The 288,358-nt window shown below is 41.1% G+C and overlaps 1 protein-coding gene and 1 non-coding gene across 2 annotated transcripts; both read left to right on the top strand.

The window, feature by feature from the left end:
* Nucleotides 1-62,423: 62,423 nt before the first annotated feature.
* On the top strand, nucleotides 62,424-62,530 carry LOC111747850 (U6 spliceosomal RNA). Its single transcript, XR_002783799.2, has one exon. It is a non-coding gene; the product is annotated as a U6 spliceosomal RNA (small nuclear RNA).
* A 55,738-nt stretch (nucleotides 62,531-118,268) lies between these two features.
* HS3ST3A1 (heparan sulfate-glucosamine 3-sulfotransferase 3A1) lies at nucleotides 118,269-260,238 on the top strand. Its single transcript, XM_003420584.3, has 2 exons — nucleotides 118,269-119,554; nucleotides 257,732-260,238. Exons 1-2 carry the CDS (start codon nucleotides 118,956-118,958, stop codon nucleotides 258,351-258,353), a joined length of 1,221 nt encoding a protein of 406 aa, XP_003420632.1. The 5' UTR covers nucleotides 118,269-118,955; the 3' UTR covers nucleotides 258,354-260,238.
* Nucleotides 260,239-288,358: the final 28,120 nt, after the last annotated feature.

Here is a 288,358-nt window from a genome sequence, read left to right as displayed (position 1 = left end):
ACAACATAACATAAACACACTTGCCAAAACCAAAGACAAAGAAAGAATCCTGAGAACAGCTCAAGAAAAACAAAAAGTCGCTTACAAAGGGGAAACAATAAGATTAAACTCTGATTACTCAGCAGAAACTATGCAGACAAAAAGGCAATGGGATTACGTATACAAAATCTTGAGAGGAAAAAATCTGCCAACCAAGAATATTATGCCCTGGGAAACTCTCTCTCAAATACAATGGCAAAATTAGGATATTCCCAGATAAATAGAAATTAAGGGAATTTGTAAACACCAAACCAAACTTACAAGAAAAAAAGAGTCCTTCATTTACAGAACCAACAATATCAGCAAAACTGAAATCTATCACATAGCATCAGCCAGATACCAACCCAGGTAAAGAACTCTCAATAATAAAACAGAGCTAAAAAACTTAAAACAAGGAAACAGAGATGTCAATCTGTAAATGATGACAATGTCAAAACATTTCATGATTGTAATTTTATGTTCAAAAGATAAAGGAAAGGGAAGCAAGCAGAGAGTTGGGGACCTCATACCACCAAGAAAGCAGCACCAAGAGCAGAGCACGTCCTTTGGAATTATGTCCCCCCCCCCCAGAAATATGTGTATCAGTTCAGCTGGGCCATGATTTCCAGCATTGTGCGGTTGTCCTCCATTTTGTGATTGTAATTTCACGTTAAAAAGGATAAGGGTGGGATTGTAACACCACCCTTTCCCAGGTCACATTCCTGATTCAATGTAAAAGCAGTTTCCCTGGGGTGTGGCCTGCATCACCTTTTATCTCCCAAGAGATAAAAAGGAAAGGGAAGCAAGCAGAGAGTTGGGGACCTCATACCACCAAGAAAGAAGCACCAGGAGCAGAGCACGTCCTTTAGACCCAGGGTTCCTGTGCAGAGAAGCTCCTAGTCTAGGGGAAGATTGATGAGAAAGACTTTCTCTAAAGCTGACAGAGAAAGAAAGCCTTCCTCTGGAGATGACACCCTGAATTTGAACTTTTAGCCAACTTTACTGTGAGAAAATAAACTTCTTTTGTTAAAGCCATCAACTTGTCATATTTCTGTTATAGCAGCACTGGATAACTAAGACAGAGAGGAAGTCAAGGTGATATCAAGTAATAAGAGACTGGTTCAAATGTAGGAAGATAAGGGTAAATTTTGAGATAACCACAAAGAAAGTGAATAAATGTACTTATCAAAATAAAAAAAGAAAAACATAGTCTCAGTAAACGCAAAATCTATAATAACAAAAGAAAAGAAAACACACACACAAAAGAAACTCAGCACAGGAAAGTAAGAGGAACAAAGAAAACATCAGCACCACACACACACACAAAAGCAATATGACAGCAGTAAACTCGTACCTATCGATAATTACACTGAATGTTAATGGCTTAAATGCACCTATAAAAAGACAGAGAGTGGCAGAATGGATGAAAAAGCACAACTTATCAATATGCTGTCTACAAGAGAAACACCTTAGACACAAAGGCATAAATATATTAAAAATCGAAGGATGGAAAAAATATCAAACAAATAGTAACCAAAAAAAGGCAGAAGTAACAATAGTAGTCTCAGATAAAATAGAATTTAAGGCAAAATCAACCACAAAAGACAAGGAAAGAAATTATATAATGATGAAAGGAACAATTCACCAAGAATACATAACCTTAATAAATATCTATGCAGCCAATAACATAAAACAAACTCTGACAGCACTGAACAGAGAAAATGGTAGTTCCACAATAGTAGTAGGAGATTTCAACACACCCCTCTTGGTAAAGGACAGATGCAGAAGATCTAAAGGCCCCAATCAACCAACTTGACCTCATAGACACATAGAACACTCCACCCAACAGCAGCAAAGTATACATTCTTTTCTAATGCACATGGGACATACTTCAGAATAGACCACATCTTAGGCAACAAAGCAACCCTCAACAAAATCCAAAACATGGAGACAACACAAAGCATCTTCTCTGATCACAATGCTATAAAAAGAGAATAACAGGAAGAGTAGGGAAAAAATTTCCATATATGGAAACTGAATAATACCTTGCTTAAAAACCACTGGATAATAGAAGAAATCGAAGATGAAATAAAAAAAAAATTCCTAGAATCAATGAGAACATCATACCAAAATATTTGGAGTACAGTGAAGGCAGCGCTCAAAGGTCAATTTACAGCAATTGACATCAAAAAAGAAGAGACAAAATCAAAACATTAGCTATACAACTCAAACAAATAGAAAGAGAACAGCAAAAAAAAAAAAAAAAAAGCCCACAGCTACCAGAAGAAAGAAAATAATAAAGATAAGAGCAGAAATAAATGAAGTAGAGAACAGAAAAACAATAGAAAGAATCAGCAAAACCAAACGTTTCTTTGGAAGGATCAACAAAATCAACAAACCATTGGTGAAACTGACAAAAGGAAAACAGGAGAAGAAGCAAATAACCCAAATAAGAAATTAAATGGGGACCATTACAACAGACCCAACAGAAATAAAAAGGATCATAACAGAGTACTATGAAAAACAGTACCCTAACAAATTTGAAAACCTAGGGGAAAATGAAAAAATTTATAGACACGCACTACCTACCTAAACTAACACGAACTGAGGTAGAAAGTGGGATCAGACCCATAACAAGAGAAGAGACTGAAAAGATATTAAATTCCCAGCAAAAAAGTCTAGAACCAGATGGCTTCACCAGAGAATTCTTCCAAACATTTAGAGAAGAGTGCACACCAGTACTACTTAAACTATTTCAGAACATAGAAAAGGATGGGATTCTTCCAAATTCAATTTATGAAGCCAGCATAAACCTGATACCAAAACCAAACACAGATACCACAAAAAAAGAAAGTTACAGACCAATACTGCTCCTGAATATAGATGCAAAAGTTCTCAACCAAATTCTAGCCAATAGAATTCTGCATCATATCAAAAATATAATACACCACGACCAAGTGGAATTCATACCAGGTATGTAAGGATGGTTCAACAGTAGAAAATCAATCAACGTAATCTACCACATAAATAAAACAGAAGAAAAAAAATCAAAATCATCTCGACCCATGCAGAAAAGGCATTTGTTAAAGTCCAACACTCATTCCTGATAAAGCTCTCAATAAAATGGGAATAGAAGGGAAATTCTTCAACATTTATGCAAAACCGAGAGCCAACATCATTCTCAATGAAGAGAGGCTGAAAGCATTCCCCCTGAGAACAAGGACAAGGATACCCTTTATCATCACTCTTATTCAACAATGTGCTGTTGATGGGCATTCAGGTTATTTCCATTTTTTGGCTGTTGTGAATAGAGCTGCAATGGAACATGGGTATGCATATGTCAATTTGTGTGACAGCTCTTATTTCTCTAGGGTATATTCCTAGGAGTGAGATTATTGGATCATGTGGTATTTCTATTCCTAGCTTTTTAAGGAAGCACCATATCATTTTCCAAAGTGGATGTACCATTTTACATTCCCAGCAGAAGTGTATAATAGTTCCAATGTCCCTGTAACATCTCCAGCATTGGTCATTTTTGTGTTTTTTTTGGATTAGTGCCAGTATTGTCAGGTGCGATGGTATCTCATTGTAGTTTTGATTTGTATTTCTTTAATGGATAATGATCTTGAGCATTTCCTCACGTATCTTTTAGCTGCCTGAATGTCTTATTTGGTGAAGTAACTGTTCATATCCTTGCCCATTTTTTAATTGGATTATTTGTCTTTTTCTGTTGTTGAGGCTTTGAAATATTTTATAGATTTTCAAGATTAGACCCTTGTTGGATATGTCATAGCCAAAAAATTTTTTCCCAGTCTGTAGGTTCTCTTTTTATTCTTTTGGTGCATCTTTTGATGATCATAAGTGTTTAATTTTTAGGAATTCCTAGTCAATCCAGTTTCTCTTCTGGTATTCATGCACTGTTAGTTAGGGTTTGTATACTATTTATGTCATGTATTAGGGTCGTACTAATACATGCCCTAGTGTTGTCCCTAATATTTCTTTCATGATCTTTATCATTTTAGATTTTATATTTAGGTCTTTGATCCATTTTGATTTAGTTTTTGTGTATGGTATGAGGTATGGGTCTTATTTTATATTTTTACAGATAGACAAACACTTATGCCAGCCTCATTTGTTAAAGAGCCTATCTTTCCCTCATTTAACACACCTTGGCCCTTTGTCAAATATCAACTGGTCACAGATGGACAGATTTATGTCAGGGCTCTCAGTTCTGTTCCACTGGTCTATGTGTCTGTTGTACAAGTACCAGACTGTTTAGACTGCTGTGGCTGTATCATAAATTCTAAAACCAGGTAGCGTGAGGGCTCCCACTTTGTTCTTCTTCTTCAGTAATGCTTTACTTATCCAGGGTCTCTTCCCTTTCCATTCAAAGTTGGTGGTTTGTTTTTCCATCTCGATAAAGAAGGCTGTTGGAATTTAGATCAGGATTGCATTGTATCTGTACATCCCTTTGGGTAGAAATGACATTTTCACAGTGTTAAGTCTTCCTGCCCATGAGTATGGTATGTTTTTTCACTTATGCAGTAGTGTTTTGTAGTTTTCTTCATATAGGTCTTCTACATCCCTGGTTAGATTTATTCCTAAGTAATTTATTTTATTGAGTGTTTGGCAGGGGTTACTGTATATATAAATGTATTGTGAAGGAAGAAAACAAAAATATTCGCAACTGGACTAATAAGCAACATCATGATAAATGGAGAAAAGATTGAAGTTGCCAAGGGTTTCATTTTGCTTGTATCCACGATCAGTGCCCACGGAAGCAGCAGTTAAGAAACCAAAAGATGCATTACATTGGGCAAATCTGCTGCAAAAGGTATCTTTAAAGTATTGAAAAGCAAAGATGTCACTTTAAGGACTAAGTTGTGCCTGACCCAAGCCATGGTGTTTTCAATTGCCTCATATGCATGTGAAAGTTTCATCTTTTACATATTTTCAGTCTTTTAGTTTTGTTTTTGTGAATTTCCTATCTGGGTTGGTATCTGGTTGATCTGCCCTGTCTTAGTCTTAGATTGTTGGCTGGTGTTGTTGGTTATCTAACTGGAGGACTCCCTTTTACTATTTCTTGTAATTTTGGTATCATTTTTTCATGTTCTTTTAATTTCTATTTATCTCAAAATGATCTAATTTCACCATCATATTTGAGATGCGGAAACCCTGGTGCCATAGTGGTTAAGCGCTATGGCTGCTAACCAAAGTGTCAGCAGTTTGAATCCACCAGGTGCTCCTTGGAAACTCTACAGGGCAGTTCTACTCTGTCCTATAGGGTCACTATGAGTATAGGGTTGCTATGAGTCGGAATGGACTCGATGGTACTGGGTTTGGTTTGTTTTTTTGGTTATTTGAGATACAATTTTGCTGGATATATAATTCTTGGCTGACAATTTTCTTTTTTTCCTTTAAGGCTTTATATATGTATTCCCATTGCCTTCTTGCCTGCATAGTTTCTGCTGAGCAATCAGAGCTTAGTCTTCTTGGTTCTCCTTTGTAGGTGACTTTTCATTTATCCCTAGCCACTCTCAGGATTCTTTCTTTGTCTTTGTCTTTGTCAAGTTTGATTATGGTATGTCTTGGTGACTTTGTTTTGGGCTTTGTCATATATGGGGTTCACTGAGCTTCTTAGATAGATACTTTCTTGACTTTCATGATATTAGGGAAGTTTTCTGCCAGCAAAGCTTTGACAATTTTGTCTGGATTTTCTGTCATCCTCCCCATTCTGGTACTCCTATCATTTGTAGGTTTTTCTTCCTGATAGTGTCCCACATAATTCTTGGGCTTTCTTCATTCTTTTCTTTTTTTTTTTTCTGATTTTTCCTCAAATTGGTGTTAAGCAATTTGTCTTCAATCTCTCTAGTTCTGACTTCCATTCTCTCAATTCTGTTCCTATGACTTTCTATTGAGTTGTCTACTTCTGAAATTTTAGTGTTAAACTTTTGGATTTCTAGTTGCTGTTTTTGTATGGTTCCTGGTAGCCTGTTTATTCTGTCATTTTGTTCTTGTATTGTTTTCCTGAATTCTTCTATTGTTTTGTCTGTATTTCCTTAGTTTGGTCTGAACTTTGCCTGATTTCCTTCTTGATATCTTCGAGAGCTCTTTATATTAGTCTTTTGAATTCTTTATCAGGTAGTTCCATTGCCTTATCTTCCTCTGGAAGGTTTTCAGTTTTTTTACTTTGGTCACTTGCTGGAGATGTCTTATCCTGCTTCTTTATGTGGGTTGACATTAACAGTTTTCTCTGAGACATCAATAAGCTATTACATTTATTTATTGTACTTTTTTTTTTTACTACATCCTGAATTTTTGTTTTGTTTTGATATGTCCAGATAGGCTAGCCATGTGTGATACTCAAGTTGTTAATCTGCTGTTATTGAAGTTCTCACATCCTTTCTCCAGGTGGTCAGGGAAGCTACTAGGTGTGTGAGCCTGGGACTCTGTTCACTGTTCTTGGGGGGTACTGAATATGTAGGTGGTGTTTTTGGTGAAGTTATGTATCTATCCTGTTGGTTACAAGGCCATAGGCACAGGAGGTATTCTCCCTGCTCAGTCTGATCCTTCAGCTTTGTCTTTGATGATTAGGGTTTCTATATTGTCATATATATCTGATTCACTTTTTTTTTTTTTTTTTTTTTGATCTTTGTTGTAAGAGGGACAACACAAAGCATCTGACTATTCTGCCATTTTGGTCCCTCTCCCTCCATTGATTTCTTGACTGCTGCTTCCATGGGTATTGATTGTGGATCCAAATTAAATTAAATCCTTGACAACTTCAATATTTTCTCCATTTATCATGATGTTGCTTATTGGTGCAATTCTGAGGATTTTTGTTTTCTTTATGTTGAAGTGTAATCCGTACTGAAGGCTCTAGTCTTTGATCTTCTTCAGAAAGTGCTTCAAGTCTTCTTTGCTTTCAGCAACCAAGGTTGTGTCATCTGCATATTGCAGGTTGTTACTGGGTCTTCTTCCAATCCTGATGCCACATTCTTCTTTATATAGTCTGGCTTCTTGGATTATTTGTTGAACATACAGATCGAATAAGTGTGGTGAAAGTATACAACCCTGACACACACATTTCCTGGCTTTAAACCACTCATATCCTCTTGTTCTGTTCGAATGGCCACCTCTTGGTCTGGGTACAGGTTCCGCATGAGCACAATTAAGTGTTGTAGATTTCCCATTCTTCACAATGTTATCCATAATTTGTTATGATCTACACATTCTAATGCCTTTGCATAGTCAATAAAACACAGGTAAACACCTTTCCAGTATTCTCTGCTTTTAGCCAAGATCCATCCGACAACAGCAATGATATCCCTTGTTCTAATAATAAAGATTATAATAGCAGCACCTATTTAATTAATTTTATGGGGATTAAAACTGTGAAGGTATGTCATCTTGGCATAATGAAATCCTCTCAGATAAGCAGCTCCATCAGGTCTCTATCACTGGACCTCTAGAGAAGCCCTTGTTCCTGCCCCTTCATCTCCAGTGGCTCTTTTGGGCATCTCCATGCACTTGAAGGTGAACAGGAATCATTCTGAAACCCAGGTCCCATGCTTGGTTGGAAGAACCACAATCAGGCTGTTTTTGCCCTCTCCACCTAGGCACACCATGCAGTCATCATTCTCTGGGGTTTTGATGACTCCCTTTGGCACCACTCCTTCTGTTCTTGCATCCCACAACCTAGTTCATACTTGGCTGCCTCGCATGAGTTTGGACAACTTTCAGTGGAACTTCCTGATGTCCTCGTGATTGGGTGCTCCCAGTGTCTTTCTGTTGCACCTCTCCCCACAAGCCAGGGCATCGTTTTTCCAATCTGAAAGAAAAAAATAGTAGGGAAAACTAGAAGGTTTTCTCTTAATATTTTGTCTCTATCACAAATACTTTCTTTTCTCTTAAGGACATGTGTTTTTAAACCCTAGCACTCTGAAGAGACTCCTATTTATCTGTTTTCTTCTCTCACATTCCTTCTCTGAGAATAAGCACATATAATGGCACATATACTTGAAAGTAGGAAAGAGCAAAAGATGGAAATACTATGTCAAAATATATCTTTAAACATTTCAAGATATTATCCCGCTACTTTTACAAGTACAGTCTGTATGACAGAAAAAAGAAACAACTTAACCAAGGTAACCAGTGGAACTGGAATTCCAACTATGTATTCTGATTTTGAGTCCTGTGCTGAGGAAATCAAATTCTATAAGTTTGATCCCACATGGACCAATTAATATATTGCATTTTAGCCATAGTCATTATGTCACAATTTGGACAATGATCTTGTAAATAGAGTGACAACTCTCTATTTAGATGACAGTTGTCCAGCAGCCTCAATGATCTGGAGCATTGCCAAGGGGTTAAAGAAACTTCTGTATACACAAAATAGCTGATGAAACATTCTTACAGCATTTATTAAGCCTGATCCCAGACTCTATTTTGTCCTTATTTCCACACCATTCAACATACTTTTTACCTTAACTATCCTATTTTCCAGGTCAGAAATGGAAGCTAAAAATTAGAAATGCACAATTTCTAAATCTCTACAATTGACTTTCCACCTTCATGTTCTTTCTTGATTCACAGGGTATTGTTGAATGTACAAAGATAGGCAGCTGATGGAAGTCTGAAGCTGTGGTCTTAACAGTCTAAAACAATGAAGAAAAAGTGATCAAAATATTTTGAAACTAGTATTAAAAAATAACCACAGTCTGCACTAATCTAAAAAAAGAATAATCAGGTTTATACGCTCCAATTTCCCCCGAGAGCAAACCTGATTTACAACACAGAATAAATACTGTCATTCATAAGAGTGACGTGAATCATCAGTGAAAGGTCAAGTGAAGTTTAATGTGAGTCAAAGGGGTTCTAAAAGTATGTAATGCATTTAAAAATATTTGGTGAAATTGTACTTTAAAAAAAGTTTTTGAAAGGAACAAGACTTAGTTAACTGAAAAGCTGACGTATGCACAATGTCTTTTTGCCCAATGACACTGGATAAATGAGGCAACAATTTTTATCATTGTGCACAAAGGAGATGAAGCAAGACTCATGGCTTGCTTAGCTCACCTCAACACTACGGTTGAAAAATCTCTTCAAAAGCATGTGCCTCAATAAATGATTGCAGGCTCATGGTCTTAATTTAATAGACAATAATATTATATTTCCCATGACTTTCCCAGAAATGTTTATTGAAAATTTGCCTTCAAATTATAAAATGAGGCAGAATTATAGGAAAAATTATTTTATATGGAAGAGAAAATAAAATCCACATCCATCCAATCGGAAAATATAGTTAGCATATGCACATTTTTAAGGACACAATCCAATCTAGAGATAAAACATGCTTTTTAAGAAGCAATTATGGGCATTCTTCACCAGAATCCCAAAGATAATAAGTACCCACATGCTATGGATTAAGTTGTGCACCCCTAAAACATGTATAGGAATCCTAACCCCCAAGCCTATGGATCTAATACTATTTGAAAATAGGATTTTCTTTGTTATGTTAATCAGATCCTATCTGAATAGAGTAGATTTTGTTATAAATCTAATCACTTCCAAGTTATAAAAGGAACAGAATAGACACAGAGATACCCATACACAGGGGAAGAGAGATGCCATGTGAGGATCATCTATAAGCCAAGGAGTTGAGGAACACCCAGGACTACCTGCGAGGAAGGAATCAACACGGCTGACACCCCATTTTGGATTGTAGTCTCCAGAACTGTGAGAAAATGAATTTATGTTCTTTAGAGCCACCCCTTTGTGGTATTTCTATTACAGCAACCATAGGAAACTAAGACACCATATCACTCAAAAAGGGCATCTTTAGTCTAGTGTCATATAAAGTGGAAACACAAAGAGAAAGAGACGAATTGCCATGTTAAAATGCCTGAATTGCAATGTTGAAATATAAAACAAATAATCTACAAATTGTTGAAATTAATAAGTACATTTAGCAAATTACTTGTTACAGGGTCAATATAAAAAATCTACTGATTTGTACTCAGTATCAACAAACAAGTAAAAAATAAAAATTAAAAAATTGAATATAACTTACAACAATGTCAAAAAACATTAATTACCTTGGAATCAATATACGAATACACGCAATTTTCCCAAATTATAGACCTGGACTCTTTAATAGAGTTAGCACTAGCCACATGTGGCTGTTGAGCACTTAGAATGTGGCTAGTTCAAATTGAGGTGTGTTGTAAATGAAAAATACACACTGGATTTTGAAGACAGTATGAAAAAATGTAAAATATCTCAATAATTTTTTAACACTTTGCTTTAAAATTATAGTAATTTGGGTACCCAATATTGGGTTAAATACATTGTATTATTGAAACTAATTTCACCTATTTACTTTTACTTTTTTAATGTGACAATTAGAAAATTTAAAATTACATATGCAAATTACATTTGTGGCTCACATTGTATTTCTACTGGACAAAGCTGCATAGAGCATTATTCAAGTAAACTAAAAGAGAGCTAAATAAATGGAAAGTGTATCATATTCAAGGATTGGAAGGCTCAATATTTGAAGTAAGCCAATTTTCCCCCAAATTAATTTAATAATTAGATGCAATCCCAATCAAAATCCCAGCAGGTTTATTTTGGCGGATAGGAGTTAAGCATGAGGGAATCTGATTTAGGTTCTCATAGTTCACTCTGTCAAAATTAATCAAACTGTACGCTTAGGATTTCTGAACTTTTCTGTATACATTTTATACTTTAATAAAAAGATGCATATAATTGACTCAGCAATATACATCTACACTCTACATTCATGTACACACATTTAATGTATACATAAAGAATATCTGTAGAGATACCTAAACTTTGGAAAAATGCTTAAATTTTCAGAAGAATTAGAAGACTGTACAGATATACTTTTCATCATATGACCCTTTGCCCTCTTTGAATTTTTTTATTGTGAACAATACTATTTTTTGAATTTTCACAAAGTGAACGTACCCATTTAACCAGAAAGCAGATCAAAAAAAAAAAAAAAAAAAACCATTGCCAGTACCTTAGAAATGTGAGTGTGTATACATATGTCTGTTATATGACTATATAACTTACAATAGGTTTTAAGTCAGTAGAAAATAGTTGTCTTGTTTTCTTGTGTCTGTGTGTGAATGTGTGTGTACACATGAATCGGATATTGTATTTGCAAAACAGTTTGTGAAAATAATATAAAGCTTTGGATAATGTTATTTTCTTCCAAAGAGCTGTGTTTATCAGCTTATGGGGAACATTATCAATCCAGGATTACCTCAGTCTAATTTCAAGGACTGAGGAGACTTGTGGTGAAGTCTCTGGGAGAAAAAAAGGAGGGCCTGTCTATTTCTGGCTGATCCCTCCTCTTTATAGACGACGCCAATGGGGGTTCAATATGAAATGAAGGGAGTTCATCAGGGTGCCCTGCCTTACCAGACCTGGAATGTCAATTCCTGTCTCTCTATTCTCATAAGGCTGCCAAAAGCACTGCTCAGCCTCTCAGCTACCTCCTTGGGGATCCACAAACATCCACAGGTAAAAAGTGGCTCATCTTACTGTAATCCTGGCCCAATAACTCTCCACTCTCTTGTCATCTCTCCGGTGATTTCTAGCAGAATTTTTTACTTTTTTGCAACTTTTCTAGTTGTCCATAGAAGATTAATCGTTTCCCACATTACTGGCAGCAGAAGTCTACAAATGGTTTTCAATCTCATGGAATCATCTAGTTCTTTGAATTTTCTAGTTTATCCCTAAATATTTACCCTTTATATTTTCTCTTACCTCCTGCTTAGGTTCCATGACATATCACATGAACCGTTCTCTACCAATATCTTCAAATACTTGTTGTCCTTACATCTTAATCTAAATATACACAACCAAAGTTAAGGACTTTCCAACCAATCAGTTCTTCCTGATTTCCAGTCACTACCACTGATTGCCATAAACTTTGGCCACATACCGAACTTCTTTCCCTCTCTCACCTCCCACATCTAATCAATTATTAAGCTCTCTGATTTCTATTTTAAAAACACAAATTAGAAGGGCAATATTTTGATCTACTAATCAAGTATTCCCGTGCTTCCTTTCCCCACTATCCAGAAAACAGTGGGTGCTTTCAGTGGGAGGGTTGATTAGAACTGAGAATAGAATCAGACCTTGCCTCTGAAATTACAATATGTTCTCGATACTCATAGCTGAGATAAAGTCTTTAAGGTGAGAGCTTTTACAACATTTTAGCTTTTACAGAGAAGATTTGAATGCCAAAAGGTAAGACCCTGACCACAGTAGTGAGCATGAAGTCTCTACAAGTCAGAATGGAGAAGGAAAGAAGGCATGATGACATAAGCCTATTGTTTCCAATCAAAAGAGATTATGTTTCACAGCTCATGGGCACGGAAGTGAAAGGGGAAGACGAGAGTTTAAATCCTAGTAGGTCCCTGAACCTTATACTCTGCTCTTTCTGGACCTCTGTTGAGTCCCTGGGTACTGAGGATGATGGGAAAATCGGTGCCCCCAGCCAAGTCTGCGGAATCTACAAAGCAGAAGGTGCCTACGTCTCATTCTTGGTGCAGCTGAAAAAACCCGCTGCAGCTGTGCAGCTGAAGGAGGCAGCAAATTACAAGCTTCCCACGTCAGCGTATCTTCAGGGCCAAAAAACAATTAAAAAAAAAAAAAAAAGTTGCTGTCAAGTCAATTCTGACTTATAGTGACCCTGTAGGACAGAGTAGAACTGCCCCCATAGGGTTTCCAAGCAGCGCCTGGCGGATTCAAACTGCTGACTTTTTAGTTAGCAGTCATAGCTCTTAACCACTAAGGTTTCCAAAAAGAAAAAAAAAAACTGTGGAATGTAAAATGGTGCAGCCACCTTGAAAAACTCTTTGGTAGCTGTTCCTCAAAAAGCTAAACATAGAATTACTATATGACTCAGCAATTTTACTTCTAGGTGTTGTTGCTAGGTGCCGTGGAGTCAGTTCTGACTCATAGTGGCCACATGTACAACAGAAAGAAACACTGCTTGGTCCTGCACCATCCTCACAGTCATTGTTATGCTTAAGCCATTGTTACAGCCACCGTGTCAGTCCATCTCCCTGAGGGTCTTCCTCTTTTTCACTGACCCTCTCTTTTACCTAGCATGACGTCCTTCTCCAGGGGCTGATCCCTCCTGATAACAAGTCCAAAGGTATGTGAGAAGTAGTCTCTCCACCCTTGCTTCTAAGGAGCATTGTGGTTGTACTTCTTCCAAGACAGATTTTTTCATTCTCTTTGGCAGTCCATGATATATATTCAATATCCTTTGCCAGCACCGCAATTCAAAGGCATCAAGTCTGTCTTCCTTATTCATCACTCAGCTTTCACATGCGTATGAGGTGATTGAAAACACCATAGACTGGATCAGGTGCACCTTAGTCTTCAAGGTAATATCTTTGCTTTACAAGATTTTAAAGAGATCTTTTGCAGCACATTTGCCCAATGCAAGCATGTCGTTTTGATTTCTTGACTGCTGCTTCAATGAGTGTTGATTGTAGATCCAAGTAAAATGAAATCCTTGACAGCTTTAATCTTTTCTCCATTTATCGTGATGTTGCTTATTGGTCCAGTTGTGAGGATTTTTGTTTTCTTTATGTTGAAGGGGAACCCTGGTGGTGTTGTGGTTAAGTGCTACGGCTGCTAACCAAAAGGTCGGCAGTTTGAATCCACCAGGCACTCCTTGGAAACTCTATGGGGCAGTTCTATTCTGTCCTATAGGGTCGCTAGAGTCAGAATCGACTCGATGGCACTGGGTTTGGTTTTTTTGTTTTATGTTGAGGTGTAATCCATACTGAAGGCTGTCGTCTTTGATCTTCATCAGTAAGTGCTTCAAGTCTTCTTCACTTTCAGCAAGCAAGGTTGTGTCATCTGTATAGCAGAGGTTGTTAATGAGTCTTCCTCCAATCCTGATGCCCCTTTCTTCATGTAGTCCAGCTTCTCGATTATTTGCTCAGCATACAGATTGAATAGGTATGGTGAAAGGATACAACCCTGATGCACACCTTTCCTGACTTTAAACCACGCGGTATCCTCTTGTTCTGTTTGAACGACTACCCCTTGATCTATGTACAGATTCCCCAGAAGCACAATTCTCCGCAATGTTATCCATGATTTGTTATGATCCAGACAGTGGGATGCCTTTGCATCATCAATAAAACACAGGTAAAATCTTTCTGGTATTCTCTGCTTTCAGCCAGGATCCATCTGACATCACAATGATATTCCTGGTTCCACATCCTCTTCTGAATCTGGCTTGAATATCTGGCAGTTCCCTGATGAGTTACTGCTGCAGCTGCTTTTGAATGGTCTTCAGCAAAATTTTACTTGCCTGTGATGTTAATGATATTGTTCAATAATTTCTGCATTCAGTTGGATCATCTTTCTTGGAAATAGGCATAGATATGGATCTCTTCCAGACAGTTGGCCAGGTAGCCGTCTTCCAAATTTCTTGGCATAAAGGAGTGAACACTTCCAACACCGCATTCATTTGTTGAAACATCTTAATTGGTATTCCACCAATTCTTGGAGACTTGTTTTTTGCCAGTGCCTTCAGTGCAGCTTGGACTTCCTCCTTCAGTACCATCGGTCTTTTTGGTATAGTAACTCTGTATATTCTTTCCATCATCTTTCGATGCTTCCTGTGTCATTTAATATTTTCCCTGTAGAATCCTTCAATATTTCAACTTGAGGCTTGAATTTTTTTCTTCAGTCCTTTCAGCTTGAAAAATGCCAAGTGTATTCTTCCCTTTTGGTTTTCTATCTCCAGCTCTTTGCACATGTCATTATAATACTTTGTCTTCTTGAGCAGCCCTTTGAAATCTTCTGTTCAGCTCTTGATTTCTTCTTTTTGCTTTAACTACTTGACCTTCAAGGGCAAGTTTCAGAGTCTCAGCTGACATCCATTTTGGTCTTTTCTTTTTTCCTGTCTTTTTAATGACCTCTTGCATTCTTCGTGTATGACGTCCTTGATGTCATTCCACAACTCATCTGGTCTTTGGTCATTACTATTCCATGTGTGAAATCTATTCTTGAGATGGTCTCTAAATTCAGGTGGGATATACTCAAGTTCGTAGTATGGCTCTTGCTGACTTGTTCTAATTTTCTTCAGTTTCAACTTAAACTTGTGTATAAGGAATTGATAGTCTGTTCCACAGTTGGCTCCTGGCCTTGTTCTTGCTGATGATATTGAGCTTTTCTGTGTCTCTTTCCAAAAAAAAAAATTTTACCTCAATTTAAACAAACAATGATATCTCTATGCGAAGTGGGCCTGAGACACTAGAGGTCATTGAAAATTTTTATCCCCAAAGAGTAGCTGAAATCTAGCTGGAAGCAAGCCTTGTGGTCAGGAAGAGAGTGATCTTCATGGGCATGGAGCCGCAGTAGAGTGGAGAATACTGATGTTCCAGCTTGGAGCCTCAGCAGAGTGGAGAATGTGGATGTCCCAGCTTGGAGCCGCAGTAGAGAGTAGAGAATGTGGATGTTCCCAGCTTGGAGCTGCAGTAGAGTGGAGAATACTGATGTTCCAGCTTGGAGCCTCAGCAGAGTGGAGAATGTGGATGTCCCAGCTTGGAGCCGCAGTAGAGTGGAGAATACTGATGTTCCAGCTTGGAGCCTCAATGGAGTGGAGAATGTGGATGTTCCAGCTTGGAGCCTCAGCAGAGTAGAGAATGTGGATGTCCCAGCTTGGAGCCACAGTAGAGTGGAGAATACTGATGTTCCAGCTTGGAGCCTCAGTGGAGTGGCGACTGTAGATGTCCCAGCTTGGAGCCACAGTGGAGTAGAGAATGTGGCTGTTCCAGCCATGGATGCTGAGGAATAGGTTCCAATAACCAAAGACCAACAAGGGTTGTAAACCTCACCAGAAGCCTGCCTGGGGGAATGTTGATGACCATCAGCCAGTCTCCTTTCTCACATTATGTAAAGCCCTGGAAGCCAGACCATCCCCCTGGAAAAAGTGAAGGGAGAGAAATCACAGTTGACCAGGTTAAATCCTGCATTGATCAAAGTTAATTCATAAAAGGACCTAGTGTAATTCCAAAAGTGACTGAGTTTCTTTTGAAGTGCCTACAATAAATTGCCTACCATCTGGCAGACCGGGCTTGCAGTGACATGTCCAACTGAATTATAGAAAATAGGGTTGCATTTTCTTGAACATCTGAGTTTGTCACTATGGAATGTGAATTGGCTACCAATCTTTCAAATGTGTGTACCTTTTACAATCTCCACAGGCATCTCAAGACTAAGCTTCCATCTTCTCTCCTCTGGGTGATGATAGATGAAGTAACGGGGAGCTGCTTTGTCCAAGAAGTTATATCAGATCTTCATATTTTAGGGGTTTAAAAGAAGAGGCTGCTGGTCCCTAGAAGGAAGTTGAGGGAAAGGAGGATAGTGGAAGTTGAACTTTAGAGGTGGTTGTTGTTAGCCAACATGAAGTTGTCCCCCCATTCATGGTGACCCTACGCACAGTGAAAAGAAACCCTTCCCAGTCCTGAGCTATCTCTATGATCAGTTGCAAATCAAACCATTGTGATCCCTAGGGTTTTTGTTGGCTGAAGTAGGTGCCCAGGCCTTTCTTCCTAACATATCTTAGTCTGCAAATGCCACTAAAACCTGTTCAGCATCATAGCAGCATGCAACCCTCCATGGATGGATGATGGATGGTACCTGTGCAGGAGACGCATTTGCCGGGAATCAAACCTGGATCTCATGCATGTTGTTGTTGCTGTTGTTAGGTACCTTTGAGTTGGTTCCGATTCATAGTGATCTGAGATATAAAACAGCAAAACCTTGCCCAGTCCTGTACCATCCTCACAACCACAGCCATTTACTGTTGCTATGTTTGAGCCCATTGTTGTAGCCACTATGTCAATCCATCTCGATGAGGGCATCCCTCTTTTTCTCTGATCCTCTACCAAACATGATGTCTTTCTCCAGCGATCGGTCCCTCCTGAAGACATGTTCAAAGTAACTGAGATAAAGTCTCACCACGATCATTCCAAAAAGCATTTCAGCTGTCCGTATTTGTTCCTTCTTCTAGCAGTCCCTGACGGTATAGTCAATATTACTCACCAACACCAGAATCTGAATGCATCAATTCTTTGATCTTCCTTTTTTGTTGTCCAGCTTGCGCATGCATATGAAGTGATTGAAAATACCATGGCTTGGTCAGGCGCACCTTAGTGACATCTTTGCTTTTTAGCACTTTAAAGAGGTCTTTCGCTGCAGATTTGTCTAGTGCAACATTTCCTTTGGTTTCTTGTCTGCTTGTACCACTGAACCACCAAGTGGGAAACAAAGCCTGGGATGATTCATGACTCTTGGCCGACTTGTAGCCTAGGTGGTAGAGTAGTATAAAATGGAGAAACCATCTGCAAGCGGGCAATACTAGTGCCTGTGGCCATTGCCAGACTAAAGGCCTCTGCTTGGCAGACACACTATACCTAAATCCACAAACGCCCTACTTCTGTAGGTCAGCTGTTTTGCTGGCTTCAGAACTCTCCCTGGAAATCATTGCAAGAGCTATGCCTTGGTTGCTTCCAGACTGTGAGATAGGGGTTAAGCCTTCCAAGAACAGACGGGTATGTTAGATATACCTTGAGCCTGGGAAAGGAGACAGGTAGCACCTCAGTTTACACCTGAGTATCAGTCTTATCTCTTTCCACTCCTCATTTTCAAGCTATTTTTCTGTCACATCAAACTCTCCATATGTACATTATGCTATTTCTTCTACCTTCAATATTCTTTCTTCATGTCCACTATCTTTCCTTGTTTTTCTAATTTCTAACCCATTATTCAGATCCCAGGTGAGTTATCTCTTCCTCTGAGAAGCCTCCAGTGATTTCTCACATCTGAGTTAGACACTGTTGTAGATTGAATTGCATCCCCCAAAAGGTATGTTGAAGTCCTAATCCCCGGCACCTGTGACAATGACCTTGTTTGGTAATAGGGTCTTTGAATATGAGTTCAGTTAACATGAGGTGATACTAGAGGAGAGTTTGTCTGAATTCAATCTGATTTATATCCTTATAAAAGAGGACAAGAGGGAGAGACAGAGAGAAGGCAACTACATGAAGTTGCACCTACAAGCCAAGAACACCTGTAGTTACCAGAAGCGGTGAAAGACAAGAAAGGGTCTTCTAGAGCCTTCAGAGGCAATCTGTCATTGCTGACACCCTGAATTTGGCCTCCTAGCCTTCAGAACTGTGGTACCACAAAGGTCTGTTCTTATAGCAACTCAAATTGTGGTACACGGTTATGGCATTACTAGGAGACTAACACAGACACCTTTGTATCAGACCTGGTCACCACCATGAATTTACCGCATCAGAGCCCTGATCACTATGCTGCATTTGCATGTTTAATGATCTGGTTTCCCTATCAAGCAGGCGTTGGCATACTTTCTATAAAGAGCCAGAGGTAAATATTTTAGATTTTCTAGACCACATACATTTTCTGTTGCATATTTTTTCCCCTCTTTTTTATCTCTCCTTCTTCTTCTTTGTCTTCACCCTCATCTTTTTTAACAGCCCTTAAAAATTCTTATTTCACTGGGAATACAAAGATGGCCCACTTTGCTACACTGGCTGTACTTTGCTGAGCCTTGATCTAGAGGTAAACTTAAGGAAAGGGATCATATTCCATTTTTCTGTGCACTCTCAATGCTTAGAACAATGCTCAAAATATTTAATTGAATTGAGTCCTGCCTATTAGGGCCTGTCTCTGGCCTCTCCTGCTTTTAGAATCTTTTCATCTCTTATGACCCTGTGATGTTTTTTGCTGCTTTATACATTGTGTAGTTTGTTAAATTGGTCCCTGCAAGTCCAGTTGCTTCTCCATCAACATGATGCCTTCAGTTAAATGGTCTTCAACCAATTCCAATGAGAATTTTTTTTTTTTTTTTTAAAGAAAGAGATTATAAAAGCATGCATGTGGCTATCCATTTTCAAACCTGGGAAACGTTGTTCTAGCCCTCCTATTCCTTGTGAGTCCTGATTGGTATTAACAGGGATTTCTTTGCTCAAGCCCTCCCAACTCCAACTTGTAAAACTTGGTTTCAGCCAGGAATCTGGGTCTTAAATGGGCTATCCATTTCACTTCCTTCTCAGTGTTTTAAAAGTGTATTTGAATAGAAGTTTTTGAATAGAGATATGCTGTGTTGCCTCAGGAATCCCATACCTCTATGACTCAAACACAACTGTGCATTTTGGCCTTCCAGACAACTACTGTCTCTCTCTATTACCACTGCATCTCCAAAAATCTGGTGCATCCTCAGGTCCCCCCCATCCCCCAGGAGATAACCAGGCACGCCATCCAGGAACTGTGGTCTCATCAAAAATTATCCAGACTCCTGGACAAAATATAGTCATAGAAAGTCATAAAAACTTTCACACCATTTTTACAAATACTCTACATCAGGGATTGAGACTAAAAGGAAGAGCAACAACAAATTATGCGCCTATAAAAATAGGTCATGGCTGCTGAGAGAGCCGTCAGTGGGTAAAAACGTAGTACAGCCCAAAGCACTTGTTGCCCGTCCCTGTAGCCAGTTTGAGGCTCTTTCTTTCTGGCACATCTGTGCTGTTTTTACAGCAGCCCTGCATACTTATGGAGTGAGAGCATGTTTTTTGTTGCTACAAACAGCCTCCATAAATGTTGGAGCCAAGTGTGTCTAAACATTACAGCATATTAAACACCTTTAAGCATGATCCGTAACCTTGTAATTGGTACCGAAATAACAAGACCTGTGTTTTAAATGGGCACTTGACTCTGTATTTGCTGTTGTCCATCTGTTCCAGTAGAATGTAGCGGGGAAACAGAGTCCTGAGGAAAGAAGGAATGTGATTGAAGCATGGAACCAAGGACTCTTGGGCCTTAAAGATCATCTACACTAATGCCCATCCTTGATGAATGAGGAAACGGAGGCTCAGATAAGCTACGTGACTTACTCAAGGATTCCTGACTCCGCCTTCAATGCCTTTTCCACATTAACGCACAATGCTCTGTTATAAAAGGAAAATTTGTCTCATTATAAGTTATAGTTGTGTTAACGATTAAGTTACAAAAGTTCATCCTGAAACGTATCCCTGCTGGGATAGGGACAAGGCATGGCTTTTGTTTTTGATGGGTATCACCAAAGGCTTTCATCTTCCTAAATCTGCTCCAAATCCCCACATCTTCACCATTGGAAACTTTTTTTTTTGTGCTCTAAGTGAAAGTATACAATTCAAGTCAGTTTCTCATACAAAAGCTTATACACACATTGTTATGTGACCCTAGTTGCTCTCTCTACAATGTGACAGCACACTCCTTTTCTCTACCCTGTGTTTCCTGAGTCCCTTCAACCTGCTCCTGGCCCCCTCTGCCTTCTCATCTTGCCTCCAGACAGGAGCTGTCCGAATAGTTTGATGTGTCTGCTTAAGCTAAGAAGCACACTCCTCACCAGTATCATTTTATGTCTTATAGTCCAGTCTAATCTTTGTCTGAAGAGTTGGCTTCGGGAATGGTTTTAGTTTTGGGCTAACAGAGAGTCCAGGGGCCATGAACTCTGGGGTCCCTCCAGTCTCAGTCAGATCATTAAGTCTGGTCTCTTTACTAGAATTTGACATCTGTATCCCATTTTGTCCTGCTCCACCAGGGACTCTCTGTTGTGTTCCCTGTCAGGACAGTCATTGGTGGTAGCGGGGCACCATCTAGTTATTCTGGTCTCAGGCTGATGGAGCCTCTGGTTTATGTGTCCCTTTCTGTTAGAGTCACTTCTCTAGCCATTATACCTACAATCCCCAGTTAAATTTAAAATATGTCATTAAGAGGAATTTGTGAGGTGATGGAGCAAGTGCAGGCCTTACAACTTGTCCAGAGCAGTTTTCATCTTGGCCTTGACACTTGCTGGATGTGTGACCTTGAGCATCTTACTTAGCCCCTCTTATCCAGAGTCACTCCAAAGGGTGTATGCAGAGCCTGCTCTGTGCCAGTCTCCTCGCCTGGAAAACGAGAACCATCCCTAGCTAACAGCTGTGAGGATTACATGAAATAACTTCAAAAGTCATCATCCTTGTGCTTTCCACACAGCAGACAATTAACCATCATGGCAAATATTGATGGATGTAAAAATGAGACGTGGATTATTGTATATGTGTATCTATAACGGTCATAAACCTGCTGCTGTGGAGCTCACTCTGACTCGCCGGGAGCCCGTGCGCGTCAGAGCAGAACCATGCAGAGCTGGCTTCCGAGGTCCCTCGGGTGAACTCCAACCTTTCAATTAGCCGCTGGGAGTGCTGAGCGTTTGCATCGACCAGAAATTCTGTAATTATCACATAGGGAATTTAAATCTGTTGCTAACGAGTATGGTTTTCCATTTTCTAAATTCACCGCCAAGAAGGTACCAAGTTAAACACGGACAACATTGGCTGAGATCTTCGAATGATTGACAGAAGTCAGAACAAGTGATGTTTTCTAGTTCGGATACTTCATTGGAGGAGTCGGATTCTGATTTACCAGTGTCTTGTGAATGGGACTTGGTGATCTAAAGTACTAAAGTTTTTGTTTTGTTTTAAGCTCCATCCAGCCTTGTGATTGAAAAATGCTTTCAGGGCCCTTATTTTTCTGGCCAGCAAAAACTTAAAGAAAACGATTATCATGTGGGGAACATACAAGAGAAAATGTTTTCTTCAACACCTGTTTTCATTAAATAAGAGGAAGGAAACCAAAGGATCTTTTTTAACGCTTATCAAGTAAGCGCCAGGAGCATTACATATGTTATCCCATTTAATCTCCAAATCCAAAGAGGTAGGTACTGTCGTCCCTGCTTGGGAATGCTGTAAGAACTTTCTGAAGAATTTTACAATTAAACCTTGACTTAATAAATACAGGATCAAAGTACAAGTAATAAAAATCACAAGAAAGAGATAGATTAGCTTTCAGGCCAGTAAAATGAGCAATCATGTTGATATTACTACTAACATGGCATAATAATATTATACTCAGGAAAGGGTTGTTGGAGAGGGTTACAGGACAGCCACAGAAGTCTCTAAAAAAGAGAGGCGCAGAGAGAAGCAGCTGCTGGTCCAAGGAAGAGGAGAAGCTCAGGCAATGAACTTGGAGGAGGCTGTTCCATTGGCTGGCCTTCCATTTAGCGGAGATGTATACCCGAGGCTATATTAGCTCAATTCCATTAAACATCCAACCCACTGCCCTTTTTCTGATTTCATGCTCAGCAAACTAACTCCTGGTTGTAATTTGACTTCCCATGTAGATTTGCCTACAGGGAAAGAAAGTTGCTGAGTATGTAGCTGTGAGTACTCCGGTCCAAGTCTTATTTATCTTGGGAAATTAATAAAACGTCTTTCTGATTTTATATGTTAGTTTTGTAATTTGTTAATATAAAGAGATCCACCTAACATAATCAGGTTTCTGAATCTACTAAGGAGAGGCCCAAATCCTGGATAGCAGTATATTTATTAGATAATTGATTCTAACCCATGAAATCTCATTGGAATCAAATACGCAATAGCCCTTGTTGATTCTCCAACATCTTCATTTGCTATACTGTTTTCACCTCCACCGTATATAATGGACATGTATTTCCCTTTCCTTCTTTATTTACTTTGTGCTGCCAGGCCTTGTTGAGAAGTCATTTATTTTTGTCCATATTTATTATGAAGTACATGAAATACGTTTAAAGATGTAGAAAACAATAAAACAAACCCATGTGTATATAGAACTCAGTTTACAAATATGTTGCATTTTGAAATTACTGCATGTTTACCTATCCCCACTTTAAAGATGAGCAAGCCAAGAAGCAAAGGAATTTGCAAAGGATCACATATTTACTAATTCAAAAGTCAGTGGAGTTGACTTCACAGCTCTTCCCAGACCCCCCTGCGGCATGTGCAGTAAATAGGAAGCAGGTAATGGAAAGTAGCTTCTGTTAGATCAGCAGTGCTCAGAGCATGAGCTGAGGATCCCTGGAACCAGAGCTGTTTTCCAAAATAATGCTAAGAAGTTGTTTGCTGTTTTCATTTCCATTCTCGCACTAGTGTATGATGGAGTTTTCCAGAGGCCACATGATGTTTGCTATCAAAACAGATTAACTGCAGAAGCAGGTACGTGAACCCAGTTGTCTTCTATGAAGTCAGTCATTAAGGAAAGTTGCAAAATGTAAAACCATATCACTCTTCTCATTAATTTTTGCAGAAATATAGGTATTTTTCATAATATGTTACTCATATGAACATGTTTATCATTATATTTTAGATAGATTAATAAATATATTTTTTAATTTTCTCAGTTGTAATTATAAATGTATATATGTCAATATGACACCTTCGAACTATGGTGTTGGCAAAGAATATTGAATTTATCATGGACTCCCAAAAGAAAGAACAAATTTCTCTTGGAAGAAGAACAGCCATGATTGCTCCTTAGAAGTAAGTATGGCGACACTTTGTCTCACATACTTTGGACATGTTATCACCCTAGAGAAAAACATCGTGCTTGGTAGAGTAGATGGTCAGTGAAAAATAGGAAGACTGTCAAAGACACAGTGGCTGCAATAATGGGGTCAAGCATAATAATGATTGTGAGGATGGCTCAGGACTGGACAGGGCTGCATTCTGTTGTACATAAGGTCTCTATGAGTCCAAACTAGCTCAATGGCACCTAACAACAACACTAACAATATGTCAGTAGACATAACCCACATAAACTAAACCTTTTTGGAGTCTTTACTAATTTTCACAAGTACAAAAGTTCCTGAGGTCAAAATATTTGAGAACATTTGACATTATATGAAACACTATATAAGAATACATTCCTGCCAATAACAATTATAAACTTTGGAGATGTATATATTCATTGCTGTTGTTGTTAGCTCCTGAGTCAGCCCCTGACTCATGGCGACCCCATGCACAATGCAATGAAACACTTCCCAGTCCTGTGCCATCCCCATGATACATTTCAGAGTAGACCATTGTGATCCATAGGATTTTCATTGGCTGATTTTTAGAAGTAGATTGCCAGGCCTTTTTTCCCAGTCTGTCTTAGTCTACAAGCTCACTGAAACCTGTTCAGCATCATAGCAACATGCAAGCGTCCACTGACAGATGGATGGTGTCTGTGTATGAGGTACGTTGTATGGAAATTGAGCTCAGGTTTCTTGCATGGAGGGCGAGAATACTACCACTGAACCACATGTGATACATATATGTATATATATATATACACACACACATATAGAGATATATATATACTGTTGTTGAGCTTAACAATTTGCACTACCAGGGACTTTACGTACACGTACATACATACACACAGACACACACATACACCTGTTTGAAGGTATTGTGCAGCTATGCCAAAAACAGTAGGTTTTGGAAGGGGCGTGAAATATGAAAGAGAAAATATGAAAGAGGAAGTATGAAAAAACTAGGTGAGCTCTATATTTAACTAGCTTTTCCCCTGAGGGCACTTTCAGCTTTTTATCTGTGCACAGAGAATTAGACCACAAGGAGAAAGAGACAGTCGCATTGACCTAAAAAAAAAAAAAAAGAAGCCAAAGATCAGAGCTGCCACAGGTTACGGAAACTGAGGGGAAAGTCCCAGAAAATTAGAAGACGTAGAACAGGAAGCCCAAAATTTTGCATAAAAATTCCATTAACTGACTCCTCAACTATTTGTCTTCAGGTCAATAACTACAAGAAATCCATCAGAGAGCAGTAGTTAGAAAGGTAAATAACTCAATACAGATTTTAACAAGTGCCTGGTGTTAGAGGGAATTTAGAGTTGAAGCCCTACAAAGTAGAGGGAATTGGTAAATATCTTGAGCTTTTTTTTTTTAAATGAAACCCCAGAATGGCCTCACACTGGAAGTAAGGACCACATTCCATGAGTAATGACAATGCTTTGATGCTTTAAAAGCTTAGTCAGCAAACTACAGCCTATGGGCAGCTCTAGCCCAGTGAGCCAGCCCCAAATAGGGCCATGCTCATTCATTTATATATTACTTCTGGCTCCTTTCACACTGCAGTGGTAGAGTTGTGTAGTTGCAATAGAGATCATATGGTCCAAAAAGCCTAAAAAATTTACTATCTCTCCCTTTAATCAAAAATATTTGCTGACCTCTGCTCTAAGTTAAAGGCAAAGCTAAAATAGAACTGTCTTAATAAAGCCTAAAACAAAACCTTCCCCAAATCAAATTATCTGGCAAATAAGAATATGAAAATGTTCTCAACATTATTTACCTTTAGGGAAATACAAATTAAAACAACAATAGGATATCACTACAGTTCTATTAGAATTATTAAAATCAAAACAAAACAAAACAAACCCAACATTACAAGTTTCTGGCAAGGAAATGGAGTCACAGAAGCTCTCATTCATTTCTGGTGGGAATGCAAAGCTAAACATTGTCTTAATACATGATCCAGTGTTCCAAGGTATTTATTCAATAGATTTAAAAACACACAAACGTACACACGACAGCCTACAAATTTTTACAGAAGTGTTATTCATATGGAATCTAGGGGATTTAACTTCTCAGAAGGCTGTTTTGATTTCTAGTGATAAAAAATCATCTCAGCTAGATTAAAAAAAAAAAGAACGTTTATTGGGTCACAAATCAAATAAACCAAACCCATTGCCAGTGAGCCGATTCTAACTCACAGCAACCCTGTAGAACAGTATAACTGCCCCACAGAGTTTCTAAGGAGAGGCTGGTGTATTCTAACCACTGACCTTCTGGTTAGCAGCCATGCTCTTAACCACAATGCTACCAGGGCTCCCCTTTAGTCTTAGACTCCATTTATGTCAAAAATTACTTAGGGTAGCACTTTATTTCTCCACCCCCATCAATAAAGCTGTTTCATACATTTTTAACACAGATTATTTGGTCACCTTCTGCATATACATGGCACTCTAGTTGATAATGTTGTTCCCCACATCAGTATGGGTTAAAAATTTTTGAAACTACCATACATATATGAGCAGACCTGGTGGTGCAGTGGTTGGAGTGCTTGGATGTGAACCCACCAGCTGCTGCACAGGAGAAAGATATGGTCGTCTGCTTCCATAAAGATTGATGGCCTAGCAAACACTATAGGGCAGTTCTACTTTGTCCTATAGGGTCACTAGGAGTCAGAATTATCTCCACAGCAGTGAGTTTGGTTTGGTTACACATGTATATTGAAAGTGAGAAATTAAGTAAATGGATGGTGGTTTGTGGGAGCTAAGTTCCTCACTGACAGAGTGGGAGGTTACATATAAGCAAAAGGAGGCAGTAGAAATGATTAATGTGGTAATGAATTAGAGTTGGGGACATCAGTATGAACTCATGTTTAGGTTAAATAGACATAAACAAATCCGACTTATAGCGACCCTATAGGACAGAGTAGAACTACCCCATAGGGTTTCTGAGCACATAGGTGTACTAAATGTACTAAATAGACATAGGCGGTTGCATATGAAATATTTATAGATATGTTTTATACCTTCTTGTTCTAGAAACTGAGAGGATCTAAAAGCAACAGCATCCCAGTAGCAACAAGTATACCTAGTGCCTATATTTTTGTTACTGACACCATTTTTCAGCAAAATGAACCAGGGCTTCTTGAAGAAATGAATAATTCTAGTACCAGGGCAGGAAATGTACTAGACGAGCCTAGAACATCTTGAGTAAAAGTGAAGAAGTGCCAAAAAGGTAAGCAAATGCTAACACACACACACACACACACACACACACACAACGATGGATGTATGTCAAATGGATACACGAGCCAAATGAGAGACTAGCCAGCGGCCAAAGCGGAACAATAAAATAAATAAAGACTGAAATATAACCCAAAATAGAAAATAAATATCCAACAATTCATACCAATATAAATAAATGATTGAATAAATAAATGGTGAAGAATAGACAAACCTTCCATGCAGAAGAATTCCAAATAATTTATGTAGATACTCTATCCTCAAGGAAGTGGAGCATAGCTCCTTACTCTGTGGACTCCCTTCCAAAGAGTACAGCAGGGAAAGAGCAGAAAACAAGTAACTTGTTTTCCGTGGAGAAACCTGATAAACATTATTTCAGCTGGGTGATCAGGGTTGACATCAATATTGATAAGTCATGTTGATAGTACGTACCCTTGTTGTAATAGGATGAGAATGGCACTTTACCTACGTAATCTTCCTCCCAACTACCTATACCTCAGTCTAATCATGAGGAAAACATCAGACATTCAAAAAATGCCTTACCAGTACTCCTCAAAACTGTCAAGGTCATCAAAAACAAGGAAAGTCTGAGAAACTATCAGAGCCAAGAGAAATCTAAAGAGAGATGACAATCAAATGTAATGTATAATGTAGTACTCTGGATGCCTGGGATTCTGGAACAGAAAAAAGACATTAGATAAAACCTAAGGAAATCTGAATACTGTATGGAAATTAGTTAATATTAATGTATCAATATTGGTTCATTAATTGTTACAAATGTACCATACTAATGTAAGATACTAATAATAGGAGGAACTGTGTGGGGGGCATGTGGAAACTTTTTTTTACTATTGTCACGATTTTTTGTAGATCTAAAATTATCCTAAAATGAATGTTAAATAAATACTCATAAACAAAACAAAAAAAAAAAAAACCAGTGCTGTTGAGTCGATTCTGACTCATAGTAACCCCACAGGACAGAGTAGAACTGCCCCATAGAGTTTCCAAGGAGTGCCTGGTGGATTCAAACTGCCAACCCTTTGGTTAGCAGCTGTAGCACTTAACAACTACGCCGCCAGGGTTTCCTAAGTACTCATAGCATCAGTTTATCAGTAAATTAGACAGTTTATAAAGAACCAATGAATTACTTCAAAGTCATGCCAGTAGAAATTATACAGCATAAACAACATAAAGAAAAAAAATTAAAAATGGGATATTACCATTATAAGTTATTATGTATGTGAAGTATATAATACCAATTTAAGGTAGACTGTGTTAAGTTAAAGATGCATGTTGTAAATCTCTAGAACAATAACTAATGAAATCATGTAAAGAGATATATACAAGAAGGTTAGAAAGAAGAGCAATAGAACAAAGAATAGATGGAACAAATCAGAAAGAAATAGATGTTAGAATTAAAGCCAACTCTGTCTATAATTTTTGTGTCTATAATTACATTAAATATAAATAAACTAAATACTCTATTTTAAAGGTATTCAATTGTCAGAACTGCCCCATACGGTTTCCAAGGAGCGCCTTGTGGATTCAAACTGCCGACATTTTAGTTAGCAGCTGTAGCCTTTAGCCACTACACCACCAGGGTTTCCTATACGTAATTACATTAAATATAAATAAACTACGTACTCTATTTAAAAGGTATTGGTTGTCAGACTGTAAAAGTACAATAAACTATATGGACTTCCTGAAGGATATGATTTAAATATAAAGACACAGATATGTCGAAAGCCAAAGGATGAAAAAATATATACCATGAGAACACTAATTACAAAAAAAAGCTGTTGTAGCTACATTATTATCATACAAAGAAAAGGGGCAATGCAAGAATAATGGGGGATATGTCATAACGATAACAGGGACAATTCACCAGGAGATTATAACAAACATAAATGTATATGCACCAACTAATGAAGTTTCAAAATCTATGAAGCCAAAAAATGATGTAATTGAAAGAATAAACAAAGTCTTAATCATAATTGGAAGTTTTGACATTTTTCTCTCAGTAGTGGATAGAAAAGCAACAGAAAGCATATAGAAGAGCACTATTAAACAATTTGATCTCGAGAGTATTTATGGACTGCTTTATTCCTTACAGTGACAGTACATAGAATCTTTTCAAATGTACACAGAACATACACCAACATAGAAAATACGCTTGGCTAAAAACAAGTCTCGGCACATTTTAAATGACTGAATTTCTATTGAGTATATTTTCACAGCACAATGGAGAAATCGAAAACAAAAAGACAACCATAAATTAAACACACACACATATATATACACATATAACTCATGGAAGAAGAAATTAGAAAATATTTTGAACTAAATGATAAAGCACAAAATATCAAAATTTGTGTGATGCAGGGAAAGCAGTACTTAGAAAATTTACAGGTTTAATCGCAGCTATAAGACAAGAAAAATATTAAGAATAAGACAAGAAAAATATTAAGAATTATGTAAGTTACTAACTGCAGCAACTAAAAAAATACTTATTAAAGAAAGTAGATAGAAAAGGGAAAAAAAAGAACCAAAATGAATGAAATAGGCAAGAGATAAACAGTAGAAAAAATTAACAAAGATAAAAATCTATTCGTCAAAAAGCTTAATAAAACTAATGAATGTCTAGAAAGACTGATGAATAAAAATAGCAAAAATCACCAATATCATGAATGAAAAAGGAGATACCTCACAAATCCTACAGATATTAAAAAATAGTCAGAATTAACTCAATGGTAACTAACAGCAACAATAAAAAAAAAAAACTTTATGCCAACAATATCGGTAAGTTGGAGGAAATGGACAAATTTATTGGCAGCTTTTTAAAATGAAGACAAAAAGAAACAAAATCTGAATATCCCTGTTTTATATAAAAAATAATTAATTAAAGTCCTCTGAACAAAGTAAACTAGGCCTACAGGCATCGCTGCAAATTCTTCCTTAAGGAAGAAATAATTACTATATTACACAAACTCTTTCAGACAATGAAGGACAGACCACTTGCCATTTGGTTTTTAGGCCAAGATAACCCCGATACTAACACAAAAGAAAAAACATTAAAGAGAAAGAAATTACTGAACAGCATCTCTCATGAACATAGAGAAGTTTTTGATTAAAAATTAGCAAATAGAATCTAGCAATATATAAGTGGAATAATAAGAATACAGACCACAGATCCAAAAAGCATAGAGAATTCCAAGGCAGGATGAAATTCACACCTAAGCACACTGTATTCAACCTGTGGAAAGACAAAAATAAAGAAATTATCTTAAAGGTAGCCAGAGGAAAAAAGAAATTGCATAAATGGGGAATAAATGATATGAATGTTAGTTGCCTTCTCATCAGAAACGATGGAAGTAACAATACAACGGAATGACATCTTTGAAGTGCTGAAAGAAAATAACAGTCAATTTAAAATTCCACATCTGTCAAAAAATCCTTCAAAAATGAAGAGAGAAATAAAGATACTTTCAAACAGACATAAATGGAAAGATTTAATCTCCAGCAAAACTGTCCTAGTCCTATAAAATAAAAAAAAAAGTATGCTAAAAGAATTTCTGTAGGCTTAACGTAATATTAGATAGAAACTCAGTTCTACAGGAAGGAATAAACATCAGAAAGAGTAAATGAGTCATTAAATATTTTAAATATTATTCCTTCTTTTCTAAAAATAAATTATTAATTCTTAAAGAGCATTGGTTTACAGCAAAAATAATAAATAAGCATAGGTTTTATAGTGAAGGTAGAAGTAAAAAATATGAGAACAAGAATACAAAAAGAGGAAAGCAAGGTAATAATTGGAAATACATTGTTATTAGCATCTGAAATTATTTGTGAAATTAGCAAATATTTTAAAATGGACTGTGATAAGTTAAGGATGTATATTATTTCTAAAGCAATCGTTTCACATAATAAACATAACTAAAAATTATTAGTGGAAATAAAATAGAACACCAAAAATAAAGAGGATAATTCACCTTGACCAAGCAGTGTTTATCTCTGGAATGCAGGTTGGCTCAACATTCAACAATCAATCAATGTCTACACCATAGTAATAGGATGAAGGACATAAATTATATGATCATCTCAATACAATAGATGTAGGAAAAACATTTGATAAGAGACAATGCCCATTCATGATTTGGAAAAAAAAACTCAGAAAACTAGCAATAGAAGGAATCTTTCTCAATGTGATAAAATGTTATCTAAATCATGCTTTAAGGTGAAATATTGGACACATTTCCGTAAGACGAAGAATAAGGCAAGTATCTCTGCTCTCACCACTTCTGTTCAACATTGTACAGGAAAAGCAATAAAGCAAGAAAAAGAAATAGAAGGCACAAAGAATAAGAACAAATAGTTTCACAAGAAGAAGTAAAACTGCATTTATAGATGACATGATTATGAATCTTATAGTTCAGAGAAATCTACGAAAAAGTAGTAGACTGAAATGTACAAGTACTTCTACATAAAAAACCAAAACCCATTGCCATCGAGTCGATTCCAACTCGTAGCGACCCTATAGGACAGAATAGAACTGCCCAATAGAGTTTCCAAGGAGCACCTGGTGGATTCGAACTGCTGACCTTTTGGTTAGCTGCCATAGCTCTTAACCACTACACCACCAGAGAACAAATAATTGGGAATTAAATTAAATTAAAAAAAAATCATTTACAAGGTTCCATTAAATAAACAATACCACTTAGGATAAAAATCCAAGTGCATAGGAATAAATTTAATGAAAAATGTGCAAGACATCTACACCCAAACTATGAAGTATTACAAACAGAAATTAAAGAAGATCTAAATAAATTGATAAGTATACAATGTTCATGGTTTGGAAGCTTCAGTATTGTAATGATTACATTTTCCCCCAGCTTGATCTATAGATTCAAGTAACATCAAGCAAAATCCCAGAGGATACTTTTTTTTTGCAGAAATTGTAAACTCTAAAATGTTATGGAAATGGAAAGTACCTAGAATAGCCAAAGCATTCTGGAGTAAGAATGAAGTTGGAGGATTTACACTGCCTGATTCTAAAATGTACTTTAAAACTACAGTGCATTAGATAATTTGTTGTTGTTGTTGTTAGGTGCTATCGAGTCAGTTCTGACTCATAAGGACCAAAAGTACAACATAACAAAACACTGCTGGTCTTGCACCCTCCACACAATCGTTGCTATGCTTGAGCCCATCATTGCAGCCATATTAGATAATTCACTGTTGGTAAAAGGACAGATGAATAGGTCAATCGTACAAAACAGAGAGCACAGAAGCAGCTCCGCACTTAAAGAGTTAATTGACACGACAAAGGCGTCAATAAAATCCAGTGGGGAAAAGAATATTTTCAACAACTTAGTGCTAGAATAACTGGATATGGGGGGGGGGGGCGTGCCCATCCCTTTCTTATACCATGCACAAAAATTAATTCAAAATGAATCATATACCTAAACGTAGTAACTAAAACTATTTCTCAAAGAAAAAAAAATTTTACATTCTTTCAGTAAGCAAAGATTTCTTTGATAGAACACAAATGGCACTAAGTGTAAAAAAATGATAAATTGGACTTCATCAAAATTAAAATCTGCTCTTCAAAAACACTGTTAAAATGGAAAGGGAAACTACAAGTGAGGAGAGAAATACACACAGTAAACAAAACACATATCCAGTATATTTAGAGGATCCCTATACATTAATTACAAAAATCACAAACTACACAATTAAAAAAGAAAAAAACTTTGAACAGACACTTCACAAAAGAAGACATAAAAAAGGACAATAAGCATATGAGAATGTACTCAACATTATTAATCATCAAAGAAATGAAAGTTAAGACTGCATTGAGATGCTATCATACATTAATTAGAACTGCCGAAATTGAAAAGACAGATACTGAGTGTTGGCAAAATATTGAACACCTGGAAACCTCATATATTGCTGGTAGGAGTGCAAAATGGTACAATCAATCTCCAAAAATGTTTGTTGGTTTGGCTAATAAAATTAATCATATATTACACTATAATCTGGAAATTTGACTCCTAGGTATTTAACCAAGAGAAATGAAAATGTGTGTCCACAAAAAGACTTGTAAAAATATTTATTAAAACTTTATTCCTAAGAGCTCCAAATTGGCAGGGAAAATAATAATTGTCCATTAACTGAAGAATGAATAACCAAATCATGGAATATGCATACATATGAATAACTACTTAGCAATAAATAAAAACAACAAAGTACTTATTCATGCAAAAACATGGCTGAATCTCAGAGTTATCATGTTGCGTGAAACAGGTCACACCAAAAAAGAAATACATGCTATGTGAACCTATTCATATGAAGTTCAAGAACAGACAATAGTAACCCCAAAACAATGGCTTCCTCTGGGAGAGGGATACTGACTGGGAAGCCCATGAGTGATCTTCCAGGGGTGATGGAAAAGCTCTATATCTCGATTAGGGTGGTTTAGATGGGATGATATTTGCCGACAATCACTGAACTATACTCTTAAAATCAAACCATTTTACTGTATGTAAAAAATACCCCAATAAATTAAACCACCAAGCAGAATTCTTCCTGCTCTTGGCCCAGTACCTCTCTCATCTGAAACAGAGTAATAGGTTTTATTGGTTTACTTCATTTGAAGTAAAGCAAGTCAGAGAGATGAATGGCGATTTCTCAGTGAAGGCAGGAAGGGCAGTTTTAATTTGGGAAACGTAGAACTGCCTCTTCTCAAAAATATCCTCTATCTGACAGTTAAGTCCGCATATCCTTTTGACAGAACATGGGTTTATTATTATTATTTACTCGGAGAGAAAGAAGCAAACACAAACGTACGTAACATTATTATCACACTGAAGTCGCATTAACCAAGGCCTGGATAGATAGGAGGAAAGTGCGAAAAACGAGACATCAGGGAAAGGAATAAGCATCTCCCAGACAGTAAGACACCAAGGAGAAGAAACAAAGACAAAGGCTGTCTCTCCATTCTTGTGGTAAACATAAACCACTAAAGAGCATAAACTCTTCGTTACAGCGTATTAGTGAGGAGAATGGACTTCAGCTTCTCGCTGACTGTCTTCTCATCTCAGGAATTCTACTCACCTTCTGCATGTTGTTTGGACTCCCTGAGCCTCAATTTCCTAAGACTAGAATAGTAATTACTCCCCCACAGACTTACTGTAAATGCAACTTGAAGATCAACTTACGTTCATGCCCCCCCCCCCCACACCCCCCGTAATTTTGTGGATTCTGACCTGGACCCAGGGAAAGAACAGCCCTCATAAATCCAACTAGTTGTGGTGGAGTTGATTCTGACCCATGGCACCCCCATGTGTGTCACAGTAGAACTGTGCTCCACAGAGTTTTCAATGGCTGTGATCTTTCAGAAGTAGATGACCAGGCCTTTCTTCTGAGGTGCCTCTGAATGGGTTTGAACTGCTAACCTTTTGGTTAGCAGCCGAGCACTTAACCGTTTGCACCACCCAGGGACTCCAAGCCCTTATACCAAAGAAAAAAAAGTTGCTGTTGAGTGGATTCTGACTCATAGTGACCCGTAGAACAGAGGAGAACTGCCTCATGGGGTTTCCAAGGCTGTAGTCTTTACAGAAGCAGGCTGCCACATCTTTCTTCCTCAGAGTAGCTGGTGAGTTCAAACTGCCAACCTTTCAGTTAGCAGCCAAGTGCTTAATCACTGTACCACCGGGGCTCTCAAGCCCTTACACTCCCCGTATGTTGCTTGTAGATTTAATTGGAGAAACTATTTGGTCTACAAATTTGACTTGATCCAAAGTAAAGGAAAACTTTGTTTCAAAGTTTCTTCCTGTTTTTCTTTACTTACAGGCAACTAACTAGCTGATAAAGATGGCTTTAGGGTTGAAGAGGCATAAAATAAGGACTATTTCTAATGCACTCATTTCTTCTGCTTGTGTTTGGAGGAAAGAGAGAGAAACTGACACTACTCTGCATGATAGTGCTACCTTCATTGCGGGCCAAGGAATCTGGGTGGATTATGCTACGTACAGAAAACAAGTGTTTCTTATTTTTCTTTTAGATGATATACTCTATAAAAATATTGTTGTTGGAAAAAGAGAGTAGACTTACTGATCTTACAGAGACTGGAGAAACCCGGAGAGTATGGCCCCTGGACATCCTTTTAACTCAGCACTAAAGTCACTGTTGAGGTTCGGCGCCGTTCATGCAAAGATTAGACAGGCCCATAAAACAAAACGAGACTAAAGGGACACGCCAACCCGGGGGCAAGGACGAGAAGGCAGGAGGGGACTGGAAAGCTGGTAATGGGGAGCCCAGGGTTGAGAAGGGAAAGTGTTGACACTTCATGGGGTTGGCAACCGATGTCACAAAGCAATATGTGTATTACTTGTTTAATGAGAAACTAATTTGCTCTGTAAACTTTCACCTAAAGCACAATATATATTATATTTTCTTTGGGTGGGGTTGGGATGTGTGTGTGTGTATGTTTGGTCCTACGGCTAAGGAAACCATAGGAAAAATGAAGAGACATACCTAGACATTACATGAGAGGAGATACTTTGAATAAGATTGTACTCGGAGGGTCATAGCCCACCCTGGATATGTCTGATACATTTTGGAGACTCATAACTGCTCTAGTGAAAAAGCCTGTGAGGCTATTCTAGACTGAGTTAACTCAAATTTTGAGAACTATACTGCTGTAGGTTAACATGGCTCATGGTTTGACCTAGAGGAGGTAGGGTGATGGAAACTAAGCTGAGATCAACCCAGGTAGACTCAGGATGTGGTTTTCTGAAAAAGAGATTGAGATGTGAAATAAGAAGTGAAATAAGGAGAGTAGAAGTGTCTCAGTGAGGGAAGAAAGGGAGGCCCCGGGGACAGAGAACCAGAGTATGAACTGGGGTGTTTCTTAAAGACAGTGGTGAAGAGCTTCACTGTGTCCATCCATCCATTCATCTTCTACTCATTTATGGTCTTTTGGACTCTGAGCACAACCACGTTGCACATCCAGTTTTAAGTTACCACTTCCTCTCTTGTATAGGAATATGTAGTTTTCTCTAATTCTTTAGTAATATCTGTTACAAAACTCAAGGGCTTGAGTGGTGGGGTTGGAGGAATCCAGGCCTACAATAGGAAAAGATTAGTGTCATTCCGCATTTCCTGGTCCCCTGAAGCCAGCACAGCAGAAGCAGCATCACCTCAAGGAGGGTCACAGTTCTGGAGTCCTAGGCAATTGTTGGCAGAGCAGCGGGGCAAATGGGGTCCAAGAGGAGTGGAGAGAGTGGAGAGGGGTGTGCAACACAGAGAAGCAGCTGCCAGTTGGAGCAGGAAGCAGTTTTAAGGCAGACTCCTCTTTTCCAAAAATAAGGAGGAAGGCGAGTTTAAGCTATAACTGAGTTACATATGGATTATGTCAGATATATGTATCTTGCACATAGTAAGCACTGGATATATGGTAGCTATTAAAATAATAATAATAAACCAAAATGAATCCCACCTGGAACTATTTATCTGTGGAGGAATCTGGAGAGAAAGGTATGGCAGATTAGAGAGCCTCTGGGAATGCAGTAATATTATTTAAAATATCAACAAATACAGAAACATAGAAACATTGAATGCTAGGGCTGGGGGAGATCTGAGGTATTTCAGTTCATTTTACAGATGTATTAACTGAGGCTCTCAGAAGTCAAGTGAGTAGCTGGAAATCACTCGTAGCAGTCTAGCTGAGCACACTGACTTCCAGTCAAGTGAGATCTTTTTCTTGCCGTTTTTCAAAGCAATCTTCCATATCTAACATCCATAATAAATTCAAAAAAGCTATTCATTAGAAAATTCTGAATAATTTCTATCATAGATTTATATTTTTGTGGGAAAGTTACTGGCAGACGTCCTCCCAGAAAAATGGGACCATTCAGTGAGAAAGGAACAGTGTTAGGGATTTAGTGATGGACCCCAACTCCAACTCTTAAGGGAATGAAAAATCCTTCCCCTCAAAATATCAAGAGATGTTCATTTTTGTGAGTGACCTAAAAACTTGATTTTCTGTTTCCCGCATACTCAGAAAACCTTACTGACATGACGAAAGGGATCTCTAAATCTTATCCATCCTACGAAGTGAAGCCCTTTGAGAGCAAGAGGCAGGAAAGGGATAGAAACCAGAGTGGCTAACGCAATGGATTGTGGCCACGGGATGACGAGATGATTCCAGCAAAGTACCACCTGGGATCAACTGCTTGTAGAAAAACTGGATTTGCCGTGTTAACCACAACGCTTTATCTCAATTTAGTATCTTCCAAGCATGGTATCATTTGTCAGTACACTTTCATCCTGGGAAACAACAACTGTGTTTTACAAATAGTGAAATGGTGTCATATGGGGAAGTGGTCAACTTCAAATTTAGAAAAGGGCTACAACATAAGATTTTATTCCTAGACCTTTCCAGATCTAGATGTTACACCAAGGCTGTCAATTCCAAATCCGGAAAGGTGTGTGATAACTAAGGTACGTGCCATACCTGTGGTCAGAGAGTGCACTGGCTTTGCCCTACAGTCTGGTTCATTAAGTAAACTTTTTATATAGTAGCAGAGCTGATTTAATATCTGTTTTCCTACTAATTGACATTGTGGTCAACGTCTTCATAAAGAAGTGGACCAAACCTACCTGTCTGTGAAAGCTTACTATCTCGATCTACATCGTTCCATTAGAAATCTTGTATGTCTAAGATTATCCAGAACTTTCTCCTCCAGAACACCCCAGAGATTCTTCATATGCAAGTCTAGTCTCCCTCTATCTCCTAGGCTTTTTCTCTATCAATGATTTTTCCATGTCAGGACTCTTTTTGTGGGGATCCTTGCATTAGGTGTTGCCCAACAACTACTCTGAACAGTGACCAGGATTTTATCTTCAGGGTACAAAAAGCAAAATTCAAGATATAGGTGAAGGAGCAAAAGACAAAAGCTGAGTCTAAACTGGTATGGGTGTTCAGGTTGAAATGGCAAATGAAGACTAAAGGATAACTGGAGGTAATTCTGCTTTTCTTTTTAATCTAATACTCAGCGAAAAAATTAACTTTAAACAAGTTAAGGTTGTATAGAGAGAGAATTAAAAATTAAGCTCAAATAGCTTCCAGAGTGCAATGTCCTAATTCACCGCAAACCCTGTGAGAGATCAGAGTGACTTGCTCTGATTTGTGACATGAAAGCAGTGAGACACCATTTGTACTCACTGAATTGTACACATTATTCAGACAAAATGATCTCCGAGACGCTCTACTTGCCATGTTATTATCATCATGGAAACAAGGGAAGGCTGTGTTTTTTGCCCTCTTAATGTTCGTGTCTCATTCACATCCAAGATTTTCCTGAATTCGAAGAAACCCCGAAAACTTTGTGACCTTTTACCTTCCTATTCATTACATTCTCAGAGTCAACCACGGTATGAGTACATGGCTGTGTCTTCTCCTCCAGCTTCTCTTAGCCAGTGGCTTTCAGTAGCATCAGAATTAGATTATATCATTTCTTTTGACATTGCCTCTTTTGGATCCTTGTTTCCCCAAGGGAAGTCTCGTTTAATTGAGTGTAGATATTAGTATTGTATCATCAGCTGCCAGATGGTCCAGAGACAGGGAGATTTTGATGCACACGGACTCTGTCCTTCAGAGGGAAGTCATTGCTGTTTTTCACAGTAGTCTGAGATGCCAGAGGTATTGGGAGTATTAAACACAGTTTTCTCAGTGCAAAGGAAAAGTGACGTATAATAATCTCAACCTCAGATGTTTGCTTTGTACTATCCATCATTTACCCAGCAAAGTTGTGAAGATCTCTAGAGCTGGAATGAGCTCAGGAATCATCTGCTTCTAGTTCAAATCTCCTCAGTTGGTAGATGAGTAAACTGAGGTCCAGATAAGAATTACCCCACTCCACCATCAAGGACGTAAAGGTAGTTAATGCCAGACACAGAACTGAAGCCCAGATTTCCAAACTCCCACTACAGTGCTCAGTTTTGTTCACATTCTAGACCTCAATAATTAAAATAAAATGCTTAAACTTTTGTGTGCATCTTCTATATCTTATAATATAATGGCTACAAAATCAATGTATAAAAGGACATGAGAGAACAAATAAGTAAGCATAAAGAAAAGTGGCAAAAAAAAATTGCTACAACTACATTTATACATGGAAGGATGTCATTTTACAATAAGGGGCCAAGCAAGTAATGAGACTTGGGGAGATATCTGGTGTGGCATCCTCAGGAATTTCTACGACTATGATCATGAAATCCATGATGGGTTAACATCTGACTTTAGAATATTGAGACCCAGTGTTAGGGGGAAATTCTCGACTTGGCAGATTTTATAGTCCTTTATGTTGGCAAGGCTTATGGGGATACTCAGCGTGGAGGGAAGTAGAGCTGATACCCCTCTTCCTACCCCATGTCATTTCTATTTTAACAAGTATTTATTGAATTTATATCATATGTTAGATACTGTGTATGGTCTTGGAAATGCAACAGCAGATCAGGTAATTATGGAACCCTTCCTAATGGCACTTACAATATAGGAGAGCATTTGAGGTAGGTCACAAAACTTCAGGAAAAGTAAAGTAAGCTTTCGTCAGAAAACGATGGAAAAATCCAATTTTTAACTCATTCATTCATTAGATAACATACATATTTGCCAAGGATGACTTTCGCAACCTTGGAAAGCCTTGTAAAAAACTGTCAAATAAACATTTATTAAGTGGGTAGATAAAGAACTCTGTAGTAAGATGTAAGAAGAATATAGTAGAGTTGAGCTATGGAGAGTGGACCCATACTGGAAAGAGGCAGTGTATGTGGAGGCCAGGCCATAAGTATGTCAGTTCAGAGAAAAGGTGCTCCTTGAGAGTTGTGGAAGATCAAGGAAGAAGTTCTGAATGTCTTATTTGGGGTGGACTTTGGAAGGGGATAAGGCCATTAATGGCAGTGAGCTAATGATAAGAAATTTTTCAGAAGAGAAATTAGTGGGAAGTAGTGGAAACCAGTTTTGTTCATGAAAGCAAGAAACCATGAGTATACACACTTGCTTTGAACAAAAGGTGAAGGCAGGGTCTAACATTTATGCACCAGATACTGTGTTGGCCCTTCCTCAATTCTTGCTATAGTACCACAAGATAGGTATCCCTGTTTCGTATATGACAGACCTGAAGCTTAGAAAGTTTAAATAACTTACAAATGGCCAAATAATTAGCAAAGGCCAGAGCTCAAATACAAATGTAGTTCGCTTTTACGACACAGCACTGCTAATTATGATTTGGATGTTCCTGTAGTGGCTGGCACTAGGTAGTGGCTCATGGGGTTTAGGGGACAAAGGGACCAGACGGAGTCACGATGAGGCTCTATAGTTAAGATACTCTATGGAAGAGACCCTTTTATCTTTCCTATTTCCTAATAATACTTTGGTGATGGCAAATTTGGGTTGATCTTCTCTAAGCAGTGAGGAGTAAGAACTTTTCCAGTATCTGAAAACAAAAGAAACCCTTCAGGAAGACATTAAACCACATGTCCAAAAGGCTCAGCAAACTCCAAGCAGGATAAATAGATACAAAAAACACCACCTATAGCCATGCCATAGTCAGGCTTCTCAAAACCAGAGTCAGAGAGAGAGAGAGAAGAGAGGGAGAAGAAGCAAACGAAGAAGAAGGAGGACAAGGAGGAAGGTGGGAGCAGGGAGAACAGGGAAGAGAGAGTAAATTGGATAGCCAGAGAAAAGACACATTAGATACTTAGTCACAGGGGACAATAACAGCTGACATTTCATCTGACACATTAGAGGTCAGAAAACAATGAAATACTATCCTTAAAATGTTTAAGGAAAACACTGTCAACCTAGAATTTTCTGCCCAGCAAAAATACCCCTCAAAATGGAGATGAAATAAATAATTTTTCAAAGAAACATTGAAAGTTGAGATAATTCATGCCCAGAAGACTTGCACTACAAGAAATGCTAAAGGAAATTAGTTCATAAATGAGAAAAGAAGCAATACCAGATGGAAACCTGGGTTGCTGGAAAGGAAGGAATGAAGAGGAATATAAAGGGTATTTGTGCAAATATAAAACAGCATTTAAAAATTATATACATAATTTTTCTGTATTGTATATATCATTTTTATATTATTACATATTTTTAACTTATCTTGTATATATCCATATATATGTATATATAACAATTGTCTAATAACTCTAAGAACTGAGTCATCTCAGAGTTAGTCTCTGTTGGTTGTGTTTTCTTTTGAGAATGGGTCACAATTTCTGTCTATTCACCTGTTTAGTAATTTTGATTTGTATTCTGGACATTGTGAATGATACATTGTAGGGCTTCTGGATCCTGTTATCCCTCTGATTTTTTTTTTTTTTTAATTAAATCGGGCAATAAAATTGGCCGAATTTAAACTGAAAACTTTTTCTCCCCTGTGGTGGGCAGTAGCTGAAATGTCAGTTCAGTTCTTTAACCTTAACTGGGCTTCTTGGAGTCTGCTCTGAATATCCACGGTTCAGGGGTCAGCCTGAGATTGGAGTTTACACATAGACTCTGAGGTTTCCTCTCTCTGGAACTCTTCTTTCCAGAATTTCCCTCTCATGTTCTGGCTGCTGTAGTTTCTCTGAACTCTGTCCTCTTCTTTTTTCAAGCCAGTAAGACTGGGTATTTGCTGTCCAAGTTTTTCCCAGCCTGCATTAAGCTGAGTGGCCCCTGTCCTTAGCCAAGAGCTATTAAAAATATGAAACTCATCCAGTGCCATTCCCTTCTTCCCTGCTTTCCCCTCTGCTATGTGCCTGCTTTTGTAGCTCTCCATTGCCTTCAGATAGTTACTTTTTTATATTTTGTCCAGAGTTTATAGTTGTTATCTGTGGGGTAGCTGGTCAGATCAGAACTATTCAACCATGGCAGGAAGTCAAATTCTCACATTTTTGTATACTTCTGCATTATTTGACTCATTTACAATAAAAAAAATCCTGGGTTGCATGTAAAAATGACAAAAACAGAAATTGAAAATAATACATGTTTATTGAGAAAAGTAAAAAATGCAGAAAAGAAAAAATATGAAATAAAAATCATGAACATTTTATCAGTAGTTACTACCATTAATACTTTGTTCTATTTTCTTCTGGCCTGCCTCCCTCTCTCCCTATATAAATGTTAGGTGTTTTAAATGGAAATTGAGATCATATTACAGATACATGATTTGTACCTTGCTTTCTTCAGTTAACATTGTATTTTGAGCATTTTCTCATATCATTAATTATTCTTCACATCTTTCAGTGTAGAGATTTCCATAATTTATCTTCTCGTGTTTGAAATGACGATATCACAAATGACAGTGCAATCAACCTCCTGCACATGGAACCTCGTCCCCATCTCTGATGATTTCCTTGGTTTGTACTCCTAGAGTGAAGTCCCCAGACTTGGTTGTTAACCAGCTGGCCCCACATCCTGCACATCCCAGGCATTCTGGGTCACTGCCCAGTATTGAAGCGTCTGTGGCCATCCATCCACTTTCGTAGCCTCATCCTCTACTGCTGCGTACTTCCTATCCCCTGATCCAGGTGCCATGTTCCTCTCCTAAAGCCATTTTCGGAGCCCTGATGGCACCGTGGTTAAGCATTCAGCTGCTAACAAAAAGGCCAACAGTTCAAATCCACCATCTGCTCCTTGGAAACTCTATGGGGCTTGGTAAAGTAGAAAAAAAAAAAAAAAAAGCAGAGGATCAGTGAAAAAGAGGTAAACCTCAAAGAGATGAATTGGCACAGCAGCTGCAACAATGGGCTCAAGCATAACAACAATTGTGAAGATGACGCAGGACCAGGAAGTATTTTGTTCTGTTGTACACAGGGCCACTATGAGTCAGAACCAACTTGACAGTGCCTGACAACCACAAAGCCATTATCAGTCACAAACTTGTGAACCACACAGCTGTGTTCTTTGGCACTTACAAAAAAACCAATACAGTGTTAAAAAATTTTGATTTACTTTTCATTAAACTAGTCGCTCATTACAAATGAGGAGATTTAACATAAAAACTCGGAGTTCTGTCTTCTCATGAAAAATCAGCAACCTGGCCACACTAGGCCAACCTTCCCACAAGGCAGTAGTTGGCTGGAGCTGAGTAGCAGTTGATTTCTTACTACCAGTTGCCATCAAGTGAATTCTGACTCATAGCAACCCCATGTGTGTCAGATTAGAACTGTACTGCAATGGGTTTTCATAGGGCTGATTTTTTGGAAGTGGATTGCCAGCCCTTTCTTTCAAGGCACCTGTGGGTGGACTCAAACTGCCAGCCTCTTGGTTAGTAGCTGAGCACGTTAACCGCATCACCCAGGAGCTCCATCCCCTTACCAGGCATATGTTACCCTGGCTGCCACAGCTCTCACCTCCACCACCATCACCCAGGAGCTCCATCCCCTTACCAGGCATATGTTACCCTGGCTGCCACAGTTCTCGCCTCCACCACCATCTCCCCGACACTGATGTATGTCACTCGCCAGTTATCATTGTGTGTGTGCTGCTGATGCTTGTAGTAGAGTGACAAGAAAAATGATCAGATATCCATGTATCTACCAAAAATAAGGAAATGAAAGATAGACCGGCAGGCTTGTATATTCCAAGTAAAAATGCTTTTACAGTTGGTCTCTCTTTGCTGACTGATATTTATTGACCTAGCCCTCAGTATTCAAACAGAGCTTTACATTTTGCCGTCTGCAACCATTATTGCACAGTAAATAAATGCCTTTGTCTCCTGACCGCCGAGTCGATTCTGACTCCTAGAGGCCCTATGTACAACAGATGAGAAGTCCAGTTCTCCCCTTAAGGCACTGCTGCCCTTTAGCCCTCTTGAGTTAGTCGTTACACATCTTATGTTCTTATTCATATTCATTGCTCTCAATTCAATCCTCGTTGCTATTTCCAAACAATTCCTCATTTTTTGTCAGTCCCCAGGAATGCTCTGACTCTATTACATCCCTTCAGACCCCGACTCCTCCTGGTGTCTCACATGGGCCTCTCAGTATCTGTCTATTCCTCCGCCAGGTGTCCGGTTCTTTGCACCTCCGCCAGGTTTCCGGTTCTTTGACCCTTCTTTCTCCTTATTGATTAGCTCCTATAACTTTCTTCTCTATCAAGATCAGGGCTCTTGGCCCTCATTTCATCCATTTTCTTGCAAATACTCCGTATTTTTAATATAGCCTTTCTCCACTCGTACGCCTATGTATAATAAGCACAGCTGAAAAAATTTCTCACGATTGCTTGGATTGGTGCCAAAACAAATGAATAGTTTCCAACCTCAGCTGGGTTCTTAGTGGTTTCCAGGGACTTTTACGCATTCAAGCAAACGGACGGCTTAATAGATACTGCGTAATAGATAACGCGTAATAGATACTGCCATACACTTGAACCCATCAAACAGGAACTCCCTTAAATTCACGCTTCTTCACCTCCGAACTCGTCTGCATCCACAAGCACCTTGCCTTCCTGACCAGCTGGGTAAGGCTCACTCTTGACTTCCCTCTTCCTCTTCTGAGCCTTCACTCCGTATAAACTCAGTCCTCCCCTCTCTACTGACCCTCTCCTATTGGCACTTCAACGAGACCAAGTATTTTATAAAAATAAAGGCAAACAAAACAAACAAAAAACAAAAACTCTGACCCCAAGATCCTGTCTGTGTACAAGAATCTGCCTCCTCCTTTGCACAACCAGGCTTATTGAAAGTATTGTTTATACAGCTCTGTCTTCTCTTACTTTCTCATCATCAGCCCTCAACTCACTGACTTCGGGCTGCAGTCCTCATTGTTCTGAAAAACGCTCTCACCGAGATCACCAAAGGCCTTTTTGTTAAATCGAATGTGCGTTTCTTACACTGCTTCTTACTAGATCTTTCACTCGCATTTACTACTGCTGGCCTCTTCTCCTTTCTCTGTGTGGTCACATGCCTTTATCTCTGAGATACAATACGATCTGCTTCTGTTTCTACCTCTAAGGCCTCTTCTGCTTCTCAGTCTCCTTTGTGGGATCCTTGTCTTTCATCCTACTATTAAATGTAAGTGTTCCTCACTCCTTATTTTCTCATTTTCCACATGAGTGCACTCATCCACTTCTATGGCCTAATTTATCAGATATCCCCCAGTGACTCCAAGATCAATACATTCAGCCCAGATATTCCTCCTGAATTATAAAACTGTGGCTCTAACTGCTTGAAAGAGGGAGGGAAAATTTCTAATATCTCTGTCCATCTTTTCATCATTTCTCTTCAAGAAGCTGATGTTGTTAGCTGAGGTTGAATCGGCCCCTGACTCATGGTGACCCCATGAACTATGGAACAAAATGCTGCTGGGTCCTGCACCATCCCCACGATCAGTAGTGGGTTAGACCACTGTGATCCACAGGGTCTTCACTGGCTAATTTTTGAAAGTAGATCGCCAGGTCTTTCTTCCTAGTCTGTTTCAGTCTGGAAGCTCCACCGAAACCTGTTCAGCATCATAGTAACGCAGGAACCTCCACTGGGAGACAGGAGGTGGATCTGCACAAGGCACGTGTCGGGAATTGACCCAGAACCCCTGAGTGGAAGGGAAGCTGCTGCTAAACCACCACTGCCACCTATAGGAAGACAGAGTACTGATAGGAACGGTGAAACTGTGGGGCAGTTGTTGTTAGGTGCGGTCAAGTCGGTTCTGAATCATAGCGACCCTACTATGCACAACAGAACAAAACACTGCCTGGTCCTGTGCCACCCTTACCATCGTTGTTATTCTTGAACCCATTGTTGTAGCTACTGTGTCAATCCACCTCGTCCCCGACGCAGTTATTGGACCATATTTACTGGTAGTAAGGTCTGAGCGTTAAACTGGTCATGTGATTTGCAGGCCTCTCTTGTGAAGCTTTCTGTATTCTGTAAGCAGACCTAGTCACAGCTGCCGTTCCTAGGCAGCCTTCCTCTCTCCTTTGCATGCATTCCTAATTTCACTTGTCTTTGCTTTGAATTCCTGACCATATGCGCTGCCAGAGGCTGATAACATCTTAATATCTGTAAATACAAAACATGAAGGAGTAAGAGGTTTCTTTTAGGCATTGCGTCCGGACCACAAGGTCTAAACCAGCTTTTTCAGAGGGTTTCATAGAAAGTTCCAGGCTCCTGATTAATAATAAAATGGCACATAACATATTCTACTGAAGAACTTTGAACTTACAATGAACTTCCATAGATGCAAGCAAAACCACTTTGAGCAAAAGTGTGTCAACTCTGGCCATCACCAACAGACAATGCACTATCTCGCTACGAGCTTGTTTATAATGAAAACAGCTAAAATGCAAACACGTTTGAGTAAATGTTTAAGAGAATTGAGGAAAAACAAGATGACCTTACATAATTTTCCCCCGTTCCCTCTCTGTCCTCATATCCTATTACTCCCCAAGGTGCTCGCTCTGCCCTAGCCGTTGACCTGTTGGAGATTCCTGGAACAAAGTGGGCACACTTCTGCCTTAGGGCCTTTGCACGCGCTGTTCCTTCTACCTGGAAAGCTCTTCCCCAGACACCAGCATGGTTTCCTGTCTCTGGTCTTCACTTGAAAGTCACCCGCTCACTGAGGCCTTCCTTGCCAAACCTTCTGAAATGTTGAATCCACTTAACATTTCTAACCCCTTTTCTTACTTTATTATTTTTTTTTTTCTTTAGCACATATCATTTTCTAATGTGCTACATGGTGCCCTGGTGGCGCAGTGGTTAAGAGCTACAGCTTCTAACCAAAAGGTAGCAGTTCGAATTTACCATCTACTCCTTGGAAACTCTATAGGGCAGTTCTACTGTGCCCTGTAAGGTCGCTATGAGTCGGAATCAACTTGAAGGCTACGAATTTAAACAGCTACATATATTACTATTTTATGCTCTTTATTGTTTAATTTCTGCTAGGATATATGTTCCCTGAGGGTAGGGATTTCTGTTTTGTTTGTTTATTGGTGTGCCCTCTGGCATAGTGTTTTTCAATCTAGTATTAGAATCTTGTATGGTGAGGAATAAGATGTTAATAGAGTTATAGAGAAAAAGAGTTTCTCCTGTGCAAATAAGTTTGTAGGAATAATCATTAAACAAAGTAGATGAAAATATAACAATGTATACACTTATAAGAGTATATATAATACATATAAATTACATATATTATATTTTATACATATTATATATTACTATTATATATGATACCATATACACGTTGTTATTGTTAGGTGCCATCGAGTCCATCGATGGACTTGTTGGTTCTGACTCATAGTGACCCTGTGTACAACAGAACTGCTCGGTCCTGTGCCATCCTCACTATTGTTGCTATGTTTGAGCCCATTGCTGCAGCTACTGTATCAATCCATCTCTTGAGGGTCTCCCTTTTTTTTTGCCGACCCTCTACTTTACCGAGAATGATGTCCTTCTCCAGAGACTGGTCCCTCCTGATAACATGTCCAAAGTATGTAGACAAAGTCTTACCTACCATCCACTCTTCTAAGGAGCATTCTGGCTGTACTTCTTCCAAGATAGATTTGTTCATTCTTTTGGCAGTCCATGATATATTCAATATTCTTGACAAATGCCAAAATTCAAATGCATCAATTCTTCTTTGGTCTTCCTTATTCATTGTTCAGCTTTCACATGCATATGTGGCAATTGAAAATACCATGGCTTGGGTCAGGAGCACTCATCAGTAAATGCTTCAAGTCCTCTTCACATTCAGCAAGCAAGGTTGTGATCTGTGTATCACAGGTTGTTAATGAGTCTTCCTCCAAGCCTGATGATGCTTTCCTCATATAATCCAGCTTCTCAGATTATTTGCTCAGCCTACAGATTGACTAAGTACGGTGAAAGGATAAACCCTGAAGCACGCTTTTTCTGATTTTAAACCGCTCAGTGTTCCCATATTCTGTTGGAACAACTGCCTCTTGGTCTATGTATAGATTCCGCATGAGCACAATTAAGTATTCTAGAATTCCCGTTCTTTGCAATATTACCCATTATTTATTATGATCCACACAGTTGAATGCCTTTGCATAGTCAATAAAAAACAGGTAACATCCTTCTGTATTCTCTGCCTTCAGCCAGGACCCATCTGACATCAGCAACGATATCCCTGTTCCACTTCCTCTTCTGAATACAACGTCAACTTCTGGCAGTTCTCTGTCCATGTGCTGCTGCAATTACTTTTGAATGACCTTCAGCAAAATTTTACTCGCATGTGATATTAATGTATTGTTCAACATTTTCTGCATTCTGTTGGATCACCCTTCTTTGGCACGGGCACAAATATGAATCTCTTCCAGTCAGTTGTCCAGGTAGCTGTCTTCCAATTGTCTTGGCATAGATGAGTAAGCACACCCAGCATTGCAGCTGTTTATTGAAACATCTCAATTGATATTCCGTCAATTCCTGGAGCCTTGTTTTTTGCCATTGCCTTCAGTGCCAGTTGGACTTCATCCTTCAGTATCATTTGTTCTTGATCACATATTACCTCCTGAAATGGTTGAATGTTGACCAATTATTTTTGGTACAGTGACTCTGTGTGTTCCTTCCATCTTCTTTTCATGATTCCTGCATCGTTCGATATTTTGCCCATAGAATCCTTCAATATTTCAACTCAAGGATTAGATTTGTTTTTCAGGTTTTTCAGTTTGATGAAATGCCAAGTGTGTTCTTCCCTTTTGGTTTTCTTTTTTATAATATTTAACTTTGTCTTCTCAAGTGGCCCTTTGAAATCTTCTGTTCAGCTGTTTTACTTCATCATTTCTTCCATTTACTTTAGCTACTCTACATTAAATGGCAAGTTTCAGAGTCTCTTCTGACATCCATTTTTGTCTTTCTTTTCTTTCCTGTCCTTTTAATGAAATTTCACTTTCTTCATTCATGTCTTTGATGTCATCCCACAACTTGTTGAGTCTTCAGTCATTAGGGTTCAATGAGTTAAATCTATTCTTGGGACGGTCTTTAAATTTAGGTGGGATATATTTAGACCTATATTTTGGCTCCTGTGGACTTGCTCTAATTTTCTTCAGCTTCAACTTAAACTTGCATATGAGTAATTGATGGTCAGTTCTGCAGTCAGCCCCTGCCCTTGTTCTGACTGATGATACGGAGTTTCTCCATTAGGTCTTTCCACAAATGTGGTTGATTTGATTCCTGAGTATTCCATCCTGTGAGGTCCATGTGTATAGTTGCCGTTTATGTTGTTGAAAAATGTATTTGCAGTGAGTAGGTTGTTGGTCTTGCAAAATTCTACCATGTGACCTCCCACATCATTAATACCACCAAGGCCATATCTCCCAACTATGTATCCTTCTTTTTTGTTTCCAGCTTTTGCATTCCAATCACCAGTAATTATCTATGGATCTTGATTGCACATCTGATCAATTTCACACTGCAAACATTGATAAAAATCTTCAATTTCTTCACTTTTGACATTAGTGGTTGGTGTATAAATTTCAATGATAGTCATATTAACTGATCTTCCTTGTAGGCATATGGGTATTATTCTATCACTGACAGTGTTGTATTTCAGGATAGATCTTGAAATGCTGTTTTTGACAAGGAATGCAACACTGTCCTTCAATTTGTCATTCTTGGCAAAGTAGACCACATGATTTCCAATTCAAAATGGCCAATACCAGATCATTTCAATTCACTAAGGCCTAGCATTTCATTTCATTTCATTTTTATCAGCTTTCAATTTTCCTAGATTCCTACTTCGTACATTCCATGTTCCAAATATTAGTGGATATTTCCAGTTGTTCCTTCTCATTTTGAGTCATGCCACATCAGAAAATGAAGGTCCTAAAAGCTTCACTCTATTCCTGTCTTTAAGGTTGACTCTACTTTGAGGAGGCAGCTCTTCTGCAGTTGTATTTTGAGTGCCTTCCAATCTTCCTGCACCAGACAATGTTCTGCTGCTATCCATGAGGTTTTCACTGGCCAATAATTTTTTTATAAGTAAATTGCCAGGTCCTTCTTCCTACTCTGTTTTAGCCTTGAAGCTCCATTAAAACCCTTTTACCCTGAGTAAGCTACTAGTGTTTGAAATACTAGTGGCTTGGCTTCCAGCATCAACATGCAACATGTAAGCCGCTACAGTACAACAAACTGACAGATGAGTGGTGGACCATATATATATAACTGTGAGGCAGAATTTTTTAGATCTTTTGGTGTGCATTGACTAACACACACAGACTTCAAGTTTATTTGAACCATAGGACCCTTTGTCAACGAAAATCAGTTAAGAAAGAGTTGATTTCTGCTCTGGCCTTGGGGTGGTGAAACAAAACTGACATCCCTTTTCTCTTCAGCTTGTTTCCTACACTAGTAGGATCTACAAGGTTCCTGACGATGGTTTCAGACTATGTCTTAAATGCCAACGTTTTACCACAGCTGTCTGCTCAACCATGTTTTCTGTCTGAAGTGCTTCGTCTTCCTTCCGATTTTTCTGTAACTCTTACTCATACACAACTCAGATGTCTTCTTTCTGATGTCCTTCCCTGTCAATCCCCATTTTCTATGCCCTGCTGCCCAGTCCCAGTCTGGTCAAGGTATCCATCTACATGCTCCTATGACACCTTTTTTTTTTTTTAATAATTACACAATTATTTAATTAATTTCAAACTCACAGCCACCCCGTGTGAGAGTAGAAGTGTAGAAGTGCCCAATAGGGTTTTCCTGGGCTGTAATCTTTATTTTTTTTAATAATTTTTATTGTGCTTTAAGTGAAAGTTTATAAGTCAGTCTTTCACATATAAACTTATATACACCTCACTACATACTCCCACTTACTCTCCCTCTAAGGAGTCAGCCTGCTCCCTCCCTCCAGTCTCTCCTTTCATGACTGTTTTGCCAGTGTCTAACCCCCTCCACTGTCCCATTTCCCCTCCAGACAGGAGATGCCAACATAGTCTCAAGTGTCCACCTGAACCAAGTAGCTCACTCCTCATCAGCATCTCTCTCCAACCCATTGTCCAGTCCAATCCATGTCTGATGAGTTGGCTTTGGGAATGGTTCCTGTCCTGGGCCAACAGAAGGTTTGGGGACCATGACTGCTGGGATTCTTCTAGTCTTAGTCAGACCATTAAGTCTGGTCTTTTTATGACAAAGTCTGGTCTTTTTATGCATCCCACTGTTTTCCTGCTCCCTCAGGGGTTCTCTGTTGTGCTCCCTGTCAGAGCAGTCATCGGATGTGGCCAGGCACCATCTGGTTCTTCTGGTCTCAGGATGATGTAGTCTGTAGTTCATGTAGCCCTGTCTCTTGGGCTCATAATTACCCTGTGACCTTGGTGTTCTTCATTCTTCTTTGATACAGGTGGGTTGAGACTCATTGATGCATCTTAGATGGCCACTTGCTAGCGTTTATGACCCCAGATGCCACACTTCAAAGTGGGATGCAGAATGTTTTCTTAATAGAATTTATTTTGCCAATTGACTTAGATGTCCCCTGAAGCCATAGTCCCCACACCCCTGCCCCTACTCCGCTGACCTTTGAAACATTAAGTTTATTCGGGAAACTTCTTTGCTTTTGGTCCAGTCCAGTTGTGCTGACCTACCCTGTACTGAGTGTTGTCCTTCCCTTCACCTAAAGTAGCTCTTATCTACCATCTACTCAGTAAATAACCCTCTCCCTCCCTCCCCGCTCTCGTAACCACAAAAGAATGTGTTCTTCCCAGGTTAAACTATTTCTCAAGATCTTATAATAGTGGTCTTATACAATATTTGTCCTTTTGAATCTGACTAATTTCATTCAGCATAATGCCTTCCAGGTTCCTCCATGTTATGAAATGTTTCACAGATTCATCACTGTTCTTTATCGATGCATAGTGTTCCATTGTGTGAATATACCATAATTTATTTATCCATTCATCCGTTGATGACACCTTGGTTGCTTCCAGCTTTTTGCTATTGTAAACAGTGCTGCAGTAAACTTGAATGTGCATCTATCTGTTCGCGTAAAGGCTCTTATTTCTCTAGGATATATTCCGAGGAGTGGGACTGCTGGGTTGTATGGTAGTTCTATTTCTAGCTTTTTAAGGAAATGCCAGATTGATTTCCAAAGTGGTTGTACCATTTTACATTCCCACCAGCAGTGTATAAGTATTTCAATCTCTCCACAGGCTCTCCAAAATTTATTATTTTGTGTTTTTTGGAATAATGCCAGCCTTGTTGGAGTGGAGATGGAATCTCATCGTAGTTTTAACTTGCATTTCTCTAATGGCTAACGATTGAGAACATTTCCTCATGTATCTGTTAGCTGCCCAAATATCTTCTTTAGTGAAGTGCGTGTTCATATCCTTTGCCCAATTTTTAATTGGGTTGTTTGTCTATGACACCTTTTGCACATCTCTGTCATTATACCTGCTACCCTATTTTGACTGCAGAATGGGTTAATTTGTAATGTCATTGTTTTGTTCTTAAAAGATGTATTGCCTTGTTGCATTATACTACCACTACTACCCACTGCCATCGAGTCGATTCCGACTCATAGCGACCCTACAGGACAGAGTAGAACCACCACATAGAGTTTCCAAGGAGTGCCTGGTGGATTTGAACTGCCAACCTCTTGGGTAGCAGCCGTAGCACTTAACCACTATGTCACCAGGGTTTCCTGTTGCATTATAGATATTCAAATTAGTCTCCATCTAAAAGTTTCTGACGTCTAAGAATTCTTAAATATTCTGAACCTGTCAGCAATATTTGTTACCACCAAAGTGACTTATCAACTTATATATACTAACGTTGCTAGGAAAGCCTGATCATAAACACAATCATTTAATATTTTGCTTAATACAGGAGATGATAGGAATTTAAACATTGATTAAATTCGGGGCCTGGCTTCTAGCCATTTGATCCCTCTGCTTTCTTGTGGGATGTAAGGTAAAATGTAATGAACTAAAGAGGCTGGTTGATCCTCATTGCTTTGAATAAACCTCAAGTGCTTATGAGAATAAACCCTGTAGTGCAATCACTATTATCCCTCCTCACTTATCATCACTGCTTTTTCTCTACTTTATGGAAGGAAACTTTTCTAAGACTATCTTTTTTTTTCTTTGTTAAAAAAATCTGACCACTAGGGCCAGCAGAAACATTCATTACTCAGATTTCTATTTTGTGCTGTGTTTTGAATAGCTAAAGTGTAACTTGCAAAATCTTAAAAGTATATTTCCCATCAGTTTGAAACAACTATCTGAATAATCCGTTTCATAAGTGACGCCCATTTTAAATATTCTGCAGGCACTCCTTTCCTTACAACTTGGTATTTTTTTATATTATGTTCAATTAGGCGTAAAATGACACTATTTATTTGATAAAAATAGTTGGAAAATACTTTATTCATGCAATATAGATTTAAGGAGAAAACCTTATTGTTCACATTTTCGACCACAGATTCATGCAAACATCCATCATAGAGAAAATGTTTCCATAGGATACATTCATATTAGTACTTCGTAAGCTTCTCATATTTGCACAGCTAATTCATCGTTAGGTGACATTTCCATAAATAAGAATTTGATATAATTGATATAATTCAGAGAATACACCTGTTTCTTAAGGGCTGTAAGTCCAAGCATATTATATAGGAGGCGATCATGCAATATTAGCATATATATGTCTTCGTACATTATTTATTTCTGAACAGAGCATAAGAGCATACAAAAAATATGAAGACTTTTTTAAAGGTAATGAGTCATTTTTCAGATTTAATGACCAGGTTCCATAGGCTGATCTTGGACTCAGGGTTCTTTGGGGGCAAAATCTTTTCATTTTGTGGTTTCTGCATCACTTATTTTGAGCAAACCTCTTGAGTGTTGTCTTAAGAGCTCTCCAAAACACAAATCATGCCAAATGGGTAGTAAAAAATGGTACAACATGCTAGGCTGATGTGCATCATTCTTGTTTCTGACCGTTTACTATATCTGCAGTGGTGATGGTTGTGAGTCGTAGAGCCCTGGTTCACTCATCAGCGATCTTTGCACACACCCCCAGATGTGTCAGGTGACGTACTGAGACTGAGAGAAGGCAGAGGAGCATATTACAGGGAAGGGTGTGCATGGGGTGTTTCTGATGAACTAGCCTCAGCTCCTGTCCATGGCATCATCTCTTTGTGGGACTGCTTGAGCATCCTCAAGACATGGCAGCCAGTTTCCCACAGAGAGACTTCCAAGAGAGCCAAGGCAGAAAGTGTAGGGCCTTTTATGGCTGGTCTTGGAAGTTACACACTGTCACAGCCACTCTCTTCTATTTGTCACATGGGGCATCTCTGATTCAGAGAGAGGGGACGATACAAGAGTGTAAATGCCAGGGGGCTTCCTTGGAGGCTGGCTACCACCAACGGCACAACCTCACACCACTTCCTCCTTGGCATCTTGCCTAAGCAGCCTCTCTCCTCCTCCTGCCCAGGGCAATCTCTCTTTATGCTCTTGCAGGGCACGCATGGAAGAGCTACATTTCCTGCTGTTTCTGACCAAGACAATTGTCTGTTGTGCCTGAATTCTTTCTCCTCTTATTCACAACTACTCTAAGTTCCCCTAAAGCGTTGGTTTTCAATGTTCAATGCTGGCTGTTAATTAGAATTTCCTAGGACTATTTCTACATATAGGGATATGTAGAAATAGATACAAATATAGATATATATAGTGTGTGTGTGCGGAGCCCTGGTGGCACAGTGGTTAAGAGCTCAGCTGATAAACTTGAAGTTTGGCAGTTTGAACCCACCAAACCGCTCCTTGGAAACCCTATGTGATGGTTCTACTCTGTCCATTGGGTCACTGTGAGTCAGAGCCGACTCTACAGCAATGCGTACCAGGTGACATATAATGTAGTTACATGTTATATTATATGTATATGTATATGTTATATTATATGTCATATATTATATTATATCGTATATTATATTATGTTATATTGCAACAGCAATTCTACTCCATCAGAAATGAAGAAATGAAGGGGTCACGCCCTGATTTTATTCCCCTAGATTCTGATGCAGTTGATTTGTAGTGGGACCCAGCGAACAGAAATTTTAAAAAGTATTTTATTCCTGGGTGATTTAATGTGCTGTCAGGGTTAAAAACCGCTGTCTTTAAGGGGTCACGGTTTTGAAACACAAAAGCCAGAAAGACTGACCAGGTAAACTGCACAAATCTTAACTCCACAACCCAGTGAATTTTTACCTATATGTGTACATCCATCGTCCAGGCTGTTCTTGAACATTTAAATGGAATGATACAGTATGGACTCTTTGGTATCTGTGCTTTTCAGCTCAGTAGTTTGGACATGAGACTCATCCATGTTGCTGAATGTAGCAGTATTTGCTTCTTTTCAGGGTCAGATAGTATTCCATTATTTGAATAAATTGCAATTTATTAACCTAATGGATTATCTCCAGTTTGGGGCTAGAGAATACTGTTGCTATAATCAATTGTGTACATGTCTTTGTTGGGCATGGATGCTCATTTGTGAGGGAGTAGAACTCCTTTTGTGATAGTATTGCTGGACCGTAGGTTAGGTGAGGGTTCAGCTTTAGAAAATATGGCCAAGTATCATTCCCGAGGAAACCCTGGTGGCGTAGTGGTTAAGTGCTACGGCTGCTAACCAAAGGGTCAGCAGTTTGAATTCACCAGGCGCTCCTTGGAAACTCTATGGGGCAGTTCTACTCTGACCTATAGGGTCACTATGAGTCGGAATCGACTTGACGGCACTGGGTTTGGTTTGTTTGGATCATTCCGGAGTAGTTGTACCAGTTTATGTTCCCACCCACAATGCATAAGAGTTCTGGTTGCTAGGTATTCTCGTCAACTCTTGGTATTTTCAGTCTTCTCAGCCGTATCCCTCATGGTGGGTATATCGTGATGTCCCAATGCGCTTTTAATTTGCATTTCCCTCATGACCATGATGTAAAATGAATTTTCATGTATTTACTGGCCGTTTGGATAGCCTCTTTAGTGAAGTGCCTCTTCAAATGTCTTTTTTCACTTTTTAACTCGGTTTTCTTTCTTTCCTTTTAAAAATATTTATTTGTAAGGGTTGCTCATGTATCCCGGTTATGAAGCCTTAGGTGGTCATGTGTACTGCAACTATCTTCTTCCATTCTCTGGCTCGCCTTTTCCTCTCTTAATATTATATTTTTAATGAATGTGCTGTTGAGATGATTCTGATTCATAGTGAGCCTGTAGGACAGAGTAGAACTACCCCATAGGGTTTCCTAGGCTGTAATCTTCACAGGCAGCCTTGGAAATCCTATGAGGCAGTTCTACTCTGTCCTGTAGGGTCACTATGAGTTGGAATAGAGTCAACAGCAATGGGGGGGGAGCGGGTAATCTGTATGGGAGCAGATCGGCGGGTCTTTTCTCCCTTGGTGCCACTGGTAGATTCGAACTGCTTTCGGTTACCAATCGAACACTTAACCACTGGGCCAGTAGGGCTTGTTTTTAATAAATAAAGTACCTAATTTTAATGAAGTTCAATTTATCAACGTATTTTTTACGGTCAGCTTTTTTGTTTGTTTGTTTTAATCCTGTTTTTAAGAAATCTCCCTAAACCAACATCATGAAAATGTTTTCCTAAATTTCTTTCTCAAATCTCTACTGACTCCTTCTCTAGAAGCAGTGACCTCTGTGACACAGGGAAAGGAAAAAGAGAAGCTAAAGGAGAAAGTCCAGAAGAATGTAATCATATCTCAATACAGCATCTCACCACATCTTAGCTATTAAATTATAGGCTTTTAGAGGGTGGGGACTGTGTCTTATTCATCTTTGCATTCAGCCCAATGCCAGGCTCAGTGTCTCAGATACACAGACATATCAGAAAAAGCTGTAATGAATTAATCCACTTACTACCTAGGTTCAGCCTCCACCCTCTATTCAAAGGAAGAAGATACAAGAGTAAAAATCATAGATGATCAGAATTGGGAGAAGCCTTAGGTATCCTGCCCAACCCTAAGTCTTCATATCACCAAGGAGAACGTAGTGGCAGGACCAAGATTTGACCCCAAGACTCCTGACTTCCAGGTCAAAGACCTTCCCCACATCTGAAAACCCCCTGGAAAACTCAACAGCTATTTTTAGAAAATCCATATGAGTTTCAGCTGTTTAGATTTCTTCACTGTTGATTCAACATGGAAAAAAAAGAGTTCTGCTGTTCATATTATTTCTGTCTGTTGAATTACCAAGAAGCGATCAGCAAGGAATTAAAACATCATAAACTTGGAAGGATGGGGGCTTGGAGAAGGAAGAGGAATAGAAAAATATTGATCTTGGGTGACATTGGCTTCACTTAAAATGCTTAGGAACAGGGCTTGCGTGTTTAGGACCAATTTAAGGGGGCTTTTGATTTGTTCCAGGCCCCTCATTATCAGCTAAACCTTGCATTTATTTGCCTCCATTTGCTTTAGGTACAGGCAACTGAGATTCCAGGCATAGCAGTGATAACTGAGGCACTCGCTTTATCCTTTTTTAAGGCAAAAGTGTTTATTCAGAGCAAAGGTTGCCAATTGGAAGACTGTGGGCTGTGTAAGATCCATATTGTGCTGTTGTTGATGATAGGGTTTATATGTATATTTGTTTAACAACTAAGCCACATTAATATATATATATTGCATAAAAAGGAAAAAGAAACACTTTCAGATTCTCTTGAAGAATCAACATGGATGACAAGACAGGGCTTCATTCTGACTTGGCAACCACGTGCTTGAGCTGGAGCTTCTCTTATGCACAGCTTCACTTATTTATGTTACTGTAGGCATTTGAATTGGTGGCCTTGACTTAAATAATGGCATGTGTTAGGTAATATTATTTTCTGCTTATAACCACAACATACACTGAAATTTAAAAAGTGCTTGTAAATCATATACACGTGTACATAACTAAAAAAAAAAAAAATTTTTTTTTTTTGGTGATTAAATCTTTTCAGCACTTCCTCAAACTGCAGACTGGTATTCTTGATCCTGGAGCACTTCGGCTTCTACTGGGCTGCTAGTTAGAACCCACCAAGAGTTGCAGCTGAGTCGACCCTGACTCGTGGAAACCCCATGTGTATTCGAGCAGAACTGTGCTCCATAGGGTTTTCAGTGGCTGATATTTCAGAAACATCCACCAGGCCTTTCTTCCAAAGTGCCTCTGGATGGACTCGAATTTCCAACTCTTTGGTTAGCAGCCAAGAACTTTGACAGTTTGCACCACATGGGGACTCTGCTAGGTGAAATACAGGAGTTAAATACTTCATTGGTATCTTCCTGCTCCTCTCTCTGGATACTAAATGCCCTCAGAGGAGATTAAAATTATTTCGGCGTAAGCCGCTTCTCTAATGGAGCCAACAGTTTCCTGTGTGTAACTCTCAGCACATATTTGAACCCAAGCTTTGGCCTTGACTTCCACCACCACTTCCCAGAGCAACTGAAAAGACTCTTAGAGGGGAGCTCCACCACTCACCTGTCTGTGGTACTGTGGGGGCTTGCGTGTTGCTGTGATGCTGGAAGCTATGCCACCGGTGTTTCAAATACCAGCAGGGTCATCCATAGTGGACATGTTTTAGCAGCGCTTCCAGACTAAGACAGACTAAGAAGAAGGATTTGGCTATCAACTTCCAAAAAAAATCCTCACAACTGGACCAATAAGCAACATCATGATAAACAGAGAGAATACTGAAGTTGTCAAGGATTTCATTTTACTTGGATCCACAATCAACACCCATGGAAGCAGCAGTCAGGAAGTCAAATGACATATCACATTGGGCAAATCTGCTGCAAAATACTCTTTCAAAGTATTAAAAACCAGATGTCACCTTGACCACTAAGGTGCACCTGGCCCAAGATGTGATATTTTCAATCACCTCATGTACATGTGAAAGCTGGACAATGAATAAGGAAGACTGAAGAAGAATTGATGCCTTTGAATTATGGGTTGGTAAAGAATATTGAGTACATTATGGACTGCTGGGGAAACCCTGGTGGCATAGTGGTTAAGTACTAAGGCTGCTAACCAAAGGGCCAGTAGTTCAAATCCGCCAGGCTCTCCTTGGAAACTCTATAGGGCAGTCCTATAGGGTCACTATGAGTTGGAATCGACTCGACAGCACTGGGTTTTGGTTTGGCTTATGGACTACTGGAAGAATGAGCAAATCTGTCTCGGAAGAAGTTCAGCCAGAAGGCTCCTTATAATCGAGGATGGCAAGACTTTGTCTCACATACTTTGGACATGTTATCGGGAGGGACCAGTCCCTGGATAAGGATATTATGGTTGGTAAGGTAGAGGGTCAGCAAGTGTCACGGATTGAATTATGTCACCAAAAAATGTATTTATCAATTTGGCTGGGCCGTGATTCCCAGTATTGTGTGATTGTCCACCATTTTGTCAACTGATGTGATTTTCCTATGTGTTGTATATCCTACCTCTATGATGTTAATGAGGGGGGAAGGGCAGCAGTTGTGTTAGTGAGGCAGGACTCAATCTACAAGATTGGCTTGTGTCTTGAGGCAATCTCTTTTGAGATATAAAAGAGAGAAGGGGGTAGAGAGACAGGGGGACCTCATACCACCAGGAAAGCAGTGCCAGGAGCAGAGTGCATCCTATAGACCCAGGGTGCCTCCACTGAGAAGCTCCTAGTCCAGGAGAAGATTGAGGACAAGGACCTTCCTCCAGAGCTGACAGAGACAAAAAGCCTTCCCCTGGAGCCGATGCCCTGAATTTGGACTTTTAGCCTACTTTACCAAGAGGAAAGAAATTTGTCTTTGTTAAAGCCATCCACTTGTGGTATTTCTGTTACAGCAGCACTAGAAAACTAAGATCGATAGACACAATGGCTGCAACAATGGGCTCAAACATAACAATAATTGTGAGGATGATGCAGGACCAGGCAGTGTTTCGCTCTGTTGTACATGGAGTTGCTATGAGTTGGAACCGACTCGATGGCACCTAACAACAACAGAGGGGAAAAGTATGACAACAGTGCCTTACCCTCGATTGTTCCCAATTCAACCTCGCAGGAATGTTACCTTTGCCAAGAAGGTGATACAATTTGGGTCAAACAACCGCTACCACAACAAAGATCAAGCTCTTCTTACTACACGATTTAAAACAAAACAGATCCCTTTCTATTTTATTTGAAAGGTTCTGAAATTTCATGATTTGAAAACAATCAAATCTATTTTTCTCTTTAAAGTAAACAATAGTGACCTAATGGTCATATTCATTCTCAGCCTCGGGGAAATTATATTATCGGAAAGTTTTTGATTTTAGGTTTGCGATGAACAAGGCTCGATTTTGCAGCTCTATTTCATGAAGTGGCATTCTCTTTCTGCCAGGGCAAACTCATGAATGGCTGGGAGGAAAGATACTATTTGGAGGCGGTTAATTCTGCTTCAAGTTCCAAATCACCAATGCTAAATAGCACTTGAATCCTGTTTCAAGATTTAGAGGCCGCTTACCTGTGGAAGTCGGCTGGGGCTGTTCCTCCCTGTGGCTGCATTTGGGAAGGCCCCGCCTTTTGTTCTGCTTCTTCTTGGCCCTGTGCTTGTGGTCAGTTAGATGGGTGATGGGGCCACCCCTTGTTGAGGTACTGGGAGCCTTGGGCTGCTTTATGCCCTGATTTATGGTACAAACGGAGCAGCTACTAAGCTAGTGTTTGATGCTTACTCAATTCGTCCCAACCACAGCAGAACTCGTGCTGCCATCTGCTTGCGACAGACTCTGAAACAGAAACACTCAGGGAATGACCTATCTTCATTACCATCAGTGGGCAGCTGAGTATACCCTGGACTGGACATTGACTCAGCCAGTCAAAGATGCTTCATGCAGGCTAGACCCCCTAAACTGGAGGCAGAGCCAGCGGCCAGTCCCCAGAAATCACTGCTGGGATTAGAAAAACATCATCTTCTACTTATGATTTACAAACACAGGGAAAACTGGTGTGAGGCAGCTGCGCTGAGATCAGTCCTTGAGCCTAGCCCTTCCCCTCTTCCTCCTAAAGGTTAACGGTGGCTGCAGGCAGTCCTCTGGGAGCAGCTGAGTTTGCTGGCAAAGACACCAGTTTCAGGTCAACTGGCCTCTCTTTCCATCACGTTCCTTGGTGGCTTCTAAGCATGTAATGCTAGGGGAAGCTCCTGCTTGCTTTGCCTCAGTGATTTCTCACCAAGCTCTGCTACGTACAAGCCACCAAGGGCAAATTAGTTAGCATCTCTCTGCCTCTGCTTTCTTACCTGTGTACTAGGGCTGTTGAGAGCATTAAGTAATATAATGACTTTGATCAATACCTGGTTCACAGCGAATGCTCAGCAAACGTTAGTTATCCTTATCATCATGGTATTTCAGTTCACACTGTGCAATTAGTGAGCCAAGGAAGAAGGGGGGGGGGCTTCAGCAAACACAGGGGACAGAACCTTTCTAAGTCACATCTTAGTGTAAGACCACATCCTGGTGACCTCGCCTTAAAGAAAGGAAGAAAGCAGGACAAGACGGTAATATCTGTGGTGCCTGCCTCACAAGCCTGTGGTGAGGACCACCTGGGAGGATGTGCGGTAAAACCGAGGGGGCTTCATTTCACGGAGGTGGTGTTGGCTGTCGTGCAGTCGGCTCTGTCTCACGGTGACCCTATGCAAAGCAGAATGAAACGCTTCCTGCTCCTGTGCAATCATCCTGATCCTTGGTATGTCATCTTCCAGGACTACATTGGATAGTGTTCTGTGGTGATCCATAGGTTTTCGCTGGCTAATTTTCAGATGTAGATCACCAGGCCTTTCTTCCTAGTTTCTCTGTCTGAAAGCCCTACTGAAACCTGTCCACCATGGGAGACCCTGATGGTATTTGAAACACCAGTGGCATAGCTCGCAGTCATAGTAACTTAAGCCCCACAGCACAGCAGACTGACAGGCGGGTGGTGGGTACATGGTGGCAGTGGTGGTCGTTCTGGTTGTTCTTGCCATCCTCAGGCACCTGGAGTGGCAGAGGCTGGCGGTCAGATCCAGCTAGTGACTCCAGCTCCAGGATTCCTTGCACGCTCTCTACTACCTCAAGAACAGCAGAAACACAAAAACAAAAAGAAGATATCTGGTGACGTCCAACACTGATGCGGTCCTGCCTGGCTGCCACACCCTCAGATAGTAGGCACATGGCAGCAGGAAGAAATGTGGCCAGGTAGGAAGGGCACTCACCAGGCAGGGTGGGGTTTAATAATGTAATCTCATCTCTGCAGATACCAGCATATTCCTCTCAGTCACTTCCAGATCTCTTCTGATCTCAGGGACCAAATAATACCTCTCCAGTCCTGTGATATGAGACATTTAAGTCAAGCAACTTAAATGTCTCATATCACAGGACTGGAGAGGTATTATTTGGTCCCTGAGATCTAGCTATGGCATAGCCTCTCTACTCCTTTCCCATAAGTAATCCCTCCAATCCAGAGTGAGTCTAACCTTTTCATCCACCACCCATGTCCTAGATTCCGTTAACTAGCAGATCCTTGACTTCCAAAGGCAGCTCTTTCCTTTCCATATACCACCTCAAAGACAAGGAATTTCCCAAATTATATCTCTGATCCAGATCTCTCCTTTGACATATGTGTGTGTGTGTGTGTGTGTGTGTGTGTGTGAGAGAGAAAGAAGAATACATATATATCCAACAAAAACCCACAGTTTTCACTTTGGCAGCACGTATACTAAAACTGGAACGATATAGAGAAGATTAGCACAGCCCCTGCACAAGGATGACGTGCAAACTCGTGAAGTGTTCCATATTTTGGGGAAGGAGAGTGCTATCTCATTAGGTGGAGAGCAGTTAGGAGTATGTAGCAAAGTGTATATAATTTTTTGTATGAGAGACTAACTTGATTTGTAAACTTTCACTTAAAACACAATAAAAAAAAAAACCTATGGGTCACAACAGTCCAATTGATCATGGGGATGGTCACTGGGCAGCATTTCATCCCATTGTGCATGGGGGCCACCTCAATGACAGCTAACATATGAATCCCTATAGAGGAGCAGAGAGAGAAACTTGTGCAAAATATTGCAGGGTCATAGTTGAAATATGTAACAACATGTAGTGACAGTAAAGAACGGTGTGTTAAATGTCTAATTATTTTCCACTAAGAAGATGATAGAAAAGTAATGAAGAACGTATCCTTTGATCATGAGCTCAGGAAGAACCTTCTGGGCCTTGTCCCTAAAGGCAGAAGATCACATTTGTCACAGGAAATCTTTTCATTTCCTCCCATGACCCCTCCCCCAGTCCCTGGTAACAACCCACCTTCTTTTGCCTTTGCCTATTCTAGGTATTTTACATAAGTGGGCCCATGTAATATTTGCCCTTTTGTGACTGGCTGATTCTACTCAGCATAATATTTTCCATGTTCATCCATGTCATACCGTCTATCAGAATTTCATTTGTCTTTATGGCTGACTAACACTCCATTATATGAATATACCATATTTTGTTTATCCATTCATTCGGTGAGGGGCACTTGAGTTGCTTCCACCTCTCGGTTATTGAGAAAAATGCTGCAATGAACATCAGCATACAAGTATCTGTCTGAGTTCCTGTTTTCGATTCTTTTGGGTATATACTTAGGAGTGGAATTGCTGGGTCATGTAATAATTCTACGTTTAACTTTTTAAGGAACCGCCAAACCCCTTTGCATAGCAGCTGCACTGTTGAGTGAGGGTTCCAGTTTCTCCACATCGTCACCAAACAGGAAATTTTCTTCAGACGAAACCTGCTGTCCTCTTCACAGTTGTTTTCATTTTTGTGTTCTGAGCCGTCTGTTGCATTTGCATTTTTTGATCTCTTCTTGGTCCATGGTTTTCTCTTCGATCTCTTTTTCTTTGCTCCCCCCGCCCCACTGAATAGAACAGCAGGGGCAATGGCACCCAGGTAGGAAGGTGTGGGTGAGTTCAGGGGCTCCTTAGCTAGGGGGACCATTTGTTCTGGTTTTCCTGGGACCTCCCAGTTACAGCAAGGCAAGTCCTGGAAAACTCCCCAGTCCTGAGCAGATTGAGGCGGTGGTCACCTTACGCTCAGCACGGGGTGAGAATATGACCCTAAAAGAACCTATGGCTGAGGCCTGTGTATAAAACTGGTGTCAGAAACAAGAAGACATTTGCCTAAAAAAACACTTTGGAATTAGAAAGACTTTCTATAGATCAATAGCACAAATGGTTAAGCACTTGACTACTAGCCGAAAAGTTGGCGTTTCAACCCCACCCGAAGACACCCTGAAAGACAGGCCTGGCAATCTGCTTCTGAACGGTCACAGCCTAGAAAACTCTACGGAGCACAGTTTTACTCTGACACACAAGGGGTCGCCACGAGTCGGAATCCACTTGATGGCAACTAACAACAACTATAGATCAGGGAGTCCCAGGGTGATGCAAGTAGTTAAACTGCTCAGCTGCAAACTGAAAGGTTGTAGGTTTGAGTCCACCCAGGGGCATCTAGGAAGAAAGGCCTGGTGATCTGCTTCAGAAGAATCAGCCGTTAAAACCCCTGTGGAGCATGGTTCCACTCTGACACCCGTGAGGTTGCCGTGCGTTGGGGTCGACTTGATGGCAACTGTCTTGTCTTGTTTTTCCTTTCTGTAGATCAGAATCTCTTGGAGAGCCTGTGAAAACCAAGGGCCGGGCCCACCCCAGAGCTTCTGATTCAACAGTTCGGGACGGAGCTGAGCACTTGCATCTCCAGCAGGTTCCCAGATGATGCCGTCGCTGCTGTGTGAGGGCCACACTTTGAAAACCACTGATCTGTGGTTTCTGGACCTTCTCTGCAGAAAGTGCGTGCTGCCTCTGCTGCAATTATGCCGGAACCATCTTGCCACTAAGCCTGACCTTGTACATGCCCATTGAGTCATTTTATTCATGCTAAAGTCTTTATTGTTCCGAGGGAGAGAGAGTGATAGAGCAGCACCATGGCCCCCGTTGATTAATGAGCCCCCTGCTGCCCTGGGCCTTCAGGATACTCTGGCATGCAGCTTTTGCCCCCAGAGCCCTGCATTTGGGGAAAAGAAATGAGGTTCCTTTAGAAAGCCTCGAAGGGCTAAGGCTAGAGGGGTTGGGCAAGGCTACAGATCACTGGAGAAATACCAACCTGACCCTCTCCAAACCCACAACAAAACCTTTTCTTGAGTGATTAGCCCCAGAGAAAGGTGATTTGTTAAAGCCCAGGGTTCACCGCTTTTGTGTCTTGGGCCCAGGACATCTGGCAGGAGCGAGGGGGCTCTCTGATACCGGCCTTGAGCCCCCATTCCCGTCCACTGGACTGTGCATCATTGAAACACTGGCCACTCATTCTCATGCTAATCTGTGAACTCGGGAGCAGATGTGAAACATTCGGCTCTGTTCTTGCTCGCTTGTAAAGAACTAATGCAGCTTTTCTTAAAGGGAAGGGCAGAGCTGGACTGAGAGAGGGGTGGAGGTGAACAGGGAGGGAGAAAAGGAGTGGAGCGGGCTGAATTCCAGAAAGAAAGAAAAGTTTGCTTGCATGACTTTCTCTCTTGGTGGGCCAAAGCACTGCGGTTACGTGAACTTCAGTCAAAGCAATACAAGTGAGGAAATTCAAATTAATATTTGAGTAATGGAATAAATCCAACTTCGGATGAAGATAATATCTATATAATACAAAGAAAGAAAGGCATAGAAGATTCTCTCCAGCAAGGTCCGATCAGTCTTTTCTTCTCTGCCCTATGCAAAAGCTTTGCCTTATGAAGCAAGGAAACTTTATTCTGGACTCAAAGATTTACTCGGCATATTTTAATTATTTTTACATCTAGAATGCCATTCAAGAATTGAGAGAAGTTTAAGTGCAAGCTGGTATATTTCTACATGCATTTGTTTTTCTACTGATTGAGAAATATATAGAGATATACGGAGAGAGGAACAGATAAATAACTTCTAAACTGCCGGGCATTTAATACTGTTACTTCTCAGTGGTTCATTTGACTAAAATGCCTATAATATTGATGAAATTGTAAATCTGTTAATGACAATATTGATTCAGTGGAATATCTAGATTTGTTTCCTACCCTGTCATCAGGAAAATTCTTAGGGAACAAGACTTATGACACATTTGCTGATGGCAGACTGTCCCTCTTGCCCAGGATTTGTGGCCTATTTAATTCATGCCACAGATACAGGCTGACATCGGCAGAGTATGCCAACTCTAAATTGTTTACAGCTCTCACTCAAACGTCCTCTAGGTCCCACCCAGGAACATCAGTCACTTTAACAGTTGCGCTGTGTCAACAGCCTCTGCATGCAAAGTGGCTGCACTTCCACCTTCCGCCCTTGCACCTCTCTCCAAGTCCCTTAAATCAGTGTCGCCCAAACTTCCCTAGTGGTAAGAATGACCTGGAGTGCTTGCTGTCCATAGAAGTTCCTGGGCTCTCCCCTAGAGATGCTGATTCAATAGATATGGGGAGAGGGCAGAGTCCCTGTATTGTAGGTGTTTGGGTGATCACCTTTCGCCTTTGATATCTGGAATGCCTGCTCTCACTTTGCCATTACCGGGAATTCTTGACTACTTGTCTTTTGATACTCTGTCCTATAGGGTCGCTATGAGTCAGAATAGACTCAACGGCAGTGGGTTTTTGTTTTTGTCTTTTGATGTCCCCAGGAAGTGACTCTTTCTGGTCCTCACTCCATGTTTAGGAGTAGAGGCATAGGGATATTTGGTGCTTGTTATGGATTGAATCGTGTCCCCAAAAAAGATATACCAAAGTCCTAACCCCTGGTACCTGTGAAAATGACCTTGTGTGGAAAGAGGGTCTTTGAAGATACTGTGTTAGGCTAACATGAGATCATAGTGGAGTAGGGTGGGTCCCAATCCTACATGACTTATAAAAGAGAAAATACAGAGATAGATAGAGAAAGGATGCCATGTGACATGCAGCAGCAAGCCAAGGAGCACTTGGAGCTACCAGAAGCTAAGAGAGAGGCATGGAACAGATTCTTCATCAAAACCTCAGAAGGAATCAATGCAGCCAATGCCCTGATTTGGACTTCTGTCCCTCAGAGAGAACACTTTTCTGTTCTAATAAACCATCCAGATTGTGGGGTTTTATCATACTAGTTCTAGGAAGCTAAAGAAGTGATAACGTTCTTCAGGTTTTCCCACCTAAACCTTTGGGAAGGTGTGTCCCCAGAAGCGTGACTTGGGACCCTAATAACTAGTTCATCCATTAACGAAGACCTACTGAGTACCCATGATGTGCTGGGGAAACAGTGCTTAACTGGGCAGACTGTCTTCACCGTCATGGAGCTTACAGTGCTCCAGTTCCCTCCAATTAGAGACTGCATTCATTTTCCCAAAGATAATTGCATGTTTTAAAGTCTTTTACTCTTATTGCGAAGGCACCCTCAAAACAAGGTATGAAGTACACATCCCATGGTGCAAATGGTTAATACGCTCAGCCGTTAACAAAAAGGTTGGAGGTTCAAGTCTACGTGGAGGTGCCTAGCAACCTACTTCTGAAAAAACAGCCCCTGAAAACCCTAAGAAGCACAGTCCAACTCAAAGGCAACTGGTTTTAAGTGAGTCTATGTGGGGTTCCCACTGTCATGCCCAAAGAGTTAGTAAAGTGTGATAGTAACAATAATACAATTTCCCGTTTACTGAGCACTTTCTGTTAATCAGGCACCCTACTAAGCGTGTTCTATCTGTTAACTTATTTAATGCTCATAGCGACTCTGTCATGTAAATACTACGGTTGACAATTTGTAACGAAACTGAACCTCAGAGGGATTAAGTTACTTGTCCACGATCAGGCAGCTAATTCCTTATGGATTTAGGTTTCAATTCATGTAGCTTAGCTCCAGAACCCATGCTGTTCACCACCATGACCCTGATCCTCACACTTGCTGTGGAGTCCGAAGGCTCCTGGGGAGAAGATCCAACCCCCAAAAAACCCCACTGCCGTCGAGTCGATTCCGACTCATAGCGACCCTGTAGAACAGAGTAGAACTGCCCCCTAGAGTTTCCAAGGAGTGCCTGGCGGATTCAAACTGCTGACCTCTTGGTTAGCAGCCGTAGCACTTAACCACTACGCCACCAGGGCTTCCGGAGAAGATCCAGTCACAGCAAATGTTCAGTAAATGCTAGCATTCAATGGCTAATTGTGCAGTTTTGGTTTCCTCTTTGTTCAGTTATTCATTAGGAAAGTACCCTTTCAGTTTCCTAATGGCATGATTATGTCTTTATTTATTAATTACCATTTTCTTGTTTTGTTGCACTGTGGTCAGAAAATATGATTTATGCAATTCGTGATTTTTTTTTAAATGAGACATTTTTATGGCTTAACGTGGCCAGTTTTTATAAAAGTGTACCTGGTAATATTCTTCAATGTATGTTTTGACCTCATTCAAAATTTTTTAGGTTTTACAGGATGAGTATGTCCCTTCTTTTAGAAGAAATAAAAGCAGAATGCTCCTTTAAGTGAGGATGGATAAACTTCAGCTTGTTTACTTTGGGCATGTCATCAGGAAAGACCAATCCCTGGAAAAGGACATCCTGTTTGGTAAAGTAGATGGTCAGCAAGAACAATGGAAACCTCCAATGAGATAGACATAATAACCCAAACGATGACCTCAAACGTATCACAGATCGCGAAGATAGTGTAGAACTAGGCAATGTTTCATTGTCTAAATACAACAAGTCACCATTCCTCGGAATCGACTCAAGGGCAACTAACAATGACAACATGTCTCTTTTATATTAACTTTTAACAGGTATGTTTGGTTTAATTTCAATTATTTTAACGAATTTTTCGTTTGTTCCTTAAGCTTCTCTTCCATCTTCTTTTTTCTCTATATTTCACTCTATGATCCGAGACTTTTGTCCAGGTGTATGCTCATTTTGAAAAAATACTGTCTGCTTTCAGTTCTACTAGTAATTTCTTTTATAACTGATACATATTCTTAAACTTATACTTCTTAATTATAAAACTATAAAAATGAAACTGTATTTGTTGACTCCCCTCAATAAAAAATGAATTCAGTTATAGCTCCTCTCATCTTCTGTTACAGGATTTTTCTCCCATTTTACTACAATTCATTACTATTTTACATATCACATTTCTTTTAAGAATTATAACATTTAATGTATTAAGTGTTTATATTCAATTATGTTTTTTTAATTGTGCTTTAATTGAAAGTTTACGGCTCAAGTTAGTTTCTCATACAAAATGTTATGCACACATTGTTAGGTGACCCTAGTTGCTCTCCCTGTAATGTGACAGCGTACTCCTTCTTTCCACCCTGTATCTCCCGTGTCCTTTAAACCAGTTCCTGACCCTTTCTGCCTTCTCACCCCATCTCCAGACAGGACCTGCACATTAGTATCGTGTGCCTACCAGAACAAAGAAGCACACTCTTCACAAGTATCATTTTATGTCTTATAGTTCAGTTTAAACTTTGGCTTTGGGAATGGTTTTAGTTTTGGGCTAACAGACAGTTGGGTGGCCATGTCTTCTGGGGTCCTTCCAGTCTCAGCCAGACCATTAAGTCTGGTCTCTTTACTAGAATTTGAGTTCTGCACCCCACTTTTCTCCTGCTCCTTCAGGGACTCTCTGTTGTGTTCACTGTCAGGAAGGTCATTGGTGGTAGCTGGGCACTCAACTTCTCTGGGGCCTCTTCCCTTTCCACATGAAGCTGGTGATTTGTTTCTCCATCTCATTAAAAGATGCCGTTAGAATTTGGATCAGGATTGCATTGTATATGTAGATTGCTTTGAGTAGAATAGACATTTTCAAAATGTAGAGTCTTCCTGTTATCCATGAGCAAGCTATGTTTTTCTTCTTATGTAGGCCTCCTTTGGTTTCTTGCAGTAATGTCTTGTAGTTTTCCTTGTACATGTCTTTTATGTCTCTGGTTAGATTATTCCTAAGTATTTTATCTTCTTGGGGCTATTGTAAAGGTATTGATTTGGTGATTTCTTCTTTGACAGTCTCTCTGTTGGTGTAGAGGAATCCAGCTGATTTTTGTATGTTTATCTTGCATCCTGATACTTTGCTGAACTCTTCTTCTATTAGTTCCAGTAGTTTTCTTGTGGATTCTTTGGGGTTTTCTGTGTGTAAGATCATATCATCTGCAAATAGATATACTTTTACTTCTTCTTTATCAATTTGGATGCCCTTTATTTCTTTTTCTAGCCTAATTGCTCTGGCTAGAATCTCCAGGCCAGTGTTGAGTAAAAGAGATGGTAAAGGGCACCCTTTTCTGGTTGCCGTTCTCAAGGAGAGTGCTTTCAGACTCTCCGTTTAGGATGGTGTTGGCTGTTGGCTTTGTAGAAATGCCCTTAATTATGTTGAGGAATTTTCCCTTCTATTCCTATTTTGCTGAGTTTTTATCGTGAATGGGTATTGGACTTTGTCAAATGCCTTTTCTGCATCAATCGATAAAATCATAAGGTTCTTGTCTTTTGTTTTATTTATGTGATGGATTACATTGATTGTTTTTCTAACTTTGAACCATCCCTGCATACCTGGTATGAATCCACTTGGTTATGATGAATTTTGTTGAAGGTTTTTGTATCTAAGTTCATGAGGGATATAGGTCTGTAATGTTCTTTTTTTTTTCTGGTGTTTTTACCTGGTTTTAGTATCAGGGTTGTGCTCACTTCACAGAATGAATTTGGGAGTATTCCATCCTTTTCTGTGCTCTGAAATACCTTTACTAGTAGTGGTATTAACTCTTCTCTGAAAGTTTGGCAGAATTCTCCAGTGAAGCCATCAGGGCAAGGGCTTTATTTTGTTGGGAGTTTTTTAATTACTTTTCCAATCTCTTCTTTTGTTATAGGTTTATTTAGTTGTTTTACCTCTTTTTGCATTCGTTTAGGTAGGTACTGTGGTTCTAGAAATTTTTCCATTTCCTCTGGGTTTTCAAATTTGTTAGACTACAATTTTTCATAGTATTCTGTTATGATTCTTTTAATTTCGATTGGATGCGTTGTGATATGGTGCATCTTATTTTTTTTGTGTTATTTGTTTCTTGTCCTGTTTTTCTTTTGTCAGTTTGGCCAGTGGTTTATGGATTTTGTTTATCTTTTCAAAGAACCAGATTTTGGCCTTGTTAACTCTTTCAATTGTTTTTCTCTTCTCTATTTCATTTAATTCTGCTCTAAAATTTATTATTTGATTTCTTCTGGTGCCGAGGGCTTCTTTTGCTCTTCTTTTTCTATTTGTTCGAGTTGTGGGGTTAATGTTTTGATTTCAGCTGTTTTTGAATGTGTGCATTTATTGCTATAAATCGAGCCCTAAGCACTGCTTTTGCTGTGTCCCAAAAGTTCTGGTAGAATGTGTTTTCATTCTCTTTTGATTCTGTGAATTCCTTTATTTAATCCTTAATTTCTTCTGTAACCCAGTAGTTTTTGAGCAAGGTGTTGTTCAATTTCCCTGTGTTTGATTTTTTTTTTCCTTGCTTTTTTCAGTTATCCATTTCTACTTTTATGGCTTTATGTTCAGAAAAGATCTTTGTAATATTTCAGCGCTTTAGATTCTGTTAAGGCTTGCTTTATGGCCTAATATGCTGTCTATTCTGGAGAATGATCCATGTGGGTTGGAAAAGACAGTATACTTGGCTGCTGTTGGGTGGGGTGTTCTGTGTGTGTCTGTGAGGTCAAGTTGGTTGATTGTGGCATTTAGGTTTTCTGTGTCTTTACTGAGCTTCTTTCTGGATGTTCTGTCCTTTACCAAAAGTGGCGAATTGAAGTCTACTACTATTATTGTGGAGCTGTCTATCTCACTTTTCAATGTTGATAGAGTTTGTTTTATGTATCTTGCAGCCCTGTCATTGGGTGCATAAATATTTAATATAGTTACATCTTCTTGGTGTATTGTCCCTTTAATCATTATATAGTGTCCTTCCTTATCCTCTGTGGTGGATTTAACTTTAAAATCATTTTGTCAGAAATTAATATTGCCACTCCTGCTCTTTTTTGATTGCTGTTTGCTTGGTATATTTTTTCCATTCTTTGAGTTTTAGTTTGTGTCTTTAAGTCTAAGGTGTGTCTCTTGTGAGCAGCATATAGACTGGTTGTGGTATTTTTTATCCATTCTGCCACTCTCTGTCTCTTTATTGGTGCATTTAGTCAATTTACATCCAGCGTAATTATTGACAGGTATTTTTATGAGTTTAGTGCTGTCAATTTGATGTCTTTTTGTGTGTGTGTGTGTTGTTGCCAGTTTCTTTGTTCCACTTAATTTTCTGGGCTGAATTGTTCTTTGTGTATTTTCTTTTCATCTTTTTTCATTGTTGTCGGTTTTGTATTTGCTGAGTCTTTATGCTTTCCTTGCTTTTTATTTTGATGGGTAGGATTGTTAATTTCCTTTGTGATTACCTTAAAGTTTACCTTATTTTTTCTAAGTTAAACAAATCTTTTATTTCTTTATATCACCTTGACTTCTCTCCATATGAAAGATCTATGACTATATGACTTTTTAGTCCCTCTTTTTTGTTTTAAGCTGTCATCTTTTATATATTGAATGTCTCTGTTTCTGTATTTTCAGTGTTTTAGCTTCGATTTATTTTTGCAGTTTCCCTCTCTGGGTTGATATCTGGTTGCTCTGTTGTGTGTTCTAATCTTGGGTTGTTATCTGGTGTTATTGATTTTCTAACTGGAGGTTTCCCTTTAGTACTTCTTGTAATTTTGGTTTGGTTTTTGCAAATTACCTAAACTTCTGTTTACCTGGAAATGCCCTAATTTCGCCATCATATTTGGCAGATAGTTTTGCTGGATATGTAATTCTTGGCTGGCAATTTTTTTTTTTCTTCAAGGCTTTATATATGTCATCCCATTGCCTTCTTGCCTGCACGGTTTCTGCTGGGTAGCCCAAGCTTAGTCTTGTCGACTCTCCTATGTTGATGACTTTTCATTTATCCCTAGCTGCTCTTAAAATTCTCTCTTCATCTTTGGTTTTGACAAGTTTGATTATAATATGTCTTGGTGACTTTCTTTTGGGATCTACCTTGTGCGGAATTCGATGAGCATCTTGGATAGATATTTTCTCTTCTTTCACGATATCAGAGAAGTTTTCTACCAACAATTCTCTCCATATTTTCTGTTATCCCCCGCTGTTCTGGTACTCCGATCAACTTGTAGGTTATTCCTCTTGATAGATTCCCACATAATTCTTAAGATTTCTTCATTTCTTAAAAAATTTTTAATCTGATTTTTCCTCAAATAAGTTGGTGTCAAGTGCTTTATCTTCAATCTCACTAATTCTGACTTCCATTGCCTCAATTCTGCTCCTATGACTTTCTATTGAGTTGTCTAATTCTGAAATTTTATTGTTAATCTTCTGGATTTCTGTTCGCTCTCTCTCTATGGATTCTTACAGCCTGTTAAATTTTCATTATGCTCTTGTATAACCTTCTTAAGTTCCTCTGTTGCTTTGTCTGTGTTCTCCTGGGCTTGTTCTGCATTTTGCCTGATATCCTTCCTGATTGTCTTGAAGAGTTCTTTATATTAATCTTTTGTATTCTATCTCCAGTAATTCCAGGAAGCTCTCTTCCCCTGGAAGATTTCTTGAATCTTTGTTTTGGGAGTTTGCTGAAGCCATCATGATCTGCCTCTTTACGTGATTTCAGGTTGATTGTTGTCTCCAAGCCACCAATAAGTTATTATATTTATTTATTTTATGCTTGCTTACTGTGTCATAGATTCTTGTTTTGTTTTAGTATGCCCACATATGCTGCTCCTGTGCACTAGTTTGATTATTGGCGCCTTGAAGCCCTAACATCCTGTTACCAGGTGGTTAGATTTGTTACTAGATATGTGAGCCCAGGAGTCCATTTATTTTTCTTGTATGGATTCAGCTCAGATGTCCAGGTAGTCAGTCACCAAGTGCATGGTGCAGGCTCTCACTTACATTTCTAGGCAGGCAGGGGTGATTGATGTAGGCACAGGTATCTGGACTGCAGTAGAGGCTCATGCTCTGAGCAAAGCAGGATGCTGACAGCTGCCCCTGAGTATCTAGGAGGAAAACATGCCCCAGTTCCCTAAAGTACATGGGTGGGTGGGTTTTGCAGCCAGACTATGGGCACCCAATGCTGTTGGCTGTAAGGACTGGGAAGCACCACATTTTCTTGGACCCGTATCACAGTGGCTAGGTGGCATGGGTGGAGCCACCAGTTCTCAGGCCCCTGATGTGGATGGCTGAGGACGCTGGTTAAAGAGCAGGGCAGTGTCACTCCCCCTTAGCTGTTGCAGTTGAAAATAGGCCTCAGGTATATAACCTGCTGTACTGTGCTAATGAGGACCCACACCATTGAAATAGGCCCACATAGGTCTATGAGGGGGGTGAAAAGCATTCAAAGTCCATGGACCCTTTATGCCTGCACCTAGCCAAAGGATCTGTGCCTGCCCTGAGTTCCTGGCTTAGCTCGCAGATTATTTTTTCCTGTTTGTTAATTTGTTCCCTCTCCAATGCCAGGAGAATGGCTCAGAGCATGTGGCGGGTCCTACTTCTGGGGCCCAAGGGGAAGTGGGAATGTCTGAAGCTGGCCCTGGACCCAGCACAGAGTGTGGAGGGGGCAGGCAAATGGGAGAGAGGTTTTTCCCAAAGTGGTGTTTTTTGATCTGCACAGTTGGTTAGATACATGTACTTATCTTTTGCTGATTGAGCACCACTTTTCACTGATTCTGGAGGCTTGAGTAGACTCTCCGCCAGTCAGTCTCTCCTGATGTGAAAAATGCATCCCGAGCACCATTTCTTGCCTCACTCGCCCAGCCGATCCAGCTTGCAGGGTGCCACTTCCCACCGGGTCATGTCTGGCAACTCCTCACTGCTTCTGAACCATTCCTCCCTCTCCCTGGCACTCATTCCAGTTCCTCAACTTTGCCTTTGATGTTCAGGGCTCCTAGATTGTCATATATAATCGATTCACTTGTTTTTTCAGGTCTTTGTTGTAAGAGGGGCCATGGGAAGCATCTGACTATTCTGCCGTCTTGGCCCTGTGTCCTGATTATGCTTTTTAAATGGAGTTTTACCATCCCATTTATGATGCCTTTATTTTTGAGTTACTTATTACTTGGTTAAATTGTGTCTTCAGTCATTCAGGAAGAATACAAAGGGGGCATCATTCCTGAGTCCTTTTAATAATTACAAAAGTCACTTGGTTGTCTTTATTTGAGAATGACAAATTGGTTGGGTATACAATTCTGCTGTGTTTTTTCTAGAGTCACATATTCCTAAGCAGATATCTGAGGCTGATATCTTTGGTCTGGATATTTGTAAAATTTTATTAGAAGAGGTTGGTCCTTTCCTTGGTGCCAACATTTATTTCGGCAAGTAGCCTTTGCTATGTCTTTTTTTTTTCCTAGATTGTGCTAAAATCTTTTGCCAAATCTTTGTAATTTTAAATTAAACATATACGAACCTTTATTTTTAAATTACCTGTTATTAAGATTCCTTCCAGAATTTCATGACATATCATATTTAAAATCACATTTTGTATTTTCAAATTATTATATTTTCCTATCTTCTCTTCTCAGTTTATTTACATTTAATTCTTGAACCATAAGTAAAAAAATTTAATCTTTTTAATAATTTCAATACTCACTATCAGTCATTTAAAAATTCATGTTTATTTTTCATTTGTACTTCAACTAAATTTCTTGAATAGAAGAAAACATCTTCATAGTACTTCTCTATGAGAAAAGAGCTTTGTTAGGCACAGCATCCTTGACTTAAATAGTTTTTCTTTGAACTTTATAGACATTGTGCCATTGTCTACAGCCATTTAAAGTTGTAGGAAGACCTGAGACCAACCTGATGGTTCATTGTTTTAAGAAAGTTTTCTCCCTGATTTATCTAGATACTGTCATTTTATTAACTGTGTCTGGCATCTGTTCAATTCTATTAATCTGAAAATTTGCTTTTAATTTCTTTCGATTTTTTCGGTTCAAGAAACTTCTCATGTATTTTAAATCAATTTTGTTTTGGTTGCATTTGTTCTGAAAATACCTCAAAACACAGAAGATTTACATACTGGGTCTTAGTTCTCTGTTCTCCATTTTATCATCTTCTTTCTCACATTTTTAATTAACTTTCCTTTTCCTGGTATCCTGGAATGATGTGTTTTTTTAATGTATTCAACACTTTCTAGTTGTATTTTCTTGAGAGTAATTTTATTGTCACTGCTTCTGGTAAATTTAAAATTTTTTACCGCATACTCATGAAACTTCTTTTTTTGTTTCTGTTTTGTGTTCCAGTCTCACTTTTCATCTCAATCTGTTACCTTCTCATTCTTATCTTATGTTTCAATGAGCCAGTGTTTTAAAATTTTATTGAGACAGTCAGACAAGAAGTCAAAAATATACTACAGAATATCAATTTGAAAGTTACATATTTCTTAGGCGATGCAGTGGCTAAAGTGCTCAGTTGTTAACCAAAAGGTCTGCAGTTAGAGCCCATCAGCAGCTCCACAGAAGAAAGACATGGCAGTCCCCTTCTGTAAAGATTTACAGCCTTGGAAACCCTATGTAGCAGTTCTACTCTGTCCCATAGGGTTGCTATTAGTTGGAATCAACTCAGTGGTAGCGAGTCTATCATATATGATGTCCTTAAATTGATCTTTCCTTTTATTCATCCACAAATGATGATACTTCTATTAAGGAATTATGTTTAATTTTCAATAGATTGACTCTTCTATTCCTTGAACTTTGCCTATGTTTGGTTACAGTTACTGAAGGAAGAAGTCCAAGCTGCACTGAAGGCATTGGTGAAAAACAAGGCTCTGGTAATTGATGGAATACCAATTGAGATGTGTCAACAAATGGAGACAGCATTGGAAATGTTCACTTGTCTATGCCAAGAAATTTGGAAGACAGCTACCAGGCCAACTGACTAGAAGAGATCCATATTTATGCCTATCCCCAATAAAAGTGATCCAACCAAACGTGGAAATTCTTGAACAATATCATTAATATTACACGCACTGGGTTAAGCAAAATTTTGCTGAAGATCATTCAAAAGCAGCTGCAGCAGTATATTGACAGGGAACTGCCAGAAATTCAAGTCGGATTTAGAAGAGGACGTGGAACCAGGGATATCATTGCTGATGTCAGATGGATCCTGACTGAAAGCAGAGAATACCAGAAAGATGTTTACATGTGTTTTATTGACTATGCTAAGGCATTCAACTGTGTGGATAATACCAAATTGTGGATAACATTGGGAAGAATGAGAATTCCCAGAACACTTAATTGTGCTGAGGAGGAATCTGTATACGGATCACGAGGCAGCCATTCAAACAGAACAAGGGGATACTGCATGGTTTAAAGTCAGGAAAGGTGTGCATCAGGGTTGTATCCTTTCAGCATACCTATTCAATCTGTATGCTGAGCAAATAATTGGAGAAGCTGGACTATATGAAGAAGAAAGGAGCATCAGGATTGGAGGAAAACTCATTAACAGCCTGAGATATGCAGATGACATAACCTTGCTTGCTGAAACTGAAGAGGACTTGAAGCACTTACTGATGAAGATCAAAGACCACAGCCTTCAGTATGGATTACAGTCCAACATAAAGAAACCAAAAATCCTTACAACTGAACCAATAAGCAACATCATGATAAATGGAAAGGAGACTGATGTTGTCAAAGATTTAATTTTACTTGTATCTACAGTCAACACCCATGGAAGCAGCAATCAAGAAATCAAACAATGCATTGCATTTGGCAAACTGTCTACAAAAGACCTCTTTAAAGTGTTGAAAAGCAAAGGCGTCACCTTGAGGGCTAAGGTGCGCTTGACCCAAGCCACAGTGCTTTCAATTGCCTCCTATGCATGCGAAAGCTGGATAAAGAACAAGGAAGGCCAAAGAAGAATTGATGCCTTTGAGTTGTGGTTTTGGAGAAGAATATTGAATATACCATGGACTTCCAAAATTAGGAACAAATCTTTCTTGGAGGAAGCACAACCAGAGTGCTCCTTAGAAGCACAGATGGTGAGACTATGTCTCACATATTTTAGACATGTTATCAGGAGCAGTCAGTCCCTGGGAAGGACATCATGCTTGATAAAGCAGATTGTCAGCCAAAAAGAGGAAAACCCTCAATGAGATGCACTGACATAGTGGCTGCAACAATGGGCTCACCCATAGCAACATTTGTGAGGATGGTGCAGGACCAGACAATGTTTCGTTCTGTTGTGCATAGGGTTTCTATGAGTTGGAACCGACTGGATGGCACCTAAGAACAACGACATGAGGTGAAAGTTAAAGATTTCCCAAATGTCCAACTTTTCCAAACTGCTCTACCACTCTATTATCTCTCACATCAACTACTTCCCCCTCCTCAGTATTCTCCCTCCTACCTTTGGGAGGAGCTGCAACGTCTCACAGAACTCATGAACTGTACTTACAGTTAAGTAGTTTATTATTAGGGAAGTAACAGAGTATAATTTGGGATCAAAACCAACTTGGAAGTAATAGGAACAACAATTCAGGACACAGTTCCTCGATCAGGACAGCTTTTTCTCATCCTGATGGGGCCTTGCTGCTGCTGGGCCCTACTGGGGACTTTCCTGGGCAAGTGTTACACCTCTTCGGTCCATGAGTTGGCAAGGCCCACCGCAGTCATCTCGCATTTATCTCCTGGTTCCTTCCATCTTGCACTGCCATCTTTCACTGACTTCCATGTCACAACTATTCTCTCCTTCTCCATGTCTCCCTTTAAGCCTAGCGGGATGGGAAAACTGACCAATTCCCTCATTAGGATTCCATACACCTTATTTGCCTGGTCCCACCCACACAAGGGTGCCATGTACCTTATTTGCATTATTAGCAAGCTGTCCAATCTCTTTGGTGGGCCACAAGCACCTCATTTGCATAGTCCCACCAAGTCATTTGTTGGGAGTTGCAAAGACTGTGTCTAAAATGGCCATGCTAAGTAATTCACTGCACTGTAGACCATCCCATGGCTCTTCTAGGCACTGGCCCTTTCATTCTTGAAAGATTAACTTCCCCCTCCCAATCATTTTACCAGTCCAAAACAGTCGTTAACAATTAGCCCTTCAGTAGGGGAAAAAGTCTTCAGGATGAGGTTACTCAGGTACCCACCACTGAAGTCTGCTGCAGGTATCCGTCTGATCTAGTCAAGTTCTCCAAAAGTTATCTCAGCTTCACCTTCTCTGGACTCTAATAAAATTTACCTCAGAAAAGATTTTTCCCTTGCTGAGCCTGCCTTGAGTTAACAGCATAATGTTAGATTTCTCCCACTGTATAACCAATTTATTCATTCTTTTACCTTCAGTTGTTATTTCTGCTTCCACCCATTTTTCACTTATTTTTGCCCAAACTTTTGTACCTTGGGAAGGGACATCAGGTTCAGCTGCTCTGCCAGTCCAGATAGTTGGCTGGTAGCAAGACCAGTCTAGCAAGTGCTTCCGCCTCAGTCCACTCCCATTCGTGCTGGGTAAGGTGGGCTATCTCAACCATTAGACAATATGGCAGTATTCACTGCCAACCCCAATTTTGCCAGATTGGGGGGTGGGGGAGGACGGTACAGTCCATCCCATTAGACCCTTGGGAATTCTGGCCTACAGGTTCAAGGGTATAGTTACTGTCTTTTGTTTATGGATCACACCTGTTTTCGGCACATACAGCTGCGTCCCTGGTCCTGGGGTCACAGCATCTGGCAGAAAACAACTATTTTAGGTGATGTGGGGAAGAACTACACAGTGGCACCAGCATCCTCTTCCACCCGCTCTTCCCCAGTGCCCCCAGAGAAGCATAGGAATCTGTCCAGTGGTAATCCTCCCTTTGCCCCTCTCATGTTGAGTGGGAGCGCACACTCATGAAGATGTGTGAGCCAGCCCTTTATGCCCCCAGCTCCATTTTAGATAACAAACGTTTCAATTGCCCATTCCAATTCTCTATCAAACCATTACTCTGAGGGTAGTACGCAACATGGTGTATCCATTTAAGGTGATGTTTCTTGGCTCGTTGCTGCACCCTATGGGCTGTAAAATGTGTTCCTTGGTTTGATGAACTATAACTTGGTGGCCCAAATTGGTGCAGTATCTTTTGTTCCAATCTCTTAGTGGTGTTTTTGGCACTTGCATCTGTCACGGGAAATACAAAGCCCAGTTTAGGGTAAGTATCTATTCCTGTGAGGACCCATTTGTGGCCGCATTGGCATCATTGGTCCGGTATAATCAACTTGCCAGCTATGTGTAGCGCCTTCCCCCTGGGGAATTTTCTCCCTAGCCAATTGCAACCGATGTTTTCCTTATTAGTAGACAAAGCAGTGCTTATTGGCATTTTGTGTCTCAAAGGATGCAAGAGAGATGTGTCTCGGTTCAGCCCATTTCTGCACTGCTGCAGTGTCTGTATCCCCACTCATTGCATGGACCCAATTGGCTACTTCAAGTGAGCATACCAACAGGTCCACTTGCTGATTCCAATCACCTTCCAATCCAGGAAGAGGGTTCTTTTTTTTTTTAATCTATTGTTTTTTATTGTACTTTAAGTGCAACTTTACAGATGAAGTTAGTGTCGCATATAAAAACCTGTACACACCTTGCTATGTACTCCTAGCTGCTCTCCACCTAATGAGACAGCACACTTCTCCTCTCCACTCTGTATTCCCCATGTCCATTCAACCAGCTCCTGTCCCCCTCTGCATTCTCATCTCACCTCCAAACAGAAGCTGCCCACATAGTCTTATGTGTCTACTTGAGCCAAGAAGCTCATTCCTCACCAGTATCATTTTCTGTCTTATAGTCCGGTCCAATCCCTGTCTGAAGAGTTGGCTTTGGGAATGGTTCCGGTCTTGGGCTCACAGAGGGTCTGGGGATCATGACCTCTGAGGTCCCTCTAGTCTCAGTCAGGCCATTAAGTCTGAATTTGAGGTCTGCATCCTTCTGTTCTCCTGCTCCATCAGGGATTCTCTGTTGTGTTCCGTCAGGGCAGTTATTGGTGATAGCCAGGCACCATCTATTTCTTCTGGCCTCAGGCTGATGTAGTCTCTGGTTTATGTGGCCCTTCCTGTTGTTCTTCATTCTCCTTTGCTCCAGGTGGGTTGAGACCAATTGATGCATCTTAGATGGCCTCTTGCTAGTGTTTAAGACCCTAGACACCACTCACCAAAATGGGATGCAGAATGTTTTCTTAATACATTTTGTTGTGTCAATTGACCTAGACACCACCTGAAACCATGGTCCCCAGACCCTGGTCCCTGCTACTCTGGGCTTTGAAGCATTTGGTTTTATTCAGGAAACTTCCTTGCTTTTGGTTTAGTCCAGCTGTGCTGACCTCTTCTGTATTGTGTGTTCTTTCCTTCACCTAAAATAGTTACTGTCTACTGTCTAAGTAGTGAATACTTCTCTCCCTCCCTCCCCACTCTTGTAACCATCAAAGAATAATGTCTTCTGTGTTTGTGCTTTTTCTTGAGATATTATAATAGTGGTATCATACAATGTTTACCCTTTTGCAACTGACTGATTTCACTCAGCATAATGCCTTCCAGATTCCTCCACATTATGAGACGTTTCACAGCTTCATCGTTGTTCTTAATCTTTGCATAGTGCTCCATTATGTGTATATATCATAGTTTATTTATCCATTCATCTATTGATGGCACATTGGTTGCTTCCATCTTTTTGCTATTGTAAACAGTGCTGCAATGAACATGGGTGTTCATGTATCTATTCATGTGAAGGCTCTTATTTCTCTAGGGTATATTCCAAGGAGTGGGATTGCTGGATCGTATGGTGCTTCTATTTCTAGCTTTTTAAGGAAATGCCAAATTGATTTCCAAAGTGGTTGTGCCATTTTATGTTCCCACTAGCAGTGTACAAGTGTTCTAGTCTCTCCACAACCTCTCCAACATTTATTACTTCCTGTTTTTTTGGATTAATGCCAGGCTTGTTGGGGTGAGATGGTATCTCATTGTAATTTTGATTTACATTTCTATAATGGTTCATGATCGTGAACATTTCCTCATGGAGCTGTGAGCTGCCTGAATGTCTGCTTTGATGAAGTGCCTGTTCATATCCTTTGCCCATTTTTGTTGTTGAGTTTTTGCAGTATCATGTAGATTTTAGAGATTAGATGCTGATCGGATTTGTCATAGCCCAGATTTTTTTCTCAGTCTGTAGGTAGTGTTTTTACTCTTTTGGTGAAGTCTTTGGATGAGCATAGGTGTTTGGTTTTTAGGAGCTCCCAGTTATCTAGTTTTAATTCTGCATTGTTAGTAATGTTTTGTATACTGTTTATGCCATGTAGTAGGGCTCCTAATGTTGTCCCTATTTTTTCTTCCATTATCTTTACCGTTTTAGATTTTATATTTAGGTCTTTGATCCATTTTGAGCTCGTTTTTGTGTATGGTACTAGGTATGGGTCTTGTTTCATTTTTTTGCAGATGGATATCTAGTTATGCCAGCACCATTTGTTAAAGAGACTGTCTTTTTCCCACTTAACAGACTTTGGGTCTTTGTCAAATATCAGCTACTCATATGTGGATGAATTTATGTCTGGATTCTCAATTCTGTTCCATTGGTCTATGTATCTGTTGTTGTACCAGTACCAGGCTGTTTTGACTACTGTGGTGGTATAATATATTCTAAAGTCAGGTAGTGTGAGGCCTCCCACTTTGTTCTTTTTTAGTAATGCTGTACTTCTCTGGAGCCTCTTTCCCTTCCATATGAAGTTGGTGATTTGTTTCACCATCTCCTTAAAAATTGTCATTGGGATTTGGATCAGGGTTGCACTGTATCTATAGATTGCTTTGAGTATTATAGACATTTGTACAATGTTGAGTCTTCCTATCTGTGAGCAAGGTGTGTTTTTCCACTTGTATAGGTAACTTTTGGTTTCTTTCAGTAGTCTCTTGTAGTTTTCTTTGTATAGGTCTTTAACATCTCTGGTTAGATTTATTCCTAAGTATTTTATCTTCTTGGGGGCTATTATAAACGATATTGATTTGGTGATTTCCACTTCAATCTTCTCTTTGTTGGTATAGAGGAATCCAACTGATTTTTGTATGTTTATCTTGTATCCTGATAGTCTGCTGAACTCTCCCATTAGTTTCAGTAGTTTTCTTGAGGATTCTTCAGGGTTTTCTGTGTATAAAATCATGTCATCTGCGAGTAGATACTTTTATTTCTTCCTTACCAATTTGGATGCCTTTTATTTCTTTATCTAGCCTAATTGCTCTGGCTAGGACCTCCAGCATGATGTTAAATAAGAGTTTTGATAAAAGGTATCCTTGTCTGGTTCCCATTCTTAATGGGAATGCTTTCAGGCTCTCTCCATTTAGGACAATGTTGGCTGTTGGCTTTGTATAAATGCCCTTTATTATGTTGAGGAATTTCCCTTCTATTCCTATTTTGCTGAGTTTTTATCATGAATGGGTGTTGGAATTTGTCTAATACCTTTTCTGCATCAATTGATAAGATCATGTGGTTCTTTTCTTTTTTTTTTATTTACGTGATGGGTTACATTAATTGTTTTTCTAATGTTGAACCATTGCTGCATACCTGGTATGAATCCCACTCGGTCTTGGTGAATTATTATTACTTTTGATACATTGTTGCATTCTGTTGGCTTGAATTTTGTTGAGGATTTTTGCATATAAATTCATGAGGGATATCAAAAATACATATATATGAGGGATATAGATCTGTAATTTTCTTTTTTTGTGGTGTCTTTATTTGGTTTTGGTATCAGAGAAATGCTGGTTTTATAGAATAAGTTTGGAAGTATCCCATCCTTTTCTTTGCTCCAAAATACTTAAATAGTAGTGGTGTTAAGTCTTCTCTGAAAGTTTGGCAGAATTCTCCAGCAAATCCATCAGGGCCAGGGCTTTTTGATGTTGTTGGGAGTTTTTTTTAATTACCATTCAATCTCTTCTTTTGTTGTGGGTTTCTTTAGTTGTTCTACATCTGTTTGTGTTAGTTTAGGTAGGTAGTATTTTTCTAGAAATTTGCCCATATCTTCTAGGTTTTCAAATTTGCTGGAGTACAATTTTTCATAGTAATCCGCTATGATTCTTTTAATTTCAATTGGGTCTGTTGTGATATTGCCCATCTCATTTCTTATTCAGATTATTTTCTTCCTCTCCTGTTTTTCTTTTGCCAGTTTGGCCAATGGTTTATCGATTTTGTTGATCTCTTCAAATAACAAGCTTTTGGTCTTCTTAACTCTTTCAATTGTTTTTCTGTACTCTATTTCACTTAATTCTGTAGTTTTCATTTGCTCTCTTCTCATATCTGAGGGTTTCTTTTGTTGCTCTCTCTGTTAGTTCAAGTTGTAGGGATAATTCTTTGATTTGGGCCCTTTCTTCTTTTTGAATGTGTGTGTTTGTTGCTATAAATTGACCTCTGAGGGCTGCTTTAACTGTGTCTCAAAGATTCTGATAGGAAGTGTTTTTATTCTTATTGGATTCTATGAATTTCTTTATTCCACCCTTTCTTCTATAACCCAGTTGCTTTTGAGCAAGGTGTTGTTCAGTTTCCATATGTTTGATTTCTTTTCCCTGCTTCTTCTATTATTGGTTTCTACTTTTATGGTTTTACGGTCAGAAAAGATGCTTTATAATATTTTGATGTTTTGGATTCTGTTAAGGCTTGCTTGTGGTCTATTCTAGAGAATGTTCTGTGTGCTTTGGAAAAGAAAGTATACTTGGTTGCTGTTGGGTGGAGTGTTCTGTATATATATGTATGAGGTCAAGTTGGTTGATGGTGGCATTTAAATCTTCAGTGTCTTTCATTGTGCTTCTTTCTGGATGTTCTGTCCTCCCCCAAAAGTGGTGTGTTGAAGTCTCCTACTATTATTGTGGAGCTGTCTATCTCACTTTTCAATGCTGTTAGGGTTTGTTTTATGTATCTCGAAGCCCTGTTGTTGGGTGTGTAAATATTTAATATGGTTATTTCCTCTTTGTATATTGTCCTGTTAATCATTATGTAGTGTCCTTCCTTTTCCTTTGTGGTGGATTTTACTTTAAAGTTTATTTTGGAGAAATTAATATTGCCATTCCTGCTTTTCGATTGTTGTTTACTTGCTATATTTTTCCATCCTTTGAGTTTTAGTTTGTGTCTTTAAGTCTAATGCATGTCCCTCGTAGGCAGCATATAGATGGATCGTGGTTTTTTTTTTTTTTTTTTAACCTATTCTGCCACTCTGTGTCTCTTTATTGATACATTTAGTCCATTTATATTCAGCATAATTGTAAATAGGTGAGTTTGGTGGTGTCATTTTGATGTCTTTTTTGTGTGTTATCAACAGTTTCTTTTTTCCACTTAATTTTTTTGTGCTGAGTAGTTTTTCTTTATACATCGTCTTTTCTTCTTTTTCATTGTTGTTGATTTTGCATTTTCTGAGTCTTTATGTTTTTCTTGTATTTTATTTTGATGTGTAGGATTGTTAGTCTTCTTTGTGGTTACCTTATTATTTACCCCTATTTTTGTAAATTTAAACCAGGCTTTTATCTCTCTATATCACCTTGACTTCCTATCCATATGAAAGATCTATGACTACCTTTTTTTAGTCCCTCTTTATTGATTTAGTGTTGTTGTCTTCTACATAATGACATCACTGTTTTCCTGTTTTGAGTGTTTTTTTAATCTTGATTTATTTTTGTGATTTCCTTATCTGTGTTGATATCTGATTGTTCTGTCCTGTGTTCTAGTCTCAGTTTGTTATTTGATGTTATTAATTTCCTAACCAGAGAGCTCCCTTTAGTATTTCTTGTAGTTTTGGTTTCGTTTTTGCAAATTCCCTAAACATCTGTTTATCTGTAAATGTCCTAATTTTGCCATCACATTTGAGAGACAGTTTTGCTGGATATATGATTCTTGGCTGGCAATTTTTTCCTTCAATGCTTTATGTATGTCATCCCATTGCCTTCTTGAGTGCTTAGTTTCTGCTGATAGCCTGAGCTTACTCTTATTGACTCTCCTTCATAGGTGACTTTTCGTTCATTCCTAGCTGCTCTGAAAATTCTTTCTTTATCTTTGGTTTTGGCAAGTTTGATTGTAATATGTCTTGGTGACTTTCTTTTGGGATCTACCTTGTGTGGGGTTCCATGAGCATCTTGGATAGATATCTTTTCATCTTTCATGATATAAGGGAAGTTTTCTGCCAACAAATCTTCAACAATTCTCTCTGTATTTTCTGTTCTCACTCTCCTTTCTGGTACTCCAATCACTCGGTTATTTCTCTTGATAGAGCCCCACATAATTCTTAGGGTTTCTTCATATTTTTTTAATTCTTTTATCTAAGTTATCTTCAAATATATCTGTGCCAAGTGTTTATGTCCAGTCTCACTAATTCTGACTTCCATTGCCTCAGTTCTGCTCCTCTGACTTCCTGTTGAGTTGTCTACTTCTGAAATTTTATTGTTAATCTTCTGAATTTCTTATTGCTGTCTCTCTATGGATCCTCAAAGCCTATTAAATTTGTCATTATGCTCTTGAATAATCTTAATTTCTTTGAGTGCTTTATCTGTGTGTTCCTTGGCTTGTTCTGCATTTTGCCTGATCTCCTTCCTAATCTCTTGAAGAGTTCTGTATATTAATCTTTTGTATTCTACCTCTTGTAATTCCAGGAATATATCTTTATCTGGAAGATTCCTTGAATCTTTGTTTTGGGAGCTTGTTGAAGCAATCATGGTCCATTTCTTTATGTGATTTGATATTGACTGTTGTCTCCAAGCCATCTATAAGTTATTATATTAATTTATTTCATGTTTGCTTACTGTGTCTTAGCTTCTTGCTTTGTTTTGTTTTGGTATAGCCAAATAGGCTGCTCAAGTGAGCAGGCTTGATTATTGGTGCCTTTGAAGCTCTGATGTCCTGTCACCAAATGGCTAGAGCTGTTGTCAGGTATATGAGCCTAGGAGTCCATTCATTTTTCTTGTACGGATTCAGCTCAGGTGTCCAGGTAGTTGGTCACCAAGTATGTGGTATAGGCTCTCACCTACAGTCTTAGAGGAGCAGGGGTGATTGGCATAGGCACAGGTATCTGGCTGCAGCAGGGGGTCACACTGTAGCAAGATAGCAGGCTGACAACACGTGCCTGTTCCCTAAGGCACACAGGTGGTTGGGCTCTGCAGGTGCACTATGGGCACCCAATGTTTTTGGCTGTAAGGACTGGGAGGCACCACCTACCCTTGTACCCCTGTCATGGGTGGCTAGGAGACATGGATGGAGCCACCTGTCCTCAAGCCCCTGATGTGGGTACGTGAGGACCCTGCTTAATAGTCAGAGCAATGCCGAATCTCAAAAACTCCCCTTTTCACTGCACAGCTGAAATAGTTGAAGTCAGACCTCAGGCACATACATCGTTGCATGGTGTCAACAAGGGCTAAGCTGCTGAAATGGGCCCACAAAGGCTCATGCAGGGGTGAAAGGCATTCAGAGTCCATGGACTGGTTGTGCCCGGAGAGGAGCCACTTTTGCCCTGAGTTCCCAGCTTAGGGGAGCTGGCAAGTTATTTTTTCCCCATTTGTCAATTTGTTCCCTCTCCACGGCAGGGATTATGGCTCAGGGTGTGTAGCAGGACCTATCTCAGGCCCAGGGAAATCCGCCACCACTGAAGCTGGATTGGGGGCTGGGGCAGAGAAAAGAGGGATCGGGTAAATGGGACAGAGTACTTTTGAAAGGGTTTTATTTATTTATTTATTTTATCCACGGAGTAAATTTGATACAGGCACTTATCTTTTGTCGAGAGCACTGTTTTTTGCTGATTCTGGAGGCGTGAGTAGACTCTGTGCCACTTGCTCTGCCTGGCTGTGGAAACTGCGTCCTGAACGCTGCTGCCAGCCCCGCTGTGGCCGCACCAGGGGATTGGGCCTGTGCCACTAGCTCTCTCTGGTTGAGGAAACTGCATCCAGAATGCCACCATGAGCCCTGTCACCACCGCACCAGGGAATTGGGGCTGAGGGGTGCCGGTTTCTGCTGAGTCAGGTTTGGCAACTCCTTAGTGCTTCTGAACTGTCTCTCCCTCCATCTACTGCTCCATCCGATTTCTTAACTTTGCCTTTTATGTTCAGGGCTCCTAGCTTGTCGTGTATATATCATTGATTGCTTGTTTTTATGTGTCTTTGGTATAAGAGGAACCACTGGAAGCATATGACTACTCCACCATCTTGGCCCAGCCTCAAGAGGGTTCTTCTGTTGGGTATTGACATGTCCTACTCTAACGTGTCCTCTAAATTCTCAGAGTACTTTCCATATGTCCATGCCGCATATGGGTGTCCCTTTAATAGTCCAGTTTTCTATTGCCCATTTGTTTGACCATATAGCTGGGCCGTTGGCCACTGCCCATGAATTGGTAAAAATCCAAATATATGGGCTTTCACCAATGCCCAATTCTTCCATCATGGCTAGGAAGACAGCATGCATCTCAGCCAATTAAACTGACCTGTTCTCACCTTCTTCAATCAGTGTCTCTCCATCTACTGGTCTTAATGCAGCAGCTTTCCACATCAAATGTTGTCCATGTACCCTGGAACTGCCATCCATGAACCAAGGAGCCTTCTGCTGGTCAGCAGAAAGTGATTTATGGGGCTCTGTCAATGTGGCAGTGGGCCCTGGAAGCCTCTCAGGTGGTTCCAGAGTGGGATCTATGGGAAAAGAGGCTACCTGCTCATGGATACGGTGGGTGCCTCCCTGGATTCCCCCAGTAGCTTTCTCTTGTATGGACTATTGCCATTTTATTATGAAAATATTTTGGGCACTGCTTTCTTTATTAGAGTGTATCTCTGACATCACCCAAAACATTGAGTATTTCAGGTCTCATGATGATTTTATGTCCTCTGTCACTGAGACAGTCTCAATCAGTGCTCAATAACAAGAGCCCTATTAAGTAATTTACTGCACTGCGCAAGTTCAGTGACACATCATTCTCATAAACTATAAGTACGGGGAACATAAAAAATTCAGCAACTTAAAGAAAAAGATATTAAAAAAAATTTAAACTGTTTTCTCATCTAGGTAAAACCAACAAGAAAAAAACAAACCCACTGCCAGCAAGTCGATTCCAACACATATTGACCCTATAGGACAGAGTAGAACTGCCCCACAGGGTTTCCAAGGAGTGCCTGATGGACTCCAACTGCTGACCTTTTGGTTAGCAGCTGTAGCTCTTAATCACTACACCAGAGTTTCCCATCTAGGTAAAGGGGATAGTAATACATAGGTCATATGAGATGTTGGAACATTAAATGACTTAATGCAGCTAATATATTTGATATGGCACCTGGGAAGTATTTAACAAACCTGGCTCTTTTTAGGAAACTCCGGGGGTGTAGTGGTTAAGAGGTACCATTGCTAACCAAAAGGTTGGCAGTTCGAATCCACCAGACGCTCCTTGGAAGCCCTATGGGGCAGTTCTACTCTGTCCTTTAGGGTTGCTATGAGTTGAAATCAATTTGACAACAACAGGTACAAGTACAGGTAGCTCTTAATCTAGAATATTAAATTAATGGGGAAGAGCATCTAGTTATCTAGATGTTGGTATGTAAAAATAACATTCATGGATAGAACCCCATTTCTTACCACATTATTTTATAGCCACAAACATGGTCAAGGAGTCCTTTATTTTTATTTTTTGCTTTGAGAAGATTCTGGATAAACTAACCCCCAATCCATACCTTTATACAGCATGCTTCTGGAAGCTACTAATGTGGGCAGGAATTTTGCTGACTCAACCAAATTTAGATGAATGCTAGCACATCTGGGTCCTATGAAAATCCCAAGTGGCCATCTCTGTCTTTGCAGACCATGCTCTCAGGATACTTTCACTGGCCATGCTAGTTGAACCCCCGTCATTTATATAGATTCTTTTTCCATATCGAAATCTTTTAAGGAGAAAAACTTTATTTTATTGTCTTTTGAGCTGTTAACATCTCTCAAAATTATATTTCAAATTTCTTTTCAAAAAATAGTTAAACCCAAACAAATCAACACAGTGAAAGCCAGAATGCAGCAGGACTGCCTTGTTATTTCCTGGTCACACAAGTTTTCCTCCTTTGACGGGGTGCAGTCTAACCACTTCTCTATCATTCTCTATTAAGAATCCTACCTCATGAACACCCAGAAAGTGTTTCTTTTCAATTTTATAGGATTAGAAAAGAAACTAAACCATTTTTTATGATTTACCTGTTTATTTCAAATTACATACAGATATGTGCATATGCTATTCAAACAAAGATGTGAGTAAAATTCATTTTTTAATGAAAACATCTAATGTCAACTGTTTAGTTTGTTTTGGTTTTTTGGTGAAATTATTGAAACAAATTTCTAAGTCCATAACATTTTCAAAATACTCTTGGTCTCCTTTAACTTTTCCAAATTCCATCAAAGCCTTTATATAGCTGAAAGCTTGTGTATGACTCAGGCTCAGGCTCTTCTAACATAGGTCTTCATCATCTTCATTGTTGTCATCTTTAGATTATGAGTCCACAATTTTTTGCAGGTTTATATCATCCATTTCTGTGACGATTTCTTCGTCGATATCAATGTAAGACACAGCACTGACCCTATTTTCTGAAACACAACTATAAATATCGTTTATTGCATCCTAAATCTGCATGATATTATCAGGCTTGAAACTGTTTTGTTTTTCATACTATTGCCACGTCACAATAAAAAAAAAAAAGCGGAAGTTCTTAAAGCATTTTCTTATGGCTTCTTCCTTAATCATTTTGATTGGTTGCTTAAGAAATGAAATAGCATCAAGGATTTCCCTGAAATCTCTGATGCCATCTTACAAACCTCGGTGATGGCTATTGCTTTTTGAAGCAATAGCTGCCTCTAGGTTGCTTTAATAATTTGGATAATGCCATCATCTAGAGGTTGTAGGACTGATGTTGTGAATGGGAAAAAATTAATTTAATATTGGACAGGGGCAGTGGCTGATGACAAGAAGCATTGACAATGAACAAAAGAATGCTTAGATTTTATTTTTTCTTGCAGTTGTTGGGTTTATTTAAAATCACTTATAAATTACTTCTGTCTTCCAAGCTTTTTTATTCCATTTCTAGTCTACTGAAAGCTGGTTAATGCTGATATAACTGAAGCACCATGGTTCCTCAATCTTTCCAGTTACCCAAAGTTTCTCAAATGACCCGTCCACAAACGTAGTCAAGAGGACAGTAAGCCACTCTTTTGAAAACGAAACCTGCAAGCATTTTTCCTCCTTCATTTTCAGGGTCCTATTACGCATTCTCTGTAAAATAAAGGAGTCTCAGAGGCGTTCGCAGTGTCTTTTGATCATATCCCCTTATAATCTCTTTTAATTTTGTGAACCAGTTTTGAATAACATCTTCATCAACCTCGTATGACTCCCCACAAGCTATATATTGCAAGGGATTCCATGTTTTCTTTCTTTTTTTTTTTTAAGAAGCTCTGAAGCCACCCATTAGATGTTGAGAATCCATCAGCATTTAAACTGGGCCCTTTTCTTTGTCTTTGCTTGCAGGATAGGTCCTGAAATGGGGACATTTTTGGCGGAGGCTTGAAGAAACCATTGAAAAACAGATTTGTTGATTTCTGCATAATTTCCATCTCTTCTTTTCTTGACATTCACATTGGTGCTGCTCATGTGTTTTTCAATTATTTTATTCTTTTCTTTCATGTTGTTGTTAGATGCTGTCAAGTCAGCTAAGACTCATAGACACCCTATGTACAACAGAAAGAAATGTGGCCTGGTCCTGCACCATCCTCTCAATTGCTGCTACGTTTGAGCCCATTGTTGCAACCACTGTGTCAACCCATCTCGTTGAGGGCCTTCCTTCCTCTTTTTCATTGACCCTCTACTTTACTAAGCATGATGTCCTTCTCCAGGAACTGATTCCTCTTGATAACGAAGTCTCACCATTCTCGTTTCCAGGGAGCATTATAACTGTACTTCTTCCAAAACAAAGCAAATATGTTTCTTTTCCAATTGAGTACATTTTCGTTTTGCCACAGTTGAACTTAATTAAAACTTCCTTGAGGGTCTTTTTCTCCTCGGTTATCATTTTGACAATGTCAAACTTTTCTTTCAGAGTCAAATTTCTCACTCTCTTGTCCATGGCTGTGAAGTTATAAACTTTCTTAAAAAAAAGAAGCAGAAAAAGCAGTCAGCTCTTGCAAAAATTAAGGAATTTGTGATAGTATGATACTATTGAGCCTGATAGCATCATTATATTATCTTCTTAAAAACATGAATATCTGAAACAAAAGAAAAAAATTAAAACTATTGACATCATTATATGACACCACACTTTGGTAAAACATTTAAGAGAAAAATCATGTGAGAAGAACGTTTTCACTTTTCCACACACACTGAGTGTGTTAAATAGGGAAATGTGTCTCCATTTTGTGGGCAAAACAAGAAATTTTGAAGGAGAGAATTTCAAAGAAATGAAGGAGTAGATTTTGAAAATCGTAACGAGTTTTATCAAAATTATAAACAGCTGAAGTGAAAGCTAAAAATTAAAGGTAAAAAGAAGGAAGAGTAAAACCTCTCAAAACAAGGGCAAAAGAATGTTTTGCTAGATTTCAATGAAAATAAATGAATTTATTAGTATCACTTCCTTCCAAACTTATACACGTTGTTCGGTCACAGGAAGAATTTCACAGGAAAAAAAAAAAAAAAAAAAAACAGGCAAATATGTAGAGAACAGACACAGCCAGAGGACAGCAGCGATGGACAGCGCACAGTCATACACATTAACGAAGCAAAAAGAAGCGGAATACCAGCCTTCGTCTCTGACCCTTGCACTTCTTGAGCCTGTTTCTGGCTTTTGCAACTGTACTTCCTTCGTGTTCAGTTGCAATAATGATGATTTTCTGTTTCTGTCCACTTCTCACAGGTTCAGGCTTTCAGAGATTATTTTTTAGGCTGAAGTGATCGCTTTAATGGAAATTATTTGTGGTTTCCTTCTCTGGCAGGTTTCTGCCTTACACACGTTCCGGCTTTTGCAGGTGTTACTATAGTTCTTTCGCTTTCTGTCTCTCCTCCCCACTCCCAATATATTAGAAACTCACAACTTTGATTTGATAGGTTTCCCAGATATAATTTCTTCATATTTTCCTCACATAAGATTCTGCTCTTTTTTGTGAGCAGCCAGTGTAATGTTTTAGGAGAAGTATCTTTACCGTCCCTGGAAGCACGTGGTTGTTAGTTGCCATGGAGTTGATTCTGACTCATAGCAGCCCTAGGTGCCTTAAGATGGGAATAATGACTATTTCATAGGGTTGTTGATGAAGATCAAAAAAGTTGATATAGGTCAAGCAATTAGAATTGTACTACATACATGCTAACTAAAAACAAACAAAAACAAACCTGGTGCCCTTGAGTGGACTCCTATTCATAGCGACCCTGCAGGATAGGATAGAACTGCCCTGTAGTAGGGTTTCCAAGGAGTGCCTGGTGAATTCAAATTGCCAACCTTTTCGTAAGCAGCAGTAGCTCTTAACCACTATACCACCAGGGTTTCCTCATTTTTAAAATGGAGAGATGTTAGATTAGATCTCATATATCCAAGCTTATTTCTATGACTAACGGAAATTAATCTGTGCATAAGTTCCAATGATTTTTTAATTGACTTTATTGAATTGAGTGTCTGTGGCACAGTGGTTAAGCTCTCTGCTGCTAACCAAAAGGTCAGCTGTTGGAACCCACCAGGTGATCCTCAGGAGAAAGATGTGGCACTCTGTTTTCCTAAAGATTTACAGTCTTGGAAACCCTATGAGACAGTTCTACTCTGTCCTGTAGGGTCACTATGAGTCGGAATCGACTAGGCGGCAACTCATTTCTTTTTGTTTGTTTTTGCGCTTAGTGATTGAATATTAGATATGACTCGACCGTGATTTGAATATACAATGAAGGTATAACTTATACTGATTTTCCTTTTGTCAGTAATCCCTCATTATGTCAATTTGGTGATGTAAATTTTAATGGAATTAAACCTCAGTAGCTCAGCATTGTATGAGTAATGACATTACACTTCAATTATAAGCACTACTTGGTCCATGTGTGCTAACTCACTGGGCACCTGGCAGGGTTAGTTAATGCGATAGGGGCAGTGGACTGGTGGGAAGCACTTGCTGTGCTGTGAAGTCATGTGCTAGCCAGACTGATAAAAGACCATTTTATAAAACCTTCTGGGGGCACATCTTTGGCCTCAGACCACTAGCCAGATAGGTCTGGGATGCGTCCCACTCACAGCTGTTCAACTTTCTGAACCTGTTCTGGCATTTCTAAGATGCTAAGCGAGATCTGTAAGGTTTAGAGCTGCTATAGACAAAGCATCTAGCATAGTGCTACTAAGTGTCCAAAAAGTGATAGTAGTGTGTATTAAAATTAATGTATAATAGTGAAGAATAATTAATACCAATAGAAGGCAGGAATCACGTAGATTTGGGCTTTGGGGTTACACCAGTTTAGATATGGATCCAGTTCTCCTATTTTCTAGGCATGCGACTTTGGGCAAGTTACTTTGAATATCTAAACCTCAGTCTCCTTACCTGAAAATAAAAAAATAATACCTGGTGCAGTTGTGATAAAAAAAAAAAGAAAGGAAATAATATTTTATATTGTAATTAGCTGAAAATGAGACATAGTAAATGCTCAAAATACATGGCCTTCCCTGACAATTCTGCCATAGATTATAACCAAACAAAACCCACTGCCATTGAGTCAATTCTGACTCATAGTGACCCTATAGGACAGAATAGAACTGCCCCACAGGGTTTCCAAGGAAAACCTGGTGGATTCAAACTGCTAACCTTTTGGTTAGCAGTCATAGTTCTTAAGCACTGCGCCACCTGGGTTTCCCCACCATGGATTATTTAGTCCCCTTAATTCCTCTACGTTGCATTCTGTATTTTTTTCTTCCTAACACTCATTCAATATTTCAAATTCTCTTTTCCTTATTTCTTGTTTTATATCTTCTTCATACCATTTTTTGGCGAGATCCAGTATTGTCCCTCTTTCTCCTAACTCTCTCCCCAGTATCTTGTGTTTGTTAAACAAATAATCATTGTCATTAGTGTTATTGATTTGGATATATGGGGACTAAATGAGTTCCATCATCTCTCCAAATATTTTAATTGTTTTTTGTGTTAAAGTTGTTTTCAACATTTCTAAAATGTTTATTGTCTTGAGTATTTTACTTTCTAGCAAAACATTCAAATGCTTTTTTCCTAAAATGCAAAAATTCATAATTCCTGTATTATACCATAAATAGGTCCTATTAGCATAAAATGCTTCTTTGCCTTTGTTAAAAGGAATTTTCAGCAAAACATTAATTTTCATTTGAACTCATTGGTTTTGTTTAGCAGTTGGTGATTGGGCACCATCTAGATTGAAAGTCAGACTAGAGCTCCAAAAGATAAGCTATGTAAGAACGAAGATGTAACACTGCAAAAAAAAGGGATTGGTTTGTTCTAAGTGACATTCCTTATCTGGCATGCTGGGAACTTTTGTAGTCAGGTCATCATATACTATAGCTGAGGTGGCAAGCATGGTTGGTTAACTTAGGTTTCGGGTTTGGGGAAGGTCAGACATTTACAGTGAAGTAGAAACTTAAGTCGTGGTTTGCTGATATGGTCCTAATGTAGTCAGGCTCACACCTTCTTATGTGTCTGTGGTTTACAACCAATGTACTGATGAGAAAAGGATTCTCAGAGGTGGAGTTGATTGTGTAGTAGGCAGATTCCAGATCTCATAGGGAGATCTAGTGTTGCTTTTAAAAGATCACTTGCCCAATCCTTATAATACCAGGGAATGTAAGTGGAAGGCTTCCTTACAAGTTCCATGACCTCTCCTGACTTTAGCACTTTCACCAGGAGGCAGTGAGTATTTATGGGAAGGAGAAAGTACAAACATGAAAGAAATGGAAGGAAAGCTAATTTTAAATTTATTCTGTGGAAAAAACAAACTATACATTGACAGCTTGTTTCCTTGTCTTTTTTTTTTTTTTTTTCTGGTCATACTATGCCCCAAATTTCTAGAATATTACATTGAGGCTGATGATATGTTTTATCATGTTCTTTAAATTTATAATAATATAACCAACAGTCTTCATAAAGAGTTTTATATAAAGTATCTTAACTTGTCACACAGACCTCTAAGATATTGTTAATATCAAGTCCATTTTAGAGATGAGAGACTGAGAGTAACATGCCCAGGTCTCTCAGGCACCAGATAATCTGAACAGAGGTGAGTCCACAGGTGAGTTCACAGGTGTATCCAATACTGCCACCTGTTTCTGTCAATTTGACTCTAACACAAAGCAGCCCCATGCATGTGAGAGTTGAACTGTGCTCCATAGGGTTTTCACTAGCTGATTTTTTCAGAAGTAGATAACCAGGCCTTTCTTCCAAGATGCCTCTGGGTAGGCTTGAACCTTCTGCCAGTGGTTCTCAAATGGTGGTACAACACTCCAGAAAAAAAAAAAGAAAAAGAAAACCCAAACCAAACCCATTGCCATTGAGCTGATTCCAACTCAGAGAGATCTTATAGGACAGAGTAGAACTGCCCAGTAGGGTTTCCAAGGCTGTAATCTTAACAGAAGCAGATTGCCACATCTTCTTCCCACAGAGCGGGAACCTTTTGGTTAGCAGCCAAGCTCTTTAACCACTGCACCACCAGGGCTCCTGCCTCACTCCAGACCTACTCAATCAGAAACCCTGGAGATGGAGCCCAAAGGTCCAGCCCTCCAAGAGACTCTATAGTTGACGGACATTTGCAAACCACTGTCTATTGTCCTCTCCTTTGAATGGATATGATCAAAACTTATCTTTCCTAAGTATCCACCAATAGCTTGCATTTGTTTAAATCAGTGTCCATCCTTGGATCAAACTCAACTGCTTTATGTAAACCACTGAGTTAAAGTCTTTGTAGTACTAAAAAATGAAGCATTCAAGTATCCATTACAAACATACTCATAATAAAAAACATAATATTTCCCCTTGTGCTTCCCAACTTCTGGTAGTCTCAGGCATTTCTTGGCTTGTAGATGCATCTTCATATGGCTGACCGTCCTACATGTCTCTTCTCTTGTATAAGGATACCACTCAGATTGGGTTAGGACCCACCCTACTCCAGTATGATCTCATGTTTTCAAAGACCCTATTTCCAAACAAGGTTACCTTCATGGGTACCACGGTTAGCACTTCAACATATCTTTTTGGTAGTGTGTTTCACATTGCTATGAGGCTGGAAGCTATACCACTACATCTCGAATATCAGCAGGGTCACCCATGGTGGACAGGTTTCAATGGAGTTTCCGGACTGAGACAGAATAGAAAGATCTGACAATCTAGTTACAAAAATTAACCAATTAAAACACTATGGATCGTAATAGAATATTGTCCAATATAGTGCTGCAAGAAAAACCTACAGGGCTGAAAGTCACTCAAAATACACAGTGGCTACAACAATGTGTATTTTGAGGACTATAGCATACCAATGATTATGCAGGTGGTGCAGGACTGGGCAATGTTTTATTCCATTGTACATGGCGTAGCCATGAGTCAGAGCCAACTTGATGGCCAGAGAAACAGAGGAAGACCCTCAACGAGACGGATTGACATCATGGCTGCGACAATGAGCTCAAGCATAACTACGATTGTGAGGATGGTGCAGGATCGAGCAGTGTTGCGTTCTGTTGTACATATGGGTGCTATGAATTGGAACCAACTTGACGGCACCTAAAACAGAAAATATTTAGATAGTGGCTACAGACCTGGATAGAAAAATGAAGCGTCCCCTTTAGCTGTGGTGACTTCATCACCCACGTAGACGATCCAATGCAAAACCCGGTTTCTCTCTTTTTTGACCACTTCATTTCCAGCAACTCTTTCCTTCACTCCATCTCTGTCACCGTAGCCGTATCTTAAACTAGTGCTTTTAAAACTGCAAGCCATAACCCATTAATATGTGTTTAATTAATTTGGTAGATTGCAACTCACAGTTTTTAACAAAATAGACTAGGACAGGCTGGAAAATACCAGAGTGCATTTAGTACATTTCTGTAGAAAGAGTCTGAACTGTTTTGTGAAACTATCACCTATGCACAGATGCCTGTGTATGTATCTGAAATGTGTATCAGGTTGCAATATAAAATACATTTTTTTACTACAGGTCAAAGCCAATAAAATTTTAAAAGTACTGCCTTGGATTTGATCATCGCCATAACTGTACTATTTCCAAATGCTCAGATTCAAACATCCTGCCTTCTGAACATTACGTCATATTTTTGTAGTCATTCACTTCAAATCCATTGGTTTAATCATTTTTTACTGTTTGCTTCCCACGCATGGTCTTCTCCACCACTTAGCATAGACTGACTTGTCTTTCATATAATCTGTCCTTTGCATTTTCTCTTAACTCTCTTCTCCTGTTTCACTTCATAGCATTTGTTTAACAAATGCCATCTTGGTCAGTTCCATATATTTGTCTATTTCAGCCTATACACTCCCAACTGAACGCGGCTTAAGAAACTGAGCAACTGAGCTGATTTCTTGTATTTTGAGTTCATGATCACAAATGCTGGGTGGATTATCTGTGTTGTATTTCCCAGGAAATTCATTCTCCCACTCTTGTTGTTAGTGGCAATGAAATCGGCCCTGACTTACGGTGACACCATTCACAATGGAATAAAACTGCCTGGTCCGACGCCATCCCCATGACCGGTTGCAGATCAGACCATTGTGATTCATAAGGTTTTTCATTGACTGATTTTTTTGGAAGTAGATTGCCAGGCCTTTCTTCCTCATTCATCTTAGGAAGCTCAGCTGAAACCCGTTCAGCAGCATAGCAACATACGAGCCTCCACTGACAGAGCGGTGGTGGCTGTGCATGAGAGCCATTGGCCGAGCACTGAACCCAGGTCTCCCATGTGGAAGGTGAGAGTTTTACCACTGAACCACCACTGGTCCCCTCCCATTGTTAGAGAACACTTTTTCACAACTTCTCTTCCTGCCCCCAACCTCCTCCACCAACCCCTTCACTCTCACTTGAGAAAATAGAGAGGAGCAATGAAAAACTGGCAAGAAAACAATGCTCTGGAAGTCCCAATGAGTTACAAGTAAGATTGAAATGGAAGTACATGAGTACATGAACTTGAACGTAGAAAGTGGTGTATGGTCAGACTGTAAGATACTTAAAAGAAAGGAACACCTCACCCACCCATCACCAAATGACCAATTTGTCTGTACTTGTACCCATATACTCTGCAATAATTTCTGCTTCTGCCTGAGGACATTTCCTTTGCTTGAGTACCAGGTCCCCTCACTTCTCACCTACCATGGATTTAGTTCCTTCAATTATCTCTTTCTCCCCATGGAGTGAGTCATTCTCATCAAAATAAAACATCACATATCTCATGTTTCAAAAAAATATCTTCCCCACCTTCCCCTCCAATTCCCACCTCACCTCTTTGTTCCCTTTTCTTTGCCAAACTTCCTAAAGGGTTACCTGGGATTATTTTCCTCTGTATTAAATCATTTCCATCAGGAAACAAACATGCTACATGTGCATATTTCCTATCTGTCTAAATAAAATCCTCCCTAGGCCCTACGAATCTAATAAAACCGTTCGTATCATGCTCAACAACAAATTACATCTGGCTAAACTCAGTGGCCAATTCTCACCCTTGATTCTCCTGGTTCAAAAGAACCATTTGAGCCAGCTGACACAATTGAGCCTTCTTTAAACAAGTTCTTCTCTGGCACTCATCTTTCAAGCTAATTTTCCTCTCACCCCACTAGCTGCTTCATTTTGCATTTCTTTTCTGGCTACTCTTCCTCTTTTCAATCTTCACATATAGGAACTCCCAAGGTCTCAGTCCTTGATCCTTTTCACTTTTCGGGACATGATTAAATCTATTTCCATGGTTTTAAATGCATCCAATAAGCTGGTGGCTCCTGCATTTATGTCTCCAGCCCCAGTTTCTCCTCTGAACTCCAGACTGATATCTGTCTGTTTGACATCTCTACCTGAATGTCTAATAAGCATCTCAATCTTAGAAGGGTCAAAACTCTATGCTTGATTCCTACTTCCGAACTATTATCTAATCTGTATTTTCCTATATATACTGCATTTATGTAAATGGAACACTCATTCTTTCAGTTCCTCAGGGCAAAGCCCTAGGGGCTTCCTTTATCCCTTTCTTTCCCTTTCTGTCCATATTTAATCCATCAGAAGAGCCCATTGGCTCTATCTCTAAAATATATTTCAAATCTCCCCCCTTAGTTCAAGACAACATAATTTCTGTCCTGGACAACCACAATGGTCTCCTCAGTGGATTCCCTTCTCATTTTCTTGTCCCCCATGAGTTTATTCTCCATGCATCACTACTTTGAAAAACATAAATCATACCAGATCACTCTCTGACATAAAATCCCCAATGTTTCCCATCATAACTAGAAAGACCTCCATATTCCTTTCCCTGTCTTAAATGGCTCCATATGATCTGGCCCATACATCTCCAATGTCATATATGTCCAATGAAAAAATAAATATAAATGAATAAATAAAAGCAATAGAGTTTAATAAAAATAAACCTGTAGTGTCTTAGGCTTGGTTCTCTAGAGAAGCAAAACCAGCAACATGTGTAAATAGAGAGATTTATATCAAGGAAATGTCTCACATGGTTGTAGGGGCTGGCAAGTCCCAAATCTATGGGTCAGGATAGAGGATTCTCTTGATTCATGTAGCTGAAGAGGGTGGGGAAATGAAGATCAGCAGGTCAGAGACCATGGCTCTTGGTCATAGGCGACGAAGATCAATGAATCCCAAGATCGGCAAGCAAGATTGCAGGTAAGCTGCTAGCTCAAGTCCCAAGAACCAGAGGTCAGATGAACAGGAGCGAGCTGCAGGATTCAGAGAGAGCAAAAGCCCATGAGTCTTGCCAGAATGCCCACTTATATTGGATGCAGGCCACACCTTCAAGGAAATGCCCTTTGAACTGACTGGCTACTCACAACAGATTCCATCATGGCGGTGATCATACTATATCAAATCTCATCATGGAAGTGTTCACAACATCATACAACTGCCAAACTACTGAGAATCATGGCCCAGCCAAGTTGACACATAACCTTAACCATCACAGTCCACCCCTTGTCAACATGACACCTGTACACATCTCCTTAAGGCATACATAACCTCTGAATATAGTTATAAAATTATACTTGTTCCTAACATGATACAACAAACACACCAAAAAAAAAAAAAAAAAAAAAAAAACCCACTGCCATCAATTCCAACTCATAGCAATCCTATAAGACAGAGTAGAACTGCCCCATAGAGTTTCCAAGGAGTGCCTGGCGGATTTGAACTGCCAACCTCTTAGTTAGCAGCTGTAGCACTTAACCACTACGCCACCAGGATAAAGACACATACAATCGAAAATGCCCTAGCCCTGTTTACATCTTATATTTTATAAGTGAAGAAAACAAAAATATTTGATGCACACATACAAAGCAGAAACACTCATAACAATTACAATCCTGATTTCTGCAACTGATCACATGGTTGTAACTGGTATTTAGAACTACCTTCTTCCACATCCTTTCCATATTCCCTTTGCCCTCAGGAAGCACTTCAGCTGGTTGTAGATTTTTGATTGGTGGGGTGACCCAATCTTCATTCCTGAAGGACGTGGGCCATTAGTATCATGTTGGAATTCGATTGCTGTGGTTTTCCATGGACTTTAATCACAGGGCATGGTAGTACTAAGAGATGTCCTAAGGGATCTCCTGCATTCTAGACATACTCTCCTTTACCTCCCTTATGTAATATCAATCTGGTTTCTTCTTGTAATCAGGATCAATCACACCAGCCAGTATTGTAACTTCCTTCTTCACCTGTTAATCCAGAGGCATAAGGAGCCCAGAGTGGCCAGGTGGCATTCTTAGCTTCCAGTTCAATGGACTCAGTGAAGTGTCTCCAGGTGGGAGCATTCCTCCCTTTGGAACTAAGACCTCTAGACCTGCAGAGCATAAGGTAGCAGGGACAGGAAGCAAAAATATTGAGTGGGTATCAGGGGTAATAGTGAGTGGTGCCGCTCCTGTTTCCACTCTTTGATTCCTGGACCTATGAATCCTAGCTATGGGAGAAACAGCACCATATACTGGATGGTGGTTTAGAGCATGTACAACCTCCTGGAGAACATTGTCCCAACTCTGCAAGGTACTGACACCTAGGTGGCACTGTAACTATGTCCTTAAAAGGTCATTCCATCATTCTATCAAACCAGGTGTTTCAGGATGATGGGGAACATGGTAACCCAGTGAATTCCATTAGCATGGGCCCATTGCCACACTTCATTTGCTGTGAAGTGAGTCCCTTGATCTGAGGTAATGCTGTGTGGCATACCATGATGGTGGATAAGGCAGTCTGAAAGTCCATGGATGGTAGTTTTGGCAGAAACATTGCAAGCAGGGAAGGCAAAACCACTCCCAGAGTGTCTATTTCAGTAAGGAAACCTCTGTCCTTTCCGTGATGGAAGTGGTCCAACATAATCAAATTACCACTAGGTTGCTGGCTGATCACCTTAAGGAATGGTGCCATATCGGAGACTCAGTGTTGGTCTCTGCAGCTGGCAGATTGGGCACTCAGCAGTGGTTGTAGCCAAGTCAGCCTTGATGAGTGGAAATCCATGTTGCTGAGCCCATGCATAACCTCTTTCCCTGTCACCATGGCCACCTTTTTCACTAGCCCATTGAGCAATGATGGGAGTAGCTGAGGAAAGAAGGTGACTGGTTTCACAGAACACATCATCCTATCCACTTGATTGTTAAAATTCCCCTCTGTTGATATCACCCTTTCACATGAGACACAAATGTCTTCACTTCTTTGGCCCATTCAGAGAAGTCTATGCATATACTTCTTCCCCATACTCCTTGTCTCCAATTTTCCACTCATGTTCCATCCAAGTCCTTGACCATCCAGCCAAACTATTGGCCATAGCCCATGAACTGGTGCACAATTGCACATCTGGCCATTTCTCCTCCTAAGCAAAGTGAACAACCAGGAGGAGTGCTTGAAGTTCTGCCCATTGGGAGGATTTCTCTTCACCACTGTCTTTCAGGTACATCCCAGAAAGGGGCTGTAATGCTGCCACTGTCCACTTTCAAGTGGTGCCTGCATATCGATCAGAACCATCTGTAAAGCAGGCATGAGTTTTCTTCCCCTCAGTCAACTGATCATAAGGAACTCCACATGAGACCATGGGTACAGACTTAGAGATGGAAGGTAATGTGACAGGAGTGGAGACCTTGGACATTTGGGATAATTCCTCATGCAAGTTACTTGTGTCTTCAGGCCCTGCTCGGGCTCAATCTCGTATATAACGCTTCCATTTAATGATGGAGTGCTGCTGTGCATGTCCAATTTTTTTGACTCTGTGGGTCAGATAACACCCAGTTCATGATGGGCAGCTTGGCCACATGGGAATTTGGTGTTCCATGGTTAAGCGTTCATTATGTACTAAGGCTCAGTAACAAGCCAAAAGCTGTTTCTCAAAAGGAGAGTAGTCATCTGCAGAGGTTGGCTGGGCTTTACTCCAAAATCCTAAGGGTCTGCACTGTGATTCACCAATAGGGTCCTGCCAAAGACTCCAAACAATATCTCTATCTGCCAGTGACACTTCAAGAACCATTGGATCAGCTAGATAATATGGCCTAAGGGACAGAGTGGCTTTCACAGTAGCCTCAACCTGTTGCAGAGCCTTTTCTCATTCTGAGCCCCACTGAAAACTAGCAGCTTTTTGAGTCACTTGATAAGTAGGCTGGTATAGCACACTCAGATGAGGAATATGTTGCCTCTAAAATCCAAAGACATCCACTAGGTGTTGTGCCTCCTTTTTGGCTGTGGGAGGTCCAGTTGCAATAACTTATCCTTCACTTTAGAAGCAATATCCGGACATGCCCCACACCACTGACACCTAGGAATTTCACAGAGGTGGAAGGTGCCTAAATTTTTGTGAGATTAATTTCCCACCCTCTAGCATGCAAATGTTTTACCAATAAGTCCAGAGTCGTTGACACTTCTTCCTTACTAGATCCAATCAGCGTAATGTCACCAATGTACTGGACCAGTGTGACATCTTCTGGAAGGGAAAGATGATGAAGGTCCCTGAGGACTAAATTATGACACAGGGTTGATGTTAATGTAAATCTGAGGTAGGCAACTGAAAATGTATCACTGGCCTTGCCAGCTGAAGGCAAACCGCTTCTGGTGGTCCTTTGAAACAATTATAGAGAAAAAGGCATTCGCCAGATCAATAGCTGCACACCAGGTGCCAAAAAAAAAAAAATTTTTTTTTTTTTTTGGCAGAAGGTGTATTAATTTCCTCGAGCAATGAAACTACATCTGCAACAGCAGCTGCAATGGGATTCACCACCTCATTAAGTTTTCCATAGTCCACTGTCATTATCCAAGATCCATCTCTTTTTTGCACAGGCCAAATAGGAGAGTTGAATGGGAGTGTGGTGGAAATCACCACCCCTGCATTCTTCAAGTCTTTAATGGTAGCAATAATCTCTGCAATCCCTCCAGGAATGTGGTATTGCTTTGGGTTTACTATTTTGCTGGGTAGGGGTAGTTCTAATGGCTTCCACTTGGTGTTTCCTACCATAACAGTGCTTACTCCATTTGTCTGGGAACCAATGGGGGAAAGGTACTGCCAGTAACTGAGTATATCTATTCAAATTATGCATTCTGGAACTGGGGAAATCACTACAGGATGGGCTTGGGGACCCACTGGACCTACTTTGAGACAGACATGAGCTAAGACTCCATTAATAACCTGACCTCCATGTGCCCCCATTCTGGCCACAGTGACATTTTGGTTCTCCTGGAATTAGTGTCTTTTCAGAGCCAGTATCCAGTAATGCCCAAAAAGTCTGATTATTTCCTTTTCTTCAATGAGTAGTCACTCTGGTTAAAGACCGTGGATCCCTTTGGGGAAGGCTAGGAGAAAGATTAGCAGTATAAGTTTTTGGCAGTATATTGGAGACTTTCTCCAAGGGGAGTGGCCTCCCCTTCATTCAAGAGTTTGTGGGTCTTTAAACTCACTCAAGTCTGGGAATTGATTGAGGGGCCATGACTCTTCTGGTTATTCAAGTTAGACTGCTCTTCACTTGAACTAGAATTTATCTGCTTGTACAGATCAAGTAAATATCTAGTAGATTTCCTATCTATTTCATTCCTAGGGACACAATGACTACGTGGCAAACATCATAAGTCCATACAAGTCAGACCATTCTGATTACTGCCTTGACTCTGTTGTCCATTACTGTAACCATGCCCACCTTGTCTTTCTTGATTGAGTGCAGCCAATTGTACCCTACTACCATTGGGTCCAATGAACCCCATTGTAGTTAGGTGCCTCAATTCAGTTAGGATAGTTCCCACTGGCAAATATGACTTATATAAAAAAGCAATCACAGCAGTCTTCAAGGATGCTCGGGCTCCCTGCACAAATTTGTTCCTCATCATGTGGTATAAAGTGCATCCTCTGAGCATTCCACACGTGGGTCTGTGGGTCTAACCCAATAAATTCCACTCTAATATGCCAATTTCCCTAAGCCTTTGGATACCTTCTTCTATAGTATACCAAGGCAGGTCTGGTACTTCAACTTGATTTAGTAGAGGCCACTGCATAATCCATGCTTCAGCAAACCAACCAAATAAAGTATTAGACCCTTTCCTAATGTTTTGAGTTGAAACATTGAATAAAGAATCTGTGGTTAGTAAACCCATAACAATAAATTCAGATTGATCCATCTTTATGTTCCTGGCACCATTATCCCACACCCTTAATAGTATTCCCATACATATTCCCCAGGTTTCTGTTTGTACATATTAGAAGAATTAAATAGTTCTCTTGAAGTGTAGCATGCCTCCTCTTGGGTCACACTTTGTATTTCACCTTTTGGGGCTCACTGGGACTCAAGACTAGTTATAGGTCTAGAAGTCAAAATCGGTGGTGGGAAATGTTTTTAGAACATTCAGCATTTTCTTGTAAAGCATCTGCCTCAGGTGATGCCCCATGCAATAACTCAGACAAAAGCTCTTTAGATGCAGCTGGTTAATCTCATTAGATAGGGTTGGAGGGGCTAATGGTTTTACTGGGGAGGGTGGTTTAGAAAACCAACATGGAGTAATTTCTTCAGATGGGAGTTAGAGGGCAGGTTCTGTTGGCAGGAGTAATTCAATGAAATTTAGGGGCTCAATGTCTCAGCTTCCTGATTATCTGCCCATATGTTCCCATCCCAAGTCTCAGGATCCCATTTCTTCCTAATCAATGCCCTTACTTTAGCTTCAGACAGCTCTTGAAGTTGGCAGTTGAGTTGGTGTTGTAATTCTGCCGGTCTTAAGATAAGACTATGCGTTTGGTTTTCAGCAATATCAGCTCTGTTACTACAAGAAATCAGGCTTTCTTTCAAGGCACAAGTGGAAAATTTGAGGTCATTTATGGGGCACTTGAGCTTTGACTCTGAAGCCCTGAGCTCATCTCTTTCTTTCACCACTTTTTCTAGCAAAAGTAGGACCAACCAACCAAGTTCCTTATACTTCTCATTATGACAAAATTGTAGAAAGGTATCACACGTGCAATCACCCAGAACCTCACTTTTCACCAACACCTGATCTATTGGTGGTGATAGTTTGCATATCTGTATTGCCACCTCATGCCATGGATTAGCAGTGCCCTCTTTACTACTGGAAGCAGAGCCATTAACATCATTAAGACTAGCAAGGCCTGAGAGCCAATTTAGAAAACTCATTCTTACAATTTTGTTTCTCTAGAACTATTCTTGGTACCAAATGTAGGCTGGGTTCTGTAGAGAAGCGAGACCAGCAAAGTGTGTAAAATATATATGGAGAGAGATTTAGATCAAGGAAATTGCTCACACGGTTGTAGAGGCTGGAATGTCCCAAGTCTGTGGGTCAGGACAGAAGCTTCTCCTGATTCACCTAGCTACAGGGGCTGGTGAACCCAAGATCAGCAGGTCAGAGAATAAGGCTCTTGCTCACAGACTGCAAAGATCGATGAATCCAAAAATCGGCAGGCAGCACTGCAGGTAAGCTGCTAGTTCAATTCCAAGAACTGGAGGTCAGATGAACAGGAGTGAGCTGCAGGATCCAGAGAGAGCAAAAGCCTGAGAGCCTTGTCAGAATGCCCACTTATATTCAATACAGGGCACATGCTCAAGGAAACTCCCTTTCAACTGATTGGCTACTCACTGCAGATCCCATCATGGAGGTGATCACATTATATCACATCTCATCATGGGAGTGACTACAACATCATATGACTGTGAAACTGCTCAGAATCATAGCCCAGCCAGGATGACACACAATCTTAACCATCACACATGGGCTCTAGTATTAGATTGCCTGTGGTCGTATTTTGGATCCACCAACTAATAGTTATGGAATCCAGGGGATTTAACCTCTTTGAGGACTGTTTTGGTTTCAAGTGATAGAAAATCATCTCAACTAGATGCAATCAGAAAAGAACATTCATTGGCTCATTAACCAAAAAACCCAAACCCATTGCCATTGAGATGATTCCGACTCATGATGACCCTATAGAACAGAGTAGACCTGCCCCTTAGGGTTCCCAAGGAGCAGCAGGTAGATTTGAAAAACCAGCCTTTTGGTTAGCAACCAAGCTCTTAACTACGGTACCACCAGGGCTCCATATAACCAGGAAATTCAAGGGATGATTCTGGTTTCCAGTACATTTAGACACCTGTGCTCAGATGATGTCAGTAGGAATTTGTTATATTTTCTCTGTAAATCAACACAGCTGCCCTTGTTTTTACCTTGATCTCAGGCAAATTCCTTCCACTTTGGGGCAAAGATATCTTTGCTTTCTTTCTTTTCTTTTTTTAAAAATATAGCCAGAGAAACCAAGAAAGCTATTGTCTGTATTTTCTAAGAGTTACAGCAAAAGCCTCATGAACTAACTGAGTTTGGGTCACTTGGCTAGTGCGGAACCAATCATTGTGGCCAAGGAATGGCTAGTCTTGATTAGGTCTCTGGTCAGGCTACATCTGTGCTTGCCAACCTTGCGGGCTAAGAATGGAGGAGTGCTGGCCCTCCAAAGAGGTTTTTCAGGCCCCTCGCCAGATTTCATTGTGTGCTTTATGGAATAATTTTATAAAAGTAACGTTTGCTTAAGTTGAATATTGCATAACCTGAGGAGCATCAAATTCTACAGAATATTTATGCTCAGCTGTATTAATTTTTTTTTTTTTTTTGTATTTTAATAAGTCACTCACCAGCAGGAGAAAATGAGATGGGTCCTACGAGGACAATCGCTTCAAATCTCTTGCTCTAAATATGAAGCTGTTTGTGTTTTCCCGTGTTGACGTGTTTATGTATGAGGTGACTTGCCTTACCTAGCCATCCCAGGGAACAGTGAAAGGAGGTTATTTTGGTGAAGAGATTAGATTTCTTAACTTGAATTGAAAGCATGTCATTTCTTAAGAGCCTTGCAAACATTTAGTAACGTCAACAAATATGAGCTGTTTAGACCGTAGGAGATCAAACCATCTGAACTTCTAAAATTATAAAAATTTAACTCTGACCAGTCAATATGCATGAAAATGTCAGCAGTGTTTAATCTTGTATTTGTAGTTGCTTAATAATATGACTGGAAATGTTATAGTATTATACAGAAAATAATACTTACCACTAAAAGGGAAAATGAACACCATCTGAGCAACGACATAAGCAGGTGTTTAAGGCATGGCTTGTATGTTCTGATTAATAAGCTAGTAGTCCTAACCCGGTCTTTAGTCCTAACCCGCTCTTTAGTCCTAACCCGCTCTTTAGTCTCTGCCCACTCAATGAATGTTGCAGGCACAAAATCTCAGAATGGACAATCCGGTGTGCAGAAAATAACTTTCTTCTGTTTTTGAAAATTAAATATCATTTCCGTTTTGAGCCCCCATTGTTCTGAGTGGCAGAGACAGTATCAGTTCGTTCTGGGTTGTTCTTGCTGTTGTTAGTTGCTCCTGAGTCCACTCTGACTCACAGGGATCTATGTATAATGCGATGAAATGCCGTCCGGTCCTGTGCCATCTTTAAGATCTTTAGTATGTTTGACTCTATTGTTGTAGCTTTTGTCTAGCGCCTTCCAACCAGCCTGGGAGGCTCCTTTTCCAGCTCTACATTGGACAGTGTTTTGTTGTGATCTATAGGGTTTCCACTGGCTAATTTTCAAAAGTAGACCACCAGGCCTCTCTTTCTACTCTGTCATAGTTTAGATGCTCCGCTGAAGCCTGTCCACCATGGGTGGCCCTACTATCATTTCAAATACCAGTGACATAACTTCCAGCATTATAGAAACATACAAGCCCCACAGTACAACAAACTGACAGACAGCTGATGGCCAGCCATCTTGGGTAACCTCAGGTAATTCGGAGTCGCCCCCCATCCCATATCAATCCCTCTGTGCCTACCCCCAAGCCTGCTGGCTGATCTTATAGAGTGCTGAGACATTATGGGAAATCTGGACTTTGGTAATGGTTATTTCTCCTTGGGACATCTACTGAGCTTCCCTTTGTCCTATCCAGTCCTTGGCCATCAGTTCATCCTTGTCACAGTGCCTTGCTCACACCCCATTTCTCCTCAGACCCCATTCTGTCTCAGTGTTTCTGTGTCCTTCTCCCATGCCTCAGTGGAGCATTCAGCACCTCTGGAGAGTTAATGCAGGTGCTTTCAGCTGAGGTGTACCACAGCCTTTTTTGTCGCCTCTCGTGCTGCTCTGGTGCAGGTTAGCTCTTTGAGGGACACCTCTTCCCTGGGCTCTATCGAGTCTCCTCTGGTCTCAGATTCCCTCAGGCCTATCTGGGAGTCTATGTCTCTCCTCCAGCTCTTGATATACGTGTGACTGGAGAGTAGGACAGACAGGATGCGGGGATCTTTTTCAAGAACCACCTGCATTTTACTCTCTTCCTTTCCCTCTGATTTACCTCGCTGTCTCACAACCCAAGGAATGCTTTTAATTGTCATCAAGAGATGAGGGAACCAATAAAACTCACTCAGACTCCCCTTATTTTTCAGGTCTATTACTTAGGCTCCATATCCTTGGAGTGTTCACCTAAAAGATAAACCTAATTCCTATCTACTATAAAAAGTATATTACATGTTTAGAATAAAGTTGTTGTTGTTAGCTCCCACCAAGCTGGCTTGACAGCGACCTTGTGTATAACAGGAGGAAATGTTACCCAGTCTGGTGCCATCTTCCTGATTGTTGGTATGAGTCCATTGTGGTGGCTACTGTGTGAATTCATTTCATTGAGGGTTTCATTCATTTTTGTTAGCCCTTTATTTTATCAAAAATAACATCTTTTTCAAGTGATTTGTCTTTCCTGTTGATATGCCCCAAGTAAGCTAGTCAAAGTCTCACCACCCTTGCTTCTTCTAAGGAACATTCTGATTGCATTTCTTCTAAGAAATACATTTGCTCTTTCTTTGGAGAGTCCACAGTATATTCGATATTCTTTGCCAACACCAGAGTTGAAATGCTTCAATTCTTCCATCTTCCTTTTCCATTATCTGACTTTCTCATGCATATGAGGTAATTGAAAAAACCATGGCTTGGGTCAGACATATCTTAGTCATCAGAGTGATATCTTTGCTTTTAAAATAAAGTGTCACTATTACAATAAAACCAAGAAAATTATGGATTAGTATCCCCCACTTTCAGAAACCAAACTGAGAGAAAATAATCACACAACCCTCAATCAATCAACTTTTGGTTCTACATTTCTTGTTTAAATGTTTCATTTTCCAACTGAGAATTCATATTTCTTCTTATGCTTAATTTTTATTGTAGCCAAGAGATCTCAAAAACCTGGAAGGTCTATTGAGTAATGTCTTTTGACTCTTTTGCATGGTAATTCATTTCTTGATAAAATACATTTCAAAACCTAGTCTCATTTCTTTCATATATTACAGAAGATGAAAGAATCTGACTCAAGACAGAAGCAAAAAGCATGTAATTATCAACCTTTCCAATTAGTTTTGGTCAAATCAATAATTCATGAAAACTCTCATTTGTCAAAACCTTACTTAAAACCCTATACCTTGGTGGAGGTGTGGCCCCAAAGAAATAATAGAACAAAGAAAATCCTAGCTGTTTGGTATAATATCCCATCTGGTCTCAAAGTAAACCAGGCCCTCACTACATGCATCCAAGGCCCGAATATATTCAGAAAACATTCATCCTCCAAAGTCCCTGGCAATAGCAAGCCCTTCAAAACTTAGGATCGTGTTTCTTAAGGGATGTTACTGGATGGGGTATGGATAAAAGGAGTCCATGAGCCGAAAAGCTTGGAAAACATCAAACTAAGCAAAATGTAACAGGTTTATTTACAGAAAAAATCATCTGAGAGACTATAATACGCTAATTTTTTATAAAGACGTTCAAGAGACTGTATGGTTTCCCAAATATCCTTTTCAAGACCTCATTATTTTCTCCTTTGAATTTTTTGTTGATCCTATGTGTTTTCACTAACGAAGGCATGCTGATTAAAGGACCAATTCAGAATTTTTGTTATGAGTTATAGATTTTGACACCCGTTATCTGGGATCACATATGTCCTAGTGAATGCTGGATGTAGTAAGTCCTACTGATATAAGTCAATGATAAATTTTTTTTTTTTTTATTTCTTGAAAATCTGCAAAACATGAGGCAAAACATGGCAATGGCTGCACATATATTTTATTCTAGTCTCTTTCTTCTCAGCCTGTTTATTATTTTTCATGCAACTTTTTAAAACATGGTAAAATGCACTCTTCCTTACTGCCAAGGCAGTACTTACAGCCCAAATAAATAAAGCTAAGGGACTTTTTATCTCAGGAAAATTACAATGCATTCTTCTTTACTGCAAAAGCAGTAGTGACAGGCCAAATAAACCAAACTAAAGGCATCTGAATCCCAGGAAAATTACCACTACTATGTGTTCTTCAGAAGCCCTGGTGTTGTAGTGGTTAAGAGCTTGGCTGATAACCAAAAGGCCGGCAGTTTGAATCCACCAGCCATTCCTTGGAAACCCTATGAGGCAGTTCTACTTTGTCCTACGGGTCACAATGAGTCAGGATCGACTCAACGACAAGGGGTTTGGTTTTGGTTTTATGTATCCTTCATTATAACAGAAGCAGCACTAACAGCTAAGAAGCAGGAACAGCTGCCCTGGAATACTGCAGAACTGCTCACAGGGGTGCGTTCCACCTGCTGTGTGTGAAATCAATGATTGAGCCCTAAGAGTGGATGTGGGGTAAGAATAACTTACAGGAGTTCCAATCTCTTGAAAAGTACCACTGCAACGCATTGTTTCTTATTTCAAGGGCATTATTTACTGTTCAGAAGCTAGAAAATCAGGGAGCCAGGAACATCTGGAAACAGTGAATGACATCAAGGAGAAAATGGCCACTATGACTGACGGAGTACTGTCAATAGTTTATTCTCATGATAAGTTCTCAGAAGAATATAGTAACTTGGAAACATTGTGAGGAGGCTTATCTCACAGAAATAAAGATAAACCTGTCAAAAATTTACAAAACTCACAGATCCAGGAGGCAGCAGCTAAGACAATGCTCAATCTACACAAAAAACGAGGCTCCATTCCAACTCAAGGTTCTTGAATTTCACATATTTCAAAAGGTTCCCACCTTGAGGCTAAACAGGTTAAAGTCTGGCTACCTCCTTTTCAAAAGAACTCCAGAGGCATAAAAAGTGGGTGGATACCATGTGTCCCACGGGTTTTGAAAGGGTTGTATTTGATCACAGAATATTTTTTTACATAATGTTTTCTAGGAAAGGGTTATGCTGTTGTTAGTCCGGCGACTCGTACAGTATAACAAAGTGTTGCCTGGTCCTGCACCATCTTCATGATTGTTGGTATGTTTGAATCTGTTCTTGCGGCTATTGTGTCAATTCATCTCTTAAGGGTTCCCCTCATTTTCACTGACTCTTCACTTTACCAGACAAAATGCCCTTTTTTAGCAATTACTTCTTTCCTGATGATGTGTCCAAAATAAATGAGCCCAAGTCTCACCATCCTCGCATCTGAAAACCTTGGTCAAGTCCATCTGCAAAAATCTTAACTCCATCAACGAGGGCCTTCTTAAATTCCTTTTACTTAGGGGATTCTTGAGGATCTCTGTACTTAATTTGAAATTACTCTCAGTAACACAGCTTAGCAATTAGTACATATTTAATCATTATCTCAGCTGATATTGAGAAGACAATGTTGCCACTAGTATGAGATTAGTTAGTGAGAATCCGGTATGTTTTAGAAGTGGTTCTAATGGTCACTGTGACCTAGTTCCAGGCCTATGTGAGATCTGACTTGTGAACAATGCTGCAGTTTCAAGTCTGATGCTGACTTGATCTGGTCACCTGGCTGGCCCTCCAGCTCCGCCTCTTCCGGCCCACTGGCATTTAGGACACCGAGTCCATCTAGAAGACCCTTTTGCACAGAGCACCAGCGTGCCTGGCTATAAAGACAGATGCTGGCCAGCTGTGAAAGGACCAGTTCAATGGCAATACTTAGAATGGCTTTTGACTTTTCCTTTCCTTCCCATGCTCTATCTACCTATCACAAAGTTTTGTAATTCTTTCTTTGCAAGACAGTTTTTACGTATCTCTTCCTATTTGTACCCTCTGCCAGCATTGCAATTTGAGTTTCCGTGATGCCATGATTGGCATGCACGGCCTCTTTACTGGGTTGTCTACTATAAATTTCCCATTCTACCCAGCATACAGTTCTCAAACTAATCTTCTAGTATACTACCTTCATTTCTCCTTGGATGGAGAACAAGAAATCAGGTGCTTGAATCTGAGGCTTGTTGGTCCTGGAGAGTAGTTTTTTTTTTTTTTTTCTTTTTCTTTGGTCTGTTTGTTTTTGTTTGTTTTGACTATAAACAAATCTCAGTTGGTGAGACCAGGTAGCTTTTACATCCCAAGCAGTGTGAGTCAGCCTTCTATTCTCTGAATATGGTTGCATTTGAAATGAGTATGAGAGAAAAATAATTTCCATTTAGGAATAATAAAGCTTTAAAAAGATATATTGATGCATTGGAATTATGTGTGTGTGTGTGTGTGTGTGTGTGTGTGTGTTTTATAATCCAAAGCAATGGATGTTACCTGTTGTGCAAGAAAAATCAACTGGATTTTAAAAGCAAACACTTTATAATAAAAAAGTTAGAAATGTGTTAAACCCTTCATAGAATAAATGAAAAAGATAGTTTGAAATGTCAGAGTCAGCCTACTCCATTTGACGCTTGGGTCTCTGGATTCAGGCAAGGTGACCCCAGTTCAGGCCTGGCTGATTTGCTGGGGCAGGAGGGTAGGGACAAGCAGACAGGTGAGAGCAGCTGGTTCTCAGTAGGTCTCAGCTGATGAGCACGAACAGTGCAGACTGGGGCCATTGATAAGATCGCCAGTGGGAAAGTCTGGCCAAGCAGACACAGGAAGCCTGTCTGGTGGAGTAGATGGTGATAGTATTATTATTAGCTGTTGTCAAGTCGGCCCGCAACTCATGCACAACAGACAAAATGTTACCCAATGCCACGCCACTGCCATGTTGTGTGTGGATCAGACTATTGGGATCCACAGAATTTTCACTGGCTAATTTTCAGATGTAGATTGCCAGGCCTTTCTTCCTATTCCATCTTAGTCTGGAAGCTCCACTGAAACCTGTTCAGCATCATAACCAAACCTGAGCCTCCACTGACAGATGGGTGGTGGCCGTATCTGAGGTGCCTTGGCCGGGGAGTGGAACCAGGGTTTCTCACATTCAAGGTGAGAACCCTACCATTGAACTACTAACGCCTGAGTGCGGCCCTGTGCTTGGCATTCCTTTGGTCTTCACGTTCCCTTTCAGATGAATTGGGAAATTTTGCAAGGTTCCTTAAGCATTTCTTGAAGATAATTCTTTCTTTTGTGTCTTCAAGGTACTTTCTAGCAGCATAAGTCCTGATACAAGTTTTCACAGAGAGAACTGATGGGAGCAGAAACTTCGGGTGAGAATGCTGAGAAAAAAAGGAACCTGACTTCTCATCTGGAAACTTCAACTCCCAGGAAGGGTGAGTGAACCAAAGAAAATTCAAGAACATGTGGGTAAATGGAGACCTTAGCCGTAAAGTCTGCTAAAATCAAACTTCTGCTTCTCAGAAACGTCAGACGTAAGAAGAACACTTTCTTAAGAAAAAATAAATACAAATGAAGATTCAGTCACAGTTATTGTCCCTGAATGGCACAAACAGTTGATGGGCTCAGCTGCTAACCAAAAGGCTGGATGTTAGTCCGTGCAAACGTGCCTTAGAAGAAAGGCCTGGTGATCTACTTCTGAAGAGTCAACCACTGAAAACCCTCTGGAGCACAGGTCTGCTCTGACACACATGCGGTTGCCATGAGTCAGGGCCTACTCAGGGTAAGTAGTGAAGGATTCAGATTTGAGTGTGTTAATTTTTTCTGTTGAGGGAGACCCTGACAAATATACCTCCCCATCAAAACCAACACCCCAGTCTATGCTGGGCATTACAGGAGCCACTAGTCACATGGAGCTACTGAGCACTTGAAATGTGGCTGGTCAAACAGAGATGTGTTGTAAGTGGAAAGTACACAATGGATTTTGAAGTCTTGGTATGGGGGGAAGTGAACTACCTCAATGATTTTACTTCGATTACAGATGAAATTATATTTTTGGATATACAGTAAAACCTGCGGAAGATGGAAACTGTGGAAGGTGGACACCTGTCAGAAAAGGAAAACTCAAATATTTTCCACTAAAATGAGCAACAGAAAAGTGGTAAGACTGTCCTGTTAAAGGAGGAAAATTGCAAGACCTGGAAAAACGAGGCAGTCCTGTCGAGTTCTGGCTCTTACAGGTTTCACTGTACTGGACATATTATTAAAATTATTTTCACTTGTCTTTTTCTAAAAAAATTTCTTTTTTTTTTCTACTTTTTTAAGATAGCTATTAGAAATTTTAAAATTACTTATGAGGCCCACATTTTATTTTGAATCCACCAGCCACTCCTTGGAAACCCTATGGGGCAGTTCTACCCTGTAGGGTCGCTGAGTCGGAAGTGACTAGATGGAAATGGGGTTTGTTTTGGTTAAAGATGCCTCTAGAAGGCAGTGATGGTTCAATGGTAGAATTCTCGCCACCCATGTGGAGACCCAGCTTCAATTCCAGGCCAATGTACTTCAAACTCATCTGTCAATGGAGGCTTGCATGTTGCTATGATGATGAACAGGTTTACCAAGGCTTCCAGACTAAGATGAATGAGAAAGAAAGGCCTGGCAGTCTAGTTCTGAAAATCAGCCATTAAAACCATACGGACCACTACAGTCCGATCCACAAGCAGGACCAAGCAGTGTTTTGCTCTGTTCTGCACGGGGTTGCTATGAGTTGGGGGCCCACTTAACAGCAGCTAACAACAAAAAAAAGAGAATTTGGCTCAGAACGTGAAAGCACAAAAGCACACCAGCTATCATGTTGGAGATGGGAGGAAACGTGGGAGACCAGCCTTTGCAGATGAGGAAACCGAGGCATGTCTGTAAGGATGTAGGAGACTGCATGCTTTCAGAACAACTTTAAAATGGTCTTTTTTTTTTTTTTGTCTTCCTTCTGCAAATCAGACCAAAAATACCTCGAGAAAAGTTTTAAGAAAATACTAAAGCTCGAGTTAGTACTAAACCTAAGCTGACTTGTCGATACCCACTTTTGGGACACTAAGAAACATGAAAGCGTGGCAGGATTTGCTGCTCGTCTCTTTAAAAGCCCAGGGCTTTATGACATCAGAATCTAATAAGCTCTTCACTGGTTTGCAAAATGGGTTGCATTGGTATTAATAAACGTAAAACCACATCTAGCAGGCAGTATTTATTCAAACCAGCTGCCTTCCAGTCAATTTCCACTCATGACGACCTCATGTGTTGCACAGTACAACTGTACTCTATAGGGTTTTCATGGACATGACCTTTTGGAAGAAGATTGCCAGGCCTTTCTTCCTAGGCTTCCGGGTCGGTTGGAACGCCAACCTTTTGGCTAGTCCTCAAGCACTTAGCCGTTTGCACCATCTAGGGACTCAGCAGGGAACAAATACACCAGTTCCACCCAGCACAGAGAACCACTGGGTCCCTTTGGAAGCTCAAAAGAGCTGCCCAGCTTCCACGGTCAAACAGCAGAGCACAGGAAGTCAGAAGAGTGGAAGACTGAGAAGGTCCAACACTGGACAGCAGGAATTCCTTGTGAATTTCCAGCTAAATGGAAACTGAGCTAGCAGCAGGCCCTTGTTCCCACCCGTAGTGGGCCCAGAAAGCTGTCTGGACAACTCAGAGTGGTTGGTGTGTAATGGCCAACACGTGCAGCGTCCTGCAGAGACAAGGAAGTCAAGAAATAGGGAACAAATCGTCCTGGAACAAAAAACCACCTCATGCCAGCTCTAAGGACCCCCTCCGTCCATTGATAAGCAGCGTGGCGGTTTGTATCCCTTCCTGACCGTGGTCCCTGGAGCATGGAGAGGATGTGGGGTCAGAAGAGGCAAGAGAAAGAGGAAACTGCTGTTTATGAAAGAAAGGACATTTAACCTTCTGACCGAGACGCGCGCACGCATATTAGTACAAACATTTTTAAAAAGTCTTCCTCAAAAACTGGGCTTATGAACTTGGAATCGGAATTGTATTTTTTATTTTTTTAACGTCTCAATTTCTTTTCCTGATTTATCAGCTTATTTCCTAAGAAGTTGTTCCACTCTCAGTCCGGAGGGGCTCTTGAGCATCTTAAATTAATCCAAAGGAAAACGACCAAAAAGGGGAGAAATGTAGCTGGGGGAGAAAGGGCTTCGCTCAGGGACGCAGTGGACAGTTGAGCAGTGAGAAGTCAAAGCCCATCGGAGGAATTCCGGCGTCCAGACAAATGGGGGCGCGGCGTGCAGCGCGGTTCTGTGCGCGAACAAAACTTGCAAAGGTTCAGAGCAGGAGAGGAGGTGGTTCCGGGCGGCGGCGGGTGGATAGAGAAACAGGCTGGAGAGCAGCAGAGCGCAGGACGTCTGTAGGGTACTCAGGGCTATGAAGAGCTGAGCGGAGTTGGAAAGGTTGGGAAGCTCGGACTCGCGGGTGGAAGTTAGGTCACCAGGGACCAGGCCGGCCCGAGCTGTGGGTGAGGCACCCCGGGAGAGCCGCAGCCCGGCTCTCGGCTCCAAAGGGGAGAGGCTGCCGGGGTAGGGGCAAGCGGGGAGGGGGCGTCGCTCCGGGTCGCGCCCGCCCTCTCCAGTGCCATTGGGCTGCCGCCGCGGGACCTCGCCACCTTTTGCCTGTCCCGCCCCGCCTGCTGGCTGGCCCGGCCCCTGCGCCGTGGTCCGCGCCCCGCCGCGCGCGTCCGGGGGCTGGTGGCGCCCGGGACCTGACGTCATACCAAGTTTGCTGCCCTCCGCGCCCCACGTGTGCGGTGGCGGCGGCGGCCGGGCGAGCGGCGGGGAGTGCCAGGAGCACAGTGGCCGCGGCCGCTGACAGGTCCCACGCCGCCGGGCTCCGCCGCGCGGCTCGCAGGTGGGGCCTGAGAGCACTTTGGAGCGGCAGGGCGCGCGCTCGGGCAGAGTGGCTCAGGGAACCTCGCACCCGGGCTAAGAGGACCCCAGTCTGGGAGGAGAGAGCGCGCTCAGGCCGGCCAGGGAATTAGAGGAAGCGGGGCTGGAGTACAGTCCCTCGCCGCTGCCTGGAGCGCACGGAGCTCCGCGGCCCGGGAGCCGCGCATTCCCTCACCCGGACCGAGCGCGGGATGCACGACCGTTGAGCGGAGATCCGCGCCTAGAGGCCACACGGGCCGGGCTGAGACACAAGCCTCCGCCAGCACCTCCAAGATCCCATCCCGGCGGCGCTCCGGGAACTGGGGCGCCCAACGCCGCCCCAAGGCTCTGGAGACTTGGGCGCGTCTGAGACGATGGTTTCCTAAGCACGGCCACCCGTCCCCTCCTGTCCTCTCGACTGGAGACAGGGGTCCCGTGTTGGGCTCCTGGATCTCCGTCCCCCGGAGGAGCCCCGGCCGCCGCCTCCCGGACAGCTCTCACGGCCGCAGGGGCGCACGGGCGATGTGGCCTCCGTCCAGCGCGCGGGCCCGCCCGGGGCATGTCATGGCACCTGGCGAAGTCGCGGCCTAGCATGGCCCACTCGCGGCCCGACGTCGCCTCCGGCTAGGATGGCCCCTCCGGGCCCGGCCGGCGCCCACCCCACCTCGGCGGAGCCGCTGTCCCGCAGCCTCTTCCGGAAGTTTTTACTGATGCTCTGCCCCCTGCTCGCGTCCCTTTACGTCTTCTACTGCCTGGCCGAGCCCTGCCAGACCCTGTCGGGCCCCGTGGTGGGGCTGTCCGGTGGCGACGAGGAGGCAGGGGCCCCGGGTCGCCGGGTCCTGGCTGGCGGCCCGAGCGAGCTGGCGGTGTGGCCCGCGGCAGCGCGGAGAAAGCGCCTCCTGCAGCTGCAGCAGTGGCGAAGGCGCCGGCCGCCCGCGCTGCGCGACGACGGCGAGGAGGCGGCCTGGGAAGAGGAACCCCCCGGCCTGGCAGGGGGTCCCGGCGGCTCGGGGGCCGGGAGCAGCGTGGCCGAGGCCCCGGCGGGGACCCTAGCCCTGCTGCTGGACGAAGGCCACAAGCAGCTGCCGCAGGCCATCATCATCGGCGTGAAGAAGGGCGGCACGCGGGCGCTGCTGGAGTTCCTGCGCGTGCACCCCGACGTGCGCGCCGTGGGCGCCGAGCCCCACTTCTTCGACCGCAGCTACGACAAGGGCCTCGCCTGGTACCGGTGAGCAGGCTCGGGGCGAGGCGGGGTGGCGGGGTAGGGAGGACTCCTGGGACAGCCGTGGTGACCCCGGCCTCGCCTTCCTTCCCGCCTCATGCGGAAGGCAAAGGGAATTGGTAGTGGTTGTAAAAGTGCAGGCGTCTTGTACCCCGCTATGGCTTCTCCTTCAGGGAAGTAAATGCTGGGGAGGGGAGAAGTTTTGGCCTTAAGGTTTTATTTCTCTAGTTCTTGGGGTTCCCTTTCCCCAGAATAACCGGTCTTTTTCTCCTGTTTCTGTGGAAGTATCCAAGTCATTAGCTAAAGAAAAGAAAAAGTCTCCCCTAAATTAAAAACCTGTTCATCAATTTTGTGTGTGTGTAGATGATCCATTTCCCAAGGAAACCTCGTTTTTATTTCTGCTTTATCTTTTGGGCAATTGCCTGTGGTTAACAGTCTTGGCCATCAGGTATTTATTTCCCTTGACCCTTTGCCAGGTTCTTGTCCTAGATGGCAGGTAATATAGAGACTTAGTAAAAGTGTCAGGCCGGAGTCTCGGTAGTTGGGTAATATATGAGACGTCCAGCAAGTGCCAGCAACCGGTCACCGTGTTTTAAAGAACTGTTCCTTGGTAATAACTTTTGTTTGGGGCGAGAGATGAGTTTTGAAAAGTGCTTTCAATATTTATAGGGAAAGCTAACTTTTCTCTTTGGAGTGGCAGAAATTTTTCTAAAGATCTTCAAACAATTCTGTTTACGAATGAGTTAGCAAACTCAAAAAAAAAAAAAAAGGAAGAAGAGAGGGGAAAAAAAAAATAGGGACCCTGGCTAGATTGTGAAGAACTCTGTTAATACGGTTTAGGAAACAAGTATGGTTTTGATCTTAATCGTAAATTTGTCTTCTCAAATTCAGACCACCTTTAATAATTGAATCAGCCCAACTCTAATAAATCCTAGTGTCATCTGAATTTTGTTTTACATAAAATATTGGCTCTTTTTTTCTTTCCTCTAAGTACAAGGAAAAATCATGTTGCCAGAACTTTCCATTTTATGAAGTTTATCTTGTTCCTGGTTATTTTTACTGAAACAATATTCTGAAAGCTAGAGTGCAATTTAGATATATTTTAAAAGTCCACTAAATTTAGCCATTCATCTCCAAAACAGAAATGGACATGATTTGACAAAGTTTATTTACTTGAGGGGTCAAACAGACCCTCAGATAGATTTCAGGAGCAGAATTTACAGTAACCCCACTCATGAGAAAACACTTTTAAAAAGTAACTTTTCATTTGTTGGAAAGAAAAACAAACAGCTTCCCCTTAATATAGAATATATATCATTTAAAATCATCAGCCACTTAAAAAAATCCCCTTGTGTTTCTGTCATTTATGTTGTATCCTCTGGGAAGTTCTTATAAAAATGACCTGTTGAATTTGGAAACAACAGGTCCTTCTTTTTAGCACAAAGGCACCTCTGTTTTTTCCATCAAGGACACAAGAAAGAAGTGATTAAAGACCACTAAAACCCTTATCTGTAGCAGTTTGCATTGAATTCGGTCTCGTACAGTGCTGTAAGTGAGCACATTTCAAGCTGACTGCAGAAACATCTAAGACAACTGTTGGCTCCGAAATGCTATTAAATATGGTGACACGTTTAGGACTAAACCCCATTATTTTCCTTCTGCCGTATAAACTTTGTTTCCACAAAGTAGGATTGTTTCTTTTCATTCCAGAAATGAATGTTTGATTTTAAGAGCACATTCTATCTACAGACGTGGGTCTTATTTGCCGTGAACCTTTCTGAGCTCATGGAAGAAGGAAGGGGTCAAGGTAACTAGAAACACAAGTATTAACCAAAAAAAAAAAGACAAGAAAAAGTCATAAACTTTTAGGCCATTCTCTCCTTTGGAAACTGGATGCGTGCTCTAAAGTAAATCTCTTCTGGGATTGTTTACCGAGCAGAAGAGTTCTGTAAAGCAATTTATGGCGGTTACAAAAATAACTGCACAGTAGACTTCATGGTTTAGTGAATTTAATTTTCTCAGTGTTGGAGCAACGTCTTGGTTTTAGCATTTGTGATTTTTTTTTAAATTGGAGGTATAAATTTAACTCAATTATATAGAAAACTCTTACTTAAAAAAAAAAAAAAAAACCCAACCCATGGAGCCTTTATTATGTGATTATTTAATGAAACTTCACCCACAGCTCTCTTTCATCTTGGCTTTGAACTTGAAGTTTGGTGTTTGGTAAGAAAGACTGAAGTCTTAACTGAAGATAAAAAGAAAAAAATTCTGCCTCGTTCTGCTTAACTATTAAGTGTGTTTTAGCTGCTTATAGTTAGCCAACATTTCAGAACAGGGAATTCTGTTAGACCTTCCTGAATAAGTCCAAGTTTTGCAATACAGGATTTCTACCACACACATGTGAACACACACACACACACACACACACACACACACACGAACAGAGAGAAAATCTCACTATTCGAACACTGAAGCAAATTATGGAAGAGAAAAACCCATCTATATGTATAAAAACGTATTACTTTTAGGTGTTCATTGACATGAACCCAAAGAATCCTAAAATGTCTAGACTTGTTTTTTGCCCATTTTGCCTTAATAATAGCTGATTGTGACAGTGCCCCCTACTGTCCCAGCAAAGGAGCAGCCTGTGGCTGTTAGGAAGGTTGAAGGACATCTCTCGAGAATCAGCTGGAAGGGACAAATGCCTGTTGCCAGGATGTTTCAGTAAATTTCTCTTACTAGGGAAAAAAAATAAAGTACTGTATAAATGGTATCTCAAGAGTGAAGTGCTAAACAGTTCTGCCATTTGAGCAAATTTGTAGTTAAAGTGAAGAAAATGAGTCTGTTATTTAAAATCACTGCCAAAGAAAATTATTGATTTAAAATACCTAATAACTGTCTCTAAAATAAATGAAACAATGGCAAATTTTTTTCTTTTCCAGGAAGTTTGCTGATAATGATTTAGGACACGTCAGTGACTTTTCTAGATAGGGCACACCACCCTGACAGGGTTTGCAACTATTCTACATTACCTAACTTAGCAGACACGGTACCCGGACAGCACATGTCTGCGACTTGCATGCATGGGAAAGCTGTCTCCACTTTCATGTTATGTGTGCTCGGTTCATAAAGGAAAGTGGAAAATTATTTCATTCAGTTCAAAACATTGAGAGCTTTACTGGAAGTCAAGACCCAGTGCCTGTGCTGAAGTTCAAGGGCAGGTGAACTTAGAATTTAATAAGACACGTCCCCTCTCTACCTGGGTATATCTGTACAAAAGAGAAGGTTTTTTTTTTTTTTCTTGTCCCAACACAAAAAAACACTATAAAGTATTTAAAGACATGTATATAAAAGTATGTGCGAGTATGTGTGTATGTGATAAATACTTGTTTTCTGTAATATTTTAATCTCTTACTTTGGTACTTATTTTAGTATTCGTTATCCAGTGTCTTACACTAGCATGTTTATTTCCTACGTTTTAATTCTTTTTCTTTAGTTAGTCCGGGTAATTTCAGTAGAGAAAAGCCAATGCTAAATTTATTTTACTATATAACACACAGGCCAATTAAAGATTGCTCAGCTTGGAGTTCGGGAGTTAGTGCTCCCCGACTTCATCAACATTTAAAAAGTGTTCTGATCTTTCCTTATCACTGCCTTGTGTTTTCATGGCCACAGGGCGGACTGAACAGCGGAACTTGGGTCCTCTAAGGAGAAATAGGCATTTGGGAGCAGCCGGGAGCAGCTGCAGAGCACCTCTTTGTGCGATTTCCCATCCTCTGTGCCACGAACCCTTCTGCACAGAGAGTTTGAAATGAAACCTGAGCTAAGGGAGCAGCAGTGTGGCCACCCAAGCAAGGTCATATGGACCGGAGTCCAAAGAGGCTCTTTATCTTCAGAGCTGAGTGTAGAACAGTGGGACGAGCAGTGAGAGGCGAGGCGAGTGGGGAAGTTGCTCAGGACTCAGAGTCTAGGGCAGTGTCTCCAGGGGAGAGGGTGTACGGTTTCCATGGATAGGTCCCCAGGAGCCCTCGGTGACTGAACTCTCTCCATCTAGTGACACACTGTGTCTGCCTCCCTGGAGAAGCCGCACAGCTATCTGTTTGTTGAATGTTTGAACTCTGGGCTTGATCCCCAGTAGACTGCATGAGCAATACAAGTCAGTCGGCCTAGTTCTTGTGTGTGTGTGTGTGTGTACGCACACATGCATGCGCCTGCAAGAACAGAGACCCAGTAGGTGAGGAAAGTGACAGAATTTATAAGGGGAAAGTTAATAAGTGGCTAGGAAATTTTTGATCAATAAAACCAGTTGCCTTCGAGCCTACTCTTACTTGTGACAATCCAGTGTGCGACAGTAGAACTGTGAGCCACAAGGTCTTCAGTGGTTGATTTTTCTGAAGTGGATTGCCAGGCCTCTTTCCTGAGGTGCTCTAGGTGGGCTTGAACTTTCAGTTAGCAGCCAAACGCATTAGCCGTTCGCACCGCCCAGGGACTTACATGGAGACCATAGTTTAAGCATTATAAAAAATAAAACAAAAACACCCCTCACCTTTGGTAGAGGCTGGAATTGGGATAAATAGCTTGTATAAATGAATATTCCTTTATAATGATGAGATTTATAGTGTGCTGAAGTAGTTTATGTGAAATGCATAGACATTTATGAGTGAAAATCTTCCACAATTTTGTAATCCCCCACCTTCCCCTCAAAGAAGACACTCTGGCTAAAATATTTGTGTCATATAAATAAGTCTTCAGAATGGCCAGGAATTAATGAGTGCCAAATACGTATTTTGGGGAGTCATGGGAATGAAATAAATCTGTGCCGTTAATGACAACAGGGACTGACCTTACGTAGACCAGATGCTCACATCAGGAGGAGAAAAGTGTCACAGAGCAAGCAAACCTGTTTGATATAAACAACAAAAAGCCTCCTATCTCTAAGGGACATATTTGAAGAATTGCAAATTACTGTCACCATCAGTCAGATTGTTGGGCCCAGTCGAGGGCTGTATATACTGAGAACTTTTCCAAGCCATACTAACTTGGGTGATAAAGAGCATCGTTTCTTGGTATGTTTCCAGATGATACTAGGCTTCAAGCTTTCAGAAAAGTTTATCTGCCTAAGTGATGAATTGCAATTGTTAAAATAAAGTTTCTTATTACATAAACCCACCCACTGCCGTCAAGTCGATTCCGACTCATAGTGACCCTATAGGACAGAGTAGAACTGCCCCGTAGAGCTTCCAAGGAGCACCTGGTAGATTTGAACTGCTGACCTTTTGGTTAGCAGCTGTGGCACTTAACTGCTGTGCCACAAGGGTTTCCTTTTATTACATATATGCCTGTAATATGTAACCAGAAGAGACTGGACCTAAGTAATATTTTAACTTCCTAGTCCTTGCATTTATAAAAATGTCTTGCAAATAAATGCTTGTCAGCATTTTAAAATCTTGCAAATTTGATTCAGTTTAAAAATTTCTGCAGGGATTTTCAATGTAATTAATAAAGTACAAGAAGCCAGAATTTAGCAATTGCGAAATGTCTCAGTCAGGACCTGAAGCTTCTCCCCAGCTTCCTGCCTCCCATGGTGCACCCCTTTCTTACTCACTAGCTGGTGGCTGCTCACACATCTAAACATTTACATGTGTGTTACCATCTCTTGAGCACTGTTTGCCATGCTTAGATATGGCCGGCTTCAGAAGTTGTCTAATGACAGTGTGACCAAGACAAGGGGAAGTGTTTATGAGGAATGAAGGTTAAAAATGCCGTTAAGAGAGGCAGGCTTGCAGAGGTTACAAAGCCAAGTCCTGTTCCCTGACTGCGGATCCAGAGTAGCCCACTTTGAATATGGGGTGTAGCGCCACCTAGTGCGTGCAGGTGGAGGACAGTCTGCAAGGAATAGGAATGACTTCTGAAAACGTCATCATTTGTTGTTTCTGTTAAAAAAGGAAACAACAACAACAACACAATCTGTGTTTAGGTAGCACTTAAGATTATCACGGCTGAGCTGCACGTTGCTTCTGAGCCCCTAGGAGACCTTGCTCCTATTAGTCAGGGAGTTTATTTTTTGGAGAGAAATAAAAGAGACGTGCCTTCAAAATAAACCTGAGAAACAGGATATAAATGATGAGTGGACTTACTAGAGCTGTGTCTGACTGAAAGAAATGCCATATGCCACAAATGAGTTGTGTTAGCATGTTTTGCCTTTGTTTCTGAAAGCCAGCTTCAAATGAAAATCCTTCCAGATGATTATATTTCAACATCGGTAACGCAACTTTACGCCTTATCCTATGTTGTGTGGTGTCTGGTGCAGGGTTCCCTGAGTCCTAACAGGCAGCCTACGGAAGACCGTTTAACCCTTCATTCCCCTGAGATTCACCATTGAAGATCCTGCCTGCCCATTGGGTGACATTTTCCGTTGGGAAGTGCTTCAATCCAGTCCCTGGGGAGAGGACTTGAGGGAGAGGATGGTGGTCAGGCTAAGATTATGACAGGAGGAAAGGGAAAAATTGTGCCTCCATGGTGGAGAAACCTGGCAGGCACCACCTTAACCAAGCGAGCAGGGTTCCCATCACCTTGTTGCCGTGTTGCAATCATGCACCCCCGATACAATGCAGAGAAAAGGGCACTTCATCGAGTCGATTCCAATACATAGTGTTGGAACTGCCCCACAGGATTTCCAAGGCCGTAATCTTTACGGAAGTAGATGGCCACATCTTTTTCCCATGGAGCACGTGGTGGATTCGAATCATCAACCTTTCAGTTAGCAGCTGAGCGCTTAGCCACTGTGCCACCAGGGCTCCTTTCAAAAGTATCAAGGTCTTGAAAAGCGAGGGGTGGCTGATCAGCTCCCACAGATCTGAGGAGACAAAGGAGACTAATTCCTCCTCAGTAGACGCCTACATGCTGTGGTATCCTTGACCGGACTGTGGAAAAGAAAAAGGGCGATAGTGGAAAAACCGGTGAGATTCGCATAAAGTCTGTGGTTCAGCTGATAGTATTGTACAAATCTAATGTCTGGGCTGTGATCATTGTGCTTGGTCAAATGTTAGCGTTAGGGGAATCTGGTGAAGTTGCAAATGGAAATCCCCTGTGCTCTTTGCAATTTTCATATCTAAAATTATTTTTAAACAAAAAGTAAAAAAAACAACAACAACAAATAGAGAACGCAAGAGCAGCCTAGTGGGCAGGCGTTTGCGGGGACCAGGCCTCTCACTGACACGCTCGGTCCCAGCCTGCCTCCTTTCACTTAAGGGGACGACTTTCCTTTCCTTTCGAAGGCCTCTGGGATGGGCCTGCCACCTGTTGCCTCCAGGCGTGCTGGGCTGTCCCTCAGCTTACTTGGTAGTGAAATTGGCTCCGAGCTCCCCTCCTACTCTCTTGTCCCTGAACTTAGTGCAAGGACTTTTTTTTTAAGGTTGGCAAAATGGAAAGTGAAGAAGGTTTTTTGTAAAAGTTCCCCCACTCACAACTGAATCTTTCTTGTAACCAAAACCCATTGCTTTTGAGTTGATTCTGACTCATGGTGACCCTGTCGGACAGAGTAGAACTGACCCATAGAGTTTCCAAGGAGTGCCTGGTGGATTTGCACTGCTGACCTTTTGGTTAGCAGCCGTAGCTCTTAACCGCTGCACCACCAGGGTTTCCTTTCTGGTGACAGACAGCAAAGTTTAGAAGTAAGTGGAGGTTTTGAGTACACAGAGAACTGGAGTGGGGCCAGAGGAAATGCAGGCTTGCTCCATATGGCTTTTTGCCACAAGCATAGCCGGACCAGGCATCAGGGATTGGGGAGCTGGTTAGAGGGTGAAGAGATGGGCCCTGGCTGTGGGCACGCCTGAGCTAAGAGGCAGCGTGGCTCAGATGTTCTGGACCAGCTTATGTATTCTACCTGCTCACTTGGCCTGGTGCTGCAGCCTTTGGTTTAGAGAGTTTGACTTATAAAACCAGCCCTAGTAGCAAAACAGTTGTGGGGCCACCCTTGGGTTAAAGGAAGGGGGACAGAGAGCAGGGGTACCAGGGTAGCCTGACTCCTCGTGATTATTCTTGCCGGGACTAGTAAGTCCCGCTGCCCCTGTTATCAGAATCAGAGTTCCTGTTTAGATTGTATGCCGACATTTTCTGCTTCTGTTTTTAAACACACAGTTGTGTGTCTTGGGTCTGATTTAATTGAGTAATGAAATTCTCCTTCAAAACATTTCCTTTGATATTTTTAACAACTGTAAAAATAGTCCTCTCTACATTTCATTTTTACTAAGCAAAACAACACCAGCTGCATCTAGAGACTAATAAGAGTTAATAGTATTTCCTTTTCATTTTTTTATTCATTCCTTCTTTATTGAATCAGTTTATAAACCTGTGCCTTGTAAGGGACAAACCACTAATGGTTATATAGATGAAAATAATTTCTGTGATTAAGTACCTTTCCCTACTAGTCTGGCATTTTTTACTTTTAGTTGGTATACACATTTCTTCATGCGTTTTGAATCTTTTTTTTTTTTTTTTAATAGCAAAATATTTGAGGTTAGATTTAAGAGAAGCCTGTAACGTACGTTTGGTGAAATATGTAATTTTAAATGTAAGGCTTAAATGTTGAACCCTCGCTGTATGCTGGATGACATGTTGGACGTAGTGCTGGGTGACTTCTTAAGTGCTTGAATCTTCATTATTATGTTAGCTGCCACCCCGTTGGCCCTGACTCGTGGTGACCCTATGCACAACAGGATGGCCCATTGGGACCCATAGGGTTTTCATTGGCTGATTTTCAGAAGTAGATCACCATGCCTTTCTTCCTAGTCCATCTTAGTCTGGAAGCTCCCCTGAAACCTGTTCAGCATCCTAGTAACACCCAAGCCTCCACTACAGACGGGTGGTGGCTGCACACGAGATGCACTGGCTGGGAACCCAACCTGCGTCTCCCACATGGGAGGGGAGTATTCTACCACTGCTTATTATTATCTACATCTTATAGAGGAGGAAACAGGCTCAGAAAGGCGAAGTAATTTGGCCAACCCAGGTTCATCTGTCTTGAACAAGCCAGCGCTCTGTCACTGGCATATTGTACTGTGTTCTGGATGGAATTGCCTACACGTAGTTCCTGCCTCAGCAGGCAGCCACCATGGCTCAGTGATGGCAGGGTTGGATGGCCGTCCCATGTGCCAGGGTGGCCTAGGCACTTTTGATCCTGGTCTGCAACCTTTAAGTTGTAAATTGGGCAGCACATCAAAATAAGGTTGAAAAGTGAGTTTTAAAAACCATTCAAGTGTCGATATAATCTGTTAGCCTGTGTGGAAGAACTAAGGTCACTCTGCTTTTTATCAATTTTTCTTTCTTTTTTTTTTTTTTTAAGAAGTAATCTGATCACAGAGTACTCATATTGAGCGTATCAGAAATTCTGGGCTGTTCAGTTAGTTTTTTCCTCCATCCGTTAAACAAACAGACAAAACAAACAGACAAAACAAACAAACAAAAAACTCTTAACATTTAGGTGGACCAAATGAGCAAGTTTTTTCCTTCAAAACTACTGCCGGGTCTGCCCACACCTGGGACAGACCAGAGGCGCCAGCGAATCGAAGGCCACCTCCCCAGCCAGAGCAGCCTCAGCCAGTAGCTGTGTGTCCTGGGCGTGTAAGTGCGTCAGCTCCTTCTCCCTTCAGGTGCGACCACAGGGAGGAAAGTGCCTTACACTGAGCGCCTAGTAGAATTAAGCTCCAGGAGCCCACAATGGTGACTATGTTGACAATACATCTTTTATTGGCTACTTCTCCAGCCCATCCCCTTGCCTTATTCCTGTTCCCTGGGGCCACTTTTTAAATAAACTCCTTTCGCTAAAACAAAAAACAAAATATAAAAACCCTGCCACATGGGGAAGCGAAAATATTGTCAGAAATGTAAACAAGGCAGCTTGCTGTGGATGGATTAGGGCAAGGTGAACGGTGAGCCGTGCGGAGCCGCTGGTGTCCTCAGCGGCCCTGGTGAGGATCCCCCAACCTGGCGCTCTCTCAATGTTGCTGAGTCACTGCTGACCTCTGTCTTTTTTACTCTTTCCTATATCTTCACGTTTTGACTGACACTTTTTTTTTCTTTAGATATGTTGATACCTGCAATCAGGGCACAGCACTGTTGTTAACCCCAGTGTTATTCTCTCTTCATTGTTATTTGTAATGGTCATCTAATTGATTTCCTGCCAGCTGGCCACTATTACCAAGCCCTTACTCAGTGTCTTGGCCAGGTCATTGCCACAGAAGACAAAGCTGTTGATTTGAACTTCCTTTGGTTCCAGTCTTGGAAACCCTGGTGGTGTAGTGGTTAAGTGCTACAGCTGCTAACCAAAAGGTTGGCAGTTTGAATCCACCAGGCGCGTGTATGAAGAAACAGAGGCAAAGTTATTCAGTGTCTTGCTCAAGGTCAGTAAAAGACCAGAACTCAGGGCCCCCAATTCCCAGGGTGTATAATTCTGCAGAATACGCTCACGAAACAATTGTGTGCCCCAGATTATAACAGTGCAGTTAGGAGGGCTTGCAGGGATGACAGAAATATTCCAGAGAATGGAACCAGCTGCAGCATGATCTTTTCCTCCTCCCCAAATTGGTGAATTAAAGAATTAAAGAGTCAGTGGTTCTTACAATTCATCTGTAAATTCCTGCTTTTCATCTCAGATATTCCCCCCTCCCCCCAATATTTTGATGCTTATAGATTTTGGAATCCGGCTGGCAAGATTGGTCTTTGGATCCTCGTGAGTAATTGTGTTTTATGATGGTTGCCTGCTTGTAAAAGGTTAGCGGCAGAAATCTGAGTACAAACAGGAACAAGTTTACTTTTTCTCTCTCGAGTGCTCAGAAGAGGAAGTAATCAATCACATTTTGGGAATAAAATTCTATTTCCCTTTTTTAGAGTTCTTACTTGGATTAGATCATTCCTTTCACTAGGAAATATCAAAGTTGCCAAGTTGGTTTGAGTGACAAAGTCAAAGATGATGTATTTGTTAAGGCCCTAAACCTTTGCAGATTCCCATTAAACTTTCGTATTTAAAGAGGGAAGTGGATTAGGCCTGCAACTGAATTTATGTTCCCCGAGCAAACTGCTCTCCTATCACCTTTCTCAACAGAAGTCATTTTTGCTCAGGTTTTGATAAGTTCTGGCTGTAGGAAAACGATACATCCATACGGTGATTTCGCTTCACAAACAAGCTTTTAAGTCAAGAATAAGTTGTATCTTCGCTTTTTTTAAAATATAATTTCCTGGTGGGCTCTAATTATTCTTGTAGTTTCTTTCATCAAATGTTGTGGTTTTTTTTTTTAAAGAAGCAAAAGCCATTTGTTTTTCTTTCTAATGAGGCCTTACTCTTTTTTCTTGGTGCAGGAGGCCTTGGGATTACAGCCGTCTCTATCATAAAAGCTTCCTCTAGAGCCAGAGCTTCTGCGCGAATGCCCTGCCAGCGTTTAATGATGGAAAGAAAACAAATTGGATCTGTTTTATATTTGCGTGGCGGGGAGATCTTGGGGAGCTACTGCTTGCAAGGAAAATTCTTGGGATTTTTAGGAGCATTTGCCCTGTGGCGAATGGTGGCAAGTTAGAGAACTCACATGCAAGAAACTGCTTCTCAGCTCTGGCTGTTGTTGTTGTTAGGTGCCTTTCAGTCAGTTTCGACTCCTAGTGACCCCATGTAACAGAGTGGAACTGCCCCCACAGGGTTTTCTAGGTGACGGCATTGGGGTGGGGTTGGGAATCCTTATAGAGTTATGGAAGATCTCTCGAGGTGTAATGGTTATGCATTGAGCTGCTAACTGAAAGGCTGGTGGTTTGAACCCACCAGTGGCTCCATGGGGGAAAGATGTGGCAGTCAGCTTCTGTAAAGATTACCGCCTAAGAAACCCTAAGAGGCAGCTCTACTCTGTCATATAGGGTTGCTATGAGTTGGGCTCGACTCGGCAGCACACAACAAGAACAATCTTTAAGGGAGCAGATGGCCAGGTCTTTCTCCTGTGGAGCTGTTGGATGGGTTTGAACCCTCTGCCTTTGGGTTAGCAGCTGAGCACTTTACTGTTGCTACATCAAGGCACCAGGGCTCCAATAGGTTTTGTATTGCCATGTCTTCTGATATTACCAAAGAACTTTAGATATGGATTTTTTAAAAACAAATTGAGAAATAATTCCTATATTTGGGGGAAACAACAACAACAACAACAACAACAACAAAAAGACCAAAACCAAGCAAAACAAAATTCTGCAATGAACAAAGCAGCCTCTTCTGAAGGTGCAGGGCTGCTGGTTCTCAGCTGTGGCTTATGGTGAAGACCAGAGTAAGCTGGTAAATATCTGGCATGTGCCAAGAGTTTCCCAAACTGTGGGTCCCAGCATTAATGCAGAATGGAGTCAGTCATTAAAAAAAAAAATGATTAATACAGTAAAATAGTCAGTATTAGAGTAAATCCTCTGTAGTAAGAATAAGTATTTTCCTGACTTACATCCATACATACATAGGTGGGTGTGGGCTGAGTTGGATATAAAACGTATTTCTTATAGTAGATCTCAGTAGAAAATAGTTTGAAAAACACTGACTAGTATAAACAGAGTCCCTGTTTTAAAAGACTAACATGAGTGTGCTTTAGGGCCTCATGAGAAACTAAGTTTGAGCGTTGTGTGTTATGGACTCTCAACTTCACTCTTTCGTCATTGTATCCCCAGGGCCTGGAACTGTGCCTGCCACATAATAGATTCATTATTTGTCTAATGAAAAAAATGAAAGCGTTAGACTAGGGGTTGGCAATTTTTTTTCTGTCAAGGTTCAGATAGTAAATACGTCAGGCTTGGTGAGCCCTACGGTCTCTGCCACTAATACTCAACTTCCCCTTAATGGGCCATAGCAGCCACAGATGATATGTACACGAATGGGCCTAACTGGGTTCCAGTAATACTTTATATACCACAACAGGCCATTGGCCCACTGGCCATAGTTAGCAGACTTCCAGGCTAGGCTAAAGGCTTCAAACATGGAACTTGCTCTTCCCTTGCTTAGCTTGTTATTCTCGGGTGAGCACCCATGACTCACACTCACACTGAGATGTAGGTGATTAACCTCCTACAGGAGGTGCAGTTCAGAGATTACAGTGCTCCCTGCAGCTGTGTGAGAATGGGATAGTCCACCCAGAGCGTCCAGCACTGACCTGTGGCCCAGGGGGACTTTTTGAAATATGCGGAGTTATTTGGGATGATGACATTTTACAGAAATGGGGGTATATACTCTTAACTACAAATATTCTATTTTGGAAAAGAAATCCTGTAAAAATAACGAAGTCATCTTTGGGTTTTTTTTTTTTTTTTTAAAGTTTAATAATCCATTTGAGGTTTCCATGACTGTACTTGGGCATGTTTAGTTTGCAGTATTTCCCTTGCCCCCTCTTTCTTTTTGCGAGGCATTGGAGGCAATAGCCTGGGACACGGTGAGGTTGCACTTTATCACCTGACCTCTGCATTGAGAAACAACCCCACAGAGCACTTTGAATCAGCATACCGTCTGTGTGGGTGGGTAGTGAGACATTCAAAGTGGTGAACAAAGGCTGGGAAAGATTTCTGAGGATTACTAAAGGACATGTTTTAAGTAGTTTGAACTTTATTCTAGGGCAGCATTGTCCTCTTTTGGGAACCGCATATATGATTTAAAATATTTTAGTAGCCACTTTAAAAAAATAGAAGTGAAGACGTGAAATTAATTTTAATAATATTTTAATTTAACCCAATATACCAGAAATATTATAATTTCAGGATGTAATCAATGTAAAACATTATTAATGGGCATCAGTGGGTATCGATAGCTTCCAGTGAAGGAGGAACTGGAGACTGTTAGAGTTCTGGCTCGGCTGTGTGAGGTAGTCACTGTGACGGTGACAGGGAACACAGCAGGAGGAGCATCAGGCATCAGGAGAAGAGACAGCTGTTCCACGTTAAATGGGAAGGATGTGGAGCTCAGGAGCAGGGTTGGCTTTGGGAGCCATCCACGGAGGTATAGTTGTCAAAGTTGTGACATTGTCACCACAGCAGGGACATGAACGTGTGCAGCGGAACACAAGGTAGCATGGGAAGAGGACAGGACCAGAAAAACACGTCTTCATTCTGGCCCCAAAGGGGAATGGTGTCCGTCGGTCATGCTGTGCTTAGCACAGACGGACTGTCCTGATGTCTACAGTTTACTTTGAAACGGATGAAAAAATAAGGTGGATTGATGGATGGATAGAGGAGGGGTGGATAGATGGGTAGGTATGTGATCGTGGAAAAATAAAAATGTATATTTAGAATTTTAGTTGGTAGGTATTTGGATGTTTGTTGTACACTTCTTTCAAATTTTTTGTACGTTTAAAATTTTCATAATGAAGTGTTGGTGCGGAGCTGGGGAGATAGTTTCAAGGTCAGTGGTATCAAATGCTACAGAAAGGCCAACTAGGGGTTTAAGAATGTTTGCTTTGTTAGTTAGTAGGTCATTGGTGACCCTGAGCCAGTGGCGACAAATGCCAGACAGCAGTGGGTGGATGAGTAAATGGAAATATGTCAGAAGAGAAGGCGGTGGAGTGAGTGTCACCTGTCTGCCTGGTTTCTGCTCTCTGCCCCTCCTTTCCCGGACTTGAATTGGCCAGCCAGGGCCTCATACTTACTTTGTGACCATCCATTTATCTAAAACTTCCCAATATGAGATAAATACCCAAAATACCCATTGAACCGTACTTCAAAAAATGACAACACATGTCTAGAAAACATATATTGGGAATGAGTTTTGTACCTTAGTTTACATATAATAAGGGAGATTTTTTTTTTTAATCTGTAATGTTTGAACAGTCTATTCTTAAACTTGCTATAAAATTCTAAATTTAACTTTTAATACTTCCAGAAAATTGTAGATTAGAGATCATGCTTTTGTTTTTTCTGAGGACATCTAAGACAAATATGAATGTCCTAAGCTGTTAGATGAATCTGTAAGAAATTATGTTCAAGGCCCAGTTTGTATTCATGTTAAATATAGCTGCATTGATAGTTAAAAATTTCATGGAAGGCAATATAACAAAGTAAAGAGGCAGAATTACCATTTTAGGCTTAAGAACAATGCTGTTTTCCCAACTGCTTTGCCTTGTACATGGAAGCTCAAGGTGCGTTGGTATTCACTGGCTTGCGTGTATTAGAGAATGAAAAAGAAACATTTGTAGAAATGCCTGGCAACTGGAGACTTGGGGCTTTAAGTTCAGGTTCTCCCCTGCTGCTTATGAATTCCATAGAGTATATGGTTATGAGTGGTGCAGAAGATTATAAGAATTTAGATTCCCCTTCATTAACATTATAAGTTTTGTGGGGAATTGTGGATTTACTTACCCACGGTGGCCCTCTGCTTCGGCAAACATGGTGTCCTCCTCCAGTGATCCATCCCTCCTCATGGCGTGTCCAAAGCAAGCGAGTCAGGTAATGCTCTGCCGTGATCCATAAGGTTTCCACTGGCTGATTTTTGAAAGTAGATCCACAGGCCTTTCTTCCTCTCCTGTCTGAGTTTGGAAGCTCTGCAGAAACCTGTCTACCACGGGTGACCCTGCTGGTATTTGAAATACCAGTGGCATATCGTCCAGCATCACAGCAATGCAGAAGCCACACAGTATGACAAACGGACAGACAGGTAGTGGACCCAATATGAAACAAAAAACAAACAAAAAACCAAGCCCAATGGACAGAGTAGGGAAGAGCAGAACTGCCCCATAGGGTTTCCAAGGAGCAGTTGATGGATTTGAACTGCTGACTTTGTGGTTAGCAGCCGAACTCTTAACCACTGTACCACCAGGGCTCCCCCAATATGAAAGGGGGGCTTAAATGTGTTTAGTACCCTTCTGCCCTAAAGGTTGGCAGTTTGACTCCACATGGTGGTGCCACGGACGAAAGGCCTGGTGATCTGTTACTGTAAAGATTACACCCACGAAAACTATGGAGCAGTTTTACTCTTTAACACATGGGGTCTCCATGAGTTGGAACCAACAGCCATGGGGTTTGTTTTTTTGTTTGTTTTGTCCCAGTTACTGCACTTGTGTCCTTAGTCTCAGCACTGATGTCTCTGCTTATGCGAGGTGGCAGATTTTTTTCACAGGGTGGTGTTGTCTGCTGTTGAGTTAATTCTGACTCATAGTGACCCCATGTGACAGGGTAGAACTGCCCTGTAGGTTTCCTAGGCTGTAATCTTTACAGTAGCAGATTGCACACGTGGCCAGGTCTTTTCTCCTGTGGAGCTGCTGGGTGGGTTCAAACCATCAGCCTTTCCATTAGCAGCCGAGTATTTAACCGTTGTACCACCAGGGCCCTTAGAGGGTTTTAGCCAGGTAATTTTTTTTTTTTTTTTTTTAATTTTGAGAATTGCAGATCAGGCTGTCCGGATGGATGCTAAGGCTTCCAGCATTAATTATTGAGCACACGCCCCCCTCTGATATGTCTGATTAATTTTCTTGAAAATTTTTTTTTGGGCTCTTTTTCCAGGCTGTACTGCAACGGCCTATTCTAAACTCCATCGCAAGTGGGGGAAAAAACAAACAAATGTGCCTTAAACATCTGTATCTTCTTGAATGTTCACTTAGATGTTCGTGAGAGGATGAAGAAATTTAAACGCTTTATGCTTTTTCTCACCAACATTGAAATTTTTTAAAAAAGTTTCAGCCATCAGACATTCTTTCTTCAGTGACTTATTCTTATTTCTTTACTATACATATCAAATATCAGGTAAAATTCAAATCTTTGTCATATCCCTGATGTTTTCCTTTCTCCTCTCTGGGAATCACGGTGATAGTGACAAAGCATTAGAAACGAAACAGAACAAAACTGAGAACACCAAACAAATTTATTACTTTATTGCCTGATTCACTGCTTTATAGTTCAAGGCAAAAAAAATCAAGCTGTAGTATTTAATTTCGTGTTTCCTTGATGGCTACTGTTCCTCTGCCACCGCAGCAGACTCGTAGAGAAAGGGCTTTGAGGGTGTTCTAAGCTGAAATTTGCTTAAAATAAGGAGGATGGTGTGCCTACCCTGAAGCCGCCTTCGCAGCACCTCTTCCGATCTGCTACAGGATTGTTGTCAGTCACTGACGTCATGACTAAGTGTTCTTTCCAGGCCAGTAAAAAAGCCAAGGGTGGGCTCTAGCAGCGTGGTGACAGATTAATGGGGAGAATGAGGAATCCACAAAACTAAAGCCTTAGTTTTAACAAATAACTGCATGTAAACCCTTACCCCTCTAATACCAAACAAACCAAAAAAAGTTGCCTTCAAGCCATTCGGACTCGTGGCAGCCTGATGTGTGTCAGAGAACTGTGCTCCATAGGGTTTGCAGTGGCTGATGTTTTGGAAGTAGGTTGCTGGCTCTTCCTTCCCAGGGACCTCTGAGTGGACTTGAACGCCCAACCTTTTGGTTAGCAGCCAAGCCCTAAACCGTATGTACTACCCAGGGACTAATAACCTTGGTGTACATGAAGCCAGCTTCCACGTTGCCATGTCATATATGGGGCAGAATCCCACCTCACAGCAGCAGAGGACAGAGTAGGAAACTGGAAGGGAGAGAAGAGAGAGCGCCCTGAACAAACACACCAGATGGCCACCAAAATAGAGTAAAGAAACCCCAGCAGAGGCCAAGGGGCCAGCGTGAGGGGCAAATCGACCCACTGGCGGAGCAATGAGATTTAAAAGCACTTTCAGATTTTGTGAGTGGTCAACCTTGATATTTTCAGAGGATTTCCCTGAGGTGTCTGGGACTCCTGCACATCTCAGATGTGGGCATCTTTGTGCCTGTCTCTCCTTGTCTTCCGAGCCACATGCCTCTCTATGGCCGTGCGTTTCCAGGGTATTTCCTCCTACCCTCAGTTTGTTTTCTTTTCAGCTTTCACCGTAGTTTTTGTTCACTTACCTTTTTTCTTTTTTTTGCCAAGAAGCATTGCCGCTCTACCCCGTTTCTGGAGACTAAATTGGCTACACCATCTTCACAAAAATTCAAAGGCTCTCCCTCTCCCAAATTAACAAATGTCTGAGTCTGATGAGCGAACTGCAGTTTATGAAGCCATCATCAGGTGGATGAAATCAGTGAACTCAGGGGTTACTCTCGATGACAATGTCTTTAAAAAATAAGGCATGGAAAGGCATGACTGTATTTCAAGTACAGTTTCTAATAGATTATTGATTTCTCAGGGAGAGGAGGCATGAAAATTATAAATCAAATGATATAATGTATGAGAAAGCAGGGCTGTGCAAATGTAGACAGTGATCATCATGGAATGCTTAGAAATCCACTGGACAATGTTTCATTACACCTGCAAGACTTTACCCCTGTCTGTTTAGCAAACTGTATCAACGGAGACGTTGTATTTCAACTGTTCTTGCGAGTGGGTTTCCCCATCATTTACAAAAAAGCAAATAAATCATAGTTCATTTAAACACCTATACGAGTTTATTGCTTTAGACGTCTGATTTATGTATATATATATATTTTTTATTACCATAATCTGTTAGCACAGTTTTAAAGGGTTGGGCAAAAGCAGGAAGCTTAAAACAGGAGGTTGTTAGAAATCAAATCCTAATAGTACCTTTAAACAACTGCAGTGTTTTGGTTTGGTCCTACCTCTAACTTATGTCTGCCTACTATCAGAATTTTGTAGGATATGCTAGCTTAGTTTCAAAAGTTTGGGCAAAGTCATTTTCTTTTCAAACAGAAAGTTCTTTTTTTTGTTTATTCCTCCCCACTGTAGGAAATGTGAACTGTTGAACTCAGATTTGAATAGCAGCGTACTGTGCTTTGGCAAATGGGTTGGTGCCCTTTTTTTAACATTCATCAGAAAAAAAGGAAGTGATCTGTTGGACAAACTAGTTCCCAAGAAAGGTTTTTTTTGTTTGTTTGCTTGCTTTTTTGTTTGTTTAAGACAAAACCCAAAAAAACCCACTGCCATTGAGTTGATTCTGACTTATAGTGACCCTATAGGACAGAGTAGAACTGCCCCATAGAGTTTCCAAGGAGCACCTGGCGGATTCAAACTGCCGACCTCTTGGTTAGCAGCTGTAGCACTTAACCACTATGCCACCAGGGTTTATTTAAGACAAGGTAATTTTAAAATGAGAGGAAAGCGTCAGTCACACTTCCAGGTGACAGGAAGTAAAAAGGTTTAAGTCTGTGGGTAATGTCCTGTTAACATGAAATGCCAAGACAGTGCTTAGAGGAACTTGTCTCTTCTATAACCAGAGGAAGCCTATTAAGGCTACTTAACATCGTATGTTTATATAAAAATGGGAGAAATAAGATACGTTTTATATATTTGCAGTTCTTTAAAGATAACCACAACAAAATGTAAAATATATTTTAACTCCTTTCAGTTTTGTGTATTTAGGCAAAGAATGGTGAACAAACTTACTTTTATTACATTAAATGCCTGCTTGAAAGTCATGGAATTTATACTCAAACTCACATCACTGGGAAGTGAGCTTGATTGTTTTTATTTAAAAATAAAGCACCTTATTTTTAAGAAAAAAGTACACTATCACAAAATCTCATCACTAGCATTGGAAATGACCTCGGGGTCATCTAATTCAAAACTTATCTGATAAAGCTTATTGAAGCAGTTCCATAGCTATTTTAGTCATCAAATAATGCTTTTAAGATAAGTCATCAAAACACTGATACAACTTATTTGAATAGTAAAATATTTAGTAAATAGTAAAATATTTAGATTGGCATATACTTATTCGTTATTCATGTGACTGCTTTTTCTGAGACAGGGTAGACACCTTTATAAATATTTATTAGCTCGTATTAAGGTTTATTTACTTACAGTGATGATATACAGTCAGTCCTGCTATCACACTTGTTCTGAAAATGTGAATTTGTACCAGTACAATTAATATATTAGGAAAAAATACGAGGATAATGAAAATTTTGTATTTGCTTATGTGCATTTTTGTCCACAAGAAACTCCAGATGAATGCAGAAAAATGCCCCCAGCTGACTGCACATGCGTGTGTGCACACACACACACACACACACACACACACACACTCTCTCTCTCTCCCCAAACATCAGTTTGCTGCCCGTGTTGTGAGTCATACTGTCTTAGTTACTTCGGGCTGCTGTAACAGAAATACCACACCTAGGTGGCTTTAAAGCATAGAAACTTACTTTCTCACAGTTCTGGAGGTTGAACGTTCTGACTCAGCGTCTTGGCTGTATGGATTTCTTCCTTGTCAGTGGCCCCGCCCCGGACATTCCTTGGCTTATAGATGACCCTCATGTGGCATCTGTCTTCCCCTGTGTGTGTGTGTCTTGGTGTCTAATCTGCCCTTTTTCAACTCAGAAGTCATTAGGGTTAGGATGCTCCCTGGACTGATACGCCTTCATTAACATAACAAAGAAAACCATATCTCCAAACAGGATTACATCCGCAAGTATAGGGGTTAAGATTCCAATATGTACTCTGGGGGACACAATTCAATCCATACCACACACCCATCCAAACCTGGTGTGCAGCTATATGTCCGACTTTCGGTAACTCTCTGTCTTAGTCATCTAGTGCTGCCATAACAGAAATACCACAAGTGGATGGCTTTAAGAAAGAGAAATTTATTTTCTCATTGCCTAGTGGGATTTTTTTTTTTAAGTAGGTTACAAGTCCAAATTCAGGGCGTCGGCTCCCGGGGAAGGCTTTCTTTCTCTGTCGGCTCTGGAGGAAGGCCCTTGTCCTCAATCTTCCCCTGGTCGAGGAGCTTCTCAGATGCAGGAACCCTGTGTTCAAAGGACACGCTCTGTCCTGGTGCTGGTTTCTTGATGGTATGAGGTCCCCAACTCTCTGCTTGCTTCCCTTTCTTTCTTTCTTTCTTTTTTTTTTTTAAATTAATTTTTATTGTGCTTTAAGTGAAAGTTTACAAATCAGGTCAGTCTCTCATACAAAAATTTACACACAGCTTGCCATATACTCCTAAGTGCTTTCCCTCCAATGAGACACCACAGTTCTTCCCTCCACTCTCTCTTCTCGTGTCCATTCGGGTAGCTTCTGGCCCCCTTTGTCCTCTCATCCCCCCTCCAGACAGGAGATGCCAACATAGTCTTATGTGTCCACTTGGTCCCAGAAGCTCGTTCATCACCAGTATCATTTTCCATCCAGTGTTCCAGTCCAATCCCTGTCTGAAGAGTTGTCTTGGGCTAACAGAAGGTCTGGGGACCATGGCCTCCAGGGTCCCTCCAATCCCAGTCTGACCATTAAGTCTGGTCTTTTTACTATAATTTGGGGTCTGCATCCTGCTCCTCTCCTGCTCCCTCAGGGTTTCTCTGTTGAGTTCCCTGTCAGGGCAGTCATCTGTTGTGGCCAGGCACCATCTAGTTCCTCTGGTCTCAAGCTGATGTAGTCTCTGGTTTATGTGGTCCTTTCTGTCTCTTAGGCTCATAATTACCTTGTGTCTTTGGTGTTCGTCATGCTTCCTAGCTCCAGGTGGGTTGAGACCAATTGATGCATCTTAGATGGCCGCTTGCTAGCATTTAAGACCCCAGACACCACTTTCTAAAGTGGGATGCAGAATGTTTTCTCAATAGATTTTATTCTGCCAATTGACTTAGATGTACCCTGAAACCATGGACCTCAAACCCCTGCTATGCTGGCCTTTGAAGCATTCAGTTTATTCAGGAAACTTCTTTGCTTTTGGTTTAGTCTAGTTGTGCTGACCTCTCCTGTATTGTGTATTGTCTTTCCCTTCACCTAAAATAGAACTTATCTACAATCTAATTAGTTAATACCCCTCTCGCTCCCTCCCTCCCCCTCTCATAACCATCAAGGGATATTTTCTTCTCTGTTTAAACTGTTTCTCCAGTTCTTATAGTAGTGGTCTTATACAATATTTGTCCTTTTGCAACTAATTTCACTCAGCATAATGTCTTCCAGATTTCTCCATGTTATGAAATGTTTTATGGATTCATCATTGTTCTTCATCGATGCGTAGTATTCCATTGTGTGAATATACCATAGTTTATTTATTCATTCATCTATTAATGGGCACCTTGGTTGCTTCCAACTTTTTGCTGTTGTAAACAGTGGCTTCCCTTTCATTTAATCTGTTTAGAGAGAAAAGGTGGTGCAGGCCATACCCCAGGGAAACTCCCTTTACCTTGGATCAGGAGGTAACCTGAGTAAGGGTGGTGTTACAATCCCACCCTAATCCTCTCAACATAAAATTGCAATTACAAAAGGGAAGACAATCACACAATACTGGGAATCATGTCCTAACCAAGTTGATACACACATTTTTGGGAGGACATAATTCAATTCATGACACCCTCCTTCCACCACTTTACAGTAACTCAGAAGCTACACCCCTTCCAGTGTCCACAAGAACAACTCAAGGCTTTTCAAGGTAAAGGTTCATATTTGTTGTAGTGTTTATGAGTGTCTTCCACCACGCGCCTGTCGGTTTGTGGTACTGTGGTAGCTTGGGTGTTGCTGTGATGCTGGAAGCTTTGCCACTGCTATTTCAAATACCAGCAGGGTCACCCTTGGTGGACAGGTTTCAATGGAGCTTCCAGACTAAGACGGACTAGGAAGAAGGATCTAGCAGTCTACTTCTGAAAAGATTGGACAATGAAAGCCATATGAAGAGCAGTGGAACGTTGCCTGATATACTGCTGGAAGATGAGCACCTCAGGTTGGAAGGCACTTAAAATATGACTGGGGAAGAGCTGCTTCTCAACGTAGAGTTGATCTTAATGACGTGGATGGAGTAAACCTTTCAGGACATTCATTTTCTGGGGTGGCACAACTCAAAATGAGAAGAAACAGCTGCAAACATCCATTAATAATCAGAACACAGAATGCACAAAGTATGAATCTAGAAAAATTAGAAATTGTCAAAAATGAAGTGGAACTCGTAAAGATTGATATGCTAGGCATTAGTGAGCTGAAATGGACTAGTATTGGCCATTCTGAATCAGACAACCATATGGTCTACTCTACCAGGAATGACACATTGAAGAGGCATGGTCATTGTCAAAAAGGACATTTCACGATTTATCCTGAAGTACAACACTGTCAGTGATAGGATAATATCCATATGCCTATAGGGAAGATCAGTTAATACTACTGTTATTCAAATTTACATGCCAGCCACTAATGCCAAAGATGAGGAAATTGAAGATTTTTACCAACTTCTGCAGTCTGAAATTGATCAAATATGCAATCAAGTATATTGATTATTACTGGTGATTGGAATGTGAAAGTTGGAAATGAAGAGGGGTTGGTAGTTGGAAAATATTGCTTTGGTCATAGAAACAATGCCAGAGATCACATAATAGAATTTTGTAAGACCAACAATTTCTTCACTGCAAATACCTTTTTTCAACAACATAAACAGCAACTATACACTTGAACTCATCAGATGGAAAACACAGGAATCAAATTGACTACATCTGCGGGAAGAGATGATGGAAAAGCTCAATGTCATCAGTCAGAACAAGGCCAGGGGCTACCCGTGGAACAGGTCATGAGTTGCTCATGTGCAAGTTCAAGTTGAAGCTGAAGAAAAGTCCATGAGAGCCAAAATACAACTTTGAGCTTATCCCTCTTGAATTTGGAGACCATCTCAAGAATAGATTTGACACATTGAACACTAATGACCGAAGACCAGACAAGTTATGGAATGACATCGTATATGAAGAAAGCAAAAGGTCATTAAAAAGACAGGAAAGACAGAAAAGACCAAAATAGATGTCGGAACAGACTTTGAAACTTGCTGTTGAAGGTAGAGTAGCTAAAGTGAATGGAAGAAATGAAGTAAAAGAGCTGAAAAGAAGATTTCAAAGGGCAGCTTGAGAAGACAATGTATTATAATGAAATGTGCAGAGACCTTGAGTTAGAAAACCAAAAGGGAAGAAAACACTCAGCTTTTGTCAAGCTGAAAGTACTGAAGAAAAAATTCAAGCCCCGAGTTGCAATTTGAAAGGATTCTTTGGGCAAATGTTGACTAACACAGGCAGCATCAAAAGCAGATGGAAGTTTTTGTGTGAGAGACTGACTTGATTTGTAAACTTTCACTTAAAGCACAATAAAAATTTTATATAGATATATAGATATATATATAAAAAGCAGATGGAAGGAATACCAGAGTCACTGTACCGAAAAGAATTGGTCGATGTTCAGCCATTTCAGGAGGTAGCATATGATCAAATCCAAGCTACACTGAAGGTATTGGTGAAAAACAAGGCTCCAGGAATTGGCAGAATACCAACTGAGATGTTTCAACAAACAGATGCAGCGTTGGAGGTACTTACTATGCCAAGACATTTGGAAGACAGCTGCCTGCTCAGCTGATTTGAAGAGGTCCATATTTGTGCCCATTCCAAAGAAAGGTGATCCAAAAGAATGTGGAAATTCTCAAACAATATCATTAATATCGCATATAAGTAAAATTTTGCTGAAGATCATTCAAATGTGGCTGCAGCAGTCCATTGACAGGGACCTGCCAGAAATTCAAGCTGGATTCAGAAGAGGACATAGAATGAGGGCTATCGTTGCTAATGGCAGATGGATCTTGACTGAAGGCAGAGAATGCTGGGAAGATGTTTACCTGTGTATTTTTGACTATGCAAAAGCATTTGACCCTGTGGATCATGACAAATTATGGATAACATTGCAAAGAAGGAAACCCTGGTGGCATAGTGGATAAGTGCTACGGCTGCTAACCAAAGAGTCGGCAGTTCAAATCCACCAGGCGCTCCTTGGAAACTCTAGTGGGCAGTCCTACTCTGTCCTATAGGGTCACTATAAGTCAGAATCTACTCGACGGCACTGGGTTTGGTTTTGGTTTTGGTTTTGCAAAGGATGGGAATTTCAGAACAGTTAATGGTGCTCATGTGGAACTTGTGCATAGACCAAGAGGCAGTTATGGGAATAGAACAAGGGGGTAAAATCAAGAAAGTTGTGCGTCAGGGTTGCATCCTTTCACCACATTTATTCAGGCTGTATGCTGAGCAGATAATCAGAGAAGCTGGACTGCATGAAAAAGAACGGGGCATCAGGATTGGAGGAAGATTGATTAAGAACCTGGGATATGCAGATGACACAGCCTTGCTTGCTGAAAGTTAAGAGGAATTGAAGCACTTACTGATGAAGATCAAAGACTACAGTCTTCATTATGGATTACACCTCAACATAAAAAAAGCAAAAATCCTCACAACTGGCCCAATAAGTAATATCATGATAAATGGAGAAATGATCGATGTTGTCAAGGATTTCATTTTTCTTGGAATCACAATCAACACCTATGGAAACAGCAGTCAGGAAATGAACTGAGATTATTGCATTAGCAAATATGCTGCAAAGACTTCTTTCAAGTGTTAAAAAACAAAGATGAACCTGGCCCAAACCAGGAGATATATATATATATATATATATATATATATATATATATTAGCTTTAACAAAGAAGTTTATTTTCTCAGGGATGTAAGGGTGTTACAATCCAGCCCTAATCCTCTTCAACATAAAATTGCAATCACAGAATGGAGGACAACCACAGAATACTTGGAATCATGGTCTAACCAAGTTAATATACACATTTTTGAGGGGACATAATTCAATCCATAACATTCCACCCTTTGGCACCCCCCAAAATCACATTCTTGCAACATGCAAAACATGCTCAGCTCATCATATATATCATAGGAAAAGGCTTAATTCTAAGTCCAAAATCCAAAAATTCCTCTTCATCTGTGAAATCTAGAATACAAATTATCTGCTTCCAAAGTACAGTGGTGGAACAGGCACAAGCTAGACATTTCCATTGAAATGGAAGACATTGGAAGGAAAGAAGGCATAACAGGCACCAAACTCATCAGCACAACATGTTACATTAGCCCTCAAGGCTTTGAAGATAATCCTCTGTTCTCTGCAACAATTTACACAACGGCCCTGCCCTCCAGACTCTAGGTATTGGCCACATTCTCCAGGTTCTGAATGGAGGCCCCTTGGCCCTGTGCCTCAGCTCTGCCTTCCAGGCCCACTGGGACAGCAACTCTGCTCCCTTGGCTTCAGGTGCACCATTGTCCTCATCCATCTGAGTGATGACTCTACCCTTAGAAACACCAGAGGCCATGGCTCCACCCTCTGGAACCCCAGAGGTCGGGGCCATACCTTTTGAGACTGAGGCAACTCGACTTCTTGTGTTCCTTGTCTCTTTAGTTTCTGCTTCCTGGTTTCTTGGTCTCTTGGCTCCTTGGGCCTCACACCCACATCTGCCCTGCTGGGGCAAGTGTTCCAAAACTCTGTAGCTCACTGATAAGTGCCTGGAGGGACCCCAGTCTGCCAGGAAGCCTCCTGCACACAGGCACTCAGCTCTCTCACTCCGTGGGTCTGCTCCAGCCGTCTCAAGCTGGTTTCCTTGGTTCTGCTGCTGCCAATTCTCTGCTGCCGCCACTTCTCTGTTACTGCATGTTCTCTGCTGCTGCAGGTCCTCTGCCTCTGTGGCTCCTCTATCCATTCACTGTTTCAAAACTGCTTCCACATTTTAGGTATCTGTTAGTGCAGCACCCCACTCTCTTGGTACCAAATTCTGTCTTAGACATCTAATGGATCCTATAACAGAAGTACCACAAGCGGATGGCTTTAACAAAGAGAAGTTGATTCTTTCACAGTCCTGTAGGCTAGAAGTCCAAATTCAGGGTGTCAGCTCCAGGAGAAGGCTTTCTCTCTCTGTCAGCTTTGGAGGAAGATTCCTTGTCATCAGTCTTCCATTGCTTTGGGAGCATCTCTGAGCAGGAACGTAAGGTCCAAAGGATACGCTCTGCTCCCGGCACTGCTTTCTTGGTGGTATGAGGTCCCCGCTCTCTGCTAGCTTTCCTTTCATCTATTGAGAGATAAAAGGTGGTACAGGTCACACCCCAGGGAAACTCCCTTTACAGTGGATCAAGGATGTGACCTGGTAAGGGTGTTAAAATCCTCTTTAACATAAAGTTACAATCACAAAATGGAGGACAACCACACAATTCTAGGAATCATGGTCTAACCAAGTTGATACACACATTTTTGGGGGGACGTAATTCAATCCATGACACCCAAGAGTATGGCCTCCAGACACCCTTTTAGCTCAGTAATGAAGTCACTCCTGAGGCTTACTCTTCAGCCAAAGATTAGACATGCCCATAAAACAAAACAAGACTAAAGGGTCACACCAGCCCAGGGGGAAGGACAAGAAGGCAGGAGGGGACAGGAAAGCTGGTAATGGGGAATTCAAGGCAGAGAAGGGGAGAGTGTTGACATGTCATGGGGTTGGCAACCAATGTCACAAAACAATATGTGTACTAATTGTTTAATGGGAAGCTAGTTTGTTCTGTAAACCTTCACCTAAAGCACAATAATAATAGTAAAAAAAAAAGCCAAAGAGCTTGCCGTCAAGTTGATTCCAAGTCACAGCAACCCTACAGAACAGAGTAGAACTGCCCAAAGGGTTTCCAAGGCAGTAATCTTTTTTTTCTTTTTTTTAATATTTATTGTGCTTTAAGTGAAAGTTTACAAATCAAGTCAGTCTCTCACACAAAAGCTTATATACACCTTGCTACTTACTCCCAATTGCACTCCCCCTAATGAGACAACCAGCTCCCTCCCTCCAGTCTATTTTTGTGTCCATTTCGCCAGTTTCTACCTCTCATCTCCCCTCCAGGCAGGAGATGCCAACATACTCTCAAGTGTCCACCTAATCCAAGAAGCTCACTCCTCACCAGCATCCCTTTCCATCCCATTGACCAGTCCAATCCCTGTCTGAACCCTGTCTGAAGAGTTGGCTTTGGAAATGGTTGCTGTCCTAGGCCAACAGAAGGTCTGGGGGCCATTACCACCGGGGTCCTTCTAGTCTCAGTCAGACCATTAAGTCTAGTCTTTTTACGAGAATTTGGGGTCTGCATCCCACTGCTCTCCTGCTCCCTCAGGGGCTCTCTGTTGTGTTCCCTGTCAGGGCAGTCATCGGTTGTAATTGGGCTCCATCTAGTTCTTCTGGTCTCAGGCTGATGTAGTCTCTGGTTTATGTAGCCCTTTCTGTCCCTTGGGCTCATAATTACCTTGTGTCCTTGGTGTTCTTTACTCTTCTTTGGTCCAGGTGGGCTGAGACTAATTGATGCATCTTAGATGGCTGCTTTCTAGTGTTTAAGACCCCAGACTCCATTCTTGAAAATGGGGTGCAGAATGTTTTCTTAAAAGATTTTATTATGCCAATTGACTTAGATGTACCCTGAAACCATGGTCCCCAAAACCCTGCCCCTGCTACGCTGGCCTTCAAAGCATTCAGTTTAATCAGGAAACTTCTTTGCTTTTGGTTTAGTCCAGTTGCACTGACCTTGCCTGTATTGTGTGTTGTCTTTCCCGTCACCTAAAGTAGTTCGTATCTACTATCTAATTAGTTAATACCCCTCTCCCGCCCTCCCTCCCTCCCTCCCCCATCTGAAACTATCAAAGAATATTTTCTTCTCTGTTTAAGCTATTTCTCAAGTTCTTATAATAGTGGTCTTATAAAATATTTGTCCTTTTGCTACTAATTTCACTCAGTATAATGCCTTCCAGATTCCTCCACGTTATGAAATGTTTCACAGATTCATCACTGTTCTTTATCGATGGGTAGTATTCCATTGTGTGAATATACCATAATTTATTTATCCATTCATCTGTTGATGGGCATCTTGGTTGCTTCCATCTTTTTGCTATTGTAAACAGTGCTGCAGTGAACATGGGTGTGCATATATCTGTCCGTTTAAAGGCTCTTATTTCTCTAGGATATTTTCCAAGGAGTGGGATTGCTGGATAGTATGGTAGTTCTATTTCTAGCTTTTTAAGGAAGCGCCAAATCGATTTCCAAAGTGGTTGTACCATTTTACATTACCACCAGCTTGTGTAAGTGTTCCAATCTCTCCATAGCCTCTCCAACATTTATTGTTTTGTATTACTTTGGATTAATGCCAGCCTTGCTGGAGTGAGATGGAATCTTATTGTAGCTTTGGTTTGCATTTCTCTAATGGCTAATGATCGTGAGCATTTCCTCATGTATCTGTTAGCAGCCTGAGTATGTTCTTTAGTGAAGTGTCTGTTCATATCTTTCGCCCATTTTTTAATTGGGTTACTTGTCTTTTTGCAGTTGAGTTTTTGCAGTATTATGTAGATTTTAGAGATCAGGTGCTGATCAGAAATGTCACACCTAAAAACTTTTTCCCAGTCTGTAGGTAATCTTTTTCCTCTTTTGGTGAAGTCTTTGGATGAGCATAGGTGTTTGATTTTTAGGAGCTTCCAGTTACCTAGTTTTTCTTCTGCATTGTTAGTAATGTTTCGTATTCTGTTTATGCCATGCAGTAGGGCTCCTAATGTTGTCCCTATTTTTTCTTCCGTGATCTTTATCTTTTTAGATTTTATATTTAGGTCTTTGATCCATTTTGAGCTCGTTTTTATGGATGGTACGAGGTATGGGTCTTGTGTCATGTTTTTGCAGATGGATATCCAGTTATGGCAGCACCATTTGTTAAAAAGACTTGTCTTTTCCCATTTAGCTGCTTTGGGGCCTTTTGTCAGATATCAACTGCTTATATGTGGTTGGATTTATGTCTGGATTCTCAATTCTTTTCCATTGGTCTACGTATGTGTTGTTGTACCAGTACCAGGCTGTTTTGACTACTGTGGTGGTATAATAGGTTCTAAAATCAGGTAGAGTAAGGCCTCCCACTTTGTTCTTCTTTTTCAGTAATGCTTTACTTATCCAGGGCCGCCTCCTTTTCCACATGAAGTTGGTGATTTGTTTCTCCATCTCATTAAAAAATGTCATTGGAATTTGGATTGGAATTGTATTAAATCTATAGATAGCTTTTGGTAGAATAGACATTTTCATAATGTTAAGTCTTCCTATCCATGAGCAAGGTATGTTTTTCCACATATGTAAGTCTCTTTTGGTTTCTTGCAGAAGAGTTTTGTAGTTTTCTTTGTATAAGTTTTTTACATCTCTGGTAAGATTTATTCGTAAGTATTTTATCTTCTTGGGGGCTATGGTAAATGGTATTGATTTGGTGATTTCCTCTTCGATGTTCTTTTTTTTGGTGTAGAGGAATCCAACTGGTTTTTATATGTTTGTCTTGTATCCCGATACTCTGCCAAACTCTTCTATTAGATTCAGTGGATTTCTTGAGGCTCCCTTAGGGTTTTCTGTGTATAAGATCATGTCATCTGCAAATACAGATACTTTCACTTCTTCCTTGTCAATCTGGTTGCCCTTGTTTCTTTATCTAGCCTAATTGCTCTGGCTAGGACCTCCAGCACAATGTTTGAATAAGAGTGGTGATAAAGGGCATCCTTGTCTGGTTCCTGATCTCAAGGGGAATGCTTTCAGGCTCTCTCTATTTAGGATGATGTTGGCTATTGGCTTTGTATAAATGCCCTTTATTATGTTGAGGAATTTTCCTTCTATTCCCATTTTGCTGAGAGTTTTTATCATGAATGGGTGTTGAACTTTGTCAAATGCCTTTTCTGCATCAATTGATAAAATCATGTGATTCTTGTCTTTTGTTTATTTATGTGGTAGATTACATTAATTGTTTTTCTAATGTTGAATCATCCCTGTGTACTTGGTATTATTCCCACTTAGTCATGGTGAATTATTTTTTGGATATGTTGTTGAATTCCTTTGGCTAGAATTTTGTTGAGGATTTTTGCATCTAAGTTCATGAGGAATATAGGTGTGTAATTTTCTTTTTTGTGCTGTCTTTACCTGGTTTTGGTATAAGGGATGTGGTGGCTTCATAGAATGAGTTTGGTAGTATTCCATCCTTTTCTATGCTCTGAAATACCTTTAGTAGTAGTGGTGTTAACTCTTCTCTGAAAGTTTGGTAGAACTCTGCAGTGGCTGTCTGGGCCAGAACTTTTGTTTTGTTGGGAGCTTTTTGATTTCCCTTTCAATCTCTTCTTTTGTTACGGGTCTATTTAGTTGTTCTACCTCTGTTTGTTTTAGTTTAGGTAGGTAGTGTGTTTCTAGGAATTCATCCATTTCTTCTAGGTTTTCAAATTTGTTAGAGTACAGTTTTTCATAGTAATCCGATATGATTCTTTTAGTTACAGTTGGGTCTGTTGTAATATTGCCCATCTCCTTTCTTATTAGGGTTATTTGCTTCCTCTCCTGTTTCTCTTGACAGTTTGGCCAGTGGTTTATCAATTTTGTTGATGTTTTCAAGGAACCAGCTTTTGGTCTTATTAATTCTTTCAATTGTTTTTCTGTTTTCCATTTCATTTAGTTCTGCTCTAATTTTTATTATTTGTTTTCTTCTGGTGCCTGAGGGTTTCTTTTGTTGCTCTTTCTATTTTTTCAAGTTGCAGGGATAATTCTTTGATTTTGGCCCTTTCTTCTTTTTGTATGTGTGCATTTATTGATATAAATTGACCTCTGAGCTCTGCTTTCGCAGTGTCCCAAAGGTTCTGATAGAAAGAGTTTTCATTCTCTTTGGATTTTATGAATTTCTTTATTCCATCCTTAATGTCTTCTATTATACAGTCTTTTATGAGCAGAGTGTTGTTCAGTTTCCAAGTGTTGGATTTCTTTTCCCTGCTTTTTCTGTTACTGATTTCCACTCTTATGGCCTTATGGTCAGAGAAGGTGGTTTGTAATATTTTAATGTTTTGGATTCTGCTAAGGCTTGCTTTATGACCTAATATGTGGTCTATTCTAGAGAATGTTCCATGTTCACTAGAAAAGAAAGTTGGGTGGAGTGTTCTGCATATGTTTATGAGGTCAAATTGGTTTATTGTGGCATTTAGATCTTCCGTGTCTTTATTGTGCTTCTTTCTGGATGTCCTGTCCGTCACCAAAAGTGATGTGTTGAAGTCTCCTGCAATTATTGCGGAGCTGTCTATCTCACTTTTCAATGCTGATAGAGTTTGTTTTGTGTATCTTGCAGCCCTGCCATCGGGTGCATAAATACTTAATATGGTTATATCTTCTAGGTGTACAAATAAAGAAATCCAGTGCTGTCGAGTTGATTCTGACTCACAGTGGCCCTATAGGACAGAGTAGAACTACCCAATAGAGTTTCCAAGGAGCGCCTGGCAGATTCGCCGACCCTTTGGTTAGCAGCCGTAGCAGTTAACCACTATGCCACCTTGGTTTCCCTTCTTGATATAAGAAAAACCCAGTGCCGTCGAGTCGATTCTGACTCATAGCCGCCCATAGGACAGAGTAGAACTGCCCCATGGTGTTTCCAAGGAGCACCTGGTGGATTCCAACTGCCAACCCTTTGGTTAGCAGCCATAGCACTTAACCACTACTCCACTGCCCCTTTAATCGTTATATTGTGCCCTTCCTTATCCTTTACGATGGATTTAACTTTAAAGCCCATTTTGTCAGAAATTAATATTGCCACTCCTGGTCTTTTTTGATTGTTGTTTGCTTGATATATTTTTTTTCCATCCTTTGAGTTTTAATTTGTTTGTGTCTCTAAGTCTAAGGCGTCTCTTGTAGGCAGCATATAGACGGATAGTGTTTTTTAATCTATTCTGCCCCTCTCTGTCTCCTTATTGGTGCATTTAGTCCATTTACATTCAGTGTAATGATGGATAGGTATGAATTTTGTGCTATCATTTTGATGTATTTTTTTTGTGTGTTGTTGACAGTATCTTTTTCCTGCTTAATTTTATGTGTTGAGTAGATTATCTGTATATATTGTCCTTTCCTCATATTCGTTGTTGTTGATTTTGTTTCTGCTGAGTCTCTATTTTTTTCTTGTGTTTTATTTTGATGTGTAGGATAGTTTGTCTCCTTTGTGGTTACCTTGTTATTTACCCTTATTTTTCTAAATTTAAACCTGACTTTTATTTCTTTGTATCACCTTGTCTTCCTCTCCATATGGAAGATCTATGACTACATTTCTTAAAAAAAAAAAAAGTACCTCTTTATTGTTTTGATGTTGTCCACTTTTACATAATAACATCGCTTTTTCCCTGTTTCAAACTTTTTTTAATCTTGATTTATTTTTGTGATTTCCACATCTGGGTTGACTTCTGATTGCTCTGCCCAGTGTTCTAGTCTTGGGTTGGTACCCGATATTATTGATTTTCTAACCAAAGAACTCCTTTTAGTATTTCTTGTAGTTTTGGTGTGGTTTTTACAAATTCCCTAAACTTCTGTTTATCTGGAAGTGTCCTAATTTCACCCTCAAATTTGATAGGCAGTTTTGCTGGATATAAGATTCTTGGCTGGCAATTTTTTATTTGAGTCATCCCACTGCCTTCTTGCCTGCTTGGTTTCTGTTGAGTAGCCTGAGCTTATTCTTATTGACTCTCCTTTGTAGGTGACTTTTCACTTATCCCTAGCTGCTCTTAAAATTCTCTATCTTTGGTTTTGGCAAGTGTGATTATAATATGTCTTGGTGACTTTCTTTTAAAATCTACCTTTTGTGGAGTCCGATGAGCATCTTGGATATATATCTTCTCATCTTTCATGATATCAGGGAAGTTTTCTGCCAACAAATCTTCAACAGTTCTCTCTGTATTTTCTGCTGTCCCTCCCTGTTCTGGTACTCCAATCACTCCTAGGTTATTTCTGTTGATAGAGTCCCACATGATTCCTAAGCTTTCTTCATTTTTTTAAATTCTTTTATCTGATTTTTATTCAAATATATTAGTGCCAAGTTCTTTATCTTCAAGTTCAGAAATTCTGCCTTCCACTTGCTCAGTTCTGCTCCTCTGACTTTCTGTTGAGCTGTCTAATTCAGTAATTTTGTTAATCTTCTGAATTTCTGATTGCTGTCTGTGGATTTTTCCAGCTTATTAAATTTTTCATTATGTTCCTAAATAATCTTTTTAATTTCTTCAATTGCTTTATCTGTGTGTTCCCTGGCTTGTTCTGCATATTGCCTCATTTCCTTCCTGATGTCTTGAAGAATTGTGTATATTAATCTTTTGTATTCTACCTCTGGTAATTCCAGGAATGCACTTTTATCTAGAAGATCCCTTGATTCTTTGTTGTAAGAGCTTGTTGAGGCAATCATGGTCAGTTTCTTTATGTGACTTGATATTGACTGTTGTCTCCGAGCCATCTATAAGTTATTGTATTAGTTTATTTTATGTTTGCTTACTGTGTCATAGCTTCTTGCTTTGTTTTGTTTTGATATACCCAAATGGGTTGCTTGAGTGAGCTAGCTTGATTATTTTCACCTTTGATCTCTGACATCCTGTCCCCAGATGGCTAGAGGTGTTATCAGGTGTATCAGTCTAGGAGTCCATTCACTTTTCTTGTATGAATTCAGCTCAGGTGTCCAGGTAGCAGATCATCAAGTGTGTGGTATAGGCTCTGTCCTACAGTCTTAGAGGGGGCAGGGGTGATTGGTGTAGGTGCCAGTATCTGGTTTCAGCAGGGGGTCACACTCTCAACAAGGCAGGGGGCTGAGAATTGTCCCCCACATGTCTCTGAGGAAAGCCTGTCCCTGTTCCCTATATCGTACAGGTGGTTGGGTTCTATAGACGGACCATGGGCACCCACTGTTTTTGGCTGTAAGGACTGGGACGTACCAGTTATCCTTGGACCCCTGTCGTGGATGGCTGGGTGACCTGAGTGGAGCCACCAGTCCTTAGGTCCCTGATATGGGTAGGTGAGGACCCTGTTTAATAGGTAAAGCAATGTCAAAAATCAAATGTCCACCTCTCCACTGCACAGCTGAAATGATTGGAGTTTGCCAACAAGGGCCTATTCTTCTAAAATAGGCCCACTCAGGTCTGTGCAGAGGGGAAAAGTACTTAAAGCCCACGGACTGTTTATGCCTGGATAGAAGCTGGTTCTATCTTGAGCTTCCCCAGTTAGTGGAGCTGGCAAATTATCTTTTCCCCCAACTGCAAATTTATTCCTTCTCCAAAGCTGGGGAGATAGCTCTAGGTGCTCAACAGGACCTACCTCAGGCCCCGGGAGATCAGCCACTGAAGCTGACTTGGGAGCGGAGTCGGGTGTCGCTAAAATATATGCAAGTACTTAGCTTTTGCCAAGAGCGCTGCTTCCAGAGGTGTGAGTAGGCTGTGTGGCTTGCTGCTTCTCCCTGAGGAAACTGCAGCCGAACGCTAGTACCAGCCCACTGCAGCCGCTCCTGAGAGTGGTGCCTGAGGGCTCCCCATGATTCAGGTGCAGTAACTCCTCTCTACTTCTAAGCTGTCTCTTCCTCCCCCTGCCCCTCAGTTCATTTTCTAAGCTTGCCTTTGATGTTCAGGGCTCCTAGCTTGTCATAGATATACTCATTTCACTTATTTTTTTTGGTCTTTGTTGTAAGAGGGCTCACCCGAAGTGTCTTGTCTATTCTGCCGTCTCGGCCCCGCCTCCCCCAGGGTATTTTCAGTTGCCTCATATTCATGGGAAAGCTGGACAGTGAATAAAGGAGAATGAAGAAGAATTGATGCCTTTGAATTGTGGTGTTGGCAAAGAATATTGAATATACCATGGACTGCCAGGAGAACAAACAAGTCTGTCTTGGAAGAAGTATAGGTAGGTTGCCCCTTGGAAGTGAGGATGAAGAGATTTTGTCTCACATACTTTGGACATGTTGTCAGGAGGGATCAGTTCCTGGAGAAGGACACAGTATTTGGTAAAGTAGAGGGTCAGCAAAAAAGAGGAAGACCCTGGACAAGATGGGTTTGATACAATGGCTACAACAATGGGCTCAAACATAGCAATGATTGTGAGGGTGGCTCAGGACCGGACGTTGTTTCATTCTGTTGTACATAGGGTCACAATGAGCCGGAACTGACTTGACAGCACCTGACAACAACAACAACAGCATGGAGCCTGAGAATTTTCATTTCTGACAAGCTCTCAAATGATACTGACTTTTTCTAGTTTATGGACCATCTGTTGAATGCCAAGGCCTATATCTGCTTCCTGGAAGACCTCTCTGGGAAGGTGCTACCTGCAACAGGGTAGTTTCCCCATGGCACTGTCCTGGGGAAATTTTCTAGCCTTTCCAGCTCATGTGGAGCATCTGTTTGCTACCCCACACAGATGGGAATGAAACTTGTTACTTACAAAGGATACTTAGGGGCCATCTACACCTGATGATCTGTGGCCAGCCATTCTGACAGTCCATTTTCAGATCTTTCTTTCCCAGTGCACTTTCCATCCTTTCTTGGCTTCTGTTGACAGCCTCCTTGCTGACCCTTGGCATGGCCTTTTGCTACCTGGGAATCTCTTAATATAGGAAGCTAAAAATCTCGACTGACCCTTAGAATACACTCTAAGCTGAAATAGCCTGAGTTAAAGTTAAGAACGGTTTTTCCTCCTTTCTCTGACACAAGCCAGAACAGTCTAAGGAGAGTGAGCAAAACCCCTCTGGTTGGAACCAGGAATTGACTGGTTGCTTACTTAGGCTTATGCCCCTGTGGCTTCTTCTTCAAAGCAGGCCCGGGCCTTTATCAGACCACTGTGGGTCCATTTACAATGTCTTACTAATTTCACAAGTTACCAAATCAAAATGGAGGCTGGGAGTTTCATTCTTTTCTGACCTCAAGCATGATTTTCCAACGTTTCTTAAGCCTCTAAGGGATGCTTTTTCTTTCTTTCTTTTTTTTTTTTTTTTACAGTGTAGGAGCTTGCAGTTTGGTGGGGCAGTCAGTGCAGAATCTCAATACAGGGCAGCATGTGCAACTGCCAGGTGAGGGTGCCCAGGACAGGTATCTGAGAATTTCAGCGTTGAGAGAGCAGGAGAGATGTCTGTGTGCTGGGATGTTCGGGAACAGCCTCCTGAGGGAGATGGGATCATACACAATGGATAGGAATTAGTTAAATAGAGAGGCATTGAGAATTCTAGGTAGAGGTGATGCAAAGTCTAGGAGGGAAATCTGTTTGGGTGCTGCAATTGGGTAGTGATGAGACAATTGATTTGACTAGAGTGGGTATTTTCTCTGAGGAGTATTACAGTATAAGATGAGAAAGATAAATTACAACCTCATTGTAGGGGACCCTAAAGATCAGTTTAAAAGTCTGGAGACAAAAGGAGATTAGTGGCTGTCAGGGAAGGGGTGGGGGAAGGGATGACAAGGAGTGATTGCTTAATGGGTCCAGGGTGGGGGTACTGTTCCAGCGTGATAAAAAATTCTGAAACTAGAGAGAGCTAGCGGCTGCACCACAGTGCACTAAATGTTAGTGGACTGTACATGTTATGTGAATTTCACCCCCAAAATACTTTTGGATTATTTTCTACGGAAATTTAGAAACTTTTTGAGCAGGGTAATGATACAGGTACTTAAAAGTCTTAGGAAGATTAATATGGCAGTGGCTATAGACTGAGTCCTCAGGGTAGGGACCGGGGCTGGGGGTAGAGAGTACTGAAACTCCACTTTGGGGACGCTGTAGTGTTTGGAACTGGCAGTAGTGAAGACCTGAACCAGGATGGGACTGGGGAGGAAGCATTATCACAGTTTGGTGACTGGTTGGTTTGGGAGAATAAAAATGAACAAAAAATGGGTCAAAATGAGGGAATATGAATAAGTATGGAGTCCCTGGGTGGTGCTAACGGTTAAGGCACTCGGCTGCTAACTGAATGGTTGGACATTCAAGTATACCTAGACGTGCCTTAGAAGAAAGGCCTGGCGATAGTACTTCTGAAAAATCAGTCATTGAAAACCGTATGGAGCACAGTTCTACTCTGACACACATGGGCTCACCATGAGTCAGAGTGGACTCCACGGCAGCTGGTTTTTATGGATAGATAAGAGGTTGTGGTGCTGGATGGACAAGAGAGGCCGGGACCTGAGCTCCCCGTGGAACCTTCCATCAGACAGCAGCATGACATGACACATGTAGCCTTGGAGTTGTCTCCCTAGAAGTGAGCAAGGAAACCATGGATAGAGAGATGCTTTAAGGGGTGGAGTGCAGGATGCCTTGGAATCAGCCTTAGTGGAGGCATTGAGCCATGGAAGGATATTTAAAATGCCTTCAGGGAGACTGGATGAGACACAGCCACGGGAATGCCCTGGAGGCCAGGTAATGGTCATCTTAAGTGCAGCCAGAAGAGTGGGGAGAGCCAAGACCACTAAAAATGGAATGGGCTTGGCAATTAGGAGGTCAGGACAAGCAGTCTCAGGGGTGTTCAGTGTTTTGACTGAAACCCAGATATAAGGGGGAAAAACTTTAATGGACTGGGTTATTATATTTCTGTAGCCCACCCTCCCCCGCCCCCCGCTCCGAACTTCAGGACTACATATACAAATCTCTTTCTACTCTTTGGGATTAGGCTGTTAAATTAGTGGCCTTTGCTGTTGTAAATGAGACCCTGGGTGGTGCAATTGATTAAAACGCATGGCTGCTAACTGAAAGATTGGTGGTTCGAGTCCACCTCTAGGTGCCTTGGAAGAAAGGGTTGGTGATGTACTTCCAGAAAACCAGCATTGAAAACCCTATGGAGGAGAGTTCTCCTCTGACACATACGGGTTCACCATGAGTTGAAAATTGAGTAGACAGCAGCTGGTAACTGGTTGGTGGGAAAAGGTCATCTCTTTTCTTCAATTCAACATAAACAGTATTTTTTTATTGTACTTTAGATGAAGCTTTACAGAACAAACTAGCTTCTCATTAAACAATTAGTATACATATTACTTTATGACATTGGTTAACAAACCCACAACATGTCAACATTCTCCCTTCTCAACCTTGGGTTCCCTATTACCAGCTTTCCTGTCCCCTCCTGCCTTCTAGCCTTTGCCCCAGGGCTGGTGTGCCCCTTTAGTCTTCTTTTGTTTCATGGGCCTGTCTAATCTTTGGCTGAAGGGTGAACCTCAGGAGTGACTTCATTACTGAGCTGACATGGTGTCCAGGGGCCACACTTTCAGGGTGTCTCCAGTCTCTGTCAGGTCAGTAAGTCTGGTGTTTCTTTTTGAGTTAGAATTTTGTTCTACATTTTTCTCCAACTCTGTCTGGGACCCTCTATTGTGATCCCTGTCAGAGCAGTCAGTGGTGGTAGCCAGGCACCATCTAGTTGTACTGGACTCAGTCTGGTGGAGGCTGTGGTAGATGTGGTCCTTTGGACTAATCTTTCCCTTGTATCTTTAGTTTTCTTCATTCTTCCATGCTCCTGAAGGGGTGAGACTGGTGGAGTATCATAGATGGCCACTCACAGGCTTTTAAGACCCTAGATGTTACTCACCAAAATAGGAAAAAAAAAAAAAAAACCAAACCCACTGCCATCGAGTTGATTCCGACTCGTAGTTGATTGCCCCATAGAGTTTCCGAGGAGCGCCTGATGGATTTGAACTGCTGACCTCTTGGTTAGCAGCCTTAGCATTTAACCACTACGCCACCAGGGTTTCCAAAGTAGAATGTAGAACATTTTCTTTATAAACTATGTTATGCCAATTGAGGTAGATGTTCCCCGAGCCCATGGTCCCCACAGCCCTCAGCCCAGCAATTCGGTCCCTCAGAGAGTTTGGATGTATCTATGGAGCTTCCATGACCTTGCCTTGCACAAGTTGAACTGGCTTCCCCAGTAGTGTGTACTGTCTTACCCTTCACCAGAGGTAACATAAACAGTTTTAACTTATTCCTTTCAGGTCTCTCATATACCTAACACGACTGCTAGGTTCTTGAGGTTGTGTTTTGCTCAATTTTTTTTATTTGCCTGCAGCTTTTGGCACAGTGCCTTGCACATGGCAAAAACTCAGAAAATAGCCATTGAATTCCCTATGTCCTTAACCCTGTGAAATAAGAGAATGGGTCTGAGGATCAGGCAGAATCATCCCCGCCAGGAAGCCCAGCCTCTGTGAACAGAAGCCAGAGGTTCAGTAACAGCTAATCCAAGCATGAGCCCTGTATCAACTTGCAGAATAAAGTTACCGTAGCAGCTCTCAGATTCTCTCTGCTAGCTACAAGACCACTGTGATGCTCTCTTCCCAGGGAATCCTTAGTATCCTAACCATTTTTTCAACCTCCATTAAAACATTTCCAAATGCACTGGTTTCCTGGTCCTTCTAGTTAAGGTCCCACAAGAAAGTGATCCAATTGGTCATTCCACTGGGAAAAGTATACCGGGATCTAGTGTGATGAGAGACAGGAGGCCTGCCTTCTACTCCTGGACCCGCCATGGTTTGGGACAAGTCAGTTCCCCTTTTCAGGACTCAGCTCTATTTTGTGACAAATGGGTTTGACTCAATGCTTTCTGACCATACTTGGTCATCTTTAGAGAAGTGTTCCTAAGTGATTCACAGGGGAAGAAAGAACATGGTGAAGAGGTATGGTGAGGAGAATGAATAGAGATAAAAGAATCTATCGAGCACATTTTGTAACTCAGAAAAGCATTTTAGTGTGGAGTATTTCTCTCTCTCCCTTTTTTTTCTCAATATTTTATTATGAAAAATTTCAATGAAGAGCAAAGTTGACAGAATTTTACAGTGGACACCCCCCTCCTGGATTCTGTTACTAACATTGTGTTATACTCATTCGACCGCGTACCTTACCACCTGTCTATCCTCTGTCCATTGTGGATGCTGTTGGTTTCCATGATACCTCTGGGTATTATGGCTTTTCTCAGACACCACAGGCCTGTAGGAAGCTAAAGATAGTTGCTAAATAGTCAACTGGGACAAAATTGGTAACCAGCGCCATCTTGGATGCCTGCTGAGGGAGATTTTTTTTTTCCTGTAATCTTTGAGATTACAGCATTTGCTAAAATAACGCATCAACTGAATCATATGAAATGTCAAAATAAGGAGACTAAGTTTAAAAAGGAGGCATTGATGGTTCAGTAGGAGAATTCTGTCCTTTTATACAGGACACCTGAGTTCTATTGCCAGCCGTTGCACCCCGTGGACAGCCACCGCCCGTCTGTCAGTAGAGGCTTGCCTGTTTCTATGATGCTGAATAGCTTTCATCAGAGCTTCTAGACTGAGATGGACTAGGAAGAAAGGCCTGGTGATCTTCTGAAAACCAGCCAGTGACAACCCTGTGGGTCACAAGACTTTGATCTGCAGCTGATCTTGAGGGTGGCACAGAACTGGGCAGCATTTGGTCTATCATGCATGGGTTCACCATGAGTTGAGGGCCAACTTGGTACCAGTTGACAACAACAGTAAGTTTAAAAATTTAGGATTTGCATATCCAAATGTGTGATGTTCATGTTTTCCAGCAGAGGTTATATACTTATTCCAGTATTGCTGCCACACAAAGTATTGTCGGAAATTTGTCTTTTGGAATTGCCCTCAGATGTATAAGTTTCGCAAGAAACCTAGCTTCGTTACTTCTGGCTGCGTGCATTCTGACTAGATTCACAGCCAATGCTTCTCAGAGCCGCCCTGCCTCCCGCCTGGCCCCCTTTCATTTCAGCTGTGGCTGTGGTTCTTGTTGTCTGTGAGGCTGTGTAGGCTGAAGTAAAAAAAAAAAATTGCCTAGCAAACGTTAATTCCCTGGGAGTGCAGACATCTAGAAGAGGGCTTTGATAATAGCAGTCTTCTCCTGTCTCTTGTCTGTGACACTAAGCAACTTACTGTCCTGTGTCTGGGTCTCAGTTTCTTTCTGTAAAATATGGCCAGGAGTTTTTACGTTTGGGGGGTTGTTGTGATGAAAAAGAAAAATAAGGTAAAAATTTGGAAATGCTTAGGATCCTAAAACCTTCATAAATATAGTAAAAACGTGAGGCTATTATGATTTTAACTTTGTTCAAATAAAAGTTATGAGGCTGAAAAAACAAACAAACAAAAAAGCTAGAAGGAAATATATTAACATACTAAAAGTATTCTGTAAATATGCATGTGTGATTATTTCCTCCTCTTGTTTCTAAAATTATGATACTAATTTTATGATGAAACTGTGTATTGGAACTAGCATGTGATATGCTTATCACTTCAGGACAAAAAGCAAGAACTGATTTTGTAGTAGTCAGTCAGAGAAGTAAACGACCAGTCATTTTGGAGAGAAATTAAATTATCAGAGCAGAGCCTTCATTGCACTGAGTGTTGGTTTATACCTTCCTCATTCTAAGAATATCGGTTAACTTTGCATCCCTGGGTAATGGCTGAAATCTCCCAGATGTAGTGAGAATATTCAAATGTCATTATTTCTAGAAGCTCTTATCACTTTTGAGTTATGAGAAGAAGATGTCAGGAGGCTGGGATAACTGTTTGTTAACGTGTTGACTCCTGTTTTCTGTGCTCCACTGCTTCCCAGGCTGGCTTAGTGAGGACTCCCAGAATAGAATCCCAGCCTACTCTTCTCGGACATGGCTTATGTGAGCAGGAAGGTGGGAGCAGTGGGGAATGGCCAAGGATCCATTTCAGGTGGAAATGAACAGAGACTTTGAAAACTCGGGAGGTCACAGTGAGCTCTAAAGAATTGGCATTGATATTCTTTGGGTGTGCAATTCAAAAGTTCTGTTTAACCTTTTCTTTTCTTTTACTACCTTTCACCAAATTCCCAAGGGATTGAATTTACATCAGGGTTTTCTTTCCAATCTAGGTCTCCCGCATTAAACTTCCAGAAGTTGATAGTTGTGAAAAACGAGCATCTTAAACAGTGCTGCTGGCTGTGCAGAGAGAGAGAAGTGGAAGGAGCCGGCAGGGCAGGGTCTGGTGACTTCGCAGTGAATCATCAGAGTCATTCTTGTGTCATCTCAGAACACCAGGCTTTGTGTACTGGCTAGCTTTCCACAGCAGTCTCCGTCGGAGGGCTTGTGCCGTTGTGCCCAGTGTCTGCCGTGTCTTAGAGCCATGCATGTCAATGCCGGATGCAGCCTCTCAGTTAACGAGATCCGGCACCAATATTGGTTTACAATTAAAAGACTTTCATTATTTCAGAAACACTTCCAGCTGCAGGATGGACTGAACTGAGGAAAGCAGTGTTCTAGTCTTCTCCCGTCCCTCACCCACCTAGCAATAAACACATAGAAATGTTGCATAAAATATAACAGCAATAACAAAAACAAGGCTACCCAGCCCAAGTTAAAAGAAATGAAATTCTGCCAGAAAAGTAAGTGAATCTGAGGCTGCAGGTGCCCACAAGAGGTAGGGCAGGATGAAGGACTTGGAGGCTGCAGGTGCCCACAGGAGGAAGGGCAGGATGAAGGACCTGGAGGCTGCAGGTGCCCACAGGAGGAAGGGCAGGATGAAGGACCTGGAGGCTGCAGGTGCCCACAAGAGGTAGGGCAGGATGAAGGACCTGGAGGCTGCAGGTGCCCACAGGAGGAAGGGCAGGATGAAGGATCTGGAGGCTGCAGGTGCCCACAGGTGGAAGGGCAGGATGAAGGATCTGGAGGCTGCAGGTGCCCACAGGAGGAAGGGTGGGATGAAGGACCTGGAGGCTGAAGCTACAGGTGCCCACAGGAGGAAGGGCAGGATGAAGGACCTGGAGGCTGAAGGTGCCCACAGAAAGAAGGGCGGGATGAAGGACCTGGAGGCTGCAGGTGCCCACAGGAGAAAGGGCAGGATGAAGGACCTGGAGGCTGCAGGTGCCCACAGAAAGAAGGGCGTGATGAAGGACCTGGACGCTGCAGGTGCCCACAGGTGGAAGGGCAGGATGAAGGATCTGGAGGCTGCAGGTGCCCACAGGCGGAAGGGCAGGATGAAGGATCTGGAGGCTGCAGGTGCCCAGTGGAGGAAGGGCAGGATGAAGGACCTGGAGGCTGCAGGTGCCCAGGGGTGGAAGGGTGGGATGAAGCACCTGGAGGCTGCAGGTACCCACGGGAGGAAGGGCAGGTTGAAGGACCTGGAGGCTGAGGCTGGAGGCTCCCACAAGAGGAAGGGCAGGATGAAGGACCTGGACGCCGAGAGCTGGAGTTTGGGGTTTTGGCCACAGCCTGTGTATGCCAGCCTGTACTAAAAACCAGTTGCTATTTTTATGGAGCCAGCTCTGACTCCTAGCAACCCCATGTGTGTGTCAGAGTAGAACTGTGCTGCACAGGGCTTCCAAGGGCTGATTTCTTCAGCAGTAGGTCACGAGGTGTTTCTTCTGAGGCACTCCTGGGTGGGCTTGAACCGGCAGCGTTTAGGTTAACTGCCAGACACGTTAGTCGTTTACACAAAGCCTTGGTCAACTCCATGCTCCTTGACTTCATGGATTAGGAAGCCTCACAATTAGAAATTTGAGCCACTTCAGGAAACAAACCACTGTGAGGGAAAGGTAGTGGACTCAACAAATAGAGGAATAAGTACCCCAAGACCTCAAAAAACGATAATACTCTGAAAGATACTTATGTAAGTTTGTTTCAGATTATTAAAGAAACCATAAAAATCATCCTGAAAAATATGACAGTATAAAAAACATTTGAAAAAGGGCCAAATGGTATATGAAATGGAAAAATATAGTTAAAATTAAAAACTCAATGGATAGGTAAAGGGAGATTTAAAAAAAATTAAAAATATCACAGTAATATCAAAAAGATCTGAGAAACTTACAAAGGTCAGAGCAAAACAGCTGAAAATCTTAACTAAAAATTTGAGAAGCCTACCAAAGAGATAAGGAGATGAGGGCTGTAAAAGGAGATGTGGAGAACAGACTAAGTCCAAGATACGTTTAATATGAGTTTCAAGGAGACAGAAGACGGAGAGCTGCCAGGTAAACAGAATTACCCATGCACAGGCCTTAACTAAATTAGATGCTAAATGCCACATTTTAACGGAAAGGAACAAGGAAAGCATGAGGTGATAAAAGCAACGTTGACCCAAGAAGTTGGCAAGCACACTAGTATATATAAATGATCAGTAATTATAAAATTAATAAAAGTAATAGATTGGCTGGATTCATAACAGGTAAATTCAGAATGAGAGAAAGGTGAAGGGAAGGCAGTTTAAGTGTTTTAAAGCCCTTGTATTCATAGAGAGCATAATAATGATTTTAACTTGGATTTTCTTAATTTCTGTGTGAAATTTTTAAATACAACCCTGAAAGAAAGAAAACAACTTCTAAACTGGAGAAAGGAGAAAAAGAAAGAAAAATAAATTCACTCAATGAAATAGAAGTCAAAAAAGGAACAAAGAGACAGACCTGGCAAATAGCACCAAGAAGGTAGGGAAAAGTCCAAATTAGTGAGTAATCAAAATAAACACAAATGGATTAAACTCAAATATTAAAGGACAATCAGATTGGATACTTCCCTCAGAAAAATAAACCTCTGTCCAAAAAGAGACCGAATCTTTGGAGAAAACATTTCCTCCTCCTGTCAGTTGTCTGAATGGACTTCTAGTGTCTTTCAGGTCAGGGGTAAAAATGCACGTTGCTGTGCCCAGGCAGAAGAGAGATCCGGGTACAGAAAAAATATCATTAACACATGTTGCGAGCTGATGCCGATGGACGCAGAATTGCTTTTCTTACATTAACAGTAAAAACTTCCTAAAACCAACCCTAAACTCTCTATCTTCCTAAATTGAGAGCAGTGGCGATGCAGGCTTTTGGTTAATGGCAAGAGCCCTGAAGTTTTATTGTGTAATAGTAGAACAGCCCATTTGTTCAACAACGATTAAGAAAAAAAACAATAATGCCTGGTACCAGTGCTAAAAAAAACAAGAAACTGTTGCCATCCAGCCATTTCCAACTCATAGCAGCCCTATTATTTTTTAAATAATTTATTTTATTTACTTTTTTTGTTGTTGAAAATCTGCAGTAGAACATATACCAATTCAACAGCTTCTACATGTACAATTCAGTGATACTGATTACGTTCTTCAGTTTGCCCAACCATTTTCACCCTTTTCTGAATTGTTCCTCCTCCATTAGCATCAACTCACTACCCCCAAGCTTCCTATTTACAGTTTCAAGTTGCTGTTGTCAGTTTGATTTTGCATAGATAAGTCTCTTTAAAAGCGCATAGTGCTGAAGCAGACATTCTTTACCAATTAAGCCAAACTGTTGTTTGATTTAAAGAAGACTTGAGGAGATATGTTTGGTTTAAGGCTTAAAAGATTGACTCAGGGCAGTGATTTCAGGGGTTCATCCAGCCTCAATGGCTCCAGAATATCTGGATTCCCTGAGAATTTGAAATTTTGTTCTGTGTCTTCCCCCTTTGATCAGAATTCTTCTATAGAATCTTTGATCAAAATGTTCAGTAACGATAGCCAGGCACCATCCGTTTCTTCTGGTTTCATGGCAAAGGAGGCAGTTGTTCATGGAGACAATTACCACACAGTCTATTGCGGACTCTCTTCCTTCCTCTGTTGCTCCAGGCTAATAGATACCAACTTCTGTACCTCAGACAGCTGCTGGCAAGCTTTGAAGACACCAGGCACTACGTAATGAACTAAGAGGTAGAATAGAAACGCTAAACACGATATTTGCTGTCCCATAAAACCATGACCCTAAACCTCGAAACCAAGAAACCAAATCCTATGAGGTGTTTGGTTGTACATACGCAGCCTCAGCACCTGCTCACTGTCTCTCTTTTTTTTTTTTGTAAAAGTGTCTATCACACAACATTTGCCACTTCCACTTTTTACAGGTGTACAACTTAGTCACATCAATTATGTTAATCAGCTGTGCAACCATCGCTCTTAATCCCTGCAAATTTTCCATCACCTTAAACAGAAATTCAGCACTCCATAAGCAATAACTCTCTTTCTCCCTCCTTCCCACACCTGGCAACCACTAATAAGCTTTGGTCTCCACGCATTTGCCTGTTTTTGTCTTTTTATTTAAGTGAGGTCATACAATATTTGTACTTCTGTGACTGATTTATTTCAGCAGAATGTTTTTTAAGCTCCATCCATGTTGTAGCATGTGTCAGGACTTCATTTCTCTTTCTGGCTGAGTAATATTCCATTGTATGTAAGTACCACATTTTGCTTGCCTGTTCATCTGTTAACGGACATTTTGGTTGTTTCCACCTTTTGGCTATTGTGAATAGTGCTGCAGTGAGCATTGGTATACATGTGTCTGTTTGCGTTGTTGCTTTCATGTCACTTGGGTATATTCCTAGTACTGGAATTGCTGGGTCAAATGCATAGCTCTATTTTTAGCTTTTTGAGGACCTGCCACACCCTTTTCCACAATGGCTGTTTCATTTTACATTACCACCAGCAATGGATAAGAGTTCTAATTTCCCCACATGCTCATCAACTTTGTTACTTTCTGTTTTTTGTTTTATCCTAGCCATTCAGTTGTTGTTGTGGGCTGTTGAGTTGATTCCGGTTCATGGTGACCCTACAGGGCAGAGTGGAACTGCCCTATAGGTTTTCCTAGGCTGTAAATTGTTACGGGAGCAGATCACCAGGTCTTTTCTCCAGCAGAGACGCTGGTGGGTTTGAATCACTCATCTTCCAGTTAGTTAGCCAAGTGCTTAACCATTGCCCCACCAGGGCATCCTAGTGGGAGTGAAATGATACCTCATTTTGGTTTTGATTTACATCTCTCTTAATGGCTATAGAAACCCTGGTGGCGTAGTGGTTAAGTGCTACGGCTGCTAACCAAGAGGTGGGCAGTTCGAATCCACCAGGTGCTCCTTGCAAACTCTGTGGGGGCAGTTCTAGTTTGTCCTATAGGGTCGCTATGAATTAGAATCGACTCGACGGCTATGGGTTTTAATGGCTATAGGGTTGTCATGAGTCAGAATTGACTCGTTGACAGTGGGTTTTTTGGAATGGCTAATGACCTTGAGCATCTTTTCATGTGTTTGTTGTCCATTTGAATTTCCTCTTTGGTGAAATTTCTATTTAAGTCTTTAGGCCAGTTTTTGATTGGGTCATTTGTCTTTTTATTGTTAAGTTGTCAAAGTTTTATACACATCTTGTTTATTAGATTCTTAATTGGTAGCTTTTCAAGTTTTTGGTAAAGTCTTTTGATGAACAAAAGTATTTAATTTTTATGAGGTCTCATTTATTTATTTTGTATTTTGCTGTTTGTGTTTTTGTTATTATATTAGATAATTCATTATTAAAACCTAGCCCAGACAGCCTTGTTCCTCTATTTTCTTCTAAGAATTTTATGGTTTTAATTTTCACATTTAGGTTCTTAATCCATTTTGAATTTGTTTTTGTGTCTGGTGTGAGTCATGGATCCTATTTAATTTTCTGCATGTGGAAACCCAATTTTCCCAACACTATTTATTGAAGAGACTCTTTTTTCCCCATTGAATAAACTTAGCAACCTTGTCAAAAATCACTTGACTATAGATGTGTGGGTTTGTTTCTTGAATCCCAATTCTGTTCCATTCTATATTGGTCTATGTGTCTATATTTATACCAGTACCAGGTTGTTTTGATTACTATACCTGTATAACATAATTTGAAATCAAGATTGGAAGACTTAGTATTGTTAAGATATCAGTACTACTTAAAGAAATCTATAGATTCAATGCAATCCTGATCAAAATTTCAACAGCCTTCTTTACAGAAATGGAAAAACCAATCTTCAATTTTATATGGAATGGCAAGAGGCCCCAAATATCTAAAGCAATTTTGAAGAAGAACAAAGTAGAAATATGCTGTTTTTAATGCCTCTTACCTTACCCAGGTAAGAAAGGAGCTGCAGCTGTGTTCTCTGGGGGAAAATCTACATAGTCAGAGAGAAATATCAGCAGCCTACAGTGGGGCAAAGGGGGCCCGTGCTCTTCAGGAAAGGCCTTTCCTGGGTGACAAGCCTCTGTACTCTATCCATTTTAGTGATTGCTAGAGCTGGAAGATAGTGTCGAAAGAAGAGCCCTTCGGGTTGAAAGGCACTCAAAAGACGATTGGGGAAGAGCTGCCTCCTCAAAGTAGAGTTGACTTTAGTGACACAGATGGACTCTAGCATTCAGGACCTTCATTTGCTGATGTGGAAAGGCTCAAAATAAGAAGAAACAGCTGGAAATATCCAATAATAATTGGAACACAGAATGTACAAAGTATGAATCTACCAAAATTGGAAATAAAAAATGAAATGGAACACATAAACATCGATATCCTAGGCATTAATGAGCTGAAATGAACTGGTATTGGCTATTTTGAATTGGACAGTCATATGGTCTACTATGCCAGGAATGACAAATTGAAGAGGAATAGCATCGCATTCATTGTGAAAAAGAACATCTCAAGGTATATCCTGAAGTATATCACTGTCAGTAATGGAAAAATATTCATACTCCTACAAGGAAAATCAGTTAATATGCCTGTTACTCAAATTTATGAACTAACCATTGAAGAAATTGAAGATTTTTCCAACTTCTGCAGTGTGAAATTGGTCAAACATCCGATCAGGATGTATTAATAACTACTGATGATTGGAATCCAAAAGTTGGAAACAAAGAAGGAGGATTGGTAGTTGGAAAACATGACCTTGGTGATAAAAACAATACTGGAGATCCCATGACAGAATTTTGCAAGACCAATGACTTCTTCATTGCAAATACCTTTTTTCAACAACATGAAAATGGTGACTATACACGTGGACCTCACCAGATGAAATATACAGGAATCAAATCGACTACATCTGTGGAAACGGACGATGCAAAAGCTCAATATCATCAGTCAGAACAAGGCCAGGGGCTAACTGTGGAATAGACCATCAATTACTCATGTTGTTGTTAGGTGCCATTGAGTCCATTCTGACACATAGCAACCCAGTGTACCACAGTATGAAACATTCCCCTGTCCTGTGCCATCCTCACAATCGTTGTTATGCTTGAGTCCATTGTCATAGCCACTGTGTCAATCCATCTCATCGAGGGTCTTCCTTTTTTCTGGCAACACTCCAGGGACTTATTCCTCCTGACAACATGTCCAAAGTATGTAAGACAGATGCAGTCTCGCCATCCTTGCTTCTAAGGAGCATTCTGGTTGTACTTCTTCCAAGACAGATTTGTTGTTCTTTTGGCAGTCCAAGGTATATTCAGTATTCTTCGCTAACACCACAAATCAAAGGCATCAATTCTTCTTCTGTCTTCCTTGTTCATTGTCCAGCTTTCACATGCATATGATGCCATTGAAAATACCATGGCTTGGGTCAGGTGCACCTTAGTCTGCAAAGTGACACTTTGCTTTTCAACACTTTAAAGAGATCTCTTGCAGCCGATTTGCCTAATACAATGCATCTTTTGATTTTTTGACTGCTGCTTCTGTGGGTGTTGATTGTGGATCCAAGTGAAATGAAACCCTTGACAACTTCAACCTTTTCTCCGTTTATCATGATGTTGCTCATTGGTCCACTTGTGGGGATTTTTGTTTACTTTATGTTGAGTTGCAATCCATCCTGAAGGCTGTGGTCTTTGATCTTCATTAGTAAGTGCCTCAAGTCCTCTTTGCTTTCAGCAAGCAAGGTTGTGTCATCTGCATATCGCAGGTTGTTAATGAGTTTTCTTCCAATCCTAAAACCCCGTTCTTCTTCATATAGTCCAGCTTCTCGGATTATTTGCCCAGCATACAGATTGAATAGATATGGCGGAAGGATATAACCTTGACACACACCTTTCCTAACTTTAAACCACTCAATATCCCCTTGTTCTGTCTGAACAACTGCCTCTTGATCTATGTAAAGGTTCCTTATGAGCACAGTTAAGTGTTCTGGAATTCCCACTCTTTGCAGTGTTATCCGTCATTTGTTATGATACACACAGTCGAATGCCTTTGCATAGTCAGTAAAACACGGGTTAACATCTTTCTGGGGATATTTACAATTACTGATATGAAAGTTCAAATTGAAGCTGAAGAAAATTAGAACAAGTCCATGAGAGCTAAAGTGTGACTTTCAGTATTTCCCACCTGAATTGAAAGATCATCTCAAGAATAGATTTGACTCGTTGAATTATGGTGTTGGTGAAGAATATTGAATATACCATGGACTGCCAGAAAAACCAACAAATCTGTCTTGGAAGAAGTCCAGCCAGAATGCTCCTTACAAATGAGGATGGCGAGACTTCATCTCACATACTTTGGACATGTTATCAGGAGGACCAGTTCTTGGAGAAGGACATCATGCTCGGTTAAAGTAGAAGGTCAGTGAAAAAGAGGAAGACCCTCAGTAAGATGAATTGACACAGTGGCTGCAACAATGGACTCAAGCATAGCATTGATCATGAGGATGGTGCAGGACCAGGTGGTGTTTCCTTCTGTTGTACATAGGGTCTCTATAGGACGGAACCAACTCGATGGCACTTAACAACAGCCACCACAGGGCCAGAGTGTTTCAGAACTGGAAAGAACCTTGCAGATTTCTACCCCGACAAGCCTCTTCAGAGATGAGGAAACCTAAGTGCTCTCTTCCCTTCCTCCTCCACTGCAGTCATCAATACATAGACATCTTTAACTTTCTCAGCATCTATGAAAGCAGGTATGTTGCACTGTCCCCCCATTTCCAGTGCACCTCCAAGAGCTTGCGGTATCTCATTTAGGGCGTCTTTCCATCTGATTGAACTGTGTTACTCCAGCAAGGCGAGCAAACAACAGCTGGCTGGCTTAGCCTTTCAGGCTCTGTATCCGCTCCTGACACACAATCCCCTTGTAAAAGGAACTAGGGCCTTTTGAGCAACTGAAGTTAAACAAAATCATCTTTTTATGAACTAAAATACTGTCCTGTCATAGTAAATATCAGATGGCTTACAGCAGAGTGGCTCATCGTTCGGCTTCATAAACCCTGAGCCCCAGAGCTCGGCTGGATGCCTTGATATTTGACTCTGTGGATCAAGTTTGGCCCGCTGGAAATATTGGCCAGTGATTTCCATCAATGTAGAAAAACAGGACTTACAGCCCATAAATTCTGCCTGGACAGGGGTTGGGGGGAGCGTAGGTATGGTGGGCCTGGGCGGGGAGGCCTAGAGACAGAGAGGGTTGGCTGTGGAAATGACTTCCATCAGGATAAGGTTTCTTCAGCATTTGAATCTGTCTTTCATGCTGGACACTTTTATGGGCCATCCAATCCCAGGATGTAAGGGAGATCAGAGAGGGCAAGAGGGGGCTGAAAACGCCAGGACTCGGGTAAGGTTACTGTCCCCCATCCTCTCTTCCTCCGTGTGTGCCTGAGGCCACTGGTGGAGGGATGTGACATGCTCACAGAATGTACCGGCATGCTTGTCTGAGGGGACAGGCTCGACCCAGCCTCTTGCACAGCGAGCTGGCCCCTGCTTGAGAATTCAGCTGTCTGCCATGGAGAGTGCTTGGTGCCTTCCTCAGCTTGGATTTCGCATGTAGCTAAGCTGAGTGATGGCCCCATCACCTCCGAGGATTTCCTCTGAGGAAGCTGCTTTCAGCTCCGCACAGATCAGTGTATCACATCTGCCGTTTGCTCTTTCTTCCTGCTCTCCTCACTGCTGTGATTGGGACATTTGCAGTGACAGAGTGTTAACTCAAAAAAGGAGGGCATGGTGGTTCTGTGGTGGAATCTGTTGTTCTACGCAGGAGATCCCGGTTTGACTTCCGGCCAGTACACGTCATGTGCAGCCACCACCCATCTGTCAGTGGATGTGTGCGTATTGCTATGGTGCTGAACAGGTTTCAACAGAGCTTCTAGACTAAGATGGGGTAGGAAGAAAGGCTTGGCCATCTACTTCTGAAAATCAGCCAGTGAAAATGCTATGGATCACACAGATCTGATGTGCAATGGGCCATGGGGATAGCACAGAACCTGGCTGTGTTTCCTTCCATTGTGCCTGGGATCTTCAGGAGTCGCGGTGACCCATGGCAGCTAACAACAACGCGAGGGAAAGGGCCATCTTTGCAGCTGTGTCCACCTCCTGCTAGAACTACCCAGTGTCTCCAGCCCAGTGGAAGGTCGGAGACAGTGTGGCCCGTGCATTGAGGAATGGTTCTGGCCAGGCAGTATCTCAGAGTAGACGCCTGGAAGAAGATCAGCAGCAGAGGGAAAACAAAATGCTGTGCAGTGTTACCTCCTCAGATGAGGGACTTAAAGCCGTCTGGTGGGAACGGCAATAGATAGCAGCATCCAAAGTCTGAGCTTCAGTTCCTTCTGAGCAGTGGTTCCCAATTCTGGATTTTTTTTTTTTAGTTGTGCTTTAGATGAAGATTTAGAGAGCAAATTAGTTTCTCATCAAGCAATTAATACACGTACTGTTTTGTGACATTGCTTGCTAACACCACGACGTGTCAGCACTCTCCCTTCTTGACCTGGGTTCCCTGTTACCAGCTTTCCTATCCCCTCCTGTCTTCTCGTCCTTGCCCCCCGGGCTGGTGTGCCCCTTTAGTCTCATTTTGTTTTACGGACCTGTCTAATCTTTGGCCAAAGGGTGAACCTGAGGGGTGACTTCAGTTAAAATGGAGGATGTCCAGGGACCGTACTCTCGAGGTTTCTCCACTTTCTGTCAGACCAGTAAATCTGGTCTGTGTGTGTGTGTGTGTGTGTGTGTGTGTGTGTGTGTGTGTTAGAATTTTCTTCATTTTTCTCCAGCTCTGTTTGGGATCTCTCTTGTGATCCCTGTCAGAGCAGTCGGTGGTGGTAGTCAAGCACCATGTAGTTGTGTTGGACTATGTCTGGTGAAGGCGGTGGCAGTTGTGGTACATTAGTCCTTTAGACAAATCTTTCCCTTGTGTCTTTGGTTTTCTTTATTTTTCCTTGCTCCAGATGGGCTGGGATCAGAGGAGTATCTTAGGTGGCTGCATACAAGCTTTTAAGACCACAGGTGTTACTAAAGTAGAATGTAGAATATTTTCTTTTGCATATTTTGTTGTGCCAGTTGAGCTAGATGTCCCCTGAGATCCTGGTTTCCAACCCTCAGCCCAGTAATTCAGTCCCATGGAGAGTTTGGTTGTGTCTATGAAGCTTCCATGACCTTGCCTTTGGTTCCCAATTCTGAACGCTTATTGGAATTCACCAGTGGGAGCTTTTAAATACTCATACCCTGATTTCATCCCCAGAGATGCCTATTTATTTGGTCCAAGGTAGGCTCCAAGACATTTGCACATCTCTTAATAGCTTCTGAAACGTTTCTACTAAGTAGCCAGGGATGGGATCATCTGCCTCAGATGTGCTCTGAACAGAAATGAGGGAGAGGGAAGCAGTTTGCTTCCCATTTCTTAGTGGACCTCCTACACCCACAGCCCCTGCATGGAGGCTAAACATTTTAAGGTTTCGGACTTCACTGGACAGTATTGCTGGAATTTAAGTTTGCATTTCACCAGCCTTTCCTCAGTGTGTAAACTTCAGGATGTCAGTTTAATTTCCCAAATTTTGCTTTATCTTTTAAAGAAGAAAGAATTTAAAAGGTTTTTCTGAAGTGTGAAGTACTTTAGTTTAAAATCAAGTTCTCTGTTAGGCACCTGTACTGCAGCTTCTATTGTTGTCAGGGGCTGTGGAGTTGGCCCCAGTGGCAACCCCATGCACAATGGAATGAAACACTGCCCAGTCCTGCACCATCCCCATGATTGGGTATAGATCGGACCATGGTGATCCACAGGGTTTTCATTGGCTGAGTTTTGGAAATAGATTACCAGGCCTTTCTTCCTAGTTGAACATAGCCTGGAAGCTCTGATGAAGCAACACATAAGTCCCCACTGAGCAGTTGTTGTACTTTGGGTAAAACAGAACTAGAATATTAGATATTTAGAGATATTTGTCCTTAACACTCTAATTCTTTTCAGAAGTAGACTGCTGGGTCCTAAGAGTCATTATATCAAAAAGAATTGATCGACGTTCAAGCATATCAAGTGGTAGCATATGATCAGGAACCGATGGTACTGCAGGAAGAAGCCCAAGCTGCACCATGAAGGCATTTGCGAAAAACAAGGCTCCAGGAATTGACGGAATATCAATTGAGATGTTTCGGCAAATGGATGCAGTGTTGGAAGTGCTCACTCATCTACACCAAGAAATTTGGAACACAGCTACCTGGCCAATCTACTAGATTCCCAAGAAAGGTAATCTAACTAAATGCAGAAATTATCGAGCAATATCGTGAATACCACATGCAAGTAAAATTTTGCTGAAGATAATTCACAAGCGGCTGCAGCAGTATATCAACAGGGCCAGAAATTCAGGTTGGATTCAGAAGAGGACGTGGAACCAGGGTTATCATTGCTGATGCCAGACAGATCTTGGCTGAAAGCAGAGAATACCAGAACAATGTTTCCTTGTGTTTTATTGACTGTGCAAAGGCATTCGACTATGTGGATCATAACAAATTATGGATAACATTTCAAAGAATGGGAATTCCAGAACACTTAATTGTGCTCATGAGGAAACTGTACATAGATCAAGAGGCAGTTGTTCGGACAGAACAAGGGGATACTGCATGGCTTAAAGTCAGGAAAGGCATGCGTCAGGGTTGTATCCTTTCACCATACCTATTCAGTCCGTATATTGAGCAAATAATCCAAGAAGTTGGACTGTATAAAGAAAAATGGGGCATCAGGATTGGTGGAAGACTCATTAACAACCTACGTTGTACAGATGACACACATTGCTTGCTGAAAGTGAAGAGGATTTGAAGCACTTATTGATGAAGATCAAAGACCACAGCCTTCAGTATGGATTGCATCTCTACCTAAACAAAAATCCTCACAACTGGACCAATGAGCAAAACCATGATAAACGGAGAAAAAACTGAAGTTGTCAAGGATTTCATTTTGCTTTAATCCATAATCAACAGCCATGGAAGCAGCAGTCCAGAAATCAAAAGACATATTGCATTGGGTAAATCTGCTTCAAAAGACCTCTTTAAAGTGTTGAAAAGCAAAGATGTCACCTTGAAGACTAAGGCGTGCCTGACCCAACCCATGGTGTTTTCAGTCTCATCATATCCATGTGAAAGCTGGACAATGAATAAGGAAGACAGAAGAAGAACTGATGCCTTTGAATTGTGGTGTTGGTGAAGAATATTCAATATACCATGGACTGCCAAAAGAACGAACAGACCTGTCTTGGAAGATGTACAACCAGAATGCTCCTTAGAGGCAAGGATGGTGAGACTGCATCTTACATACTTTGGACATGTAGTCGGGAGGGATCAGTCCCTGGAGAAGGACATCATGCTTGGTAAAGTACAGGGTCAGCGGAAAAGAGGAAGACCCTCAATGAGGTGGATTGACACAGTGGCTGCAACAGTGGGCTCAAGCATAACAACGATTGTGGGCATGGCGCAGGACCAGGCAGTGTATTGTTCTGTTGTACATAGGGTCACTATGAGTTGGAACCAACTCAACGGCACCTAACAGCAACAATCCTTAACAGTTAGTAATGAAACTATATTGGTTTGCCCCGAAGGAGGTTGGTTGACCTTAGCGTGGGTATAGTCAGCAAAGATATCCAGCCTAGTGGAAGCCCTATATTCCAAACCAAAAATCCAGACACATGTTCTGACGGAAAAAAAGGTCTCAGTGTTAAATATCCACAGTTGATAGTTCTATCTCCTTATTTCTTAAAAGAATGCTTTTGTTCTTAAGAGGTGCATGCTGAAGTGTTTAGGGTTGAGATGTCATGATCTCTTCAACTTACTCTGCTGTGGTTCGGCAGAAGAATACACACGTGTGCACACACACAGAGGCCAGTGTGGCAAAATAGTAACAGTGGCAATTCAAGGTGAAGAGTATATGGGCAATTCACTCTTACTTTTCTTGAAACCTTTCTATAACTTTGGAAATGTCCAAATCGTTTTCCGTGTGTGCCTATTCTCATCTCTTGAGAGCTTCTCTCCGCAGCCTTGTTGTTAGTTGTTACTTGCTGTTGAGTTGGCTTCGACTTACGGTGACCCCAGGTGAAAAGAATGAAATTCTGCCCAGTCCTGCACAATCTTCACAATCGTTGGTGTGCTAGAGTCCATTATTGCAGCAGCTGTGTATTTCAAGTGTCTTCCAAACAAGGGGGCTCATTTTCAGCGCTATATTAAGCAATATTCTGTTGTGATCTGTAGTGTATTCACTGGCTAATTTTTGGAAGAAGATCTCCAGGCATTTCTTCCTAGTCTGTCTTAGTCTGGAAGCTCTGCTGAAATGTGTCCACCATGGGTGACCCTGCTGGTATATGAAATACTGGTGTCATAGCTTCCAACATCATGGCAACATGCAGGCCACCACAGGACGACAAACTGAGGAGGGCGTTTGGCTCTGCAGCTAAAAAAAAAAGGAGATTATTTCAGGTTTGGCCTCCACAATGACAGTTACTTTTCTACATTTGTATTTTTAGCTTCCTTCACTTATTTTGGAAACCCTGTTGATGCAGTGGTTAAGAGCAATGGCTGCTAACCAAAAGGTCGGCAGTTCAAATCCACTAGGTGCTTCTTGGAAACCCTGTGGGACAGTTCTACTCTGTTCTACAGGGTCTCTATGAGTCGGAATCAACTAGACAGCAACTTCACTCATTTTACCTGTCTCCAGTTCCCCTCTCACCTCTGCCTACCTTTCAACTAGCTCTTTCTTAGCCTGTTTTTATTCTTAGCGTTCCACGTTTCATCCCTGTTTTCCTAAAGTCCATGTTTAAGCTTGTGAGAGCAGGCATCACTTAAAACTTACCTTGGGTTTTGTTTATTTGTTATAAATCTTTTATTTTCTCCAAAATGTACCTTTGTTGTATCTTTCTTTTTTAGGGTTTTGTTCCTGTCCTTTAATTTTGTGCCTTTTTTTCCCCCCTTGAACTGATGTTGGCTATTTGCTGACTCATACTTGGATATTCAAGGTTTTATTCTGGCCTTTAATTTGCTGAGAAAATAGGGTTTGTGATTTACCTCAGATAAACAAGTGGTCCAGTTAATGAAAAATCCATTCTAATTAGGTGACTCAGCAACTGAAAGGAGGGGAAAAGAGGCAGCACTTAGCACACCCACCAGGGAAACCTCTTGAGGCCACCCCTGCTCCCCATGTTAGTGAGGCTACTGGGCTAGCTGGCTGCTTTGGGCGGATGTTCTTGTTTGTTGTCCTTTTGCTTGTTTTCTTTAGTTTTGCTGAGCCCTTTTCCTGGGTACATGGTACGGCTCTGTCTGACCCACTTCCTGTGCTGCTACCTGTTATTTTAGGGAAAATGTCCCCCTGTCTGAGGATTTTCTGTGGGGAGCAAGGGCTGTTGTCATTGAGTTTCCAACTGGTTCACTGTTTGTCCTCTGATTTCTCCTTGGCCTATAACTTCCCTAATCTAGGGGAATTAAAGGAGTCCTCCTAGGGTAGTCCCTATTTACTTCCCATCATACCACACTAAGTCTTAGAAAAGGTGTTCTCAGTGTATCCACCATGGGTGATCCCACCTGTATTATGTCCACAGAGTACCTCCACATGGAAGTGGATGTCATTCTCACTAGCTGTTAGTATAGGGGAGGGTCTCCCAAATTTTAATTTTTGTTATTTTGCTTAAAATTGGGTGGGAGACACGGGAAGAAGGATTTTTATTTATTTATTTTTTAATGGAGTCAGAGGTATATTTACCTTCATGGTTTTGTTCCTTTGCTTTTATTCTTAGAAAACGCCTCTCCTGGAATGACCGCATATTCATACACGTTTCAAGTTCCTCTGTGTAATAGAAGAATAGAACATACACATACTCATTTAACGCTTAACACATCTGCATTTCCTTTTGTACGTGATTCAAGGTACAGGTGAACCTTTCTTTCTTCTTTTTTTTTTAATTTTTACTGTGCTTTAAGTGAAAGTTTACAAATTAAGTCAGTCTGTCATACAAAAATTTATATATACCTTGCTATATACTCCTAATTGCTCTCCCCCTAATGAGACAGCCTGCTCCTTCCCTCCACTCTCTCTTTTCATGTCCATTCGACCAGCTTCTGACCCCCCCTACCTTCTCATCTCCCCTTCAGGGAGGAGATGCCAACATAGTCTCATTTGTCTACTTGATCCAAGAAGCTGATTCTTCCCCAGTATCATTTTCTATCCCATAGTTCAGTCGAATCCCTGTCTAAAGAGTTGACTTTGCGTGGGAATGGTTCCTGTCTTGGGCTAACAGAAGGTCTGGGGACCATGACTTCTGGGGTCCTTCTAGTCTCAGTCAGACCATTAAGTCTGGTCTTTTTACGAGAATTTGGAGTCTGCCTCCCACTGCTCTTCTGGTCCCTCAGGGGTTCTCTGTTGTGTTCCCTGTCAGGGCAGTCATCAGTTGTAGCTGGGCACCATCTAGTTCTTCTGGTCTCAGATTGATGTAGTCTCTGGTTTATGTGCCTCTTTCTTTCTCTTGGGCTCAAAATTACCTTGTGTCCTTGGTGTTCTTCATTCTCCTTTGGTCCAGGTAGGTTGAGACGAATTAATGCATCTTATATGGCTGCTTGCTAGCATTTAAGACCCCAGATGCCACTCTCCAAAGTGGGATGCATAATGTTTTCTTAAGAGATTTTATTATGCCAGTTGACTTAGATGTCCCCTGAAATCATGGTCCCCAAACCCCTGCCCCTGCTACGCTGGCCTTCAAAGCATTCAGTTTATTAAGGAAACTGCTTTTGGTTTAGTCCAGTTGTGCTGACCTCTCCTGTATTGTGTGTTGCCTTTCCCTTCACCTAAAATAGTTCTTATCTACTATCTAATTAGTGAAATCTGTCTCCCTCCCTCCTTCCCCCCTCTGCTTACCTTCAAAGAATATTCTCTTCTCTGTTTAAACTATTTCTCGAGTTCTTATAATAGTGGTCTTGCATAATATTTATCCTTTTGCAACTGACTAATTTCACTCAGCATAATGCCTTCCAGGTTCCTCCATGTTATGAAATGTTTCATAGATTCATCACTGTTCTTTATCGATGGGTAGTATTCCGTTGTGTGAATATACCATAATTTATTTATCTATTCATCTGTTGATGGGCACCTTGGTTGCTTCCATCTTTTTGCTATTGTAAACAGTGCTGCAGTGAACGTGGGTGTATTTATCTGTTCATGTAAAGGCTCTTATTTCTCTAGGATATATTCCAAGGAGTGGGATTGCTGGATGGTATGGTAGTTTTATTTCTAGTTTTTTAAGGAAGCACCAAATCCATTTCCAAAGTGGTTGTACCATTTTGCATTCCCACCAGCAGTGTGTAAGTGTTCCAATCTCTCCACGACCTCCCCAACATTTATTATTTTGTGTTTTTTGGATGAATGCCAGCCTTGTTGGAGTGAAATGGATTCTCATTGTAGTTTTGATGGGCATTTCTCTACTGGCTAATGATTGAACCTTTCTTCCTTATCTCAAATAATTAAAAATTGTCTTGGCACCTTTTATTAAATAATAACCCACAAATCTTTGTATTTTTCATTGTACCACCCATTTGTCAGTTTGTTGTGCTGTGGTGGCTTGTGTGTTGCCATGATCCTGGAAGCTATGCCACCAGTATTTCACATATTGACAGGTCACCCATGGTGCACAGATTTTCTGTGGAGTTTCCAGATAAACCAGACTAGGAAGAAAGGCCTGGAAATCTATTTCTGCAAGTTAGTTGATGAAAACCCTATGGATCACAACAGAATAGATTGATACAGTGCTGGAAGATGAGCCCCCTTCGTTGGAAGACACTCAAAACACACAGTGGCTGCAATGACAGACTTGAGCATACCAGCGATCGTGAAGATGGTGCAGGACTGGGCAACGTTTTGTTCTGTTGTACATGGAGTCATTATGAGTCATGTACAACATGTACAACGGAATACTACGCATGGCAGCTAACAACGGAATACTACTCGATGGCAGCTAACAACAACAACAACAGCAACATGTTTTCATTAAGCGGTGCCACATTTATATCATCAGTCATGTCCTGTTTTGGGTGTTAGGTCTTAAACTCAACACGTGAGGGAAGTTCTTGTATAGTCAGACATTTACCAGACAAGCTCTTTAATCAAGTCTGACATGCTTGAGGCAACGTGCTTCCACACTGAGGGTCCTGAGGGAGGAGACAGGCCCCTTGGAGGGAGAGGAACCCTCACACCCATTCCTTGCTGTCTAGGGCTTATGCTCTGAGGTGAAAGTCAGGTCGGATCACTGGCACTATTTCAATTGTGTTCTCTCTCTCGGTTGCCAAGTTGAACTTGTGTTAGAGAAGTGGGTGTTTGGCGCGACACCTCTTTCAACAAAGGTGGGTTCCACTTATCCATCTGCTGTTCTCTTTTCCAGACTTGGTGAAGTGTTTGATAGCTTCGTAAGGGCAAGGGCTGGGGGAAGGCCTCCTGCAAGGGTAGGGGGAGAGTAGACTCCAAAGGACCCAGCAGTGAGGCATGGCTGCTTAGTCTGTGCTCAGAGAACACCAGGTGGTTCACATCAGCAGAGATGTAGGGTCTGAGCTGGGGAGGAGGAGGTGACAACACTAGAAAGGAAGCTTGGGACCCAAATGGGGACAACTAAATTCCAGACTAAAATGTTGGTGCTAACTAGCCACGTGTTGTTGAATGATTGTAAATAACACCATCTCCAGAGAGCTTAAAGAATAGTAATTTAACAGCACCAGGAAGCAGATAGACTGGAATGGGGCAGTCTGCCCTAGGTAAACAGCTCATGAGGATAGTGCTGTAACTTAGTTTGGAGATAAGGTGGGAGTGTGATGGGGTGGGTGGGACACTGGAGGGAGGTGCTATCTCTTAGAACCTCAGGGATAGCATCTATCCCACCCCAGCAGGTGTTGAGAATCTGGGTGAACATTTCCTCATCCTGCTTGAAAAACAAAACCTTTGTCTTATCTCTCCTTTGAAGGAAGGCTGAACATGCTTCTAAGGACATTGCACTTGTCGGCTTGGGGACTTGACAGTTCCCGAGTTACCAGCTCTATGAAGAAGGCAGTAAACAGCTGCACTGCAGTTAGGTGTTTGCGCTAAGCTAGCTGCTGCAGGCTGCCTCTCATCCCATCCTGGGCGACTGGCGTCACAGAGATGTCAGCGCCACACAGGGCCTCGCGGCTGTCAGATGTCACCTCTGGTAATGACCGTATCTTGTAAACTTAGTGAATTTTCCAGTCCCCTTGTGGGCACTTTTATTTCTCATTTTTATTTTTTAATAAGCTTGGTACATTTTACATTGCTCTTTTGCTACTAAAATTGGAACCAGTAGAGCAATAACTGGCAATTAGCACTTGAGCACTGTGTGGATTTCTCTGCTCCTTTTCTGGAATAGGCAGAAGGCTGGGAGCTTCTCAGACACCCGACAGCGACCTTGGGCTGTGCATCTGGACTGGTAGATGTGCTGGGTCTCAGTCCTGCCTGGCGCATGGGTTGGCCATTCAGTAGACACTCTCAGAAAAAAGGAATCCTACCATTACATGGTCAAGATGACTTATTTGTGAGGGAGGAAGTCCCCAAGTCTGGTTAATTCACTAAGAGTATTCTTTTTCCTTTTGAATCTCTGATTTTCCTTTAAGCCTCCAGCGCTCATAAGGGCTGGAGATGGTATCAGTAGCATTGTTTCCTTGTCTTGGTGTCTTATTTTCCTTGCAGATTTCCCCCTAAAGTTTTTATGAAAAAACTATATCATTCACTGCCCTAAGATGCTATCTCTAAGGGCTATCAAATGAATAACATTTTTAAGGAAACTTTGTTAAAGGTGAGGATAGTTAGGCCAAGACCCTCCTTGAAGTTTTCAAGGGAAGTACATGGGTGGGGAGAATATGGAAGAGAAATGGGGTTAGGGATGATGAGCTTAAGAAAACATTTTGAGAAAGCAATATTATTTCATGTGTATTGGAGGAACTCTAGGGGCCCTCAGAAAGGAGTAGTTAGCTGGCCAGAACACCTCAGAAGAAAAGCCTTTATAGAGGCAAGAAGTGCTGTGGTTGGGAATTGATGGGTGAGACCAAACGTTCCTTAAAGAAGAATCATATCAGAGATATTTATGGGTATTTGAACCCCATTTAAAATTTTTGGATATGGATTTTTTCTTTGGAATGTAACTTTATCTGGCCAGGACTTGAGGACCCTGGAGTAGAGGGGCCAAAGGTAGAGAAGATCTTAAGATTTCAACTAAGAGAGAGAGAGAGACAGAGCACAGTAGCATCATCAAAAAAAAACCCTTCTCAGTGGTGCTGGAAATCTGCTTGTGTGACAGTCGCCATGACGGCTGCGGTGATTGCTAGGAGCACACGTGAGCTGTACTCCTTTCTGTAAGCCATTCCTCCTGTGCGTGCACAGGCAACGTGTTCTCTGGGTTGGTCATTCTCAGTGCTGCACCTATCAGACAGACACAGGCATGTTTCAGGTCCTGTGAACTTACTGCGAAGTCCCTGGGTGGTACAAATGGTTAACACACTCAGCCGCTAACTGAAAGGTTGCAGTTTTAAGTTCACCCAGAGGTGCCTTGGAAGAAAGGCCTGGCAATTTACTTCTGAAAAATCAGCCATTGAAAACTTGTAGAGCAAAATTCTGCTTTGACACACACGGGCTCGCCATGAGTTGGAGTCAACTCAACGGCAGCTGGTTTGGAATTTATAGTGTAATCTACTCACTCATCTCCTCTCTACTCTACCAGTGCCAACGAGAAGCTAAATGAAGGAACTGGCTCCCTTTCTATGCTCTGTCTTAGAGAAACAGTCTATCACTTGTTAACGGGTCTCTTGATTTCGTACGTGCTGTTGAGGCAAAGCAGTTCTTGCTTATAGTGTGGACTCTGCCCCATAGACAACAAAAGGGAATTTAAGTTTACCTGATCACAGAAAGACCAGGAAGCCTGTAACCTAGGGGGCCACAAGTACAGATGACACTGAAAAACCACATTTCTAGGCATTCTATTACGATTTTGTCTGCTGAAGGGTAGGCGCGGCTCGTGGGGGCAGTGGTGGCTCAGTGGTAGAATTCTCGCCTTCCATGTAGAAGACCCAGGTTTGATTCCTGGCCAGTACACCTCACATACGGCTACCACCGTCTGTTAGTGGAGGCTTGGTGTTGTTATGATGCTGAACAGGTTTCAGCAGAGCTTCCAGACTAAAATAGACTAGGAGGAAAGGCCTGGTGATCTACTTCTGAAAATCAGCCAGCGATCACAATCAACAACTAATCATGGGATGGCACAGGACCCAGTAGCTTTTCATTTAGCTATGCTGGGATCTCCATGAGTTGAGAGCTGACTGCGCTACAGCTAACAACTCCAGGGCAGGAAGACTGACTTGGTTTGCTTAAGATTCAAATTTGTATGTAGCAGAACACAGGAGTGGGAAGCCCTTCACTCAGCTTACAGCTTTCATTTCTTCTTCTCAGTTACAAAGGCCACCAATGAGGCTGGGTTAGGATAGGCTTAGCTGTTTCTCTCTTTGTTTTAATTTGCATTCGAAAAACTCCACGCCTGAAATGGTTAAACACGTTTGGTTTAATAACAAGTGCAGGAACTGAATCATAAAGGTAGATTTGAGCACTGTGCTTCTGGCCTGTGGAGAGTTCTGGAGAAAAAGACACTTCAGTAGAGATGAGAGCCCTGTCAGCAAATCTACAAACCAGGTGACAGAGACAAAGCCAGTCAAGGAAGGCCAGGCAGAAAAAGCCTCCCATGAATCCACGCTTCCGTGGGGAATCGCTCTTAATCAGCGCGGTCCTAGTGCTTTGCCCTGAATACCTGGCACTTAGATTACAAGTGCTGTGGCCAGACAAGGGGAAATTAAAGTGCTCCAGAGCCAGATGCAGCAATCGCCGGTCAGACAGCAAGTCAGCAAGTCTAAATCACATCAGTAAGTGCTCATCACTTGGCTCCTCGAAGTGTGGGCGTGGGAGGAAGATTAAGACATGCTTCTAACTTTCAAAAAAAAGCGTGCAGCTGAATTGGATCACATAGATTCAGAAATAAAATGTTAGATAATAATAATAATAGAGGTAATTAACATAACCAAAACCAAACAACTCTTAGCGACCCTATAGGACAGAGTAGAACTGCTCCAGAGGGTTTCCAAGGAATGGCTGGTGTATTCCAACTGCCGATCTTTTGGTTAGTGGCTGAGCTCTTAACCACGGCACCACCAGGGCGCCTAAATAATATAAGGCCATGAAAGAGAGGAAGGTAATGCCACAGGGAATGTCAAGTGTGTGGAAACAGATCACTGGGGCAAGCTGCATAAAGGAGGTGGCTGGCCTTTCACTGATAAAGGATTGGTTTGATGAAGGAGGTAAAGGATGAAATTCTAGGAAGGGGAAGCTGTTTAAGCACAAGTATGAAGATAAAGGGAATGCAACTTACCGAACAGAAAGTTAACAACAACAACAACAAAAACTCCTTTTTTTTTTTCAAAGAATGAGACTCATTAAAATAGGGAAGAGAATTTGGAGCCTGAAAATGAAGAGCCCTGGCTAAGCAGTTTAGAGTTACCCAGTAGGCCTTTTGAACAGGGCAATGATATGATCAATTTGGTGTTTTAGAGCAGTTAATCTGTTGCTTCTCATGGTGTCTGTCAATTTGTCATACTGTGGTGGCTTGCATGTTGCTGTGATGCTGGAAGTTATGCCACTGATATTTCAAATACCAACAGGGTCACCAGTGGTGGACAGGTCTGAGTGGAGCTTCCAGACTAAGACAGACTAGGAAGAAGGACCTGATGGTCTACTTCTGAAAACAATTAGCCAGTGGAAACCTTGTGAATAGCAGGGGAACATTGTCTGGTATAGCGCTGGAAGATGAGCCCCTCAGGTTGGAAGGCTCTCAAAATATGCTGGGGAAGAGCTGCCTTCTCAAAGTAGAGTCGACCTTAATGACATGGATGGAGTCAAGCTTTCAAGACCTACATTTGCTCAAGTGGCACGGCTCAAAATGAGAAGAAACAGCTGCAATCATTCATTAGTAATTGGAAAGTGGAATGTACAAAGTATGAGTATAGGAAAATGGGAAGTTGTCAAAAAATGAAATGGACTACATAAAGATTGATATCCTAGGCATTAGTGAAATGGACTGGTATTGACCATTTTGAATCAGACGATCATATGGTCTGCTATGCCAGGAATGACAAATTGAAGAGGAATGGTGATGCATTCATCATCAAAAAGAACATTTCGAGATCTATCCTGAAGTACAGTGCTGTCAGGGATAGGATAATATCCATATGCCTACTAGGAAGACCAGTTAATATGACTGTTATTCAAATTTACGCACCAACTACCAATGCCAAAGATGAGGAAATTGAAGATTTTTACCAACTTCTGCGATCTGAAATTGATCAAACGTGCAGTCAAGATGCATTGATAATTACTGGTGATTGGAATGCAAAAGTTAGAAACAAAGAAGAAGGATCCATAGTTGGAAAATAAGGCCTTGGTGATAGAAATGATGCCTGAGATCACGTGATAGAACTTTCCAAGACCCAAAGAATGAGATTCATTGAAGTAGGGAAAATAGTTTGGAGCCCAAAAATGAAGAGCCCAGGCTAAGCAGTTTAGAGTTACCTAGTAGGCCTTTCGAATGACTTCTTCATTGCAGATACATTTTCTCAACAACCTAAACAGCTAATATACATGTGCACTTCTCCAGATGGAATACATGGAATCAAAACGACTACATCTGTGGAAAGAGATGATGGAAAATCTCAATATCATCACTCAGAACAAGGCCGGGGGGCTGACTGCAGAACAGACCATCAATTGCTCATATGCATGTTCAAGTTGAAGCTGAAGAAAATTAAAACAAGTCCACGAGAGCCAAAGTATGACCTTGAGTATATCCCACCTGAATTTAGAGACCATCTCAAGAATATATCTGATGCATTGAACACTAATGACAAGAGACCAGACAAGTTGTGGAATTACATCAATGACACCATAAATGAAAAAAGCAAAAGGTCATTAAAAAGACAGGCAAGAAATAAGATGAAAATGGATGTCAGAAGAGACTCTGAAACTTGCATTTGGATATAGAGTAGTAAAGCAAAAGGAAAAAATGATAAAAGAGCTGAACAGAAGACTTCAAAGGGTGGCTCAGGAAGACAAAGTAAAGAATTATAACGAAATGTGCAAAGACTTGGAGTTAGAAAACCAAACGCAGCATTTCTCAAGCTGAAAGAAGTGGAGGAGAAATTCAAGCCTTGAGTTGCAATATTGAAGGATTTTACAGGGAAAATATTGGATGAGGCAGGAAGCATCAAAAGAAGATGGAAGGAGTACACAGCCATTACACCAAACATAATTGGTCGGTGTTCAAACATTTCAGGAGGTAGCATGTGATCAAAACTGACGGTACTGAAGGAAGAAGTCCAAGCTGCACTGAACGCGTTAGTGAAAAACGTAGCTCCAGGAACTGACAGAATACCAACTGAAATGTTTCAACAAATGGGTGCGGCACTAGAAGTGCTTACTCATCTGTCAAGAAATTTGGAAACCAGCTTCCTGGCAAGCTGTTCTCCAAATCAGGAGATCCATATGGAAAAATCCCTATGGAGAGATTCATATCAGTGCTCATTCCAAAGAAAGGTGATCCAAAAGAATGCAGAAATTATCAAACGGTATCGTTAATATCACACACAATTAGAATTATACTGAAGATCATTCAAAAGCAGTTGCAGCTGCCAAAAGTTCAAGCCAGGTTCAGAATAGGATGAGGAATGAGGGATATCATTGCTAATGTCAGATGGATTTTGGCTGAAAGCAGAGAATACTAGAAAGATACTTACCTGTGTTTTATTGGCTATGCAAAGGCATTTGACTGTGTGCGTCATGACAAATTATGAAGAATGGGAATTCCAGAACACCTAATTGTGCTCATGAAGAATCTGTACGTAGACCAAGAGGCAGTAGTCTGAACAGAACGAGGGGATACTGTGTGGTTTAAAGTCAGAAAAGATGTGCATCAGGGTTATATCCTTTCACCATACTTAATCAATCTACATGCTGAGCAAATAATCCAAGAAAGTAGACTATATGAAGAAGAATGTGGCATCAGGATTGGAGGAACTCATTGACAGCCTGTGATATGCAGATGACACTACCTTCCGTGCAGAAAGTGAAGAGGACTTGAAGCACTTACTGATGAAGATCAAAGACTACAGTCTATTAGTATGGATTACACCTCAATAAAAATTCTCCCAACTGGACTGATCAGCAACATCATGATAAATGGAAAAAATATTGAAGTTGTCAAGAATTTCATTTTACTTAGATCCATAATCAACACCCGTGGGCACAGCGGTGGGGAAATCAAAGGACATATTGCATTGAGCAAATCTACTACCAAAGAGGTCTTTAACGTGTTAAAAAGCAAAGATATCGCTTTGAGGACTAAAGTGCCCCTGATTCAAGCCATGTTATTTTCAGTCGCCTCATATGCATTCGAAAGCTGGACAATGGATAAGGAAGACTGAAAAAGAATTGGTACACTTGAATTATGGTGCTGGGGAAGAATATTGCGTGGACTGTCAGAAGACTGAAGGAATCTTTCTTGGAGGAAGTACAGCCAGAATGCTCCTTAGAAGCAAGGGTTTTGAGACTTTGTGTTACATCCTTTGGACATGTTATGAGGAGGGAACAGTCCCTGGAGGACATCTTGGTAAAGTAGTGGGTCATTGAAAAAGAGGAAGACCCTCAATGAGATGGACTGACACAGTGGCTGCGACAGTGGGCTCAAGCATAATAACGATCATGAGGATGGCGCAGGACCTATGTACATCATTCTGATGTACATAGGGTCACTGTGAGTCAGAACCTAACGATAATCTGTTGCTGTGTGTTTGATGGAAGCCTCTATCAAGGGTGGCATAGCTGTAGTAACAAATAAATGCAGGTCCTGTCTTTATTTAAAATTTGGTAATTTGTTCATGGATATTTTTTGCATGAATTTTCATTTTTAAAATTTTACATTAAAATATATTTTGACTACTGATTTTTTTAATTGTATTGTGGTGAAAATTACATAGACAAAACATATGCCATCTCAGTTTTTATATGTACAATTCAGTAACACTGAGCAACATCCTTGAAGTTGTGCAGCCATTCTCACTGGTTACTTACTTGGTTTTAATACCTCTTTAAATTTTATACTGGAGGCAAGTCCTTCATTCGTCTCACCCTAGTCCTGGCCCTGCATAAACCCTCAAATTTGAGTAGCTACATAATAAATGTTTATTTCTCACTTATAGAACAGACAAGGGGAGGTGTCTTTGGTCAGGTGGCTCTACTCCAAGTGGTGATTCGGGGGACCCAAGCTTTTCCCATAACACATGAGTGCTTTGGATGATGTCTCCCTCCCAGCAGCTACACGTGTGAAAGAACATGGAAGACTGTGGAGGAGAGGTGTTTACAGACCAGCTTGGAAGTGACGCACATCACCTCTGCTCTCATTCCGCTGGCTGGAGCTCAGTCTCACAGCAGAGTTTTGGAAGGAAGGTGTTAACTGGAAGAAGAGGAGATAGGCTGGGTAAGATGCTAGCAGACTCCTCTGTCACAAGTCCTGAAAAGAAAATTTAAACTAATGTTATTCAAAGCTTGGTCTATGTGCTTTATTTATTTATTTATTTAAAACACTACTACTACTACTACTACTAATAATAATAATAGTAAGTAGGCTCAGTTATCAAAATAAACGTGTAAGTTGCAAGCTGCTACACTGGCAGATTCAGAAGGCACGTTAGCATTTTAAGACTGTGCAAAGTCCTGTAATAAATAAAGCAGGCTTATTTTAATTTGACCTAGGTTTCCCAAATATTTGTGATCATGAAACCCAATTTTCATAGAACATCTGTAAGCATCCAGTGGGCATTTTGGGAAATGGCAGGTCTAGAGGAAAGAAGACTTTCCAATAAGAAGAAACGAACAAAAATTTCTCTGAGAACCAGTAACACTTGAGTTCCACTAAAAAGCGAGAAATAGAGGCATTGGTGGTTGAGTGGTAGAATGTTCAGGTTCTGTGTGGGAGACCTGGGCTTGATTCCAGGCTAATGCCCTCATCCACAGCCGCTGGAGCTTCCAGACTAAGACAGACTGGGAAGAAAGATCTGGCTGTCTCCTTTGGAAAATCAGCCAGTGAAAATCCTGTGGATTATAATGGCCTGATGAGCAACCAATTACGTGGATGGCATGAGACTGGGCAGCGTTTTGTTCCATTGTGCATGGGGTTGCCATTAGTAGAGGGCCAACTCTGTGGTAGCTAATAACAAGATAGGCTGGTTTTGTAACTTTTTTTCGGCAACTTTCCTAGAAGCTAAAAGGGAGGAAAACAAAACGTGTGATTGCCATGCTCCAGGCAGTGGCTAAGTTGGTGTGGTGGCCTGGGGGTTCGTGCAGGCAGTATTGAATAGTCCAGCTGTGGAGCCCGAGGGGATGAGGAGCGACTACCAGCAGAAGAGGACTAATGGGCTTCGTGCATTGGGAGGCATGACTTTTAGGAGCATTTCACTGAGGTCAGAGGATTGTCGAGAAGTTGTGGAGTGAAAGGAATGTAGCAGGAGGAAATTTTCATGATGAAAGCAGGAAGTATTTGAGAGCTCAGAGACTGCCTGATGCTGTGCAGCGACAAAGCTTACGCCTTTGTGCTGGGTGACATTGAGGAGTGGGGACTGCCAGTCAAGTCTAGGAAGATGACAGACTGGAAGTCAAGATTATAAATGGCTCATTAATCTGCATATTAAAGTCATCTAATATGCTGAGAAACATGGTGGAAATATAAAAGCAATACAGCTACCAAAGTCATTAAAGATGATGGAAGTGGCTACTGGGAAGCATTAGAGTATGAAAGTAAAAATTTGGGCTTGGTTGTTGTCGTCGTGTGCCGTCAGGTGGATTTAGGCTAATAGCGACTCCATGTGACGAAGTGAAACTGCCCTGTAGGATTTTCTTGGCTCTGATCTTTATGGAAGCAGATTGCCGGTTCTTTCTCCCGAGGAGCCGCTGGGTGCGTTCAAACCACGAGCCTTTTGGTTAGGAGCCGAGTGTTTTACCTTTTGTGCCACCAGGCTCCTTTTGAACTTGGCAGTATGATCAGATAATAGGAATTTTAGTAGGAAAAACTAAGTGTTACATGCTGGGAGAAGGACCAGTTTGAAGACTCCTCTTCTTCCACTGAGATGGATGCGTTGGGGGCTGTAAGAGACATGGCCATAGAATTTGGCAGCCAGAAGGAAATTTGGTGATCAGTGAGTCTAATGTGCGTTCTGTGAGAAGTTCAAAGACAACCTGGGAAACGGGAATTCCACAGTAAAATACGTTTGATAAATGCTTCATACTATATGATCTTCTTGGAATTCATGCTGCCTATTAGCACACTAGAGTTTCTGGGTGGTGTGAACAGCTAAGTGCTTGGCTACTAACCAACAGGCTGGCAATTCAAATCCAGCCAGACACACCTTGGAAGAAAGGCCTGGTGATCTGTATCTGAAAGGTCACAACCATTGAAAACTCTATGGAGCACTATTCTATTCTGACACACATGAAGTCACCATGAGTCAGTTCTCCCCTAATTTGTTGAGAGAATCCATTTTTTTATGGTGCACATTTTCATTCATTCAACAAATATTTACTAAATGTCTACTGTTTGGCACTGTGCTATGGAAGGTTGGTGTTCAAGAGCACAAAATTTGAGAAATGATCTTGTCCAATCCCTTCATTTTTCAGGTGAAGAATTTAAGTCTATGAATAATCAGATTTTAGTAAAGGGAGGAGGTAAAGAGAGTTACTGAACGACGAACAATAGACTGAGAAGTTGATAAAATTTTCACAAGGAAATCAGTGGGAAAAATCTACTGTGGGATAATGGAAATTGAGGACAGTATGGAGCTGGCAGGAATGAAGCTAGGGAGGTGAAGAGATTTTCCTGGGAGTGGCATAGAAAGATAAAGGAATAAGGCAAGGTGAAAGTGCGTTCATCTTGTGGAGAGGAGAAGGGCTACCTGAAGGACAGTCAAGTTTATGAAGTTGGAGGGGAAGGACTGGTGGGAATTAAGTGAAGAAATACACATATGTGCACCCATACTCAAGCAATTCCCAAGGCTGGCAAGAGGCTGGAGATAAAGATTCAACTGAAGTATCCAGCTCAATGCTGTGGGTGATGCAGACATGAACAAGAGAGGGGCCCTGCGCTCCAGGAGCTCATAACCTCATGGAGGAGATGACGCGGCTTTAGCTGCAGGATCAACTATCATTCCTGTCCCCAGCACAGTTGTGTTAATTTTAAGAGTTCACACCTCCATAACCTGAGGGCACAGAGCAGTGTGGCAGAAAATATAGCCATCTCTTCATGCAGAGAGATGTTGAGCCCTTATGTACAGATAGAGAGAGGGGAGGAAGGTTTTCTCAGATGGTGAAGGCAAACCAAGGGAAGAGGAAGAAACAGAAGTGAAAGCTCAACTGTGATGACTAGCAAACCCTGACACCAGTTATTTGTGGAAGTGCTCCCAGTGGAGATAGCCTTGATGTCTCCATTCATTGTGCTCAGCTCTCTCACACTGCTTTCATTACTTGAACACTGTCTGGTGTCATTAAGATATCCATTTTATTTAGGTATATCTGCATTGGCAGTTTAATTATGTCTGGGTAAGGCTCTGTATTTATTCATGGGTGATCTTGGGTGTTGTCAGACACCAGCCAGGAGATAAAGACACGGTGTCTGAGGAATGCTAATGTCCCTCAGCTTGCTACATGACAAACACACACGTCGGTTATTACCAGACTGATTTTTTCTATCATTAACAACACATACATCAGCCTTGTTCACCCAAGATTGCCACCCACATTCATCTTTTCATAAACAATTATCCTACAAGGGTACTGAGAATTAATTTTCTGGGGGGAATTGCCTGGCTTGGGTCAGCCGTGAGATGCAGCAAGCTGAACACCCCTGTTAGCATGATCATTTCATTAATCAGATGGGGACAATGACCCATCGAGGGAGCACCGTGTTCATACACAATAACCAATCAGGATTCCCTTGTGCTGCCCGTGGCTGCGGTTACATTTCTTTCTAGAGAACAGAGCTTTGCAGATCCCTCTGGAAAGCCTGGCTCTTTGCTCATCCCATCACCCATCCCGTTTATAATAATTACTCTCGTTAAGAGGAGCAGGGCACGGGAAGCAAATCTGTGGTCGTGGAGGCACCATATGCTCTTCAATGCTCACCTGAGTCAGAAGCCTCCTGACATCGCTTATCCACACGGCAGTGTGAGCCAGACTCAGGAACAAAGAGGCTGGGACGGTGCCAGACGTCCTGGGGCTGAGAAGTGATGAATGAAGAAATGGGACACAGCAGAACTGTTCCTAGGCATAGAGCCCTTTCCTTCAAAAGGTGACTCACAGACAAGGCGGTTGTGCCTCAGTTAGAAAGGTCAGCCTCGCCTCTTCTAGCTCAGGGACTAGCATTTGTTCCTCTATACTCAGAGTTTGTTTGGATGGCATCTCACCCATTTGGGAATGTAGAACCCTCTGTCCACTTTCACTTTGATTTTGTTGATGTTTTCCTGATGTCATACAAAGTTTCAGATTGGGGATTTTAATTATTCTGGCAGATTTCCTTCTCAATACACACATTTGTATTTATATTTACATTTATATTTTTTAAGCAAGCACGAAGTAAGAAAATATTCTTTTTTTTTCTCTCTTGGAGTGTGGCACATACAATATGCTGCTGCTGCTGCTGCTTCCCATTCATCGAATGCTTCACTAATACACTATTGTCACAAAAACCGATCTTGCTTTATTTAAAGAAAAAAAAATTGGAAACTGAGATTAAGAGAATTTATGCAACTTGCTGACTCTCATGAGGCTAGTTAGTGGTAACCCTTGATGAGAGGTCTCTTTTATCTTACTTTTACCACGTTAAAATCATCATCGAATCGTCCTAGGATCATAAAAATCGTAGTCCAACCTTCTACATGTTTCTTCAAAATCCTGCAAATGGTTACTTGCTTGAAGGAATCTCACTCTCTTTGGGTAAGACAGCTCATTCTTTTTTTTGAATAGCCTTAACAGTTAAAAAGCCTTTATTATAATTGAGCCAATATCTTTATTGCTGTAATTTCCAACTGGTTCTAGATTTTCTCCTGCATGTGCATAGAACACATCTGATTTCCTGTGGAATGGCTTTTCAGATCTTTAAAGGCAGCCATAACGTCTCCTGGAAGGTTCACATCTTCAGACTAATCCCAGGTTTCAAGGCTATGTGGTATCACTGCTAAGTCAAGGCCTTTGTTTTTTTGGCATGTGCAGGACACACATACAGCAACCAGAGAAAGCCAGTCCATTGACAGATGGAGGAGAAACCTGGAGCTATGTGAGCAATCTGACCTCCCTCTCCATTCTTCAGGTAGCCTGAATGAGTACTATGTAAACAGCTTAGTAGATCACCATCTGGCCAAGATGCTAAATGATTCAACCTAAAAAACATTGAAAATTAAGACCAGAGCAAGGAGTCTGAGTCCACTAAGGGAGGAGAGTTCTTAAAAAGAATGAGTCTCTTGGAACTGGCTGTTGTGTAGCACATGATGTAGAATTGAAATAAGCACCCTCTCAAATCTCAAAGATACTGAATTCAGGCCTTGTTTCCTTATAGCATGTTTGGGAAGGTGGAGAGGGTAATTATATAAACTGGCCCTTCCATTCCCAACGTGTATACCAAGAGCAACTGTGACAGTGACGAATTACCGAGGATGAGGCTAGAATAATTTAATACAAAGAGGTGGAAATGGGGTCTTTAATTTGTAACCTTTTGAGCTGTGGCTAAAATCCACTACTAGAGCTTGGATTAAGAAGTCCAAAGTAAGATTCCTCAGCCTCACCCTCCAGTGAATGACCTGGGCACTTGGGTCAGAGTTGACATCTGAAGAAATCTTGGAATCTCTATGGCTGAGATTTTTTTTCCCCTTGTCTTGGCTTCTTTAGCCAGGGAGATAGTAAATCTTTGGCATCCGTTCAAAAGTCATTCAAACCATAGGGTCTAACTACAAAGGAGGCTTTGGGGGATAGGCAAGGTCAGTCTGAATAGTTTATATCATCGCTTTCAGTTAAAAAATTCTTTTACGGCCTCAGTAGGGAGAATTACATCACTGTATAGAAATAGATTTAGTAGATTTGCAAATCCACACGTGCTCCCTTAAGCAGTAGTTTTCAGACATTTGATGACCTTAGAACTCTTGGTTCAAATGAAAGTTTACACTGAAGTGGAAGTGAGCAATCTGACAGAAGGAGGGCTGCTCCAGTTCCATATGTTTGCGAGGTCCCGGAGACCCCCCGCCTTTCCATTTTTGTCTTTTGGGTGCCCCTGTGGGAAAAAAATGCCAAGATCTTCCAAGAAGATAGATTAGATGCTTTTCCCCTAAAAGTCTCTCATTCCAAAGTGAGTTTCTCTCAGTGAATTACAGAACATGTATGAGGGAAGGCTGCTCTTTAAGTAGTAGTAAGTCATGCCTCTCCTTAATTTTTGGAAAATATTTTGAAAATGATAAGGGGCCTTCCAATGTCAATGTGGAGATTAAAGGAAGCAGATTTTCCTCACAGTAGGAACATTTAAAACCCTTTGACTGTTTAAAGCAAACTGCTGGAAAAAAGACATATTTCATCAACTGAACATGCATTTTTAATCCATCAAATGATACAATGCTGAATATGGAGGAGACCCTAGAAACTGAAATCAAATGAGAGATAAAAAAGCTTTATAACCTTTAAAACACTTTGGAAGAATAAATGTTGATGGTATGTATGTATCTGAAAACTAGAGCTGCAAGAAGGGGAAAATGTCTAGGGTCTGTCGAACAGCTGGTCAGTGACCCAGATAACACTAGAACATAGTAGATTGTTGCTTGAGGACATTTTGATCAGTCCTAAAGGCCTAGGCCTAGAAGGCAATAAGAAACTTTACTTTCTCCTGTACAAAAATGTGTTTCATCTGTACCTGAGGTGGATCCCAAGGAACAACTTTGTGCTGGAACACAGAAGGTAAACCTGTCTTGGCCTTCTCCTACAAATCTAAAACAAGTTGATGGAGGGAATTCGGGCTTCTTGACCTAAGCCCAACCTGGAAAGCAGAGGGGTGCCCTCTCTTTATAGCTCTGCAGTGGTAAGTTTGAAACGTATGCAATGGCATTTTATCTTACATGATTGGTGGTGAGTTTCTATAATCAATGATCCTACATAATCAAATTACCTCTGAGAATCATCTGGGTTCTTAGAAGATCAATAATGTATTATTTTGTCTCTGGAAATTTAGCTAGGTTTTTCCTTTTCTGTGATACTGGAAGGCAAGATCTCTTTCGGACTGAGTAAGGCAGCATAAATGAGGGATGCTTTGTTCTCTTTGAGCTTGACTGGTTGAATATGTTTAGGATGTACGTGTGATCTGATTCCACAATACAGGTTTTCTACTTTATGCACAAAGTGAGTCATGGTGCTAGGACTGACTTGTAACTCAAATAAATTGGAAATAAGGATATAATAACAAATATGCAGTGACTTTTTTAAGGGAAAAAAGTGTTATTTGGCACTTTTTCTAACCTGAGTTGTGATTATGGTGGGTGACCATGAACTTTTCCAGCTGACCTTTAGTACTTTTATCTGTGCTGGGATCTGGGACTTGGTGTGGTGGATTGCCTCCAAAGATGGCAGCCAACAATTCCTCCATCCATATTAGTGCTTTCTACTTCTCCCATAAGAAGGTGGGGTCTGTTTCTCCTCACTTTGGATCTAAACTGACCTTGTGACTTGCAGTGGCAAATAGTATGTGGCATAAGTGATATTGTGCCAGTTCCAGGCTATCCTTTAAGAAGCCTGACAGCCTCCCCTTTTGTTGACTTGGAACCCTGAGCCACCGTATAAGTTGTCCAGCCATGCTGCTGAACAGAAAGCCTCATCTAGCCTCCAGTTCTTCAGCTACCTCAGCTGAGGATCCAGACATAAGTGTGACACCATCTTGGTCATTCTAGCCCCAGCTGAGCTCCTGGCTTAATAAATTTGAATGAGTGGCTCCAGATGACATCACATGGAGCGGAAGAACCATTCAACCAAGCCCTTACTGAACTGCAGAACCATGGACAAATATTTTCTATTGTTTTAACTATTAAGTTTTCGAGTGCTTTGTTACGCAGCAGTAGATAAATAAAAGAGTTGGCCGGGAGATTTCTGATAGATTTTGTTTTATAGACTCTTCCCTGACATATCTCCTTTCTCCAAATAGGCTTTTCTTCTTTGGTATCCCCTGACCCTGCCCAGGGTCTTAGTGAAGGAAAAAAGGAAAATATCGGTGATGCCTTCAGTGGTGGAGTCTGCCCACGCTGTTTCCTCTTCTCATTTACCCCAAACAGATGATCTTGTCTAAGCTCACAGATGTGGTTCTCAGTTTTTAGGCATGATTATCACGGCCGATCATAGTTTCATAACTTTCACATTCTATAAGCCACTGAGTTGATTCTGACTCATGGTGGGTCAGATTAGAGAGTAGAACTGTGCTCCACAGGGTTTTCAGGTGCTGATTTTTCAGAAATAGATGACCAGGGCTTTCTTCTGAGGTGCTCAGGTGTCATCAGGCACCATGGGGTGACCATGAGTAGCAGTCAACTGAAAGCCAATTGATTTTTTACTGGTATGTGCCCTTACTGGTATTTTGTTTCCAATTCTATTAGAAAGGAAGATCTGTTTAATTCTCTAGTAGTATTTGGCACAAAATGACCTTCTAAAGGATTCAAAACCTAACAGGGATCCGAAATGGGAAACTGGGCAATTGTAGGTTTAGCAGGGTAAAAGGAATGACCATCTAGGGAAAGGGTGTGGTGCCATGAAAATATCATGAAACAACTTCAGTGACTTGCAAAATGGTGAGGTCATTTCTCTTGGGTTAATCTGGATGGATGGGCAGTCAATCAGTAATGGAGTCATTTTAGTCAACTGTAAGAAACTGTTTGAAAAAGGGATCTTACCTATCCAGTACCTCAGTGAACTTTATTCTGTGAACCTGGAGACATGGTTGCTAATGTCTGGCCATAAAATAGGCAAATCATTTCTGCTGGATAAAAAAAAAGTAAAATTTATGTACCATTTAACATACCCAAACGTAGCATTTATAGGCCAAATAGATAGAAAACACCTTGTAAAACCTTTGCAGGGTAAAGCAATCTGCTAAAGAATGTTTATGGTGTTAGTTGAAAACTCAGTTAAATTCAGTGATTTTTTACCTAAGAAAACACAAAAGACCAAATTTTAACCTTACAGAAATATTGATGGCATAAAACAGAGGCTGATGAAACAAAGGCTTTTTATTACTTTCAGTACCTTGGAATAAGCTTCTAGCTGTGAACTCCAGGAAAAAGCTTTATTACTGCCATCCCTCCCCACCCCATCCTGCTTCCCGATCAAGAGGTAGCTCAACTCTCAGTTGACAAGTGCCTGGTGGAAATTTTATAAGAACTGCGGAGTTTTCACTGAGGCATCAGTTGTCTTTAATACTTGAAAGAAACTAGAAGGGAAGGATTCAGTTACTCATGTGAAAAATGAACCTTCTACCCAAGGTTTGGCCACTGCTGGTCTACTTGTTTTAAAACTGAATTATAGGTGCAATACATTTGCCAGAGACACAGGCATTAATTTTTCTCCAAGCATTCAAGATTGGGAGGACAGGCTGGGAGGGAGCAGAGAGAAAACAAGATAATAAGAGTTTCATGCTGATTTATTCACCTTTGTGCAAAGTAATGGGGAGAGGAGGGAGACTGCCCTGAGCCTGGAAGAGGGATGGAGTAACTGTGGCGGGAAGGATTGTGGGGCAGCCTGCCAAGCAGAAAGTCAGATTGTTGTTCCTGGGTGATATAAGATCACTTTATTTCTCTAGCTGCTTTATAAAAATACATATGCATAAAATATGCCACAGGTTGCAGCCAGAGTGAGCAAAGGCCATACTGTTTGTCCAGGAAAGAATTGTATTCCTGACCTTCCTGTCTATTAGCTCATGCCTTTAATGAAGATAAACTGGGCCTTTGCATAGCAGAGCTGGGGCTCTGATTCCAAAGTGTTTGGTTCTGGGAGTGCGAGAGAGGTTGGCCTGCAGTCGGCCTTGGGGAGATTGATGGCCTCTTGGAGACGCAGAGTTGATGCCACAGAGAAGTTTGTGCATGGAGCCATCACCATTCCAGAAGAGGTCCAGGTTCTCACAGATCCGGTGTTGGATGACTTAGTGTAGGCGGGTGAAGCAATGGACCAGGAGGATGTGGAGTTCTCGCTCGGTCACTAATTAGCTACCTAATTCAGGGACCCCGTGCAAAATTTCCCTCCTATGCATGTGAAAGCTGGACAGTGCAAAAGGAAGACAGAAGGAGAATTGATGCATTTGAATTGCGGCGTTGGTGAAGACTATTGAATATACCGTGGACTGTCAGAAGAAGGAACATAACAGTCTTAGAAGAAATGCAACAAGAATGCTGCTTACCCAGTGAGGATGGCAGGGCTTTGTCTTGCTTACTTTGGACATATCAGGAAAGATCAATCTCTAGAAAAAGATATTATGGTTGCTAACGTATAGGGTCAGTGAAAATGAGGGAAACCCTCAATGAAATGAATTGACACAATAACTGCAACCATGGGCTCAAAGACAGAAATGATCATGAAGGTGGTGTAAGACCTGGCAACATTTCACTCTTTATAAATAAGATCACTATGAAGCAGAGCCAAGTCCATGGCACCTAATAACACAACAACGGAAAATGAAATCGTGTCCACTCAGAGGATAAGAATTAGTCCTTGCCTTTCTTCTAAAACAACTTAAACTTCTTTTTTTGTCCCCAGAGAAGTAGCGTAAGCTCATTTATCTCGGAACTGACTTTGCAGGCACAGTTGGCAGGTTTATCTACTTGAAGAGACACCTTGAAACCCGAACGCCTTCTGTAGATCTTGAGGTACTTAACGCTCTGAAGCTGAACTTCTGGGACATGACAGATGAGAATGGATGATGTTCATCTTTCCCTGCTTTAACCGAGAACGATCACTAAACGGGAGCGCACGAAACGTGGCTCTCGAGTTCTGAGAAGCATCCCTGTGTAACTCTGTGATCAGCCAGTTCATTTAGGGAAGTTTCTGGAATTGCCACGGAACTTGCTAATCTTTTGTTTTCTGGTCTTGATGGGAGAATCTTAGTGTAATTCCGAGGGTCTGCTCGTTTTCCCTCTTCCAAGCACTGGAGAGTAGCCGGTGAGTCAGGAAACCCTGGAGCCAGTCATTGGCAGAAGGAAAGCACCTTGATGTTAGTGTGCCATTTGGTATGAACTGGTGCCTTCCTGACCTAAAGATGATTTTGCTGTTTTGATAAGAAGGGGATAGTGGGTTTGGGGGAACAGAAGTAGTCCCACGATACATTTGCCCTGTATTTACAAGTTGTTAATTTTGATTTCTCATTCATCTATTTAACAAATGTGTTGTGAGCCTCTCTGCTGGAGTGTCCTGAAGGATATAAAGAAATACAGTAAATGTATCCTTTTCTCTCAAGGAGAGATCTCTGGTGGTGCGAATGGTTAACAGTTAATGAGCTTAGCCACTAACCAAAGGTTGGAGGTTTGAGTCCACCCAGAGGGGCCTCGGAAGAAAGGACTGGCAATCTGTTTCTGAGAAGTCAGCCATTGACAACCCTATGGAGGGAGCACAGTTCTACTCTGACACACATGGGGTCACCATGAATCAGAACAGACCCAACACCAGCTGCCATCCCCAAGGAGCGCGTTTAATAACAGTAGTTACCTTGTTTTGAGCAGTTATTCCAAAACCCAAAAACCCAGTGCTGTCGAGTCGGTTCTGACTCATAGCAACCCTATAAGACAGAGTAGAACTGCCCCATAGAGTTTCCAAGGAGTGCCTGGCGGATTTAAACTGCCAGCCCTTTGGTTAGCAGCTGTAGCACTTAACCACTATGCCACCAGGGTTTCTCAGTTATGCCAAGCTCCTTAAATACATTATCTTTTTTAATTTTCTCAGTAATACTCTAATTTGGACATTAACCCTCATTATGGGAAGAAAGACTCAAGTTCTCCCAGCTCCTGAGTGGCACTGTTTGGGGCCGATTCTGCTGACTCCCCCAAGCATGTATCCATCCTCCCATCTCTTCTCCCTAAAACTCAAGTGCTGTCACCTGGTGAGAAGACTGATTGATGCCAGGGCTTGCTTTATGGACTTCAGAACTGAGAAAAAGAAGGTAGCAAAATAGCTGTTTCTGGCTGGTTTTCTTAAAAACATTCTTTGAGAGTTCTGTGAAGATTCTCTCCGAGAAGCTCTTCTGGAATTGAGGCCTTAATATGGTGAATTCTGTCTCTTCTGATTTGTTGCATTAAATTTAAGGCAGGAACTTTGAACAAGCAAGAAAAGAACTCAGTACTCCAGACTAGGATCTTTGACTACAATAAATATTATTTAATGTTTGGGTGATTGCTGTCCAGTTTAATTAATTTATGGACCCTATGGTTTTTTTTTTTTTATGGTTTATCTAAAGCTTTGGGGGCAGCGGTGGCTCAGTGGTAGAATTCTCACCTTCCGTGCAGGAGGCCTGAGTTCAATTCCAGGCCAGTATACCTTAAGTGCAGCCACCACCCACCTGTCATTGGAAGCTATGATGCTTAACATGTTTCAATGGAGCCTCCAGGCTAAGATAGACTAGGAAGAAAGGCCTGGCAATCGACTTCCCAACAAAAAATCATCCAGTGGAAACCCTGTGGGTCACAACAGTCTAATCCCACTGTGCACGGGGTCACTGTGAGTTGGAGGCTGACGTTGCACTTAGCAACACCAACGATCTAAAGCTTTTAGAAGTTGTTTCGTGAAAGTAAGATCCTTCCATCCTGATACAGTCAGATTGTCCTGTTGTTTATGATTTTGACTTAAGCCTTTACAGTGAATGTAACCAGCCTCATAGACCAGAATCAGATACAGAGTGGTTTCCTCTTGCTTTAAAGAAAAAAAAAAAAAGTTTAGTAGCTTTCCTTATTATGAGAGTTCTCCATGCATTTTTTTTTCCCCCCTTGTCTTCCATTTAAAACTCTGGGAACTTTTAAGAAAAGCCTGTATTCCAGGCCCTTCCCTTCCAAGCAGGACTCAGAACAATGACTTTTCTCTCCTGTCCTCCCAGGGCTGCTGTAAGGATAAGGTTAAAAGAAAAGAAAAAAAAAAAAAAAACTCAGTGCCATCAAGTCGATTCTAACTCATATCGACCCTATAGGACAGAGTAGAACTGCCCCATAGAGTTTCCAAGGCTCGCCTGGCAGATTCGAACTGCCAGCCCTTTGGTTAGCAGCCGTAGCACTTAACCACTACGTCACCAGGGTTTCCAAGAATAAGGTCAGATAACATAAAATCACCTTAAGCAGTATGGCTTATGGTGGGACTCCTCAAGTACAAGATCCTTTCCCACTCTCCTTAATCTCTTAAGCAGTTTAGTCTTTGTTTAATAGTTGAGGTCAAGGCCTAACTTGTGAAGATGCTACCAGGTATGATAACCTTGTTTTTGCTGCTGTTAGTTGCCGTCAAGTTGACCCCCAACTCATGGCCACCCCACGCACAATGGGATCAAACCGTTGTGATCCATAGGATTTGCATTGGCTGATTTCTCAGAAGGAGATCACCAGGCCTTTCTTCCTAGTCTCAGTCTGGAAGCATCGCTGAAACCTGGTTGGCATCATAGCCACACCCAGTCCTCCACTGGCAGGTGGTGGCTGTGCTGAGATGCACTGGGCAGGAATTGAACCCCGGTCTCCACATGGAAGGCGAGAATTCTACCACTGACTATCACTGCCCCGCATGATAACTTTACATGTGTAAAATTTTTTACAGTTTACAGAGTTTTTCCACTCCATATATTTTATCCACTTTGATCCTTGCAGCATCCTGGTGAAAAGGAAGGAGCCTATGTTATTTCCCATTTTTTTTTGGTGAGATGAGGAGACTCAGGTCCAAAGAGGACGAGATTATGCAGGATTAGTGACAGGTGTCCCTGAAAACAAGTTGTGATATGCGCTCCATTTTCATCGTGGCTCAAAAGCATATATGTGATCGTGTTGCTTACTCGCTGCAAATTTTTCTTGGAAACATTCAACAGAGATTATAGAAACCGTCAGGCTCTGACTTCTGCATGTTGCTCTCTGATGCTGTTGCCTTCTGCTGCCCAAACCAAAAACCAAACCAGTTGTCCTGGAGCCGATTGCGACTCCTGACGGCCTTGTGCGCGTCGGAGTAGAACTTGCTCCACAGGGTGTTCGGTGCCAATTTTTCACAAGTACATCACATTGCCAGGCCTTTCTTCTGAGGTACTTCTGGGTGGACCCAAACCTCCAACCTTTCATTTAGCAGCAGAGCATGTTAAGATCGCCTGATTTCAGACTTCTCTCCGCCAGGCTTATGGAGAATGGCTGCTTTTCCTCATCTGAGTATCCTGTCAGCAGATGGGAAGAATTCCCCACTCTCTCTTAAACTCCTGATTTCCAGATTTCTTCTTTGTGTTGTTCTCTACTTTGTTCCTCTTTGATTTTGACCTCCTTAGCCTTGCTTTCTCTTGGAAAGCTGACTTCCTCGCCATATTGCCTGGGTCTGCTTGTTGCCAGGTCTTCAACTTGATCCTGAGGCATTAGACTTAGTTTCCTGATCTCTGGAACTCTGGCTTCTTTTCTTTTTCTGGAACTTGCTTCTGGCCCCTGATAGCCTAAGGACCACACGTTTGCTGGTTTGAAGTCTGAGAGTCCTCCTGGTCATCTCCTGGTCTTCACCTTGTTCTTTTTTTTGCTCACTAGGAGGCCTCTGTCTGTGGTCCCCATGGTACATGATGACAGATCCTTTGCAAATACCGTCATCAGTGGACACACAAGTCCTGGTGAGCACATAGGAGACCTCTCTGTATGCAGGAGACTGTGTGTCTGAGTCGAGTCAGCAGCTCCCACTCCAGCCTTAACAGCGACTGCCAGAAAAGTCACTGGTGAGCTTTGCCCACTGCCTCCCCCCAGCCCCCCGCCCCCCGCCAGTGAGCTGTTTCAGCGCATCTGGCTGATTGTACTTGCAAAGAGGCTTGATTCTTAACTCTAATTACCAGCCGCTAATTCAGGCATGGCCTTCTGATCATTCATCTTTTAAGTGCTCAGCTTCTGAATCTCATTTGGTTCCCCGACTCCCCTCTCTTTCCTACCACCTCCCCTTGATGTGGCCAGAATAGTTAGCTCAGACAATTAGTAAATGCCGAATCATTGAGTCAGTGAATGAAGCAAGTGTCTGTGTGAGGTACACAACTTCCTGAGTGGGTTTAATGGAAGCCTAAAGAGATTTTTCACAGATTCATGGGTTTTCAAAGGAGAAATTTGCATATTAATAAGAAGCTGTTCAGACTGATTCGCTTAATGTGTTTGGAGTAAGTATAATTAAATGTCAAGGGAGATATATCATGAAGTAATGAAGCTGAAGCCAATTTATCAAAAATAAGGTCTAGAGAGAGACATTTCAAATAATAAACACTTCTCCAACCTTCCTTTTTAAGGTGATTTGCTTAGTCTGGGCCAAGATTTACATGTTTTTTGCGACTGGGTTCAAACAAAGATGCTGGGAACAGGGTTGGGGGGTGGAGAAAGAGAACGGACATTTTTCCTATTCAAGTTTCCAACATTCAAGTAGGTCTTTCCTGTCTGGAACACTCTTAAAGGGAGCAAAACCTATTTAATTTTCCTCTGTCAGATATTGGGATGTAGTTCGGATCGGCACGCTCACCCACTCCCACAAATCCAGCCACCATTTGCAAACTCCCGTTCTGACGGGAGAGACTAATACGCAAGGGTGGCTGGGAATTGCTCAAGAATTGTGACGATAAGGTAAAATGGTGAAAACCCAATCCTGAGTTCTTGATTTTGAAGAGTGAGTTATTAACTAAAGAGCACGTCTTAGGAGTTAGCCATTCTTTAAACAAAATGAATTCATGCTCCCCTTTGGATTCATTTAGCAGAGAACTCATGATAAAATTACACTGCCATCCTTCTGTACTTTTCCTAAAACTTCAGTTGAATTAACAAGAAATTCAGGCTCATGCCATAGATGGATTCTGTTGAATGCTGGATTACACTGAAGTGACCCCAGGAATAGATACCTGACCACCTCAGTGGAAACAGTCCAGCACATCTTTTTTTCTTTCCAGAGTGCAAAAGCCACTGTGTTCATTTGTAGCCAGGGCGAAGTCGACAGGACCCTCCCTGGCGCACCTCAATGAGGTCTCAGAGCAAGAGGGTAGGGGCTTGTGTCAGAGCTGTGAAATCACTGGGGAAGAGAGGGAATGCCTGCCTCATACCCTCCTGCCCCACCAACAGAGTGAAAACCAACAGAATGAAAAATCCGGTGCAAAAAGCTGAGAGACTGAGGTGTCTCCACCTCACCTGACTGTACAATTGGCTTCTGGGAAGACTAAGCAGAGAAAGGCCATGATTCAGGCATACATGTTTTTTGAAGCACCATTTAATTTTTCAGTGGTGTCAGGTTCCCCCAAGACCCACAAAAGGAGCTAAACTTGTGAAGCATTAAGGGTACTCAATTTTGTTCCATACTTGAGCAGATTGCCATATGTATGACTTTTATAAGTTAGTCAAAGTGACCCAATGCCTTTGTATTGCTCTCGAAATCTGTTTATCTTGGGTTCAAGTTATAACACTGCTCTTTATTATCTGGGTGTGTTTGAACAAGTTATTTAACCTCTTTACACTTAAATTTTGTCAGGTGGGAAGTGGGAGTAACAATATCTACCTCGCTGCCTTTTGTGTGGATTAAGGATGGTGTATGTGAACAACCTTGTAGTGATATTGCTGTGATTTGTATCACTCAACCCATGGCCCCCTGAAGCCATCACTGTGGACTCATCATCTGTGGACATGCTTTACACTTAAAGTGATGGGAGACTTTGGGCTTTGCAGTTTTCTTGTAACTTCATTCAAAACTAAAAATAAGAACTGTATTTTAGGTGTATTGTATATGTCTGACCTTGGGAACTTTGTGCTGTATCCACTTAGAGCAATAAAAAGGAGGGTATTTCTTTCTCAGAGATGAAGTCCCTGGTCATCCCCCTTCTCCTCACAACTGATTTAACTTCCCCACGTGTGTGTGTGTGTGTCTTGGAATGGGTTCTTTAGAGAAGCAAAACCAGTAAAGCATATAAATATATATATCCCATTGCTGTTGAGTTGATTCCAACTCATAGTGACCCTATGGGACAGAGTAGAACTGCCCCATAGGGTTTCCAAGAAGAGGCTGGTGGGTTTGAACTGCTGACCTTTTTGGTTAGCAGCTGAGCTCTTAACCACTAAGCCACCAGGGCTCCCTAAATATATACAGAGAGAGAAAGAGAGAGAGATTTAAATCTAGGAAATGGCTCATGTGGTCATAGAGGCTGCAAAGTACCAAGTCCACGGATCAGGATGGAGGCCTCTCCTGATTCACGTAGCTTTAGAGGCTGAAGAACCCAAGATTAGCAGGTCAGACAACAGGGGTCTTGCTCATAGACTGTGAAGACTGAAGAATCCCAAGACTGGCAGTCAAGATGGCAGGTAAGCTGCAAACTCAAGTCCCAAGAACCAGAGGTCAGACAAACGGGAGCCAGCTGCAGAATCTAGAGCAAGCAAAAGCCCACAAGCCCTGCCAGAATGTCCACCTATATCGGATGCAGGCATACTCCCAAGGAAACTCCCTTTCAACTTATTAGCTACTCACAGCAGATGCTGTCACGGAGATAACCACACTATATCAGTTCTCACCAAGGAGGTGATTATTAAAAAAAAAAAAAAAAATCCATTGCTATTGAGTTGATTCTGACTCATAGCAACCCTATAGGACAGAGTAGAACTGCCCCATAGGGTTGCCAAGGAGAGGCTGGTGGATTCGAACTGCTGACCTTTTGGTTAGCAGCCGATTTCTTAACCACTGCATCACCAGGGCTCCTTACATCACTGTACTACTGCCAGACTGCATCATAACTGCCAAACCAGTGAGAATCATGGCCTAGCCAAGTAGACACACATCCTTAACAATGACAGTATGTGTGTTTTATATTTATATATAAACATAAATATATTTATATATAATACATATTTTTATAATATAAAACAAAAAAAAAAAAAATCGAACACCAAACCCACTGCTGTCGAGTCGATTCTGGCTCATAGCGACCCTATAGAACAGAGTAGAACTGCCCCATAGAGTTTCCAAGGAGTGCCTGGCAGATTCGAACTGCTCACCTCTTGGTTAGCAGCGGTAGCACTTAACCACTGTGCCACCAGGGTTTCCATAATACATATACATGCATATATTGTGGCCCTGCTGGCACAGTTGTTCAGAGCTCGGCTGCTAACCAAAAGGTCAGCAGTTCAAATCCACCATCCACTCCTTGGAAACCCTGTGGGGCAGTTCTACTCTGTCCTGTAGGGTTGCTGTGAGTTAGAATTGGCCGTACAGCCACAGGTAACAATGGTAACATATGTATGTGTATTCTTTGTGTAGATAGATTAGCCCACCACAACCAATTGCCATTGAATCAGTTCCAACCCATGGCAACACTGTGTGTGTCAAAGTAGTACTGTGCTCCTTAGGATTTTCAGTAGTTGATTTTTCAGAAGTAAATTGCCAGGTCTTCCTTCCTAGGAGCTTCTGGGTAGCCTTGAACCTCCAATCCTTTGGCTAGTAACCAAGCACAGTAACTGCACCACCCATTACCTCATGTTTCAAAGGAACCTCTGGGGTTGCATTCAACCTAGTTGGAAGGCATAGCTCATTGGTTTGCATTTTCCCTATCGGTGTTGAATAAGTTTACATTGCCTTAGTACGGCACATTTTTTATCTCATCACTCAAACTTACAATCAAAGCAAGAATATTACACTATGGTCACAAGCACTAGGAACAACTTTATACAAATGTCCCTTAATTTTGCAGTACAGGAAGCTCTTTTCATAGATGATTGCTTGGCAACCCTGAAAACCATAGGTCTTGAACTTCTCATTTATACCTTCAAAAGTGTTTCCAACTGTGAGCTTTTCTCCTTCTACCACAGAACAGTGAAGGGACTGTTCCCAGGCTCCACTGTTAGTAGGGATTTGCACAGCATGGCCAAATGGAAAGATCGTCCATATATCTGACTGGGACCAAATCTCCTCCGTTAGCTTTTGACTTGAGTACAGAGGCAGCAGTTTCCGGAAGAGAGGCAAACTTTTGTGAAACTACAAGGCAAATCTTTTGTTTACTACTGTCAAGTTTTGATACGAAATGCTTTTGAATTACTCGAAGTCAGCCCCAAAATGCGTTCCCTATAGTGTTATTTCCATAGTGTTCATGGGTATTTTACAGAGAGGAGTTTTCTGTGATCAAATATGAGTGAGAAATGGATTCAACAAAGTTAAAAGGGTTATTTTACAGCAGACTTCTCAGAGCTGTGTTTCTAAGGCTCACTGTAAAAAGTCAAAAAGGATATGGTGTATACAGCATTTCCCACATTACAATGACTGGAAAACATTTGTCAGGAAAAGCTCATAGGACGATGTGTTCCTTGGAGCATGGTTTGGGAAATGCTGGTTTTTAAAAAATGTAAAACCAATTATGATTTATGAAATGAAATCCTTCCCAGGATAGACGGGCTTCATTGTTAAAATTTGATAATGGTCTTAAGGAAGTTGTTTTAGGACCCCATGCTCAGGTCCTTTTCTTCTCCTGCATAAGAGACAGCGATGGGAATATTAACTTCCAATTTCTTTCCTGAAAGCATGGATGTAGAGACTGAATTTGATGTGATAGATTGGTGTTATGATATGATTGATTTTACTGTTCTGTGGGACAAGCAATTCATTCTCTTCCTAACAAATAGCAGGTGGTATTCATTCAAGGAAACCACCTACATAGAAGTAAGATATCTTTTTTAGGGTTGTCAAAAGTACTATGCTAGGAATTTTCCGTATTTTATTGCTTTGGGTTGCTCATGAGTCTGCCAGGGTCACCATTTTCCTATATGAGACTCTACAAACCAACAGGGAGCCATGTGTAGGGCATTTGTGGCAGATGCATATCTTGAATCTCCACAGTGTTTTTCAGCTGTGTCTACCCAGCCCATCCTCTGTCCCTACTGCCTTATATGCCTCTACTGTATTTTCATAGTGCTACACATGGTTGCACGTTCTGTGTCTTTATGTCACTGTGCCTTTGCCTAGGTGTTCATCCTCTGCTTGAAATGACTATTTTCTTTCCCACCTATTAAACTTCCACTCCCTTTTAAAAGCTCAAGTCAAACACTGTTTCCTTCATGAATTTGCTTTCCCCAATACACCCAGTTGGACTAATCCCACCCTCTTCAGAGTTGCATGTCATTTTGTATATAACTCATTCTGTGTCACCATGTGGGTTCTCCAGGAAACAGATCCTGAGATGGAGTAGGAGAACAAAGGTGTTCTTGGGAGCAATACTTAACGAAGGAAAAGGGAAGGAGCAGGAGTGGGCAGACCTGGTGCAGACCTGACAGAGTTTCTGCTAGTCCCACAGGGAGCTCCAGAGCAAATATTGCTCACCAGAGGAGGCCCAACTTGGGTAGAATTGGCTTAGCTCCTGTGCCACTCTTTTGTTCAGGCATTGGTCAAGAGCCGCCTAGGACAAAGCATGGCCTGAGATGGACCTTAAAGGCTTGAACACCTGGAACCTGTTTGCCAGACTTACACCTGGGCAGCAAGTCTTGTCTTGAAGGAGGATCTTAATAGTGCATCTCTGTGTCAGCCATGTTTTCCAACTTTTTCCTGTATATCATAGCTTTTTTTTTCTTTTCTTGACCCACATGCCCAGAATGTTAGAACTAAAAGGGACTTTTGGGATCATGCAATCCAGCCTCCAAATTTTATAGATAAAAAACTGAGACCTTTGTCATCCACACTAGTTTACGATTTCTTTGATTATATGATCCATACTGAATTGAGTCTCCAATCATGATCCAGTAGATCAATCCAGCCATTCCTCATTTTACACACTTCTTCCAATGACATGTATTAGTATCCCTTTCTCTGGCTCCCCCAGGGATCACCACCTTTTCCTAAAGTCCAAATAAAGCCACTGGGAATGGATGTTGATAAATGTCTAGTAAGAGAACAAGGAAATTATTAGTAATATCTACACTAGGCCATTGTAGTCCAATTACACATTAAAAAAACAAATAAAAGAACAGTATTGACATTTTAAATATTAGGCTTTTGTGACTTGAAGTCCCCAAGCAATTACAGATAATGAAGGGGAGCCGAAACCTGCAAAACTAGAGTCACTGTAGCCTTGGCGTGGAGTCTATGAACAAATTTTTGTTTGTAAAAGGAAGGATATCAATGAGCAGAATGGGAGTAAATCACATCCAAGTGTTTGTTTTCCTTTCTGTTTATCAATAGCTCTTCATAAGGTGCTTGGCTCTGAGGTTGTCTTCCATGCAGTTCACAAGCTGCTGCTTGCACAGGGTCTGTGCTCTTTGTGAGGGACTGTGTCGGGGGCCTCGCCCTCCCACAGGGGTCTGCCCCACTCTAGTGGTGACTGATAATGCCTTAATTACCAAACCCAAAGCAGGTGATGTCTGCCTCCTTGATCCTGAGGGCTCCTGATTACTTGGCTCCCTGAAAGGAAACACTTTCCACATCAATAATTAAACAGAGCAATTAGGGGAATTTAAAAAGAGCATAATTAGGCAGAATCAACTCTGTGTCCCTTGAGCATTCCATCTCTTTTTCTTTTTTATGTTTGGTGGTCCTTCCCTCTCCTGCCTCTGAAGTGTCATTTTGTGGATACAAGAGGCTTCCATTCAGTGTCTTTAAAGCCCAGGCAGGAAAGGAAAGAATCAATTGAAAGGGGTGAGTTTAAGGAGTGAAGGTAGGTACAGACCAAGACTGTCTAGGTTCAGCTTTGGGACACGCTGTTTCCTACATTCAGCAGCCTCAGGTCTTGGGCTTGAGGGATGGGGATAGGCTAGAGTACTTAGGGCTGGCCCATGCAGCTGTGCAAGAAGTCTCTGTGAGCAATGCCCCCACCCCTTGGAATAATGCAGTACCCTGCCTGTAGCCTAGCATATGGTGGCTCCAGAGGAAATTACTTCTGCTAGTAACTTTTGATCCATCTAGTATCTCCTGGTGAAGAGAAACTTTTTTTTTTCTTACCTTGAGGAAATGGAAATCAATCATAGGCTAACCAGCAAATATGAAAAATAAGAAAATTAAAGATGCATCTTAGTTCAGTATGTTAATACGGACATTTGCATGTAAGTTCCTAGTGAAATAGACAAAGAAATATTAGCAATAAGGAAAAAATGTCCACCTACCAACAATTGCATGAAGTTCTCTAAGACATAACGCAGGGAACTCTGGACTGAGGAAAGGGTCATGGAGCAGAGTGCCGTTAAAGGAAAGCTTAGACTGAGAAGGAAGCAGAAGAGACATTCATGGAACTCTTAAGCTTAGATACCAGAACCTGAGGACAAGCTGTGCTGCAATACAGTGACCAAGGACAGATCTTGAGTCTGTTTTGGAAAGAATCCAAGCATCAGGATTGAACAAGCATCATCCACACTTGAAGCTGGCAAGCTTGGGCATGGAGCACTGATCTCCAGTCCTTTAAAGACAGTCATGTTAGGCACAAGTGGTGGCTCAGCACAGCTAATTTCAGGTCTCAACCTTGGCTTAGCAGTTCTTGTGCTGTCTCTGTGTCTTCTCCTCATGGACTCTTTGGCTTTTACTTTGACAAAGTAGACCACAGAAGAAAGGTGGCATTTCCCTTCTCCCTTCGTCTAGGCCTTACAGATCTCAACAGGAAATCAGAAAAACAGAAACCATCTCAGCCCCTAAATACTGATGAATATAGATTCACCTCTGGCATCCTGTAAGGTCAGCAGGCAGAAACATGATCAGACATAAAACTCAGCCATTTAAAAGAACAGAACCAATTGGAGGAGCTGGAGTCAGTGTCCTCCCCCCGTTCCTCCATGATATAGAGTTTCTGTATGAAATAGGAGAAAACTTGAGAAAATCTCTAATTTGTTTTCTCAACAAGATTTGAGTCTTCAATTTGAAAAGGTTAACTGAAGGCCATACGAAAGTAATGAAAATGACTTAAATGTACCCTGATTCCAAAGAGAAAGATTTAATCAAAGGACAAAGGGAAAAAACCCTACAATCATCTAAAAAAAAATCATCTAGATGACAAAAACAGGTTGCTTCAAAAGAAGAAACATGAAATTGGCATTATGTCTCTCTCAAAGCATTAACCCGACCTGATAGAGTTTTGCAGGGACAAGTTTGTGACTTAAGAATTCTGTAACCACCTAAATTATTTCAAGTGGTTAAGGTAAAGAAAATTAAGGCATCACAATAAAAATGAGAAAACTAAAATTATGTATTAAAAACCAATAATCTGTGACATTTACTTCTTGTTTATGGAAAGATACTGAAAAACAAAACAAGGCAATGTTTAAAAATAAAAGGTCGATCGAAGCCAACATACCAGACATACACACGTGTGCATGCACGCACACATACACACAAAGTGAGAAAAGAAACAAAAGTAAGTAAGCTGAGGTGGCAAAATTAGCACCATTCCAGGAAACAGATTTTAAATGATATTAAAAAATCTTTTTAATAATCAAGAGTACAATCTATACCTTAATATTCATGAACCTTCATGTGCTAAATGACACAGCTATTCAGCATCAAAAGATGTTATGTGAAAGTGCTTAGAAATGTAGGCAGCAATTTTTTTGATATTTTGCTTTTTTTGTTTTAACTTTTTATTTTGAAATAATATATAGATAGGAAATTGCAAAGAAATGTACAGAAAGGTCCCATGCACTCTTCATGCAGCCTTCCCCAAAGTTAACATCTCGCATAAGTATAGTACAGATCAGAACTAGGAATTCGACATTGGTACAGTTCACAGAGGAATAGGTTTTTTAAAAATATCACAATGCTTGTGGAATATTTTATCATACCCATTTTAATCTTTGCCAAAGGAATTTGAAAAATATGAATAACACATAGAATTCTTAAAAATATAATTAATTTTGGAGGGAGGGCCAAGATGGTAGTCAGATGCTTCCTGTGGCCCCTCTTACAACAAAGACCTGAAAAAACAAGTGAGTTGATTATATATGACTATCTAGGAGCCCTGAATATCAAAGACGAAGTTGAGAAATTGGAATGAGCTGCAGGGGGAGGGAGAGACCGTTTAGAAGCAGCAAGGAGTTGCCAGACCTGACCTGCCAGGAACTGGCACCCTGCAGGCTGGGTTGGCTGGCGTGAGCAGTGAGGCAAACAGTGGTACCTGGGATGCATTTTCCACATTGGGAGAGACTGAGCAGTTGAGAGTCTACTCAAGCCTCCAGAACCAATGAAAAGTGGTGCTCATTTGCCAAAGATAAGTGCATGTATCTAACCTACTGCGCAGATCAAAAAACACCCCCTTTGGGAAGAAACTCTCTCCCACATACCTGCTTCCTCCCCTCCCTGCACCAGGTCCTGGGCCAGCTTTAATGATTGCTACATCCCCTGGGTTGGAAGTAGGACCTGTTGTACAGCCTGAGCCATTTTCCCAGCTTTGGAGACGGAACAAATTAACAAACAGGAAAAAATAATCTGCCAGCTCCCCTAAACTAGGAACTCAGGGCAGGGACCGCCTCATTGCCTAGGCCCAGGCATAAGGGACCAGGGACTTTGGCTTTGACCCCTGCATAGACCTGTGTGGGCCCATTTCAACAGCGTAGGCCCTCATTACCTAAGTACAACAGGGTATATACCTGAAGCCTATTTTCAACTGTATCAGCTATAAGGTAGAGTGGCAGATTCATGACATTTCACACTGTTCTGCCCATTAAGCAGGGTCCTCACCTACCCGTTTCAGGGGCCTGAAAACCAGTGGCTCCACCCATGCCACTTAGCTAACTGTGACAGTGTTCTAAGAATAAATGGTGTTTCCCAGTCCTTACAGCCAACAGTATTGGATGACCATAATCTGGCTTCAAAACCCAGCACCTACACACTCTAGGGAACAGGAAGAGGCTTTCCTCCCAGACACTGAGGGGCAACAGTCAGCCCCCTGCCTTGCTCAGTGCATGACACCCTACTGCAGCCAGATACCTGTGCCTACTCCAATCACCCCTGCCCGTCTAGGACTGTAGGTGAGAACCTGCACCACACGCTTGGTGACTGACTACATGGAGACCCGAGCTGAATCCATACAAGAAAAGTCATTGGACTCCTGGGCTCACATACCTAGTAGCAGCTCTAACCACCTGCGGACAGGACTTGAGAGCTTCAAAGGTGCCAATAATCAAATTAGTTCACATGACCAGCCTATTTGGGCATCTCAAAACAAAACAAAAAAGAAGCTAGGACACAGAAAGCAAACGTAAAGTAAATATAATAACTTATTAGGCTCAGAGACAACAGTCAATATCAAATCACATAAAGAGGCAGACCATGAAACTTGCTGGAGGAAGAGAATTTCTTGGAGTTATTGGAGGTAGAATTCAAAAGATTAATATACAGAGTTCTTCAAGAGATCAGGAAGGAAATCAGGCAAAATGCAGAACAAGCCAAGGAACATACAGACAAAGCAACAGAGAAATTTAAGAAGGTCATAGAAGAGCGTAATCACAAATTTAACAGCTGCAGGAATCCATAAAGAGACGGTGAACAGAAATCCAAAAAATTAACAATAAAAGTTCAGATTTAGACAACTCAGTAGAAAGTCGTAGGAGCAGAACTGAGGGAATGGAAGTCAGAATTAGTCAGATTGAAGATAAAGAACTTGACACCAACTTATATGAGGAAAAACCAGATAAAAGAATTAAAAAAATCAAGAAACCCTAAGAATTATGTGGGATTCTGTCAGGAGGAATAACCCACGAGTGACTGGAGTACCAGAATTGGGGGGGGGGGGAAGTAACAGAAAATACAGAGAGAATTGTTGAAGATTTGTTGGCAGAAAACTTCTCTTATATTGTGATAGGTGAGAAGATATCTATCCAAGATCTCATTGAACCCCACACAAGGTAGAGCCCAAAAGAAAGTCACCAAGACAATTATAATCAAAGTTGCCAAAACCAAAGATAAAGAGAGAATTTTAAGAGTGACTAGGGATAAATGAAAAGTCACCTACAAAGGAGAGTCAATCACACTAAGCTTGGACTACTCAGCAGAAACCATGCAGGCAAGAAGGCAATGGAATGACATTTATAAAGCCTTGAAGGAAAAAAAAATGCCAAGCCAAGAGTTATATATCCAGCAAAACTCTCAGATGTGATGGTGAAATTAGGGCATTTCAAGCTTAAAAGAAGTTTAGGGAATTTGTAAAATCCAAACCAAAATTTCAAGAAATACTAAAAGGAGTCCTCTGGTTAGAAAATGAATAACATCAGATAAAAACCCAAGACTGCAACACAGGACAGAACAACCAGATATCAGCCCCAATAGGAACATGAAAACTGAACAATACCTTGCTCAAAAACTGCTGGGTTATAGAAGAAATTAAGGAAAGAAGAAAGAAATTCAAAGAATCAAATGAGAATGAAAACCCACCCTACCAGAGCCTTTGGGACACAGCAAAAGCAGTGCTCAGAGGTCAGTTTACAGCAATAAATGCACATATCCAAAAAGAAGAAAGGCCCAAAATCAAAACATTAACCCTACAACTCGAACAAATAGAAAGAAAGCAGCAAAAGAGCCTTCACACATCAGAAGAAAGCAAATAATAAAAATTAGAGCAGAGTTAAAGGAAATAAAGAATAGAAAAACAATTGAAAGAGTTAATAAGACCTAAAGCTGGTTCTTTGAAAAGATCAACAAAATCGATAAATCATTGGCCAAATTGACAAAAGAAAAACAAGAGAGGAAGCAAATAATCCCAATAAAAAAAAGAGTTGAATGATATCACAACAGACACAACTAAAATTAAAAGAACCTTGACAGAATACTATGAAAAATTGTACTCTAACAAATTTGAAAACTCAGAGGAAATGGACAAATTTCTAGAAACAAACTACCTACCTAAACGAACACAAACAGTGGTAGAACTACTAAAGAAACCCATAACAAAAGAAGAAATTGAAAAGGTAATTAAAAAAAAAAAACTCCCAACAAAAAAACCCCTAGTACAGACAGCTTTGCTGGAGAGTTCTACCAAACATTCAGAGAAGAGTTTACACCACTACTACTAAAGGTATTTCAGAGCATAGAAAAGGATGGAATACTCCCAAACTCATTCTATGAAGCCAGCATAACCCTGATACCAAAACCAGATAAAACCACAAAAAAAGAAAATTACAGACCAATATCCCTCATGAACTTAGATGCAAAAATCCTAAACAAAATTCTAGCCAATGGAAAATAATTCACCATGACCAAGTGGGATTCATACCAGGCATGCGGGGATGGTTCAACTTCAGAAAAACAACCGATGTAATCCATCATATAAATAAAACAAAAGACAAAAATCACATGATTTTATCAATTGATGCAGAAAAGGCATTTGACAAAGTCTAACATCCATTTGTGATAAAAAACTCTCAATAAAATAAGAAGAGAAATTCTTCAGCATGATAACGGGCATTTATACAAAGCCAATAGCCAACATCATCCTAAATGAATAGAATCTGAAAGCATTTCCCTTGAGAATGGGAACCAGACAAGGATGCCCTTTATCACCACTCTTATTCAACATTGTGCTGGAGGTCCTAGCCAGAGCAATTAGGCTAGAAAAAGAAATAAAGGGCTTCCAAATTTTTAAGGAAGAAGTAAAACTATCTCTATTTGCAGATGATCTTTTACACAGAAAACTCCAAAGAATCCACAAGAAAACTACTGGAACTAATAGAAGATTTCAGCAAAGTATCAGGATATAAGATAAACATACAAAAATCAACTGGATTCCTCTACACTAACAAAGAGGCAATCACCAAATCAATAACACTTACAATAGCCCCCAAGAAGATAAAACACTTAGGAATAAATCTAACCAGAGAAGTAAAAGTCCTATACAAAGAAAAGTACAAGACACTACTGCAAGAAACCAAAAGTGACCTACATAAGTGGAAAAACATACCTTGCTCATGGATAGGAAGACTCACCATTGTGAAAATGTCAATTCTACCCGAAGCAATCTACAGATACGATGCAATCCCCATCCAAATCCCAAAGACATTTTTTAATGAGATGGAGAAACAAATCACAAACTTCATATGGAAAGGGAAGAGGCTCCGGATAAGTAAAGCATTACTGAAGAAGAACAAAGTGGGAGGCCTCACACTACCTGATTTTAGAATGTATTATACCACCACAGTAGTCAAAACAGCCTGGTACTGGTACAAACAACAGGTACGTAGACCAGTGGAACAGAATTGAGAATCCAGACATAAATTCATTCAGCTGCTCATAGGTGGTTGAATTTATGTCTGCATTCTCAATTCCACTGGTCTATGTACCTGTTGTACCAGTACCAGACTGTTTTGACTACCGTGGCAGTATCATGGGTTCTAATATCTGGTAGTGTGAGGCCTCCCACTTTGTTCTTCTTCTTCTTCAATAATGCCTTACGTATCCGGGGCCTCTTCCCTTTCCATATGAAGTTGGTGATTTGTTTCTCCAACTTATTAAAATAAATGCATCTACCTATTAGCAGCTGGGAAACCCTGGTGGCATAGTACGTAAGAGCTATGGCTGCTAATCGAATCTACCGGGCAGTCCTTGGAAACCCTATGGGGCAGTTCTCCTCTGTCCTTTAGGGTCACTATGAGTCAGAATTGACTCGAAGCCAGTGGGTATGAGCAGCTGATATTTGACAAAGACCCAAAGTCTGTTAAATATGGAAAACATAGCCTCTTTAACAAATGGTGCTTCATAACTGGATATCCATTTGCAAAAAAATGAAACAAGACCCAAACCTCACATGCACAAAACAAACTCAAAATGGATGAAAGATCTAAATCTAAAATGATGAAGATCATGAAAGAAAAAATAGGGACAGTGCTAGGAGCACTAATACATGGCATAAACAGAATAAAAAACATAACTAACAATGCACAAACACTAGAAGAGAAACTAGAAAACTGGGAGCTCCTAAAAATCAAACACTTATGCTCATCAAAAAATTTCACCAAAAGAATAAAAAGACCTACCAAACCAAAAAAACCAAACCCACTGACATCGAGCTGATTCCGACTCATAGCGACCCTATAGGACAGAGTAGAACTGCTCCGTAGAGTTTCAAAGGAGCACCTGGCAGATTCCAACTGCCAGCCTCTTGGTTAACAGCCATAGGACTTAACCACTATACCACCAGGGTTTCCAAAAGACCTACAGACTGGGAAAAAATTTTTGGCCACAACAAATCCAATTAGCGTCTAATCTCTAAAATCTACAAGATACGGCAAAATTTCAACATCATAAAGACAATCCAATTAAAAAATGGGCAAAAGATGTGAACAGGCACGTCACTGAAGAAGATATTCAGGTAGCTAACAGATACATGAGGAAATGCTCATGATTATTAGCCATCAGAGGAATGCAAATCAAAACTACAGTGAGATACCATCTCACCCCAACAAGGCTAGCATTAATCCAAAAAACACAGAATAATAAATGTTGGAGAGGTTGTGGAGAGACTGGAACACTTACACACTGCTGGTGGGAGTGTAAAATGGTACAACCACTTTGGAAATCCATTTGGTTCCTCCTTAAAAAGCTAGAAATAGAACTACCATACGATCCAGCAGTCCCACTCCTTGGAATATATCCTAGAGAAATAAGAGCCGTCACACATATAGATACATGAACACCCACATTCACTGCAGCACTGTTCGCAGTAGCAAAAAGATGGAAACAGCCTAGGTGCCCGTTAATGGATGAATGGATAAACAAATTATGGCATATTCACACAATAGAATACTCTGCAACAATAAAGAACAGCAATGAATCCGTGAAATGTTTCATAACATGGATGAATCTAGAAGGTATTTGCTGAGTGAAGTTAGTTGCAAAAGGACAAATATTGTATGAGACCACTATTATAAGAATTCAAGAAAAGGTTTAAACACAGAAGAAAACACTCTTTGATTGTTACAGAGGTGGGGAGGGAGGGAGACGGGTATTCACTACCTAGATTGTAGACAAGAATTATCTCAGGTGAAGGGAAGGACAACACACTATACAGGGAAATTCAGTACAACTGAAATCTGAGAAGTTTCCTGAATACAACCAAACATTTTGAGAGACAGAGTAGCAGGGATGGAGATCTGGGGACCATGGTTTTAGGGGGACACCTAGATTAATTGGCAGGACAAAGTTTATGATGAACATGTTCTGCATCCCCCTTTGGTGAGTGGCACCTGGGGTCTTCAGAGCTATCAAGTGACCATCTAAGATGCATCAGTTGGTGCCAACCCACCTGGACCAAATGAGAATGAAGAACACCAAAGACACAAGGAAAATATCAGCGCAAGAGACTGAAAGGCCCACGTAAACCTGAGACTCCATCAGCCTGAGACCAGAAGAACTAGATGGTGCCAGCTACCACCAATGACCACCCTGACAGAGCAGGAGAAACCTAGGATGCAGAAGTCAAATTCTGGTAAAAAAGCCAGACTTACTTGTCTGACTGAGACTGGAGGGACCCCGGAAGACATGGCCCACAGACTCTCTGTTAACCCAGAACTAAAACCATTCCTGAAGTCAACTCTTCAGACAAAGATTAGACCAGACCATACGACATAATATGATACCAGTGAAGAGTGTACTTTTTCATTCAGGTAGATACGTGAGACTAAGTGAACAGCTTCTCTTCAGAGGCGAGATGAGAAAGCTGAAAAGGCCAGGAGCTTGTTGAATGGACATGGGAAACCCTGGGTAGAAAGGAGGAGTGCACTGTCACATTATAGAGAGAGCAACTAGGATCACATAACAATGTGTGTAAATATTTTTGTATGAGAAACTAACCTGAGCTGTAAACTTTCACTTAAAGCACAATTAAAAAAAAAAAAAAAAAGTACGGCACCTTAGAAGCGTGGACAGTGAGACTTCATGTCATGTACTTTGGACATATTATCAGTAGAAACTAGTCCCTGGAGAAGGACATCATGCTTGGTAAAGTAGAGGGTCATTGAGAAATAGGAAGACCCTCGAGGAGATGGATGGCATTCTCCTGTAAATGGGGTTGCTATGAATCGGAACTGAGTCTATGGCACCTAACAACAACAACAACAACAAGGAGAAGAATGGAACTTTTTTGAGGGGATAACATCAAAGTTAGCGCAATGGTTGCTAACTAAAAGGTCAGTGGTTCGAATCCACCGGCTGCTTCTTGGAAACCCCATGGAACAAGTCTACTCTGTCCTATAGGGTCGCTATGAGTGAGAATTGACTGGATGGCAGGAGGTTTATCATGAAATTAATTGCAAATGTTCATCTATAAAAGCCACTCTTAGCTCACAGACTGTATGAGAACAGGCAGTGAACTGGGTTTGATCTATACTCAGATGTCACCTCCTCAGTGAGGTCTTCGCAGGATACCCTCTCTAAAATTGGGTACCCCTCCTCACCTTTGTCCTCCTACTCTTCTCACCCCCTTGTCCTCCTTGGATTTTTCCCGTAGCTCTTTATACAGTCCCGTATACTGTGTATTCTACTAAACATATATGTATATATATACACATGGAAATCCTGGTGACGTAGTGGTTAAGTGCTATGGCTGCTAACCCAAGAGTCGGCAGTTCAAATCCACCAGGCGCTCCTTGGAAACTCTATGGGGCAGTTCTACTCTGTCCTGTAGGGCCACTATGAGTCGGAATCGACTCGACGGCACTGGGTATGTACACATTATTAATTTTGATTTAGTGAATACATAACGATTATTTTTGTCATTAGCCGTCTTTGAGTCAGCTCTGACCCCTTGCACAATGGAATAAATGATGCCTCATCATGTGCCATCCCCATGATCTGTTACAGATTGGCCCGTTGTGATCCAAAGGCTGATTTTCAAAAGTCGATTGCCAGGCCTTTCTTTCTAGTGCGTCTTAGTCTGGAAGGTACCCCGAAACCTGTTCAGTGTCATCACAACACAGAAGCCTCCACTGACAGATGGTGGTTGTGCCTGAAGTGTATTGACTAGGGCTTGAACCCGGGTCTACCGCATTGAAGGCAAGAATTCTACCACTGAGCCCCCAATGCCTCATCAGAATGCTACCTATCCTGAAAACAGAACATTGACCCTTTCTCTCAAGTCTATGTGCGTAGTACGTTTAATGGAGTCCCTGGGTGGCACAATCAGTTAAGCGCTTAACTTCTAACCAAGAAGTTACCAGTTCATAAAAAAGAAAAAAAGTTATATACTCAGCCACAAAGAAACATAAGACATTTCCCAAAAGATTAAATAATACGAAACTCACACTCTGACTACAAGTGAAAAATAATACCAAAAGGAAAAATAAAATGAATGAAACCACTAAAAGATTAAAACACTATTTTCTTTAAAATTCTTGGATTAAAGAGGCAGCTAGATCTGCAGTTAAGGGCAATTTAGATAGCAAAATTATAACATTACACACCTGTCATATTTGATACAGTCAGTGGTGATAAATTTCAGGCCTTTGTTTTAATGTTAAACTAGAAAGAATGCAAATAAGTGAAGTGAGCATTCACCTCCAGAAACTAAAAAAAGAGCAAATAACGTAAAATAAAATAGTGAGGGGGATATGACCAAAAATATCAAAGATGCTAGAAGACATGCACCTTACACTCCTATGTAACATATTTAAAATATGTTTTAAATAAATTATTATGTATACCAAAAAACCAAACCAAACCTGTTGCTGTCAAGTCGATTCCAACTCAGTGACCCTGTGCGGCAGAGTAGAAGTGCCCCATTGGGTTTCCGAGGAGTGGGCTGGTGGATTCAAACTGCTGGACTTTTGGTTAGCAGCCATAGCACTTAACCACTGCGCCACCAGGGCTCCCAGTTGTTGGAAGGGAATCTAAATTAAATTAAATTTTTTCCTGAGAGGAGAATGTTAGCGGTTTCACTGTATGGAAATAACTCTCCCCTGTTATCAGCGGCACGAATAAACAGGCCTCACCGTGGAGGGAAGAGATTCTAGGGAAAGTGCACTTGCCAAGAGCAACAACAGTTCATGGTGTTGCCGGGCCACCACGGTGCATGGTCTTTATATGTGACTTGGCAGCATTTGCTATTTGCCACTGTTGCTCTTGACCACTTCTTGATGCTTTTTCCGGCATTCCCTTGGTTTCTTCCTCTGTGTGACACCACCTTCCTCACTGACCTTTCCCAAAGATCCAGGCTTGGCCTCACCTGTTGCTGTTTCTTTAGTCTCCAGTAAGTGATCTGTTTCCTTCTCAAGAAATTAACTAGGCCTGCCACCTTCCGAGTCTGTTCCTTGCCATTTTCACCCACTTCCCCCACAATTAGAGAGTCAGGACATGACATCACTTTTTTTCTAGAAGGAAAATATGTAAGAGCAAAATGGACAGAACTTGACTGGGTCTTTTGATTAATTCTAGACTCTTGAATGCTTGACTCCTGGGACCTAGTTCCTCCTTTCTGTGGGCCTCCTAGCTTGTAGAGCTCCTCATTTTGATCATCCCTCCTTCTCGTTCTTATGTGGACCCATTCTTGCTTCCTTTCCAAGCACACAGCATTTCCAGCCCCCTACCCCCACCCCTGGTTTTAGTGGCCAACTATTTCAGCTTGAGTACCTGCTCTACCTGGGCCTGCAAAACTTCGCTTCTGTGTTCTATAGAATCACAAACTTAATATGGCTGAAATTGAAAGCATCATCTTCTATACTCACATTTTTTATCTTTTGTTTTTGAGACTTAAATTGAAACAGCTTTGGTATTATTACATATTATTTTCCCATGCTATACTTGTTTCAGTTTTTGTATATTCATGTCATATATATGTCCCTGAAAGCAGATACCATTTCTTATGAAACGTGATATTCATCATCTTAACCTATATGGCTTAGCTATATAGAGTGAGCCTTAAATAAACATTGTGCAATGAATTGTCTTCTGAAATATAAGCCCTGAGATGGCAGTGTTTGACTTCACACAGTTTTGGTATTTCCTCCCACATGTAGTAAAGACTCACTAATCTGCCAGGTGACCCATGATGTTCTATTTTGATCATTTTGTATTATCTCTTGTTGTTAGATGCCATTGAGTCGGTTCCGACTCATAGTCGCCCTGAGTACAACAGAACCAAATACTACCCAGTCCTGTGCCATTCTCATGATTGTTGTTATGCTTGAGCTCATTGTTGCAGCCACTGTGTCAATCCATCTTGTTTGAAGGTCTTCCTCTTTTCACTGACCCTCTACTTTACCAAACATGATGTCCTTCTCCAGGGACTAATCCCTCCTGATAACATGTCCAAAGTATGTGAGACATAGTCTACCCTTCCTTGCTTCTAAGGAACATTCTGGTTGTACTTCTTCCAAGACAGATTTGTTTGTTCTTCTGGCAGTCCATGGCATATTCAATATTCTTAGCTAACACCATAATTCAAAGGCACCAGTTCTTCTTCAGTCTTCCTTATTCTTCCATATCTTGGGTCAGGCACACCTTAGTCTTCAAGGTTCCATCTTTGCTTTTCAATGCTTTAAACAGGTCTTTTGCAGCAAATTTGTCCAATGCAATGCGTTGTTTGATTTCTTGACTGCTGCTTCCACATGGGTGTTGACTGTGGATCCAAGTAAAATGAAATCCTTGACAACTTCAATCTTTTGCCCATTTATCATGATGTTGCTTATTGGTCCAATTGTGAGGGTTTTTGTTTTCTTTATGTTGAAGTGTAATCCATACTGAAAGCTGTGGTCTTTGATTTTTATCAGTAAGTGCTTCAAGTTCTCTTTGTTTTAACTTTTTTGGGGTAGGCAAAACCACCAAAGTTGTTGTCATAAGGTAGAGAACAAAGTGTCCGTTAGTCAAGATACTCTATCAGTATTTTTTAAACTTTTTAAAACCAATATCCACATTATTCATATGTATATACATAACAAATAAATAAATCAGATATAAATGTGCATGAAATAATACTTTCTCTATGCTGTAGTGCCTGATGTTTTCTATCTTATATTATTCTATCTATTCTTTTTTTTTTTTTTTTAACGCTAGTTGCAGTTCTCTAAAGCAGTGATTCTCAACAGGGGTGATTTTGCCCTTACCTCCCTCTGGGGTCGTTTGACCATCTCTGGAGACATTTTTGGGTGTCCAACTGGTGCTTGGGGAGTGCTAGTGGCATCCAGTGAGTAGAGGCCAGGGGTGCTGGTAAACATCCTACAATGCACAGGGCAGCCCCCACACAAAGAATTATCCAGACCCAAATGCCAATAGTTCTGAGGTTGGGAAATCCTGATCATAGGTCTAAAAACATTTCTCTCAATGCTAGGCTTACCAAGAAGGAAGGGGCATTGTCTATAATAATATGCCAAAGTTCTTCCAAGGGGAGTAATAAAAGCAATTTTTATCTTTGTGGGAACCCCACAAAGTAGGCCCATTTTTCTGGATGGGCAGTGCTTGGTGTACTCTTCCTTCAATTTTATGTCAACTTGTGAGCCTCAGGTCTTTCAGGTCCTTCAGGGCACTTTGAGGTTAAGACGTTAATGAGTGCCTCTCTAAATGTCCATGAAAGCTGATTCAGCACTCAGGATGGTTAGCAATGCTGGGTTAGAACTAATGAGCTTTGGGTGCCAGTAGCTGGTATTTGAGATTCGTGGGGCATTGAGACCCAACAACACTCCATGTCTTTCTAACTTGCCTCGACCTCTGTTATTTCAGAACCCAATAGTGGGAAAACTGCTGAATCAGCAGTTCATTGCCTGTCAGGCTAATTACTTCTTTTCCCAAGATCAACACCATATTTTGGAAGGGCTGAGACATCTGAAAGCATAGAACATCCTGACTACTGGGGCAAGAAAGTGAAGGCAGTTTTTGTGTCCCTCAAATAGGTGATTAGCAAAGAATCTGAAAGCAGAGCAGGAAGGGGAGAGACTTATAATGGAGTCTCGAGACCAACCCTGCCAGGAAGCAAGATGTGACTGAAACTCAGGAGCCTGAGCTTGGGAGTATATGGCCACTGCGACAGCCGCTGCCAGTGAAGAAGAAAGGTGGCAGGGGCCGAGGAAAGCACAACAGAACACACATAAGTCGCAGAGAGTTTGGAACGAAGCACATGAAGTTGTTTTTTGTTGGAAAGCTTGAGGTTGTCTCGGCAAGCTCTCATCAGACTCCGCGTACGTGCATGTTGTTAGTAGTTTCCTTAAGCAATGTGTCTTCTTTTTCTAAATGGAAGTATTTTCTGTATTCTTCAGCACTGTTAGCGATAATCACTGTGGATTAGTTCCATAGAAATTCCGTGATTAGGAAATATTTCACAGGTTGCTCTGGACTGGAGGGCAGGGTCCTAGGTGTTTGTTTCCAGATGGCTGGTGTAACATTGGGCAAGTTACTTTTTGTCTCCTGGCCTTGTCTTTTAATATCTAAATGCATGGTTAGACTGGTATGATCTCAAAAAGCTTGTTTCCTCTTGAACATACTGTGGGTTTAAAAGGATTGGCTAATAATGAAACTGCCTTAAGTACGTGCAACAGATCCTGTATATATCACTATTCAAGCAGACAAGAAAATAAGAGCACATTGGGGGAAAAACCAGAAGAACCTCATTTTTTTCCAGGTGGGTTTGGTTATAAGAGACGTAGAGAGTGGCGGTGGTGTACCAGTTCCCCCCTGAGGCTTTACCACTGCTACTCGCGTGAGTACAGAAGTGAGGAGACAGTGGTGCGTGACTGGGCTTGGTTTTGTAACAAGAGGATCTCGAGTGTTTACATTAAATGTTGAGGAAACTCATACAGAGAAATTAAGGCGCTATGGGTCACAGTTATTAGCAGACTGAACCAGGTACTTCTGGTTCCCAGACCTGACCCATTTTCATGCTGTATTTCCATTCTGTGACTTCTGATAAGTTCTGTACCTAACACCAGGGAATGGCCCACTGATATTTAAATTTCTACACTTATTTTAAATGTCTTGCAGGCAGCTAACAGTATATATTGAAAGCTTAATGTGCAGTGAACAACACAAACAAAGCAATAATAGTTTGTAATTATTTTTTTTCTAGACTTGGATAGAGATTAGTAATAACCATATCTTCTCCCAGACAGAAATATATATATATATATATATTTCATTCATATGCTGCAGTGGTTAAATTCTCAGGTGCTAACTGAAAGGGTGGTGGTTTGAACCCGCCAGTTGCTCTGAGGCAGAAGGATGGAAAGATGTGGCAGTCTGCTTTCATAAAGATTTACAGCCTTGGAAACCCTATGGGACAGTTCTACTCCATCATACAGGGTCACTATGAGTCAGAACTGACTCGATGGCAGTGGATTTGGGGTTTGTTTTGGTTATATATATATATATATATATATCAGTATCTAGTTATTGATAAAACAACAGAGTGATTTTAATCAACTGAAAGGCCAGCTTTAAGAAGTGAACCTGTCCTATGGCTGTTGGCTATTACTGTGGCTAAAAATAAACACGCCACAATCATCAGCATCACCATCATCACCGTCCCAAGCACGGACAGCCTATTACACATTTGTACAGCTTTTTAGCAATTTTTGCTTTTTTTTTTAAATAATTTTTATTGTGCTTTAAGTGAAAGTTTACAAATCAAGTCAGTCTCTCACACAAAAACCCATATATACCTTACTACACACTCCCAATTACTCTCCCCCTAATGAGGCAGCCCACTCCCTCCTTCCAGTTTCTCCTTTCATGACCATTTTGCCAGTTTCTAACCCTCTCTACCCTCACGTCTCCCCTCCAGACAGGAGATGCCACCATAGTCTCAAGTGTCCGCCTGGTGCAAGGAGCTCAGTCCTCACCAGCATCCCTCTCCAACCCATTGTCCAGTCCAATCCATGTCTGAAGAGTTGGCTTCTTTTAGCTACTTTTAATTTTTTGTCACCATGGCTTCTCCTATCTGTAATAGACACAGGCATTATCTCAGTGACCCCCTCCCAGCAGGACCCACCTGCATCTTTATTTTACGGAGGAAACGTGGGCTGATATGGACGTTAAGTGGCTCTTGCACTGAAGGGCAGCCCACCAATATGGCAGACAAGAACAAAAGTCGACTTTTAGAAAATTTTGGCCAAGTCAGTGATGTAACCACTTACTTCATTTTAAGGCTCTGAGCAACTACTAGGGGTCCCTGGGTGGCAGTGCTCAGATCAGTGGTTCAGTTCAGTGGTTCAGTGCTCAGCTGCTAGCCAGAAGGTTGGGGGATCGAATCCATCCAGAGGCACCTTGGAAGAAAGGCCTGGTGATCTACTGCCAAAAAATCAGCCATTGAAAACTGTGGAGCACAGTTTTCCTCTGACACTCATGGAAGTCAGCTCCGTGGCATTTATGTTTGTTAATTTATTTTAAGAAGCTAGCAAGATTAGGCCTTATTTTCATATCCAATCTATATTTGGTATCTTAAGAACAAGTTAGAAAGGAAAATGAATCAAAGCAGAAGGAATTCTGTTATCTAGAGGGTACAGTGAAACAATACCATAAAAAGGCCCATGTTTGACACTCAGTGTTGAACTGCAATTTAATCCCCTAGGTGTGTTGTTGTGAGCTGCCAGCTAGTCAGCCCCTGGCTTATGTGACCCTGTGCAGTACAAAATGAAATGCTGCCCCGTCTTGTGCCATCCCCAGGATCCAATGCAGATCAGAATTCCCTAGACGTGAGCTACTCTTAATAGTTTGTATGCATCTTTCCAGCCTATGTAGCATTCAGATACTGTATGTTAGTTTATTTATGGACAAAAGAGTGCTGCATAATAGTGTCACAGAACTGCAGAGACATACAACATTTATTTGGTTTTTAGTCTGTGGGGTCAGCTGATCTTGGCTGGCTTGGACTCTCAGCTGTCCTTGTTCATGTGTCTGTGATCCGCGCTGGGTCACCTAGGTGGCTCTGTTGATCTTGGCTGGGATTATCCCCATGTCTGGGAGATGAGGTCACTGAAGGCTGATCTCGGATGGCCTCTGCTGGGTTGACTGGGATGACTAGACTTTGCTTCATTTGTCTTTCAACCACCACAAGTCTAGTCCAGACATGCCGTAGAATACACAAGTGGTTTTTCAGGAGTGTTATTGTAAAGAAAGTCACAGAGTTAAACTCAGAATCAAAGGATGGGAAAGTAAATTCCACTTATAAAAGAAATAGATTCCACCTGCAAAGGGCAAAGATAAAGAGAGGGATGAAGAATCGAGGTTATTAACACACTCAACCTACCAGTCACAAAAGGATATTCTCACACACAAACTTTTTTTTTTCTTCTTTGCCTGTTTTTACAAATATGAGATAACGTCCTATTATTTTAAGGCTTACTTTGTAACTTAATAATGTTATAGGCACTGCTCTAAGGGGTATGAGTGGTTCAGTGGTAGAATCCTCCCTTCCCATATGGGAGAACCAAAAAACCAAACCTGTTGCCATCTATTCGATTCTGACTCATAGCGGCCCTATGAGACAGAGAAGAACTGCTTCATAGGGTTTCCAAGGAGTGGCTGGTGGATTCGAACTGCCGACCTTTTGGTTAGCAGTTCAGCTCTTAGCCACTACGCCACCAGGGCTCCCCATGTGGGAGACCCAGGTTCAGTTCCCGGCCAGTGACCCCAGCCACAGCTACCACGTGTCTGTCGGAGGAGGCTTGTGTGTTGTTTTGAGGCTGAATAGGTTTCAGCAGAGCTTCTAGACTAAGACAAACTAGGAAGAAAGGCCTGGCAGTCTCCTTCCAAGAATCAGTCAGTTAACGCTATGAATCACGATGGTTGGATCCTTTTGTATATGGGCTGCCATGAGTTGGGGAGGACTGGACCACAGCTAACAGCAATGACAGCAAAGATCATTCTGTGTCAGCTGAAGCAAACGTAACTCAGTCTTTTTGCCATGTTGGATATTCTGTGGATATAGCCATAATAGATATATCCATTATATGGATATTCTACATGTTTTAACCAGTCCTTTCATAATGGGCTTTGAAGTTGTTTCTTATTTTGGGACTTTATTAACAGTCATGCAGTGGACACTTTTTACACAAATATTTTCCATAAATCAGACTTGTGAAAGTGGAAAGTAGAACTTTGAAATCCCTTACATTTCACACTTTAGCAATACTGAGCCACTTGTAATTTCCTGAACACTCCACAATCTCCTTCCTACACGTCCGTGTTTTCAAACAAACTGTTTCTTCTAGAAACCTCCCTACTCCCCCACTTGTCCTCTAACAAAAGGTAGTGAAATCCAATGATAAAGTGAATGTGCATGTAAGAGAGTCGTTCATTCATTCTGAAGTACCTCAGCTCTCGGGTGTAGGTGACGGAATTGTTTCGGAGGCCACTTATGTCTCTACTGTCAGCATCTTTTTCGTCTTCACTCAAGTACTACTTGAGTGGTGGAGCCCTTCTCTAAATTCCTTGGGTAGATTCAAGCCCTCCTCTGAATGTTAAAAACACTCTCATTACAGTAATTCTCTTGTTGAAATGTATTTGTTTTCATGTCTCTCTGCTCAGTAAGCTTTTTGTGAGCAGAAACGTCTTTTTTTTATCTATTTAGCTCCATTTTCTAATACAGCAGTTGGCCAAAGCAAGCACTTAATAAATCTTTGCTAAATTTGTTATTAAATAAAAATCTTATACTTTGGATCAAACCTGATGTTAGCCAATGTAATAAGTATTTGTTTATTCATTCAATAAATATTTATTGAGTGACTATTATGTACAGGAATTTGGATATGTTTTGAAATAAGAATGTAGGAAGAATATGAAAGTGCTTTGCTAAAACGAGATGGTCTTCTTTCTTCGTGTGTCTGATGAAATTCCAGACATTTTCTCCAGAAAAATTTGTGTATGCACATATTCACATTTTTACTTACAATTAGAGGGAGTTCACTACTTCCTGATACTCAGCTTTGAAACACAGGGTAAGAATTTGTATCTTACGTGGATAAGAACATGGCCCCATGTCAGACTTAGCTACACAAAGGACAGATTTTGGAGACTTGCAGCTAGACCATCTGGCATGTACCTTCCATCACAGCACCTCATCCTTACCTGTAACAGGTGTGTGAGTGGCCAAGCAGAGATGTTTCCATATCTATACCTTTATCTACATTGTAGATATCTTACCTACCCCCACTAAACGTATTGAGACTCGCATACCTTGGACTACAGATAATGAGATACATAGAAACAGAGTATCTACCACAAAGATGTCTCATGACTTATTTGACATTGCGTAAACATAATTCTGTCTGAATTCTTAGATCTGTTCAATTTGTTGGAAGAAAGAGAATTTCAAAAATGTGTCAGGGAGGAAGTATAATTTCTGCATCTTACAGGACATTTTAAGGTATGTTTAGATAAAATGAAGCATCAATATCCCATTTGTAATAGCAGCAAAAATAGAAGCTATTTTGCAATAATCACAAGAAGTCTGCAGGGCTTGCCTGTGAAAAACTTTACTGAACTCACGGCCTGTGGCTAGAGTTCTTAAACATGATGCTAAAAACACAATGTATTTAAGAAATTGATAAATTGGACTTCATCTAAATTAAAAATGTTGGCCCCTGAAGACATTGCTAAAAGAATGTAAAGAAATATCAGGTGGATGCCTCTACACCCATAAAAAGAACATTGAATAAGAAATCACCAAATCAATACCATTTACAGTAGCCCCTAAGGAGATAAAATACTTAGGAATAAATCTTACCAGAGAAGTAAAAGACCTTTACAAAGAAAACTATAAGTCACTACTGCCAGAAACCAAAATAGACCTACGTAAGTGGAAAAACATACCTTGCTCATGGATAGGAAGACTTAACATTGTAAAAAAGTCTGTTCTACTAAAAGCCATCTATAGATACAACAAAGTTCCAACCCAAATTTCAACGACATTTTTTAATGTGATGGAGAAACAAATCACCAACTTCGTATGGAAGGGAAAGAGGCCCCAGATAAGTAAACCATTTCTGAAAAAGAAGAACAAAGTGGGAGGCCTCACTCTACCTCATTTTGGAACCTATTATACCGCCACAGTAGTTAAAACAGCCTGATACTGGTACAACAACATATACATAGACCAATGAAACAGAATTGAGAATCCAGACATAAATACACCCACCTATGAGCAGCTGATATTTGACAAAGCCCCAAAGTCAGTTAAATGGGGAAAAGACAGTCTCTTTAACAAGTGGTGCTGGCATAACTAGATATCCATCTGCAAAAAAATGAAACAAGACCAATACCTCACTCCATGCACAAAAATGAACTCAAAATGGATCAAGGACCTAAATATAAAATCTAAAACGATAAAAAAGATCATGGAAAAAAAATAGCGACAACGTTAGGAGCCCTAATACATGGCATAAACAGTATACAAAACATTACTAACAGTATACAAAACATTACTAGAAAAACTAGATAACTGGGAGCTCCTTAAAATCAAACACCTATGCTCATCCAAAGACTTCACCAAAAGAATAAAAAGACTACCTACAGACTGGGAAAAAGTTTTTAGCTATGAAATTTCCAATCAGCGTCTGATCTCTAAAATCTACATGATACTGCAAAAACTCAAGTACAAAAAGACAAATAACCCTATTAAAAAATGGGCAAAGGATAAGAACAGACACTTCACTAAAGAAGACATTCAGGTAGCTAACAGGTACATGAGGAAATGCTCGTGATCATTAGCCATTAGAGAAATGCAAATCAAAACTACAATGAGATTCCATCCCACTCCAACGAGGCTGGCATTAATCCAAAACACACAAAATAATGAGTGTTGGAGAGGTTGTGGAGAGACTGGAACACTTATACACTGCTGGTGGGAATGTAAAATGGTACAACCACTTTGGAAATTGATTTGGTACTTGCTTAAAAAGCTAGAAATAGAACTACCATACGATCCAGCAATCCCACTCCTTGGAATATATCCTAGAGAAATAAGAGCCTTTTCATGAACAGATACATGCACACCCATGTTTATTGCAGCACTGTTTACAATAGCAAAAAGATGGAAGCAACCAAGGTGCCCATCAACGGATGAATGAATAAATAAATTATGGTATATTCACACAATGGAATACTACACATCGATAAAGAACAATGATGAATCCGTGAAACATTTCATAACATGGAGGAATCTAGAAGGCATCATGCTGGGTGAAATTAATCAGTTGCAAAGGACAAACATTGTATGAGACCACTATTATAAGAAGTAGAAAAATGGTTTAAATAGAGAAGAAAATATTCTTTGATGGTACAAGAGCAGAGAGCGAGAAGGGTTTTCACTAATTAGATAGTAGATAAGAATTATTTTAGGTGAAGAGAAAGACAACACACAATACAGGGGAGGGCAGCACAACTGGACTAAACCAAAAGCAAAGAAGTTTAATGAATAAACTGAATGCTTTGAAGTCCAGCGTAGCAGGGGTGGGGGTTTGGGGACCTTGGCTTCAGGGGACATCTGTGTCAGTTGCCATAATAAAATCTCTTAAGAAAACATTCTGCATCCCACTTTAGAGAGTGGCATCTTGGGGTCTTAAATGCTAGCAAGTGGCCATCAGAGATGCATCAATTGGTCTCAGCCCACCTGAATCAAAGGAGAATGAAGAACACCAAAGACACTAGTTAATTATGATCCCAGGAGACAGGGCTACATAAATCAGAGATTACATCAACCTGAGGCCAGAAGAACTAGATGGTGCCCAGCTACAACCGATGACTGCCCTGACAGGGAACACACAGAGAATCCCTGAGGGAGCAGGAGAGTAGTGGGATGCAGACCACAAATTCTTGTAAAAAGACCAGAATTAATGGTCCAACTGAGACTAGAAGGGCCCCAGAGGTCATGGTCCCCAGACCTTCTGTTAGCCGAAGACAGGAACAATTCCCAAAGCCGAGTCTTCAGACAGGGATTGGACTGGACAACGGGATAGAAAATGATACTGGTGAAGATTGAGCTTCTTGGATCAAGTAGACACATGAGACTATGTGGGCAGCTCCTGTCTGGAGGGGAGAGGAGAGGGCAGAAGGGGTCAGAAGCTGGCTGAATGGACATGAAAATAGAGAGTGGAGGGAGGGAGCAGGCTGTCTCATTAGAGGGAGAGCAACTAGGAGTATACAGCAAAGTGTGTTTAAGTTTTTGTGTGAGAGACTGACTTGATTTGTAAACTTTCACTTAAAGCACAATGAAAGTTAAAAAAAAAAAAAAGAATGTAAAGACAAACTAAAAACTGGGAAAATACTTCCAAATCACATACCCCAAAAGTGTACAAAGATCTTTTGAAACTCTACAGTAAGAAAATACACAGTCCAAGTGAAAAAATTAGTGAAAGACTTTAACATACACTTCACTAAAGAGGCAATTAAGTACAAGAAAAGATATCCAGTATCATTAACCATTAAAACCTATTGCTGTAGGGTCGATTCTGCATCATACCAAGCCTATAGGACAGAGTAGGACTGCCCTATAGGGTTTCCAAGGGGCAGCTGGTGGATTTGAACTGCTTACCTTTTGGTTAGCAGTGGCACACGGAAGTTTAAATTAAAACCACTATGCAATACCACATACCTATTAAAAATTAGGTTGGTTAAAATAAAAAAATACTGGCAATACCAAGTACTGACAAGGATTGCAGGTGGGAATGCAAAATGGTACAGCCGCTTTGGAAAATGGTTGGGCAGGTTCTTACATGCTTAGGTATATACTGATAGAATGGTCTAGGAATCCCACTCCTAGGTACTTACCTTAGAGAAATAAAAACTTACATTTATATATACGTACCAAATGTTTACAGCAGTTTTATTCATAGTCATTAAGAACTGTAACCAGTCTGAATGTCCTTCATGGGTGAATGGATAAACAAACTGTGGTATATCCATACAATGAAATACTACTCAGCAATAAAAAGGAACAAACTTGATGCATGCAACAACATGGAAGAATTTCACAGGCATTAGACTGAGTGAAAGAAGCCAGTCTCAATAGGTCACATATTTTATGTTGTCAGTCATAGACATTCTCAAAAAGACAAAACTATAATGACTGAGAAGTTACCAGTGCTTGCCGGGGTTGGGGTTGGTGGAGCGTAAGCCTACAAAGTTATAGCATGTTAATAGGCTAACAGCACTGGTCTAAATCCTGATTTTGGTGGTGGTTACACGAACATACACACATTACATTTCATAGAATTGTACTCTAAAGAGTAGATTTTACTATATGTTAATTAAATATGAAATAAAGGCTTTACTGAGGAGCCTAAAACAAAATTTGTATGCATTGATAGACTCAATATAGTAAAAATGTCATTTCTTCCTAAATTAGTTCATGCATTTCATGAAATCTCAATTCCAATTAAAGTGAGGAGGGAGTGGGGCTTTAACGAAAACATATTTTATAATTCTTTATCCATTTGTAAGAAAAAGCATTCAATGAAAAATATTCAAGGGTAGAATCGACAGGAAATTTCATGTTAGATATTAAGACATATTATAAAACTACAATTAACAGAGTGTTTTACCAGTTCCGGAATAAGCGGTGAATGGAATAAGAAGTATCCAGGTAAAGAATGAAGGTTACATAGAAATTTGGCGCGTGATGTGAGTGCCATCTTAGGATTGAGTAAAACCCAAGACCCACTGCTGTCAAGTCGATTCCGACTCATAGCGACCCTGTAGGACAGATTAGAACTGCCCAATATAGAGTTTCCAAGGAGCACCTGGCGGATTCAAACTGCTGACCTCTTGGTTAGCAGCCGTAGCACTTAACCACTAAGCCACCAGGGTTTCCGAGGATTGAATGACTGTTAATTATTTTACAAGTATTTAGAATTTAACCTTACAACATAATTAAAAATGAGCTCCAAAATTAATAAAATTTAAGTCAAAGGCGAATATTTATTATTAAGGTAAGAAAGGTCTTACTTAGAAATCATAATTAAAGAAATGCAAAATCATAAAGGAAAGACTGATGAATTTAACAGCATCAAAATTAAGAAGTCTGTATGTCAAACCATAAACAAAGAGGAAATGAGAAATCATAAAGGGGATTATGTGCTATATAAAAAACAAAGGATAAATACCAGTAATATAAAGAGAATGCTTAAAATCTAAGAAAAAAATCTTAGTAGAAAATAGTAGACACAAACGCATAAACAGGAAATGTCTTTTAAAAATCATATTCCTAATAAATATCTCAGAAAATAGTCACAAGTTTAAATAATAAGTGTTAAATAATGAAAGCTCCTTTTTCTATATTTATTGGCAGCAGTTATACAATATCATAATATACAGAATTAATGAGTGCAAGAGAAAATAGATATTTTAATGTACTGATACAGAACAAAAATTGCCAAAAGCATCTATTAAAATTTAAAGTCAATATATAAATATCTTCATGAAAGACAAGTTGGCAATAAGGCTCACAAAGCCTTTAAAATATACATGGCTCCCTTTCCACTTCAATGAAATAATAGAACACGAGAATAAAAATTTTTCACGATGTGAATGAAACATTTTAACTTGGAAACAACCCAAGTATCCAGCATTGAGGGCTTCATTAAATACTTTATGACAATTCATCTAACGGGGTAACTGTGTTGCCACTTAAAATGAAGTTGGTATGAATTTAACGAGAAGGATGGTGTTTCCTAGTTATTAGTGCAAAAAGTGGTTTAGGATAGTGCGCACTGTACGCTCTCACTTTATAATAAGTTGTGAAATCTATGGAACAGTCTGGACAGATGTGATTTAAAATGCTGCATCTGAGTGGTGAGTGGGTGATTTTATTTTTAGAATTTTCTCTTTCTCTAAAATTTATATTTTTTCATTAATGAGTATTTTTATTACTTGTGCAAATTTTAAAATTTAAAAAAGTCCATTTGTAAAGCAGCTCTTTTCCCATTGTCTCAGCCTAGAGCTTGTGTTGTTCTGTTTTCCTGCGCTAGAAGACAGGGATTCCCGTGCGGCCACAGGAGGTTTACATTTACACTGATGTCCTGAGAGCGCTGCTGTGACGTCTCTACTGCGCAGGAGCCACACAGGACATGTGAATCACTTCGTTTGGAGAGTTCAATTCCCAAGCCTCCTCAGACTCATTTGGAACTGGGAGCCTCGTCTGTCTGTCTTTTTCTCTTCGCAATGATTTCTGTGAGTCCCGCTCATCTTCAGGCCCATCCTTAGCACCTCTAAGGCCCTGGACAAGAGTGCAAACGGAAGCCCACAAACCACATGCTGAAATATGCTACGCACTGTTCTGCACTGCTAAATGAAACATATTCCGTTATACTAGTTTGACAGATGTTCCTTCATAACAATAAAACAGAAAAATATGTTTAAATCTATTGTTTTTATATGTCCAAAAGTTGGCAAAAAATCCAAGATGACTAAATTAAATTACTACTGCTCATCTGAGTATTCTATGGAAGGGCCATACTGTTTGAATGAGTAACAAAATAAAGACGTACACAAATCATGAACTGTTATATATTATTCCAATGCAACGAGTTTTTCATACCTTAATTTCAGCAAACTTTTAATTATAATCAAGATTTTTATATTGATTGTGTTCTATTGACAGTAATGCCCTAAAGCAAAGATAGGCAAACATTTTCTGTAAAGGGTAAGATAGTAAATACTTCAGACTTCATGAACCATGTAGTCTCTCTCACAACTACTCAGCTCTGCTCTTAAAGTCCAAAAGTAGCTGTAGACAGTATGTAAATGAATGGGCATGGTGGTGTTCCAATAAAACTTTACTCATAAAAATAGGCAGTGAGCAGGATTTGGCCTATGGGCCATAGTTTGCTGACTCCTAATCTGAAGGATTTTTTTTGGGGGGGGGGATATATATTCATTAAAAATATAAATTAAAGTAACTAAGAACTAAGAAATTAAATCTATTTTCATGTTTTTAAAATGTATTTTCTTCTAAGTTATTGCAAGATCTCTATCATAATCCAAAGACAAAAATACATATTATAATTAATAAATACTCACTTTTTAAGTCAAAATTATTTAAGGTTGGCTTTTCCTTAATTTTTAAACTTCTAAATTAAATCTTATTAAATGTCTTCATAAAATTAAAGATTTTCATAAAATCAAAATTATCCTCAGCTCTAGTTTCCAATGTCCATTTAGCTGCCAGTGTGAAGAGCCAGTATCATGCCTCACGTGTTTTATCTGTTAGTTACCGTCAAGCCAGCTCCAACTCATGGCGACCTTATGCATAACTCAACGAGACGTTGCCCAGTCCTGCACCATCTTCATGGCGACCTTATGCATAACTCAACGAGACGTTGCCCAGTCCTGCACCATCTTCATGGCGACCTTATGCATAACTCAACGAGACGTTGCCCAGTCCTGCACCGTCTTCATTATCGTTGGTGTGTTTGAGCCCATGGTTGTAGCCACTGTGTCATTCCACCTGTTTCATTCGACACTGGCTATGATGGGTCAAATGCTGAGGCCGTAATCACCTGAAGGCTTGCTCACTCACCTGTCTATTGCTCTGCGTTGAGGGGACGGACTTCACCTCCTGATGGACCATAAATGGAGAGGCACTGGCAGAGCACGTTGTTACTGTTAGCTGCCTTGCAGCTGGTTACTCCACGCACAATGGAATGAAATGCTGCCTGCTCCTACGACATTCCACCACCGGCTGCAGATAAGACCATTGTGCCCGTAGGGTTTCCATTGTTTGATTTTTCAGAAGTGGATCTCCAGGTCTTTCTTCGTAGTCTGGAAACTGCTGAAACATATGTGGCATCCTAGCATCACACAAGCCTTCGCTGACAGACAGACGTGGCCGCAGGTGATCTGGGGCAGGAAGTATTGTGTCAGTCCATCTTATTTAGTTAGGGTTTTCCTCATTTTCACTGACCCTCTACTTTACCAAGCATGACGTCCTGTTCTAGTGATTGGTCTTTCCTGATGATATGTGCACAGTAAGCAAGAGGAAGACCTTCCACCCTTGCTTCTAAAGAGCATTCTGGCCACGCTTCCATGAGGATTTGTTTGTTCTTATGGCGGTTCGTGATAAGTTCAATATCCTTCACCAGCACCATAAATCAAATGCATCAATTCTTGAGTCTTCTTTTTCATTGTCCGTGTTTTCTCTGGATGTACGTATTTACAAGTTTAAATATGCATCACCTGTTTAATCTTACAAAGTGTCCCTCTGCCTTCCTGTGTAACTGTTGCAAATACTACCCTAATGTGTGAGTATCTCCAGAACTATGAAACATGTTACCAGCATTCAGATCTTTTGTTTTGAAAACATAGGCCAGGAGGTTTGGAGAAGCTTTTTCCTGGGGCCTGAACAGTCACGAGATGGATGTTTAGGGTGATGGCTTGCAGTATGTCAGTGCGTGAGTGGTAGTTTCTTTGGTAGATATGTCTGTGAATATGTGATGTGTGTTACTTTGTAAATGGTGGGACATAAGGGTGGAGTCCACCTTTCTGTCATTTTACACCTAAAGTCCATTCTTGCTTTCAACTTGAGTCTCTGTTGGAGCGATGGTTTTACTCCTTCGTAGTGTGGTGTGGGTACAGCTATGCTATGGGTGGTATATTATATACCTCCACTGTTTACTTTGTTGAAGTTTGCTTTGTCCACATGTCTCATTTCATGATGATGTCATTATTTTGGAGGTTTGCTTTGTATCATAAAAGTAGTTGGTGTTAGTGAGACAGAATGCATGTCATTTTTTACTGTTCAAGAACAGTAGAAGTTGAGATACTCACACAGGGTGCTAAAGGCAAATTTTAGGAATAATATCCAGGCATCTCAAAGCCTCAGACCACAGTCAAAATCATGGCTTCAAGCCACTTTTCTTGTTCCAAACTTTAAAAGACATACTTATTTAGCACCAACTGTATATCCAGAACCTAACAAGTATGTATGGGGTGGGCGGGGGAGCCCAAGGAAACAGACAAAAAAACCTGACATTGCCAAAATATAACAAAGAACCTTTCTAAAATTTCAGATTTCTCCTTTCTGCCCTCGCTGTGCCCTTCTCTAGGCTCCCCTGCCCCCTAGATTGTTGATTTCCAGGCGAGGAAAGCACGTTTCCCCCTCATCTGCAGCAGCGCGTATGCAAAGACCTGATGATCCCAGGCTCCTGAGAGAGCTTGGTCTTAAGCAGCTGTCCAGGAGTAGTACAAAAGCCGATAGCACTGCTCGAGCTAATCGTTTATAAAATTCCTGTCAGAATTTTAACAGGAGCCTAGATGGGGCGTTTCCTCTGGTGGCCACCATGGAGCTGGGAGAGGCTCCCTCCCTCGGCCAATGCCCTACCCTCTTTGATTGAGTATTTCCTTTTGTCCCTCTAGATTTTTTTTTTTTTTTGTCTTATTAACATGGTTAATAAAAAAAAACTGATGAAAAACCAAGTCTACGTTTAATCAGGGCTCAAGTCTGATGTAACTGTCCCACTTGAGAAGACGAAGCAGCGTTGCGAGGGAATTTTCCCTTCGTGGGTGAGCTTTATTTTTCAGAGATTTAAAACTTTAAGGTGGTCAAGCTCGGGGCATGTAATTAAGGCATAATGCAACTAGAAAGAACAGAGAAGAGCCAGAAGAGCCATAGTCTTGCGTCCATCTGCAGCACAACCTGGGACAAGCCACTTCCCAGGACCCTTTTCACATCCCCGAGATTAGGACCTGGGTGAGAAGATTTCAAGGCTCCTGCCAGTTCTAGCATTCACTGTGCTGCTTAGAACAGTCCTCCTGCTTTCCTTTCTCTGGCTGGTTCTTTTTTTCTTTTCCTCCCACCCTCTTAGACTCTCTCTGTCACACACACACATACACACATACAGGAGGCACACAGTATTTACCTCTTCAGGTTGCCAGCATCTCATTCCAACAGGAAATCACTGCAGCCTTAGACTGCCTTGGCAAGGATCAATGTGAAAGCTGCTTGGTGCAGTGGTTAGCACATGGTGCTCTTTTCACTATATATACTGTGGATGGAAACCAACCAATTGTACATTTTCCACTGTAGTAACTACCCTTAAGTTTTCCAAGAGAATTACTGTGTTGCTATAAATGAAATGAAAGAACAACTTTTAGATCTCTCTTTTTAAGACAGCATATTCCCCTGCAGGAGCCTCTGGGTGAAGCAAACTGTTGAGGAGTTCAGCTGTTAACTGAAATATTAGTAGTTTGAGTCTGCTCAGAGCTGCTTCAGGAGAAAGGCCTGGTGATGTACTTCCAAAAAACCAATCATCGAAAATGCTACGGAGCAGATTTCTTTTTTTTTTTTTTTAGTTAATTTTTGTTGTTTTCTGTTTTCCTCCTACCTTACTGGCTGCTCCTTCTCCGTCTCCCCTACGTCTTCTCTGCCTGCCCTCCAAAGTTTGGGACGTTCTTGGGGCTGGGCCTTGGGCCTCCTGGTTTGTAGACTTAATATCATTCTTCTGATGAATATTCCCCAAAGTGTATCTCCAGCCAGATCGTGTCTCTGAGCTCCAGACTCATGTCCTGACCTGATCCCTTGATATTTTCATTCAAATAACTGCTGTGTCAAACCTGAGACGTGCGCATCTTGGTTTCTCTAAGCTGTGCCCATTCCCTCTGGCACTGTCTGACGTCATAAACGGCACCACCATCCTCCCAGTAATATTTAGGTGGTGGGTGCTTCTTTTTTCCTCATTACAGTCTTTCGCGAGCTTGTCACATGGCTGTACTTTATCCGTCCTGCTCCCATCTCCACCTCTGTGATCTTAGTCTGGGAAAACCTCTCAGGAGGAGACTTACAGAGTCACTGCCCTCCTCATTTCACTCCTACCACTCTACAGACACAGCAGTGATGTAGATTTTAATTATGCGTATTTGATCATGTCTCTCTTCTGTTAAACAGATTTCAGTCAGTAATACTCAAATTGCTTTTCACCGCCAGCATGGGCTGGTCCTAACGTGCCTCTCTCTGCTACTCTTCATCTTTGCTTCCTGGGCTCCAGCCACACTGACCTGTGAGGATGCAATGCCCAGGCCCTTTCCAGGCTCAGATTTTCCCATGCTCGCCCCATCTTTTTTTAATTGTACTTTAGGTAAAAGTTTATAGCTCAAGTTAATTCCTCATTCAAAAATTTATTACACATATTTTGTGACTGTCATGGATTGAATTATGTCCCCCTCCCCCCCAAAATGTGTGTATCAACTTATTTAGGCCATGATTCCCAGTATTGTGTGGTTGTCCTCCATTTTGTGATTGTAATTTTATGTTGAGAGGATTAGGGTGGGATTGTAACACCACCCTTACTCAGGTCACCTCCCTGATCCAAGGTAAAGGAAGTTTCCCTGGGGTGTCGCCTGCACCACCTTTTATCTTTCAAGAGATAAAAGGAAAGGGAAGCAGGCAGAGAGTGGGGTACCTCATACCACTAACAAGGCAGCACCAGGAGCAGAGCGCATCCTTTGGACCCGGGGTCCCTGCACCTGTGAAGCTCCTCAGCCAGGGGAAGTTTGAGAACAAGGAATCTTTCTCCAGAGCTGACAGAGAGAGAAAGCTGTTCCCTGGAGCTGACATCCTGAATTTCAACTTTTAGCCTACATTACTGTGAGAAAATAAATTTCTCTCTGTTAAAGCTACCCACTTGTAGTATTTCTGTGGTAGCAGCACTAGATAACTAAAACAGAATTTGGTACCGGGAGTGGGATGCTGCTCTCACATATACCTGAAATGTGGAAGTGGCTTTGACACTTTGAATGGATAGAGTTGTGACAGCAGCAGAGGACCAGCACAGCACAGACCCTGCAGCGGCAGAGAAGCAGCAGCAGCAGAACTAGGAGATCAGCACTGGACAGCACTGGAGCTGACCCACAGAGCAAGGGAGCTGAGTGCCTGTGTGCAGGAGGCTTCCTGGCGGAGTGGGGTGCCTCCGGGTACTTATCGGTGGAGCTAGGCTTGCCGACCCACAGAGCAAGGGAGCTGAGTGCCTGTGTGCAGGAGGCTTCCTGGTGGAGTGGGATGCCTCCAGGTACTTATCAGTGGAGCTAGGCTTGCCGACCCACAGAGCCAGAGAGCTGAGTGCCTGTGTGCAGGAGGCTTCCTGGCGGAGTGGGGTGCCTCCAGGTACTTATCAGTGGAGCTAGGCTTGCCGACCCACAGAGCCAGAGAGCTGAGTGCCTGTGTGCAGGAGGCTTCCTGGTGGAGTGGGGTGCCTCCGGGTACTTATCGGTGGAGCTAGGCTTCCTGACCCACAGAGCCAGAGAGCTGAGTGCCTGTGTGCAGGAGGCTTCCTGGCGGAGTGGGGTGCCTCCAGGTACTTATCAGTGAAGCTACTGAACTCTGGAACACTTGCCCCAGCAAGTGTGAGGCCCCAGGGCCGAGAGGCCAAGAAACCAGGAAACAGAAGCTGAAGAGACAAGGAACACAAGAAGCCTAGCTGCCTCAGTCTCAAAAGGTATGGCCATGACCTCAGGGGTTTCAAAGGGTGGAGCCATGGCCTCTGGTGTTTCTAAGGGTGGAGTTGCCTCAAATGGATGAAGAGAATGGTGCACCTAAAGCTGAAGGAGCAGAGTTGCTGCCCCAGTGGGCCTGGAAGGTGGAGCTGAAGCCCAGGGCTGAGGGGCCGCCACTCAGAATCTGAAGAGTGTGGCCAACACCTACAGTCTGGAGGGCAGGAACTGACACTGAATTTGGACTTTTAGCCTACTTTACTGTGAGAAAATAAATTTCTCTTTGTTAAAGCCATCCACTTGTGGCATTTCTGTTGTAACAGCACTAGATAACTAAGACAGTGACCTCAGTTGCAATCCCCAAATTATGACAGCATGCTTCTCTCTTCCACCCTGGGTTCCCTGTGTCCATTCGTCCATTTCCTGTCCTCTCCTGTGTTCTTGTCCTGCCTTTGGACAGGAGCTGCCCATTTGGTCTCATGTATTTGACTGAACTAAGAGCACGTTCTTGACGTGTGTTTTTTTTATTTGTTTTGTTTTGTTTTAGAGGGCTATCTAATCTTTTTCTGAAAAGTGGGCTTCAGGAATCGTTCCAGTTCTGGGTTAGCAGAGTGGTGGCCATAGTTTGGGGAGTTCCTCTAGTTTCTGTCAGACCATTGAAGTCTGGTCTTTTTACCCAAATTTGAATTCTGTTCTACGTTTTTCTCCTACTCTGTCCAGGACTCTCTGTTGTGATTTCTGTCAGGGCAGTTGGTGGCGGTCGCTGGGCACCATCTAGTTCTTCTGATCTTGGGGCTGGTGGAATCTCTGGTTCATGTGGTCTTTTAGTCCTTTGAGCTAGTATTTTCCTTGTGTCTTGTCTTTAGTTTTGTTCGAGGTGAGATGGGACCAATAGATGTATCTTAGATGGCCACTCAGGTTTTTAAGACCCCAGACATTATTCACCAAAGTGGGATGTAGAACATTTTCTTTGTAAACTATGTTATGCCTCCCTCCCCACCATAGTAACCAATGAAAGAATTTTTTTCTATGTGTAAACCTTTTCTTGAGTTCTTATAAACAGTAGTCTCATATAATATTTGTCCTTTTGTGACTGACTTATTTCATTCAGCATAATGCCCTCTAGATTCATCCATGTTGTGAAATGTTTCATAGATTCATCATTGTTCTTTTTCATTGCATAGTATTCCATTGTGTTTATGTACCATAATTTGTTTATCTGTTCATCTCTTGATGGGCATTTAGGTTGTTTCCATCTTTTTGCTATTGTGAATAGTGCTTCAGTGAACAGGTGTACATATGTCTATTTGTAAGTTGGCTCTTATTTCTCTAAGGCATGTTCCTAGGAGTGGGATTGCTGGGTCATATGGTGTTTCTATTTCTAGCTTTTTAAGGAAGTGCCCTATCATTTTCCAAAGTGGTTGTACCATTTTACATTCCCATCAGCAGGGCATTAGAGCTCCAGTCTCCTTCAAACCTCTCCAGCATTTGTTATTTTGTGTTTTTCGAATTAGTGCCGGTATTGTTGGTGTGAGATGGCATCTCATGGTAGCTTTGATTTGCATTTTTCTAATGAAGGAGCACATTTCTACTCTGACACACATGGGGGCTCCACGGCAGCTGGTGGTCATTCCCTTTCAAACCCCTGAACACACACACACACACACACGCTTCTGAGGGTTTATAGACATTATCAGACTTTAGATCCTGAGTAAGTTAATTATATTTTATTTCTGCTATTTGCAGTCAGTTTTATAACTGGATTTGAAAGAATTCTTTAAGAATTCTTTCTATTCTAACTGAATTAAATATCTCTTCAGTCTTTTTGTAAATGATTTCTTCCTTCTCAAGCTTTTTAATTTTGCTCTATCTCTTGTTCAACGGAAATGAACCTTCGAGCTTTTGTTTTCCTGAGGTTACATGGGTGCTAAGTTTTTTAAATCATTGTGTATCTGAAAATATCATTTTGGTATGGGGTCCTTTTGCCTTGAATCTTATACTGCTTTTGGGCATTTATTCCTGAAGTCTAAGCCCAGACCTTTTCACCCTTCATTTGTCGGTAGCCTCCTTGCTGTGTTCTTGTTTCCCTTTCTGCATGAACAGGGATGAAGGATGTTCTTTATTCTCAAACTTTAACCAAGTTGCAAGTATTTGTCAAGGTGTGGATCTCTTTATCAAGGCCAGAACTAGGGTGAGGCACGAGAGGTGCCTCCAGTGGAAAATGGAAGGGTGAGTTCACCCTCGGGTAGCACAAGTGCACTTTTGCACTGTAGAGGAGAAGAATTCCTCCTTTCTGGTGTGGCATATAAAGTGTCTTACATGGTAGGCACCATTTTCAAACAGAGTTTTGGATAATGTGTACAAGCTTAGAAATGATATTTAAAATCATATGAATACGTGAGTTCCCCAATGATGTGCATTTCAAAGGAGAAGACCAAGGGGTCAGGCAGTGAGCCTTACGGGATGTCATGGACTGAATTGTGTGGCCCAAAAATATCTGTCAGCTTGGCTAAGCCATGATTCCCAGTATTGTGTGGTTGGCCTCCATTTTGTGATCTGATATAATTTTCCTGTGTTGTAAATCCTAATCTCTGCATGAGGTTAATAAGGCAAGATCAGGTTACGTTAAAGAGGGTTAGAGTGGGAGGCGACACCCTTATTCAGGTCACAGCCCTGATCCAATGTAAGGGGAGTTTCCTGGGGTGTGGCCTCTACCACCTTTTATCTCTCAAGAGATAAAAGGAGGGAGAAGTTAACAGAGAGAGGGACCTCATACCACCAAGAAAGCAGAACCGGGAGCAGAGTGGATGCTCCAGACCTGGGGTCCCTGTGCTGCGAAACTCCTAGACTAGGAGAAGATTGATGACAAGGACTTTTCGCCAGAGTCAACAGAGAGAGAAAGCCTTCCCTTGGAGCTGGCATCCTGAATTCAGACTTCTAGCCTTCTAGACTGTGAGAGAATAGATTTGTTTGTTAAAGCCATCCACTTGTATTTCTGTTATAGCAGCACTAGGTAACAAAGACACATGGGATTGGTCTATCTTTAGTATATCAGGGCGTGAGATAATGTGTGAAATTGCTTGAGAAACTACAAAGTTCTACACAAGCATGTTCTGGTTGTTGTCAGTTACCATCCAGTCAACCCAAAGTCATGGCAACCTTATGTACATCAGAACAAAGGACTGCTCAGCACAGCATCATCCCCACGATTGCCAGCATGCTGAAGTCCACTGTTGCAGCAGCAGTGCCAGTCCGTCTCACTGAGGGCCTCCCACACCCTTGCTGGCTCTCTACTTCACCAAACAAGATGTTCTCCAGCAATTGATCCTGCCTGATGACGTGTGCAAAGCAAGCGAGCCAGACAGTGTTCTGTTGTGATCCATAAGGTTTTCATTGGCTAATTTTGAGAAGTGGATCATCAAGACTTTCTTCTTACTCTTAGTCTGGAAGCTCTGCTGATATCTGTCCTTGCTATTACTTGAAATATCAGTGGCATAGCTTCCAGTGTCATACACCCCTCACCTGTCAGTTTGTCGTATGATGGTAGCTTGTGTGTTGCTGTGATACTGGAAGCTATGCCACTGGTATTTCAAATACTAGCAGGGTCATTCATGGTGGACAGGTTGCAGCAAAGATTCCAGGCCAAGACAGAATAGGAGAAGGATGTAGCAGTCTACTTCTGAAAAAAAATTGGCCAGCAAAGACCTTATGAATAGCAGTGGACCATTGTCTGATATAGCACTGGAAAACGAACCCCTCAGGTTGGAAGGCACTCAAAATACAACTGGGAACAGCTGCCCCTTCAAAGTAGAGTCGACCTTAATGACGTGGATGGAGTCAAGCTTTTGGAACCTTCCTTTGCTGATGTGGCACGACTCAAAATGAGAACAAACAGCTGCAAACATCTATTACACAGTGGTTGTAACAGAGGGCTCAAGCATGACAACAATTGTGAGGATGGTGCAGGACTGGGCACTGTTCTTTTGCACATGAGGTCACTATGAGTTGGCGCCAACTCGTCAGCATCAGACAGCAGCAGCTTCCACCATCATGGAACACGCAAGCCACCACAGTACGAAAACTGATGGATGGGTAGGTGGTAGTACACAAGCTTAAAGGATTATTATTTGAAATTACAAACCAAGGTAATCCTTGTACCTTGCCATTTAGCACTGCTTTTCCCTCTGATCTGACCATTGATGTCCTCTGTCTTTTAATGAGGTTTCCCCCAAGTTATCAGCTAAAAGCGCTTGACTTTTCCCTCCTCCCCTGGAGGGCCAGGAATGCTGTAGTGCTCTCTTGGAATCAGCTTCGTTGTATATTGTGTCTTCAAGCCTGGTGAAAGTAAGAACCATTTCTTTCCCTTTCTTTACTTTCTCATTCAAAATCTGAGAAGGAGTCGGCTATTAACAACCCTGGGAAGAGACCCAGCCTTTGAGTCTGATCTTTGACTTACCTCTACGACAGGTTTGATTATTGGAATTGCACATCCACATTCAGTCAGCGTGGGAGGCGGTTCAAAACCATCAGTCTTCCTCTTCCACGGAAGCCAACTCAAACAACAGCCATGGGAAGTTTGCCTTCCAGCCTAACAAGTCACGTTTTGAGTGGGGTCCCATGTAACAACAGCAGGAAAAGAAATATAGCTTGGCCGGAAGGACGGCGGGCTGACAGCCCTGGAGTTTGCAGCAGCTTCCTTTGCTCCCAGGTGCCCATCATCGGGGACCCAGGGGAACTACATTAAGGCCATGAGAATAGCGTGTTTTTCTTAGCATGGCCTGCTGCCGGAGGCTTCCAAAAAAAGACACAAGACATGGATTGGCTGTGCAGACTAAAAAATGTAGGAATACATAGGCTAGATTTATTTATTCCCCAAGGTAAATTACTTTTGCATTATAACTCAGGGGCTTTTCCCTGCGAAATGCCCTTCCCTTGCAAAAGAGAGACGTCTGAAAATGTCTTTTACCTGTATGATCTCATTTGTATGAACGATCTGGAGCAGGCAAATGTGTAAAAACCATTGCTGCTGAGTCAATTCTGACTCATAGTGACCGTATAGGACAGACTAGAACTGCCCCAGAGTTTCCGAGGAGCGCCTGTAGCACTTATCCACTATGCCACCAGGGTTTCCAGCAAATGTATGTCTAGTAGGCTAACCCATTACCCATTGCCGTTAAATCAATTCTGACTCATAGCAACCCTACAGGACAGAGTAGAACTGCCCCACAGGCTTTCAAAGGAACACCTGGTGGATTTGAACTGCCAACCTTTTGGTTAGCAGCCATCACACTTAACCATTATGCCACCAGGGTTTCCAGCAAATGTATAGAGACCCAATTTTTATTAGCGGTTACCAGAGACAGGAGGGAGGGGAAGGGAGAGTTATTGTCTAGGAAGCAGTGAGTTTCTGTTTATGGTGATGGAAAATTTGACGCCTGTGGTGATGTTTCCACAATATGATTAATGTAATTGATATCACCAAGTAGTGTATGTAAAAAATGACATATTGGCAAATGATGTGTTATATATAATTTTACCAAAACCAAACCAAACCTGTTGCCATCGAGTTGATTCCAACTCATAATGACCCTGTGGGAAAGAGTAGAGCTGCCCCATTGGGGTTTCCCAGGAGGGGCTGATGGATTTGAACTGCCGACCTTTTGGTTAGCAGCCGAATGCTTAACCACTGTGCCATCAGGGCTCCATATAATTTTAGAACAATAAAAATGTGTTTTACCTATTCACAAGATTCTGAGCAGGGTGATTTACACTCTAAGATGAGTAGAGAAGGAGTGCATTTAATACTCAGATGCCAGTAACATCAACCAAGAGCTATGCCAATGTTGCTTGGGTATTTGGGAAGGTTGGAACAGTATACGCTCTGAGCCAAATGGACTTGGATTTTGCTTCTGTCCCTCTCACTTGTGACTGTGTGTCTTCGGACAAGTCACATTACCTCTCTGAGCCTATTTCCCCATCTGTAAAAATATGATAATCATTCCAGCTTTCCTTGTTGTGAGACTCAGGAAATAACACATCCGATCTCGTTCTATTGTAAATGCTTAGTAAGTGTTCGTTTGCTTCTGTCTTCATCATGTTCTTCCTAAAGCTCCTGAACTTGAACTCCTGGTTGCCCTGGCTCTGTTATTTTTAACTTAGACTTGTCCATGAGCTTCACCACCTAGCTGTGACATTGTATTGTGATGTTTCAGGCACAGAAGGAGTGTAGAATGGATAGGGCACTCCTTCAAATACTTGCCTTATTGGATGCAGTGACTTCTCAGCCCCCGGGCTTTTTGGTGTTTCTGCTGCCCCACAAGCGATAGTGAAATGTCACATTAGTCTTCATTTGAACCAACCTCAGTGCTTTCACTTGGCATCAGTTATTTGAACTGCGTTCTTTCAGACCTGATCAGTTTTGAAATCAATTCCGTTGATGCAGAATTGCCCTGCGTAACTATCTACACAAATCTCTTAATTTAATGAGTGGAGCCACGCTTCAGAGCAGAGCAAAGTGGAGCACAGCAGAGCAGACTGAGGCTGTGCAAAGCTTTACATCTGGCACATTAACGATGAATTAAAATTCCACCCCATCCATAGACTCTTAGAGTGGAAAACCCTTAGAGACCATTGGAGACAATAGTCTCATTTTGCTTATGAAGAAGCCAAGACCCAGGGAGCTAATTTTCCTAGGACCACACAGCTTACTAACAGCAGAATCAAAACTGAAATCCACATTCCTGATTCCCAGTTCTGTGACTCCTATAAAACTATGCTGCCTTCATGGAGATACGTGATCCACCTGTGCCACATTTTAGAATAAAACCAATCGTGTTTTGTCTACACTGAAAATCTTAGGCAGAAACCCTAGCTTTTTTACTATACAGGCCCAACTCAACTAGAAGAGATGTTACATTTTATTTTTTCTTTTGGTGGGGTGAGGTAGGGAGCTTGTTCTTTCTCCAAACAAACTACTTCTTAGTAGAGTTCCCTTCGTTTTCCACCTTTGAAACTTTGGGATCATCTTTGAAGACTTCTGCTTTATTTCTTCATAAATCAACCATCCAGCCCCATGAATTCTCGCTTCAGTATCTCTTTTGTTCTAAGCCACTCCTTTCTTCACCACCGTTGGCACCCTGATTCAGGGCTTTTTCTGTCTAGCCTGCGCCGTATTAGAGGGGCCTCCTGAAGTGTTTAACTCCCTGCACCCTTCTCCTGCTCCATTCTAACCTGTGCGCTGCTGCAGATTTATCACTGGTGGGAATTCTATCTTCATATTTTCAGTCTAATTTCATACAACTCCCCAATTCAGGCAGGCACATTCCTTTGTCTATATTCAATTCAGAGTGTCTTTCAGAATCTTCACAGCTGCATTCTACGATATCTTTTGCTATCAAGTCGATTCCAACTCAGTGACCCCATAGGACACAGTAGAACTGCCCCATAGGGCTTTCGAGGCTGTAGTCTTTATGGAAACAGACTGCCACATCTTTCTCCTGTGGAGCAGCTGGTGGTTTTGAACCACCAACCTTTCAGTTAGCAACCAAGCACTTAAAAACTCCACCACTAGGGCATATTCACTACTGAATTTGCTCTGTCCACATCATCTTCTGTAGATTCCTTTTCTAACCCCCTTGTCAGCTGACTTTCCGTTATCTGATGTAATAGAAATAGCTTTGCACTAGACATTGGGAAAACCACCCATCACCTTCCATGTACTGGCTGTGAGAACTTCTGCATGCCCATTACCCTCTCTGAGCCTCAGCTTCCTCGTCAGGAACGTCAGGGATGAAATTCCTACCTTGTCTCTCTACTGGTTGTGGAAAGATTAAATGAGAAAACAATTGCTAAGAAGTTTTGCAAACATAACACCTTCAGATAGCTCTCCATCTGTGTTCATGAGATGCATCCTCTGTGGTTCATGGCTTCCCATGTGTGGCGCAGGGCTAGACAGCCCCGTTCTTCTGGCTTGCCTGGGGTGAACGGAAAACGGCCGCTAAAGGACCACTGATTCCCAGCTGTGTGAGCCTCAACTCTCTTTCCTTTACCAGAGTTGGTTTAGCAAATGACCTTTTTAGAAACGCATGCCTTTCTTGGAGAATTGTGGGAGATTGGCCTTTTTTGTTGTTGTTGTTTTTATGAACTTTGTAAACTTTTTATTGAAGTATCCAGAAAAAAAAAAATTTTTTTTTTTCTTTATCCAGAAAAGGACACAGATTCAAGAACCAAAATACTTCTGTCACCCAGAAGCCCCTTGTGCCCGCTTAGTGTCATTAATTCCCCTGGGGGACACCACTGCCGTGACATCTCACACTGAAGATGCATTTTGCATATTTTTGAGTTTCTTATAAGAAATCACACAGCATGTATATTTTGTGACTGGCCAAGTTTGTTAACATTGTGTTTGTGACAGTCATCCATAGGTCGTAATTCATTCGTCCTGATTGCTGCATAGTATTTCATTGTGTGTATTTAGCCTTGTATTTTTGATGGATGTTAGGGTAGCTTACATTTTGGGATATCATGATTAGCTGTCAACATTTTTAACATGTCTTTTTGGTAAACGTATGTGCAAATTTCTACTAAATATAACCCAGGGAGTAGAATTGCTGAGTTATAGTGTATGAACATGTTCAGCTTTGCAAGATGCTGCCAGACTTTTCTCTGAAGTGGGACACCGATTTACACGCCAGCCAGCAGAGTGTTAGATGTTCCCTGTCCCCGCCCCCACTCGGAATTCACTTTTTTACTCTCGCCGTTAGGGTGGCTGTGTAGGAGTATGGCACTGTGCTTTAGTTTGCGTCTCCCTGAGAGGGAATGAATTTAAGCACCGTTATTTATCAGTCATTTGTATACTGTGCTTTGCATTCAGTGCTTATTCAAGTATTTTGCCCATTTTTGTTTTGTGCTGTCTGCTTAGCTTTACTTATTGGTTTATAGGAGCTCTTTGTGTATTCTGGAAACAAATATTTTGTCAGATATATGTGTTTTGAGTATCTTCTTCCATTCCGAAGCTTTCCTTTTTACTCAATGGTGTCGTTTAATGAACATAAATTCTTATTTTTAATATAGTCCAACTTATCATTTTTTCTTTATAGTTACTTCTTTAAGAATTGAGGAAATCTTTGCCTTCCTTAAAATCATTAAGATAATTTCCTTTTCGTCCAAAAACTTTATTGTTTTACCATTCGGATGTACATCTACCTGCCAGAGATAGGGGTCAAGATTTATTTTTTTCCATTTGAATAATCAGTTGTTGTTGCTGTTGTCAGGTGTCGTCAAGTCAGTTCTGACTCATAGTGACCCTGTGTACGACAGACTGTAATACTGCCCGGTCCTGTGCCATGCTCACAATTGTTACTATACTTTAGTTCACTGTTGCAGCCAGTGTGTCAATCCATTTCCTTAAGGGGCTCCCTCTTTTTTGCTGACCCTCTACTTTGCCAAGCATGATGTCCTCATCCAGGGACTGGTTCCTCCTGATAACGTGTCCAGAGTAAGTGAGACAAAGTCTCGCCACCAATGGACCAAGTGCCATTTATTAAAAGCAAAATGAGGAAATGCAGCAGCTGTATTAAGAGGGTGAGGAAGCAAGAAGACAATATGAGGACAGTGGAAATCAAGAGAAAATGGCCCAAACTGATAAGAAGGGTGAAGTGAATGAAGTAGGAAGGTATCACCTTCTTTTTTACTCTCTCGCACATGTTAGACACGCAGTAAAAGTTGTTTGTTGAGCACCGTCGAGAGCTCCCCCAGGTGGTGGTGTTGAGCATGGAGGTGGTAGTGGTACAGGCAGCTTTAGGATAGTGGCGATGTTACCTGAAGGGAGGCCTTGCTTCTCCGGCTCTCAGATGGGCACAGCCCCGGAGGCAAGTCTGTCCTCTCAGCCATGTGCAATGGGAAAGCCCTCTGGGTCCTTTTAGTCCTCCTAGGGTTTGAGTACAAAAGAGCCAACTATTTAGCCGGTCTCTCATGGTTCCTGCTTGGCAACCACATTTCCCACACCATAGACTGACAGCTGCTCAAACCACTCTCGCCCCACAAATGGAGGCTTATCCTAGTGTGACTGATCAGATCAAAATGAAATCCCCAGGACGGCAGGGCAGCAAAATGTCCTGAATCAGACGCAAGCATTGCCAAGCAGTTTCCCCCTAGGCACAACTGCACCACCCGCCATGAAAAGAAATGTATCCCTCTTCAAAACTCATCTCTCTCACACCATAACAAGGCCGTCTCTGTCCTTCCAAAGGACTTGGCTCTGCTGGCTCATGGCTCTGACACAGGCATCCACACTGTCTGAGCACCCTGTTCATTGAGGCCTTGAGTGAACAGATGTGTGGATGGCCCAGGAACATGGCGGAGAGGCCCATCTCTGCTTTCCTCGGTGTCGTTGTTGTCTGGATTGAATGAGGCTCTCCTGCCAGTCGGGGATTCAGAACGCCGGGCATCGCTTGCTTACGAACAGCGCTTAGTGTATTTCCCATAATAATGGTCCTGATGAGATAAATAAACTGAGATTGTTGTTGTTGTTAGCCACCATCAAGTCAGCTCCAGCTATGGAGGCCCCATGTAAAAAAGAGCAAAACATTGCCCAGCCCCATACCATCTTCATGACCACTGGTATGCTTGAGTCCATTGCTGTGGCCACTATGTATCTGAGTATCTTCTGACCTCGGGGACTCATCTTCAGCACCGTATCAGACAATATTCTGTTGTGACCTATAGGGTTTTCTTTGGCTGGTTTTTGGAAGCCTATCATCAGGCCTGTCTTCCTAGTTCATCTTATTCTGGAAGCTCCACTGAAACCTGTCCCCATGGATGATGGCACTGCTGATATTTGAAATACCAGTGACATAGCTCCCTAGAAGCATGACAGCCACCACAGTGTAACAGACTGACAGACAGGGGGAAACTGAGATTAGACATGTTAAATAAGTACGTAGCTTATGGTAACACTAGCAGCTACCAGTAGGCAGGCAGGCCACAAACCCTGGTGCTCTGAATTCAGATCAGCTCCACAGAACCTCATACATTGTTGTCTTCTCCATGGGGCTGGCAAGAGAAGACAAAACCACAGCCTCCTTTAAAACCTTCTTCTAATATTTAAAGCCAAAAAGACTCCTTTATCTAACTAAATTCTACTGATGCAGTTGAAGCCCTTGTCTTTTTTTGGAGTTCTTTAGGAAGGAAGAACAAGTATGTGCAGCCGCTTCTGAAGTAGTCCCTAATTCGCCCGTGAAATCCCTCCTTATGCCTCTTCCCTTCAGGAGGCAGCAAATAAGCTTCTCTAATTTTCCTCATAATTCTGGATTCTTCTCCTTTCCCCATCTTCCTGCCTATTGCATAAAAAAATTTATTTTTATTTATTTTTTTTATCGCATAGGTCTCCTTTTTTTTTTTTCCTCATAATTTAGACGCAAAATTGGAATAGTCTACAATGCTTAACCTAGAAGTCATTGTTAGTTGGTGTTGAGTCAGCTTTGACTCACGGCAACCTTCTGTATAATAGAACAAAATGTTGCCCAGTCCTGCACCATCTTCATGATTGTTGGCATGTTTGAGTCTATTATCGCAGCTTCATGTAGTGCCATCCAAACCATGGGGCTCATCTTCCAGCATTATACTAGACAAAATGTTGTTGTGATCCATAAGGCTTTCTTTCATTGGCTAATTTTTGGAAGTAGAATTCTAGGCCTTTCTTCCTAGTCTGTCTTAGTCTGGAAGCTCTGCTGAAACTTGTCCACCGTGGGTGACCCTGCTGGTGTTTGAAATACTGGTGGCAGAGCTTCCAGCATCACAGCAACATGCAAGCCCTGACAGTACAACAATCTGACAGAGGGGTGGTGGAGCCTAGAAGTTAAGCCCTCCTAAAACCTACCTACTCCTCCCAACTTCCAACCTGAGTTCTTATTCCCCACCCCACTTGTTCCCTTCTCCAGGCGGACTGCATCTGCCTTCTCAATGCACACACCTTTGTGTCCCCAGGAGTCTGCTGGTATTTCTGCAAACCTTCCACAACACTGGAATGAACCTGGACCTGCTCATCTTAGACCCATGCCGTTTCACAGAGCAGAGTGACAGTATGTGCCTCACTCGGGGAAGGCAGGAGGCCTCCAAGTTCTCCTGCACACTCCTAAATACTGTATCAAATTGACATGTGCATTTTGTTTTACATCATCCACAAGCACTTTCATGAACGTAAAACTCCAAATTGCAATAATAAAGTGATTAGGTAAAAAGGAGATCGCTTATTTTAAGAATTCTGTTCTGAGTCTTTATAAAGCAACTCTTCTTTATAAGGTAAGCTTCATTAAGGATTTATTTAGTCTATTGCTTCTTCTTTTTTAAGGAAAGTAGCTTGCAGGATCCTTAAAGTTAACCCAATGCCCCACTCCCACCCAAAGCTAAACTTGCTGTTTTTTCGAGGATAATTAATGAGTTTTTCTTCTGAAATCCTGCTTTAGGTGTTTCCTTGTCAAACTCGTATTTTAGATAGATCTTTTCCATATTCTACTGAGATCACTTAAAATTTAGTTTAGTTTTTTTTTTTTTTTTTTTTAAGAGGTGCTATTAGTGTTTTCTCTTGCCTAGCACAATCTACAGTTTTCATATCTGCTAGGAAACTGTGTTGCTCCAGAGACAGGCAAGAAGGAAAGCTGGCATTGCCAACCACTGGCTCCGAGTGAAGTGTGTTATCTCTATTTTACTGGCCATATGCAAGGTAAAGTCAAAGAGCATAGGAAAGGAAGCAGGAATGCTGACTTTTTCTTTTGTAATCAATAAATACAAGTGTAACTTAGCTGTCAAAATGGGGTGGCCTAGCCAACTTCTGGATTCTAGGAAGGACGTTCATGTCACACAGTGGAACCACCAGTATTTCAAATGCCAGCAGGGTCACCCATCACGGACAGATTTCAGCAGAGCTTCCAGACTAAGACTAGGAAGAAAGGCCTGGTGATCTAGGTCAAAAAATTAGCAGATGAGAACCGATGGATCACAGCAGAACATTGTCTGATATAGTGCTAGAAGAGGAGCCTCCTAGGTTGGAAGGCACTGAAAATAAACAGGGGCAACAGGAATGGACTGAAGTACACCAATGATCGTGAAGACGGCACTGGATCGGACAGTGTTCCCTTCTGTTGTTCATGGGGTGCTGTGAGTTGGAGCTGATTCGGCAGCAACAAGCAACAGTTTTACGAAGAAGGCAAGTAGAGACACAGAGAAGTTGAGGATGGGATTATAACTGCAACTACTCACTTGGTGATTTGTAGAAAATTATTTGCCAAAATTGGCAGAAGACAAGGCAGCATGTTACACTAGACTAATAACCATAGAAAAAACATGAAAGATATTTGAAGACCCTGCTTCCCTTCCAAGGAAACCTTGGTGGCACAGTGGTTAAGTGCTACAGCTGCTAACCAAAAGATTGGAAGTTCAAATCCACCAGACGCTCCTTGGAAACTCTATGGGGCAGTTCTACTCTGTCCTATAGTGTCACTATGAATCGGAATCGACTCAACAGCAATGGGTTTTTGGTTACTTGCCTTCCTACCCTCACCCCCGAAAGTGCCAGTATAAGATGGCTTTGTAGATAACACTTATCAAATTTTGAAGGAGTAGAAAATTATTTTGCTACTTAAACTTCTCCAGGACACAGAAAAGTATGAAATATTTCTCAACTCATTTGTGGAATAACTCACATTCTAACATTTGATGAAGCTATTGAACAAAATAAAAACCATAGGAACATCTTATTAATGAAGATGGGTGAAAAATCCAAAACAAAGTCATGATAAACCAAGTCTAGGTCTTCATTTAAAGTTTATTCCATCACATGGAGTTTATTCCAGGAGTAAAAGTGAATCCAATAAAAGGATATTTATAATGTGATCCTTCTTATCAGTGGGTCAAAGGACAAAATGCATTTAGTCTTTGTAATAAATTTCGAAAGACAGTCTAATACTGACTTGAGCAACACCTCTTCCTTATGAATCTTGGAATTCGAAAGACAGTCCCTTATTAGAATATATATATATTTCAAATGAATAGTGCATTAAATTACGACAGTACCCTTAAGTCCAAATAGCAAATAGGTTTTCTCCCTCCTTCTCTTACTTTTTCACTGATCATGAGGCCCTTCTGAATTCCACAGGAAACCATGCTTAGCTGGGCAGCAGTATCTGCTCCATCCAAACTCCAGTGGTATTTCTATTAACGTGACAAATTGACTGTAATGTTCATCAGGAAGAATAAGCGATAAGAATAACCAAGCGCATGTTGAACAATGCTCGGATTTGCTTTGGCATACGTTAATATATCCTGTGACAAGATACAGTGAAACCTGTGCGAGCCGGACTTCACGGCACTGCCTTGTTTTTCTGGCTCTTGCAAGTTTTCCACCTTTGACAGGGTGCGGTCTGACCACTTTTCTATCCCCCTCTTAGTGGAAAACATTTGAGTTTTCCTTCTCTGACAGGTTTCCACCTTACACAGGTTTCAGCTTTCACAGAATCTACCCTAATAACTTCAATGGCATAATAATTGGATCAGTGCAGACAGGGACAAAGATATTTAGCTTATAATATGGTAGAATTTGAAGGCTTTGGAAAAAAGATGGATTATTTAATGAACCAGTCTTTTTTATTGTTCATTACAGTAAAACTCAGGAATTATGAAGATAAGTGCTTTGTGTAATATGCTTGATATTATGATAAATACAATAGTTTTGTTCATAAAAAAGCTACAAAAAGGGTTTGGGATATTTTAATACCCTTTCCCATAGCAATATAGTAGTTAAAAACCAGTCACTGTCGAGTCAGTTCCAACTCATGGTGACTCCATGTGTGTCAGAGTAGAGCTGTGCTCCATGGGGTTTTCAACGGCTGATTTTTCAAGAGTAGTCACCAAGCCTTTCTTCCAAGACACCTCCGGAAGGACTCAAACCTCCAGTCTTTCAGTCAACAGCTGAGTGCTTAACTGTTTGCACCACCCAGTAACTCCCATAGCAGTATAATTGTGTGTATTGTAATATTCCAAATCACCTGAAGAATTTGGTCAAGGTTATTTTTTACAAGCATTGTTGATTGATCATAATAAAAAGCAAAAACTTAACATAGCGCTTACGAAGTGCCATGCACTTTTCTCAGCCGATTATATATATTAAAGCTAATGTAATCATTTAAGCAAACATTTAAACAGAGAGGTGATATTATTACTCCTCATCTGATAGACGAGGAACCTGGGGTGCAGAGCCTTTAGGTGACTTTTCCATGGCCACATATTTAGGAAGCAGGAGAGTTGGGATTTAAGCACAGGCACTCTGGCTCCCTTGAAATGTCCTCTCTGTGTAAATCAGGGAGCGAGGCATTGGTTTGTGGTAGACTGGTGGTGTGCTTGTTTTTAGTTTAGCCACAGTAATGTCACAGCCAACTATCATTAACCCTGGTGGCGTAGTGGCTAAGGGTTTGGCTGCGAACCAAAAGGTCAGCAGTTCAAATCTACCAAGCACTCCGTGGAAACCCCATGGGGCAGTTATACTCTGTCCTATAGGGTTGCTATGAGTTGGAATTGACTAGACAGCAATGGGTTTGGTTTGTTTTTTGGGGGGTATCACATGATTTATTGAGGGCAGTGGTGGGTCAGCGATAGAACTTCACCTTGCTTGTGGAAGACTCAATTTCAAATCCTGGCCAGTGCACCTCTTGTACAACCACCACCCATCAGCCAGTGGAAGCTTGTGTGTTGCTATGATGCTAACAGATTTCGGCAGGACTTCCAGACTAGGAGAGGCTAGGAAGAAAGCCCTGGCAATTGACTTCCAAAAATTAGTCGGTGAAACTGCTGTGGATCACAACGTTGACCCTGCAGCAGCGGATCACCGGGATGGCTCAAGACCAGGCAGCCTTTCCTCCCTTGTGTCTGCGGTGGCCACGGGTTGGGCTGTCTCCATGGCGGCTCCCAACAGCAACAGTGTTAATCAGGGGAAGTCGCTCAGCGCTCAGTCTCTAACGTGGCTTTTTCCTTTTCTCAGGGACCTGATGCCGAGAACCCTGGAGGGGCAGATCACCATGGAGAAGACGCCCAGTTACTTTGTCACGCGGGAGGCACCGGCACGCATCTCGGCCATGTCCAAGGACACCAAGCTGATCGTGGTGGTGCGCGACCCCGTGACCAGAGCCATCTCGGACTACACGCAGACGCTCTCCAAGCGGCCCGACATCCCCACCTTCGAGGACCTGACGTTCCGAAACCGCACGACGGGCCTCATCGACACGTCGTGGAGCGCCATCCAGATCGGCCTGTACGCCAAGCACCTGGAGCACTGGCTGCTGCACTTCCCGCTGCGCCAGATGCTCTTCGTGAGCGGGGAGCGGCTGATCCGAGACCCGGCCGGCGAGCTGGGGCGCGTGCAGGACTTCCTGGGCCTCAAGAGGATCATCACCGACAAGCACTTCTACTTCAACAAGACCAAGGGCTTCCCCTGCCTCAAGAAGGCCGAGGGCAGCAGCAAGCCCCACTGCCTGGGCAAGACCAAGGGCAGGACCCACCCCGAGATAGCCCCGGAGGTGGTGCGGAGGCTGCGGGACTTCTACCGGCCCTTCAACCTCAAGTTCTACCAGATGACTGGGCACGACTTCGGCTGGGATGGATAACCATATAATTTAAAAAGAAAAATATTGAAATATAATATATTTTTTTACCAATTGGTAGAGGAGAGGCAGTTTAGTATTTGTGCTGAAAATATTTGTTTCAGTATTTTTTTCCGATGAATGTTGAGATTGTTCTCACCCCGGCCCTCACCTCAGTGTGTAACCAACACCAAACATTTGGATAAAAAATGAAAACTTCACTCATCCAAATACTTTCAGTTCTCAGCGTTTATTTTATCTATTATATACACAACCGTAAACAATGAGGATCAGTTGTCATTAAAAGTTTTAAGGAAATCCTGAGGGTAAAAATCTCTATTTTTTTTTTTTAAACAAAGTCCCTGATAAAATGGATATTTTATCAGTGTTGTGTTTCCTCCTTTAATTTTCCCTGTGCCCTTTTCTCAGACCATTTCCCACGTGATAATGCTGTATGTTTGTACGTCACTCCATTTTTTTCACAATGGCTTCAAGTACATCTTTTTTTTTATTCTTACACTATGTAGTTTAAGAACAATAATATAGAGATGATTACCCCCATTTTACAGATAAGAAAACTGAGTCTCAGGCAGCTTAGATGATTTGTCATTTTATCATGAAGCCAAATGGTGGTCTCTGAGCAAAATCCCATCTTCCACTTGTTCCCTATGTCATGCCACTCCTTCTGGGGAGAATGGCCAATAAAGGCATCACTGTCTTTAGAAAGATTGCTTGTTTTTGGATGATCTGAGAAGGCACAGGGTTTCTGTTGCTTTGTAAATTCCAAGGTACCCTTGGGGCCCAGGCTCATTACACAGCGGGGCTTGTCCTCAAGGGTACCACTCACGCCTGGGCACAACAACCTTTCAGGGCCAACCTTGGCTTGTTGGAGTACCTCGTGATGTGGAGATCTCAGCTTGATTGACGTTGAGAGAAATTATTGGATTCTTTTTTTTTGTATTGAGAACAAGAGGGACAGCCCCACTAGGAACAGGCCAAGATGTGGCAGGAACATAACTTAATCATTTGTTGATTTGATTGTCATTTTTTAAAAAGAAAAACCCACGTCAGTAATAGCTTACAAGCGTAAGTGCTGGTTTTCTTTCACCTCTTTTTAAAGAAAGAACGCCTGCCTCTCTACGTATCTCGTTTCTGACCTTGGAGATAGTGCTAGAAAATTTCAGTTAAAACTTATTTTTAATGCTTCATTTTTCATGGATGGAGAATCCTCACTTTGCCACTTTATCTTTTTTCCCATTCCTTACTCATACTGGTTATAACCTAATGTTCATTAATATTTGGGAAATATTCTAAGAAATATTGATTTGGGTAAAATGATGGCTAATCCTCTTCTCCTGTGTGTTCTTGCCCATCCCCCATTTAAATTGCTCGAATAAATCAACAGTTTATTAAGAGTATTCCTTTCCTCTCTGAGTGGGCGTTAACAAGACTAGCATTAATGAGAATTAAATTGGTTTGGAGAGAAGCACATATGCCCAAAATATATAAAACATTTGTAATTACTCTGTCAACAACGTTTTATTACAGGTTCAAACCCAAGAGGAAAATGTCTCCTGTCTCAAGGAAGTTTCTTATATCTGCCGATACTTAAAGTACTCTAAAACAATATGCCTTTTTCTTCTCCAATGTTGTCAGTCACAAGAAATTAAAAGTTACTTTAAAATATGCATCACAATTGTGCACTTACCACAGACGCTATAGCCTGCGATGTACTTTTTTAAACTGTGTTTTAGGTGAAAGTTTACAGCACAAACTAGTTTCTCATTCAAAAATTTATACAGTAAGTGTTTTGAGATGTTGGTTGTAATCCCTGCAATGTGTCAGCACTCTCCCCCTTTCCCTTCCCATCCCAGGTTCTCCATGTCCATTCCTCCAGGTTTCCTGTCCCTTCCTGCCTTCTTGTCCTTGTGTTTGGGCAGGTGTTGCCCACTTGGTCTTCTATACTTGATTCCTCGTGTGTGTTATTGTCTGTCTCACAGGCCTGTCTAATCTTTGGCTGAAAAGTATACTGTGGGCGTGGCTTCAGTTCTGAGTTAGCAGTGTGTCTGGGGTCATAGTCTCAGGGGTTCCTCCAGTCTCTGGCAGACCAGTAAGCCTGGTCTGTTTTTTGTGAATTTGAATTTTTTTCTTCATTTTCTCCCTCTCTGTCAGGAAAGCTCTATTGTGACCCCTGTCAGAGTGATGGGTGGTGGTAGCTGGGCACCATCTAGTTATTCTAGACTCAGGCTGGTGGAGGCTGTGGTTCACGTGGTCCATTAGTTCTTTGGACAAATATTTTCCTTGTGTCTTTGGTTTTCTTCATTCTGCTTAGCTCCAGATGGGGTGGAACCAATAGAAGTATTTTAGATGGCTGCTCTCAAGCTTTAAAGACCCCAGACACTACTCACTGAAGTAGGATCTAGAGCATTGTCTTTATGAACTATGTTATGTCAGTTGACCTAGATGTCCCCAAAAATCTTGGTCCCCATTCCTCAGCCCCAGTAACTAGGTCCCTCAAGGTGTTTGGATGTGTCTAGGCAGCTTCCATGGCCTTTGCCTTGGTCAAGTTGTGCTGACCTCTCCTTTCCCATTGCCAAAGTTAGTACTTGTCTAGTACCTAGTTAGTGATTTCTCTTTCCTGGTATCCCTCCCTCATAACCATCAAAGATTGTTTTTTTTTTTTTCTATGTGTAAACCTTTTCTTGGGTTTTTATAATAGTGATCTCGTACAATATTTGTCCTTTTGTGATTGACTTATTTCACTCAGCGTAATACCCTCCAGATTCATCCATGTCGTGATATGTTTTGCAGATTCATCATTGTCCTTTATCATTGTGTAGTATTCCATTGTATGTAAGTACCGTAATTTGCTTGTCCATTCATTTGTTGGCGGGCGTTACGTTTTCTATCTTTTTGCTTATGTGAATAATGCTGCAGAACATGGGCTTACATATGTCTTTTTGAGTGATGCCTCTTAATTATCTAGAATATATTCCTAGGAGTGGGATTGCTGGATTGTATGGTATCTCTCTTTCTAGCTTCTTAAGGAGGCGCCATATCATTTTCTATTATGGCTGTACCATTTTACATCCCCACCAGCAGTGCATAAGAGTTCCAGTCTCCCCACAACCTCTCCAACACTTGTTATTTTCTGTTTTTTTTTTTTTAATTAATGCCAGTAATATCAGGGTGAGATGGTAGCTCATTGTAGTTTTGATTTGAATTTCTCTAATGGCTAATGATCACAAGCTTTCCTCACGTGTCTGTTAACTGGCTGAATGTCTTCCTTGGTGAAGTGTCTGTTCATATCCTTTGCCCATTTTTTAATTGGATTATTTGTCTTTTTGTCATTGAGGTCTTGAAGAATTATACAGATTTTCATGATGAGACTGTAAGTACTTTTTGAGAAGCTTAATGCATTAGGGTTAAAATGAAGGAAAAACCTTTTAAATTTCTAGATATTTTGTTATTGCTTCAAATCTTTGGATTTATTTCTTAATATTCCATTTAACAAAGTCAAAACCAAAAAACCAAACCCAGTGCCGTCGAGTCGATTCTGACTCATAGTGACCCTATAGGACAGAGTAGAACTGCCCCATAGAGTTTCCAAGGAGCGCCTGGTGGATTCGAGCTGCCGACACTTTAGCAGCCATAGAACTTAACCACTACGGCTGCTAACCAAAAGGTCGGCAGTTTGAATCTGCCAGGTGATCCTTGGAAATCCTATGGGGCAGTTCTACTCTGTGCTATAGGGTGACTGTGAGTTGGAATTGAGTTGGAAACAAAGTCAAAGAAACCCCAAATCCAGGCTGCCTTTTTCCAGTTGATTTCCTTCACTCTGTGCCCTCAATTCTCCAGTGCTACGGCCTTGTTTTCGTTCTGCTTGAATCATCACTAGCAGCAAGGAGATTCATTTTAGCCTCTTATCTTTTCTTTTAACTCGTTTTATTTGGGCTCCTGATTCTTTTGCAAGCATTCGCTTGGTGTTATGTAAAAGTAGCATGTGCAAAGAAGCAAACACACCTAACAATTACATTCAGCAACCTTTGTCTTTTTGTATGGAAGAAACAATAAAAGAATACAGTGACAAGGACCTCTACTTACACATAGACATTTTTGTTCATATTATTTTAAACATTAATGACTACAACAGCACTCCAGGAAACCTTTTAACTTCCGAGATTTCATAAGATTGCTGGAAGTTACGGAGTCCCAACAAAATGTATAAAGACCTAGGCTCAGCATACACTTACATTTTCTCCGGAACAGAAATTTTCCACTTCTGCCTCTCCATGGCACTGATTCTCGCTGTGCTTGCTCTTGACCTCAGATTTCTTTTCAACACTGTTGTACATGTGTTTTGTACATGTAGCTACATCAAATAATAGGCTTCGCTTTCGATTTGAACATTTTAGCCATCCTTCCTCTAAGCTGCCTGCTCCAAAGCTCTGCCTACTGAACACCTTAACGCTTCATAAAACTAATCGCTATGCCGTCAACTCTGACTCACATGACCCCACGTGTGGCCGAGTAGAACTCTGCTCCACAGTTTTTAATGGTTGATTTTTTTTTCCCCAGAAATAGTTCTCCAAACCTTTCTTCTGAGGCACCTCTGGACAGACTCAAAACTCTAGCCGTTAGATTAGCAGCTGAGCTCGGTAACTGTTTGCACCGCCCAGAAACTTCTCACTCTTCTGAGAGGTAGAGCACTGTCTCTCCGAAGAACATACAGAGACAGTCTCCAGCTTCACCAAGAGCACTTGGCTTCTAAGTCCACATCTACAGCGTATAAATTCTCCAGATCAGTAACTTTTAAGGGAAATTAATAACTGGAAATCCATAGGCTCCCAGAGAATGAATATTTCTAGAAGTATTACTCCCATTCTAATTTTCTTATTTTCCAAGAATCTTCAAAGTTAGAATAAACTTCACTGGTCATTTGAACCAGATCTCCATTCAGCACTTGGATTCTTTCTTTAGCTGGTTGTGCAGGGCTTAAAACATTGAAGCCTGTAAATTCTAAACTCTTGACTTTGCAGCTGTAAAGGGGATATATTTCCCCTAAGTGTCCTCAATGTGTTCGACCAGCTGAGACCTGCCAAATCTCCTGTTACCCAGGAAGATATAGAAATTCAATATGTGAATAAATGAATGTGCCTGTAAAATAATAATACTTTATATTCCTATAACAGGTTATGCTTTCAAGTGCATCACCTCACTCACTGTAAAGCAACGGAAGCTCTCCACTCTTATTAGTTCCATTTTACAGATGGAAAAACTAATGCTTAAGATAGTGGTTCTCCAGGAAGGGCAATTTTGTGCCCCAGAGTCATTGGATGATATCTGCAGACATTTTCGATTGTCATACGGGGGTTGGGAGGAGGGAAGGGTGCTGCTATCACCTAGTAGGTAGATACCAGGATGCTGCTAAACGTCCTACAGTGTACAGCACAGCACCCAAAGAATTTTCCCACCCAAATGTCAGTAGTGCCAAGCTTCCTGGTTTAAGATGAAGTAATCGGTCACAGTATGTGTCAGAACCAGGTCTAAAAGCCAGATTCTAAAACTTCTTGAATGGTAATCCTTTCACTTCAGCACTCTCGAGTTTTTCTCTTGACAACCTTTTGCTGTCTCTGTCAAGTGGCTCCATTATAGTCTGCGTCAAGACTGGCCTTGCCAGGCCGGGAGAAGCGCTAAAGGCAGACATCACTGAACGGGGCTTTTACGCCTGAGACACAGAAGTAGCTTGTAAGAAGTGTGTACTGCATATCTATGAAGTGGAGTCAGTCAGTCTCGGGTGGAGAAGGAATATTCCGATACAACATTTCTAAGGTTTTTTTTAAGACTTGTGTTTTCATTTGCTTTTGTGCCATGACTATTCCTCGTTACCTGACACAGCCGAAATGTCAAGAGATAGAAGTAAATGTCTCCACTTCTGTTAGAAGCTAAATCCCGGTGGATGTGCTGTGGTTAATAAACATACTCCATGCTGAATAATAACAAAGAAAAGCAATTTCCTGCTGCCACATTTTCTAGAAACCCCAGAACTTTGTGTGTACCTCCATAGAATCAGGAAAGAAGAAAAGAGTTTACGCTTCTCAGACATAGGAAAATATGAGGAAAATGTTCCTAAGATTCAATCCTGTGCAACCCTTGGTGTAGAAAAAAAAGGTGCGATCGAGTTGGCCCCAACTCATGGCAACCTTACCCGTGATGCGCTACGTAGGGTTTCAGTGGCTGACTTTTCAGAAGCTGATCACCAGACCTTCCTCCTGAGGCACCTCTGTGGACTCTGACTCCCAAACTTTTGGCTGCCGGCTGCACTTGTGAACTGTTTGCACTACCCAGGGCCTTTGTAGCAAGTTCTCCTGTTTTTATCCTGTAATCACTGAACAGTTGTTCTTTGGTGCCATCCTCACAATTACTGCTGTATTTGAGCCCATTGTTGCAGTAACTGTGTCAATCCATCTCCTGGAGGGTCTTCCTCTTTTTCACTGATGCTCTGCTTTACCAAGCATAATGCCTTTCTCCAGGGACTGATCCCTCCTGATAACACATCCAAAGAGCAGGAGGCAAGGTATCACCATCCTTGCTTCTAAGGAACATTCTGGCTGTCCTGCTTCCAAGACAGGTTTGTTCGTTCTTCTAGCAGTGCATACCCAAACCAAGTGCCGTTGAGTCTCATAATATCTTCAATATTCTTCGTCAAAGCCATAATTCAGAGGCATCAATTTTTCTTCAGTCTTCACTATTCATTGTCCAGCTCTCACATACCTAGTGAGGCAATTGAAAACAACATGGGTTAGGTCAGGCGCACCTTAGCCCTCAAAATGCTATCTTTGCTTTTTAACATTTTAAAAGGGTCTTTGTCAGCAGATTTGCCCAATGCAATATGTCCTTTAATTTTTTGACTGCTACTTACATGGGCATTGATTGTGGATCAAAGTAAAAATGAAATCCTTGACAACTTCAATCTTTTCTCCATTTATCATGATTTTGCTTATTGGTCCAGTTGTGAGGAATTTGTTTGCCTTATGTTGAGGTGCAATCCCTACGGAAGGCTGTAGTCCTTCATCTTCATCAGTAAGTGCTTCAGGTCCTCTTCACTTTCAGTAAGCAAGGTTGTGTTATCTGTATATTGCAGGTTGTTAATGAGTCTCCCTCCAATCCTGATGCCACATTCTTCTTCATGTAGCCCAGCTTTTCAGATTATTTGCTCATCATACAGATTGAATAAGTATGGTGAAAGGATACATCCCTGATGCACACCTTCCCTGACTTTAAACCATGCAGCATCCCCTTGTTCTGTTCAAAATACTGCCTCTTGGTCTATGTACAGTTTCCTCATGAGCACAATTCAGTGTTCTGGAATTCCCATTCTTCACAACGTTATTCGTAATTTGTTATGATGCACACAGTTGAATGCCTTTGTGTAATTAATAAAACACAGGTAAACATCTTTCTGGTATTTTCTGCTTTCAGTGAAGATTCATCTGACATCAGCAATAATATCCCTCATTTCAAGTCCTCTTCTGGATCCGCCTTGAACTTCTGGCAGTTCCTGTCAAAGTACTCCTGCAACTGTTTTTGACTTATCTTCAGCAAAATTTTATTTGCATGTGATATGAATGATATTGTTCAATAATCTCTGCATTGTGTTGGGTCATCTTTCTTTGGAATGGGCACAAATAAGGATCTCTTCCAGTCAATTGGTCAGGTAGCTGTCTTCCAAACTTCATGGCATAGACGAGTGAGTGCTTACAGCATTGCATCTGTTTGCTGAAACATCTCAATTGGTATTCCATCAGTTCCTGGAGCCTTGTTTTTTGCCAATGCCTTCAGTGTAGTTTGGACTTATTGCTTTAGTACCATTGGCTCTTGATCATATGGCACCTCCTGAAATGGTTGAACGTCAACCAATTCTTTTTGGTACAGTGATTCTGTGTATTTATTCCATCTTCTTTTGATGCTTCCTGAATCATTCAATATTTTTGCCCATCGAATTCTTCAATATTGTAACTAGAGCCTGGAATTTTTCATTCAGTTCTTTCAGCTTGAGAAATGCTGATGGCATCCTTCGCTTCTGGTTTTCTAACTTCAGGTCTTTGCACATGTCATTATGATACTTTGTTTTCTCCAGTCGCCCTTTGAAATCCTTTGTTCAGCTCTTTTACTTCATCATTTCTTCCATTTGCTTTAGCTACTCTATCTTCAAAAGTGAGTTTCAGCATCCCTTCTGATATCCATTTTGGCCTTTTCTTTGTTTCCTCTTTTCTAATGACCTTTTGCTTTCTATGATGCCCTTAATGTCATCCCACAACCTGTGTGGTCTTCATTCATTAGTGTTCAGTGCATCACATCTGTTTCTTGATGATCTCTAAATTCAAGTGGAATATACTCAAGGTTGTATTTTGGCTCTTGTGAACTTGTTTTAATTTTCTTCAACTTCAATTTGGACTTGCGTCCGAGCAATTGATGGCCTGTTCTCCAGTCAGCCCTGGCCTTGTACTGACTAATGATGTTGACTTCTCCATCTTATTTTTCCACACATGTAGTCGATTCGATTCCTGTGTTTTTCATCTGGCAAGGTCCACGTGCATAATTGCTGCTTATGTTGAGAAGAGTTGAATTAGTCATTGATCTTGGAAAATTCTATCATGTGATATCTGGTATTGTTTCTATTCCCAAGGTCATATTTTCCAACTACTGGTCCTTCTTTTGTGTTCCAATCACCAGTAATTACTAGTGCATCTTTATTGTATGTTTGATCAATTTTGGACTGCAAAAGTTACCGGTAAAAATCTTCCATTTCTTCATCTTTGGCATCACTGATTGGTCCATAAATTTGAATAATTGTCATGTTAACTAGTCTTCTGCAAGTGTATGGATAGTATCCTATCACTGACAGCACCGTACTTCAGAAAAGACCTTAAAACGTTCTTTTTGATAATGAATGTGATGCCATTCCTCTTGAATTTGTCATTCCTGGCATGGTAGATCATGTGATTGTCTGATTCAAAATGGCCCATACCACTCCATTTTAGCTCACTAATTTAATGCCTAGGATGAGGAGCCTTCGTGGCACAATGGTTAAGGCACTCAACTGGTAACCAAAAGTTCAAGGTTTGGAACCGCCAGCAGTTCCCAGGAAGACAGATGTGACAGTCTGCTTCCGTAGAGATTTATAGCCTTGGAAACCCTATGGGGTCGCTATGAGTCAGAATCAAATTGATGGGGTGGGTTTGGTTTTGGAATGCCTAGGATATCAATCTGTGCATTCCATTTCATTTTTGACAACTTCCAATTCAATTCCATATTCCAATCGCTAGAGGATGTTTACAGCTAATTTCTCATTTTGAGTTGTGCCACATCAGCAAATGAAGGTCCTGAAAGCTTTATTTCATCCATGTCCTTAAGGCTGACTCTACATTGAGGAGGCAGCTTTCCCAGTCATATTTTGAGTGGGTTCATATTCCAATACTATATCAGACAATGTTCTGCTATTATAAGGTTTTCACCAGCCATTTTGTAGAAGTAAATCATCAAGTCTTTCTTCGTAGTTTGTCTTGGTCTGGAAGCTCCACTGAAATATGTCCACCATGGGTGACCCTGCTGGTATTTGAAATACCAATGGCATAACTTCCAACATCACCCTAACATGCAAGCCACCACAGTACAACAATGTGACAGAGAAGTGGTGGGTTGAAGAGTAGTAGGATTTTAAAAAAACAAACCACAAATCATGTTGGGAAAACATCAGTGTTATTGTAGAATTTGTAGTCCTCGAAATACTTTCATTACTGTGCAAACAGATTTGCACTTGGAGTCTCAATTTTGTGGATGAGGAACATGGAGAGGTGAATTATAAATGTGTTTGTCACATAATGGAGTATTGGAATGGCAGGTCTTTCCTCTAAATTTTGAATAAGGGTGAATTTGGGGAACTTATGAAGCAATATAATTTATACACAGAGTAATAAAATAACAGATTTTAGTTTTTCCAGGAGTAAATAAAACTCAAGATAGAAATTGCTTCTAATATATGGATCCATTGTGGAATGTCAGGAAATGTGAGTATGTTATAGGCTTTATATAATCCTAACCTTTGAGTTCAATTTTCAACTCTTGGTCATATTCTTTTAATAGTCATGTGCTCACCTACTTAGCCTCCTCTAGTTTTACTATCAAAATAAAAGACCAATAAATGGAGGACACACGTTCTTTTGTGAGAGGTTTTCACCCCAAAATGCTTGGGCTCTGGTATTTTCAGTGTATTTGAAGCATCAGGTAAGATAGAAAATAATGTCTTTCATTAGATCTGCCTGGGTGGTACATGATTAAGCTAGATTTCTGATTGATTCTAACTTTGATTATTCCTAAGAGAGCTTTCAAATAACTCCCTGGACCACACATTGGCAAACTATGGTCATGCGTTCAAGTTCTCTCCCAAGGCCAATTTTCGGTAAACCTAGAGTTGTTATCCATAAAGTTTTCATCAGCGAATTCTCAGTAGTAGATCACAAAGTCTTTCTAATCTGTCTTAGTCTGGAAGCTACACTGAAACCTGTCCACCATAGGTGACCCTACTGGTATTTGAAATACTGGTGGTATAGCTTCCAGCATCGTAGCAACACACAAGCCACCACAGTATGAAAAACTGACAAGCGTATTGCATTGGGAAAATCTGCTTCAAAAAATCTCTTCAAAGTTTTAAAAAAAACAAAGATGTCACTTTCATGACTAAGGTGTGTCTGACCCAAGTCATGGTCTTTTCAGCTGCCTTATATGCATGTGAAAGCTGGAAAATGAGAACAGAAGAAAAATTTATGCCTTCAAATTTTGGTTTTGGAGAAGACTATTACATATATCTTAGGCAGCCAGAAAGATGAACACATAAGTCATTGAAGAAATGCAGCCAGAATACTCCTTAGACATGAGGATTGTAAGACTTCATCGTGTTTACTTTGGACACGTCATCAAGAAAGACCAATCTTTAAATCACACGATTATCTCAATGCAGAAAAGACATTCAACAAAGTCCAACACCAATTCCTGATAAAAACTCTCAATAAAATATAGAAGGGATTTTCTTCAACGTAATAAAGGGCATCTATACAAAATGAACAACCAACAGCATTCTTAATGGAGAGAGGCTGAAAACATTCACCTTGAGAACAGGAACAAGACAGGGATACCCTTTATCACCACTACTATTTAACATTTTGCTGGAAGTCCTAGCTAGAGCAATAAGGCAAGAAAAACGAAAGGCATCCAAATTGGTAACAAAGAAGTAAAACTGTGCCTACTTGCAGATGATGTGATACTATACATAAAAAACACAAAAGACTCCATGAGAAAACGACTGGAACTAATAGAAGATTTCAGCAAAGTATCAGGACATAAGATTGTTGTTGTTAGGTGCCGTCGAGTCAGTTGCGACTCATAGCAACCCTACACACAACAGAAAAAAACACTGCCTGGTCCTGAGCCATACTTACAATTGTTGTTACACTTGAGCTCATTGTTGCAGCCACTGTGTCAATCTACCTCATTGAGGGTCTTCCTCTTTTCCACTGACTCTGTACTCTGCCAAGCATGATGTCCTTCTCCAGGGACCCATCCCTCCTGACAACATGCCCAAAGTATGTAAGATGGAGTCTCACCATCCTTGCTTCTAAGGAACATTCTGGTCGTACTTCTTCTAAGACAGATTTGTTTGTTCTTTTGGCAGTCCATGATATATTTAATATTCTTTGCCAACACCACAATTCAAAGGTGTCAGTTCTTCTTCGGTCTTCCTTATTCATTGTCCAGTTTTCACATGCATATGATGCGATTGAAAATACCATGGCTTGGGTCAGGTGCACCTTAATCTTCAAGATGACATCTTTGCTCTTCAGCACTTTGAAGAGGTCCTTTGCAGCAGATTTACCCAATGCAATGCATCTTTTGATTTTGTGACTGCTGCTTCCGTGGCTTTTTGATTGTGGATCCAAGTAAAATGAAATCCTTCACAACTTCAATCTCTTCTCCGTTTATCATGATGTTGCTCACTGGTCCAGTTGTGAGGATTTTTGTTTTCTTTACGTTGAGGTGTAATCCATACTGAAGGCTGTGGTCTTTGATTCTCATTAGTAATTGCTTCAAGTCCTCTTCACTTTCAGCAAGCAAGGTTGTGTCATCTGCATAACACAAGTTGGTAATGAGTCTTCCACCAATGCTGATGCCCTGTTCTTCTTCATATAGTCCAGCTTCTCTGATTATTTGTTCAGCATACAGATTAAATAGGTACAGTGAAAAAATACAACCCTGATGCACACCATTCCTGACTTTAAACCAATCAGTATCCCCTTGTTCTGTCCAAACAACTGCCTCTTGATCTATGTAAAGGTTCCTCATGAGCACAATTAAGTGTTTTGGAATTCCCATTCTTCACAATGTTATCCATAATTTGTTATGATCCACACAGTCGAATGCTTTTGCATAGTCAATAAAACAGAGATAAACATCCTTCTGGTATTCTCTGCTTTCAGCCAGGATCCATCTGACATTGGCAATGATATCCCTGGTTCCACATCCTCTACTGAAACCAGCCTGAATTTCTGGCAGTTCCCTGTCAATATACTGCTGCAGCCGTTTTCCAATGATCTTCAGCAAAATTTTGCTTGCATGTGATATTAATGATATTGTTCTATAATTTCCACATTCGGTTGGATCACCTTTCTTGGGAATAGGCATAAATATGGATCTCTTCCAGTTAGTTGGCCAGGAAGCTGTCTTCCATATTTCTTGGCATAGACGAGTGAGCTTTTGTTGAAACATCTCAATTGATATTCCATCAATTCCTGGAGCCTTGTTTTTTGTCAATGCCTTCAGAGCAGCTTGGACTTCTTCCTTCAGTGCCATCGGTTCCTGATCATATGCCACCTCTTCAAATGGTTGGACATTGACTAATTCTTTTTGACATAATGACTCTGTGTATTCCTTCCATCTCCTTTTGATGCTTCCTGCATCATTTAATATTTTCCACATGGAAACCTTCACTATTGCTACGCAAGGCTTGAATTCTTTCTTCAGTTCTTTCAGAGAAATGCCGAGCATGTTCTTCCCTTTTGGTTTTCCATCTCCAGCTCTTTGCACATGTCATTATAATACTTTACTTTGTCTTCTTGAGATGCGAATATCAGCAGATATAAGATAAACATACAAAAATCAGTTGGATTTCTATACACCAATAAAGAGAATGATGAAAAGGAAATCAGGAAAACAATACCACTTATAATAGCCCCTAAAAAAAAAAAAACAAAAAAAAAACTTAGGAATAAATCTAACCAGGGATGCAAAAGACCTATACAAAGAAAACTACAAAACACTACTGCAAGAAACCAAAAGGAAACTACATAAATGGGAAAACATACCATACTTATGGATAGGTAGACTCAACATTGTGAAAATGACAATTCTACCCAAATCAATCTACAAACACAGTTCAATCCCCATCCAAATACCATCAGCATTCTTTAAAGGGATGGAAGAACTAATCATTAACTTTATATGGAAAGGGAAGAGGTCCTGGATAAGTAAAGCACTATTGAAGAAAAAGAATTAAGTAAGAGGACTCATACTACCTGACCTCAGAAGTTACTATACAGCTATGGTAGTCAAAACAGCTTGGCACTGGTACAATGACAGATACATTGACCAATGGAACATAGTTGAGAACCCAGATGTAAATCCATTCACCTATGGTCACCTGATCTACAAGGGCCTAAAGTCCATCAAATGGGGAAAAGACAGTCTTTTAAACAAATGGTGCTGGCAAAACTGGATGTCCATCTGCAAAAAAATGAAACAGGACCCATACTTCACATCATACACAAAAACTAATTCAAAATGGTTCACAAAGACCTAAATGTAAGACCAAAAACTATGAAGATCATACAAGAAAAAATAGGGTCAATGCTAGAGGGCCTAATATATGGCATTAACAGGATATAAACCATACTAACAGCACACAAACACCAGAAAATAATAAGCTAGACAACTGGGATCTTGTAAAAATTAAACACTTATGCTCATCAAAAGACTTCACTGAAAGAGTAAAAAGAGAACCTGAAGACTGGGAAGAAAATTTTAGCTATGACAAATCCGACAAAGGTCTAAATTTCTAAAATCTATAGGAAAACTCAATACCTTGACAAGAAAAAGAAACAATTTGATTGAAAAATGGGGAAAGCATATGAACAGACACTTCACTAAAGAAGACATTTAACAGGTAATGAATTGTGTCCCCCCAGAATACGTGTCAACTTGGTTAGGCCATGATTCCCGGTATTGTGTGGTTGTCCTCCATTCTGTGATTGTAATTTTATGCTAAGAGCATTAGGGTGGGATTGTAATGCCCTTACCCAGGTCACATCCCTGATCCAATGTAAAGGGAGCTTCCCTGGGGTGTGGCCTGCACCAACTTTTATCTCTCCAGAGATAAAAAACGAAAGGGAAGCGAGCAGAGGAGGACCTCATAACACCAAGAAAGCAGTGCCAGGAGCAGAGCACATCCTTTCGACCTGGGGTTCCTGTGTGGAGAAGTTCCTAGTCCAGGGAAAGATTGATGACAAGGACCTTCCTCCAGAGCCAACAGAGAAAGCCTTCCCCTGGAGCTGAAATCCTGAATTTAGACTTCTAGCCTACTAGACTGTGAATGAATCACCTTCTGTTTATTGAAGCCATCCACTTGTGGTATTTCTGTTACAGTAGCACTAGATGACTAAGACAACATTCAAGAGGGTAACAAACACATGAGGAAATGCTCACGATCACTAGCCACTAAAGAAATGCAAATCAAAACCACTTTGAAATACCATCTCACCCTAACATTATTGGCACAAATCAAAAAACCAGAAAATAACAAATTTTGGAGAGGCTGCGGGGAGATTGAAACTCTTATGTACTGTTGGTGGGAATGCAAAAAATGGTACAACCATTTTGGAAAACAATATGGTGGTTCCTTAAAAAGCTAGAAATAGAAATACCATATGATCCAGCAATGCCACTCCTAGGACTATAGCCCAGAGAAATAAGAGCCACAACACAAATAGACACATGCATACCCATTTTCTTTGTAGCATTGTTCATTGTAGCAAAAAGATAGAAATACCCTAGATGCCATCAACAGATGAGTGGATAAACAAACTACGGTACATACACACAATGGAGTATTACACAACCATAAAGAACAATGATGAAACTGCGAAGCATCTCATAACATGGATGAATCTGTAGGGCATTATGCTGAATGAAATAAGCCAATAACAAAAGAACAAATATTGTATGAGACAACAATTGTAAAAATCCATGAAAAGGTTTACACACAAAAAGAAACAATCTTTGATGGTTACGAGAGGAGAAGAAGGGTGGGGATGGAAAAACACTAAACAGATAATACCCAACCTGCCCATCACAGTCAAGTCAATTCTGACTCATAGGGACCCTATAGGACAGAGTAGGACTGGCCCATACAGTTTCCAAGGAGTGCCTGACCTTTTGGTTAGCAGCCAAACTCTTAACCACTACATCACCAGTGTTTCCAAACAGACAATAGGTAAGTGGTAATTTTGGTGAAGGGTTAAGACAGTGACAGTACACAAAACTGGGGAAACTAGCACAGCTTGTCCAAGGCAAGGTCATGAAGCTCCACAGACACATCCAAACTCTCTGAGGGACCAAATTACTGTGCTAAGTAAGGGCTGTGGAGACCATGGTCTCCAGAAACATCTAGCTCAATTGGCATGATTTATAAAGAAAATGTTCTACATCCCACTTTGGTGAGTAGTGTCTGGGGCCTTAAAAGCTCATGAGCAGCCACCTAAGATACTCCACTGGTCTCAGCCTGTCTGAAGCAACAGAGAATGAAGAAAACCAAAGACACAAGGGAAAGATTAGTCCAAAGGCCTAGTGGACCACAAGTACTATACCCTCCACCAGACTGAGTCCAGAACAACTAGATTGTGCCTGGTTACCGCCACTGACTGCACTGACAGGGATAACAATAGAGGGTCCTGGACAGAGCTGGAAAAAAATGTAGAACAAAATTCTAACTCCCCCCCCCCCAAAAAAAAGACCAGATGTACTTGTCTGACAGATTGGAGACACCCCGAGAGTATAGCCCCTGGGCACACTTTTAGCTCAGTAATGAAGTCACTCCTGAGGTTCACCCTTCAGCCAAGGATTAGACAGGCCCATAAAGTAAAACGAGACTAAAAGGGCACACCAGCCCAGGGCCAAGGACTAGAAGGCAGGACGGGACAGGAAAGCTGGTAGCAGGGAACCCAAGGTCAAGAAGCAGAGTGGGTTGACATGTCATCACAATCTCACAAAACATTATGTGTACTAAATGTTTAATGAGAAGCTAGTTTGTTCTGTAAACCTTCATCTAAAGCACTAAAAAAAAAAAAACTAAAGAAAAGGACATCTAAAAAAAAAAAAAAACTGTTGCCGTTGAGTCAATTCCAACTCCTAGCTACCCTGTAGGACAGAATAGAACTGCCCCATAGGGTTTCCAAGAAGCGACTGGTGGATTTGAACTGCTGACCTTTTGGTTAGCAGCCAAACTCTTAATCACTGTGCCACCAGGGCTCAGCAAAAACAAGAGAAGCCCTCAGTGAGATAGATTGACCTAAGGCTGCATCAACGGGCTTGAGCATACCAACGATCATGCAGATGGTGCAGGACCAGGCAATGTTTTTTTCTTTTGTGTATGGGGTCACCGTGAGTTGGAGATGACTAGATGGCAACTAACAACAACAGAGTTATTAACAGCACTGGAATCCTGCCTTCATTGCAAATAGAAGTAATGTGTCTTTTTTCCTCCCAGCTCCTTTTCTTTGTGCGTCTCTCACTTTCTGGTGCATTCTCCCCCACATCCTGCTTGTGTGTAGTGATTCCTGTTGTCCCGACCTCCACTGGCCTACGTTCTGTCCTCTCTTCAAATGCTCCACACTTGATGGTGTCCAGTTCCTATTTCCTATTCCTGGGAAAAACTTTCAGGTCCACCTAGAGCAGCCACTCTCAGCTTCAGTACTGGGGAAAGCAGTCTGATTATTGGATGTGCACACCCTGAATGAAGACAGTCAGACGAGTTTAACTTTTCCCAAGAGTATTTACATTTGATAAAAAGGGTCAAAAGAAGATCAATGAAAGAGAGTCTGTGAGTGTTGGGGCATATTTTTGATAGCAGACCAGGAAGGGCACTTACCAGGCTTACGGGGACCCTTCCCTCACCACTGACCTGAAGAGGCGAGGTCAGCAACTTTGCATTCCACTTCTGAAGAAGGTTGTCTGCCTCTGGGCTAGACAATGGCAATTTTCTCCCACCTGTTTTCCCGTTAAGCCTTATCTAAGCTCAAATTTCTTTATTTCAAGCTCACGACAGCTGGTCAACCAGAGAACAGTAGGAAGCAAGGAAGCTTTACAGTCATTTAACCACAATTTTTCAGAGGGAACATGAGTTCTTGATTAGGTATCAGCAACTGATACCTTTATAATCAAACCTAATTCTTATTTCAGGTTACTCAATTTTCCTCTTAAATCCCTGATCAGTTGTAACGTGTTACGAAAAGTCTAACTAAATCTTATGTGATAGTCATACTTTACCTTTATATACAGTGATTCAAGGCACTTTTGTATTTTACTGTAGTCTTAAAAAGGAGCCTTGGTGGCACAGTCATTAAGCACTCAGCTGCTAACCAAAAGATCTGTGGTTCAAACCCACCCGCCACTCCACGGGAGAAAGATGTGGCAGTCTGCTTCCATAAAGATTTACAGCCTTGGAAACCCTATGGGGCGGTTCTACTCTGTCCTGTAGGGTCACTAGGAGTTGGAATCAATCCGATGGCAGTGGGTTTGATTTTTTGGTTTGGTAGGCTTGAATGTTTCACTTTTTCCTTTCTTTCTAGATAACATATGTTTGTATGGTCTGTTAAAGCTCTTTCCTATTTCCAACAAACCCACATTTCCTCTCAATGGAATTACTTACAAGCATCTTTCTAGTCTCTTTCATTCCACCCTTCTTACTTCCATATTATTCTCTTCTGAGTAAACTTTTAGTATTCAGTATTTCCCTATATCAAAATCTTTGTATAAAAAAGTTATCTGCATCTTTATTTATTTATTTTTATTCCTCTTTCCTTTTTAACAAGACCTGGCTTGTTAAAGATGGCTTCTTTTCCCCTTTTGTAAACATCTGGCCTCAAAATTATACCATATTTTTTATTTCAAAGTGCTTGGTATTCATCCTACCCTTTTATCTTCTTCTCAGATTGTGCCTTACCATTTCAGAAAAAGTTCTCTTTAGGAAAAATATCCCCTTCCCATGAGCCTTCTAGTATATGTCATTTGAAACCTGCTTGTAGATAGTAGCTTTCTTATCCTTTCTTACCCACTGAAATGCAAAAATACCAAATGGCATTGGCTTCCAACTGTAAAATGATTCCATATTGAACATGTCTAGCTCTTCTTCTACGTAGCAATAAATAATGAGCTGCTCTTTTTCAGGCTCCCTGGCTCTGCTACTTATGAGGCCATTAATAAAAAGTTCTGTATCAACAGGATGATAAACTCTACTAGCCCAAACCATACATAACGAGTACAGAGGAAAATCAGAAGCAGATCTGTTTTCATCAGCTTCTTTCTGTCTTCTAACATCAGTTGCAAATCTCCCCCATGGTAATAATGCCCACTGTCTGGTTCCCTCATCATTCCTTCAATGTGTGCCCTTAGGTTTCTCACCAGTCTGCTCTCTGCCTTTTCATTTTCATTTATTCCTCTGACAGTTTCATTATTAAATGGGCTCTTGTTGCAGTTTCTTCAGTTTTGTCTTCATCCTTTTTACCATGGTCTCCCTTATTTCTGCTATTGCCACTCTGATGTTTTCTAGGTGTCTAAAACTGTGCCTTTCCCCCTATGCTCCATCATCTTTATATTCCACTTCTCTTAGCTTTCAGTTGTATTTCCTTATTAATGGAGTCACTGACTCAGCAGACAGGACGAAGTTCCATGAGCAGCTTCCTTTATTTCCTCCCTCACTGAACATTTTTCTCCACTCACTGTTTGATCCCAGGGATACAGTGATACTGAAAAATAATATGACCACATATATATATTAGGTCTAGTTGGTGCTTCATTCTTACAAGTACTTTGAAAGAGGAGGCCATGGTGCTATGGATTGAATTATGTCCCCCCCAAAATATGTGAGGGAATGCTAACCCCCGTACCTATGGGTATAGTCATATTTAGAAGTAGAGTTTTCTTTGTTATGTTAATGAGGCTGTATCAGTCTAGGGTGTATCCTAAAACAAATCACTTCTGTGTAATGTAGGAAGCAGCAAAGACACAGAGATGAGTGAGTGTGAACTGGGAAAGACAGAAGCACATTCGAAGATCACCAAAGAACCCAGGAACGCCAGGGCTACAGAAGCTGAAAGAGACAAGGATCTTCTTCCCAAGACCACAGAGAGAGAGCCTGCCCCTAGAATCAACGCCCCAAATTCAGGCTTCTAGACTTTAGAGCTGCGAGGAAATAAAATTATTTTCTTTAAAGCCACCACTCATGGTATTTGTGTTATAATGGGACTAGTGAACTAAGACACATGGTTTATCCAGTCCATCCACTTTCTGGACACCACCAACTTTTTTTTCCCATGATATTCCTTAGTCTCAAGAACTCTTTCTTTCCCTTAATGATGAAACTCCATGTCTTGGGAATAATCTTGTCAATAGTCTTGGTTTGACGACCAACAGTGAAGTCACATGAATAACTCAGTACCACTGAGCCTCAGTTTTCTCAGTTACTTAAAAAGAAATGAAGATAGTAAACTGTTCTTGCTGTCAGGCTTATTCAGACTCTGAAATGCCTGGAAAGATTTTATGGTTGGGACTGGCTGCCACTCTTTACTATTTTTCTCCTGTCTCTTAAAATTTTGTGCAAGCAAGTGCCACTATGCCAAATTTTTTACATGTTCCTGTAAAAAATTAGCTCAATACATTTATGAAAATACATCTGGGGGGAGGACAAGGTTGACAAACAAACATAGATGGCACACATTATTTGCATAAAAATGTGATACCATTAAATCGATCACTGTACCTGTCTAGCATAGGCCACACATGGAAGACTGTGATAAAAATGCGCTTCTGTAAGAAAGAATCAGTGCTCTCCGGTCACCAAAGCTTTCCTTCCTCTTCAACTTGATCACGGTTATCAGTGCTGGAGAAGTGATGACTGCTTTGACTTGCATGTCTCTTCCTACTCTCCTTGAAGTCCTAGCATAATCATCTTTCCTTGAAACTGAGGCCATGTCTTTTCTGACTTCTGAAATGATTCTGTGGGGAAAAAAGAAAATCCTTAGCAATTTCTAAATTGGAGCTATTCGTATCCATCTATTTTCAGTGCTTTAATTTATAGACTACCCCGTATCTTAAACAGTAAAACATAGCTGTAAAGAAGCTCATTCATTCTTTTGCTACCCATTACTTACTCAATCACTTTGATCTGGTCCAGAAAGACCATGTTTTTCCTTTGACATATGCTATTTTTCTGCTAATTTTTATACAGTCCTCCCTCTGCCCTCCACCCCCTGATCCATTATCTGCTTTTGCAAAGAAAGTGTACAAACTTTGCTCTTTGAATCTCTTACTACTAAGGGACTGCACCATTTAAAACCATTTGGAAACAAGAGCAGTGGTTCTTGTCTCTTGATTAACCCAACAAATACCTTCTGATTCTAGGGTTTACCTGAAGATTTTCTCCACATGACCAGAAAAAGCAGTATCTATTGATTTGTGTTCTGGCCTGTTTGGTCCTTGCAATTAAGTCCAGTCACCTGTGATTTGTGGAAATTTATTTACTTCCTGAGATGTCCTTTGAAATTCCAGTCTTTGCTATGGCCTGTCCCTTCCCTTCTTGTAACCCTTCTAGGGAAACTTTTGTTTTTTCTTCTTCTTTTTTAATAAATATATGAACTCATTTTCTCCTTCTTGTTCTTTACTGTCCTTCTTCCCTCTCTATATCCCTCAAATGAAGTCAAATCCCGCCTTCTTTTTCCCCACAACAGGAATTATCTACTCCTTTACTTTCTTAGCTTCGTTTGCCTTCTTTCAAATTTTCCACGCCTTGGAAACCCTCCTTAAGCGTACCCTGAAAACCTAATGTGGCTTTATCTGGGTGGATCCTAATTTGCCCAACTTGTCTAGTTTTCCCATGCTGGTATGTTAAAGATGTTCATCTGTACCTTTGTCCTTCCAATCACAGTAAGTACATGGAGAAAAAGATAGGCCACAGCCATTAAAATAAGTTCTTTGTAATGAGGGCACCATGCTCACTAGCACCCAAATACAATCGCACACAGCTTTCCTGAGGGATAACACTCAATCTCATTTTTACTTGAGGTTTTGCTAGATCCTTGTTTCCCACAGTGGAGGAACTTTTTCCTTATAGTATGTAACACTCAACTGGCCCCTCCATCCTACTTTAGGCCTTGAATGAATGGTCTAGGTCTTTGGCTACCGGCCATACCACCCAAGTTCCAAAAAGCAGGCACATTTTCCTTCATGCCACATGCCTTTGTCACGTATATATTCATCAGTACAAGCTCCATGCCTGCTTGTCAACCTAAACAGGACTGTAAACACAACACAGTGTTTCTTTATTCAGTCAAAATTTCTCCCTTACCCTGAAGGCAATAAACAAAATTTAGCTTGAGCCTGGTAAGTAGGATTACTGTGAATAAAAACAAATTGAGCCATTTTTCATTGTTCACTTCATAACAGTGTTACTGTGAATGAAAGAATCTGCTTGAATTCTTCTTGCTGCAGTCCTGAAAAATTGGTGTCAGAAAAATGCAACCAGGAGCAAATTCAGGACCACCCTGGGATCAGAGACAAATCTTGTCCTTAGATGAGACATAGATGTCTAAACCTTAAACAGGCTGTCCCACTCACTGAGGGGACAAGTGGATACTGTGTGGTTTAAAGTAAAGAAACATGTGTCAGGGTTGTATCCTTTTACCATGCTTATTCAATCTGTTTGCTAAAAAAATAATCCAAGAAGCTGGACTATAGGAAGAATGTGGCATTAGAATTGGAGGGAGACTCATTAAGGAATTGTGATATGCAGATGACACAACCTTGCTTGCTTAAGCACTTACTGATGAAGATCAAGGACCACAGCCTTCAGTATGGATTACACTTTAACATAAAGAAAATAAAAATCCTCACAACTGGACCAATAAGCAACATCATGATAAACGGAGAAAAGATTGAAGTTGTCAAGGATTTCATTTTACTTGAATCCACAATCAATGCCCATGGAAGCAGCAGTTAAGAAATCAAAGGACACATTGCATTGGGCAAATCTGCTGCAAAATACCTCTTTAAAGTGTGAAAAAGCAAAGATGTCACTTTCAGGACTAAGGTGTGCCTGCCCCAACCGTGGCATTTTCAATCACCTCATATGTATACAAAAGCTGGACAATGAATAAGGAAGACTGGAGGAAAATTGATGCCTTTGAATTATGGTGATGGTGAAGAATATTGAATATACCATGAAACGGACTGCCGGAAGAATGAACAAATCTGTCTTGGAAGAAGTATAGCCAGAATGCTCCTTAGAAGCAAGACTGCTAAGACTTCATCTCATGTACTTTGGACATGCTATCAGGAGAGACCAGTCCCTGGAGAAGAACATCATGCTTGGCAAAGTAGAGGGACAACAAAAATGGGGAAGGCCCTCCAGGAGATGGATTGACACAGTGGCTGCAACAATGGACTCAAGCACCGCAACGATTGTGAGGATGGTGCAGAACCTGGCAGTGCCCAATCTACTTCGACATTTTGCTCAAATTCTGAAAATTAGTCTTTTGTTCTTCTGTCACCAAGCTCCCATCTTATAATCCCACACAGTAGCTAAGTGTTGCCTGCTACCTCTATAGGTGTGTTTTAGTCTTTCTTTCTTCTTCCCCCAGGTACTTGAGAGTCAGGAGTTGTGCCCGAACCCATATCTTGCCTATGTTTTCTCGGTCTACTGCCAGACCTTCCTTGCTATTATCCACCAAAGCAGGTTAGGACGTCTAGTCTTCTATTTGAATTCACCCAAACATATACTGTATTCCCATATTGTTTTGTTGTTAGTTGCTGTCTAGTTGATTCAGACTCATGGCGGCCTTATGTACAACAGAATTAAACCTTTCCCGGTCCTGTGCCATCTTCATGTTTGTTGGTGTGTTTGCATCTTCCAGTAATATATCTACCAATATTGTGTTATGATCCATAAAATTTTCATTGGCTGAGTTTTGGAAATAGATTACTCAGCCTTTCTTCCTAGTTGATCTTACTTAGTCTGGAAGCTCCGTGAAACCTGTCCATCATGGGTGCTAGTATTTGAAATACTGATGTCACAGCTTTTAACATCACAGCAATATACAATCCACCAGAGTACAACAAACTGGCAGATGGGTTGGGACCTGTTCTTGTAGTCGGCTCTATTTATCATCTTGGTAATCTTCTTGCTGGCCCATTCTAAAAGCCAAGGGAATTCTAGTTATAAAGAACTTGTTCCAATGGCTGTGACCCATCTATTTCTTCATAAATTGTCTAAGACAAACTGGTTTTCTCTTTTGATTTGAGCATCTTGCTTCAAGGAACTTTAACACTAGCCTTTGTGGCTTTAGTTCCTCCCAACTTAACTGATAGTCCTTGGATGGCTGGTGTTTCTCCCGAAGGGTCTTCTTGAGGAATCTTCCAGTCCACGTGGGATATACAGACAGAAGGTATTTTTTTCTGCCCTCGCCTGCCTTTCTGTTTTGGTCCTGGCCCCATGTGAATGGTGGATTTACCATGAAGCTCATACAGATAGTCCACGACTTGGGACATATTTGAGTTATGATGAACTGCACTTATAGTCATCTTTTTTTTTTTTTTGGTACATCTTATTTTTTTTATTGTTAGTAATATGTACTATATACAATGTTGTAGCACATAATTTGCTGATATCATCATATTTGTAAGTTTATATGTACTGTTTCCAACCTCCAAAGACAAATAAAGATTAGTTTATAAAGATACTGATTAAAAAAAAAAAAGGCAATAATAATGAAAACTAAAAAAAAAAAAAAAATGAGATATTCAACTTAGGGCAGAACTGATTTACTACACGGTCGTCAGAAGGAAGCTTGTCATAAATCAGGGACTACCTGCAAAGCTCAGACCTTAGACTCGCACAAGTCTTCCAAGGTCTTTAGCCGATTTTGTATTTGTGGTTTTATATTATTTTTCTTAAAGAATCCCTAGAATGGTATGAGCTTTAGACCCCACCAAACCTGCATCCGCTTCTGTTTTCGAGATTCCTGATGAAGACAAATTTGAAACATCAACAGGATATAACCTTTTTCCTCTTACCCCTTTCTTGATTAGTACATCTGGATTTGGATCCTCTTCCACCTTCCCCAGCCCATCTCCCTCATTCTGATCGTTTGCCACTAATAGCTGTAACTCGATAACTGAGCCTTGTGGACGTGTAGATGAAATGAATAGCAAGCCAACCCAATGTGAGATATCATTTTATCAGCCCTATTTGAAAGGATGGTAAGGATGCATTTTAATCTTAGCTGGTTAAATCCAAACCAAACCCATTGCCATCTAGTAGATTCCAACTCATAGCGACCCTATAGGACAGAGTATAACTGCCCCATAGGGTTTCCAAGGAGGGCCTGGTGAATTCAAACTGCCCGCCTTTTGAATAGAAGCTGAACTCTTAACCACTGAGCCACCAGGGTTAGTGCCAGATAAGACTGATCAGTACAGACCTAAATAGATACGTGAATATAATGCAAGTCACCTACACCCTTGTTAGGACCTCCTGAGGCTATTTTATAACATTTTGTTTTTCCCAGAGAATTAGTGTAGATTATTAGTTAAAAGCAGGAACTCTCAAGGTAGACAGCATGGGTTTGAATTCTAGTCTTGCCAATTACTCATTATGTGGCTCTGGGAAATTTCAGATTAGTTTCCTAATCTGAAAAGAGGGGATGAAAATTATAGCACCCAGAGCATAGGGTTGTTACGAGGACTAACTTACGGGAAGTGCTTATATCTAAGCCTGGCACACAGTAAGTACTACTACATAGGCTTTAGCTCTTATATTAGCTACTATTTATGAGATTTCTAGTCACACTCTTTTGGCTCTAAAAAAAAGGCTGCAGCATGTAGGAATATGTTTGCACACATGTACATGAGGCCTGTGTACTTCCAGGCCTCTTTGCACAGAGATTATGCAATTTTGGACAATTGCATTAAATTGCAAGGTTATTTTACCTTGAAATAAGAAGACTACACTGGACTTTTCTAAATCCCAAAGTTCTGTAACAACTAATTAGAAGTGGGAAGGAAAAAGGAGTAACTGAAAACCACTGATAGAGTCTGCGTTCATCATTTCATAGTTACGTCTCCCTATTTTTTTTGCAGAAAAAAGTCATGGGGAGGAGGAAGACCATCTAGGTTTCCCAATGATAAGTCACCCAACAGAAAGGAAACACTTGGGGTTATCTTGTAGAGTGATTCATGGGTCTCCCTGTTTCAGGGCTGTGAGAATCTGTGAGGTGTAGCCCCTAAGAGCCTCAGGACCTAAGGTTTTGTGCATGTCTAACATTGACTATCTTGTGCTTTTCTGAGTCTCATTCACTCGTCTGTTAGATGTCTTTGATGGCTCCTACTAGCTCTGAGCAAGTGTAAACCTAGGTTTCATCAGACTGATTGCTTGTAGAATCCTACCGGTAACACATTTCATTGTAGAATACTCTAGGGTTTGCACAAGTCTTTTGTAGGCACAGATTATTATTATTTTGTATTCGATTAATGCACCTAAATGTGGACATTTGTTTTTTATCACTTAATGCTCCTAATAGTACCTAAGTTCAATGACACCTCCTCACTAACACTTTTGTAAAAACATGGAAAAGTATTTTCCCTAGTAAAAAAAAAAAATATCATTATTATGGGCATAAAAGGCCTGGTAAATTTAGGAGGCTACTCCACATCCACTTCTGTAATGTAGAAAAACTTATATTCACATTTTACATTTTTTGTTAAAAGAGGAAACCAAGTCAAAAACCAAACCTATTGCCGTAGAGTCAATTCTGACTCATAGTGACCCTAAAGGACGGAGTAGAACTGCCCCATAGGGTTTCCAAGGAGAGGCTGGTGGATTTGAACTGCTGACCTTTTGGTTAGCAGCTGAACACTTAACCACTGCATTACCAGAGCTCTGTGGAAGTTTAAAAATATATTAATTTTTCAAGGGATAAGAAAAAAAAGAAGTTTAGCTAGCCTGACTAGAGATGATTGTCCTATGAGCAACCCCAATAACCATAGAAACTAGGTTAATCAAACTAGGATGCTCTTTATCGGAGTTTTTTTTTTTTTTTCAGTAATGGAATCAATCAATGGTTATACAGCTGCAAAATCTCAACATGATGAAAATGGTCGTTAACAGCAATTCCAAAAGATGATGGCATTTATCATGAAACAGAACTTACATGCTATGAAATAAAACTTTACAAGGCTCCCTGCTTTATACATGAGGACTACTAGAATTTTGTATATCATTCAAATTGGTTAAACAGTTTTAACTTCCCTGCCTTTTCTTAAATTAAAAGTTATAATTTTTCCAAGGGTAAATCTGGGCTTCATAGGGCTTTTTACAAATATATTAAGATTCATAAAAATAAGCAATAGTTTCCCTTGATGGTTTGGTCAAGTTAATCCAATTGTACATTTTCATTTATTTTCTTTCGTCTGTAGTGGACAATAGGTTGATATGAGTCGGAATCTACTTGGTGGCAGTGGGTCTGTTTTTTTTTTTTGGTATAGTGGATGGGGTCACTGTGAGTGGTGATCAACTTGATGGCAACGGGTTGGGTTTTGGTTTATAGTGGACAGGGAACTGAAAGGGAACCATCTGTGGTGGTGTTGCTGATTTGATGCAGTTTGTATTCTCATATTTGTTGAAGAGGAAATTATATTTATATATATGCTATATTAAGGAGGCACTGTATTTGAGGTTTCAAGTTTTAAACCCTGTTTGATGATCATTAATATAAAAAAGTCTTTCAAAAGTCCTGTAAAATATTTTCCTATCTCTGAGTCTTCAAAAATTGTAATTTTAGGAAATTTTTTAGTATCCCAAATTTTCTCCACTTGAAAGAATTCCTCAGTTTCTTTCTTTGAGGAAACCTACTTTCTCTTCTCTTATTTCCCTAGTTCTTGGGTTTTTTCTTTTTTTTAACAAAAGCTGCTGATTGCTCTTTCCTTCAAATTCTTCTCAGAACATTTTCTTAATTCCGTAACATTTTCACTTCAGTAACTTAAACTGGAAACTGTTTAATGTATTAAATATAAATTTACTGTGATAAAATTACTAGGGAAATTATAGACAGTAACAATAAATTAAAATTCAAACTTAAAATGGGGAAATCCCATTTTAAATGTATTTATTAAATTGCATAACTGCACCAGGTTTTCTGTCTCTTTCTAGGTAATGTAAAAAATACATGTGTTCAAAGATAAAGGTTCAAAAAGATTTAATATTCCATCGTCACATAATATTTTATGTTGGACATTTGTCCCTTCAGTATTATTTCTATTTTTAAAAGTAAATTTTGTTTGTATTTTGTGTCTTATTTAATAAAAGACGCCATTTCATATACTACAGGGACTTTTGTTATCATTCAGTGATACTTGCCTACAGAAAGTAATGCCCAAGGATACTGATATTTATGAAGAAATGAACATTATTAGACTTGTGCTTTTAAGATAAAAATTATCAAAACATTATACTTTCATGTATTATTTTCCCTTTGAAATCAACTCTCTATTTTCTGTCTATAAGGTGTAGGAAGGGTCTTTTTCTGAGAAAGTAAAAATTAATATTAATTTATTATTTAAACAGTTTATTGACTTCATTCTTTTGGTTCCCAATAAATATTTTAACAGCTTTATTGGCAAACAATTGAATATAATAAATATACAAATATAACAATATATAATGGACATATTTAACATTTCTAAAGGTTTCCTATTTTTTCTTGTAGTTCCATCAGGTTTTACTTCATGTATTTTGAAATTCTGTTATCAGTTATACTAACATATCGTATTGTTAAATTGTCTTGATGAATTGATATTTTGTCATTATGAAATAATCTTCTTTATCCCTGGTAATATTCTTTGCTCTGAAATCTACTTTGTGTGATGTTCATCTAGCCATTCAAACTTTCCTTAGATTAGCGTTAGCAGGATAAATCTTTTTTCGCATGCTTACTTGTAGTTCATTTGTGTCTTTCTATACCAAGTGCTTTTCTTGTTGGCAATACATATTTGGGTTTTTTTTTTAGATCTATTTTGACAATATCTACCCTTTAATTGAGGTATTTAGACCATTTACTTTTAATGTGATTATTATTATTTTTTTTGTGTGTGTGATTTACCTGAAAGTTTACAGAGCAAATTAGTTTCTCATTCAAAAATTTATACACAAATTGTTTCATGGCATTGACTGCAATCCTGCATTGTGTCAGCATTCTCCCCCTTTCCCTTTACACCCTAGGTTTACTGTGTCCATTTGTCCAGTTTTCCTGTCCCCTCTCACCTTCTTAGCTTTGTTCCTGAGCAGGTGTTTGCCCATTTGATCTCATATACTCAAATGATCTAAAAAGAACATTCTTCACATGTGTTATTGCTTGTCTTATAGGCCTGCCTAACCTTTGGCTGAAAGGTGAACTTCAAGAGTGGTTTCAAGTCTGAGTTAGATGGGTGTCCAGGGGCCATAGTCTCGGAGGTTCTTCCAGTCTCTGCCAGACCAGTAAGTTTGCTCTTTTTTGTGAATTTGATAGTTTGTTATACATTTTTCTCTTACTCTGTCTGGAGCCCTCTATTGTGATCCCAGTTGTGGTAATCAGGCATCATCTAGTTCTGGTCTGGGGGCCGTGTAGGCTGTGGTTTACACCAAGTTTATACCTGCTGGTAACCTTCTGCCCTGCCCTCCTCCTGATATACAAGCACAGAGCCACTCAGTAAATTTACACTTGTTTTTAGGTCCAGAATTGTTTGAAGCTTTTGTTAAGATTAGCGACCATCCACAGAAAGGCTTCTTTATTCCATCCAAGGCGACTTTTAATCCTTGCCTAAAATAGGGCCTTCACTTTTCTCCTACTGAGAAGAATAACTTGAATTTTAATACTCTTGGCTTGTTTTCTCCATGGCGCAAACAATTAAGTGCTTGGCTACTAACCGAAAGGTTGGTGGTTTAAAGCCACCCAGAGGTGCCTCCAAAGAAAGGTCTGGTGATCTGCTTCCAAATAATCAGCCACCAGAAACCCCATGAAGCACAGCTCTACCCTGACGTACACGGGGCTGCCGTGAGTCGGAGTCCACGCAAAGGCGGCTGGTTTGGTTTTTGGTTTCTGTAAAAGAAGACCTTCACTTCTATCTTACTGGGCAGAATAATTTGAATTTCTAACACTCTTGACTTGCTTTCTCCAGACACATTTTGAAGAATAGAAATACCTCATTGTACTGATCTGAAGTTATCATCAAATTCCTTGCTTCCCAAAAGGTGAATTAACAAAACTATGGCCTTTTGAAAGCTGGACGATGAGTAAGGAAGACCAAAGAAGAATTGACACCTTTGAATTGTGGTGTCGGCGAAGAATATTTAATATACCATGGACTGCCAAAAGAACGAACAAATATGCCTTAGAAGAAGTACAACCAGAATGCTCCTTAGAAGCAAGGATGGCGAGACTGCGTCTTCCATACTTTGGACATGTTGTCAGGAGGGATCAGTCCTTGGAGAAGGACGTCATGCTTAGCAGAGTACAGGGTCAGCGGAAAAGAGGAAGACCCTCAATGAGGTGGATTGACACAGTGGCTGCAACAATGAGCTCAAGCATAACAACAACTGTAAGGATGGCTCAGGACTGGAC

The sequence above is a fragment of the Loxodonta africana genome, chromosome 18 (assembly GCF_030014295.1).
Source record: "Loxodonta africana isolate mLoxAfr1 chromosome 18, mLoxAfr1.hap2, whole genome shotgun sequence".
In the NCBI taxonomy this organism is placed as follows: domain Eukaryota; kingdom Metazoa; phylum Chordata; class Mammalia; order Proboscidea; family Elephantidae; genus Loxodonta; species Loxodonta africana.
This window is presented reverse-complemented; position numbering and strand designations above follow the sequence as displayed.

Excerpts from the sequence above, each read along its gene's own strand:
- HS3ST3A1 (XM_003420584.3), top strand. The coding sequence starts at position 118,956 with ATGGCCCCTCCGGGCCCGGCCGGCGCCCACCCCACCTCGGCGGAGCCG. Across the intron at positions 119,555-257,731 it reads AAGGGCCTCGCCTGGTACCG|GGACCTGATGCCGAGAACCC; the intron begins GTGAGCAGGCTC and ends TCCTTTTCTCAG.